At 41.3% G+C, this 239463-nt stretch overlaps 2 protein-coding genes, 2 non-coding genes and 1 pseudogene across 4 annotated transcripts; 3 read left to right on the top strand and 2 right to left on the bottom strand.

Annotated features, from left to right (window-relative positions):
• Positions 1-31242: 31242 nt before the first annotated feature.
• Positions 31243-219854, bottom strand: TRPM6 (transient receptor potential cation channel subfamily M member 6). Its single transcript, XM_036261056.1, has 41 exons — positions 219800-219854; positions 201689-201850; positions 200821-200985; positions 155143-155222; positions 152085-152123; positions 146556-146733; positions 141988-142201; positions 134559-134683; positions 130653-130824; positions 127685-127853; positions 126596-126719; positions 123880-123952; positions 123658-123758; positions 118676-118810; positions 117408-117461; positions 114468-114605; positions 111575-111709; positions 110503-110780; positions 107038-107266; positions 104735-104887; positions 100914-101060; positions 97855-97983; positions 96062-96313; positions 94073-94247; positions 93751-93865; positions 88820-89013; positions 85571-85703; positions 76141-77276; positions 75849-75961; positions 69734-69854; positions 64540-64631; positions 63056-63114; positions 60790-60815; positions 56963-57013; positions 55459-55524; positions 52884-53170; positions 52507-52589; positions 51339-51544; positions 38783-38834; positions 34194-34300; positions 31243-31673 (listed from the first exon to the last, which is right to left on the bottom strand). Exons 3-41 carry the CDS (start codon positions 200827-200829, stop codon positions 31540-31542), a joined length of 6084 nt encoding a protein of 2027 aa, XP_036116949.1. The 5' UTR covers positions 200830-200985; positions 201689-201850; positions 219800-219854; the 3' UTR covers positions 31243-31539.
• LOC118630311 lies at positions 162508-162609 on the top strand. Its single transcript, XR_004959560.1, has one exon. It is a non-coding gene; the product is annotated as a U6 spliceosomal RNA (small nuclear RNA).
• On the top strand, positions 179052-179155 carry LOC118630331. Its single transcript, XR_004959575.1, has one exon. It is a non-coding gene; the product is annotated as a U6 spliceosomal RNA (small nuclear RNA).
• Positions 213557-213706, top strand: LOC118630362 (annotated as a pseudogene).
• CUNH9orf40 (chromosome unknown C9orf40 homolog) lies at positions 218258-224341 on the bottom strand. Its single transcript, XM_036261057.1, has 2 exons — positions 223919-224341; positions 218258-219893 (listed from the first exon to the last, which is right to left on the bottom strand). The coding sequence occupies exons 1-2, from the start codon at positions 224339-224341 to the stop codon at positions 219735-219737; spliced, it is 582 nt and encodes a 193-aa protein (XP_036116950.1). The 3' UTR covers positions 218258-219734.
• Between the last annotated feature and the right edge of the window lie 15122 nt (positions 224342-239463).

Here is a 239463-nt window from a genome sequence, read left to right as displayed (position 1 = left end):
GTTGATCGATGTTCTCTCATGTCGATGTTTCTATCTCTCTCTCTAAAATCAATAAAGAAAATAAATAAACAGTAGGCCCAATGTCATCTGAGATGTCTTAATCACCAGACACTTTGCATGAGGCCAAAGATGGGAGGAGCGAGAGAGAGCAGCAGGTTTGCATGCGCTCGGCCTACCCACCTTCCACCAGTCAGACTCAATCCCACGGCGCCACCTCACAGCAGAGGTGATGGAGATGCAGTCTACTTGTGTGTTCACAGGGAAAAGAAAACCGGATTTGGGAAATACTTAGCAGTCCTGATACAAATGTGAAAGAACAAGAAAGTCTCTAATTTGATTTCCCATCAGCTACTACAACAAACACATATTTATTCCACAAATATGTATGCCCACTACTGTATGCTTGGGAATGCAGTAGCGCATTGTGACGGTATAGAGTCTGCCCTAGGAATCAGTGGCCCGTTCCAAAAAGGTGAGTGAGAATACAAGAAGGCAATGACATAATACAAATAACTATAAAAATAAACTTTATTACAACTGTTACATTAACTACAAAAAAATTACGGGATGCCGCCACGGATGATCATTTATTCTCTGTTTCATTGGCTCAAACTCATTATCACCCATCATAGCCCAATTTTTAAACAATATTAATTGTTCAATTGATGTCTTACTTGTAAAACAAAAATCTGTCTTCTCCTAACTTCTACCCCCAGTTATCACTAGTTCTGGCTCGTTGAGATTAAGCATAAGTGCATGTCCAAACCTATCTTTGTCCTCATCTTAAGTAGAGCTGCATCTTTCACTCTTCACTCCCAGTCTTTTCTTTCTTCCCCACACTAAGAATTCTCAGCTATCCCAAACATTTCTACAGTGTAATCTGCTCATAAAGTCACATGTTGTTCATTTGAAGAATCTCACCAGAACCAGGGACACAGAGCAATGACATGAGACAAATGAGAGAGACCCTGTCTACATCAATGACGTCAGTCACATATGCATTTAGAACATGGCTTTTATAGACTCTTGTGTTTTAAAATGTGGGTTTGACTATTATTCAAGTTTGGTGAAGCCAACAGACCAGGAGACGATTACCATGGAAAAGACAGTTTGTTACTGACAGTCCCTATGGGGAGGGTGCACACTATGTCATGCCACGCAGGACCACATGCAAAAGCACCAGAGCCAGTCAGGAAGCGGGAGCCGGGGGGAAACCTGGGCAAGAGCTTTTATTGTGGTTTCCATGGGAAAGAAGAGGTGAGGCCAGGTAAGCAGACTTAGAGCTGGTCAGTTTGTAAGGACTCTCTAGTTGCCTGGTACCTGGCTCTGGAGTGATTAAACTGAGGAGATAAGGATGCACAGAGTGAGAGCCAAATACACGAGGCAGTTGGGGCATACACTCTGGACTGGTTGGTTTGCATTTGAAAGGGGCACTCCCAGGTGAGTCTTTGCTGCCTCTAGACATTGGCTAGCCCTGGGAGGGCCATTCCTTAGTCTGCTGAGGATCCTCAAGTCCCCAGATGTCAAAGCACCAGAATAAAAAAACATGGCGGAGAGGACGGGGTGAATATCTAGTCCTAAACCTTATGTGTGAAGAACAGAGCCATTTCTATGTATCACGGAAGGCCGTTTTTTGAGCTATTTGTTTGTTTTTTCCCTCCTCTGGGTTCAAACTCACACCCTTGGCTCCTCATAATTCTCTACTTCAAAATTTTTTACCAGGTAGAAAGCTGAGCCCCAGGCTTGTGAAGTCTCTGCTCTAGCAAAGATTACTCTGTTTCACACAGGGCACCAAAGGAGGGGATTTTCATCCTCAAGGTTTGGATCATGAGGAAGTATGCAGTGATTACAAGGACTAGAACACAGAAGCCTCCCAGGGGAGGGCCATCAGTTTATCAGTTCAATCAGCTCTTATTTATTAAGCACCTACTATGCCCAGACATTGTGCCAATTATTAGTATATTCGTTTGCTAGAGCTGCTATAACAAACTGGGTGGCTTGACAGCAGAAATTCAGTGCCTCACATTTCTGGAGCCCGGAATCCAAGATCAAGGCATTGGCAGGGTTGGTTCCTTTCGAGAGCTGTGAAGAAGCATCTGATCCATGCCTCTCCCCTAGCTTTGGGAGGTTTGCTGGCAATCTTCTGCATTCCTTGGCTGATAATAATATCACCCCGATCTCTGCCTTCATCTTCACATGGCGTTCTCCCTGTGTCTGTGTCCACATTTCCCCTTTTTATACGAACACTTGTCATATTGGATTAGGGCCCATGTTAATGACCTCATTTTAACTTGGTTACCACTGTAAAGACGCCATCTCTAGCCCTGGCTGGTTTGGCTCAGCAGTTAGAGTGTCGGCCTGCAGACCTGAGAGTCCCTGGTTCAATTCCCACTAAGGGCACAAACCGCGGTTGCAGTTTGTCCCCACCCCAGTAGGGACTGGGTGGGTGGCAACCAGTCGATGTGTCTCTCTCACATCGTTGTTTCTCTCTCTGTCTTCCCCCTTCTCTCCCTCCCACTCTATCTGAAGATAAATGCCAAAATGTCCTCAGGTGAGGATAAAAAAATAAAATTTAAAAAAGACCCTATCTCTAAATAAGGTCACATTCTGAGGTACCAAGAATTAAGATGTCAACATATATTTTAGGGAGACATAACTCAACTCATAAAAATTATAGAGAAGGTAATGAACAAGCAGACAAGTTTCCTCCTCTTGTATTGTGTACAATCCAGTAATATTTTGTTAACTTCTCACCATTCATAAGATAATAGCACTCCAAATTAATTTCAAGAAAATAAAGGTATTTCTTAAACATCTGTATTTATGAGCTGACTCTCAATCCACAAAACACACAACTTGTTCCTAATGTAATAGAAAAGGGTCAAAGCAACATTAGAAAATGCAGGACAGAGGGAAGAGATTAAATACCTTGTAGAAAACTGAAAGAGGTATTTGAGAGGTAAGTGGGAATTCCGAGATTCAAACAGGTTAGCCAATCCCAAACATCCCTCACCCTTCCAGGCACTTTTCCCAGGGATCTAACATGAACTAAGAGGATGGAGGAGGGAATGAACAATCCCTTTACAGCTCCAAGTGTCAGCGAAAGAGACTTACCAAAGGCAGGGAAGTTCTATCGGAGCTGTGATCCATACTGAGCTACGACTTAGTATCAACTATACTTTATCAACAGCTTTCTCCTCTGTACTTTCCATCCTCACCACACCTTACAAACCTCAAGTTGTGCAGATAGATATCGAACATGCTTGGGTAAAATGCCACTTGGATTGTCCCCTTTGGAAAGGAAAAACATTATTTTTAAGATGGGATGGAGCTGACTCATAGGTAGGGGTAGGTGAATGGAGAAAGCAAAGTCAAGAAAGACTTTCCCAAAATAAGTAGTAACTCTCATGACCCATTGTCAGCAGAAATTGCCCCTCCTCAGACCCTACATCCACGTTACTGGTCCAGGAATTCTTGTTCATTACACAGTGAAATTCCCTGTGCACATGTGAGACAAGATAAAAGCATGACACATGGAAACTGCTACTTTTTTTTTATTGTGCTTAAAGCAGTAGAGTCCTAAGATGTTTCTAGTCTTGAAAGAAAAAGTCATTAAAATGTTAGCTATTAAAATAATCCCTGGGCACACATCTTAATTCTGTATCGTCCAACTAAAATAAAATCTTTATCTTTATTATTTTAGTATTAAAACTAATAATTTCAGGCTAATGGGGGAGTGTCTCCCTTAATGTTTCTATCTCTAAATTCTTCTTTCCAAACACCGTTCCTTCCTGAAACTAGAAACTAAATTCCTAAAAGTAAGTTTATCTGAACTTGTGGAGACTCAATTGCAGATGGTTAAATGGCACCATTCTATGAGAAATATTCATGTATTTCTTTTAGCAGAATTTAAATTTCTTATCCAGACAGGTTCAAGGTTGCAGTCAGATTGCTGTTTCTAATTCACATTCCAGAGAGGAGTACCAGATGCCACTTAGATAGTTCGGTCGAACGTCTAGCTTTCACCTCTCACCCACCTCCCTTCTCCCAAGCAAGAAGAAACGCCTGCCCCGTAGCCCTCGATGGACTGTGCAGTAAACTACACTTTAAAAATAGATTCTTCAAAGGAAGAGCCCAGACATTTGTTCAACACAACCAGTAAACATTTTTTACACTATCTTTTCACATAGATTCTATCAGCCATTTTTTTTTCTACTTGTCCCCAAAGGTCAGGGATAATCATTTCCAAAAGGCAAGGCATTATGGTCAAATGTAAAAGAAAAATCTGAGAGGTAAAGCGGAACAGAGACCGGAGCTCAGGCCTCACATCCCAGAGTCACTGTTTCCTTCATCCATTCCACAGATATGGAGTGCTTCCCGTGTGCTAAGCATCATATCAGGTCCTACGAATAAAAAGATGGTTAACACGGTCCTTTTCCTTGAAGTCTTCATAGTGTGGCAAGGCAGGCAGACCAGCCCGCAAATGCAGTGACACATTTTGGAAGAGGTATTCAGAAGCAGGAGAGGGGTGGGCACAAGGAGGAGGGGGTCCTTTGGGGGAAAAAAGGGGAGAATATCCGTAATACATTCAACAACAAAGATTTTTCTAAAAAAGAGTGATTAGATCTATTTAAGAACAGCTCTAGGAAAGAATGGAGAACACTAGAGAAATGGTGCCATTTGTACTGAGCCTTGAAGGATGACAAGATGTTTATCAGAAGAAAGAGTGTTCCGAGTAATGGAAGAAGCGTCAGGGAGAAGGAGCGGGAGAGAGAGAGTCTAGACTATGGGACAACTGGCAGCTCACATTCCAAACATTACCTACCCCCAGACATGATTTGTTTGGCTTACACTTATTTAGGAAATACCATATAAAATCAGAATCTCCGGATTCTTTTATTAAAAAAATAGATCTGGCAACATTGTGCCCACATTCCCGTATGGGAAAATTGACCGGTATCCAGTCAAGGCTGCCCCTTTGAGACAGACTGTGTTTTCTCTGATTTTACTCTTGACTCATTTCCTACAGGCCTCACTCCTAAGCTCAGACAATTGAGTACATGGGGAGCAGTGATGGAAGACGCATGGAATGTCCACCTCAGAAGCGTATTTTTAGCTCCATGTTTTGATAACCATGCCCTCACAGAAGTGGTCATCCACAAACTGGATTAAATCTTTGATTTTTGGGGGGGTTTTGTTTTCTTACAAATCTTTTTTAAAACTTTGGGACTGATTGCCATCCATCTAGAATAGTGTACTAGGGGAAAATAATACCTGTTATCTATAATCACAACTACCTGCTCAGGGAGACAGTTTCTATTAAACAGAAAACCTTCAGTTCTATTGAGACTCAGTAGTTTTGGATTTACAAATTTTAGAGAAGAATTTCAGTTTCCAAGTCTCTCCAAGAGGAAGGAAGAGCCTCAGGTAAGAAGGAAGGCAACACCAAGAAAGGAGCCAATGAGATCATGAAACTTGGGTACTGATGGGCCAAAGGACCAATGAGAAACTCTTAGACCCAAGGATTTTAAGAACAGAGATAGCAAAGGTATGGTTTTAGGTTGTCTACTGCTCAATGAACAATACAGTGCCACCCCCACCCCACCCCCACAGCGACTCCTGATTTTTAGTAAAGTCAACCTCAAAATGGTTTGTGTGACCTCAAGGATTTAAACACCAGAAACTTACAGAACTCTATAGAAGAGGTATAGACTATCACAGGGCATGGGGTTGTGTCTTAAACTAGATCTCACAGAACAGGAAAGCCCTGGCTAATATTAAGTTTATACTGGGCTCTCATCACTGACAAAATAATATTTAAAACAAAATTATTTATTAAATTATCTCATGACTAATCTTAATATTTGATAATAATTATTTTTCTGTAAAGAGCAGCATGACTCCCAGGAGCTTCAACATCTGAATGCATTTGATAAGCACAAAGCTGGGAAAGACTTCCTAAGACTCTCCAGGTGTCTACTTGGGAAGTGGTTCATGGAACTCAACCTGGGAGAAACCAGAGGATATTTTTTCCAAGGCCCTACTTGTCTCCTGGGTATATAGTACCCGTAGAGGCAAAGACCCTGGCAAGGTCTAAGCCAGCTTACCTGATTGCCCTTTGTTAATGAGCACAACTCTACCTGTATTGGATTTGAATTGTGAAGTCTCACCAGCTGGTGAAACAGCTTTGGTCTATAATTCACCTCCTGGCTCCTGGTCCATGTGTCTGATGGATGCAAATCCCCAAGATTCCCATTTCAAATGGTGTCTATAGCAAAACTTGGGTCTCACAGTAAATCATCAACTCATAATTCTGCCTTTAGCTGGAATGAAATGTGTCCCTTGGACTTCCCAGTCTGGAGACTCTTGCCAAGACAACAAAGGCCTGCCAGGTGGTTGAGGCTCAGCAAGCATCTGCTCAGCTTCGTGTTCAACCAAAATGACCACTGGGATGCATGTATTCCCCATGTATTGTCAGAATCAGCAGCAAAAAAAAAAAAAAAAAAAGACCCCCAACATCCAACATCTGCCTTAAAAGGAAGCTGTATGTTGTAATTCATTTCTAAGTAAATAATTCCCACATATCCATTATATCCCTGGCCACAGGATCTCATGTCTCTTTTGAAAAGGGCATAGATAATTGAAAAAGCAAATATGAGGTGAAGGTAGCCAAATTAGGTGTCAAATCAAATCAACACATACTGATTGAGCACCCATTCTAATAATAGTGACTAATCATTGTAGAGTTCTTTACATCTTACAATGTCTTTCACATATATTCTTAATTTAAACATCATAACAGCCCATTATGGGGAAAACAAGTATTATAAGAGATCACCAATATTTGTAAGTAGTACTTCCAAAATTCAACTACAGAGTACAATTTCCCACCATAAAATGAGTAAAGTATAACTGAGAAACAGAAGGAATTCCTTCAGATCTTAAGACATTTAAAATTAAGGTGATTCATAAAGTTATTAAAATAAATTCTACCATTAAAATAAATGATATGTCCCACTACAGTATTATTGTACTAATATTCCAAGTTTGGGTACAAATAAATGTTATATTAAAATAAATTAAAGAAGCATTTACATTTTTACTAATAGCTGCCAAAAATATTTATAATAAAAACTGTAATTAATATATGAATAGAAGTAAACCATGTATACCAGAAAAAGAGATTTAGATAATCAAATACTAGGGAAACAAAATCATCTTTATATTTTAAATAACACAATTATTTATCTAGAAAAGTCAAAAGCCTACTTTTCAAAAATTCATTCAAATTTTAAAAATAGCCCGACCTGGCCAGTGTGGCTCAGAGGTTGAGCATCAACCCCTGCATCAAGAGGTCGCCAGTTCGATTCCTGGTCAGGGCACATGCCCAAGTTGTGGGCCTAATCCCCAATGGGGAGCATGCTGGAGGCAGCCAATCAATGTTCTCTCTCATTGATGTTTCTATCTCTCTCTCCCTCTCCCTTCCTCTGTCTCTAAATATCAATAAGGAAAAAAAAAATTACTATTTAAATAGCCCAGTCAGTGTGGCTCAGTGGATTGAGTGTCCGTCCCATGGACTGAGAGGTCCCAGTTTGATTCCTGGTCAGGCTACATGCCCCGGTTGCAGACTCAATCCCCAGTAGGGGGCATGCAGGAGGCAGCCAATTAATGTTTCTCTCTCACATTGATGTGTTTACCTTTCTCTCCTTTCCCCTCTGTCTCTAAAAAATCATTAAAAACATATTTAAAAAAATAAGTTTAAAAAATAATTTAATTAGCCCTGGCCGGTTTGGCTCAACAGTTAGAGCGTCGGCCCATGGACCAGAGAGTCCCGGGTTTGCTTCCCTCTAAGGGCACATACCTTGGTTGCAGTTTGTCTCCAGCCCCGGTTGGGACTGTGTGGGTGGCAACCACTTGATGTGTCTCTCTCACATTGATGTTTCTTTCTCTCTCTTCCTCCCTCCTTCTCTCCCTCCCGCTCTATCTGAAGATAAATACAAAAGGTGTCCTCGGGTGAGGATAAAAAATAATAATAATAATAATAATAATAACGTAACTAAATGGCTGCATGGATATAAATATGCAAAAATCTACATTTGAAAATACTATCTCAGTAAGAAATAAAAGGGGGGGGGGTCTCATTTACTACAATAATAGAACAGTACTATAAAGCTCCAGTAAACAAATTTAACAATAAAAGTACAGCACCTATATGAACAAAATTATAAACTCTTACTAAAAAAAAAAAAAAAAAAGAAGACAACACTGCATTTCTGGATGAAAAGGGAGAAGAGAAACAGCAGAAAGGATAACATGTGGAAAATATATAATAAAATGACTCAAAAATAACTTTAGGCATACTAATAATTTATAACAGTTGTGTTAATTCCCCTTTTAAAAAATAGAGGCACAACCTGGCCAATTTGTCTCAGTGGTTAGAGCATCGGCTTGCAGACCAAAGAAGGTTTGATTCTAGTCAAGGGTATTGCGGGTCGGTACCAGCCCTGGTTGGGGTCCTGCAGGAGGCAATCAATCGATGTGTCTCTCTCACATCAATGTTTCTCTCTCTGTCTCTCTCTCTCCCTCCAACTCTATCTGAAAAATAAATGGAAAAATATCCTCAGGTGAGGATTTAAAAAAATAAAATAAAATAAAAAATATAGGCACAAATCAGGTTTTATAAAAATTTAAATATATAATGTTTTAAAAGAGAGCCTTAAAACAAAATGACAGTTAAAAATAAAAAACGTAATAAAAACAACCCTAGATAAATGCTAACAAAAAAAATTTTAAGCATGTAAAAATAATAATCACACAAAATAAAAATCAAGAGAATTATAATATAGTAGTATTTTATGTAGTATTTTTTTTAAGTTACAAATCCACCTTGGAGATTTCATAGTCATCTACTTTTTATGTACCTAACAATGTAGTTTTGAAATGTATAAAACAAAATCTGAGTTCCAAGGAAAAACTGAAATAGCCACAGTGTACAAAAATCCCACAGAGCTCAGATCCTAGAAGATCAAACAGATTCTTTTTTTTTTTTTTTCAAAAAGATTTAGGGAAGATTTTAATAACACAGTTAACAAGTTTGATCTAAGAGATAAATATTTAACTCTGTACCCAATAAACAAAGAATGCACATTATTTCCAAACACATGGAACATTCATAAAAATTGACTCTGTATTGAGTTACAAAGAAATTCTCAATAAAATCCCAAAAGAAGTTACTCACCACAATGGAAAACTTAGAAATAAAGCAACAAAATAAAGATCCCCAAACACTATCAAAAAAAAAAAAAAAAAAATCAAAGAATCTAGAAATTTAAAAATAAACTTCTAAGTAATTCCTGGATTAAAGACACAATCAAAACTTAAATTTAAAATGATTTAGAAATAAAAGTAATGTGAGCACTAAATACCAATACTTATGGGATGCAACCAGGTAGAACTTTCTGGAATATAGACGTTTTAGAATATAAAACTAAACTTTCAACTCAAGAAATTAAAATAAGATAAATGCAAATAAAATGGAAAGAAATAATGTAGACAAAAGCAGAAATTAGTCAAAATTGAGTAGAGTTGATCAATAAACAAAAAGTTGCTTTTTAAAGAAAACTATAAAATGAACGAACTTCTGACAGGTTGGATTTAGGGAGGTGGTGAGGTAGGAAGAGCTATAGATGTCAGCAGTTAGTAGGAGGACTTAACTATACATACATCTGTGCTGTCATTTTATCTATTTTTTTCAGGAATTCTCACCTCTTCCCTGCACTATTGCATTAGTCGTGTAACCAAGCTCTCGGTTTCCTCTCTTGCTCCCTGCAGATTATTCTCCACCCAGCACCAAGAGCCAGTCTTTTACAACTCAAGTCATAGCATGTCTTTCCTCTGCTCAAATACTTCCAGTGGCATCCCATCTCCTTTAGAGTTAGAATCCAAACAATGCAAGGGACTGTATGATCTGCCTTCCTCCCGCCTCTTTTGAGTTTCTTTCCTGCCACTCATCCAGTGCCTACACTGGGCTCACCCCTCTTTAACTAAAATGACTTCCTTCCAGCTTCTTTCCAACTTTGTGCCACCTCAGTGCCTTTGATCCTGCAGTGTTCTGCCTGTAGTGTTCTTCCCCAAATGTCCACACGACTGACTCCTACTCTTCCCCTGGTTCAGGAGAGACCTTTCCTGCCACACTCTCTACAAGAGGAACCACCTCCACGTTCCTGTCTATCCCCCTTACCCTGCTTCGTTCTTCTTCATCGCATTTGTTGTATATTAATTGGTGTGTGGTAAAGAAATAACCTCACCCAAAGAGAGGTCTGGATTTTGCCCTTGGCAACTGGGAGGGGATCTCCCGGCCCTTGGAATGCCCTGTGTGATAGAAGTATCTTTATCTGCAGGCTTTGGTCACTGGACAGTCTAACAATATGATTTATGATGGGGGTTTTGGGCCATGCTGTATCAGTCTGACTTCCACAGGGACTGGAAACTAAAGGTATTAGACCAACCTCCCAGAGGGCTGGAGACTAAAAGTCAGCTGGGCGGGCAGTATGTGATTGAGCCCAGGAAACGCAGGACACCAGAGGCTCAGGTGAGCTGTTGTGATTGGCATAATACATGTACACTGTCATACTCATGGTCAGGGAAGGTGATGCTACAGTAACTCCAAAGGAAGAGGCAATGGAAGCTTCCCATTTAGACCCTCTAAGACTCTACCCTGTGCATCTCTTCCTTTCTCTGGTCCTAATTTGTATCCTTTTCCTGTAATAAACCAGATCCACAAGGATAATAGCCTTTAGTGGGTTCTGTGAGTGCTTCTGGCAAATTATTGACTCTGAGAGTGGTTTTGAGCATATCCCAAACTTACAATTGGTGTCAGAAGTGAAGGCAGTTTTCTGGGAACTCATACCTCAAACATTGCTGGTTGGCTAACTCTGGGTAATAAGGTTATTGTCTTTCCCCCGCCTCCACCCCAATTTGTTTGTCAGATTCACAGGTTTGGTTCACTGCTATATGCTTCGAGCATGGAACTGTATCTTATACAAAGAATCAGCACAATAAATATTTATCGAATTGATTAATTAATCCAAGAAAACAAAACAATTAACCTTCAAGGGACAAAAATTGCATTGAATTTTACAACAATAAATGCTAGAAGACAATAAAATGCTATTTATCAGATTTTAGGGGTAAAATAAAAATCATTATCCAAGAATCCTATACTCTATCAATGTCTTGTTCCTAAGTAAAAATGGAGAAAAAAAATCATATTTAAAGATTGCAAAAGAATAGCAACTATATACCTTTCCTGGATAAAGAAGAAGACATTTTTCAAAGACATATACCAAAACACTGAAAGATGAGTTAAACACGAAAAAAAGAGAAAATTATAATAAGAGTAGTAGTTAACAGTGCTTGCTTGGGTGGTGAACACATGATACAGTGTACAGATGATGTGTTCTAGAATTGTACACCTGAAACCTGTGTAATTTTTTAACCACCATCACCCCAATAAATATAATAAAAGGAAAACAATATATAAGTAAAATAATAGTGCTTACTATATGCTGGGTGCTTATTATAATTCATTTAAGTCTTTTTGTGCAAACCAGTAAAGTAGCTACCATTTCCAGTGAGGAAGATGAGACAGAAAAGGTCACTTTCCTGCTTAGAATCATGTCATACAGCCAATAAGAGGTGCACCAGAACCCAGCATTCTGGCTCCAAATATCATACTCTTAGTCTTTACACTACACTACCTTTAATAAGCCCAGAAACATAATCACAAAAGTTAACTGATTAATCTAAATAATTATTTCACTTCTTATGACAAAATGGAATACTAAAAAAAAAAAAAAAAGGAGTTTGCATTTCAAATGATACAGTTTAGAATCCCAGAAAAAAATTAATCAAGGGAAAAAAGTAGAGACCATATCTTTAAAGCGAAAATACTAAACTCGTCATCTATAAAGAAGAATCAAAACTGTTTTCATCTTGATATTATTAGTTAGATAAATATAGGCTTAAAATGTTCTTTTTAAAAATTTGTAATGTAACCAACCACTCATAAAATATTTAAAAGAATATCCAGCTTTGATTCCAATCTAACTTCCATCTGAAAATGCTAGGTGGCTGGGGGGCAGGACTTCCAAGGCAGCAGACACAGCCCCTGGGCCCAGGACACCTGAACATGGGCACCGGCCTGTCTTGCCTGTCCCCTGCCTTGGCCTCCAGAGGAGCAGAAAAGACCCAGAAAAGTAAGTCACGTGGAGTTCCAGTCCAAGATGGTGACACAGGAGTCTCCTGATGTCCTCCCGTGGACGTCCCAAATGCACAGCTACACACACAACAATTTCCCTGAGAGACATCCAGAAAGCTGCTAAGCAACACCTACCCACAAACTGGGGCTGACTGCCATTTCCCCAGACACCAGGGAGCTGGCAGTACCTCCTCCATCTCGTCCCTCTGGCCCATCCAAATTGCCAGTGTCACCCTGGAAGGTGCCCCAGTTTTTGCAGCTGGGCTGGGCCCTGGGATCTCCTGGTTTTGAGGGCCAGTGGGGTTGGCATTCACAAGTCCCACAGGACTGTGGCAAACAAAGAAGTATTTCTTAGGGTGCAGGCTCGGCCCCCTACAGCTACACACCCAGGCCCACCACAGAGGGAACAGACCAAATCACTCGTTTCCCAGTTTCTCCCAGGAAGGGGCTTCACTGAATATCCTCGCTGCTGCTGTCTGAGGGTCTAGCTCCCAGTCAGCCCACATCTAGGTGTGCTGACTGCCATCGTCCCCTTGAGGACCTGACAATCTGGCACACCCTCGACCACTGGGAAGCACCAAGAACAAAGAAGGTGGCTTGGATGATCACAAAGCTTTGAGCACAGGCCTGGCCGGTTTGGCTCAGGGGTTAGAGTGTCGGCCTGCAGTCCAGAGAGACCCAGGTTCGGTTCCCGCTAAGGGCAGGTACTTCGGTTGTAGTTTATCCCCAGCCCTGGTTGGGTCATGAGGGTGGCAGCTACTCAGTGTGTCCCTTTCACATTGATGTTTCTCTCTCTCCCTCCCACTCCACCTGAACAAAAAATGGAAAAAATGTCCTCGGGTGAGGATAAAAAAAAAAAAAAGCTTTGAGCGAAAGAGCTCAGGCCAGGCTGATTTATAAGGTTCACCTCTGCCTCCATGAGATCATCTGACAAGACTGGGAGAGGTGGTGGCTTTATCTAATGCATAGAAACCTCCGTTATGCCCAGTGAGTGCCTCCACTGATTCAAATTTAATTCAATTGCTCTCAAACCCTTTTCAAACCCTTCCCACAAATGACACTGCCACCGGTACACAGGCATATGCACACACACACTCATACCAACGGCTGAAAACAAGCTCCACAGAACAATACTTGCCCTTACCACGTGTGACTTTCTATTACACTTTATCTTATTTCTTTTATTTTTCTTTCTTTACAATGTAAACTACAGCCTACTAAACTGATTTCATGACTCGGTATTGGACTAAACCTGCAGTTTGAAAACCATTGGTTTAAAGGAGAAATAAGCCATTGTGCATAAGAAACAGTATTTAACATTATGAGGCACCAGGGAAATGCAAATTAAAACTATGAGATACCACTACATACAATATTCAAATCTAAAAATAAAAAGAATGGCCCTAGCCGGTTTGGCTCAGCGGTTAGAGCGTCAGCCTGCGGTCCCGAGAGACCCGGGTTCGGTTCCCGCTAAGGGCACGTACCTCGGTTGCAGTTTGTCCCCGGCCCTGGTTGGTCGTGCGGGTGGCAGCCACTCGATGTGTCCCTTCACGTCGATGTTTCTCTCTCTCTCTCTTCCTCTCTCTCCCTCCCTCTCTATCTGAACAAAAAATGTCCTCGGGTGAGGATAAAAAAAAATAAAAAATAAAAAAATAAAAAATAAATAAAAAGAATGAACTCTTTAAACACACAAGTACATGGATAAATCTCAAAAACATGGTGAGCAAAAGAAGTCAGGCACAAAAAGTTGTCTCCTCTGGGCTTCCATTTATAAAACGTTCAAGAACAAGCAGAAAACATTTCACAAGAATAGAATGAATGTCATGGCAGGGGCTGACTGGAAAGAGGCATGAGAAAAGTTTCTGGGGTGATGGAAATGTTCTCCCTCTATTTTGATCTAGATCAGTGGTGGGAAACATCTAGCCCATGAAATCATTTGGTCTGGCCCTGCCAAGGAAATCCAAGTGGGACTCAAAATTCAATGAATCTAGGAGGTTTTTTCATAGCAACATAAATTTATATTAAGTGAATCATAAAAATAGCGTATATTTTGAGGGACAAGCAAGGAATGTCCATTACGGGATAGACAGGACACAGACGTGTACGTGACGGGGCAGACACGTCTGCCCGCGGCCCATCTGCTTATATTGCAGTGACTCAGAGGACAATCAGTGCCAGGCAGGCTGGGAGTGTACACGTTGCAAAAGTGTTAACACACTGGCGAAACTATGGCGATCCAGTGATGATGGGACAAGATGCGATGAGATGATTCCTCGTGACGTTGATGACCTTGCCTCTGATGACTGACGATGATGTTGTTGACTTCTTTGTCAACACAGATGATAACTCCAGTCCAACCTTTATCTACACGTCCACAATCAACAATCCTCAAGAAAAACTGAATCTCAGATGAACATTGAGGAAAGTACCGTACACAGAAAAGACTTCAAGAGTCGTTGATACAAACATATGTTCCAAATCCAAGATACAGGATTAGAATAGCGATCAAAGCAAAATAATCACATTGCTGATGACATACACAGTGGATTGTTATTAAAACTGAAGTGGTGTGACATCCTACAAATGGCAACTACAAAGAAAAGAAAAGTTGATGCAGAGTGTCAATCTTTCCAAGAGAAATGGATAAATGATTATATTTTTGTCGAAGTCAAAGGCAAACCTGTGTGTCTAGTTTGTGGTGATATGTTAGCAGTAATGAAAAAAAGCTGATCTGGAGTGTCATTACAGCTCAAAACATGCTAAATTCATTGATTTGGAAGGCCAAATGGGTCTGGATAAAATCATTGCTCCTTGGCAGAGTTTGAAATCACAACAAGTCGATTTCACTAGGTTTCCTTGGGACAGAGACAACATTATTCAGACAAGTTACGTAGTGAGCAAACTAATCACAAAGAAGCTGAGGCCTCGTGCAGAGGGAGAGCCTGTGACACAGTGCGTGGCGGCTGCTGTGGAGTCGTCAGCACCGGACAAAATGAAATTATTTCAGAGTGTTAGTTTGTCTCAGAGAACCGTCTCAGACAGATTACTGATTTAGCACACGATATTGAAAAAACACTGAAGGATTCTGCAGGAGAGTTCCAATGTTTCTCTCTGGTTTTTGACAAGACAACGGACATAACAAATACTGCCCAGCTGGCCGTTCCCATTCGTGGGATGACTGCAGAGTGTGACACGCGAGAGGAACTGCCATCCCTGGAAGCCATGTGTGGCACTGCGTGAGGTGAGGACTTGTCTGAGAGACTTGCTTTATCAATGAAAAAACTTGAGCTAACATTTGAAAAGTTAAGTGGCCTTACTACGGATGGAGCTAAAGCCATGGTTGGCTCACAAAAAAGGTTCATTGCATTTGTCAAGAACTCAATCGTCTCAGTCTTGGGAAATGTCAGACCCCTTCCATGGCGTACAGGGCCTTCCCAGTTGGGACCCAGTGTTTTAGGCTAAGCACCTCTACCTCCTCACTATGTACAAAGTACCTCCTGTGTGTCAGACTGTTGCTAGTTACTTAGTGTGAATTATCTTAATCTACATGACATCCCCAGGATGTAGGTATTATTAGCCCTTCTTTACAAACAAAGAAACCAAGAAACTCAGAAAAGAAGAGTACATTTTCTAAGGCCACGCAGCTGGTAACCATCACAACTAGATTCAAATCCAGACCAATTTGGTTTTAACTGTCTGCTCCTTCCAAAACACCTCACTGTTACATTGTTGAAGGATAAGAAGGCATGTGACGATCCTCAAAGGTATAGTTTCATTCAAACTGCATGCAGGAGTCGGACCAATCTGAAGGCCATTGTCACGATCCAGGAGAGCAGCAAAGGTGCTGGAGATGGTGAAGGTGACCATGTTCTGCACACATTCTGTAGGTGGGGTTGAGAGGGCTTGTGAATAAACTGGATACAAAGTGAAACAAACAAGAGGAATCAAGGGTGATTACAAAAATGTTGGCCGTAGCAACCAAGAGGATGGGTGGCATTAGTTGCTATGGAGAATCTGTGGGAGAAACTGTGGGAGAAGTAGATTTTGGGGGACTTCAGGAGCATGGGTATTAAGTTGATTGAGATGTCTGCGAGACTTCAAGTCTAGCAATCAGTGTCCAGCAAGCATTTGAATATAGGAGACTGATATTCCTGGGAGTTTTTTGTTTAAGTGTGTGTGTGTGTGTGTGTGTGTGTGTGTGTGTGTGTGTGTGTTCATTTTCCATACTGTCCTAACAACATTTAGAATTGCTTATAAATGGCCAAATGAATGAATGAAGCCATCAATCAGTTCACATTTACAGAGAAAGTTGCCTGGATAAAGTTTTAATAATAGGGGTCTCTAAGTGGTAAGATAGGTGGGTGACTTTTACCTTCTTTAGGATTCTTCACTGAAATTTTAATTTTTTTATAGTGAACACTGGATTGTTCTTGCAAATACAATAACAGTATTTTAAAAGGATGTGAGAGAAAATTTGTGTTACATATAAAGCCTGACAGTGAATATGTTCTCTGACATAAAAAATACAATAACAAAACCTTAGTGTTTGTCTTCAGTTTCACACAGAGAGCTAAAATGAGCACGTCCTGACATGAGGTTTAAACATTACACGTCACTCACTCTCAGGTTATGTCTGGACTAGATGCCCTTTGTGGGCGATACTTGTTGAGCCTGAGCCTGTCTGCAACCAGGTGCATATGTGTGTTACATAGGTGACTTTATACAAGGGTGTGCGTCTGCAATCTGTATTGGGGCTTGGCAGGTGCCTTCTGTGCCAGTACTATGAGACTCCACTGTGGGGGAGAAATTTGGGACACTGCCTGGTTCCATAGTGTTAAATGAAGATAACATTCAGAGTTGAGTTAATCTGATTGCCTGGGATCTCTTTCCCCCTTGCTGCAAATCAGAGCAGTTTTCAGCTAACAAGGATGGGTGCCCTACTTGAATGGACAGCGGGCACTGCTGCTAGTCAGAGCGGCACTTAGCATGGCATTGCCATCATTACATCCCCAGGTTCAAGGCAATGAAACTCCAGGAGTGGCAAAGTCAAATCAGTTCAATTGTCTGATTGTTCATACTCATAAAGTGGGGAAGCTGGCAGGGGTCCGGCATAAAACTTAGAGTTGTGCAGCGGAGCTCCTTTAAGGTAATTCATTGCCCTCTGCAGAAACTTACATCAGAAGGGCCAGCATGGTCACGGTAAATGCAGCTCCCCACACTGCTTGAGAGCAATATCGCAGATAGCCGGCTGCTATGCCAGATGTCAAAGGTGCACTAAAAGCACTTGTGTTTGATCTGCCCCATTCCCGACAAGTACAATGGCTGGGCCTTTAAGCACTGCCATAAAAAAAGATTGTGATTAATGAAGCAGCACAACTTAATAAACCAAGTTGACTCCCGCTTCCTTCTCCCAGGCATTTTCACTGTCCACAAAGCAGTTCTTTTACTTAGCAGCAGGGACATGTAAAATGTTAATCATCAATCTGTGGGCCATTAAAGAAGTTGCTTTCCCTTTCTCAACTTGAAAACCAAGGGGGAAAGATAATAGGTTTGGTTAACAGAGCCGTTCACATAATGGAAATGTGCGGAGGGAAGCTTTCATAGAGTCAGTGTGGGAGCCCTGAGCACTAATCCATCCTGCTCTCGGGACTACGAGTTCAAATCCTCACTGGGGCTGGGACGCTCGGGATGGAGGCCGAGGTGAGTGTCTTGATCTGGCTGATTCAGTGGGTGGTTACTCTACCTGAGTGGGGCCAAACTAAGGTGAGAAGGCATGGAAGTTTTCTGTGTCCGAGGAGAAGGAAAGTGCTATTGGTATGGCCTGATCTCACCTAGTCGTCTTCTTCCCAGAGAGAAGGACCAAAGCAGCTTTTCCAGGTAGGCAAGAGGCCATAAGGGGAGCCCTGGGCAGTAGAACCCTCCAGTGCCCAGAGACCAACAGGGTCTTTAGCTAATTCTCCAAAACCTAATGAAACATTTTCTCTTCAGGAGTCAGAACAAACGTACATCACTCAGAGATGCACAATTTAAAACTTGACTCATGCTTTAGAAATTGTTTTTGGCAGGGGCGGGAGTCAGAGACACAAGGAACAGGCATGTGGCCCACAAATGTTTGACACGGTCCATCAGTTAATATTGGCAGGCAAAGAAAAACTACTGGAAGACAGCATCGGGTTAGGACATTTCGAAATGTCCATGGTTAGGGAAGTTGATGCTAAAATTAAGAACAGTTCTCACTGCATCTCTTTTCACTCCTTTAGGTAAACTCTTGGTCTAGTCTTGCCCTGGTAAAAACAAACAAACAAATAACCTCAGGCTGCGCCATGGCCAGAGCAAGTCTGTGGAGATGCCTCCCACTCCTCGGACAAGTGTGTGCCTGATGACCCCAATGCAGGGAGAGCCAGTGGTCCGTGGCACTTTAAGAAACTCTATCTGGTCAGCTGAAATGCTATTTCCCTGCTGAACCTTTAACCTTTAGTTTTCATTGCTTCCTCTAAAAATTAAATGGGGGCAAGGCCATTTTCCATCTTTTGAAACCATGCATGCTTACATTTTTCATGTTCTTACTCAGCACACTTCTCCTAAGTCCCCAAGTTCAGAACCTCAGGTCCAATAAAAATTGGTCTATTAGTAACCTGGGTGGTCCATTTGGTCTGTGAGAAACCAACTAGGCTCAAAAATGCAGACTATGGCCAAAGAACTATTTGGCAGTTTATACTGGGGTCATGATTTTCATTGTTTTATGAGATTTCTTAGAGCAAGAACATGAACTTATGAGAGGGCTTTGCTTAGTCAATAAAAATGGGTTTCCTTTCTCTCCCCACAGCTCACTGAAATCCACTAGCTGGTTATCAAGGGACAGATGTTGGTCAAATGAACCTTACATTCATCAAGGTGACCACGTCATTCTCCAACCTTCAGCCTCCAACCTCTCCTCCAAAGAGCAAATACAGCAGCTGGTCTGGGACACTCGAAACATACTCCAGTCAAACCAAACCTTACTCCTGTTCCCTGGCAAGCCCTCTACTAGAAGTACCCTTCCCCATCCTCTACCCCAAAGTCTTCTCATTCCCTATAACTCAGCACTGGCTTGGGCTCCTCCTGGAAGCCTCCTGTGGCCACACACATTAAGTACCCACTAGAGAGCCTCCACATGTACCTTCTGCACATACCACCTTGTATTATGACAGTTGATTTGGGTCTGTGTGTCCCTCAGCGCACACCTGGTAGAGCACCTTGCCTCAGTACACAGTAAAATCTATCATTGTTGGCTGCTCTAGACTTCCTATACAGGCCAGGTGTGGGGAGAGGGCTGATTTCTTTCTTGTATACCAAGGACATTGTTTTTATGTGATAGATCAATAAAATAGCAGTATTTGCCAAAACATACTTAACCTAAGAATAAGAAAACTTCCATTAGTCATCTCAAAAACAATAATGATGCAAATGGTGGTATAAATTTGGAAGGGGTTGATGGTAGGAGCACTTAAAGTCCTTCCCCAAAAACCCTAGAGCCATCTCTACTGGTTGTAATTACTCAACAAACTGCAAGTTCGGTTTGGGCTGGTCCTACATCATATTCTGTTTTTTTTTTTTTTTTTTTTTTTTCCTATATTGATTTTAAAGGAAGAGGAAATGAGAGGAAGAGAGAGATAGAAACATCGATGAGAGAGGACATCGATTGGTCGCCTCCTGCATGCCCCCGCTGGGGATCGGGCCCACAACCTGGGCATGTGCCCTGACTGGGAATTGAACCAGCGACCTCTTGGTGAATGGGTCGATGCTCAGCCACACCAGCTGGACCATATTCTGTTATACTTCTAAGGCCAAGCAGTTTATACTCAGTGGATGATTAATAAATGTCTGAATTAATGAATTAATTAGCCCAGAATTCATTATGTTTAAAATAGTCCCTCACCTCCCCAGCTTGCATGATAAGACTAAAGTCTTTAGAATTACATGAAAGGCTTTTAACAAATGTATCCAAGCAGTCTTCCCTTCCTCACCTCTTGCTCTCTCCTACCTTATCCTCCCAATATGTGCCCTACTCACCAGCCCTCAAACATCTCTCCCAGCCGCTGTTTCCTCCACCAGGCAAATTCCTTCTTATCATCCCCTGTGATGCTTTTTCTTCTCTCTTGAGAAAGGAAGTCCCTCCTTCACTAAACTTCAAAAGTACTTTTGCAAATGCCTCAATTGTAGCTTTGGGGGCCATGAGGTTGTTTTACCTGCCTGTCTTCCTGGGACCCATGAGTACCCACCTTGCTGACCTTGGTACTGTGCCTGGCAAATGCTAAGCAATTAATGAATCTTAGTTCAGTCCATATATGACTGAACCAATAAAGTAACTGTGCCGCCTGGGGAGAGGGGTGTTACAAAAAGATCACATGTTCTATCTAGTCTGCCTTTGCTCTGTCAGCCATGCTTCTAAAGGGGCTTAACACGAGATTATAAATGTTCATACTAGTACTCTAGAAATGTCTTCAATGATAAATTGTGATCAACTGAAATATTTCATTAAAATGTTTTAACTCCCCCAACCACTGCCTTTCAAAAATAATCCAAGATGTCTCTTAAAAATCACTTTCAAGTTTATGCATCCAAGCTTTAAAGTCAGAGTACCCCTGACTGTTTTCTACTTTGTGGAAAAAGTACATAACTCTCTTCATAAAATGTAGTCAATTCCCATCTGTTATGCATATCCAAGTTTTCTCCTTCCGTCTTAGCTCCTGCCATGTTGAAAAGTCTCAGTGATCATGGCCATTCAGTGTAGGAAATGAATTAACATTCTCCACAGGACCCTCATTTGTACAGTATATTAATAGGCTCCTTATGTAAATTTCTACACTTACCTCATTGCTTATATGCCTGCTGGCTAGTTGTATGCAATTCAGAAATGAGGGCAAGAGATGTCTGATTTCACGTGATGCTCAGATGAATGGTGAAAGGGTAAGTGAACAGGAGTCACGCAGCGAGAGGAAACTTTTACCAAACTAACAGTGCTCAACAAAGCCCACTCTCATTCCAGTTAGATATGATTTTCTGTGTCCAGTAGATCTTACCACTATAAATAATTATGGGAAAATAAAAGAGAATATATCTGATGATATTTTTTAAATGTCTGGTGAGAGAAATGGAGAGTTAGGCAAACGTATACCATGACCTAAATAGAATGCTTTATTAAAGATTTCTGTAGACAGAAAAACCCACTCTCCAAACCATACCAAAGGATACTCTTCCACCTTTCAGAGCTACAATCAGATGAGGAACTGGACCAGAATAGATCATCCCTAATTAACAGATTGCAAGTTGTTCATCAAACTCCTTTCTCTCATTCTGAGTCATATTGCTAGACTGCATTTCCCAGCCTGTTTTGCATATAGACATCTCTTGCTATTGACTGAGTTCCAGCTAATGGTATATGAACAAAAAGTTCAGTGTCAGTTCTAGGGCTAGCCCCTAAACCTCCCGTATGTTCTCCTTCCTTCGTGTTCCTTTCCCTTTCTGGAGATAGGGCCATAGATCCCCAAGAGCAACCTCAGTATCCATCTGTTACAAAGGGCAGAACCACCATCAGCCTGGATCACAGAAAGACTATAGAGCAAGGAACCCAATCAGTCACCCCAGATTGTCCTTGACTGCAGAGTGAACAAGACATAAATGTCTATTTTTTTTAAGTCATCACCTTTTGGTGTCTATTTATTGTTGTGTCCAGCCTCCTCTAATATAGGACCCTTTCAATTCTGGCATTCTAAGATCAATGTCATGTCCATTGTTTGAAAGGAGAAGCTAATAGGGGAGGCTATGCATGGGAGGGGCAGGGAGTATAGGGGAAATCTCTATACCTCTCGTTCAATTTTACTATAAACCTCAAATTGCTATACAAATAAAGTAATTTCTTTTAGAAAGGAAAAGAAGCAGATTCAGCTCCACCAATCTTGGATTGGAAACTGTTTTGGCGATGAAACAGAAGTATCTGAAATAATAATTACTCATAATTTCTCAGCATGCCTCTTGTGTTCCATACATTGTTCTAAGTGCTCAATGCACATTATCTCTAATTCTGAGACTAATCCTGCTCAGTAAACATTAGGCAACAGAAAATTGCTCTACCACACTTGGGTGCAAGAAATGGCACATGACCTTATCTTTCGAATTGTAAATAAAAGTCCATTCTCTTTAAAATAATGGAAGTCAATCTCAGTAACATTTTCAATTATAAAACATGTAAGGACAGAGATAGTTCACTGAGCACTTGGAAAACAGGGAAGGGCTTCTAACTTCTAGGCCATCGGGCTCATGGTACCAAGCCTATGTGATCCATTCAAAGGCAGGAGCCTCCGTTTGATCCATGACCAGCACAGACATGTATTGCTTCCTGTGACTCCTCATGCCACAGTCTTAGTCTGTCCTCTTGATGTCCATGAACTAGCCCTTCACAAGCACTGCACCTGGCGAGCAAAATCGCATCATCTCCCCTATCTCTAGGAATGGATCTCTCTTCTCTCTCCCAGGGTAGGCTTCCCTGTCTCATCAACAACAAGTTCCAGCCTCCTTCAGTCTTCTAGAAGTCTTGGTGGGCCTTGCAACTTCTGCAATAAGTCATTAATGCCCCGAGGCAAAAGCATCCACCTCCCTTGTTAGGATGGAGAACAACAAAAACACATTCGTTGCCCTGGCCGGTTTGTCTCAGCGGTTAGAGCGTCGGCCTGCGGTCCTGAGAGACCCGGGTTCGGTTCCCGCTGGGGACGCATGCCTCGGTTGCAGTTTGTCCCCGACCCTGGTTGGGTCGTGTGGGTGGCAACCACTCGATGTGTCCCTTTCACATTGATGTTTCTCTCTCTCTCTCTCGCTTCCTCTCTCTCCCTCCCACTCTGTCTGAACAAAAAATAGAAAAATGTCCTCGGGTGAGGATAAAAAAAAAACACACACACACTCGTCAATGTATTAACAGATTGTCCTTCCATATTCAGATGATACACTGGGTTCAGAGAGACGACACAAGTTTCCCAAGGTCACAAACTATACAGAGCTTCAGTTCCAACCTAAATCCATCTGGCTCCACAGTCCAGCAGATGTTCTCCCATTCTATGTAGGCCTTTCTGGGAAAATTCAAGGCAAGCCACAGGCCTAAGAGGCTTTTTTTTTTTTTTTTTTTGACAATAGGTTATAATCATAAATCATATTAAGTAACATGCAATATTTGAAACACTCACTGAAATCCAAGTCTTACAGCGTCTTTTCATTTGAAATCTTTAATGTTCACCCAAAATTGATATTCAAATAGCTACTTTTTATTTATGCAAACACACATATGCACATATGCACATATAAATAAGGAAAGAGAATTATTAAAATCATTAACTTGTAATAACATTTTGCAAGTAGAATTCTGAAATCACATATCTAACAAATTATCCTCATTGGGAAACATAGACAATTAAATTTTGACCCATCTTAATGATAGCTTATAAAAACTTTCAAGTTAACATTTTAGTCACAAAAACATCTAAGTAATTTTTAGGAAAACAGAGGATTTTTATTACAAGAAGACATTATTTGTCTTAACACACAAATTAAGTCATTATTAAGATAAATGATGGTCACTTAGAAGGCTTGAATTCTAGTTCCTCCTCTGACAATAGTTATACTAACTTTGAATGAAGCACATCTATTTGGGTCTCATTACTTTCAGCTATTGCTTTAGTTCTCACATTTTCTAGTTTTAGATTTCTAGGTGGGGGGAATGTACCTTATTTGTAAAATTAATAGTTTCTTGGTCCACATTTGCAATCAGTATAGGATAAAAAGATATAACAAAAAGAGGAAATTAGAGAAAGAAAATGTTAGAGAAAAGCAAGGCAGGAGGCAGGGAGGCAGGAGGCAGGAGGCAGGGAGGCAGGAGGCAGGGAGGCAGGAAGGCAGGAAGGAAGAAGGAAGGCAGGAAGGAAGGCAGGAAGGAAGGCAGGAAGGAAGGCAGGAAGGAAGAAGGAAGGCAGGAAGGAAGGCAGGAAGGAAGGCAGGAAGGAAGGCAGGAAGGAAGAAGGAAGGCAGGAAGGAAGGAAGGCGGAAGGCAGGAAGGAAGGCAGGAAGGAAGAAGGAAGGCAGGAAGGAAGGCAGGAAGGAAGGCAGGAAGGAAGGCAGGAAGGAAGGCAGGAAGGAAGGCAGGAAGGAAGGCAGGAAGGAAGAAGGAAGGCAGGAAGGAAGGCAGGAAGGAAGGCAGGAAGGAAGGCAGGAAGGAAGGCAGGAAGGAAGAAGGAAGGCAGGAAGGAAGGAAGGCAGGAAGGCAGGAAGGAAGGCAGGAAGGAAGGCAGGAAGGAAGAAGGAAGGCAGGAAGGAAGGCAGGAAGGAAGAAGGAAGGCAGGAAGGAAGGCAGGAAGGAAGGCAGGAAGGAAGAAGGAAGGCAGGAAGGAAGGCAGGAAGGAAGGCAGGAAGGAAGAAGGAAGGCAGGAAGGAAGGCGGAAGGCAGGAAGGAAGGCAGGAAGAAGGAAGGCAGGAAGAAGGAAGGCAGGAAGGAAGGCAGGCAGGCAGGCAGGCAGGCAGGCAGGCAGGGAGGCAGGGAGGCAGGGAGGCAGGAAGGCAGGAAGGCAGGAAGGCAGGAAGGCAGGAAGGCAGGAAGGCAGGAAGGCAGGAAGGCAGGAAGGCAGGAAGGCAGGAAGGAAGGAAGGAAGGAAGGAAGGAAGGAAGGAAGGAAGGAGAAAAAAGAAAGGGACAAACAGGGAGGGAGGATGAGAGAGAAAACTATTTTTTCACTATGGTTCATATTTCTCAAGGCTGATCTAAGAGTCACTTGAAATTCTTTGCACCCTTTGGAATCAGTCTGGAGCATTGCACTTTGGGTACTCCACTCCCACAGGCAGGCTCATCCTCCTGGAGAAGACGGGAAGAAACCGGCTGTCTCAGCCTGACACCATTAAATATTTGATTTATCTCACTCTCTTTGTTCTGATTCCATATACTTCAAGCATCTCTCTGATTACAATCCAACTTTCAAGGCCTCTAGGGACACAGTGTGATGGTCAGGTTGATAAATTTTTGTAGTTTGCATAGATTCTATTTTTCAATATAAATTGATAACAGGAATGTCACCAGATGCTATCAAATCGCTAGTTTTGTGTTGACCAAAAAATACCTAATTACCTAAGAAGGCAACAGAAAGAGAGCAGAAAGGCCACTGGAGGCAGAACACTTCACTGCAGACACAGGGCCAGACGCCCAAGAACCCCAACGTCTCGCACTTACCTTGTGACGACGTCAAGAGGGGGTGGCTCCACCATGGGCTCGCAGTCTACAGATGGCCGTTAACTGTGCAGGAAGGAGTTCCTCGACAGTAACAGGTGCAGACAGGACACAAGGTAACATTCCACAGATGCCAGTTTGGATTTTCTCATCTGGTGGCCTAAGTTAGGTCCTGGCTTTCAAATCATCACAGGGACGCACTCCCATGATTTTAAGTGGGCTGGAGTATTGCCTAGGCTCTACTTCATTGATGTGATCAAGCTTTAAATCCCGGCTCCTCCTTAGGTAGCTGACGCAATCAAGTCACTTCACTTAGGCATTTTCAAATCTTTGTAACAGACATAATTAACCTAGCCCATCAGGTTGATGTTCAGATAAATGAAACTATATATAGCTCACATTTATCCCTAGAACATAGTGAGTGCTCAATATATGTCACCTACAATAATAATAATAATAACAACAACAACAACATAAAAGGTATCCTTATAATCATCACCGCTGCTGGGCAATGATGGGTCATCATATTGCAAACTCCTTATTTGTCTTGGAGACCCTCGAAGACAGACTTGATTTTATCTACTGAGTCTAACATGAGTGTCAGGGTATAGCACATGGTAAGACTCAATAAGTATTTCTTGAATAGGATATACACTGAACAGTTGTACAAAACTAAGGACTACACCACATATAACCTCTGCACCTCTTCCTACCCTGTCCCCTAAGAGGTCCCCAGAAGTCCTTTAGCAGTAGGCACACTCCCATCTCATGAAGCCCAGCCCATGACTGTGTTCACCTGCAACATGTGTGATCTTCCAGACACACCAGTCCCTACTCCTGCAGTCCTGCATCATCAGATGCTCCCCGTCCTCACCCACAGCAGATGACTGTACATTTCTCCTCCTCTTCATTGTGGTCACAGCATCTCTGCTCCCCAAGTCCCCACCTACATAACTTCAGGGGCAAGTAGGGAATCCCAAAACATGTCAACACACTGTGAGAGTTTAGTCGGGCTTCCATAAAGAAACACAGTCTAAGTGACTTAAACAAGATAAATGTATTTCCTCATAGTTCTGGAAGCTGGGAGTCCAAGATCAAGGTGCCGGCATGTCTAACTCCTTCTGAGGCCTTTCCCTTTGGCTTGCAGACGGCCGCCTCTTCCTGTCCTCATGTTATCTTCCCTCCGTATATGTGTATGTGTCTCCCTCACCTCTTCTTTTAAGACCAGTCATATTGGATCACGGTGCACCCTAATGACCTCATCGAACCTTAATCGTCTTGGAAGACCTTATCTCCAAATACAGTCACATTCTAACGTACTGGGAGTTAAGATTTCAACACATCGATTATGAAGGACCAAAATTCAATCCATAACACACACCAAGGGTTTATTTTGGTTACCAAAGCATCCCGAGGTTCTGTGACCTCTTACTTGGTGACCAACAGGACACAGGAGAAAGATTCTTTAGAAGCCAAAGTGCAGCCACATGAGGCCATGCTGATTGCCACCCCAAACCCTCCAGTGAAGGCAACTGTTACGACCACATTTCGACAGTCATTAATGTCTACCATAATACATGCAAAGACTTTGTAACTAATTTAGAAAATAAAATTTCTAAAAGTTCACAATGGAAAAAAGAAATCACTAGGAGAAGAATTCTAAAGGAAGTTGGTTGCTGAAAGATGCTGACACTCTCTAGGCCAAAATTTTATTACTGATTATTTTGTCTGCCCTACATTGACAGAATATAACTCCCCATTAAAATTTTTTTAAAACGTCAAGCTTTACAATCATCAAGATCCTAAACCTGCTCTCTTTTCATGCCACAAAAAGTCACCAATGATAGCACAAGCTTTGGGCTTTACTTCTTCCGGAAGACTCTCTTTGGGCAGAAGATGGCAAAGGAAATTAGCTGGGGGAACCTAAATCCATCAAATAAATAAATAAGAGACACTGTGAAATGGTGAACTTCTATTTTGAAGTATTTAATTAAGCTTCAAAACAGAAAGGGCAAAATGAGCTTATTCCCCTCAGAAAGAGAAATAGCAGAAACTACTTTTGTGTTTATACTGAAACAGGTCCACTGAGCATCCTCTGTAAACATTAAATAATGATCACATAGTATCAAAAATGAAAACCCTTACTATTTATTGAACTGGATCCCATGCTCACAAAAAGCCTCTTAAATGAGATTCTCAGAGGACTTTATAAATGCTCTCTTATTATTGTTCACTTTTGTTTGAAAAAGGTAAGTATTTCATCTCCATTTCAGAGTTAGGGGTTAAGAGAAAGGTTAAATGAATTATATAACATTATACCAACATCCACCAAGGATAGAGATGACATTTGTCATCCCTTGAGGACTAAAAATCTCTCATGAAAAATTAAGTAACTTAACTAGTTATTTTTGGGAGGGGGTTTCAAAAATGTATATTTTATCTGTACATCATCGCCTAAAAAGAAAGGTAAAAATTAATAACTGTGCTAAATAAAAAATCAGTGTGGTTCTTCAGAACCCCTTCTATTCTGTGTACCCACCCATGTGGCTGGAGATTTGAAATGCTGTTTAAGTCTCATTTTCCTTCAGAAGCTAACCTCTGTGGAATAAATGCTGTTAAGGGAAAAAAATCTTTTCCGTCACTTAACTTTAACTTATGATAAATTAGCTTCAACTAGTTTCTTAGAAAATTGCCCAAGAAATGACTACAGAAAATTAAATACCAAAACTTCAAAGAGGCAAACACAGCCTTCAAATTCCGGCCTCGGAGAATAATCCTCCCTTTCTCATGCTTTGGAGAGATGTGAGTAAGGAAATCATACGAGAGCATGGTAATTAACCATCTTTCAAATGACTTTTCTATCAATCTTCTTTTCAAAGGGTAATAAAGTGATGATTATTTCTAGGCAGTTTCTGGGAAGTTATCATCTCATTTCAATTGTCACCAATAAGAAGGACTGTACTGTGGTATTATCACCGTGATGATAAGGGCAAGAACTGGTTGAGAACTCAATAGACAAGGTGTAGGCTGTTAAAAGCTATGTCCTGGAAAATTAGAACAGAGAGAGATCAAAAGACTTGTGTTGGGTCTTAAGGAATTGGCAATCATTCCCTTCTAGATTAAAAGTGCATATCTGATTTATTACCTAGTGAATGAAATGTATTATCATTTGAAGATTTTATTATTTCAACAAATAATGTTGAAAGCTTATTACGTTCCATGCTTTGTGCTAGAGGCTGGCGACTGATGGCCAAAGACAGCGAGCCATCACAGAGGCATCTCTGTCACAGCTGTAAGAGGCTGGGTGGTTCATCTCATCTAAAGCAACAACCACCAAAAAAAAATTTCTTTGTTGTTAATGTTGAATACAATGTTTGAGGGGAAGTGTTAGTCATCAAGAACTTTTTTTTGCAAAGTCACAGGAAAGAATAACAGGGCAAGAAACACCCAAAATTGTATGTGATCTCGTTCCTTAGACTGTCAGAGCCTCACGAGACCAGGGGGCAGAAGCCACTTTGGAAAGGTCGGCCTGGCGAGGGCGCTGAGCACAGGATCCTTCAGGTGGCACTCCGAGAACCCAGATTCAGATCCCATCTGAGAGATAGGCTTTGTGCTCATACAAGGAGGATGCAGTCTGTTTTTCTTCAGTGGTTCTTAAAAGCACTTATTTTATCTTCTTATTTGCCCTAAATCTCTTATCCCTGTCTGAAATTACAGCCCACTGACAGACAAGGTATGAGATACACCTTCAGATTCAACAGTTGCCCAGAAGACAAATTTTTTAGCACTAGCCAGAAATCCAAACTCGGAAGAGAGAGAGACAGAGGCAGGAAGTAGGGGGAGGGGAGTGGGAGGGAGGAAGAGAGAGAGGGAAGGAAGGAGGGAGGAAGGGAAGAAAGAAAGAGAAAAATGGACATCAATATTTGGGGAGCAAAGAAATGTTATGTTTACTGTATCCTCGCCACTCATGTGATACAAAGAAGGCAATAAATATCTATTGAATAAAACTGAATGAATGAATGAATGAATGAATGCCCTACTTTTTCGGTCAGGAATCACCCCAAGTCAAGATTATCGCATCGGTATTTGCATGCAAGCAATCCCACAGTGAGCTTTGCCCAACAGTTCATCTTTTTAAATGTTACTCTGGTGGTTTTTCTTTTAAAAAAAGAAAAGAAAAAAGCATAACACAAACATTTTAAATCAAACTGTATTTGTTTTCAAGTTCCATTCCAGGTAACAAATAGTTAACCAGTGACTTAGTGCCTTACTTTGGCCCTTACATAGGCAAGCTGCCTCTTTCCATAGGTGAACACAGCACTGAACTGAGTACCAATAGACCCCTATTGATTTGCAAAATAGGATAAAGCAATTAAGCCCTGCAAAGAGCATTAAGATTTTACCCTCATTGCCAATCAAGAAATCACCCAATTTCCTGCCTCCCAACAACCCCAAGACCAAAACAAAAGGGGTATAAATTAGCCCTTGTGCAGCTCACACTTACAAGAATCGGGCATGATCCTTGGCGAACTAAATCCTTGACTTTATATCCCCTGTGCCTGGGCAACCTTTCCCCTGAAGGATAACCTAAGAATGCAGGAGTGTTGCTTTCAAAAGCAAGCTGGTAATGCAACGGCTAACGCTAAAGGTGAATTGTTTTAAGCCGAGGGGGTTTGTCGCTGGCAGGTTGGAACACTATAAAAAGGAAAAGGAGGTGCAGAAGGAGATGAGAGAGGATCCCAGCCTTCATCTCTTCCTTGTGTGAAAAGGTCATGCTTGTTCTGAGGTAGGGCAACCCCAACAGTGAGGAAGGGAAATGACTGATCCTCAAAATGTGCTGTAAGGTATAGCTTCCAGGGACCCTTCCCTCGGGCATCCAAAATGATTACATGTTCCCAGGCGGGACTTAAAATATACACAGCACTCGTTAAGCCCCCGAAACTTTGCACTGGAATGAAGCAAACACCTTCAAAGCTGTTTTCAATCAGAAACCCATCTTTCCCCATGGGATCTGGGGAAGATAAATTAACCTGTAATATTATACACACAGCTCTAGAAAAGCAAGTGGCGTTTTAGAGGCTGGCTTAGTCAACTCTCTAAGAGTCCCCCCAGGCTTAAGGGAAGGGAGAACATTTCTTAATAATTTTCAGTTTTGCATATCCTTGTCCCCCTCCCCCTTTTTTTTTTTTTTAGTTTTTTTTGGGGGGGGTATGTGCCCCTAGTGGGAACCGAACCCAGAAACTGAACCAGGGACTCCCTGGTCCGCAGACCAACGCTCCAACTGCTGAGCCAAACCGGCCAGGGCCCTTGTTCCCCCTTTTTAAAAAAAAAAGATCCAAGGGCACTTTTTCTAGATTTCCCTTTCCCCTCTATTCAGAGAAACCTGCAGTGGCCGGGGCATCAGATGATTCACTGACAGTACCTCCAACCCATCTGGATTCACCAGAATACTAACTTCCTCCTGGCTCGTCAGTGCACAAGTGCTTCCATCTGTGCAAATGCACCACATCCCTTGGTGTTCCTTATTGTGATCCAAGCCCCACACTGCCGGAGAGGACATCAGAGAACTTTTTTCTGTGCATCTATATACATAAACACAGTATGTGGGAGAGGTGGTGAACAGCAGTGGGGGTTAGAGCGTGCACACAGTAAGAAAATAAATTAAGCTCATCGCCCTGATCCGTCGGTGCCAGCACTCTGTTCCAGGGGACCTGAGAGGCCAGCCAAGCATGAGGTATGACGGAGCAGTGTTCCCGGCTGACACCTCCCAGTGTCTTCCTCTGCAACTTGAGGATGACGAGCACATACAAAGCAGCCTGCACATGGGTCAACATCTAGGAGAACCCATTCTTCTTACACAGATGAGGTCTTTGGGTAAGAGGAGGCTTGAGGCTCAGGAGGCGGGCCCCAAGGAGGCCCGCAGGGTAGGGCCATCGAACAGAGATCTGATGTCATCAGTGTTATGTCAATCAACCTGTGTCACCACAGAGTTAGTTCCCGGAAGGGAAGGCAAGGGCTGTCCTCTTCTTACTTCTCCCCTTTCACAGCCGAGTGAGGTCTTCTGGAGGATCACCCCCCCTTGCCCTTGCTGGAGGTCCCTCGCCTCCTTCTACTTTGCTTTCAAGTCCAAAGGTGGACTTTATCCTTCCCGGGGAATAGTCATTCCTTTTCAAATCTGCAAGGAAGACAATTAAGATGGTTATGTGGATCCTCAAAGTTGAAGTGCTCACAGAGATCAACCGAAATGTAAGCTTCTCCGGGTACTCAGAGAGGACATGCTTCCTCTGGCCACCCACACAGGAAACTCAAACCCTCGACTATTTCCAGACCACCTGCCCCATGCCTAGTGTGACTCTACCTCCCCAGTGCTGTTTCAGGCTTGTGCTCACGGGGCCAGGAGGAAAGGTTTGGTTGCTTGATTCAATATGAAATGCCCTGTATGGCACAACCTGGCCAGAGTTCAGTGAGCCAAACTGGAAACAGGACATTTCACCGTTGACCCATGGATGGGCAAGGACAAGGTCAGCCCAAGTGGTGACCTCAGGATGTCAGTGGTCAGTCTTCTGCAACAAGCTGTAGTGGGGTCTGGCGCTGCCTATGAAAGTTTCATCTAATTACAGGATCCTGTGCTTCCGACGCCTCCTTCTGCCATGTGAAAAGGAAATTATCAAAAGAAAACACTGACAGGGGTCATCTTTGGGGAGAAATGTATGGAGGAAAATGGGCTTTAAATGTCTGTGTACCGTTTTGTGTTATAGTGATTAAATTTTTTAACTTTAAACATACATTCTGTGTATTTTTAATGTTAAATGGGGACTATCTGAACATAAAAATAACAAAACTTGCAGTTCAATGATAACGAGCAGTTACTGGCAGGTCCAGCTCTGTGAGATGGGAGCCATTACCCCCAGTGTGCGGATGAGGAACCGAGGCCCGAGGTCGCAGCCTAGTCAGAAGCAGAACTGGGATGTGAGCTCAAACTCTCAGGCTCTGGACCCCATGTTCTTATACACTATCCTAAACTGTCTCTTTGAAAATAGGAAGGTAGGTAGATAAAATATTACCGAAAAAATAAAAACAAAAACAAAAAACATCCCTATTCCTGTTCTTCAGACTAAATATTTCTTATTCAGATAACCAAATGACTGAGTAACTGAGGCTGTTTCTTATTTCCACTTAAATGTGCTAATTCAGGTTTTGAAAGGAACCACGGATTAAGTTTAGAGATAGAGGAATTATTGAATTACTCAAAGCCCACCAGCGTAGGTTTAAAAAACATGATCTCCACCTTAATCGTACAGAACAGCTAACTAGGGTCACGGATGGAGGCAGTGAGCTACGCCTCATGCCGTTCTTTCTCCTGGCTGATCAGACATAGTCCCTTTTTCTCCAAGAAGGAGAGGCTGCCTGGTCCAGGGTTCAATGAATCAGACCCGGGGAGAGGCCAGCACCTGAAGACACTGAGCTAACGGGCTGGACTCCAGCCTGCGATCATGGGATGATTCAGATGTGTCAGCACCTGCCTTTACCTGGAGGGCCCTGATGCTCCCCCAGTCCAACTGCAGATTCTCCCCGGGTTCCTTCCGACCGGAGAGGATGCCAGTGGGCAGCTCAGCCCGTGTGCTGTGGACTGACCTCTGTGCCTAGGTCTGCTGTGTGGTTTGTGAGAGCACGTCTTGGGCAGGTGTGACGGCCTCCCCCCATTTGCTGCTCTCCTCTGACCTCCCCACCCTACGTATACCCCCAACCACCCCTCTGTGACAGGCCATTTCTCACAGGGACCAGAAGCATGCTCCGAATCCCAGCCATTTGCTCTGTCTTGCCCATAAGAGCTTCTCAACCTTCTACCTCGAACACTCCCAAGATCAGAAATTGCCCTTTTTCTTGTTGTCAATTTACACCCACTCCATCCCAAGTTACAGCAGACAATGATCTTTTACGGATTTCCAACTCAGGGTGTGACCATTCGTTAGAAGGCAGGAAGGGACACTCTGCTTAAAATATGTGACATTCCATTCTGAGGACAAGTTTGGTATGATCTAAGAACAACAGTGAGCAAGCTGAGAGAGACATACAGTGTCCCTTCTGAGATCAAAGGAGAGGACGACACAGAGCTGAGGCTGCCAAGGTGGGGCGCGCAGACCTCCCGCTCTCTGCTTTTACGCAGGAATATTTTCTGTGGTGACTACGTCGGTGTCGGAAAAAAGTGTGTTATATTATCAAATAATATTTAAAATATATGCATGCATGTTTAAAGCGGCAGTTTTCTGCAGTAAAAAGCACTACTTCCATGGACAGCTGTTTCCCTCCTACCCCACCCTCCCAAGTGTCCAGTGAGTAAACAAGAACAGAATATAAATGCTGTCGGCCCCACACGAGACCCGAGGGTGGGGAGTGGCGCAGAGACCCGCCTCCGTGCGATTTTACCCGACTGAAGTCTACAGAACTTTCCCCCGGACAGACTGCGACCGGCGCTGGGCCCAGTGTTGTTTTATCACATTTTGGCAGAACCTGAAGTAAATCCCTGTCCTTTTAATCCCCTTAGAGACTTGCAAAACGCGCAGCCAGAAAGTCAGGCCTCCACCGTGGGTGCGATAAAAATGTGATTAAGATTTCCTGCTCTGGCCCAGGTCACAATGGATGTTGTTCCAGGAGAGACCGACTTGGAGAAAGAGCAGAACTGCTCGGGGCGTACCCGGGAGCTGGAGCTTCCGGCAGCAGGAGTTGCAGCGGTGTTTCGCGATGAAGTTTCGAATGGCGTCCTCCCCTAAATTGGCTGGTCCGAACTCCATTCCTCTTGATCTGGAGGAAATATCAGAATATCAATTAGATCACAGCTGAGAAAAGGAGCTCGCGAGGATTCTCTGAGACACCGACCTGTCTCCCGTAGTAACCCAGCGCACTTGAAGGAGCCAACAAAGAACAGAGCACTTCGGGGAAGTAACAATGTTAGGTTCGCAAATTTAAAATTCAAATGCACTTAAATCTTTGTACCCAAGTCCAAGACCTACTGTGAAACTCATTTCAGCGCTAATCTGATAGGAGGGTGAATTTCCTCCGCACCAAGCTAAACCAAAACACACTGAGACCCTTTTTCATGCGTATGAGGTGAGAGAGTGACATTCGTGACCAAAGGTCCGACTAGAATACCGGAAAGATAAAGTATAAAGTTAAATAAATTTGCTACTGAAACACATCTTCTAAAAGGAATCATATACATTGTTTCAAGCCCAAGTGCCTTTCTCAGTACGACCAAGTCCTTGAAAACAAATGACAAATCCCTCCAGTACCCCGGCTCTTTCGGCTTCTGCTTTCTACCCTGCAAACTGCTGGGGCTGGGCTTACTGTGGAAAGACAAGGCTGCTCTGATTCTGCGGAAGTCAACTACATATGCTAAATGTAGGTGACAAAAATCACAAACAGAACCAATATATATTTGGCACATTTTGAATACTCTAATTATGATAGATTCTCAGCAGATTCCAGGATCAACGTTCATCCATTATCAGATCACGCACACCCATTATTCTTCAAGCTGACACCACACACCACGGACCGCAGCACACCAGAAACACTTCCAAAGAAACTTTATGAAAGCTAATGTTTTATTTTAATGACATGCGGAGTGGAAAGAGCACATTTAAAAATCTGAACTCAATTACAGCTCTTAAATACCACGTCCTAAGAAAAAAATAAATAAAAGTAAGCTATCACCAAAGGAAACAATAAACTCTGCTTCTAAGGAATGCGGTTTTGTCAAAAGGGACGTGGTGTAAATATGGACTTTTTTTTCCATCCAAGTACTGAAACATTTATCTCAATTTCCACTTCCTTTTGGCAGAATAACAGTAGCTGCTCTGAAGATGTGCCAAGCTCAGAATGAGGGCTGATGTCAGTTTGATCTCAGATTGCCTCTTTGCTCTCAGGCGAGTAGGTGGAGGAAATCTCTTGGGAAGACAAAGTGAACAGACACCCAGGATTAATTTTCCTGGTCACTCAATCACCCTTACAAAGTACGACTCTGGTGGTATTTACCGGCTGCAGAAGCTGCCTCTTATTAACTATTCTTCTCTTTCAGTCCTTCGGGTAAAAAATAAAATAAAATAAAAAATAACACTTCAAATAAGGTGAGACCAAATGTGGCCCAAAAAAAGTAGAATCACTCGATATTTAGTCCCAGAACTCAATGATGCCGATACAGTGAAAAATGATGGGGTTTTTTTGGTCATTAAAATGAGAGAACTCCTTTTCTCGTCTCTCCAGCAGGACCTGTTGGGATATGTCTCACCTGCAACTACTTTCCTCCAGTAAAACATGAAACCCCCAACTCAGAGACGTAACCCTGATTCTCAGATAAAATCATTTCCCTCTATGAACTTTGTGAAAGTAACAAAAGAATTAAATTGCTACAAAGTGCATCTATCAGGGGTTGGCTCCCTGTGCAGGGGGGAATGAAGGAGGGTCGTAGGGACGTTTATTTGCATCTACACTCTACATCCTGCCTACAGCTTTGCCGTCTCAGATAATGAAGTTTTCAAAGTAAATAAATGCAACTGTTTTTCCCAGCACAGGAAAAGCAGGTGGTAGCTTGATTCCACATGTGAGGAAATGCTGATAAGTGTCATGTATACATAGATTTGCCAAAGAATATCTCATCATTACCATCACTTCAGATTTGTCCAATGCCCCAAACCATCAAGGCAGTAAGTGAAAAGATGCCATATACATAAACTACTAATACCTGAAGCAGGCACCACAGAGGCTCGTGACCTAAGGAACCAAGTGAAGTGGGCAGAGAGGATTTGGAGAAGGCCTGATGACTTGGTCTTCACGTGCAAAACGTTGGGGACAGTTAAGAGGCAGCAAGCAGCAGAGACAATATCAGAATTTGTGCCACAAAATAAAATCTTCTCTTTCATGGACCCCCTCCTCCTAGTAGGCAAGTTACCATCTTCACCAAAGTTCCATTTTCTCACTGGTGGACTGGGATTGAAGATGCTTACCTCGTTGTTCAGGGTAAAATAAACATCTGAAAGCAGTTGCTTAAACCAGTGCTTCTCAAACTTTAAGTTACAGCGAATCAGTTTAGGATCTTGTGAAAATTCAGATTCACATTCAGGAGCTCTAGAGGGGGCCTTGAGATTCTGCATTTCTCACAAGCTCCCAGATGATGCTGATACTATGGGTCCATGGCCCACGTTTCGTGCCGCAAAGGTCTATTGACACACAGAAGGCATCTGGAATGTGATCCTCAGTGAACAGTGAATGTGAGCCACGTAATCCACCACCATTGCAAGAAAATAGTACTTCTAAATATCTTCACCATGAAGACAAACTGCACCCAAAACTGGGTGACCCCACGAAGCCAGCCATGCTACAATGATGCCATCTTATCAGCTTCCAGAGTTTCAACCCTCAAGTCATAAAAAATAAAGTCTGCCATAGACAGAGGTTCCCAACCCTGGTTGTCTATTAGAATCACATGAGGAACTTTTGAAGAATACAGACATCAGGGCCCTCTCCTCAGAGATTCTGATTTGATGCCAATGCTGAGCAGCTTATTTTTTAAATTTTCCTGGGTGACCTTAATAGAAATTGAAACCCACTGGCCTATAGAACGCAATTAAATACTCAACTGTCAAGTAGGATGATATAATCTTAGAATTCTAAAAGATGGAAATATTCAGGTCATATTAAATGACATATACAAAAGTCAAAATTTAATAAATGATAGAGTATACATAAACTTGGTTCATGATATATGCAACATTTTTTTCACTGCAAAATTATAAAGAAAGTACTTACAGTACCAGGTTCCTACTACAAACCCTTGGGCACACAGGGCTCCTGGAGAAATCATATTCTTAGCTAAAAACACTTGAGCTCTGCTAAAGTGCAAAATAAAGCCTTTGTCTGTACCCTAAAGTCACAACATGAACCGCATGGTCAAATATCACAGGAGTTGGCTGCACGGGAGCAGCATGGTTCACCTAGGCCTTCTCTCGCCCTCACCTGGTTCACAGAAATAGCTAATACTTTTAGATGGGCCTCTTTGCATAGAAGCTTGCAGATGAGACCATAGTTAGATGCGCCATAGAACAGAGTATTAGAGCAGTAAATATTTACAGTATAAGACCTATGGAAGGAAAGAAAAATTTTCAGATTTTATTGTGTAAGGATTTCACACTTATGTAAATATATCTATTACCACCCAGAGCTAAGTATAGACACTTAGGACAAGTAAGAAATAAAAAGGTTGCATGCTAGCAGTTCTCAAGTGTGGTCTCAGGTCAGCAGCAGCAGCAGCAGCAGCAGCAGCAGCAGAATCGTCTGGGAATGTGTTATATTTTTGGGCCCCACCCCAAACCCACTGAATCAGAAAATGGAGCGGGAAGACGGAATGAGCAACCTGTGTGTTCACAAGCTCTCCTGGTAATTATGATGAAAGCTCGCGCTTGCAAAACGCTGTCACCTGCCATATTGATCAGTCCTTAATCAACACCATCACTTCTTGCTTTCTATCCACCTTTAACAGAAGAATCCAGCCTCAGACCCTCTACTGCTAAGCCTTCCCAAAAGTCTGTTTAGGGGATAAAATGCCATGGAAATCAAGGGACGGGCAGATGACTCATCCGTCCATATAACTTAAGCTTCAGTCTAATTAACGGACAATCGGATGCTCCATATTCCAGCCCCAAAGCTCTGGCCCCGCGCAGATGTGCCGTGGCTGGGGTGCACACTGGGTGCCTTCAGCTCTCATCCCACAGGCCTGTGCTGGGGGACGCTGCCCACGGTAAGATGCAAGGCCTCCATTGTGCGAACAACAAAGGAAACTGCTTCTCCTATGACAGGAATTGTTTTCCTGTCAAAGCCTATAGAGGCTGCACAGACCCATGTTTCTCTTTTGTCTGGGCCACTAGAAAACTGAGTCAGATTGGCAACAAAATTCTGGCTACTGCATTGGTCTTTATATTTCCCATGTATGTGTACTAACTTAAGGCCAGATTTAATCTTGATATTTCCATATTTTCTTTTGGCCCCATTTCCTAATCTATGCTTTCCTTAAAATCTTATTGTATTTTAAATATCGAATTTTATTGTATTATAGTTGCATATATACATAACATAGAGAATAAAGATGGATATAGATATAGATAAAAGCTGCATCGCAACCTTTCTAGGATCTAGGCAAGAAATATAAATATCTAAAACTTATTTTTTTAAAAACCATGTACAGTGTGTTAAATGCAATTTTCTAAAAAATAACAGCATAAATTAACTTACTGTTTGTCTTCAGGTTTTATAACAGATGGATCTGTCAAATTTTCTCCAACACCTCCAAAGAAGAAAGAAAGTTAATTTAGCAAATGGGAATTTCATTTTCTCAGATTTCCAGAAAATAATAAATTTTAATTTATTTCTTCAAACCTCTGTCTACCCTGTAATAAATTACACATCATGTGAATTAACTGTACTATGAAAATTGTCTAGGCATGTTCAGAAATTTTAATTAATGCAGTCTCCCACAACCTCCTCTTATGCTATAATAAACTTCTAGGCCACACATGAACGTTTTAGTGGTGTGTTCACAGTAACTGTTAGTAGCACCAATCATTCATTTACTTCTCGTATGTACTAGACATTCTAATTTTATTTTCTCTAACTCTTAGCAATCATAAAGGAAATTATTAGCATCCTCACATCCTCATTTTGCCAATGAGTAGGTTAATGTTCAAAGAGATTAAGCAATTTGTCAGGTCATACTGTCCTCAAGTGGAGACAGCTGGATTGAAACTGAGGCAAAGCTTCCTCGCACCCATGCACGGTCTCCTGAGATGGAGCCGCCAGCTCTTGGCAAGGTGCAAGGTGCTGTGTGGTTCCGCCGTTACCACCTCTGCTGCATCAAAACACCCACCGAGGAGAGAAAAATGGCGGCGGAGTGAACGGAGCTACACAGATCGTCTCCCAGAACCAAACTGGAATTACAACTATAACACAGACAAATTGACGGGAAAAAGCAACAGAAAAGCAGCTTGGAGGACCATACAACGAGGGACACTGACTCCATACCGGTAGGCTTGCGAAGGCGCGAGACGGGGCTGGGAGCCCAGGGTCGGCAGCTCGGCAACGGCCTCAGCTGGGAGCAGCGCCCTCGGGTTACACTCCCAGGCGGCGCCACAGCGCAGCCGGGACAGAGGCTGAAACAGCCACAGCCACTCACCTTGGGCTCCGGCAGAGGGAGGGCAGACTGGACTGGAACTATATCGGGACACTCGGGATTTGGAGGGCACTCAGAGCTTTTGCTGAGTGCCAGCCACGCAGGACTGTGGCCATATTGCTCCTTCCCAGGGCTCTGAGGAGAGGCAGCAGCCCCTCCCTCGGAGATCCAAGCCCACCCTGTGGTCCATTGAAGTCCTAATTGAGGCTCATTAACAACCAGCATCTGCCCCACCCTCGTGAAATCCCCTTGTGCTGAGCACCTGAGGGAGTTTTTCAATCAACTGACAACCCAAAACTCATCAAGTAACCTCGACTGCTAGCCTCCAGGCAAAAAGCTAGAGGATAACAGTACCTTTCCTGGGTTGGCAGCTTTAACCAACAAAGTAAGACTTGACAGTGGTGTTTAACGTGGGTCATCCCTCGCTCATCTAAACACAGGAGAGGGAGCCACAAACAGCAGAACACCAACACCCAAGGGAAAACTTGACAGGCTCCAAAGCCCACAGTGATAGCCAAAATGGTGAAACACAGAAACAGAAGCCAAATGAAAGAGCAAGAGACCTCCACCGAAGATGAGATCAATGTGGAGCAATTAGGCATGTTAACAGAGCTAGAATTCAGAGCCATGATCTTGAGGAAGCTGAACAGCATGAGTAAGGACATAGAGACACTGAAAATAAGCCAATTGGAAATTAAAAACCATCAAGAAGAGATAAAAAATGACATATCAGAAATGAAAAACACATTGGAAGGTTTAAAAAGCAGAGTAGAGGAAGCTGAGGACCGGATCAGTGAATTAGAAGACAGAGTAGAAAAAATCAACCAATCAGAAAAACAAAAGGAAAAAACTATTAAAAAACGGAAGACAGCTTAAGAGAACTGTGGGACAAATGGAAACGTAATAATATTCACATCATAGGAGTCCCCGAAGAAGAAGAAAATGAGCAAGAGATAGAGAATATATTCAAAAAAATAGTGACAGAACACTTTCCTAATTTGGTGAAGGAAGAAGGCATTCAAGTTCAAGAAGCACAGAGAGTCCCAAGTAAGAAGAACCCAAACAGGCCCACACCAAGACACATAGTAATTAAAATGCCACAAATTAAAGACAAAGAGAGAATACTCAAAGCAGCAAGAGATAAGCAACAGGTTACCTACAAAGGAAACCCCATAAGGCTCTCAGCTGACTTCTCACAAGAAACACTACAGGCCAGAAGGGAATGGCATGAAGTAATCAAAGTCATGAAAAACAAGAATCTGAATCCAAAACTACTCTACCCAGCAAGGCTATCATTCAAAATAGAAGGTCAAAGAAAGAGCTTCCCAGACAAAAAAAGGCTAGGGGAATACATTAGCACCAAACCAGCACTGCAAGAAATGTTAAAAGGACTGCTGTAATTAGCAGTACAAATGGGAAGAAAAATAATACCACACTAAACAAAAATGGCAATAAATAAGTACATATCAATAATCACCTTAAATGTAAATGGACTGAATGCTCCCATAAAAAGACACAGAGTAGCTGATTGGATAAGAAAGCATGACTCATCTATATGTTGTTTACAAGAGACCAACCTCACAACAAAAGACGCACATAGGTTGAAAGTGAAGGGATGGAAAAAAATTTTCCAAGCACATGGAAAGCAAAAAAAAGCTGGGGTAGCAATTCTCATATCTGATAAAATAGATTTCAAAATGAAGACCATAACTAGAGACAAAGACGGCCACTACATAATATTGAAAGGATCTATCCAACAGGAAGATATAACCTTGATAAACATATATGCACCCAATATAGGAGCACCAAAATATATTTAAAATCTTCTGGAGGACTTCCAAGGAGAAATCGACAACAATACAAACATAGCAGGTGACTTCAACACCCCGTTGACAGCACTGGATAGATCCTCTAGGCAAAAAATTAGCAAGGAAACAGAGATTCTAAATGAAGCACTAGACCAAATGGATTTAATAGATATCTACAGAGAATTACACCCCAAAACTACAGAATACACATTCTTCTCAAGTGTACATGGGACATTCTCAAAAACAGACCACATGATAGGACACAAACTAAATCTCTACAAGTTCAACAAGATTGAAATCATATCAAGCATCTTCTCAGATCACAATGGCATGAAACTAGAAATCAATTGCAACAAGAACATGCAAAGACATTTCAACACATGGAGGCTAAATAGCATGTTATTAAACAACGAATGGGTCACCGAGGAGATCAAGGAAGAAATTAAAAACTTCCTGGAAACCAATGAAAATGAAGACACAACAACACAAAATCTATGGGATGCAGCGAAAGCAGTTCTGAGAGGGAAGTTCATAGCACTACAGGCCTACCTCAAAACACAAGAAAAATTTCTAATTGACTGTCTAACCTCACAACTTAAAGAATTAGAAAGCAAACAAAAAGAAAACCCCAGAGCAAGTAGAAGGAAGGAAATAGTAAAGATCAGAGCAGAAATAAATGACATAGAGACCAAAAAAAACAATTCAAAGGATCAATGAAACAAAGACCTGGTTTTTCAAAAAGGTAAACAAGATTGATGGACCCTTAGCTAGACTCACCAACAAAGAGAGAGAACCCAAATACACAAAATCAGAAATGAAAGAGGAGAAGTAACAACCAACACCAAGGAAATACAAAAGATTGTTAACAACTACTATGAACAACTATTTGGCAAGAAATTCGACAATCTAAGCGAAATGGACAAATTTCTAGAAACACACAGTCTCGCAAAACTGGACCGGGAAGAGATAGAAAACTTCAACAGACCAATAACAACTAAGGAAATTGAAGAGGTAATCAAGACTTCCCCAGCAAACAAAAGCCCAGGCCCAGATGGCTTCACGGGGGAGTTTTACCGAACATTCAAAAAAGAACTAACACCCATTCTCCTCAAACTATTTCAAAAAATTCAAGAAAAAGGAGACTTCCAAACACATTCTATGAGGCCAGCGTAATTCTAATTCCAAAACCAGAAAAAGACACTACGAAGAAAGAAAACTACAGGCCAATATCCCTGATGAACATAGACGCCAAAATCCTGAACAAAATATTAGCAAATCGGATCCAGAAATACATCAAAAAAATTATTCACCATGACCAAGTGGGATTCATTCCAGGGATGCAAGGCTGGTACAATATTTGCAAATCAATAAATGTGATACACCACATAAACAAAATGAAGAATAAAAACCACATGATCATATCAATAGATGCTGAAAAAGCATTCGACAAAATCCAGCATCCATTTCTGATAAAAATGCTCAGCAATGTGGGAATAGAGGGATCATATCTCGACATAATAAAGGCCATATATGAAAGACCTACAGAGCCAACATCATACTCAATGGACAGAAACTAAAAATATTTCCATTAAGAACAGGAACAAGACAGGGATGTCCATTTTCGCCACTCTTATTTAACATTGTACTGGAAGTCTTAGCCACAGTAATCAGACATGAAGAAAAAATAAAAGGGATCCAAATTGGAAAGGAGGAATGGAAACTGTCATTATTTGCAGACGACACGATATTATATATAGAAAACCCTAAAGACTCCATCAAAAATCTACTAGACTTAATAAATGAATTTGGCAAAGTAGCAGGATACAAAATTAACGTCAAGAAATCGATGGCATTCTTGTACACCAATGATGAACTCACAGAAAGAGAAACTGAAAAAACAATCCCATTTACCATCGCGCCAAAAAAATTAAGATACCTAGGAATAAACTTAACCAAAGAAGTAAAGGACCTATTTGCAGAAAACTACAGGTCATTGAAAAAAGAAATAGAGGAAGATATAAAAAAGTGGAAGCACATACTCTGTTCATGGATTGGAAGAATTAACATCATTAAAATGTCCATACTACCCAAAGCAATCTATAGATTCAATGCAATCCCCATCAAAATACCAACGACATATTTCATAGAACTAGAACAAATACTTCAAAAGTTCATATGGAACCAAAAAAGACCCCGAATAGCCACAGCAATTTTGAAAAAGAAGGACAAAGTAGGTGGGATCACAATACCAGATATCAGGTTATACCACAAAGCAACTGTAACCAAAACAGCCTGGTACTGGCACAAGAACAGGCATATAGACCAGTGGAACAGAACTGAAAACCCAGAAATGGACCCAAGGCAATACGCTCAATTAATATTTGACAAAGGTGGCAAGAGCATACAGTGGAGTAAAGACAGCCTCTTTAATAAATGGTGTTGGGAAAATTGGACAGCTACATGCAAAAAAAATGAAACTAGACCATCAACTTACACCATACACAAAAATAAACTCAAAATGGATAAAAGATTTAAATGTGACCCATGAATCCATAAAAATTCTGGAAGAAAATGTGGGCAACAAAATTTCGGACATCATACGGAGCAGAATTTTCACTGATACATCACCTAAGGCAACAGAAACAAAGGAAAAAATGAACACATGGGACTACATCAAACTAAAAAGCTGCACAGCAAAAGAAACAATCATCAAAATGGAAAGGCAACCCACTGTATGGGAGAACATCATTGCCAATGATGTATCAGATAAGGGGTTAATTTCCAAAATATATAGAGTGCTCATACAACTCAACAAAAGGAAGACAAAGAACCCAATTAAAAAATGGGCAGAGGAGCTGAATAGACACCTCTCCAAACAGGACATACAAATGGCCAAGAGACATATGAAGAAATGCTCAACATCACTAATCATCAGAGAGATGAAAATTAAAACAACAATGAGGTATCACCTCACACTTGTCAGAATGGCCGCCATTGACAAATCATCAAACAACAACTGTTGGCGAGGGTGTGGAGAAAAGGGGACTCTAGCCCTGGCCAGTTTGGCTCAGCGGTTAGAGCATCGGCCTGCGGTCCGGAGAGACCCGGGTTTGGTTCCCGCTAAGGGCACGTACTTCGGTTTCACTTTGTCCCCGGCCCTGGTTGGTCGTGCGGGTGGCAGCCACTCGATGAGTCCCTTCACGTCGATGTTTCTCTCTCTCTCTCTCCCTCCCACTCTATCTGTACAAAAAATGGAAAAATATCCTCGGGTGAGGATAAAAAAAAAAAAGAAAAAAGAAAAGGGGACTCTAATACACTGCTGGTGGGGATGCAGACTGGTGCAGCCACTATGGTGTTACCTCAAAAAATTAAAAATTGAACTTCCATTTGACCCAGTGATCCCACTTCTAGGAATATACCCTAAGAAGCCTGAAACACCAATCAGTTAGAATATATGTACCCCCATGTTCATAGCAGCACTATTTACAATAGTTAAGATCTGGAAACAGCCCAAGTGTCCATCAGTAGACGAATGGATAAGAAAGCTGTGGTACATATACACAATGGAGTACTATGCAGCTGTAAGAAAGAAAAATCTCTTATCCTTTGACACGACATGGAGGGACCTGGAAAGTATTATCCTAAATGAAATAAGCCAAGCAGAAAAAGACAAATACCCTCACTTATATACGGAATATAATGAACATAACAATCTGAGGAATACGGTAGACCCAGAAACATGGAAGTAGGGCACAGACTGACATCCCTCAGAAGAGGGGGTCGGGGGGTGGGAAGAGATAAACCACAGAACTTATATGCATATATGTATGACCAATGGACATGGACAACTAAGCCGGGGACAGGGCGGGGGTGGGGTGGGAAGGGGGGTGCCAATGGGGTAAAAAAGGTGAAATATCTGTAACAAAAAAATAAATAAATAATTTAAAAAATAAAAACAAAAAAACACCCACCGAATGTTGTTCGTAGCATCTAAAAACAGTGGGATACAAATGCCCTCAAATTCTTGATTTGGGTGCTGATTACACACGTTCAGTAGTTAAAATTCTTCAAGATCTATGCTTAATGCTGTATGCACGTTCCTGAGCATCATATATTGTTCTTCAATAAAAGTTACCTTTTAAGAAATGACACCAGTGCATACAAGGAGAACGTAAGTATAATTTAAAGCTCACGTTTATCAACATAGGGATCTACAGCCAGAGTGAATCTCTGTTATAAAATGAAGTGGGGCGGAGACTGTCCACATGGTCGTGTTCCGCTGGAAGTGATCACAGGTGAGTGCACCATCTGGGCACTGCATAGTGGTGTCTGAGATCTTCCTCTAATCAGCACTGGTTCTCTTGGCTTGGAAGAGACCAACTTTGTGAAAAAAAAATGTTTCTAAATAATATAAAATGTGTGTCGAGCGGTGTGGCTCAGTGGATTGAGCATCGTCCCATGGACTGAGAGGTCCCAGTTTGATTCCGATCAGGGCACATACTTGGGTTGTGGGCTTGATCCCCAGTAGGGGGCGTGCAGGAGGCAGTTGATCAATGTTTCTTTTTCACATCGATGTGTTTTTTTTTTCTTTATTGATTTTAGAGAGAGAGGAAGGGAGAGGGAGAGAGAGATAGAAATATCGATGAGTAAGTACATGCCCTACATGCCCCCCACTGGGGATTTGGCCCACAATCCGGGCATGTGTCCTGACCGGGAATCAAACCAGCGACCTCTTGTTGCATGGGTGGATGTTGAACCACTGAGCCACACCAGCCTGGCTCACATTGATGTTTCTCTCTCTCCCTTCCTCTCTTTCTAAAAAAATCAATAAAAAACATATTTTAAAAATATAAAATTTATAACTATGTAAAAAATATGTTTGCTATGTTCTGTATGTTTTACCATATACTAAATCTTTCACAAGAAAATATAATCCTCATAGTTTATAGACCTTTCCCCTAAAAAAAAAAAAAAAACAAACTGACTTCTTAGGAAGCGAAGCCGCTGAAGTAGGGGCTTTTACCCTTTTTTGTATCATGGCCCTTTTTGGTGGGCTGATGAAATTAGGGGACCCCCTTCTTGGAATAATCTTTTAAAATGCATAATTTAAATATATAGGATTACAAAGAAAACCAATGATATTGAAGTACAGTTCCCAAAATATTTTATAAATTACTATACTGCAATACATGTGCCTCTTTATTAATATGTCAAGTAACAGAATCTAGCACAAGTCACACCTGTCACCCTCCAACAACAAGGATAACAGAACTCTGAGATTCCTGCCAACATGTGCCAAGTTCATATCTGTAATTGCCAGTGCAAACAGTCATGGGTCCCACTAATACCACCGTGGTGTGTGGTCTCCATTATAACGGAAGAAAACGGATTTCAGCTATAGGCGAGGGGAAGAAAAGGTACAATTTGTTTTTCACCAGAGTTCACAGACCTTCTAAATTCTACACAGGAATGTTTCAGAGCCCCTGGCACAGAATCTCTTTGCACACTGATTTTGATTAGGCAAAGAGAAAGTAAGGCTGAAACACAGGCTTAAAGGCAAGTGTGCAAAAATGCGCTCGTCATTTATCCTTTCTAAAGAAAGAGTCGTAGGAAGAGGCCTAGCTCTTTATACTTTTCCTATTGCACGTATAAGAAGGAGCAGCCTAGAGACACCCTGCTTTTTGAACCATGTAGTAAATGAACAGAAAGACAAGTGCCATCAGTGCAGAGACGAAGGGCTACAAACCCTTTCCATGTTAAAGCTCAGACCCAACTTTAAACCTGAAAATTCCAGGGCTGATGAAAGCATTATGCTAGTATCTGAGTAAACTAAATTTAAGCTGGGAATACTCACAGTGCCTAAAGAGGTCATGCCAACTGCAAAAAGAACCTTTATAGGGAAAAACAGTCTATCAAAATCTCACCAGCTTCTGTTTACTTTAAATCTCGTTGCTTGTTCCACAGGCAGAAAGCCAAAGGGTGGGTTCCACTCACAGCCCCATCACTGTCTGGTTGGGTGACCTGGCCACCATCGTTAAGGTCTCTGAATTTGTTTTGTCATCTGACAGTGCGAATAACAACGAGCTTTCTCTTACAGGGTTACTAAGAAGATTATATGAGCTAGGGTATACAAACTGCTTAGCCAAGTTGTCTCACCCAGAAGTTGCTAAAAAATGTCAACTGCTATTTTTATTTTCTATACGCTATAAAGACCTCTTGTGAAGTAAAATTCTATCTTGTCACTACTGTCTTAATCTGATTATCTCATTTCCCTAAAGCACTGCATTTTTTAATGAATTAATTCCCCTGTAAGAATGAGGGTTTGATATCCACAAACCTTGATAGCCCTAAACCCAACCTGACGATTCAAAGCTTAACTATTACATATATTTGGGGGGCCCTCAAACGGCGGCCAGGGCATTGCAAGATGTGATCAGCAGAGAGCAGCCCAGAGTCACTCATGCTCCAGCACCTGCCTCTCCCAACAACACGGGCATTGCTTAAAAGACAAGTTTTAATACCAGTGCCAATCCTATCCACATATTCTTCTAGATATTTGAAAACATAGGAGAAAACAAGACATTTGCATATTTAAAAATCCCGGTGATCTCTCTTTACAAGCTTTAACAGAGTAAATGCCCGTATATAAGGTAATAAGCAGCATGCCCTTATGAGAAACCCAGAAACTTACATTCTGATCCCAGCCACCCTGGGATACATCAGTGAACCTCTATATCTGTCTGGGGGAAGAAGTTACCATCTCTGTAGCAAAAGAATTTCATGATGATGATGTTGATGCTATTAGGGACTTATTCCACAAACTGCTGTGTTGAATTAAAAAAAAACTAATACCTTCAAGAGTCCTTTGAAAAATATGATTATTAATTAATTAATTAATTTTAAAAAATGCTCCAGACCACTGCCATTTGAAATGCAGTTGTTTTTCATTCCCACTGCAGGGACTTAAAAGTTGGATTTCAAGTGTGATGATGATGATGATGATGATGATGATGATGATGATGATTCAGGCCCTCACATGTAGGACTTTTAAGTGGAAAGAGAATGGAAGACTGGAGTATAATTATATGACTGGAAACTGATCAAGACTGCCTTTAGAATTCAGCCTCCTGGCCTGGTGTGGCGGCTCCTGGGTCAATGATTGGCAATCCCTTGGGAGGGGAAGAAGAAGTAAACTGCAGAGTGTTCCTCGTCCCTTCTTTCCCTAAAAGCAACAGGGAGCCACAGCAGGCTGACCCGGGCTTCACTCTTCAGACAAGCTGGGGTCTCTCTGCAGGACCACCAGGACCACACAGCTAAGCACAGACGACTCACAGCTGAAGATTAACTGCCACTTCGAAGAGCCACACAGAGATGAATACTAACCATAACACCACTGACTGAGGGCTTGCTCTGTGTCTGGACCTTGTCTCATTTCAACCCTTAACAGTTCTATGAATTAAGTGCACATTTTTATCCTCAATTACAAATGAAGAAAGTTGGAACTCAAAGTGGTCACCCTCTAGTCACCAGTTAATTCTTGTTAAACTCCTGTCAGGTGCCAAGACTATAACAACTTGGAGCTCCCCCTCCACCTCCGCCAACTGCTGCCATCGGGCCTCTCAGGCCCCCTCCTTCTCCCTCCCAGACAATACCCATCATCCTGTAAAGACTGGAAATGCTAATTCACACAACTAACCCAAAACCACTAAGATATTTTAAGAAAACATTATGTTCTTCCCATTTTTCCTTTCCAACCTGGTTTGGATTAAATATGATCATGTATAAGCCTTTCACCAGGTCTAGAACAAAATAAGTACTTAGTAATTGTTAGCTAGTGGTATTCATAATATAATTGCTCATAATTACTGTGATAGGATTTGTGTTCTTCCATAAATTCAGGCCTAACCAATTATCCAAAACTCCTCAATAAGTATCTCAGTGTCTTCACACTCTATGATGTCCTCTCTTCCATTCTTTGAAGGTCAGTGTTTTGACAGTTTACTTAGAGTGTTCTATTTCTGCAATTCACATAATTGCCCAGTAAAAGAATAAAGTTAATTCCTTTCCCCGCAAGACGACCAACGCGGCATTTGTTCTGTTTAATGTCACTTTGGATTACTAAGAGACATAAAAATCCCCAAACATAAACATCATTAAACAAAAACCTATTCAAGTGGAATACAAAACACACTACAGGGTCATTATTAATTCCTTAAAGTTTTTCTTTGGTTGTTTCTTTTGTTTCTTTTTTGCTTTTTAAACAACTCCACCCAAAACTCAAAGCACAGACACTCAAGTGCAGACGAAAATAATCACCCTGTCCCCGGCGTGAGCTACAAAGGCCAATGCCCTGGGCATCAGCATGCCGGGGTTTACATGGATCATGTACTTGCTGGTTTAAAAGATGAATCATCGTGAGTGTTTTAATTGTGTTTATATTGCTTTCTAAAATATTGTGTTTGAGGGTTAAAAATAAAACCTGTGAACAGCACAGATCTGAAGAGACAGAGGGGCTTACGTGTCATTTAAAAAGTAGAGACACATCCTTCAGCACATGGCACCAATTTTCATCAAAATGGTTCTGCAGTCTTACCAGACATTGTGCCCCAGAACTGCCCATCTCAACTGTCCCCAGTCTGCAAGTCTGGCTTTCAGCACAGAATCCCAGGACTGGACACACGGGAAAGTCAGAGAGAACAAGAAAAAGGCCTGGTCTGTTTAAATGAGCCATAGCACGATCAAGAAAAGAATAGATGGTCAGACCAGCTTAAGTCTGCATCCTGGCTCCCCCATTAAGTCGCTGAGCCACCTTGGGCAAGTTATTTAAACTTTCTGTGCCTAAATTCCCCATAATATCTACCTTGAGGGGCTGCTTCTAGGATTAAATGAGATAACTTCTATGAAAGTTCCTGGGCTAAATCCCTTATTTAAAACCAAAGCCCCAGTCAGTGAGCCCAGGGACTAAACTTTGACCTTAATACATATTTCGTTCTGTCCCTGCAAGGAAAACCTGCTGGAGACACTCTGTTCCGTGCTGCGGGATTAGAAGTCACAGGCGAGGTGTTGATAGAGGGGAGATGCACTGATCAAAGGTTCCATTAAATAAGAGTCACTGCGTCTTCCCAGACTGAGTTTGTACTTTCGTGAACTGTCATATCAAGGCACACAGCAAAGAGAGCAAGCTGAATTATACATTGCTAAAGCAATGAGCTCAGAATCATGAAAAATGCTGAGAAATTAAACTTCCCTGTGTGTATAAATGCATGCCTAAGTGTTAATGTGAACGTAAGTCCAAGGTAAAGCCATGAAAGTGGAAAATTTGTTTAAATCTTTGTTTAAATCACAATTTTAGATGTCTTTAAATTTTAGGCAACTAATCATCTGCCTATATTTTCCCCTTGATCTCCATGGGAAACAGCATAGTAGGTGCTTATGATCATCACTGTACAATGTCTGAGATAAATGGCCCCACCTCCCTTCAAAACTAGATAGAATAACGCCATACATTACCCATCCCGGTTCTTTCAAAATCTCTTGGAACACCTGACTGGTTATTCCCACTTAGGACAGTTTCACAAATAATAAATAAATAAATTCAGAAAACAAAGACCATCTTTCAGTTTTCAAATTTAAAAAAAAAAAAAAAAAAAAAAGGAATGCATGGAATGTCTCCACTGAAAGACCTCAACCATGGCTTTGCATCGAGAAAGCGCTGGGGTCAAATGGAGGTGACCGCGACATGGAGAAAGCAATGGTCAGTGTTTCCTGAACTCTGCCCCAAGCCTGTTGTATTGAGTACTAGGCAACCAATCACCTTGCAAATCTAAAACCAGCAGCTCTCCCCGAGTATACTCATAGGTCCAGTGAGAGAAAGCCAACATCAGCTCCTCCAAGGCGCTGCTGGGGGCAATTTCATCGCCATTGTTGTTGTTGTACTTCCGGAACTCCCCCATCATATACTTCTCAATGGTGAACCACTGGTTGGCAGAGTGGCAGTAGATTAAGAAAACTTCCAGGAACCTACGAGGAGGAAAACGAGGCCACAGTTCCTCACAAGGCAGCACAGGTGGGGTTTACATTACTGGAAGGTCAGCAACAGGGGAGATTACCTAACTCTGGTCAGATGCAGCCTCGATGCGCATGCCCTTGCCTTTCTATGAAATGCAAAGAGTAGGGGGGTTCCCACAGTTACCCACCTCCCTTCCCTTTCAGGGGCCCTCCAGCTCCTTTATGAGTACCAAGCTCAGCTTCTCTTGCTGTGTGCTATCACATTCCTTGTAAATGAAACAACAAAGCTTGACTAGAGTCCTCAGCACTGAGTCATGATCGGTCTTGCTAAATGAGTGCACGTGTATGGAGACATAAGAGTTCATTCTTAAAAGGTTCCTAATTTCCATAAGATATTCAGAGAAGAAACTGCCTAAAATAAAAATGATTTTTCTGCCCTGGCCAGTTTGGTTCAGCGGTTGGAGCGTTGGCCCATGGACCAGAGAGTCCTGGGTTCGGTTCCCGCTAGGGGCATGTACCTCGGTTGCAGTTTGTCCCTGGCCCCCATTGGCGTTATGTAGGTGGCAGCCACTCGATGTATCTCTCTCACATCGATGTTTCTCTCTCTCTTCCTGCCTCCCTCCCTCCCACTCTATCTGTAATAAATGTTAAAAAATAAAAATTTAAAAAAGAAAGATTTTTCTGCCATAATGTTCCTGGACACTAAAAACTGCATCCAGGACCTGCCTGTCCCACATAGACAGGTCCGGTCATGGCCTCTACATGAACTACTTTTTTCATAAGTTAGTGATTTCTGTATCCCTGGGTTGTCTAGTTCTCTTTTTACCAGTCTCCAGAACTATGGAAAGAAGAACCCCCAAGAAAGTATTGGGGACCTTCCCCACGGGTCTTGTATATCTCACGGCTAAGAGGGCTGACAAGAATGATAGAAATTCCTACATAACGTGAAGGGTCAGAATACCAATATTTCTCACCTTGGTGCATAGGGAATGGTTTGGGGTTTCACTTGGTTGAAGGTATAGATTAGTTTTTGAGCAGCTCTTTGTTGTTGAATTTCCTACAAAATAGGGAGCATTGATAAATATATATATATATTGGTTTACTATCACATGCCTACCAATTAATGATTATCGAATTATTAGAGGCCTCCCAAGTGTGATTTTCAGCCTTATTCAGCTCTCACCACTCCCACTCCAAAAAGCAAAAGCTCTACAAAACAAAAATAACAAAATATCACCACCTCCAAAAAAGAGCAAGTCCCCTTTCTGTTGAAGACAATGGCCTTCAGTCGAGGGGTAGCCAGATGTCCCTTCTCTGACTGGCCTGCCTGGGCTCTGGGGCTCTGACTTACCCTGAGGCAGAGGTGAAGCACAGTGCTCTCCTGGAAGATCTTGTGCCATGTCTGCACAACCTCAGGAAGAAAGGACTTCACAATGAAAACCTGCCCCGGTTTGAGCACGTGGTCCTCAGACCAGGTGCTGATGACGCGCATGGCTTTGCGGAGGCCGCCATCGAACTCCTCTCGGGACAGCACCTGGATCATTGCAGTTCTCCCGCGCTTGGACCAAGAAGACATGCTTCTATCAAGAGTCAAAGGGGAACTCTCCTCCAGCCTGTAGACGGTCACTTCTTCCCCGGCTGCAAAGAGAGGTGCAGGTGAGGAGTTCAATGAGATCTCATGTCTGTGACACAAAGAACATCCTCAATACCAATTCAGAATCAGTTCAGTTTCCCAAATGATCAGAGGAGAATGAGAATTTTGCCTACACAGGAACTAGTAGAAAATAAAGATGTAGATCCAGTCGTGTTGTTATGTTATTTATTGTCCAGTAAAGAGAGAGATGGGGAGCCCTGGCCAGGGTGGCTCATGGTTATAGCATTGGTCTGTGCATTGAAGGGTTGTGGGTTCAATTCCCAGTCAAGGAATTGGGTCCATCCCTGGTCCCAGTCAGGGCACATGTGGGAGGCAACCAATCAATGTGTCTCTTTCACATCAATGTTTCTTTCTTTCTCTCTCTCTCTCCCTCCCTCCTTTCCACTCTCTCTAAAAATCAATGGAAAAAAAAAAATAGCCTCAGGTGAAGATTAACCAAAAAAAAAAAAAAAGAGGAAGAGGGGAAGAAGGGACAAAGCATCAGATGATACACAAGAATGAAGTTGTTGCCATGGCTGGTTTGGCTCATCAGTTAGAGCATCAGCCCGTGGACGAAAGAGTCTCAGGTTCAATTCTGGTCAAGGGCACCTCGGTTGTGGTTCAGTCTCTGGCCCTGGTCGTGATCATGCAGGAGGCAACTAGTTGATGTGTCTTACTCACATCGATGTTTCCCACCCCACCCACCACTTTATCTGAAGATAAATGGGAAAATATCCTCAGGCTAGGATTAAAAAAAAAAAATGAAGTTGTTCATAAACAAAAATAAAATGAAAGTAGTAAGGATATTATAAACAAAAACAAAATATTAAAGACAAATACTTCCAAAGAGATAGCTTAACCTGGTGTTTGTCATTATCATTCCCCTTATGAGCATTAGACATTTATTCTGACTTGCCCCTCCCATGACATTTTAATACCAAAGATACACTGTGTATCCGTCTATGTGCTGTACATAAATATATCTGTGCTTTATACATAAAACAAAAGGGATGTTTTTGCTCGCTTGGGGGTGATATGACCCCCACTGAGAACGCCAGTAAAGTTAGACAGAGTTAAGTTCATACCCAAAACACTCTCCGTCCTTCCTTTGTGCTTTTGAGTAAGTTACTTAAAGCCTTACTTTCTTTATCAGTAAAATGGGAGTGAAAATAACACTCACCGATTTGGGTTGTAAAGATTAACTATGTTAACCTGTCCAATATAAACCAGAACCTCAGATACAAACTCAATCCAACTTAAAAAAAAAAAAAGACACAAAATGCTCTTTAACTACTATACAGCTTCACTTTTAGGCTGTACGGGAAACAATTGAACAGGAAACAATTCTTATGCAGTGTGTATGCTTCATAACAGAAGTAACATATTCTATACACAGCTTCTGCCTAGCCTGTTTCATTTTCTCCTTTCACCTCTGCTTCAAATGATTATTTTTTTATGTGAACACTGTAACTACTTTACCAAGAAAGGAATCTCTTTGCTCACTCTTGCACTGAACCGCCTACTAAAAAACATATCTAGTAAATGCTTAGTAACATATTTTCAAGTATTCATTCTTGGTGCCCAGATAAATGCCACCGAATATCTCTCTGGAGTTCTAAATCCCTAGAGGATTTAGGGCAGTGACTGAGTTGCAGAACAAGCCGTGGAGCCAAGGGGAAGGAGAAGGCACCCGCATCAGCAATCAGGAGCCACCCGATCGGTCCCCACGCAGGAGTGTGAGGAGAATCGGGATCTAGGACGGTGTGGGGACCCGTCGCATTGTCGACTGGCCAGGCAGAGAAACTGGTAGCCTTGGCTAACGCGAGCTTATTTTTCTTTTACTCCAGCCTTTTAAAATGAATTTGCTCTCTGAGCTAAGTGCAATTAGTCTACATGAAATAAAGCGAATAAAAATATACAAAGCATTTCTCTTCAGATGCCTGTTAGCTTTTACTGTATTGACATTTATCGCTTTCTTCTGTGTTTATTACACATGGTTGGTCGGTTCTTTTCTTTCCTACTTACTTCCAGCCTGAAATCAGTGAGTGCCAGGTGCAACATTATTGCTTTTTTTCCCAACTGCTGCTCACTGTAGGGCCCATCCCCACAGCATTAGATGTTGACCCTGGATGCCAGCTGGGCGGTTAACAAGAGTCTCTGTTTTAGGAAATTAATCTCCCTAAACTGCAACCATCAGCATAACAAAATTTTCAACTATAGTGATACATAGTGGTTTCCCCTTTGATTTATGCATACATTGGCACCGCCTCAAGAAGGTAGAAATGGCACTCACCAAACAGTTGGATGGGTGTAAATGGTATGGTCTGAGAAAGCCTCATTAAATTGTTCCTTTCAATAGCTGCAAACAAAAACCGATTTACTGTTTTAAGTATGCATCAGTGGGCTGATTCCACAGCAACACACACCCCCCCATCAATATAGTCATAGAATACCAAAGTATTGCATTTAAAAGACCCCTCATTTTTACCTTTATCAAAAATATTCTACAGTACTTAAAATAAAGTACGCCTTAAACAGGATATCCCCATTTTAGGAACAAGATTATATAACATAGTCTGAGGTAGAGCTGTCCCCTCCACCCTCCCGAATACCAAATCACATACGAATTCAGACACATATGAAACTTTCTTTTAAAGCTCATTCTAATCTGTGGTTGTCTTGCCCTGGTTTTTCTTTTCCAGAGCAAACCTAGTGCACAGTGGACTGTGGGGACATCTACTGTTGACTTTGCACAGTTCACCGTCTTTTCCCAGAAACAGCTGAAGACCAGTTTTCATTAGAAGCAAGTGATCTGCATTTTCCTGTTAAGAGTTCTATCCTAACAGATCAGAGTCAATATGAGTTATGTGTTCCTCACCAGAGACGTTCTTAAATTAACAACTAAAGTCAAAATAATGGATTCCAGCTGAGCTAAAAGACCCAGTTGTAATATGAGACTAGAATGTGGAGTCTGGAACCCACTAAAGCACTATTCACCAAATAGGAGAATTCAGGATAAGGGCGTCTACTGCGGGACCCCAAACATAAGACTTTGATATAATAATAATAATGGCAATTATCACACCATCAAACTCTTATGCATGTACTGAGCTGTAGATTGTCTCACCCACTGCAGCAAGCAATGATGCCCAAAAGACCACCCAGTGGCAGGAGTCCCATTGGTTGTTAGCACTGCTTTGCATTCATTGCTTCCCTCTTAATTCTCAACTAGCCCACTGGCAGACTGTTCCTCAGGAAGGGCACGTACAATGATTCCTGCTTTGAAAGAAAGACAGCTGAAGCACTGTGAAGCCATGTTACTTAGGAGAGTCAAGACCCATGTCCCCTTGTTTAATAACATCTTTGTAAAGTGTCTTTGTTGAATTTACTCTGTGGAGTTGGCATTCATTTGTTGGCAACATTCCCTGAGGTCCCAGTGAGGGTGCAAAACCCTCCCTCAAAGAAGTAGTCTCAGGCCTGTCTCTTCTCTAATCCAAAATTTGGAGAACTCTGCCTTTGGGCAGGCTTTGAGCTTGTAAAGAACAAGTCAATCTCAAGGTCATTTTCCCTTCCCAATATAACTTGCCAACACAAACTTAAAAAAAAAAATTCTTTTAAATCTTGTTTTCCCAAGTCAATGGCAAGGTAAGATATCTAAATATTCTTCTCATCAGGGTGAACAACAACCTTTCAAGTCGGGAGCCATATCGATACCACAAATTCAACATTTCTGTTTACAAATGCAAAGTCACAGATGTTCAGCTCGGTTGACATGTCTCTGTGCACAGGCATCCTACCTGAATAATGATGGTGGGGCTCTTGAGGGCTTTTTAAGGAGGCCGAGATTTCTGAAATTATAGAGAAGATTGGCACTTTAATTACTTGGCTGGAGATAAATACATGCTCCTGATTATATTGCCTTCAAAGTTATTATTGAACAGGTTAATCAGAATGGCTTCTCAGTATTCGGAAAAGATTGCCTAATATCCTTTAACCACATTATTGTGCATGGTATCCTGACAGCTTCCAATCATCAATGCAATATCTCCAAACATATTTATATGGGGAATTGAAGAAAGACAGGTAATATTAGCCTCAAAGATCTATTTCCTCTGAACCAATTATACCTCTGGGTTGCAGAAGGCACTCAGCTGCCCATCACATTTCACGACATCCCAGAAGCACAATTCTCTGAGCTCCCAGCCAAGATGCAGTACCCATATAAAGACATTATTAATATCAAGTTATTAGCAGACTACTTCACTGACCTAAAATGACAACAAAATGATGAAAACACATTAAGAGGGATGTACTGGAAACAAAGGAGTGGGTGGAGAATACGACACCAAGGGATCTGTTTGGTTACAGGAGGACTGTGTGCTGGGAACACCTCCTGCAAGTTTAACTGGTTCTCCATTATGTGCTCAAGTCCTAAATTACAACGCTCCAGAGAAATCCTTTGCAACAGTTTTGCCATTTCATAAAATCAAAATTAAAGTGGAGAACTTTAGTCTCATGGTGATAACTGCTTTATACCTGGTAGAGTAAGCAGCAATAATGAGTCCAATTTCATAGGTTTCTCTGACTCCTTGTTGCTGGCTAAGGAAAGGAACAAAAATCCCTTCCTTTGGGGGCACCTGGTAAAAAGTAGGATCAGCAGAAAAGGCTCTTCCTTTCAGAACTCATTTAATAATAATAATAATAATAATAATAAGTATTCAGCTCCCACTACAGGTAATGCTAGGTATGACAGACACAAAATGTGCCTCCCACCCTAGAGAAAAGCAAATGTGAAATAGTGGGAGAGAAAGACATGTGAACTATAATCACAATCCAGTTTGCTAAGTTATATAATAGAGGTGTAGACAGAAGCTTATGGAACCTTCATAGACAAATAATGTGAAATCATTTAAAGAGTATGGTCATCTAAGTCTGATAAAGCTCAGTTTCAATCCTGGCTTTACCACTTTAGGAGCTATGAGATTTTGTTCGTATTGATATAGTACGTATTTATTGAACACTTACTATGTACCAGACACTGGTCTATGCTCAAGAGAAATAGTATCAGTGAACACAGATAGTCTCTGGCTATGTTCTAGTAAAGGGAAGTAAAAAAGTAAACAATTAAATACTTGGTGTAATACACACACACACACACACGTGTGTGTGTGTGTGTGTGTGTGTATAAATGTATTAGGAAGTGTGGGAGATAAGGAGTTTACTATTTCACAAACAGTGGTTAGGCAAGTCCTCTTTGACAAGGTGAAATTTGAGCACAGACCTAAAGGAAGAGAGGGGGCGAGTCATAGGAATAAATGCAAAGCATTCCAAGCAGAGGTTACAACAAGTGCAAATGCCCTAAGGCAGGACCATGCTTGCTGTGTTAAGGAGGAGAATGTGGCCACAGTGGACTGTGCTGAGAGGAAATGAGGTTGGAGGTTGGAGGAGGGGGAGCAGATCAGCAGGCCCTTGTAGACTGGATTTTGCTTTACAGAGTGAGATGAAACACCATTCGAACTCAAGAATGACTCGATTTGACTCGCAGGTTAGAAGGGTTATTCTGGCTGCTCCCTGGAAACAGACAAAGAGCAGTAGTTCAGAGGCTACTCTATAAACCAGGGAGGAGGTGAAGAATGGTATGTGGAGGAGGCAAAGGGATCAGATATTTTGAAAGTCTTACTGATGGTTGAGACATGGAGATGTGAGAAATGGAAGACAAGTATGATCACAAGACTACGGCCTCGGCAACCGGAGGGATGGTGTTGCCATGTCCTCAGATGGAGGAGGAGAGGGGGGGAGCATTTTGTTTGCGATGCCTCCTCGACACCACATGGAGGTGTTAACGGGCGGGCGGTCACGCTCTGCATGGCAGAAATATTGAATGAAAGGGCTCATGAACATGAGCCTGGAAATCTGGACTGGGGCCAGCCTGTCAGGAGAACAAGAAAGACTAAGCAATCCGCAGCCTATCCTGGAGGCAAAGGGAAGCCAGTGAAGGTTCTATATAGGTGATGATTTATTGCTCAGAAAGATAATTCCAGTAGGAATGTGGACAAGTTTAAAGGAAGAGAAAATAACCACAATGTTAACACAATATCAAAGACAAAAGAAAGTATACAGCGCAGTTGGTGTGGCTGAGTTGGTTGAGCATTGTCCCATGCACCAGGTCGCAGATTCAAGTCCCAGTCAGGGCACATGCCCGGGTTGTGGGCTCCATCACCAGTAGAGGGCATGCAGGAGGCAGCCAATGATGTTTGTCTTTCATAGATGTTTCTATCTCCCTTTCCCCTCCTCTCTCTGAAATCAATAAAAACTTATTTTTTTAAAAAGGATAGTATACACTTTTTATTTAGGAAAATAAACATTGGAGGCTTGAAGGCAGGTTTAGAGCAAAACAGACAGCTTCTAAAGGTGAGGTGGGGGTAACAGAAGGCAAAGCTGACAGCGAGAACAGCGGTGTGGGAGGACACTGGAAATGACTCAGATGTCCAGCTTGTGAAGGAAAAGGGGCTCTCAGAGAGCCCAAGAGTCGGTCAGCAAAGAAACAGAAGGACAGCCAGGAAACAGCAGCCTCACAGGAACTTAGGAAATGGATAAAACGGTCAACATCACCTGCCCCCAGTTTGATAAGGACGAAAAAGAGGTCATACGACTTAGCAGTTAGAGCTGGAGTTTATGTAAGGGGTGGGGATAGACACCAGGGGCTGATGAGCAGATGTGAACACCGTTTCAGTTAACTTGGAGGTGAGGGAAAGGAGCGGCAGTTTGAAAGCTAGGTCAAATCAAGAAAAGATTACTTTCTTCTTTTGTATAGAAAATGACTTTAATGTGTTTGTGGGTAGAGAAGAAATTGACTGCAAAGGGGGTGTTGAAAAACCCAGCAAGTAGAGTGAAACAAGACCTTAGGAAAGAAAGGTGCCCAATCGTCATCAAGGGTCAAGAATATGGAAGAGCTCGTAGGGTGGTGACGTTTAAGATTAACTACGGAGAGTGGCTTTGCCAGGGAGTTGTCTCACATGACTTAGCCCTACTTAGCCACTTGGGTCTGAGTCCTTCTGAAAGCATATAGGAAAAGGGATCCATATGTAATCGTATAACTGGCTGTTAATGAGCAATGTGTAAGAAAGTGACAGAAAAGTGGTTGAACGGTCTGAATGAACTTGGAGAGAAAACTGGGAAATCAGTCGAAAACAGGTGATTCAAAAGATTTTAAACCTGCCCAGCAGGCGTGGCTCAATGGGTTCAGCGTTGTCTCATGCACCAAGAAATCACAGGTTCGAGTCCTGGTCAGGGCACATGCCTGGGTTGCGGGCTCGATCCCCAGTAAGGGGCGTGCAGGAGGCAGCCGATAGATGTTTCTCTCTCATCAATGTTTCTATCTCTCTCTCCTTCTCCTTTCCTCTGTCTCTAAAATCAATTTTTAAAAAAGAATTTAGACTAGATAGCAGTCCTGATTTATCTGGAGAAAGACATTCAACTTTCTACTTTTCTACTGAACTTTCTACTTTGCATAGTAGACTAAAGTCATAGAATTTCAAGAACTACAAAAATCTCAACAGAAGAGTAAACATTATCATTAATAAGACAAAAACTAAAAATAAAACGTTTAAATATAAAAACTTACTGCCAACTCCATTTGAACTTCTCAACCTGTTGAAAAATTAAAGTTGTTTAGATAATGCTTTACATTTTTCAGTGATCAAAGAAAGAAAAAGTATGAGAAACAGTAACAATACAGAGTCTATACATATATATGTATGTAGGTGTATCTTTCCTTGAAAGAAAAGTATCAGTTACCTTTGACTCCTATTTTTGTCAATAGAGAAATAATTTACAATTATTTTCATAGAAAAATGAGCACCAGCCCGACTGGTGTGGCTCAGTGGATTGAGCATCATCCCAGGCACCAAGAGGTTGCTGGTTTGATTCCCAGTCGGAGCTCTTGCCTCAGTTGCAGGCTCAATCCCCAGTAGGGGGCGTGCAGGAAGTAGCCGATTGATGTTGACGATTATCTCTCTCATTGATGTTTATATTTCTCTCTCCCTCTCCCTTCCTCTCTCTCATCAATATTTCTGTCTTGCTCTCTCTCCCTTCCTTTCTCTCAAAAAAAAAAAAAAAAAATCAATAAAAAACATTTTAAAAAAGAAAAAAATGAGCACCAGATATGCATATAATTCATCTACTATGTATGACATAAGCTAACTGAAAAGCAGTTGTTGGTTTTTCATTTTAATTAACTATGTAATCACACAACATATATAAAATTTAACTGTGTTAAATTTAAACTGTGTTGTTCTGGATCAAATGAACTAAAGGTTCCTGAACTATGCAAAGCAGATGCCTACAAATGAGTCTGCGAATGTCTCCAGACAAGCCCACAAATCAGTTTCATTAGCCCACGTGGCCCCTAAATGTTCACAGGCTGAAATTAGCTCTCTCTAAATTGCTACTTGCCCTGCTCAAGTGCACAAGTGGCCATGGGCAAATCTGAGTAAATGCATTCAAAGAATATCTCCAGTATTTAAGGTCCTTGGGGAAGAAAGTACAATTACAATTATTGTTTAATTTCATGCTGCAATAACCCACTACTCTGCATGAGCACAGACTACTGAACCTTTGGGAGAAGAAAGTCACATGTGCTTTAAGTCTAGAGGCAGGCTTGCACAGAGAGACCCTGATGGGAGCTCCGGGAAAAAAGGTCATCTCTGACGGAGCTGACTGCAAACTAAAGTCGCATTGCACCTGCTTGGTATCAACGGCCGCTTTATAGAATAGATGGTTTTGAATTCTTCTTGTATGGCTGTATGGATAGTTAATTTGATGATATAACTGGAAAAGTCCAGAAAACACTACAAACAAAATAGAATAATCATTTAGTTTTAAAATTGTATTTCTCTGAATAAAATGACAGGATACTTAGGTCTACAACCATGTGAGTTCTCTATCTCCTCTCTAGATAATGTCTCCCTATCTTTCTTTTTCTCTCTGTCTCCATCCTTTTCAAAGAGTTACTGACTTGACAAACACTTGGGATGTTAATGAAAAAACAGAAATAAAAAATGTCAACCTCATAAACAACAACAAAATTTTTTTCAAACAATTATTTTTAAAACTAAAGAGAAACACATCATCAGGTCTTTAGTCTCAGGCTTTTTCTTTAGGTACAACAGCTTCATGTCTACTCTTGAATACAAATTTCACAACTTCATCCATCAGAAATGCTCTGACACTCATTCCCCATGTGCTTTTTCCACTTGGGAAAGATAAATGGTCAATATGTTGTAGTAGTAGGTGCTACATTATATTCTTAAAGGGCGCTGAGATGAGGTCTTGTTGCCAGAAACAGGAAAATTTGGAGAATAAATGCTTTTCAGTTCTTGCTAACAAAAGAAAAATATTGTCATTGAATAAACACTGTTTTTTTTTTTTTCCTTTTATGACCAAATTAAACTTGTGTTCCCAATCAAGTTAAAAATATGCCCTGGATCCTCGGGTGAGGATCACACACACACACACACAATATGCACAATATGCCGTGACCGGTTTGGCTCAGCAGTTAGAGCATCGGCCTGTGGACCAATGAGTCGCGGCTTCAATTCTCAGTTGCAGTTTGTCCCTGGCCCTGGTCAAGGTCATGCGAGACGCAACAACTCAATGTGTCTCTCTCATATCGATGTTTCTCTCTCTCTCTCTCTCTATCTCTCTCTCTCTCTCTCTCTTTCTGTCTCTCCACTTCTCTCTCCTTTTCTCTCCACTTCTCTCTCCCTCCCTCCCACTCTATCTGAAGATAAATAGAAAAATATCCTCATATAAGGATTAAAAAATTAAATAAATAAACAAATAAAAACAGAAGCCAAAGGTGCTAAAGACAGAGATTTAGAAATACTCACAGGGAGTTCCTATCGAGGCTGGTGCTCCAGGAATTCTGCAAAGAGTTTTTTCTCAGATCCTGAGCAAAAGGGAAAGGTCATTATATGTTCACCCAACATTCTCCCACCCCAAGCTTTCAATAACATGTTTGCAAAGCACACTCCTTGGAAAGTATAATCCTTTTTTATTTTTCCTCCTCTTCCTGTAGCTCATTATTTCTCTTTTACTTAACATACTAAACCTAGGCTAGGATGATGCATAATGTTAGAACAAAATCCAAGTAACTCAATCTGTTGAATGACATTACCTTTATGATGACAGCAAAGAGAAAATGTATTGTTTAAAGGATTTTACAGAAGTGAGAGTGAACATATAACATCAAAAAAAAGTGATGGTCAACACTGACAGGAAATATCAGTCACTACATCATTATGTCCTATCATCAGTAGATTATTGTTTCAGTTAATTATTTAGAATAACCTTACCCTGGAATTATCTCATTCTATCTCCCATTTAGACTCAACTCTTGTTTCTTGAAATTTAGAACACTCCCATCATTACTCTAGGCATTTTCATTGGTGTTATTTTTTGTCATCCACTATCAACAATCTCACAAGAACGGCATTAGCTCCATTTGAGAGATACAGCTATGGAAGCTCAGTGGTTATTGTGGTACACAGCTTTGAAACCTAGGAAGTGGCAGAGCCAGGATTGGACAGGGTAGACAGGTCCCTGCCTCCAATTACCTTCAAACAATATTACATTTTGTTATCAAAACCTTTCACAGGTTGCATTTCTAGAACATCTGAGGCCATTAGTATACATTCATACAGGTAATGTGTACATAGTTCCCAGGTTGGAGATAATGTTCAAACCAAACCAAAATTAGATTTTTGGCTTAGTCTAACTAGATCACATTCCCTACACAGAAAGTAAAGTGGGCACATTTTTGTAGATGGTAAGAAAAACAGAGTGCAAAATAGGAGGGCCTCAGTGTTGGAGAAACACTGAGGTCCTTTACCCTGCAATGCCCAAATCCCCTCCAACACATCTGCAAAGAAGTTTGCTCAGCTTGTTTGACTAACCACACTGAGGAACTTAGCACTTCCAGAAATAAACCATTCCATCCTTGGAAAGCTCTACTTGCTAAATATTCCTCCTCGAATTGGGCTGAAATCTGTCTCCCAGTAGTTTCTATATGTTGATTCTAGCTATACCTCTTAAAAGCGTATTGAAAATAGTTTCCAAAATTCCTGAGTTCTTTCTCTTCCATGCCAACAGTGCACAGGATAAATTATTGGGTGAAGAGACAAACTGCAGAAAGAAGAACAAGGGATGCATAAAGTGTAGAGGTGGGAGAAGAAAACTGAACAAATATGCAAAGCAAAGATTTAAATGTAATATGTAGAAGCCAATTAAAGGACATAAAGGTAAAACAGAGAGTCAAGGAATTATGTTGTGTGCATATATGTTTTTCTACAAAGTAGCAAATGCAAAATTTTACCTCTTGAGACTGCTTTAGATAATCACTGACTTGCACAGCATGCCGCTCGATTTCTTTAGTTTTCATTTGCTGGTATATGTTAGGTTCTAGACCTTGTTTAAAAAAAAAAAAGAAAAAAAATACAGAATACATGAAAATGTGTTACTTTCAAATGAAATGATGTGAACAGAGTGTATTCGTCTAAATTTGAATATAGTTTGTTTTTTTTCCTTTTGGTCAAGTTTTACCAAGATTCCCGTGTCCTTATTTTTCTCAAGTGGTTGAAAGCTATGTATCTTATTTCTATTCTTCAATAGTTACCTTGACATTTATAACATTTACTTCTCTATCAAGTCAAGAATTAAATTATCCATAACCTGTCCTATAAAACAATGCCTTCTGTATATATTTTACGCTAACCTTGCCCTGCACCCTACCATTCATGCTTTATTTAAAATACCTGAAGTTTTAGTTCCAAATTGTTGAGAATCCTTCCATAACAACTGTATCAAGCATCATAGTGGGCCACTTAAAAAAAAGAGAGACAAAACAAAAGGAAGATAGAAAGAAATGCCAGCAAATAGATTTAATTTTTAGACTTTTCTTTAAAAAGATGATGAGAATCATTATTGATATTATTATTTTTTTATACCTGGTACCTACAGAGTCACTGGCATATAGTAGTTGAGAATAAGTATAAGTATAATTCTGAGAATAATACTTATTAAGAGTCCCTGACTAAACATAGGAAATAGCAGTTGTATTTTCTTTGGGTGGGGGGCGAGGAGAAAGAAGGGGAAATTGTATTGTGTAGGCGGTGGACAGTGCCCTCTATAGGAATGCTGATTCCCCACCCCCCCGCCCCGTCTCCTTGACTGTCTAGCCCACTTAATAGGAATGACAGCAATTTACAGTTACAATTACAAAGTATTTCTCAAGTCACTAAAAAACTGGTTAATTGAAGGCAGTCCAGACACACACTTCCTTAGACTATTTCCCAGCAAAAATGTTACTCGTGCTAGCAGTCTCACATCCGTGAGGTTTGAATGAACACTGCTCAACGTTTCCTGGTGATCCACCTGTGGGATCTTCTAACAGCAGTATCCATAGCAACAGTTATATTTTCTTTCTAATGGTTTTGTGCTGAAAAAAAGTACACAAGAAGGACGAAAAAAACCTATCAGAAGAACCACAAAATTTCATATATGATATTTGTTATAATATCATAAAATTATGATAATTCTGGTTGCAATGATAGCAGAGTATCATAATTAAAATAAAATACCTATAGAAAAAGCTAAAGAACGTACGTTTCCTTTTCATTGTTAATTTCCTCAGAACTTTTATTTAAAGAGAACTACCTAACAGGGCATCTCCCCACCCTCAAACTTTTATTTATTTTTAAATTCTTTTCAATTAACTCGTCTTGTACAGGTTTCAAAAAAACAAGATTTTCAACTCATGACATGCTTCAAGGAAGACACTGGGTCTCTTTCCCTCCTCATGCTAGCCAGGCACCCTCTGGCCTATTTCCCTAGGTCTCGTCTGCCCACTGATCATCGGACTTAATGAGATTTTTTCCCAGACCCCTCTGCCACCCTCCTCCTTCTGTTTGAAATTCACTGGGGACATAATTTAATAATTTGAGGGGAAGGAGGGTGGGTGAAATGGGTGAAGGTGGTCAAGAGGTACAGACTTCCCAGGGACAAAACATACAGCATGATGACTATAGTTAACAATACTTTATTATGTATTTAAAAGTTACTACGAGAGTAAATCTTTGAGGTCCTCATTAGAAGAAAAAAAAAATGTAGCTATGTGGAGATGAACGTTAATTAAACTTGTTATTCACCAATACATCGCCTAGTGCAAGAGAAACAAAGGGAAAAAATAATAATTGGGGCTACATCAAACTTAAAAGCTTCTACATGGCAAAGGAAACCAGCATCAAAATGGAAAGGGAACCCCCTCTTTGGGAGAACATATTTGGCAATGATACATCAGATAAGGGGTTAATATCCAAAATATATAAAGTACTCATACATCTCAAAAAAAGACAAACAGTCCAATTAAAAAATGGGAAGAGGACCTAAATAGACACTTCTCCAAACAGGACATGAAAATGGCCAAGAGACATATGAAAAAATGTTCATCGTCACTGATCATCAGAAAGATGTAAATTAAAATGACTATGAGGTATCATCTCACACCTGCCAGAATGGCTGCCATCAATAAATCATCAAACAAGTGCTGGTGAGGATGTAGAAAAAAAGGGGACTCTAGTACACTGTTGGTGGGAATGCAAACTGGTACAACCACTATGGAAAACAATATGGTGTTTCCTCAAAAATTTAAAATGGAACTGCCACCCAGCCAGTGTGGCTCAGTGGCTGAAAGTCAATCCATGCACCAAGAGGTCACCAGATCAATTCCCAGTCAGAGCACATGCCTAAGTTGTGGGATAAATCCCCAGTGGGGGACATGCAGAAGGCAGCTAATGGATGTTTTCTGTCATCGATGTTTCTCTCTCTCCCTTTCCTTTCCTCTCTCTTTAAAATCAATAAAGAAAAATAAATAAATAAAAATGGAATTGCCATTTGACCCAGTAATTCCACTTCTAGGAATATATCCTAAGAAGCTTGAAACACCAATCGGAAAGACTATGTGTACCCCTATGAACACACAATGGAATATTATGCAGCTGTAAAAAGAAAGATCTCTTTTTTTTTTTTTTTTTAATCCTCATCCGAGGACATTTTTCTATTTTTTGTACGGACAGAGTGGAAGGGAGAGAGAGGAAGAGAGAGGGAAACATCGATGTGAAAGGGACACATCGAGTGGCTGCCACCCGCACGACCAACCAGGGCCGGGGACAAACTGCAAACAAGGTACATGCCCTTAGCTGGAACTGAACCCGGGCCTCTCTGGACCGCAGGCGGACGCTCTAACCGCTGAGCCAAACCGGCCAGGGCAGAAAGATCTCTTATCCTTTGAGACAACATGGAGGGATCTGAAGAGTATTATGCTAAGCAAAATAAGCCAGCCAGAGAAAGACAAGTATCACATGATCTCACTTATTTATGGAATGTAATGAACAAAATAAGCTGATGATCAAAACAGATCCAGAGCCCTGGCCAATTTGGCTCAGTAGTTAGAGCATCAGCCTTCAGTCCAAAGAGACCCGGGTTCGGTTCCTGCTAAGGGCACGTACCTCGGTTGCAGTTTGTCCCCAGCCCTGGTTGGTCATGTGGGTGGCAGCCACTCAATATGTCCCTTTCATGTCGATGTTTCTCTCTCTCTCTTTCTCTTCCTCTCTCTCCCTCCCACTCTATCTGAACAAAAAATGAAAAAAAAAAAAAAAAAAAGTCCTCGGGTGAGGATAAAAAAAAAAGATTCAGAGACATGGAAGTAGGGAACAGACTGAGAGAAGGGGGGTGGGTGGGGCAATGGGAGGAGATAAAGCAGAGAACTTCTATGCATGTATGTATAACCAACAGACACAGACAATAGTGTGGGGAAAGCAGGAGGGGGTGGGAGGAGAGGAGGGGGGTCAATGGGAGAAAAAGGGGATATTTTCAACAGTAAAAATAAAAATAAAAAAATAAAAAAACTTGTAATTATTACAATATATACATATATCAAATCACTATGTTGTATACCTAAAACTAATACAATGTTATATATCAATTATAACTCAATTAAAAAGAACATAAATAATTTAAGTAAGAATGATATAATAACCTAAATATCAGATAATTTATTATAATATATAATATATACACAATATACATATGTTAATAAATAAAATGAATACATTTATAATTGGTCCTAGAATCATATCTTTAGGTATGGGATTTGATTTATTCAAAATTTAGGGCTCTAGTAAACTGTGTGATTTAAGCTCTCGAGCCATATCTGTAAATTGAGGTTGTTCTGAATAATTTAATGTCTAATGTCTCCTTCCACATGGAGCCCACTAATTCTCGGTGATTTAACAGACAATTGAGTATTTTTAGAAATATAAATCAGGATTTCTCAACCTTGACATTGACACTTTTGGCACTTTTGGCTGGATAATTCCTTGTTGGGGTGGGTCTGCCCCATTGTAGGATGTTGAGCAGCATCCTACACGTGGTTGAAAATCACCAACTATGTCCTGGCCGGTTTGGCTCAGCGGTTAGAGCGTCGGCCTGCGGTCCTGAGAGACCTGGGTTCGGTTCCCGCTAAGGGCATGTACCTCGGTTGCAGTTTGTCCCCGGCCCTGGTTGGGTCGTGTGGGTGGCAACCACTCGACGTGTCCCTTTCACGTCGATGTTTCTCTCTCTCTCTCTCTCCCTCCCACACTTTATCTGAACAAAAAATAGAAAAAATGTCCTCGGGTGAAGATAAAAAAATAAAAAAAAAAGTATCTTAAAAAAAAAAAAAAAAAGAAAAGAAAATCACCAACCATAAGAGCAAGTTTAGAGAAGCTTTAAAGAAGCATAATACATAGATTTCAATACAACATTTATTTCTACCATCAGTTTGGTATTTCAAATAATTTTAAATCTTCGTAAGTCCTTAATTGCATAGTCCTTTCTGTTTAAAAAATTTAGTACATGCTTTTGTTAGCTAATGCAAGAAGTTCAGAGTTCTAGTCATTGTTCTCAGCTCTGTTCATAGTCTGCCCCCATGTTACCTATCCAGGCATATTTCACATTCTCTTCCTAGATCACAGTCTTCATTCCTAGCTGGCTGGCCCACCTTCCATCCTCTAACACACCATTATTATTAAGCATAAGGGATACTTGCCCATGGAATAAACATTATTTGTAGGCAGTAGTAAAAAAAAAAAGAACTACAACTCAATCCACTGAGTACTGCGTAACTGTCCCTATCAATGTCACATGAACCCTAAGACTATAAAATTAGACAAAACCCCCTAAAATCAGACTAAATGAACACTGAGACAGGTTCAACAGCTCTGAATTAAACAACTATATACATCTTAATTTTTCTTTTCTAGATTCTGACAACTATTTCTATAAACACATGGAAATGTCCCTTCCCTAAAAATTAAAAACAGAAAAGAGCTATTCTCCTAAAAGGGTACTGCCACCCTTTTATTCCCTCATCTCCACTTGAAAGAACATCAGGAACCGCTTGTGGTCTAAAGACCATGGGTTCAGGAGACTCTGCCAGAGGCTGGGGTCCCAGGGTGCACACTGTCACGTACTTAGCTGACTACACTTGGACACTGTCAGCCAGCTCTTGTTGCACTGTTCTTCAGAGACGTTATTTTCTCCTGGCTCTGAATTCGACTGGTCACTCTGAAAGCAGGCATCAATTGTTATGACCTGGAGAGAAAGACACTTGTTAGAACACAGTGACACTAATCTGAAGACACTGAGTCACGTTAATAGAGGGGCTCTGGTGAAGAGCACTGGTTGTTAACATTGGCTGCACATGAGAATAGCCAGGAAGCTCTGAACTCCCATCATCCATGCTGACAGTTCACAAGCATCCGTGTGACTCTGCTAATTGCAGTCATGATTGAGAACCAGGGTGGGAAACAGGGCTTCTCAGACTTAACTGTGCATCAAAATCACTCAGGATTGTACTAAACCACAGATCATTGGGCCCCACCCCCAGGATCTATAATTCAATGGTCTGGGAGGAGGGAAAATGTGGATCTCTAGTAAGTTTCCATGCTAATAGAAGACCACAATTTGAGAACCACTGGAATATAGAAGGAAAAAAAAAAAAAAAAAAACAAGCTTGGATCTGAAAGAACTAGTGTTGAAATTCTAGCTCTGTCATTTAGAAGCTACATGAACTTGGGCAAATATACTAATGTCTAGGAGCCCCATCCCCTTTATCATTAAAATAATAGTCAATAATAATGGCGCCCTGGGTACTTCCCAGGCGCAGAGAAGAACTGGGGTAAATTGATGAACTACAGAGCAATAAGCAAATGCAGGTTATCACTACTTGAACTCAGTTGCAATTCCTAGTTGAAATCTGGCCATTTTTAACTATTTCAAAAAATAAATCTACTTAAATTCATATTTCATGGGATTTCAGCAACTCATGGCATTTTTCCTGAAAAAGTCTTCTCTATCAAACGAAATCTCTCCCCTAAAATGTGATTTCACATCATTTCCTCAGTATTTATCTCTTTATTTCTGCTTCTCATTCTAAAAAGAGCAGAAGTGCTTTAAAAAATACATCAAGTTCATAAGGGTGTCAGGTACACATAGGGAATATAGTCAATAATATTGCAATAACTATATAAGATGCCACATGAAAATGTCACGGGGAACATTTTGTAAGGTATGTAATTGTCTAACCACTATGCTGTACACCTAAAAATAATATTGAATGTAAACTGTAACTGAAAAATAAAATTTTAAAATAAAAGTTATAAATAATACGAAAAACTGCATCAAGATTGTTATATAAGCCCTGGCCGGTTTGGCTCAGCGGTTAGAGCATCGGCCTGCGGTCCTGAGAGACCCAGGTTCAGTTCCCGCTAAGGGCATGTACCTCGGTTGCAGTTTGTCCACGGCCCTGGTTGGTTGTGTGGGTGGCGACCACTCGATGTGTCCCTTTCACTTCGATGTTTTTCTCTCTCTCTTCCTCTCTCTCCCTCCCACTCTACCTGAACAAAAAATGGAAAAATGTCCTCTGGTGAAGATGATAAAAAAAAAAAAAAAAAGATTGTTATATGAAAAATACATATAGAATAGAAAAGTGAAGCAGGGCATTAAGATCATGACAGGTGGCTCTGGCCAGTTTGGCTCAGCGGTTAGAGCATCAGCCTGCGGTCCCGAGAGACCCGGGTTCAGTTCCCGCTAAGGGCATGTACCTCGGTTGCAGTTTGTTCCCGGCCCTGGTTGGTCATGCGGGTGGCAGCCACTCGATGTGTCCCTTTCACGTCGATGTTTCTCTCTCTCTCTCTCTTCCTCTCTCTCCCTCCCACTCTACCTGAACAAAAAAAATGGAAAAATGTCCTCGGGTGAGGATAAAAAAAAAAAAAAAAAAGATCATGACAGGTGAAGTCCCATACAGATCTAAGGTTTCCTAACAATAAATACAAAGATTCACTAAATGGAAATAAAAACATAATATATCAGAATTTGTAGGCTATAGCTAAAACAATGATTATAGGGATTTTTATAGCACTAAATGCCTATATTAGAAAAGAAGAAAGTCTCATATCAATAACCAAAGTTCTTCCCTTAACAAACCACAACAAAAAGAGCAAATTAAATCCAAAGTAAACAGAACAGAGGAAACAATAAAGATAAGAACAGAAATCAATAAAATAGAATCCAGAGGGGAAAAAACAATGAAACTAAGAGTCAGTTCTTTGAAAAGATCAATAAAACAGATAAACTGTAGCCAAACTGATCATGAGACAAGTAAAGAATACACAAATTTAAAATATCAGGAATGAGAAAAATGATATCACTACAGATCCCATAGACAGTAAAGAATAATAAGACAATACTATAAACACTTTATACCAATAAATTCAATAACTTAGGTGAAATGGACAGGTTCCTTGGAACATACAAAGCTCACTCAAGAAGAATCTGATAACCTGAACAGCCCTATATCTATTACAGAAATTGAATTTGTAGTTAAAAACTTTCCCACAAAGATGATTGATTTAATATTCTAAACATTAATTCTAACATTATAAAAAGAATCAATATAATTCATTATATTAACATAATAAAAAGGAAAAGTCATCTGATCATATAAGTAGATGCAGAAAGAGCATTTGACAAATGCCAGCATCTGTTAATGATAAAAATTTCTTAGAAAACTAGAAATAGAAGGGAAGTTCTTCCACCTGATAAAAGGTATCTCCATAAAAAATCTATAGCTAACATCATGCTTACTGGTAAAATACTAAATGCTTTTCCCCTAAGAGCAGTAACAAGAAAAGGATATCGGCTTTCACCACTTCTACTCAGTATTATACTAGAAGTTCCGGTCAGTGTAATTGGGCAAGAAAAAGAAATAAAACACATCTAGATTTGAAAGGAAAAACTAAAACTATCTTCATGTGAAGAAAACATAATCTTTTATATAGAGAATTCTAAAGAAGCAACAACAAAACAAAACCTATTCAAAATAAATAAGTTTAGCAAGGTTGTAGGATAGAAAATCAATATTGTAAATATATTTCTATATGCTACCAACAAATAATCAGAAATTAAAATTTTAAATTAATTGCAGTTATAATAAATTAAAAATATATTAAATACTTAGAGATACATTTTTTAAATCATGTGCAAGACCTGTATACTGAAAACTAGAAAACATTGGTGAGAGAAATTAAAGATCTAAATACATAGAGAGAGATGTCAAGTTTATGGATCAGAAAACACATTGTTAAGATGCCAATTCTCCCCAAATTGATTTACAGCAATTCCATTACTCCAGTGGTCTTCTCTATAAGAACTGACAAGCTGATTCTAAATTTACGTGAAAATGCAAAGAAACGAACATAACCAAAACAACTTTAAAAAGAACAAAAACTTGCCCTGGCCTGTTTGGCTTGGCGGTTGGAGCGTCGGCCTGCAAACCAGAGAGACCAAGGTTCGATTACTGCTAAGGGCATGTACCTCGGTTGCAGTTTGTCCCTGACCCCGGCTGGGGTCATGTGGGTGGCAACCACTCTATGTGTCCCTCTCACATCAATGTTTCTCTCTCTCTCTCTCTCTCTCTCTCTCTCTCTCTCTCTCTCTCCCCTCCTTTCTCCCTCCAGCTCTATCTGAAGATAAATGCAAAAATGTGCTCCAGTGAAGATTAAATAAATAAATAAATAAAAAGAAGGAAAACTTGACAGACCTACCACACATGGTTTCAACACTTATTATAAAGTTATAACATTTGAGATAGTGTGACATTGGTCAAAGATAAACAAAAATAAATAGAACAGAGCAGAGCTCAGAAATAGATTCACACATATTGTGTATCTATATAGTCAATTGATTTTTGGTCAATTTTTTCCAAAAATGTGCGATAATTTTCTGTTATAACTGTAGACCCTGAAAAAGAAGATGCCTATTATAAATCATTCCTGGTGGCTAATTGGGCTAAAATTTTAAAAACAGAGCCTAGCAGCCATTTCTACACAGGGGCCTCTCGTGCAAAGTACACTTCAGGGAGAAGCCTGCACCCAGCACCCTGCCTCCCGCCCTGAATTGCCAGCCTGTGTTCCTGCCATCTGAGCCAGCCCTGTAAGAGTTTCTGAAATTGTATTTCAACCAATAGGACTGAGGCTTTCCCCCTCCAATCATTGCTGCGCAGCTATGTGCCCCCCCCCCCATCAGCCTCTTCACTGACCAATCAGAGCAGCTCCATTCAAAACCGTGCCTTTTGACTAATCAAACTGTGAGAATTCAGAGTCCTCATTGGTGTGAGGACTTAAGGTTCAGAGACCAAGGGCAGGAACTTCTGTCTAAAGAAGTCAGCTCCCTCCTGGTTCACAGAGCACACTTCCCCATTTCACAGAAAAATGAAGACTGCGTTTCCCCTGCCAGAACTGAAATACCAAAGACCCCCGCCTGAGCAAAGCAGAGCAGAACAGCAGAGGAGCAGAGTGGACCGGAGCAGAGTGGACAGGACCAGACCAGAGCAATGGAGCAGAGCAGAGATGTCTCCCCAGAGAGGGTCCTCCCCCGAGGGCCTCCTCACAGATGAGCCATTTCATCCACGCTGCTTCATAACTGAGCATTTGCACTGAATACTTTTTCTTCCTCACAGCATCCCAAACTGGGAATTCCTGTGGGTGTTGAATTGGTGCCAAGAGCCACAGGTTGACATAACTCAGTAAGAAAAAGATCATCTTTTCACCAAAATAAAAAGCTAGAAAAATTATTATCAGTATTCCAGAAAGGAAGGAAAGAAGGAAGGGAGCTCAGAGTTACCTATGACCATGTACAAAAATTAAATCAAAATGGGTGCTAGATCTAAATCTAAGAGCAAAAACTATAAAATGCCTAGGAGAAAATAAAAGAGAAACTCTTAGTGACCATGGGTTTGGAAAATTTTCTTAAATATGATATAAAAAGCACAGACTGTCCTGGCCAGCGTGGCTCATTTGGCTGGGCGCTGACCAGTGCATGGAAGAGTCACTGGTTCAATTCCTGGTCAGGGCACACACCTGGATTGTAGGCTCGATCCCCAGTAGGGGGCGTGCAAGAAGCAGCAAATCATTGCTTCCCTCTCACAACAATGTTTTTCCCTCTCCCTCTCTAAAAATCAGTAAAAATATTTTTAAAAAATAAAAGCACAGACTATAAAAGAAAAAAAATCAGCCCTGGCCAGTTTTGCTCAGCGGTTAGAGCATCGGCCTGCGGTCCAGAGAGACCCGGGTTTGGTTCCCTCTAAGGGCATGTACTTCAGTTGCAGTTTGTCCCCATCCCTGGTTGGGTCGTGCCGGTGGCAGCCACTCGATGTGTCCCTTTCATGTCGATGCTTCTCTCTCTCTCTCTCTCTCTCTCTTCCTCTCTCTCCCTCCCGCTCTATCTGAATAAAAAATGGGGGAAAAAAATCGAACATTGGACTTCGTCAAAATAAAAATGTATATGCTTCAAAGGGCATTTATGAAAAGTAAAAGGCAAGCCACCAACTGAGAGAAAATATTTTCAAAATATAAATCCAACAATGTGCTTATATCTAAAATATAGTAAAAAAAAAAAAATCTTACACCTTAATAACAACACAATTTTTTAAATGGACTAAAGATCTGAAAAGACATGTCTCCAAAATATAAATATGGATGGCAAGTAAGTCCATGAAAAGACACCTAGCAGCTCTAGTCACTACAGGATGCAAATGAAACCCTGTTGGAGACCACTACACACCCACCAGTATGGCTAAAACTGAAAGGACCGAGCACACGGAGGGCTGGTGAGGCTGCGGATCGCGGGAATGTTCATAAACTATTACTCAAACGGGTGGGGATGCAAAATGATACCACTTTAGAAAGCAGTTTGGAAGTTTCTCCTAAAATGAAACAACTGCTTACCATATGACTCTGACATTCCACTCCTAAATATTTACCCGAGAGAAATTAAAACTTACATGCCCACAGGGATTTGCGCACAAATGTTCACAACAGCTTTGTTTGGAACAGCCCAAAACTGAAAATAAGACAAATGTCCTTCAACATGTGAGCTGATACATGAGTTGTGGCACATCCACTCTGATGACTCCTAAATGGGTATCTTCACAGTGTTATTTTGTGTGTGTGTGACACTTTGGAATGGAGAGAAAACAAGCTAAGATTGGCTACTGCCTCAATTGCCAAAAACATACAAATCACTCACTGGCACCTGCAGTTCTTGTGTTTTCTTCTTTTTCCTTGACGATCTCCTGTCCTTGGTTAGCATTTTTGCTTTGCTCCATGCCGAATGCCCTCCCTCTGAAGATCTTGAATGACCTATAAAGGAAATGGTTTACCTGAGGAGGTTTAAGGCAGTGTGGGGAACTGTTCTGTTTTACCACAAGGATGAGGGAATGGGGAGAATGAGAAGCAGTGGAAAAGTCATTGACTTTTTAAAAACTATAGCAATGCAAAGAATTGAATACTGGTATTTTTTTTAAGTGTTGACTTCTTACTTTTAATCTTGCAGATCTTCAAATCCTCCTCCTTGTGGAATCTCAAACTATGACTCCCAAAGGAGGGCCTGTCTCTGCACAGAGGATTAATCCAGAAGGATGTGTTTGGCTGGAGCCTTGGTCCCACCGCTGAGCAACCACTGCCCTGGGCCAATCCTGCAGAGTTATCACCGAGGGATCTGCCCCAGATCTGCCTCTGGCATTGTCCACTCTCACTGGAGTTGCTGTTATGTGTGGAGGCCAAGCAGGTTTGCCATTTTTTCTTGGTGCTTAACACACCAGGTTCATCACCTTCTGAAAATGCCCAGTTCACATATCCACCTCCAGTTTGCATGCTCTCAGCTTGGGAAGGGAGAGAGGTTGCTTTCATGGGTGCAGGTGTGCAAACCAAAGTGGTTAGAACCTGCTCCCCCCTGTCTCGCCTGGCTAGTATTGGAGCAACCGGCTCACGCTGCCCCTCGTGTTCAGCCACTGAGACCTGGGCTGAAATTTCCGGGGTCTGCCAAGTCAGATGAACAGGGACTTCATTCTGGGTGACTTGGTCAGGTGCCAGCACACCTGTACCTGCTTCCACAGATGATCTGGACAGAGGCAAGTCAGTTTCTGCAGAAAAAGGAACTTGCTTGAGATAAGAAGGGACCAGAAGAAATTGGTCATACTTTGAGTGTGCTTGCCTATCAAGGCAAGAAGTAACTATAGTATTTTCGGCTTGTTGCTCTTCTTGGTCATTTCTTGCATTTGAAGTCTCTCTCTGACTGTCTGTAATCTCAACAAGGGGTCCCCTCTGCGCTCTTGGGGGATGCCGGCCTCTGGCCAGGCTCCTCAGCAAAGAAGGAGGCATGCTGTAATACTGGTATTTCTTCTGCCCAGACATCTCCATGCTGCCTAGAACCTCTGCACAGATGACATTGCTCCAGCTGTGGGGAGGTTTTCTGCAAGTAGAAAGCTTTCTGTTGGCCAGGAGAGCCCCATCCTCTTGTAAGGTGTCAACAGCAGAAAGGACGTTTAGGGTATCCACTGTCAGGGCAGAGAGGTCCTGCAGGTGGCCCACCTGGCTGTCCAAAGACAGTAAGGAGTCCTTTATAAAAGATACCTTTTCACTCATTTCCTTCAGTTGGAAGTACATCTCCGTAACCCTAATGGTGAAGGGAGGGAGAAAACCAATAAACACATTAAGCCAATGGGAACTGGCCTTATTCCCTTCCTGTCCTTCTTCCATCCTTAGGTGGCCCCTCAGCCTACGCTGCTTCCCCCATGTCTTCTGCCATCTTCTGTCTCGAATCTATCCTCATTCCAGGCCATCTCACCCACTCCTATAATTCCCACTATCACCCCAATGCGGAAAAACTGTAAATCTACATTAGCAGTTATTGCTAATCTTTCAGAACCTTATTTCCAGCTTCCTGCTAATGATCCCTTTTATCATCTCACCAATCAGCCCATTTGTATTAACGTATATATTCATTCATTTATATGACCAGCATTGGGTTATATCTTATTGGCAAGCACTGTTATTTTGGTAAGGAAAGGAGATCCTGAGGGAGAAACCAGAATGATAGGCACAGTGTCGATAATCAAATATGCAATTAGAAAAAGAAAAAAATTTTATAGATCTTCAAAAAAAATTCCAAGTCTACATTTCAAATAGGTTTCCAAAATTTTAAATCAAACCTACTTTAAGAGACTACATCTGCCTGGCTGGTGTGGCTCAGTGGCTGAGCGTTGACCCATGCACCAAGAGGTCGCTGGTTCGACTCCCCATCAGGGCACATGCCAGGGTTGTGGGCTCAATCCCCAGTCAGGGATGTGCAGGAGGCAGCTAGTAGATGTTTCTGTCTCTCCCTCCCTCTCCCTTCCTCTCTAAAATCAATGAAAACGTATTAAAAAAAAAACAAAAAACCTACATCAGAAAAAAACCTGAGGAAGTTTTTAAAAAATTACTTCAACTGCTTTAACCCAAATTATGATGTTCAGCCAGTGATTGGTTTCAAAGCAACACAAGACGTGTTCCGCTATGCAAGTACAGAAGTAAATTTCCAGTAGAGTCAAATAAAATGCAGCAGTTGATTTCATTTAGAGAGAAAAAAAATGAAATATTGGTTAATATTTATCTGTATATATCTCTGTGTAGATATCTCTATGTGGGGGTGGGTTTTGTTTTGTGTCCCCCAAAAGAAATATGTTGAGTTACTAACCCCCAGTACTCCAGAATGTGACCTTACTTGGAAACGGGGTCTTTACAGAGGTAATCAAGTTAAAATGAGGTCGTGAGGGTGGGCCCTAAGTCAATATGGCCGGTGTCCTTATAAAAGGGCAAGTTTGAATACAGAGGGCAGACGATGTAAAGACACACAGGGAGAAGACTGCCTTATGACTGGAAGGATACATCTACAAAGCCAAGGATTCCCAGCAAACACCAACAGCTAGAAGAGGTAAGGAAGGACTCTCCCCAGAGCCATCAGAAAGAACATGGTCCTGGCAACATGTTGACTTTGGGATTCTAACCTCCAGAACTGAGACAATAAACTTCTGTTCTTGTAAGACCCCTAGTTTTTGGTACTTTGTTATGGCAACCTGAGGAAACCAATACAGTTGGCTAAGCTTAACAATGAATACAATAAATCACAAAATATATCAGATATGGTTATATAAACAAACTCATAGACATAAAAATATAATACAAAATTTTACAACAAAAAAATAAGTTGGAAATTATTCTAATAAATATGATGAGGTGTTTATATCCCTAAATAAATCAAAGGCTTTTACAAATTGTTGCAGGAAAAAATTACAAGGACTTCAAAGAATGTGAAGAGACAATCCACAAAAGATAAAATACAAAAGATAAGGAAACATGGTAAAATATTCAACCGCATTAAGTAAGCAGAAAAGGATGCAACATTGGAGCATTCCATTAGGCAACATATACAAAGAATTTCACTTTCTAAAGTACACAGATGTTCTTTACATTGAGATAGAATATTATGTATAAAGCCATTAAAAACCATATGTAGCCCTGGCTGGTTTGGCTCAGCGGTTAGAGCATTGGTGTGTGGTCCAGAGAGACCCGGGTTCGGTTCCTGCTAAGGGCATGTACCTTGGTTGCAGTTTGTCCCGGCCCTGGTTGGTCGCGCGGGTGGCAGCCACTCAATGTGTCCCTTTCACATCGATGTTTCTCTCTTTCTCTCTCTCTCTCTCTCTCTCTTCCTCTCTCTCCTTCCCACTTTATCTGAACAAAAAATGGGGGAAAAAAATGTCCTCGGATGAGGATTAAAAAAAAAAAACATATGTAGACTTATTGATAATCATTTCCTTTGGCTGCTTCCGACGGTGGGGATATAGATGTCTGTGATGTTCTGCATCAGATACTTTTAAATGTGGTATAAAACAACTCTGCAACTAGAGAAAAAACTAAAAACATGTTTAGAAAGAATTTTTAATTATTTGAAGAAATGTTTTTGATTTATAAGGTGGGGTGGGGTGGGCGGGGACAAAATACAAACGTGTATAGTTTTAACTAAAAATATATAGAAGACCCATTGGGAAAAGACCAACATTTTCACAGTGGAACCTGGCATAGGATGTTGTTCTTTCTCCCCCCATCCCCATTTTATTCTTCTCATTGGAGGGAGTAAACATTCTAATTTCTCAATAATGAAAATCTTTGAGCAACAAGAATAAAGTAAAAATCGGCAAGAGATGGAATCCAACCAACAGTTTCCTGGCTGATATGATCATATGCAGAAATAAAGTGTTCCCTGGGGACTGGACGAAGCAGTGACTATACATGAAGAGCTATAGCAAGTGTTTCCCAGAATAGTACTAGACATCCCCTCTCCGGGTAGCACCTCAAATCCCCCCTCCTTCTTTCTGGGAGCTTTGCACAGAGGGATTAAATAATAAAGAGGGTGTTATTTTCCATTTTATTATAGTCTGTGTGGGTGGCGCCTTCTCTTTCTTGCGCCTGCTATAGAATTCAACTTCTATAACTCCACAGAGGCTTAATAAATACCTCCTGACCTCTGGAACCTGCAAAACTAGACTTGGCAAGGCTGATGAGGGAAAGAGCACAAAATATATGTATATTGTTCTCCAAATATGCTTAATTAGAGCCTCTCTATCCAGTGCACTGTTTCATCTAATTCAAAAACAGTACAGTCTGAACAGCAGTAATAGAGACTCATTAAGTTCCATTAGCAGGAGCCACACCGAATGGACACAATAGATACCAGCCACTATTCTCGGACACAGGTAACACGCTGCAATACAGACCTGTTAGACAAATAACCGGTCACCCTCAACGCTGGTTCTCTTGCTTTTATGGGCACTTATTTTCTAAAGCATTACGTCCTGTGAAACACATTTTAATTATATTCCTCAACCACAAGCGACATTAATTTAATCCATCCTATTAGTCCTCTGACATGCAAAACACATTCTTATCATTTCTGCTTCCCCTGTGCAAGGTGTGAGGGTGGAGAGGAGACCTGGGTGTTTCTTGTGGTATTGTGGGCCTTTGGACAAGATAGTTTAAAATGAGATTATAACAAGTATAATTATAATCATCATGATGATTATAATGTCCACGAAGTGGTTACTGAATGCCTGGCATTTCACAAAGACTCTACATTATGACTGTATTTAATCCACATGCCAACTCGATAAGGTAGGCATCACTATTATCCCTTTCGTGAAAAGAGGGACAGTAACATGGCCAGTCACGTGGTCAGTGACGGCAAGAGCCTCAGACTCAGGCAGACCCCCTATTTAATGGCAGTAACCACTGTGCTCCAGCACCGCTCAGCAATTCATCGAGGATTCGGCCAAGGATGCTGCACTACATCAGCATTCCCCAGGCTGGGAGGGCTGTGCTCACAAATGTTCCTCAATAAGGTTTCACAGCCAAATAATGACCAACGTGCTCAAACTAGAACTCTCTACCGAGTCACAACCCACTTTGTGCTACAGTGTTTGCACTTTCTAAAAAATGTAGCATTTTCCAAAGACAATGTACCTGGACATGCTCAATATGGAGACACTCCTAGCAAACATCTTCCTCCAAGAACAGAGAGGGAAATACTGACTCACACAAAGCAGCCAGCACTCCAAATAGAGAAAGGAAGGCATAAAACAGCCGGACAGTGTTCTCCTCCACGTCCACGGCTCACTTATTTCTCTAAGGCCTCCTCTCTCTCCCTCTTCACATGGCTGTTCAGTTACCTGAGAAGGGTGTTCTCCCCTCTCCCACACCTCATTTGCGAGCTCAACAAAAATAATCAGGCAAAAGTAGGACTGGTGAAATAGCTCTGTCAAGAGGGAACATGGACTGATTATGTTTCGAAGTTAAATTAGAGCTTCTTAATTAATTTCTAGAGCCCTTGAGAGCATCCAGAATGTTTTTCAGAAGCCACATGTCCATCTACCTTCTAATCCTGCCCTATTCAATCCCAGGGGAAAAAAATCAAGAGAAATATGAGTATTTGGTGACTGATAGTGTAGGTTGCTTTATTATTATTATTATCATCATCATCATTATTATTAAGGACTTGCTAATAAATGTCTCATTCTCTCTGTAGTCACCTCACTCCTGATACGACCTCTGATCACTCCATGCACCTCTTTCTCCGTCCACTGCACAGGTGCTGGCGCCTCTCCGGGTGAGTCCCTCGGCCCTTACTCTGCTTGCTTTCTGGACATAACCACTTCACCTGTCACGGTTTTATTTTCTTACAATAAGCAGATCTCGTACAATAAGTCACCATTCCCAAATCTCCTAGTCCAGTTCAAACTCTGCCCCAGGACTTCAGATTCATGCATCCAAAGACTCCCAGACATCTCTGGCTAAATGTGCCACAAGACTCCCAGGCCCAACAAATCTAAACTCGCTGCTTCCCGCCCACCCCACGCCTTTTGTATGTTCTTCATCCGGGCGTGCCACCCACCGCCCAGTTAGCCTGCTGCAGATCTGAGGGCCATCCTGGAGGCCCACCTCTCCTCCGCTCCTCATCCCACCCCTAACTCACCTCGGAAACAGTCCCTTCTAAGTAGGTATTTATTCCTCCCCTCTGCTAGGGTCTGAATGATTGATTGGGTCCCCCCAAATTTCCTGTTGAAATCCTAACCCCAAATGTGATGGCATCAGGAGGCAGGGCCTTTGGGGTGATTAGGTCATAAGTGTGGAGCCCTCATGAATAGGATGAGTGCTTTTATAAAAGGGATCCCACAGAGGTCCGCTTCCACCATAGGAGGGCACAGAAGTCTGCCACCCAGTAGCGGGCCCTCCCTGACCCAGCGGCACCCTGATCTGAGACTTCCAGCCTCCAGACTGAGCAATAACTTTCTGCTGCTTGTGAGCCTCCCGTCCTGTGGCATTTCGTTCTAGCCACCCACACAGACTAAGACACCCTCTTTTCAATCCCAACACCACGAATCCAGCTAGTCCTTGGGACCCAACCATCTGCGCATCCGTCTCCCACGTGGTCTCCCTGGTTCCAATTCCACCTCCTCCAATCCTCCCTGGATCGGAAAGAATCTGCCTAGAAGGTAAATCTGCCCAGATCACTGATCACTGCCAATCTCTCCTGAGTTTCCAGTGTCAAGTAACAAGCTCTCCGTGACCTTGTTCATAATCTTGGGGGCTTGTGGGGTTATCTTGGTCCCACCTTATGTATTCATTCTCTTTTTCTTAAGGTTTGGAAGGAAATTTGTATTTTTTTAAATTAGGCTCCAAATTTGGGGAGGCTGCTTTGACCCACTAACACCTCACTGTCCCTGCACCCTTACTGTCCACCCAGCACTCTGCCCATAGTGCATCTGTATCACCTCACGTAATCCTCACGACGACGCTGAGGGGCAGGTCTGTTTTCGCACCCATTTTACAGATGAGAAAACAAAGGCCCAGAGAGAATCTGCCCAAGTACATGCAGCTGGTAGGCGGCAGAAGCGGGACTGCACCCTGGCTCTGTGAACCCGTCTGGGCAGGCTGCATACACAATGGGGACCCAGGCGGCCCACAGGCCCACAGCTGCAAAGGAGGCCGAATGTGTGGAAGTCAGAAAGGAAAAGGAAATCTCACAGAGCTCTGGCCTCAACATATCATTTAAGTAAAATAGAATGTTGGGGATTCATATCAGCATTTGATAGTTCATTTGTTTCTCAATATTAAATCTCGATCGAAATTCGATCAGCCACCTAGACACGTGTTTACGTAAATACGATACTGTATTAGTAGAAAAGTCCAGAAATATAACGTGCCCACAGTGAGCCACTTAGAAAGTTCTAAATGTGAGTCTGTTTTAAATAAAACCATACAGGATTCGCTACCCAACTATTTGGACATCAGAAAAATACCTACGTAATTAGGTATCACACATCTTATAGTCAGGTCCAGGTATTTTCAAAAATGAAGGAGCACATTTAACTTCTGTCAATTTGCTTCCAGTTACAAGAGCAATTCTGTGTGATTTTTAAAAATGCATGTCAGCACATACCAGCCTCTGCATTTTAACACAGCGCTGTGTACCTAAAATTAGTACATCCACAACAGCTTTGGTCCTACCACAGTCTCTGAACGTGCGCCCTCCCTCCAACACATCGTCTCCTCTCTCCTCGGACCTCTGAATGACCTCCCTCCACCGTCCCGCCAAGTCACACACGCCACAGGTGCTCTTGGCTGGTGGCTCTGCTGTGCGATGGGTGCCCCTAACCCAGCTGCTTCCTCGCACACTGACCACGTTCTCTCCGGGACCCCCGCTCCAGGACCCCCTTCTCCAGGGCTCCACGTTAGCTAATCGCCTCCTCCCTCCTCTGCTCCTGCAGCGTCTCCCTCGTTGGTGGATCATTTCTAAGAGAATCCACATTTCTGTTATTATCGCCCCATGAAACAAAACAAAACAAAAGAACCTTACTGTGTCCCCATGTCCCTCCTTGCTTCCCATCACAGTAAAACTTCCCACCAGAGCCCTCTGGAATCGCTGTTTCCACTTCTTCTCGGCTATCCACTCCACTGCACAGCCCGCTGCCGGCCAGGCGCCCGGAGACCATGACTCCCGATGAACCAGCACGGCACCCTGGACCTCCTCCGGGCCTGCCTGCAGCTCCGGGCACCCCGCTGCCTCAGGCGCGGCCTGGCTGCTCCTTCGGCCAGGTGCACCACGCCACCGGATGTCCCTGCCTGGCCCAGCTCCCGTGGCCTCTCCTCGGCCACCTCCGACACCTGCCTGCACCAGACTACCCAAAACTGTCCAACTCAACCCCCAGCTCTGGCAGACCCCTCACCACCATGGTTTTCATTCCTTTACACTATTTTCTTCATTGCTCTTTTACTGCCGGACATTAAATGACATATTTCCTTTGTGTGTTTCCTTGTTTATTTTTCTCCCCCACCCCCTCACCCTTCCACATGCACACACTGGAATGTAAGTCCTATGCAGGTAGAGACTCTCATCTCTTATTTACCACTTACCTCCAGTAACTAGAAGGCTGCTGAGAACACAGTAGATGTTTAATAAACATGCATTAAGCCCTGGCCAGTTTGGCTCAGCGGTTAGAGCGTCGGCCTGCGGTCCAGAGAGACCCGGGTTCGATTCCCGCTAAGGGCACGTACTTCGGTTGCAGTTTGTCCCCGGCCCTGGTTGGTCGTGCGGGTGGCAGCCACTCGACGTGTCCCTTCACGTCGATGTTTCTCTCTCTCTCTCCTTCCTCTCTCTCCCTCCCACTCTATCTGTACAAAAAATGGAAAAATATCCTCGGGTGAGGATAAAAAAATAATAATAATAAAAAAATAAACATGCATTAATCACATACATATTATATGCTACTAGAGAACATTTTAGAGAACCCAAATGTCTGGGTTTTAAAAGTAGATCTTTGTACCCTTTTTTTTTTTTAATCCTCACCCAAGGACATTTTTGCATTCATCTTCAGATAGAGCAAGAGGGAGAGAGGGGGGAAGAGAGAGAGAGAAGCATTGATGTGAGAGAGACACATCGAGCAGTTGCCACCCACATGACCCCAACCGGGGCTGGGGACAAACTGCAACCGAGGTACATGCCCTTAGCGGAAACCGAACCCGGGTCTCTCTGGACTGCAGGCCCACGCTCTAACCACTGAGCAACCGGCCAGGGCTGTACCTTTTTATTTATTTTTTTTTCTTTATTGATTTTTAGATAGGGAGGATATGAGAGGGAGAGAGAGAAACATCGATGAGAGAGACCATCAACTGGCCACCTCCTGCATGCCCCCTACTGGGGATCGGGCCCACAACCTGGGCATGTGCCCTGACCGGGAATCGAACCAGCGACGTCTTGGTGCCTGGGTCGACGCTCAACCACTGAGCCACACTGGCCGGACTCTTTGTACCTTTTTTAGACGTTCTAGTAGAGTCAGGGTGGGTAGTAGTTTGGGGATGGGAAATATGTACATCTTTTACCTTTCTGACGTCACTCGGATTCGTTCCTCACAGCTACAATTCAGACCCTCCGTCTTCTCATGGAAGTATTTTTCCACACACTGTTCTTCGAAATCGTGAAGTTTTTTCAGCTCCTCCTTACTCAGGTAGAGTTCTGTGGAAATGAGTATGTTACATAAAAAGAATCACGATTCATCTTTAATAGGAACCTGACAGTGTATGAGGGGCTCTTCTCCTACTAGTGCTGACATTTGATAAGTGTAGCTTGTGTGATGGAGCTTGCGGCCTTGTCAGACGGTGTTCTTAGCACTGAGGGGGAGCAGGACACAGGCCCGCTGGGGCGTCCTTCTGGGTCTCCCCTGCTTGTTCTCTCCCGGGCGTGGGAATGTGAAGACAACCTGTATTTTCAGTATTTTAATAGGTTGGAATGTTTTCACACGTCGACAAAAATTCACTCCCACTCAGTTAAACATTCATGTATAAATTTTTGTTTGTTTTGTTTTTGTTTGTTTTTTTAATCCTCACCAGAGGACATTTTTTGTTCAGATAGAGTGGGAGGGAGGGAGAGAGAGGAAGAGGAAGAGAGAGAGAGAGAGAGGCATTGACGTGAAAGGGACACATCGAGTGGCTTCCACCCGCACGACCAACCAGGGCCGGGGACAAACTGCAACCGAGGTACATGCCCTTAGCGGGAACCGAACCCAGGTCTCTCTGGACTGCAGGCTGACGCTCTAACCGCTGAGCCAAACCGGCCAGGGCTCTTGCATAAATTTTGACTCCCCTAAAAATGGACTATCTTTTTCTTCCCTGCCAATTGTGTAATCAATCAAAATGACAATAAACTACAGGTTAAAATCAAGGCTAGAAATGAACCTGGTAGGAGTAAAAAGTTTTACCTTGCTAGACTGAGTTTGTATATACTAACTTCTACTGAAAAAAAAATTATATAGTATGACCAGTCCATCACTAGCCAAGCCTATCCACCTGCCCTGACAGAATCTAATTAAACTCATTAAGACACATCATTTGGTGACACAATTGATGCCATGTCAAACTTCGGCATTCATTCAATCTACCAACCTGGCTCTCATTCTGACCCAACCTGAAAACACTTCTTTTGAGCAAGTTTCCAATACTTGGAAAATATAAAAATTATTCCTTCAATAATTTCACTTAAACTGGAGTGGGAAGAACCATTAGAGTTCTCCAGAATTTATGAGAAGTGAAAGTATTCCATTATTTTTCCATAAAATAAGACAAAGATATTAATTTTAAGTGGAAAAACATGGCTAGAAGAAAACAATATTCAAGTTCATAGTGTTTTCTGATTTTATGGTGTGGAAGACTCTTTCAAATACTAAAAAAATCCAGTATGTCCCCAATTCTCAATATTGGTTTGCATTAAAGAACCTCCTTTAGCCTGGCAGGTGTGGCTCAGTGAATTGAGCACTGACCCATGCACCGAGAGTTCACCGGTTTGAATCCTGGTCAGGGCACATGCCTGGGTTGCAGGCTCGATCCCCAGTGTGGGAAATGCAGGAGGCAGCCAATAGATATTTCTCTCTCACCAATGTTTCCATCTCTCTCCCTCTCTCCCTTCCTCTCTATCTAAAAACTTAATTAAAATATACTTAAATAAGAATCTCTTATGAACAAGAAACTATAATGCCATGATTTGAACTTCCTGTGCATTCCTGACAGCAAACAATCCAGAGCACAATTCCACAGACAGGTGCTGCTGGTGGCATGTACAGCAGTCTTGGAACTGTCCGCCAGGTGGCACTGCTGCCCCACATGCAAACATTTTGCTCCTCCATACAGAGTGGAGAAGTCTCTCAAAATTCAGGAATTTTCCAGCGCTTGTAGTGAACAGAGAATGTACTTCAGTTTTATACCAGAATCATCCTATAACCCCACACCCGGGTGAGCCCAGGAAAGGTTTTTGGTATGGTGCTAGGAAATCTGACCAAATCCTAGTTAGTTCCAGGATCTCTCAAATGGTTCACAAGCTATTCGGTTGCAATGGTTCTGCTCAATGATGGCGATGGAGCTCTGTTAAAAGCCTAAGAGTTACTATATAATTATAAGCCTTTAAATTAACTGCAATTGTTCTTTGGCTTCATTATAAAGACTGAATGAATCTCTTGTGAGAGAAGAAATAGAAAAGAAAAATAAATCTCCTAAGTGACTCAAGAGGAGAAAAATACTTTACACAACCAACTACCAGGAACAAAAGTGTATCGCCCTGTCGGCCCTGCAGTAACACCTGTCCCCCTCAGGGCTCACTAAAGTATAGACACACTCCACAGCCCGTATCTGAAACTCCTGGAAGCAGATGTGCTTTAGGATTTAGATTTTTTTTTCTTCTAGTTTTAGAAAAGTAAAAGAGTGCATATACCATAAAATGAGTAAAACCCCTAGTTAGGGCTAGGCATCAAACACGTGACTGTTTTCGCAGAAAATCAGTGAATACTCACACCACAAAGGGTAGAGAGAATAAGTGGGTTCAAATTAGTCTTATCCGCCACTTCTATGCAAATGAGTATTCCCACAACTTACAAAGAAAAAAGACTTTCCATTTTCAGAGGTACTTTGGATTTGGAATTTGTGATAAAGGATTGCGGATTTCCTCTATATCTAGAAATTATCTAGAGATGGACCTCATATCCATTGTGGGAACGCTTGAGAGGAACCACACAAGATCTGCAAAATCACCGGGAGGAATGTTCTCTTATGACAAGTACCATGATAGTCATATCATGTAGGCAAGATATGGCTAAGCAAAATAAACTAGGGACATCTCAAAATATATAGACTCAAGCTTTGCAGAGAAAGAACCCATTCTTCTGCACCTTGAGTTGCAGTACTTGAAGATGTGAAACATCCCTTCAGAATTATCTGTGCTCAGATTACAGAATGAGAGAATCATGACTGGTTAATATGTTAAGCAAAATGTCTTGCTTATCTATTTTCCATAGACTGTGAATTTCCAGGCCAGCAGAGAAAACACAGGTATTCCAGGAGACATAAAGCCTTTACACATTCAAACAGAGATTCTGTTCCAACCTAGTCCTTTCTTTCAAAGCTTTGGTTAATCGCGGCAAAAGGCACTGTGACCACACAACGACCATGTATCTCCTTAGCCCCAGCTCCTCAGCAGATGCATTACTGTCGTGAATCCCTAGATTTAATGGGCAGTGCTCTGGTGGGTCGTCACCTTGGATCTCCATTCTTTACTCTCTTGCTCCTGCCCCATCAGTAAAAACTTACTTAACCCGACATCACCCTCTTCTTGGTCACTTGGAGCTTGGTGATGGCAAAGACAGCGAAGGAAGAGACCAGCGTGGCTCAGCAGGATGAAAGGTGGGGGCAGCCATGGCTTCTCGTGGTACGTCATGATGTAGCGATAGCGATTGTATTTCCACAGTTTATTGGAAATGGATTTCATATCTACATAGACATTACTGCAAGTTGTAGAAAGAGGAGGACAATGTTTTAATATGCAGTCCTGAAATAGAACAGATTTTTTATTTCTTTTCCAACTTTTAGGACTGATTTACCTGACATTACCAACAGTTTTCTAATCAAAATAATACCCATTGCATTTCTAATTCTTCTTCCACCAAACAAAACATATTAACCACCCTCTACAATAAAACATGCTAGTGAGAATAATAAACAAAGGGTAGAAATGACAATTAAAGAGAAGAAAATGTTAACATCTTAAATGCAACAAACAGAAATTGCCCCCTGCAAAGCTCTGCTTTTCAACTTTGAGCATAAATCTTATGATGACTTGATTTTCCCTTAAATTATATTGACTATGTAATTCCATTAAGTTTATACTTTTTTTCTTTTTCTTTTTTTTTTTTTTTTTTGGTCTGTGTTGCAGCAAACATGTAGTAAAGTTCTTATTTTGTGTTGTTTTGCAATTTTATTGCCATGCTGGCACAGATATGAAATCTGTCTGGAAAGCTTGGAATGGTTTATTGCTTGTGGTAAAATTTGCCTGGTCACTTACAGGCAGCATTTGAAAACTTTTTATTATATAGTTGTTTACATACTTATAAGTCTATCATGTAAAGGCATGTACTAAAACAAATGTTGCATTTGTTTCGTAAGCATGTTCCTATAATCTATTATGAAGTTGAAATTAAATCTAGAGAATGTTTTAACAGTCCTTTAAAATCTGTCAATCATTTTTAATAATTCTTTTTTTATAAAAAGAAAAAGGAATTTCAGGACAGTCAGCAGCTTCTATTTAGAAGCTAGATATATTACTTAGATGAACTTTACAATAAAGTAACTGCTTATTGGAAGGCTACTTTGGATTTTCCCTTTAATTAAATCACCTGTAATATGTAGATAGTGCAATAAATACACTGACATTACAAAACTTTCAATGAAAGTTGTGGTGGGCAGTCCAGGTATTCAGTTATTCTAAAGTAATATATCAATCATCCTTCACTACTTAGCTTTAAGTCTGTAACACGATGAGGCCGTGGAACAGTAGAATGTCCACCTTCACATTCACTTAGGCTGATATAAAATGAATTCTCTGGAGAGAAAGATGGCAGAGAAGTACTTGAGTAGGCTGGCCAAATTTAGCAAATAAAAATACGGGCAACTCTAAACCGGAGTAAAAATAAGGAAAAGAAACGAGAACTATCCTGGAGAAAACCAGTTTAGGATAGAGAAGGGGGAACATTTCAGACTCCATAAAGTAGATGAAGGAAACAAACAACTGAGTTTAAACAGTAGTTCTCCAAGTGTGGTCACTGAACCAGAATCAATGGCATTACCTAGAAATTTCTCAAAAGTGCAAATTCTCAGGCCCTATCCCAGAACTACTGAATTGGATGTTCTGGAGGTGACATTGTAGCAATGGGCATCCCTGTAAGCCCTCCAGGTAATTCTCCTGCCTGATCTGATCAAGGCTGAGAAACACCAGATTACATGCTACTGCAATTCCAGTGTGACTACAGTCTGCCCACCAGCAGAGGGAGACAGTCAGCATATTTCAGGTCCTTGGTAATTAAAGGTATCAAGAATCTGGAAAGGGCCCCTCACCAAGTAGTCAGATCTTAGCTTTCTCAGCTTGTTTGGTCCTCAGTGTGTTCATCTCTAAAATGAGAAAACTGGTCTATGCGAGGATTTCTCAACCTCTCTTGACACCTGACGCGTTTGAGAAACAAAAATCTCATGTCCTTCTCTTAATACTACTTGATTTAATTAAAAAAAATAGCAGTAACAAAAGTTCATAAAATGCTGGAGCTAAAAGTGATAATAGCTGTCATATAATCTTGTAAAGAGCAGAAGGGTATGTCCTCCCCATTTCATGCAAGCCATTTTTTAAGTATTCTGATTTCTTTTGCCTCTCTCCAGCCTTCATCTTCTCTATGTCTGTACTTAGAGTCCATGCATTGATTTCCCTTTTCTTATCTTTTCAATACTTGGGATAAATTCATGAGCAAAAAATAAAAACACCAACTTGTCCTCGAGGAGCATATATTCCAGTGGAGAAGCCAGATAAACAGAAAAATACAATATGTAAATTATAAACTATATCTGTATATATAATAGAACTGGCACTATGAGGTATCACCTCATACCTGCCAGAATGGTCACCATCAACAAATCCTCCAACAACAAGTGTTGGTGAGGGTGTGGAGAAAAGAGGACTCTGGTACACTGCTGGTAGGAACGCAGACTGGCGCAGCCACTATGCAAAACATGGTGTTACCTCAAAAAATTAAAAATTGAATTGCCATTTGACCCAGTGATCCCACTTCTAGGAATATACCCTAAGAAGCCTGAAACACCAATCAGAAAGAATATATGTACCCCTATGTTCATAGCAGCACTATTTACAATCGAAAGATCTGGAAACAGCCCAAGTGTCCATCACAGATAAGTGGATGAACAGCTGTGGTACATGTACACAATGGAACACTATGCAGCTGGAAGAAAGAAAGATCTCTTACCCTTTGAGATGACATGGAGGGACCCGGAGATTAATATGCTGAGCAAAATAAGCCAGTCAGAGAAAGACAAGTACCACATAATGTCACTTATTTATGGAACATCATGAACAAAATAAGCTGTCAACCAGAACAGATCCAGAGTCACAGAAGTAACAGACTAACAAACTTCCGAGGGATAGGGGGTAGGGGGATGGGAGGGGAGGGAGAAAAGTAAACCAAAGAACTCATATGCATATATGCACAACCAATGGACACAGACATTGGGTTGGGAAAAGCTGGAGGGGAGTGGGAGCAGGAAAGAGGAGGTCAGTGGGGGAAAGGGGAACATCTGTAGTATTTTCGACAATAAAAAAAAGAAAGAAAAATATAATGGGTGTAAAGAAAAAAGAATAAGGAGGAGCAGGCATGCCAAGGAGATGGCTGAAGGAAAGGGGGCTGACTTACAAGTATCATCCTTAGTTTCGGCCTAATTAAATATGTTTCTATTGATTTTTGTAGAGTGAGAGGAAGAGACAGAGAGAGAAGTATCGATCAGCTGCCTCCTGCACGCCCCCTACTGGGGATCAAGCCCTCAACGCGGACATGTGCCCTGACTGGGAATTGAACTGGGACCCCTCAGTCCATGGGTCAACGTTCAATCCTCGAAGCCACGCCAGCCGGACAGTTTAGGCCTAATTAAAAGGGGATGTTTGAGCAAAGAGTTGAGAAGGGGATGAAGGAATGAACCACACAGAGGAGTGACGTCATCTGACGTATGTTTGCACAGGGTCATTGTGTTGGTAACTGAATATAGGGCCAGAGGCAGAGAAATACATCAGGAGGCTCTGGGTAGCTGTGGGTGGCGAGAGGTACCTGGATTGGTGATGTACTTGAAGGTGGAGTCTACAGGCATCCTGACGGTTACTACAGGAATCAAGAATGAATCCAAGGTGTGTGGTCTGAACAACTAGAAAGAGGGACTCTGACAAATGTAGTCTTCCTCACAGATTTGGGAAAAACTACAAATAAAATAAGTACATGTTGGGCCCTGGCCGGTTTGGCTCAGCGGTTAGAGCGTCGGCCTGCGGTCCAGAGAGACCCAGGTTCGGTTCCCACTAAGGGCACGTACCTCGGTTGCAGTTTGTCCCCGACCCTGGTTGGGTTGTGTGGGTGGCAACCACTCGATGTGTCTCTTTCATATCGATGTTTCTCTCTCTCTCTCTCCCTCCCACTCTATCTGAACAAAATATCGAAAAAATGTCCTCGAGTGAGGATAAAAAAAAAAAAAATACATGTTGGGAAAGAGGGGAGATCAAGAATTAGAACATTTAAAAGTTTAGAAATCTATCAGATATCTGACTGGTGATGAAGGGGCAGTTGGGTCTGCAGGACTGAAGTTGAAGAAAAAAAAAAATAGGGCTAGAGATATAAATTAAGATTTGTCAGCATGAACAGGAAACTGACCAAGATCACCAAACAAAACGTAAACCAAAGGCAAGCAAAGTCCGGGCCCACGGACATGCCAATGTTAGAAGATTAAGGAGAGGATGATCCAGAAAAGGAGACTTCGAGGAAGTGAGAAGAGACAGAAGGAAAGAGAGAATGAGACACACTGGGAGCCGGTGAAGAAAGGGCACCAAGTACTCCCGAGCCATCTGTCAGCCTCATCAACTGTTCTTCCACGACTGCAGTTACTACTTCATCACGACGCAGGATTTCCTCCCGCTCTGCATTGATTATACTTCCCACTTGCTGTTTTTCTCTTCCGGTACGCTACTGCCTTCCTCGCGGTAGTGTTATACCCACATTTTAAAACCACAGCAATAGCCCTGGCCAGTTTGGCTCAGCGGTTAGAGCGTTGGCCTGCGGTCCGGAGAGACCCGGGTTCGGTTCCCGCTAAGGGCACGTACTTCTGTTGCAGTTTGTCCCCGGCCCTGGTTGGTCGTGTGGGTGGCAGCCACTCGATGTGTCCCTTCACGTCGATGTTTCTCTCTCTCTCTCTTCCTGTCTCTCCCTCCCACTCTATCTGTACAAAAAATAGAAAAATAACCTCGGGTGAGGATTAAAAAATAATAATAAATAAATAAATAAATAAATAAATAAATAAAACCACAGCAATAAAATACAAAACACACAAACACCAAAGGCTACCTGCTCAAAGTGCATGTGAATCTGCCCAGAATACCTGCCCCCATGTTGACGTCAACAAAATCACCATATTACATGGAAATAACCTACTTGAAGAAAGCGATGAGCAGGTTCACCATGATGATGTACTGCACGAAGAGGTAGACGGCCTGCAGAAACGGGGTGAGAAAGGCGCCGGGAGGGCAGGCCGACTGGCTGGAACAAACTACAACACAGGGGATTTAACAGCATGGGATGAGGTGCACCTGCGACCTGCGATTCTAAGTCAATACTGAGCACAGTAACTAGGCAGAATACCATACGTTTCTGGTATTTTTACGATTCAGATGATTATTTGCCAGGGTTTTTATTTTACTCTGAGTATCTACAAAAGTTCAGTGCCGGCTGAGGACGCCCCCCCCCCCCCACGCACCGTCTATTTCGGAAGCGTAGACCTCTCCGTACATCATCCAGTACGGCTCGAACACGATGTCCCGCGCGAGGCTCCACGACGGAGGCTCCTTTGGCGAAAGGATGGCCTTGCGCGCCACTCCGAAGCTCAGCAGGACTATGGCCATTATGATCACAATGTAGAACATGTTTGCCGTCTGCAGGACAGTACAGCACGAGAGTTTTACCACAGATTGGGAATTTAAAGCAAATAAAACACTAGCAACCATCATAATTACACCCAATAACAAGCCTGTCTCGTCATGGACCCAGATGCCCAAGTCCACGCAGAGCGGGGTCTCCGGCTGCACCCTCCTGTACTCCCTGCACAGTGTGTGTTTCGTGCCAGTGTGGTCTATGGGACAGCATGAGTTTGCGAACAGTAGAGCATCTGTGCTTCTTCTTGAAGAAGTCATAAAATGTGAACAGCTTGTGATCAGCTAATACCCAACTTTTCACCAACTGGACCAGGGGTTAGGAAGAGAAAAATAAGAGAGATACTCAAATTAGTCAAATGGTTCTTTCCCACAATCATTTTCAAGAACTGACTGGAGTCTGAGAAATGAACCAGGCGAAGAATCTGCTGAAGACCTCTGAGCTGCTGAGCACCCTGACAAAGGGGAAGATCCCAAAATGAATAAAAAATACAAAAGGCAACTATGAAAATGATGTTTGCTAACTCCAGTGGTTCGTAACTCTCAAACATTTAGTCTTTGTATTCAAAGTACGCCTTGTTTTTATTACACATAACAGAGGGCGGCTTATAGAACACAGACCTTTACATACTTCATTTCATTTACTACATGTACATCAACTCAACCCACGTGTTCACTGTGGCAGAGACCATTATCCCATGCGTATTCTGAGCTTCTCTACATTTCTTAGCCTCCCCTCCATGAGGCCGTGGCCATGGGACCTATTCTGGCCAATGGGCTGTGGAGTGACAGTAACTTGAGTCCCTTCCTGCCCAGAGGACTTAAGAGCCATTAGACTTTCTCCATCTCACTTGTTCCCTGTGATGAGGAGACCTTAGAAGCCACAGGCTGACATTACTATGACTTTATACAAGATGAAAGGATCCTGGATGCCTGAGTCACTGGGTGGAGGACAACCCCCAAGAGCAGTCATCAAACGCTGCATCAGGGGAAAATTAACCTGTGCTAATACCAATGCCACCAAGCCCACAGGAAACACTGCTGGTCTCAGAGAAAAGTGTAAAGAAAATTCTCTTTGGAATCCTGGAGGTTCTTCCCTTTCTGCCCCTCCAGGTTGGTGCTCCCCTTCCTCTTGTGAACTTGCCAGGGAGTATTCTGAGGACAACGCGAAGATGATCCTGAGGTGCTGCACTTCCTAGCAAGGGGTCTCGGGTCCTGTGCAAAGCCAGCTGGGCAAGCCTAACACAGCTGCACGGTGAATGCCAGTGACAGGCAGAGCCAGGTGGCCCCGATTTGAATCCTGGCTCCCTGACTTATAGCCTTGGGAAATTTACTGAACTCTCATTTCCTTGTATGTAAACTGTGGATAATGACAGTACCTATCTCAGAAAGCTATTTTGAAGAGTGAATGGTTTAATCTATACGAAGTACTTAGAACAGTGTGCGGCCCCTAGTAATCGCTATTTAAGAGTTGGCTGGGGGTGAAAAGACAAAATGACAAATCAATATTTTAGCAGAAAATAGGGTTGCTGGTAGCCTCACACAAATCTCGCCTTTGGGAATGACTGTGCTCAGAGACAAATCTGAGTCAATCCCATATCAGCGGACCCTTACCCCAAAAGGGTAAAGTGAGACTCCGAACCAACGGCCCAACATTCTACCCAAGGATGTACAGAGTTTGTGGTTATAGTGATGAACTGATCTGACTCTTGGTGCTTCTGCAAATAATTTCAAAACTTAAACTACTGAATGTGACCCTTAAAAGCAAGCAGGAGTGTTAGGAAGAACACCAGCACACATGAGGAGACTGGACTCACCATTTTCGCAATCATGGTCACATACGGACCTGCATGCTGGTTCACGGCAAAGAAGTCCAGGAGGCGTGAGAACCAGAATATGATGTCGATGCAGTATAGGAGTCTTCCCGCCGTGTGCAGAGGGGGGTCCCCCCACCGCAGGCCAAAGCCAACCACAAACAGGCCAGTCGCCACAGTTTCCATTAAATTCCAGTACTCACTAATCCATACCCTGACCTTTCGAGTAAACTTTTCAGGTTCTGAACTACAGACCTAAAAGAAGAAAGAAAGGGAGAAACTTAATGGAGGAGATACAATCCAAGAGTCTCGCCAATTATCATCTTCTTTCATGTATCAACTGCTTCATGTAAAGAATATTTTTAATCCTGCCAAATAACAGATTACAAGGGGATTTGGGAGACTTAAGTTATCCTTGGGTAATTATTTAAACAATTCTATAAATATATGTTAATATCACTGTTAGTGCTGGCCAGCTATTTGAAACCCCAAAGGAAAAAAAAAAAGGTAGTTTTTTTTAGCCTTCATTAATCCTAAACTAACACAGGGAAACACTAAGACATTTTTTAAATTTAATATTGCGATGGGTCTATATAGCTCCTGGTCTGAAGCCAAGGAATTCTATAATCTGGTCTTCCTACTGCTCTCCAGTGAGTTGTTGACAAATTACTCAGCGTGTGATGTTAGAACTCACTTACATAAGAAATCACCCTGCAACAGACTGAAATATAAAATAGTAAACCTAATGTTCCATACAAATGGTAGAATTCAGATAACATTTTTCTCCTGAATTGTTTTCTATAATCTATCAACTCAACAGTAACTAGCAGACAATGTAGGCATAATTACTAAGAACACATTTGCCTAGTACATGGCGTCGGTCACGTTGCTCTAGGAGAACACCGATGTATGCAAATGCACAGACAAATAGGTGCATATACAGTGACATCTGAAACAGTCTAAGTCGTAACTAAGTATGTGACTGTGGTTATAACTGCACAGAAATACTCTTTTTTTTTTTCCATATTTTGTTCAGATAGAGTGAAAGAGGGGAGAGAAAGAGAGAGAGAGAGAGAGAGAGAGAGAGAAACGGATGTGAAAAGGACACATCGAGTGGCTGCCACCCACACGACCCAACCAGGGCCAGGGACAAACTGCAACCAAGGTACGTGCCCTTAGTGGGAACCAAACCCGGGTCTGTCTGGACTGCAGGCCAACACTCTAACCGCTGAGCCAAACCAGCCAGGACATTCTCTATTTTTTTTTTAAGTGGCTCATGGCGAACCAAAAACAAAAATTTTGTCTTGTTTGTTTCTTGGACTACTTGCCCTAGAAGGATTTTCAGCTTCAATTTTCAAAGGTATTTAGCAGAATCTTTCAAAAGCTATAAATGAATTTTTTGCCTATTGTACAACGTTGTGCCACTCTGAGACAAACTGATAATATGTAAGTAATGCTAGGCTGAGAACAATCAATCTTATTTAAAAAAAAAAACTTTCCAGAAAATCAAAAAGTTGGAGGGTCTAATAAAAATTAGATAGCGTCACTCCAGGATTGATAAACACAATAAGATGTCCTTGAAAACAACTGCTTCCAAAGAGCAGCAACCAAAAGAAAGTATGTGGCAAGGACAAAGGTTTTCGGTCAGATTTTCCCCTAAATACCCTTCCTGCAGCACCCAAATCGAATCAGTGCTGTCTGTCTCACCCTCAGCCCTGACCTGCCCATGGTCATCACCGGCCCCAGAACACCTCCAGCAGAGAGGTGCAGGCGACAGGGGAGAAGGGACAACTCACCTCCCGGACTTTCTCAATGGCGTTGGTGAAGATGTAAATGATGACAAGCCACTCCTGCACGCTGGGCTGAGGCGGCATCTCCACCAGCACAGTGAAAGTGAACAGCATGAGGAATGCCAGATACACCATCTGTGAGGGGACACATTCCCTGGGTGTGAGTCATGGTCATAATGGAGGCGACCGAGCAGACAGGGACCGAGCTGGGGAGAAACACACGGGAACTTCAACGGGATAACGCGAAAACACAACTGGGACCATGCTCTGGCGATTGATGACCTAATATTGAAGAAAACACAGGAATCTGGTTTTCTATTCTAGGATTAAGTGACTGGAGTGAAAGTCACTGTTTTCAAATGCATGGGAAGGAGTCACCATCTTGTCCTGTTAGCTCCTGACCAGAATTTCTGCAACACCACACATTCCAGAAAGGGCGTTTCTGGGCTGATAGCAAGCCAAGGGGAAATAACACGCCTTCCCCTCCATTTAAATGTGGATAACGTGTGTACCAAGTATGACAAATGAGCAGGGTCGGTAGGTGCCGGTTTTTTTTTTTTTCCTTTATTGATTTTAAAGAAAGGAAGGGAGAGGAAGAAAGAGAGAGAAACATCGATGAGAGAGAACATCAATTGGCCGCCTCCTACATGCCCCCCACTGGAGACTGGGCCCACAACCTGGGCATGTTTCCTGACTGGGAATTGAATTGGTGACCTCTTGGTACATGGGTCAACGCTCAACCACTGAGCCACACTGGCTGGATGGTGGGTGCCTATTTTCAAATGTAATCAATTATGGCATTTACTATGACTGGAAGTTTTATTTTATGTTGATTAAAACATTCTGGCTAGTGGGAAAGTATTGTCCAGCTTTAATTACATTACAGGCTGTTGATGTTTTTATCTCAGCACTTGGCCTGTTACATGGTAGACATTCAAGAAGGTGTTTCATTACTAACTGGGTTTATTAAACATAGATTTCCAAAGTCTTCAAAGAATTAAAGTACAGTGAACTCGCACATACATTTGTACTAGTGATAACAGCTTTGTCATCTTTTCTAGCATTTTTGCCTTCTTAAGATGTGTTCCCAGAAGTAAAAGAGCTGAGCACACACATTTAATACTGTGACACGTATTTCTAAGTCGCCCACCAGACTTCCATGATCACCAACAGTGTACAAGACGGAGCAGCCCTTTTAACAGCCTCAGAGACAGCACCCAATGCTAGCTGATCAACACATGTGTTAAGAATCCCAGGTCAGTAGAGAGAAAAATGGATGTGTGTTTGTTCATCTCACAAGAATCGTATTAGTTTTAACTTGGATCCCTATTTGTCGTATCTTTTTCAGCTCCACCTAGGTGTTTTCAGTCTTCTAAGTTTAGTTCTACACAGAGAATGGCTGAAACCACTTCTGACTTACAATAGTGACATTATACACAATAGGTGGTATTTCAGGAAGGCATAGTGGGTATTACTGCCTCTGAGTTCGAGAACTGTTGTAGAAAAGCATATGAGAAAGTTAGATAAATTCCATTAATTCTATACTTCCCTGGGTGTCTGTCTCAAAGTCTGAGTATGTTTGATGACCCCTGAGGGACATCAGTTGATAAATTTATTGTCAGTCATTTTCTACATTCTTGTCATGGTTTCATGGTGGTCAGACACTGCTGATATTAGTGGTATTGCTTCTCTTTTCATATATTTCCAATTTTCAAAAAAAAAATCTGGAAATGTTTACATGTTCGCTTTTTCATCATAACATTTATAACAAAAAGACAGTTTTAATCACGCACACATGCCATAACCTAGCATGATAGCCAAGGCGAAGATGCCTGTGCTCACCATCTGTTACTTTGGGCAGACCTAGCTGGCTTATTTGTTCTATTTGGGAGCAATCTTTGTTGTTGTTCTGTTTATTTAGCTTTACTCCTGTCTCTAAGAGTTTGTAAGCTGTAAATTTCTGAGGAAAGAAATACTTGAATACTCTTTCTCCAGTGACTATGGTTAAAAGTCTCACTGAACTACTATCAGCGTATCTGGGATATTTTAGTACCTATTCACAAAAATGGTGAAATATCATTTGAAAGCAGATTTGACTTTTGAAAAGGAATGAAAGTCATCCAGAGCTATGTACTTATTCAATAAGTACATAAAATTAGTGTGTAGTTGAGCAAGTTGAAATGTAACACATTCAAGTAACACATCCTTTTACAGTCACAATCCAAATGTTTTAAAAATACAAAATCTTAGCCATGAGCAATTTAAGTATAAATAAGCATGAGAAAAATAATGCTGCTAAATAAAAGTAAAAAGCACTCAAGAGTTTAAAGTACAGTTCACGCCTGGCTGGTGTGGCTCAGTGGTTGAGTGTCGACCCATGCACCAAGAGGTTGCTGGTTCGATTCCCGGTCAGGGCACATGCCCAGGTTGTGGGCCAAATCCCCAGTGGGGGGTGATGCAGAATGCAGCCAATCGATGTTCTCTCTCTCTCGCTCCTTCTCCCTTCCTCCCTCTAAAATCAATAAAGAAAAATAAATAAATAAACTACAGTTCATGCTTTCTCTGTATCTGTACTATTCATAACAGATTTAGTATTTATTCATACAATTTGAACTTCCACAATTTTTATTGTGCTCTATATATTTATAAACATATGTCTTGAAGACAAAAAAAAAAAACTTGCATTTTTTGTCTCTATTACACATTTTCCCTACAAACAAAAAATCAACTCAACTTTTTTGCTCAAGATGGGGAAAAGAATCCACCTGTCACTGAACTCTACAACCACTGTTCATTTCATTGTGTCACAGAGTTTCACGTGTTCAGTCCCGGCTTGCTAATGGGAAGTGCTGGAGAAAGAACATGCTGTTACCCCAAAGCAGGAGAGCTCTGCTCTACCCTTCACTCGCCTCCCTCCAGTCCTTTCCTGCATCTTTGGTCATTCCCCCAACCTGTTTTTTTTTTAATGCAATTCTACATTTTATCACAAGTTGGCCAATCAGGCCTAGCATTATCAATGTTATCATTAGCTATTAACCATCATGGATTGTGACGAGAAAACCAACCGTGTAAAACCAGAACTTGACAATTGGAGCACCGTAGAACTCATAGACCTTCCTGGTCAGCGGAAGGATTTGAGGACCACTCCTCAAGACAAAGTGCTGGCTGTCATCTAGCTTCTCCTCGGGGCCCCTCTCCATATCACGGTCTTTCTGTAAAATAAACAAATAAGTCCTTGTCGGGGCTTAATTAAAACATCGACATATGCAAGTATCTAAAAAACATCTTAAACATATATAGTAAATATCTTAGAAATTAATTGGGCACCCACCTACCAAATTATAATCTTATTCTTGAAAGAAAAGAAAACGGCATGTATCACATCTTTGACCAGTAAGGAGCACAGGGTATTCCTGAAATATAACCTGAGTCTCTAATAATCAAATCTACTCACATGAAGGGTAGGACCAAAAATTTTTAAATGGTTCCTGTCCCTGTTCTATTTAATCTCCTTTATCAGCATTTGGAACCTAAGGATATTCATAAAATGCCCATGAAATCAATCACCAACAATATAATTAATTCCATCATAGAGGACAAAATGAACACTCATTGATAATACATCATTTCCAATTCATAGGCAAGTTGGGCACAGCGTTAGGTGGGGGCTTCCGGCTCTGAGAGATTCCCTCGTTTACAGCAGAGGTTCTCCACTGAAGTTCATGGACTCTGGGCTTCTGGAACTCCTAGAACGTCCTGCATCTGCAAGTATTTGTGTTATACATGCATTTTTCTAGGGAAAGCATCATCTCTTTCATCAGTTTCTCAAAGTTATGTGTCAATCCAGATGGATGAACCCTTGTAGGTAGTAAGTAATGAGTATCTGGGTGGAAGAGAAGTGGTTGTGTCAATGTGACTACACAGGTGCCCACACAGGAGAGCCTTTAGAGACAGGGGGCAAACCTGGCTGGTTTGGCTCCGCGGTAGTGTTAGCCCGCAACCGAAGGGTCTCAGGTTTGATTCCCATTCAAAGGCATGTACCTGGGTCATAGGTTCCATCCCCAGCCCTGGGCAATGTCACTGGGAAGGCAACCAATCAATGTATCTCTCTCACGTTAATGTTTCTCTCTCTCTCCCTTCCTCCCTTCCACTCTCTGTAAAATAAATAAATGAAAATAAATAAAATGATTAAAACTCTTAAAAGAAAAAGGAATAGGGGGAAAAAAGTACCTGTAGCCTGGTTGTCTTTGAGAAGGGAAAACTTAGTGATGGTGAAAAAGAAGCCAAAAAGATTTCACCCAACCTTAGAGAGTTCTGTGTGGTTTTAATTTTTAAGCAGAAAATGCATTACTTTTATGATTTTTTAAATTAAATAAAAAGAAAGAAAGATTCTCTGATGCCTCTCAGAAAGTACATTTCTTCAACCCATCCACAAAAGGTGTCTCTCTAGTGTTAGACCTGCATGATGAGCAAGATTTTTCAAGCTAAGAAATAAATCAAGTTTTGCCTGTTTTCCATATAATTGCAAGAAATGTAATTTTTGAGGCTTCAGGCACCTAGATGGGTTGGTTATGTCAGTGCCTGACATGAATGTCTTTCACGTCACTTTAGACAGTAGAAGTGGGGTTGTGACTTTGAGGTGTAGGAACGAACCTAGTTCCTGATGGGTTTGAACCGGCCCACAGTTAAAATGGCTTAGAAGGGATTACAAAGTCATCATTTGCTATGATTTTAATGACATAAGTAGTACTGCAGAAAGACCCCAGAAAGCAATGTAAGTAATCACCTTGTTATTAAATAACTTCCCTTACTATTTTTTCCAGGAGTGTTTCATTAGGTCTTTAATTACTCTTGGCATTTTGGTATGGGTGATGAGTACTTATTGATCCTGACTCTAAGCTAAATTCAAAGTCATTGGCTGCCATGATGAAAAAAAGGGGGGGGGGGAATGGATATAAATTCAGATTTGGGACTTTTCTTAGAATTAGGTAAACACAAAAATATTTTTCTTAGCTTTTATTCTACTCAAATCTCAATCAACCAATCCCCTTTCTTTCCCCTCTCCCCTCTCCCTCCTTTTTCTCTCCCAAACAGGAATCTGAAACCAGCAGGCACACAGCATAAAATTATAACTACAACAATCAGCTCTACTACAGTTCATGCCTACTTTCCACTGTATTCATCACCATTCTTACTTAATGATGCTCTGATAAAATTTCATTATTATTCAACTTTTTAAAATATTTTTTGTGTGATTTAACAATATGTCTAAGACTAAGCTCATCTTTCCTCTTCCCTATTATCCCTTTAAAGATGGTCTTGTTTAAACCATCAACATCTCAATCATATTTGCTCTCTCCCTCCTTGAGCAATGTCCCATGTTCAGGCCCTATTTGCCTCTTCACACCTGGATGGTTACACCAGCCTGTTCCCTCCCTGGTTCCAATGGTCTTCTTGCTACACTGGAGGCAGAATAATTTCCTAAAGGTCAGATCATCCTGCTGCTCTGGTCATCTATGTTCACTGGCTAACCATTCCCTAGAGAATAAAAACCACATTCCTTCACAAGATATACAAGAGTCTCCAAGATCTAGTCTCACACTACTTTCCCCGCCATACCTGCAAATATTCCCTCCTTGTGTCATGTCACCTTGTGTCACCATAACCTGGCCTCTAGCCACACAGCACAACTTACGTTGCTTGACATATGCTTTGCATTTCCTGCCTCTGGGCCCCTGCTTACAGTCTCCTTCCCACTGAAATGCTATTTTCCCTCTCCATATCAAGTCACAGTTCAAACACCACCTCATGAGGAAGTCTCCACTCCCTAATCCTCATCTACTGATCCCCAGTGGAAAGGGTCCTCTTCTTCCCCTAGTTAACCCATTCTGCCATCTTGCTATATTTTGTTCCTAAGAAAGCTCCCGTCATCAAAAGTCATGCTTTCAGGAGATTAGCAACTAGAAAGATTTAATTTATCATGACAAAATTATTTTACCTATGGAACTGCTAGGCTCAGGCAAGAAAGGAAGGGAAGAAGGAGGGAGGGAGGAAAGGAAGAGGAGAGAAATACATACATACCCAAATAGGCATGATAGTCAAAATATTTAACTGATCTGGCCGAGGCATTAACAATCGGAACAGATGCTCAACCAATCACAACAGATGCCAGCCATAATATTATAATTGATTGTTTTCCATTTAACATTAATTTAATATTTTTTAACGTTATAACAAATACCCCATAAGTAAAAAACGACATCAGAAAAGATGCGAGCTAAACATCCTCTTTAAAGTATTAAGTACCAGAGAAGTTGTCTACACCACCTCACAGTAAGTGATAATTGTACAAGCAATGATACAAGTTGAGATATAACAATAGAATACATACCCACAGACAGCTTACTGGAGACTTTCCAATAAAAATGGGTTGCAAGAGAAGTAGCTAAAGTTACCCATGAAAGAGTATCCCCTTGGGAACTCAAGTAAAACTATTCAGTCACTGAATATAACAAATGAAAAAATTTGTGGGACAGACAGTCAAGATCAATGCAAATTCTAAACCTGATCCTATAATTAAAGATTTTTAAGAAGATGAGGCAGTCCTCATTGTAGTTCTAGAGAAATATTTATTCTACTAGTCACAAAACAATTTGAGAAGTTAAGCAGCTGTCAAGATGTAATAAAGTCTATAATTTGGGCTTTGAGGCAGAAATGGGATATTTTGCTTAATTACATGGGAGTTAATTAGATTCGTCATGCATGTCATACTTTCCCATTCTACAACGTGATTGCTAAATAACTTGTTAAACAAATGAACTCTGTGTATGTGTGCACTGTGCCGTCAACACCATAAAAACCCCGTTTACTCTGAGGCTGCACTGACCGCAGAAGCACTTCCTTTGGTGCTGCTGGGACTCTGGTCACCATTGTGCCTCGTAAACTGGAAGTCCTGGGACTGGGGAACGTGGGACATCTCCGCTTTGCTTTTAAATTCCAACGTCAGAATGGCGGGCGGTAAAAGAATACTTATGATGATCTGCAAAAGAAAACAAAGCAAAATACGTGGTAGGTGTTAAAAAAGGCAAGGTATTATTCAAAGAACAAAATTAAGACTTTAGTGTATATAAAAGGTCAGACCCATCACCCATTCAATTGATATCTTGATTCTATGGATATTTCATAACTCAACAAGTCTAATTCTAGAAGTGTCTCCCTCAGAAATACTTATGAATGCAAGCAATAGGTGGATAGGGATGTTTGTTGCAGGGTTATTTGTAAGAGGAAAAAACTGGTGTCGATATAAATGTACACCCATGGAGAGAGAGCTGGTGTGGGACAGCCTAACAGTAAAATTCCGGAGACTGTTAAAAAGACAAAAGTTCTCTGGCCAGTTTTCTCAGTGGTTAGAGCATCGGCCCGTGGACCAAAGAGTCGCGGGTTTGATTATGATCAAGGGCACGTACCTCAGTTGTGGTTTGTCCCCAGCCCTGGCCCTGGCCCTGGTCGGGGTCACGCAGGAGGTAACCACTCAATGTGTCTCTCTCACATCGATGGTTCTGTCTCTTTCCCTCTCTCTCCCTCCTTCCCACTCTATCTGAAGATAAATGAAAAAATATCGTCGGGTGAGGATAAAAAAAAAAAAAAGGCAAAATCAATTCTGAATATGATTAAAAGATATCCAAGTTATAATGAGTGGGAAAAAAGCAAGTTATTGAACAATATAATGTGATCCATTTTTTAATAATATAAAAATATATATGCATATACATATATATATATTTAAAAGTTTTAAAACACTTAGATAATATCCCCTCTTTATCCACGGTTTCACTTTTCATGGTTTCACTTACCCACAGTCAACCATGGTCCAAAAATATTAAATGGAAAATTCCAGAAATAAACAACTTACAAGTTTTAAATTGCACACCATTCTGAGTATCATGATGAAATCTCAAAATATCCCACGCTGTCCCACCGGGGACGTGAAGCATCCTTTTGTCCACATAGAGGAATCCGTGTGGAATAATTTATGATTGCCTTTTCTCTTATTTCTGCAATCTCATTAGTGCAATTATAATATGCAAGCTCTTTTATATATTTTATATCTGACATCTTTTCTTGTTTGTGTTTTCTAAAGTGCATCCACCAAAAATATATTTTTAAGAACAGTCATTCTATTTGGGACATATCATATTTTTAAGAACTGTAGAAAGAATATAATTAAAAGTATAAAATATAGTTCTCTTGATGCTCATGCTTTATCCCCCTTTTTCAGTTTCAAAAGTACATGCACTTCTTAAGTTTAACCATAACCTAAAGCTGTAGGCTTAGGTTTAGTGCCAAAAGTTAAATGTCTTCAGTAGTTAAGTAAATTACTCTTGATAATTCAAGATGGGAGATGAGGCTGAACGGGAATGGAATAGAAGAATCTGAAGATAGACGGTAGTGTGAACAACTATATTTGAGGGCAGCTTTATAAAACACCCAGCCATTTATTCCTGAAACACCCCACTAAATGAACAGAATAACAGAAATTGATCCTTTTATTTAGTTTATTATTATTTAGTATTAAGCTGAGCAAAATTTCACCCCCAAAAAATCTCATTTACTTCTATTATAATTATCAAAGACAATGAAGTTTACTACTAATTAAATCTTGTATATATTTGTATATGTTTTTAATGCCTTCTAGCCACTTCATGAGTATGCCTTTGTGATGGACAGAGCTCGTACGATTATCCCCATTTTTTTAAAGAAACCGTGGTGCCCTGGCCAGTATAGCTCAGTTGGTTGGGCATCACCTGGTGCACCAGGAGGTTGCTGCACTGATCTTGGTCAAGGACACATGCCCGGGTGTGGGTTCAATCCCCGGTAGGAGGCGTGCAGGAGGCAGCCAATCAATGTTGCACTCTCACATCGATGTTTCTCTCTCTCTCTCCTTCCTCTCTCTCTAAAAATCAATAAACTATTCTTAAATAAATAAATAAATGAAAGAAGCCGTGGTAGTAGGAGACAAAGGAGCTGTCAGGTGCCACTGGACAGCTCCCAGCTCATCTGTGCAAATCAAAGATATTTATTAATTGATTTTCTGAAGATACTCTTGTGGAACAAGGAAAAGAAATGAACTCAAGAATACAGACCTTCAGACTAAACTAATATCAAACCCTACAAAGCAAGTAAAGCTACCTTTAACCAAGAGATTTTCCTCATTTTCAGGCTCCCCATCCACATGTCCGTGAGTAGCATCTGGGTACAAGAATGTGAAACAAAGGGCCGCAGTCCTCCTGACACAGCCAGTTTCAAACAGGTGGAATTGCTCCAGTTCCTGAGCTCGTAGGTCAGCAGCTTCATGGCCATCCTCTCGTTCTGCTTGAATGCCTTCTCCAGCACGTCCAGGGCCAGCTGGCCAAACTGCCTGGAATGACACAGTGGGGAGCGATGAAAACAAATGCAGGTGCGAGCCCCGGAAACATTCAGGAAGATTAGATATGAGCCTCTGAAAAGACCAATACAAAAGAGCAAACAGGACTTCCGGTCAAGATGGCGGGTAGGTAAATGCGGTATCGCGTCCTCCCACAACCACATCAAAGTTACAACTAAACTACAGAACAACCATCATTCAAAACTGCCTGAAATCAAGCTGAATGGAAGTCCTACAACAACGGAATTAAAGCAGCAGCCACATCCAGACTGGTAGGAGGGGCGGAGGCGCAAAGGGTGGCGGCAAGACGAGCTGGTCCCACACCCACGTGTGGCGGATAAAAATCAGGAGGACACCTCGGCTGGGAAGGTCCTTCCTGAGGACTGAGGGGTCCCCGTCCCACACCAGGTGCCCCGCTCAGGGTTCCAGTGCCAGGAAGAGAAGTCCCCATAACTTCTGGCTGGAAAAACCAGCGGGAACTGAGGCTCAGGGAAGCTGATGCGGCTGGAGCCCCAGGCAGCTCCTTAAAGGGCCCGCGCACGGACTTATCGGACTCTCTCCCTCTGAGCTTGGAGGGGAGGCAGCTCAAGGGGCACCAGAGACATACAGGGAAGAACTGAGCTGTTTGGCACTGGAGCGAGGGCTGAAGAGGGGGCTTTCTCTGGGACAAACATGCTGTTCAGAGGCCGTTGTTCGTTTGGTGAGCCCTTCCCTGGGGCGGCAGACAGAAGCCATATCTGGGACTCCAGCAACCTGGCTCACACTGGTAGCCCCGCCCTGGTGATTCACTGAGGCCCCGCCCCACCCAACTTTCAGGCCCACCCAAGCTGTTGCCACTTGCTTAACCATAAGATTGGCCTGTCTTGGATCCTGCTTCAGATTTTTCCTAAATTGTTTCAAACGAGCAGCATCTGGTCTCAGCTAGCCCCATACCACTCGTTAAGTAATACACAGAAACAAACACAGGGAGGCAGCCAAAATGAGAAGACAAAGAAACAGGTCCCAAATGAAAGAACAGAACAAAACCCCAAGAAAAGAACTAAGCGAAAGGGAGATAAGCAACCTAACAGATGCTGAATTCAAAATACTGCTTATAAAGATGCTCAATGAACTTAGTGAGAACATCAGTGAACTTAGTGAGGGCCTCAAGAGCATAAAAAAGGACCAGTCAGAAATGACGGATGCACAGTCAGAAATGAAGGAGGCATTAACTGAAATAAAGAATAATTTACACAGATTCAATAGTAGAGTACATAAATCCAAGAAGCAAACCATCGACTTGGAATATAAGGAAGCAAAAAATGCCCAATCAGAACAGCAAAAAGAAAAAAGAATCCAAAAAAATGAGGATAGTGAAAGGAGCCTCTGGGACAACTTCAATCGTGCCAACACTTGCATCTTGGGGGTGCCAGAAGAAGAACAGGAAATCGAAAACCTGTTTGAAACAATAATGGCAGAAAACTTTCCTAACTTGGTGAAGGAAACAGACATACAAGTCCAGGAAGCCCAGAGAGTCTCAAATAAGATGAACTCCAAGAGGCCCACACCAAGACACATCATCATCAAAATGCAAAAGGTTCAAGACAAAGAGAGAATCTTAAAAGCAGCAAGAGAAAAGCAGCTAGTTACCTACAAGGGAGTTCCCATAAGGCTGTCAGCTGATTTCTCAAAAGATACTTTGCAGGCCAGAAGGGAGTAGCAAGAAATATTCAGAGTGATGAAAAGCAAGAACCTACAGCCAAGATTACTCTATCCTGCAAAGCTGTCATTTAGAATCGATGGCCATGTAAAGACTTTCCCAGACAAGAAAAAGTTAAAGGAGTTCATCACCACCAAACCGTTATTATATGAAATGATGAAGGGTCTTTTTGAAGAAAAAGATAAAATATATGAACAAACAAAATGGCAGTGAATATATATCTATCAACAATGGAATCTACAAACAAAATAAACAGGTAGAACAGAAACATTCTCATAGATACAGAGAAAATTTTGTTGGTTGCCAGATGGGAGGGGGGTTGAGGGAATGGGTGAAAAAGGTGAAGGGATTAAGAAGTACAAATTCATTGCTAGACTGACAGACCTCAAAGGGAAAGGGGTTGGGGGGGTGGGAAGAAATAAACCAAAGAACTTATATGCATAACCAATGGGCACAGACAATAGTATGGGAAAAGGCGGGAGGGGGGCGGGTGTGGGGAGGAGGGGGTCAATGGGGGGGAAATGTGGAACATCTGTAATACATTCTACATTCAACAATAAAGATTTAAAAATAAATAAATAAAAACATTAAAAAAAAAGCAAACAGCAATTTAATAATTTCAGCTTGCAGAAGCTATTTTAAAGGAACTGCTGCTCAGGAAATGGATTGTCGTCCCTTTCCTGAAGGAACAGAGTTAGAGGGTTACTTATACCGTGGCACAGAGAATTGGGTCACACCAGGAGTGCCTGAGCTCTGCATGGGGAGAAGCCACGTCACACCGCAAAACAGGAAATGGGGAGCTTGGTTTGGGGCTCCCTGATAAGTTAAAAACTGACTAGTAATTAAGGAAAATTGTGGAACTACTTTTTTAAAAAGATGTTATAAAATACATAGATGACTTGAGTAAGAAACCAGACTTGGAGACATTGTCTGGAATTTTTTGGAAGGTTGTTTTCTCTAAAAAGTACATGCTCCCATTCCCTGCAACTTTTTAAATCAAAATTATACAGGTGTTTCTATTCACTCCAGCTCCCCTCTTTTCCCTCACTACATGACGCTTTCATCATCAAAAACAGTTCTAACTTTTCTATCTCCCAACATCACCGTCTGGTTTGCTAATACATAATAGATGGATTTGTTTTCCTGCCTGAGAGATATTTAAAGTAAACCACAAGTTTTACTTTAACTTAGTACCCAAGAGTTTGAGAGTTAGGAAGGACTTTCAAAATCATTAACTGAAAATGTTGCAGTGAGGAAACTAACGTCCCTAAATCTAGTCAACTGACTTGCCCAGTCAGTAAACAGCCACACCAGGATTAGAACCCTAGTCCCCTGACCTGAAGGTCATCTCTCTTCCCTTCCTTCCACAAAGCTCCTTTAAATACCTAAAGAATCTTCTTGACAGGAGAGTGCATGATATGCACAGGAACAGGTCCACCCATCCTACGAGTTCTAGGGTGAGGGAGATAAAAGCGTTTAACCGTTCTAAGAACTGTCGATGTTTAGTATGTGGGGAAGAGAGAACTCCTACTTTGAGTAATTCTTCATCTCTTCCGAGGCATCATCCACCATGGTGCTCTCCTTAGCTTCGCGGGCCATGGCTCGGTAGAGTATACAGGCAATCACCGCCTTGACGGTGGCCTCCTCTCCGTGCTGCCAAAAGAACATGGCCATCTTCTGCCTTTTCATGAGCACAGCCCAAACCAGCAGGTCATTGTAAGGGTAAATAAAGCCAGTAGACTCAGGGTCCTTGGATGTATTTTGTTCTTTGGACTTCTTCCTTGCTTTTTGAAGGACGACAGACTTTTCCTGTTGGTAAATAAAATAGGAAAGGTTTCCAAGTACTCAGATACATGGTGGTCTACCTAGCAAAACACATCAGGTATCCTAGAGATGTAAATAATGATAATAGAACTATAGATTCCACGTATAGTGAAATCATATGGTATTCTAAAGAACACTACAAACAAACAAAATAGAAACAGACTGATGGTTGCCAGAGGGGAGGGAGTCTGAGTGAAAAAGATGAAGGGATTGGGAAGTACAGATTGGTAATTAAAAAACAGTCACAGAGATGTAAAGTACAGCATAGGGATTAGTCAGTGATATTTCGATAAATATGGATGGTGCAGGTGGGTACTGGAAATATCAGGTGGGGAAATACACTGTAAAGTGGTTGTCTAACCACTATGCTGTACACCTGAAACTAATACAAAGTAATAGTGAATGTAAACTGTACATGAAATAAATAAATAAGCTGCAGGGAAAGGGAACGAGGGTTTGGTGTTAGGTTAACAATTATATTTTTCATACCATCTCATAGACTGCCCTCCTGAGTCACCATCTGGACCAGGTGACAGTAGGAACAAGACAGACAGGCTGACGTGCCAATCCCAGGTATTACTTAGTGCCCAGTGCTCTGTCCCGGGCCCTGGTTCATTGTCACAGGACAGCTGTGTTATGCTTTTGATTTGCACCATTTGTTTATGGTACTTGTAAATAGTCCCTCTATTTGTGCCTCCCATTCTCCGATTTTAAATAAAGAAATGGTCTCAGCATGCAAGAACAATTATTTTTTCAAATCTAAAAATAAGCCACGGTACCTTGACTTTGTAAGGCTGGGCAGTCCTAATGAACTGGGAGTGCAGTGTGTTTTCTGCAGATTCTTTTCCACTTCCTGAGGAGCATCGTTGGGAAGGAGGGGGCTGAGAAAGGCTTTGAGCAAGGCTGGTCACTCTCTGGCAGATATTATTTTATTTTTAAAATAAAGCAAAAAGGGAAAAAGAAAATTTTAGTGGCAACAATAATTTATTTGTAGACAGTAATGAAAACCAAATCCAATATTGTGTCCTACCAAATATCCCATGGTATTCTCTCATCCATGATGAGTAATTAATCGTTAATCAGATTAATTACTCACTGACCCAAAAAGAGCCTCTCGTGATCTCCTTCTTATGAAGGGCACTGTTATTTCCTAACATCTTAGAAATGACTTTTTGTTCCCTAGTATGTATTTATATTCCTTCTCTATGTGGAAATTTCATTAAAACCAATGGGTGTTCTATACCTGAAACAACCTCAGAATAGGCAATCAAGATACATGGTTCTGATAAGGAAAAGTTCCCATTCACAAACAGCTGCAAGGTTAAGGTTAAGTTGGAAAGTTATGGAATTTCTCCACATGTTATATAACATCACCACTGGAATTCCAGTGGCTAGGCACAACAACACAATCCATTGCTTATCAGCACGACCTCATCAATGAGAAAGAAAAACAGAAAGAAGCATTCCTAAAGGGACGAACATAAAAATGTATAATACAAACCCAAAAAATGGATTTGAACTAGTTTATTTATTTTTAGTTTATGTTTTATGGATATAAATTAGACATAAAAGTGATGGGAGTCAAGACTTTTTAAAGATAATACTCAAAATATTATTATTGTGATAGAGAATTAATAGTATCATTAGTAATAATCATGACTATCATTTATTATTCACGGTTACTTTATAGTCTCTAAGAAAAACCCAGATATATGGGTTTTTTACATACTATTTTCTTTAGTCCTTCTTATAAATTTCTAAAAGGAGTACGGTTATTCCCCTTTTAGAGATGAGGAAACTGGTACACGAAGAGGTTAAGTTTCTTGCTCAAGATTGCACAACTACTAATGAGCAAAACAAAGATTCAATTCCAGATCTCTTGGACTCCAAACCATGTATTTGTAACTCGGTGATCTAATTTACTAGGCATTACAATAAACTCTGTACTTCTTCACTAGAAAATAATCAAAAGAATGAGTAATTTCCTACCCATTTCTAGAAAGGGCACTAGGGCACATGCCCAGCCTGCCCTGTGTCTTCCACTGGACTGCACCGGCCACAGTCGGTCCTTGCACTTGCCTCTGGTAACCACACAGCAAGGTGTATTTTGTTTAAATGAAGGAGCTGATACCTCAAGTGAATCCTTATGCCTTTGAAATTTCAATAAAGAACATTTTCTCGGTGCAATTTAGGTTTCTTTTTGTTTTGTTATTTCATTTCCTAAAACCAAGTTGGGCTTTCACATCGCCTCATTCTTTATGAATAAAGGTCAAAGCAGCTTGATACTCTGGACTCTTCATGTGATCTTACCCCAAAACCACCTTTCACAACCTCCCAGCACATGTCCACGACAAAGCCTCCTGTCCCTGCAAAAACACAGCCTGATGTCCACAGTGTCCTGCCTTTCACTGTCTCCAATCTTCTCCCAACCAAAATGCCCCTTTTCTAACACTTCCCTTGTCCTCTAACAAGAATCGGTCTCTTCAGTTCACTGGTCTGTAAAGGCACTTTTAAGAAACAAGCAATGTTTTCTCTGCTAATTGACTAACCAGTCTGATTGTAAATTACATTCCTAGACTTTTAAAACTATGATGAAAAATAACATATCTAAAATATGTGTTTTAAGTGCATTCTGCATGCATCTTTCAATATGATCCCCACACCTGTTCCAAGTTTGTCATCTCCAGACTATGGACCACTATGAGTTTATAGATCAAATTCTAGTAAGCTTTAGACTTCTGTATTTTCAAAAGAAAAAGAAAAAAAAGAACTGCCATTTGACCTAGTGATCCCATTTCTAGGAATATACCCTAAGCCTGAAACACCAATCAGAAAGAATATATGTACCCCTGTGTTCATAGCAGCACTATTTACAATAGCTAAGATCTGGAAACAACCCAAGTGTCCATCAGTAGATGAGTGGATAAAAAAGCTGTGGTACATGTACACAATGGAATACCATGCAGCTGTAAAAAAGAAAGATCTCTTATCCTTTGAGATGACATGGAAGGACCTGAAGAGTATTATGCTAAGTGAGACAAGCCAAGCAGACAAAGACAAATATCACATGATCTCACTTATTTGTAGAATATAATGAACTAAATAAACCAATGAACAAAATCGACCCACAGACATAGAGGTGTGGGGTACAGACTGACAAACCTCGGAACAGGGGGTGTTGGGGGTGAAGAGATAAACAACAGAACTTATATGCATGTATGCATAACCAATAGACATAGACAACAAAGCTGGGGATGGGGCAAAGGGGATGGGGAGGAGGGTGTCAATGGGGGAAAAAGGAGAAACAGCTGTAACAAAAACAAATTAATAAAAGTAATTTAAAAAAAAAAAAAGAACTGGTCATCTCTCCCCTAACCTTTCTCATCACATTACTTCTATGTCAATAGAGCCCATGTTATATTCTGTTCTGTATTATGACTAGTTATTCATAAACCTGTCTCCTCTTTGAGTTTCTAAACTCCTAGTCTTTATGTCCATCCCAGGCCAGCGTGCTAGCAGAGTACCACACATACAGCAAACAGTCAAAAAAACGTCGATACATAGAATGTCCATTTTAGAAGCTATTCACCTCTGAATTTCCCAAGCCACTTTTTAAAAAGTATTAGAATTAGTCATCCTAAATTTTACTAGGGTGTTTTTCAATTGGGCTACCTTGTGTTTTCTGTAGAGATTGTAGAAGGTTCTAAATTTTTTTCTAGTGTAGCTGCTGCGATATGCTCCACCAATGAGGTACTCGATTACCAATCCAATGTCAATTAGTGTTATTCTGTAGCCTGAAAGAAGGGTATGCTGAAACAAAAACATGTAATCAGTGATAACTCTCAGTTCTTTTTTCTACTTTTCCATGACATCCGAACACCACCAAATCAACTGCAAAGAGATCGTCTCAGACTTTTCAATCATCTTTACAAACCGATCAATTAATATGACCAGCTATTGATACAAACTGCTTGTTCACATGGGGAAGGATATTTAGCTTTAATATGCTTTTAGTGTTATGAACTCTGAATGTCTGTTTATATCTGCTGATTCACTCTTTTTCTCTCTCACTCATACATATACTTTAGAATAAAATACATTTAAATGTAGTATTAAAAATTGTTTTTAACTTGAAATCACATAATGACTACAGCAGAAGCAATATTACTGAAAGATATACGGAATGCACATGATCAAAAATCAACACTGAGTTGAATCTTTAGCCTCTCTCTTTATGAAAATGGCTGTAGCCCTTTGCATTGTGTTGACAGCATCATACACAAAGCAAGAATACAGAAGGAAGTAAAACAAATAGAAATAAGAAACATGGACCGGTAGAACCAAATGAGATATCAAAACTTGAGGCTGTGCCAAGACAAATGTTATGGCTGGTAGGAGAGCTGAGCAGCAAATTTCCAACTACGTGGGTCTTAGACTAAATGAAAAGTATTCCAGCCCCTAAAAACCCACCGTACTACCTCTTGAAAATTATGTCACCAATGAAATGCAATTCACAGGGCATTTATTTAAATTTTTTTTTCTTTTTTCTTTATTGATTTTATTTTTTTTTTTTTTTTTTTTTATAATCCACACCTGAGGACATTTTTCCAATTTTTGTACAGATAGAGTGGGAGGGAGAGAGAGAGGGAAACATCGATATGAAAGGGACACATCGAGTGGCTGCCACCCACACGACCAACCATTAGAGAGAGATAGAAAGGGAGAAGGAGAGAGAGATAAAAACATCAATGAGAGAGAACATTGACTGGTTGCCTCCTGCATGTCCCCCATTGGGGAACGGGTCCACAACCTGGGCATGTGCCCTGACTGGGAATTGAACTGGTGACCTCTTGGTGCATGGGTCGATGCTCAACCACTAAGCCACACCAACCGGATCACAGGACATTTTTAAAGGTACACAGGGTGCTGAACAAGATCTCTGTGAATAACATTCATGAAGCTTTGAACAAGAAATAAGGTAATATATGCGTATATATGTAAATACATGAATGACCTTATTTCTTTTTCACATTCATAATTTACTTTTTTTCAAGAAACATTAAAAAAAAGATGCTCTTATTTGCTGCTAGTTAAGAGCTATTTAACCTGCTCCATCCCTTTTTCCTCACTTTACTGTGATAGAATCAGAGTTAAAGGAAATAATCCAAGGAAAGTCATGCTGATCTATCACAAATCGATGCCAACTAAATTTATATCTGCACGGACACTTGTTTACTGCTGATTTGCCAACTAAATGTCTCCTTCCACAGTCCTTTCACTCTGGCTCTCCCACCACGTCGGTATAACCAGAAAGCCTGTACTCTCTCCACCAGGATATTAGCCTTCAGAAAAACGAGATAAGAACTTTTCAAGCGTGCCGTGGATGGGTGCTAATTATGGTGACAAGTAAAAGGCACTCCCAGTGTTCTGCATGTGTGAATATAAGTTCTTGGTGATTAGCCCTGACGGGTTTGGCTCAGCGGTTAGAGCGTCGGCCTGCCGTCCAGAGATATCCAGGCTTGGTTCCCGCTAGGGGCACGTACCTCAGTTGCAGTTTGTCCCCGGCCCTGGTTGGGTCGTGTGGGAAGCAGCCACTCGATGTGTCCCTTTCACATCAATGTTTCTCTCTCTCTCTCTCCCTCCCGCTCTATCTAAACAAAAAATGAAAAAAATGTCCTCGCGTGAGGATAAAAAAAAAAGTTCTTGGTGATTAAAGAGAAGGAATTAAGGCATAAATATCTGTTAAAGTTGAAAAGTGTTGGTAAGTAATGTGACAGATTATTTTAAATCTGACCACTCAAAGTTCAATAAAAACACAGTGAGCAAAGTATGAGGAAGGGTACAGCACAGTGGGGTTCATCCTAGTTCTCTAGAATAATGTTGAGACTCAGGAAAGAAGGGAGAGTCCCCAAACTATCACCAAGGTATCACTAATAGTCAAAACAATAATAACAGAAACAAAGGAAATCACGTGTCCTTCTATAGAGACAACAGAACCAGGGAGTGTCTTCATTTTCAACAGATACTATCATCATCATTGACAATACTACTGTACCACATTGAGCTGAACTTCTGACGAGAAGTTTTATGTCTCCGATTCATATTTTATCAGAGAATATTATTAGCTAATAACACTTGGTGGATCAAATCTTTAAAAACACAAAGTAAGCCCTGGCTAGTCTGGCTCTGTGGTTAGAACATCAGCTCTCAGACCAAAAAGTCACGGGTTCAATTCCGGTCAAGGGCACGTACCTCGGTTGCAGTTCAATCCCTGACCCTGGTTGGGGTTGTGCAGGAGGCAACCAGTCAATGTGTCTCTCTCACACAGATGTTTGTTTTTCTCTCTCTCTCTCCCTACCTCCCTCCTACTCTATTTGAAAATCAATGGAAAATATCCTCAGGTGAGGATCTAAAAAACTACACATGCAAAGTAAATTAAAGGAAAAATGCAAGAGTGTGGTTTCGTGATGAAATTGTTTAGTCACTGGGAAAGAGGGTAGGTAATTCACTAAACGATCCAAATCGACATTTTACAAAGCAAAATCTGGTGAAACCTCCATCACAAAGCTAAGGCAACGCCCAAAAAAATGCACACCTTGGTAATTAGGTTACCTGTTTCACATCTCGGACCAGATGATGCAGGAACATATTAGTAGGTCCTTGTTTCTGTAATAAAGAACAAAAGCAAGAATTTTAATTACCTTTTTATTACCATGCGCCGGGGGAGAAACTTTATTTCAGAGTGTATAAATAATCCAGAATACTAAAAAATTTCTTCAACATCTTTAGTAATGAAGCTTCAGACACTTTAATTCTAAGGAAGATGTTTCCCAAGAGAAGATGGAATTAGACTGAAATACTTTTCAAAGCAAAATGGATACAGGTAGGGAGTAAGGACTTAGCTTTATTTGATGAGAGAGAAATAAATTTAAACTAATGTATAACTACCTTTTAACATATATAAACCACACAATCACAAATATCACACAATTACATTCCATCAACAAATATTTATTAAACACTTACTACATTCAATCAAGCTTCTGAAGGAGTCGATGAAGAATGTAAGTACTTTCTTTACAGGGTTTTTGCAATCTAATAGAAAAAATGAGTACTTGTACACAAAAAAAAAACCCAATTATACAAAGATGTGTATGCTCAAGAGTTGAAAATAATTTGTACCATAGGGACAGGTCAAAAAGACAGGAGTTCAGTAGGGCTTTGAAGAAGACTAAGATTCAAAGAACAGGAAATGAGGTTTCAAGAAGAGTACATGACTCGAGCAATTGATGTTTTTACAATGAGCAAGCCAGTCCAGTTTCAATAAGGGGTTGCATAGGAAAGTGGCAGGAACAGAAACTTTTTTTTTTAATTTTCTTTTCTTTATTGATTTTAGAGAGAGAGAGAATATCTATTGCCCACCTTCTATATGCCCCCTACTGGGGATTTGACCCACAACCTGGGCATGTGCCCCAACCGGGAATTGAACCTGAGACCTCTTGGTGCATGGGCCGCACTCAACCACTGAGCCACACCGGCCAGGCAAAGGAACAGAATTTTAACAGTGGCCTTAGGTTGATATGCTTTCAATAACTCAATAAAACTAATTTGTTCTTATTCAAATCTGTGGCATTAATTATGGTCTTACTACAATGTTTTCTTAAGTGAGTTCATGTCTCTGTTGTGTATAGTTAATGATGAGAAATACAGAAATGACCCTAAGATCAAATGGCATTAGTAAGAATATTTCTTCTTTGGTTGACAAGTCTGTCTGTCTATAAGCTATATTTGTACTAAAACATCAAACAGACATGAACATTCAAGCTAAAGCTTAAAGGAAAGTTTAAAGGCGGTGACGGATGAAATGTCTGGATACTCACTGTGTTATAGAGCTCTTCCAGCCGAGGGATGGTAAGAAAGCGGTGGAGGTTCACTCCGTATTCTATTAAGAGCTTCACAAAATCCACTCTATCCATCACTAAAGCATCCAACATTGCTTGTTCCAGTGAGCCAGGCTGCAGAGGGTCAAAATAAATGAAAGATATAAAGACATTAAGAGAGTAGAAATAACTAAAATATGACGTGCATTTGAACTCAAAACTATGCAGACATAGTAAATATGAAATCTTACTTCAGCACCTGAGTGAAGAACTAACAGAAAGTGAACGTGAAGACAAAAAGGACATCCTGAACAAATTGCTCTTGGGTGGGAAGTTTGACTATTATAACGATTCCAATGCTTCCCAAATAAATGTATAGATTTAATGCAAATTCTGATAAAAATCCATTTTGTTTTGTTTTTATAACTTGGCACGTTTCTATCTAAACTATACCTGGCTTTGGTGTATAAATGGCAAATTAAACATATTCATCTACTTTTTTTGTTGTTGTTAATTCTCACCTGAGGATGTTTTTTCCATTGATTTTTTTAGAGAGAGTGGGCGGGAGGGGGCCGAGGAAGGGAGGGAGAGGAGAGAGAGAGAAACATTGATGTGAGAGATACACATTGATTGGTTGCCTCCACATGACCCTGATAGGGGCTAGGGATCAAACCTGGAACTGAAGTACGTGCCCTTGACCAAGAATCAAACCCACGACCCTTGGGTGCGCAGGCCAACGCTCTAACCACTGAAACAAACTGGTCAGGGCAACATTCATCTACTTTTACTCCTACCTAAAACTCCATTAAAACTACAGTAATGGGATTTCTTAAAGAAATTAATCTACAGGAACAAGGAGATCAAGAGTACACCATTTTGAAAGTTGGAAAGCAGAGAGTCAAGTGGTAATGGACTCAGCAGTCTCCCAAAAGCCAAAAGGTGAAGTCTCCAGAAACTGAAATTGGAAAAAGTCAACAACCAAACACAGAATTCTGGCAGCACCAGGATAAAATAAATGCACATAGGCTTAATTTCTAATGTTTGAGATCTTCCCCGTTGTTTTCCTCCCTCCTGACTTCCATTACACTAGCAACAAGGTTTTCACCAACAAGGCGAAGGATTGAAGGGTTCTCTTCTGGTATTGTGACTAATGTAAGAGAAAAGACATGAATATGCTGACTGCTCATGTCCGCCAACAAATGGCAGTCAGATCATCCCACTGTGCAGCTCACACCTACAGCCTCAGAATTCCTCATGAGCTGTCTATCCTCCACACTTCAGCAAAAAGTCCAGGACAAACAGACTACAAAAAGTCCACTAAGAGGAATCAGGCAATGCAGGAAGAAGAAAACTTTAAAAGGAGCATCATTAATATCTTCAGAAATAAAAGAAGATATTTGCATTCAGGATGCCATTAAAAAAAAAAAAAAAAAAGACAAAAAACAAATTTGCTCTTAGACATTAATAGTATGCTACCAGAAAAAAAAGCTACCTGCGAGGCATGAAAATTAGAGTTGAAGAAGTCTACCAAAGAAAATGCATATTAGTTCAGAGAAATAAGATAAAATTAGAGGAGCCATGGTCCAATGTTTAATTAATAGGAATTTCAGAAAGAGAACAGAGAAAACAGGAGAGGACATTCCCCAGAATAGAAACACATGATTGCCAAATTAAAAGCATGTGTTCTGCATAATGGCTATAAAGATTTAAAACAACACATATATTTGTGAAATGTCAGAACACTGGAAAAACTGAAGACTTTTCTAAACTTCCAGAGGAGGGAAAAAATGGTCACAACGGATCAGAAAACAAAGATTTTTACTTCTCAACAGCAATGCTGGGTGTTAGAAAGTCAATATTCAAAATTTTCTAGAAGAATTATTTCCAATCTTGAATTAAAATATATTCAAACAGCTGCATAGTATTCCATTGTGTAAGACTATGCAGCTATAAGAAAGAAAAATCTCTTACCCACTGAGAGGACATGGAGGGACCTGGAGAGTGTTATGCTGAGCAAAATAAGTCAGTCAGAGAAAGACAAATACCACACGATCTCACTTATTTAGGGAACATCATGAAAAAAATAAGCTATCAACCAAAACAGATCTGGTCATGGAAGTAGGCAACAGACTAACAAACCTCAGAAGGATAGGGGTGAGAGGGATGGGAAGAGATAAACCAAATAACTTATATGCATATATGCACAACCAATGGACACAGACATTAGGTTGGGGAAGGCAGGAGGGGGGTGGGAGCAGGGAGGAGGAGTCAATAGGGAAAAGGAGGTACATCTGTAATACTTTTAGCAATAAAAAAATTAAATTAAATAATAAAAAATATATATTCAAACATATAAGTCCTCAAAATCTCCTATACTCCCTTTCTCAGGAAGTTACTGAAGGATGCACACCTACAAAATAAAGTAGTAAACCAAGAAAGGGGAAGACAGGAAATACACAAAATGGGTATTCTAACACCAGAGGGAATCCCCAGACAACAAGGATGACAGTCCAGCACCAGGAGCAGCAGGCAACCAGTCCCAGTTGAAGCAGTGAGGACCACAGACAGAAGCTCTGAGTGGTCTCTGAAATGGATAAATCAGAAAACAGCAATATGACCTATTGTAGTAGGCAGTTAAACAGGCATGAGAGCAAGGACAGTGGGCCAGGTGTGGAAGGTCACCAGGGTGGAAAGCTCAGAGTGCTGAGCAACAAACAATTGTAGGGTGGGACCTCGCCCCCAGGGTAACCTTTCCTCCCCAAGTATATCACTAGTCATGTGATTTAGACCCCCTCACCTTTCATATCACTGGTCATATGTTTGGACCTTCCCCTGACCTTTCCTCCCTGGCATGTCACTAGTCATGTGGTAGACCCCCTTAGAAGAGAAACAAAGGGGCCAGAGAAGTCTCATATGACCCTCATAGAAGCTTGCATAACCATTCCTTAAAGCATTAAGATCTCAGGACAGCCCTGGTCTGTGGCTCAGCTGGTTGGAGCATCATTCTACACACCAAGAGGTTTTGAGTCAGGGCACATACCTAGGTTATTGGTTCAATACCCGGCCAGGGCATGTATGGGAGGCAACCAATCAATGTTTCTCTCACCTCCTTCCTCTCTCTCCAAAAAAAATGAAAAATAAAAACATATCCTCGGGTGAAGATTTTTTTTTAAAGACCTCAGGACAATGAGGTTCTCACCTGCGTCAAATAATCTTAGGAACAAAGCCTCAGGTCCATTGACCACAGAGATAGAGGTTTGGTCAAGCTAGAAATAACATCTAGGCCTCAGTTGTGTTTAAGCTCCAGGCCCAGAAAAGCAGCAAGGCCAGTCGGGGTGACACCACAGCTGACATCAGGACCAGTGGGTGACTAATGACCCCCTGCCCTGGCACTAACCAATCAGTGGAGACCACGACCTTGAAAGGACACACCTGGGAAGCTGATGAATATTCTGTTGAGATCCTCCCCTGGGACCTCCCCTAAAATCCCTGCCCTTAGACAGAGGACCCAGCACAGCTCTCGTGAGCTCACCTGCATCTTTTCCCACCTCATTCTTTCCCCAGCACACCCGCCTTCCCCCCTGCTCCTTCCCCCAGGTGCATATATCTCAGATTTCTGTCCCCTAAGTTGCAAGGGCCCTTTTTTTGCCTCTATAGTTTGTTTCCTGATCCCATTTCTTCTACCACTCACTTCCACCTCTGTGACTTTCTAAATAAACTTTCTCTTATAGTTTGAGTCTTGGCTCTGAATTCTTTCTTAGCCAGATGTCAAGTACGGAGGTTGCTGAACAGAGGTCTTGTCTGACCCCATAGGTCTAACACCTGGTGCCGTTTCACCACCAACATTATTATTTAGAAATATGGAGGTTTAAAATATCAGAACAGTAAAAAATGTCAAAAGTACTTGGTTTGTGGGATTAGCCAGGCAAAGAACTACCATGTTTTTTAGTAGACTTTTAGTACCATTTAATGTTTTAAACAATGTGCATGTATTTGTTTGACCAAAAAATAATCTACCTGTGGTATGGTAACAATTGTAATTTTTAAAAAAGGAATGCTGCCCTGGCCAGTTTGGCTCAGCAGTTGGAGTGTCGGCCTGCAGTCTGGCGAGACCCGGGTTTGGTTCCTGCTAAGGGCATGTACCTCAGTTGCAGTTTGTCCCCGGCCCTGGTTGGTCGTGCAGGTGGCAGCCACTCGATGTGTCCCTTTCACGTCGATGTTTTTCTCTCTCTCTCTCCCTCTCTCTCTCTCCCTCCCACTCTATCTGAACAAAAAAATGGAAAAATGTCTTTGGGTGAGGATAAAAAAAAAAAAAAAGTAATGTTAATAGTAATTATGATTATCACTATAGCTAATTTTTCTTCTACTTTTCTGTTTTCATTAATTTGTACTATGAAAACTTATTACAATTTAATGCAAAAAATAAAATAAAATAAACTTGAAGTTTTAAATAACAATATGAAAATCAAATTTGCCCATTTAAAAAATAAAAAAATCTGCCCTGGCCCATTTGGCTCAGTGGTTAGAGTATCGGCCTGAGGACTGAAGGGTCTTGGGTTAAATTCCCAGTCACAGGAGCATACCTGGGTTGCAGGTTCAATTCCCAGCCCTGGTTGGGGTCGTGCAGGAGGCAAACAATCAATGTGTCTCTCTCACATCGATGTTTCTCTCTCTCTCTCTCTTCCACTCTATCAAAAACTCAATGGTAAAATATCTTTGAGTGAAGATTAACAAAAAATAAAAAATCCTTCTAATCTGTCTTTCCCCCAGTTTCCTTTAGGCTGCAGAGCCAGAGGAAAAAATGTTTTCAGGGAGGCAAAGTAGGTGAGAGAAACGTTTCTGTGACCCCTGGGCGCCTAGCTACAGAGAAGCTACAGACACACCTCCCAAACCATTTACTCTCTACTCCAATTTCCTCTTCTGCCCTCCCTAATAAACCAGCACAAAAATATTTTTTCCAAGTAACTTCATTTTCATTATACCTTCCAATGTTGTCCATATATTAGGATATGTTTCTTGGCAATGTCCGTTCTGTCCCAAGCCATTGCCAGATTTAATTGTTCAGATGCTGATAAATTTGTGCCTAGAGTAAAAGAAAGGAGTAATCATATATTCTATTTAAAATGTCAGTATATGAAGCACAACGTGCCATTGAATGTGAACACAGAAAGTGAGGAACAGATGTTACCCTCTCAGATGCTCACCTTTTAGCAGCGCTGTTAGAATTGCTAGATCAAGGTCTTGCAACTCCTCAGAATCAGCCTCAAATATGATAATCTATAATAGTTTAAAAACAGAAAAACATACATTTTTGGAAACTAGCAAAGGAATGCTTTCAAGAGTACCTGCAAAATTCATTGTTCATCTAATGAACAGAGAAAAACCATCTTCATTAATGTCAATAAACACTGAGTTTAAAAAAAGATTTCTTTTTATTTATAGAAGAGAAATTTTACATAGGGTAATGGAGAATTATGGGCATGCAAAGAAAATCATATATAAAAATTTTCATGTATCCAAAAAGAAAAAAATTCTATGTATCCTAGAGGAAACATATAAAAGATCATTGCTACATTAATTTACTGAGCACATACTATAAGAAAAGAAAGTTCAGCCCTGGCCGGTTTGGCTCAGCAGTTGGAGTGTTGGCCTGTGGACCAGAGAGTCCCAGGTTCAGTTCCCATTAGGGGCACATACCAAAAAAAAAGAAAGTTCAGTTCCTCGTATAAAGGAAATCATTCCTCATTTTAAAAGAATACAAATGAGATCCTTCTGTTCACCTAGCCATAGAAACAAAGACTTTTGCTTTTTAATGAGAAATGAATCCTTAAGGATTTGTCATAAAGTGAGGTGATTACAATGTACCCAATGAGCAACTACAACGGACAGCACAGGCTGTCACCACAATGTCAGTGTCCCGTGCACCTGGCATGCAATGTTTTTTGTTGTTGTTTTTTCTTAATTGGTTTTAGAGAGAGAGGAAGGGAGGAGAGAGAGAGAGAGAAACATCGGTGAGAAAGAACATCTATTGGCTGCCTCCTACAGGCCCCCACCCTGGGGATTTGGCCCACAACCTGGGTATGTGCCCTGACCAGGAATCAAACCGGTGACCTCTTGGTTCATGGGTCGATGCTCATTTTTTAAGACAAATAAGGATATTATTATTATAAAAAGTCTCCTGCTATCAATGAATGTATCTCAGTCTTTCCAATATAAAATATAATAGACCGTCCCAGCGGGTGTGGCTTAGTGTATTGAGCATTGTCCCATGGACTGAGAGGTCCTAGTTCAATTCCAGATCAGGGCACATGCCCAGGTTGTGGGCTCAATCCCCAGAAGGGGGCATGCAGAGGCAGCCGATCAATGTTTCTCTCTCACATCGATGATCCTATCTCTCTTTCCCTTCCTCTCTAAAAGAATCAATAAAAACACATTTTGAAAAATTATAAAATGTTGACCACGTATAAGATTTCAGCACTGAGCTCAAGTTTCAGTTCTACTGTTTCATAATTTGATGACTCCGGGTAAGTAACTTAATTTCTACAGGCTTCAGATCCATCTTCTCTGAAACTGAAATAAACAATCACTGCCACATTGAACACACTCAAGGGGCTATTTCAGGCCCAAAAAAAAAAATGTATCTGGCCTGGCTGATATGCCTCAGTGGCTGAGTGTCGACCCATGCATCAAGAGGTTGCCAGTTCAGTTATCGGTCAGGACACATGCCCAGGTTGTGGGCCCAATCCCCAGTGAGGGGCATGCAGGAGGTGGCCAATCAATGTTCTCTCTCACTGATGTTTCTCTCTCTCCCTTTCCCTTCCTTTCTCTCTAAAAATCAATATAGAAAAAAATGTTTAAAAAAAAATTATATATATATATCTGAAACCACACTGCTAATTATAGATTATAGACATGGTTGTTATTTTTGTTCTTATTAAGTCAACTAAAACCACAAGGCTTTTTCACACATGTTTAACCACACATTGTCTAGCCTGAACTTGTTCAATTGGTTTTTTGAGGCCAGGTGCTTAAAGATGACCAAAATCTTACATAATTTGGCCCAAACTTCAAATTCTGCAAAAATCACTACAAATCATAACATATCCGCCTATTTACTGTAATTGTCAGCTTCATATCATCTGAGTCACTGATAAAAATATTCATCAAAGTATCCTAAAATGCTAAAATCTTTTCCTGAATCTACATTATGTTCACAGCCCATAGCGTGTGAATTCCGTTTTCTACCCCAGAGTATGTTGTCACATTTCCCATGGCCAATGTGTCCCTAATGCTCTCCTGCGATTCACTCGGGATGCTGTGAGGCAGTCATCAAGCCCAGCCGACTTGAGTTCACTTTAACCATCGAAAAGATGTATGGGTAATATTCACAAGAGTTATGTATAATTTTCACTAAATTAACCCCCTTTACGTACTACTGCTATGCAATCTAAACGCTTTTTCCCGGGTACAGTTGGGAATTTGAAACAGGGTCAGGGGTTAAGAAGCCAAGTTATACCCTGGCCGGTTTGGCTCAGCGGTTAGAGCGTTGGCCTGTAGTCCAGAGAGACCCGGGTTCGGTTCCCGCTAAGGGCTTGTACCTCGGTTGCAGTTTGTCCCCGGCCCTGGTTGAGTCGTGCGAGTGGCAGCTACTCGATGTGTCCCTTTCATGTTGATGTTTCTCTCTCTCTCTCTTCCTCTCTCTCCCTCCAGCTCTATCTGAACAAAAAATGAAAAAATGTCCTCAAGTGAGGATAAAAAAAAAAAAAAAGAAGCCAAGTTACTCAACTAAGGGTCCAGTTCTGTACAGTCGTATACAAAGTTAAAAATGAAAAATTCCATACTTTAAAAAACTGTGAAAATAAACAGTACAATTTTAAAAATTAGCATTAAGTGGTCGAGTCATCACCTCATCATACTCACAGAATCCCTGTACACCATGCACTCCATCAGAATTTGGAAAAGGTGCTTGGACTGTTTGAGACTGAAGTTGAAAGTGTTCTGAATCATGCAGATGATCTCCTCCTTCACCTGAGGACGAAGGGTCCTGGGAGAGAGATGAGTGGCCATGACTTGACACAATGCAGAGAAGGAAAAAAGTCACAACATCGGTACAAACACACCAATCGTCCGCCCTACTGACAGAGTGGTTTCCACGGGCCGTTCTGCCATGGAAGAAAATGAGCAGGAAGCAAAGAGAGACAGCGGCACCAGTAGTCTGAATTTGAAAGCGAGAACAGACTGATCCGCCACAATCCTGGAAAGAATATACTTGGGGCAAGGTTCTCGAGCTGATAGATTTCCAGGAGGCTATCCATCTCCAGAAATTATGGGCATCATGTTCTCAAAAGGTTCTGAGCCTTGGTCTGTGTGGCCCAGTGGTTGGGCGTGATCCTGTGCACTGAAAAGTTGCCAGTTCAATGCAGGGTCAGGGCACATGCCCAGGTTTCGGCCTTGATCCCACATAGGGGCGCAAAGGCGGCCGCCAGTCGACATCGACGTTTCTCTCTCTCTCCCTATTCCTCCCTCTCTCTCTAAAAAGCAATAAAGAAAAAAAAAGAAAAAGGGGGAAAGAATTAAAACCTCAAATAAGCACAAAATACACTATATAAATGCCAGGATGTCGATTTCCCTAATTCCTGCTATTTTTACTGATGGCAAATGAATTTGAAGGTGACCTGGTCACACTGGTTTCCTCACTCACTGCAGAATTTTTTCAGCTTTCCTGGCCATTTGCAGGAGACTCTCCTCCCTCGATCTCCCTACAAACGTTTTTCCCGAAGCTCACACAGGGCTCCGGCGTCCCTTCGAGGCAGCTCATTCTTCAGCTAAGGAAACAGCCACTGGCCCCACTGGAGGGCATCTCGATTAATACAAAAACCACGGAAAAATGAACTGCAGTCCCCACCTCTTCCCTCCAAGGATATCTGGTCCACATAAAAGCAGAGCTTAAAAAAAAGTAAAATGAAAGAATAGTCATCATACTTTCAAAAGTGAGAGTCAACCGCTTACCTTTCGTCTGCTAAGTGTTTGTGGGTGAAGGCCAGGAGGTCGGCAGCCCTGCCGGTCCCCTCGCACACCACCACTGGGTGCTTGTCTTTCACAGTCTCCCACACCCAGAGGATGACATTGGGACCTCCTTCGGCCACCAGCCCCACCACGGGCACGCCTTGTCTTGAGCCTATTTGAGGCGACAAACAGCACCGAACTGTTACAGAGCAGCCCTCTCTTGGCCAGTGAGCCATTTCGATGTCCAGACACACTGCCTATCACCACTTACACACATCACTTGCTATAGCCCGTGTCTCTTTATGGCTCAGGCTTGCGGAGTTCAAGACAAGCCAGAGCCTGGACGTTAAATAGAAGTAGCATAAATATGGTGACAATATCTTCAAGCTTTCTCCAGTTAAAAAAAAAAGTTGCAAAAGGCTTTCAGTGATTTTTTTTTTAATAAGTAGTCTTCAAGAAATTTTAACTTTTCAGAGTGGAAAATGTCAACCTTTCTGAAAAGAAAAACAGAAGGGCCCAGCCGGTGTGACTCAGTTGTTGAGCGTCCACCCACGCACCAAGAAGTCGCTGGTTGGTTCCCAGTCAAGGCACATGCCCAGGTTGTGGCCAAATCCTCAGTGGGGAGCATGCAGGAGGCAGCCATTCGATGTTCTCTCTCATCAATGTTTCTATCTCTCTCTCCGTCTCACTTCTTCTCTCTTTAAAAAAAAAATCAATAAAGGGAAAAAAATTTAAATAAATGTAAAAAAAAAAAAAAAAGATTAGAAAACAGAAGGATGTAATGGATCACAGTGTATCCATCACTGATCTCCACAAATGATCAAACTTCTGTCAATTCTATCAGCTTTCAGTGGTGGTTATTTCTATAAATAAGATGAAAAGGGCAGCCCTCAAAGACGTTTACATTTCAATTTATTGCATTTTTCACTGTTTGAATTTCTTATCGTGACTATATATTACTTTATTAAAGTAAGAACGACAAAATAAAGACAACTTTGGAGTCATTCTTTTTGAGAAGATATTAAGTGAACAAAAGTTACAGAATGATATGCAAAGTGTGATCCTATTTATATTTTCAGAACCATATACATGAAGGATATATATCAACCTACTAATAGTAGAGAAGGAAGGGGAAGATTTGGGAAAATGTTGAAAAGGAACTTTGTTTATTCTACAAATTTCTTATTTGATTTAACTTTTACACCACACATGTATTATTATATTTAAATCAATATTTTATTTTAATTTTCAAAGGAAGAAAAATTGGCAGGCTACACCACACTCACTTCTGAGCCCCACATTTTCCAGGGCCCGCCTCTGGCCATGCTCCTTCCCTAGCGCAGAGCAGTCTACAAGGCCAAGTTTAGGGAAGCCTGTACCCCCTCCCCTACTTAGCAGGGTGGAGCAGACCCCAAAATTTCTGTTACCAGGGACTGCCTGGGCCTCTTCCCCAGATATGTTCTCCCGAAGGACATACTTGCCAAAGCAAAAGGCAGCGGAGTAGGCGAGAGGTGGACAGTCTGGGCACAGAGGCTGGTGTGTCCAGGGGACCACATGGGTGTGAGGCCCCTGGCATGGCAGAATTGAGCCAAGGGCAAAAAGAGAAGCAGAGAGAGGGTAACAGGCCAGGGTCAAGGTGCTGGCTCTGCCTCACCCCCACATTCTGGCTCAGCACCCCCAACGAATCTAAGATTCTGAAACTCAAAGCTGGCCTCCCAGCTCTACGGGCAGAGGTGCAAGGACAGCACACTACACAGTCTGTTAGTTTGGGCTGAGGCTTTTCAATATGTGTACATATAACATGTGGACTTCCGTGTGTCCCCGAGGCCTGTGCACAAATGTTAGGGGTGGGCCTGCGAGCAGGCATCCCTGCCCTTCCTTCTGTCTATTTAACTGCTTTGACCTTCTACTTCCTGTCCTTTCCCACATTCCTCCACCCCACTACTTTCTCCCTATCGCTAAACCGTGAGCCTGAGACACTGTAGGGGTTCAGAAAAAGTCACCCCAAGCTGTGCGTCTGTGACAGAAGAATTATCTTGAACTAGGCAACCAAGACCCTGAGGGCTCAAGAGAAACTTCTGCCCCTCCCCCACAGCCATGTAGAAGAATTTAAGTTAGGGGCCTTGCCTATCATAAGAGAGAGCACCCGAAATAACTTTTTATTACCTATCGATAGGGCAGGACAAACTACTAATTACTAAAAGGATCTTAATGATGCTACTAATGAAATGTGTTAGAAAAGAAAAAGTTTCCTGAGAAATCTGACCCCCTGCCTCTAGTCCTGGCCCCCAGAGGTAAACAGGAATACAATATGACACCTCAAAATCGAAAGCTCCTGGAACAGCAATCCCAGGAAAGCACCTTTTTGGGGAGAGGTGGACACTTTGTGTCCAAGGCAGCAGAAGGTGGGCTGCTGCCCTGCAGCGATTCCCATCTCTCCATTCAAGGATGCTCACCGAATCTGGCCTGCCACTCACCTCTCCCTCCTCCGCTACTACCAAATTGGCCATCTCAAAGCACACTGTGAGCAGAACACAGCACGAACACCTTCTGTGGTTCCCATTTCTAAAAGCCCTGTATGATTTCAACCTCTTCCCTGCCTGGGGCCACCCCACCCACATATGAAATGTCATCTCCCTGGACCTTCAAAGCTCATAGTCCCAGTTTTCTCAGGCCAGTCTCTTTACTGCTCTCCAGCCATCCCCATTCCCTCCTCCTCCCTCCAGCCACCCAACCCTGAGGGCTCCAGGAGGCTCTGCTAATGTCCCCACTCTGCCACAAAACCTCCCCTGTCTACACTGTTCCCCATAAACTTTTCCTCTCTCCCAACTTAACCCAGAGCTCTGTACCACTGCACACCCTGTTTTCTACTGGTTGTGGATTCACACCGTACAGCGGGGCTGCCTTGGGCTTCTCCACTCTGTACAGATGACAACAGAGCAGTTATTGGCTGAACCCCTGTGGTACTCACTGCTGTGTATTTTCTGCAGCGAGAGGTACTTTTCCAGGTTCCTCCTGAGCTTCATCTCATTTCCATACTTGCCCACAGTCCCGTCGTCGGACAGGATGAAGTGGGAATGCATGCTGTTGAGTGTAGTGAGCTTGCTGAGGGGGTTTCCCAGAGTCTGGTACAGGCACACCACCTGCAAGGACAAGGGAGGGTCAGAGCTCAGGATCCTTCCCTCGGTTCAGCTGCTCCGAAGGCCTATCTCTCTGCACTGCAGAGTTCTTGAGGTTACAAAGCATGACTTGCTTCCAAGACCGGTGCTTCTCAAGCTATCTGTACTGCTGTGAGACTCAGCGATGCAAGTTCAACAACACACGCACACACCATGCTCAGCAAGATAGGTCCACTGCCCACGTGCGTGGATGCCACAGCACTGACACATTGCTAAAAATGGTGCTAAGTGTTTGTTTTAATCTCAGCACTTACCTTGCTTCAGAGAATTAAAAAACAGTTCCAGAATCCCCATCTTTACACAGACATCATTGTCCAGAAAATATGCCTTTAGCAGATCTGTTCCAGACTAATATATATTTTTGAAAATATTTTTTTCTTTTTATTGATTTTAGAGAGAGAGAGGATGGGAGAAGGAGAGAGAAAAAGAGAGACATCAATGAGAGACAACATTGATTGACTGCCTCCTGCATGTCCCCCACTGGGGTTCAGGCCCACAACCTGGGCATATGTCCTGACCGGGAATCGAACCAGTAACCTCTTGGTGCATGGGTCGACGCTCAACCACTGAGCCACACTGGCTGGCCAGACTAATATTTTGACACTAGTATTCCAAAGGAGAAAAGGAATGACAGCCAACCAAATGGCAATTCATTCTATACAAAACAGCCACATCTTTATTGACATTGATTGACTCTTATTTGTTTTTCGAGATGAGAGGCCAGGATTTGGAGTCAGAGAGCTCAGGTTTAAGTCCAGACTCTTCCTACTAACTCTGGGGAATCCCCGCCTCCTTCTCAGACTGATTTTCCTCATGCATAAATGAAGACGGTAATAATTTCTGTATCAGAGGGTTGCTGAGGCTTAAAAGAAATAATAGATGTGAAAAGCACTATGAGCTTTACAAACATTATTCCTAAAAAGTGACCTTTATCATTCCTAAGGATGACACAGGCCAGAAACCAAAAAGAAAAGGATTGACAGACTTAATACATATTTTTTATTTACAGAATAATGATAATTAATGATATAAAATAACAACTGGGGGAAATGCAGCGTACATGACAAACAGAAATGTAAATAAGCTGAATTACAATATAAAAGGCCTGTCAAAATAGAATAACCATGCTGGAAAATGCCAAAAACCACATGGAACAATGTTAAACCTCACTAGTAATCAAAGATATGTAAATAAAAATAATTAGATATTAGTTTATATCAAGATGGCAATTTGTTTTAAAGGCCCGAATACTCAGAGCTAGCAGTGGAACAGAAAAATGGGCAGCCTCATACCCTGTCGGTAGGAACATAAGTTGTTTCTACCTTTCCGGAAGTCGGTGAGTCGTGTTTTTAAAGGTAGATACCAACTAGCTCAAGCATTCTGGTTTGAGAATTACTTTGAAGGAAATAAAGCCAGCTAAGTTCAAAAATTTATATAACTTACTATAATATTAATATCATTTTAAAATAGTGAAAAACAGGAAATCGCTTAAATGAACAATATTAGAGGACTAGATAAATAAATTATAGTACTTTAATACAGTGGAATATTATGAGGCATGAAAAATCAAAATGCACTCTTAGCCCCCAGAATTGGGTCTGTTAATACTATTTCCCACTAAAAGCAACCATCCATTTCTCTAGGGCCAAAAAATATATACAATGAGCCTGGAACATTTTTCATACCAAATGCAAGGTAGCTTTGGAAAATGAACAGAATTATGTTACAAGGACTCAAGAGTCAACTCAAAAAGGCTCCAATGGGCAAAAGGAGATCATTTGAGCGTGATTAAGAATAATAACTATAATGGATGGAAACTTACTATACATGTTTAAATTCATGAATCAAAAAACAAAATCTCATGGTTCACCTTGGATGGTAGATAACCAGCTCATTGTTTTGTGCACTGGCAAATAAAGAGAGGGCGTCGAGCATCTATTCTACCCTCCCCTGTACAACTGCACCGCAAGGTAAACCAAGCGGCTGATAAAAAAATGTTTTTCTCCATAAAGTGTTTAACTTCATAAATGAAGAAAGAACAGTGTAATAAATACAAGTATTTTCAACCCTATTGAAATAATGAATGTAGGCAATCACATCATAAAAAGAGATAATCCTATGTTACCAGGGAAGGATACCTCTCCTCCTGTGGCGGGAACTTGCACAAACAGAACCTGAATCTGATCATGCCTTTGGATCAAACTACCAATTTACAGGAAAGACAGGAGGCAGAGAAACAGCCTAGACTCTACTACAAGAGGTTATATTTGCAAAGTCCAAACTATGGGAAACTCTTCAGAACAAATGACCCAGTTTCTTCAACAAATAAACAGCCAAAAAAAAAAAAAAAAAAGGAGATGGAGGGAAAATCTATAGATTAAAAATTGCTTAAAGTGACTCAACGACATATCAACAGACTGTCACGCTGTAGGAAACTTTTTTACATAATAAAATCAAGCAACTCAAAAAGTAGGAAACAATCGGAAACGTGAACACAAACTGAATATTTAATGATACTCAGGAACTATTGTTAATTTTCTTAGGTATAGTAATGGCAATGTGGCTATGGTTTTTAATTGCCCATATGTTTCAGGAATACCTATTAAAATATTTACTAATGGAATTTGCTTCAAAATAATGGAGGAAGAAGGTATGCAGTGCACAAGGAAAGAGATGAAATAAAATTGGCTATGAGTTCATAAGTGAAGCTGGGAGATGGGAATTTAGGAGTTCATTATTCTAATCTATTTACTCTTTAATATGTTTAAATTCCCCAAGATGAAAGTTAAAATAAACCATAAGCATGTCTTTATTTATTGACATAGAAAAACAACTATGTCAGATAGTTAAGCTAAAAAACAGATTCACAGTCGTGGGTTTCTGTTATTCCTTATTTAACATGCAACCTTTTTTTTCACTATACATATACACATATACAAAGAAAAAATTCTGGAATAATGCACACCAAAATATTGACCGTAACTATCTTCCTTCTTCATACCTTTTGTAATAACAGCGATTTTTACTGAAAATATCCACTAGTCATAAACAATTAGACAAGTCTATTCTCTTTAGAAAAAACAAACAGTTGGAATCAAAGAATCAATACACAGGAATGAATGAAGCAGAGAATAGTATGAGATGAGAGAAGAGAAAGGCCAAATCATGAATGTCCCTTATTTCGCTTCTTGCACGCCATTGCCAGAAGCGTGGCTATTGTTCTGAACGAGACAGGGTCCACTGAAGGGTTTTTCACAGAGGAGTAGCAAGATCTGGTTTATATTTTAGAAGAATCATTCTGGCTACAGTGTGTAGAATAGACTGTAATAAGAAACAAGGATGAGAGCAGGGAAGGCTGTCACAACCATCCAGGTGACAGAAAAGGGTGCCTTGGACCTGCTCAGTAATACTGGAGGTAATGAAAAGAGGTCAGATTCTGGGTATATTGTTAAACGAAAGCTGGGATAATTGACTGATGGATCGGGTCTGAGGCATGAGACAGATCATTCCAGGAGGAGTCCAAGGTTTATTCCTTGAACAACTGCAAGGATGGGCTTGTCATTGTCGAAGATCGGTTGAGGGATACAATAGGAAGTCAGGAGTTGCTTCTGGATATATTACATTCCAGATTTCCATCAGATATCTAGGCAATCAGATACATTTCATTTCCTTTTGCTGTGAAAGGATTATCTACTTACATCTTTTCCAATAAGATCTCTCTGGTTCTCAATGACACCCCAAGGAGGGATTCCAACCGTCCAGATTTTTCTCAAGCACTGAGAGAGATGGGCTTTCAGGGCATCCCCAACATGTTTGGACACTCCTATGAAGAACCAGTTTAGAAGTCAAGTTTTAATTCAAAAAAAAAAAAGTCATGCAAAAACACCATGATTTCCAGGAACAGACAAATAGACAAGTATATGCAAAAGGCCCTCGTTAGGAAAGGTGGTTGACACAGGGAAATTAGTTTCAGTCTCTTGGCTTCCTCTACTCCCTCTTGACACCTCTTATTCCTGTCTTTCCCTGAACAATTCTCCTCTCCCTGTGAGTAGCTTCCACTTACCAGCTCAGTTTTGCCCCCACACCTGCCTGACCAGAATGTCCTGTAAGCCTAGCCCTGAAAACATAAATATTCTAAGGATTTTTTTTTCTCTAACCTTCTCTACTGTCTCAGCAAAACATCCTTCAGATGTGTCCCTTGCTTTATTGGGGCAAATTATTTTAATAGCCTTATATACACAAATATTCCAGAACCAATACATTAGTGTTTGCCTTCTGGGATTAATAATTGTAGCAATAATTGCCCTGGCCGGTTTGGCTCGGTGGTTAGAGCGTCAGCCTGCAGACCAGAGAATCCCGGGTTCGGTTCCCACTAAGGGCACGTACCTCGGCTGCAGTTTGTCCCCGACCCTGGTGGGGTCGTGTAGGTGGCAACCACTTGATGTGTCTCTCTCACATCAATGTTTCTCTCTCCCTCCCACTCTATCTGAAGATAAATGCAAAAATGTTCTCGAGTGAGCATAAAAAAAAAAAAAAAAATAGTAGCAATAATTATAACAGCCAACTCTTCCTATGCACCAGGTGTGCTTTTGACTGTTTTACATGTATTTACACTTTAAGTAGAAACTTTCTTAGTCCATTAGTCAATTTTACAGGTAAAATTAAGGCACAAAGAAGTTAATAAACTTGCTCAAGGTTATAAAGTTGGTAATTGGTAGAGCTTGGAATGCAATCCAGGATATCTGCATTTTCTTTTTCTTTTTTTATAAAACATATTTATCGCTTTTTTGATAACCACACAGGCTGGAATCTATAAATATTCAGATTCATAAAAATATAGTATAAAAATAATGACTTATGGGTGTTTTAAAACAAATCCTTTTACAAAAATACTTTTGCCCATTTTTTAAAAAAATATTTACTGTTAACATGAATACACATGAATCAAATATTAACTAGATTTTTATGCATTTAAAAAATATAATCAGCCCTGGCCAGTTTGGCTCAGTGGTTGAGCATTGGCCTGTGGACCAGAGAGTCCTTGGTTCGGTTCCCGCTAGGGGCACATACCACAAAAAATAAATAAATAAAATAAAAAATATAATCATTGTAAAAATCTGATGATTAAAATTTTTTTGGAACAATTTGAGTTTTTTCTGTTTCCTGCCATTGTTGAATTTATTTTTTTTATTAATTTATTTTTGTTACAGATGTTTCTCCTTTTCCCTTCCATTGACACTCTCCTCCCCATCCCCCCTCACCCGGTCCCCAGCTTTGTTGTCTATGTCCATTGGTTATGCATACATGCATATAAGTTCTGTGGTTTATCCCTTTGAGGATTGTCAGTCTGTACCCTACTTCTATGACTATGGGTCTATTTTGTTCATCAGTTTGTTTAGTTCATTATATTCCACAAATAAGTGAGATCATATGATATTTGTCTTTCTCTGCTTGGTTTGTTTCACTTAAGATAATACTTTCCAGGTCCCTCCATGTCATCTCAAAGAATAAGAGATCTTTCTTTCTTATAGCTGCATAGTACTCCATTGTGTATATGTACCACAGCTTTTTTATCCACTCGTCTATGGATGGACACTTGGGCTGTTTCCAGATCTCAGCTACTGTAAATAGTGCTGCTATGAACATGGGGGTACATATATTCTTTCTGATTGGTGTTTCAGGCTTCTTAGGGTATATTCCTAGAAGTGGGATCACTGGGTCAAATGGCAGTTCAATTTTTAATTTTTTAATGTAACACCATAGTGATTTCCATAGTGGAAATCACTCTACATAGTACCACTCTACATTCCAAACAGCAGTGTACTAGGTTCCCCTTTTCTCTACAACCTCACCAGCACTTGTTTGATGATTTGTTGCTGGTGGCCATTCTGACAGGTGTGAAGTGATACCTCATTGTTGTTTTAATTTGCCTCTCTCAGATGATTAGTGACGTTGAGCATTTTTTCATATGTCTCTTGACCATTTTTATGTCCAGTTTGGAGAGGTGTCTCTTTAGGTCCTCTGCCCATTTTGTAATTGGGTTCTTTGTCTTCTTTTTGTTAAGTTGCATGAGTACTCTATATATTTTGGAAATTAACTCTTTATCTGATGTATCATTGACAATTATGCTCTCCCATATAGTGGGTTCCCTTTCCATTTTGATGGTTGTTTCCTTTGTTGTGATGAAGATTTTTAGCTTAATGTAGTCCCATGTGTTCATTTATTTCTTTATTTCTCTTGCCTTAGGTATTGTATCAGTGAAAATTCTGCTGCGTATGATATCTGAAATTTTGTTGCCTGCATTTTCTTCTAGGATTTTTATGGAAACACGAGTCTTAAAAGGCTTCACTTTTTAGACCAGTTTTAGGTTCAAAATAAAACTGAATGTACAGGGAATTTCTATAAACTCTCTGCCCCCATGCACCCTACTATCAACAACCTCCACTAGAGCAGAACGTTTATTATAACTAATGAACCTACACTGACATCATTATCACCCAAAGACCACAGTTGACATTAGAGTTCAGTCTTGGTGTTGTACACTCTATGGGTTTAGAAAAATGTATAAATAATATGTATCCATCATCATAGTATCATACAGAGCATTTCCATTGCCCTAAACATCCTCTTCTCTATGCCTATTCACTCCAGCCCTCTCCCCTCTCCAATCTAACCCCTGCAACCACTGATCTTTTGACTGTCTTCATAGTTTTGCCTTTTCCAGAACGTCATATAGCTGGAATCATGCAGTATATAGCCTCTTGAGAATGGCTTAATCTGACTTTTAATCACACCACTACATTGCTCCATTTATTATCCTATGTATCATACTGACTCTGTATATGACATTAAAACAGAAAAATAATAATAACTCTGCACATTGCATGTACCTAAATCATTTCCTTCTCTCTGCATTTTCCCCTCCAACCCATCTTTTGCACTTCTCCCAGAGTCATACTTTATTTTATTTTTTAAATTTTTTTCTTTATCAATTTTAGAGAGAGAGGAAGGGAGAGAGAGAGAGAAATAGAAACATTGTTGTGAGAGAACATCGATTGGCCGCCTCCTGCATGCCCCCTACTGGGGCTAGGGCCCACAACCTGGGCATGTGCCCTGACCAGAAATTGAACTGGTGACCTCTTGGTGCATGGGTCAACGCTCAACCACTGAGCCACACCAGCTAGGTGCATTTTTTAGAATCAGAGGTCTAGACCACAGGCACACATCAATATTAAGTGTGGAGCCAGCCACCACAATAGATACTCGGACTCCATAGGTTTGGCATGGGTTACCAGCATTGTGGTGGTGGTGGTGATTTTTCAGCAGCCCACATGTGATCTTAGTACATATTGTTTGTTCGGACTCCTGCCAGAACCAAATCTGACCGTGTCATTCCCTATTCATTCTCCTATTCAAGATCCTTTGAAAGCAGCCTACTATATAGAGAATAAAACCTCAGTCCATCAGCATGGCACCCAATCTGGTTCGTCTCCCTTGCTGTCCCTGCCTCTGCCATATGGCACATTCAGCCAGTGACCTGATCACCTCTTTCTACACATGCCTTAATTTCCAACTGTATGCCTGGCCCAAAGCTGCCACCTTTGTCTCAAATGCCTCTTCCTACTCTTCCTTCAAGGCCAACACCAACTGCTATACCCTTCTCCAAGGCTTCCCAGGTACCCTCAGTTGGAACTAGAATTTATCTCTTCTTCTTTTTACTCCCAAACACTTTCTTTGTATCTCGACAATGACCCACTCAGCATCCGTCTTTAGTTAGTTGCTTACTGCCTATTTGCTTATTGTCACAACCTACCCCATCAATAAACCCAGAGTCCATATCTTCTTCAACGTTCACCTACAGCATCTGCCCGACTGCTTTATAAGTAGTTGACTATTAAGCCTTGTGGAATTCAATTTAAGTAAATGCCAAAAATTCATGCCAAGTAATGTTCAACTACAGTTGAGAAGCATCTCAAGAACAGACAGAAGTTCATAAGCAAAGCTTCTTAAATTTAAATGTGTGTAAGAATCATCTGGGGATGTTGTCAAAATGCAGATCCTAATCCTGCTGGTCTAGGGAGGAATCAGAGATCTGCATCCCCAAAAAGCTCCCAGGGGATGCTACTACTGCTGGTCCAAGGACGACTCCTTGAGTAGTCAATCCCTAAGGAGTTGTGGTAGAAACAGATCAGACCCTAACTGTCGTGTTTCATTTTTAGAGAGAGAGACATCAATTTGTTTTTCTACTTATTTTGGTTGCTTCTTGTATGTGCCCTGATCGGGGATCGAACCTGCAACATTGGCGTATCAGGACAACACTATAACCAACTGAATACCTGGCCAAAGTGAACTTAATTATTGTTTAAGGTAGCTCCAAGTATGTCTCATTTCTCATTTCTTTTGTTCATACGAACTACTTCAATAGTCTTCACAGTATTATATTTGTGTTCCTTAATTGGCCCTAACCTAAAATGTTTTTTTTTAAAAAGGCAATAAATAAAATAAAGCATGTAATGCATTGATGAAGTTAGTTAGCCTTGCCCAAGTCTACCTTTTTCTGAACTCTGCAAAACTTCCCAACTCACCCCCTTTTGTACTGGAAATAAAATAAGTACTGTACAATAGACTAAGGATTCCGCCACCTTCACTTTCTTCCAAGAATCTAAAACAATAATTACCTCAATAAAATGTGCACGAGAAACAACCAGGTTACCCATTAATGACAAGCCAAATCCCTTGGTTTTATTCTGCTTTGTTTTTCTATCATTTGCTTCCTTCAATCCTTTCAGTCAGAAGAAACGAGTTGTTAAATCAGCATGTGTTGCTCAATGCCTAGCCTCTAGCTCACATCCAGGAAGAGGGGCTGACACACAGACTCATCCTAGCCTGTAAGGAAAAGCACAGAATGCTACACGTGCTACAGGCAGTAAATGCTATAGAAATTAAGAGACAAAAGTGAGTTGAGATAGAGAATGCTTCATGGGTATGTTGGCATCTAATGTAGCTCTAAAAGAATGGGCTGGCCCTGGCCGGTTTGGCTCAGCCAAAACCGTCGGCCTGAGGTCCAGAGAGACCCGGGTTCAGTTCCCGCTAAGGGCACGTACCTTGGTTGCAGTTTGTCCCTGGCCCTGGTTGGGTCGTGCGGGTGGCAACCACTCAATGTGTCCCTTTCACATCGATGTTTCTCTCTCTCGCTCTCCCTCTCCCTCTCCCTCTCCCTCTCCCTCTCCCTCTCCCTCTCCCTCTCCCTCTCCCTCTCCCTCTCCCTCTCCCTCTCCCCCTCCTACTCTATCTGAACAAAATATGGAAAAAAGTCCTCAGGTGAGGATAAAAAAAAAGAATGGGCTGAATTTAATAGCTAGGACCAATCAAAATTAAAAGAGAGAGAAATAAAAGAAAGATAAAAAGCCATATTGTGATTTATAATAAGAAATATATATTTGCTTTTCATCCTATTCCTGACACAGAGCTCCTTAAACCCTTGGAATGTCCTAAGTGATGAAAGTAACAAAGTTAAGTTAATGAGGTGACTTTTGGACTGCACCAAAGAATGGGGGCTGGTTGCCAGGGGGACCAACCAAGCATTTAGAGAGTTGGAACTTTCAGCTCCACCCCCTGACCTCCAGGCATCCCTGGAGACAGCTGGAGATTCAGTTCAATCAACAATGGCCAGTGATTTGACCAATCATGCCTATATGATGAAGCCTTCATAAAAACCAAGCGGCCAGGGTTCAGAGAGCTTCCAGGGCGGTGAACATGTGGAGAAGAGGGAAGGGCATGGAAGATCTGTGCCCCTTCCACATACCTTGCCCTATGCATCACTTCCACTTAGCTATTCCTGAGTTATATATATATATTTTTAATCAACTGGTAATCAATTGAGTAAACTGGTTTCCTAAATTCTGTGAGCCAATCTAGCAAATTAATCGAACCAAAGGAAGTTGTCATGGGAACCTCTGATTTATAGCCAGGTGGTCAGAACAGGTAACAACCTCAACTTATGATTGACATTTAAAGTAGGGACAGTCTTGTGGGACTGAGACCTTCACCCGTGGAAGCTGATGCTATTTTCAGGTAGAGAACTGAGCTGAATTACAGGACACCCAGCTTTGTGTCAAAGAATGTATTGAGAAAGAACCCACACATCAAAATTGGTGTCAGAGTCATAACAGATGATTCGTAACAGAGGAGGGTTTGTCAACCCTGGCTTCACATTAGACACACTCATGAAGCTCCACCTTAAAAAACTCTAGTTAATCAGGGGTACAGTCTGTGCATCTGTATTTTTTAAAGCCCCCAAGTGACTCTCTAATGTGCAGACAGTTCATAAATACTGATGTAAAGGAGTAGGGTTAGAGGTTCTGAGACTACTACATAAAGTTCTTGAATGTCAGATTTTAAGAAATATGGCCCTGGCCGGTTTGGCTCAGTGGTTAGAGCGTCGGCCTGCGGTCCAGAGAGACCCAGGTTCAGTTCCCGCTAAGGGCATGTACTTCGGTTGCAGTTTGTCCCCGGCCCTGGTTGGGTCATGAGGGTGGCAGCCACTCGATGTGTTCCTTTTGCGTAGATATTTCTCTCTCTCTCTTCTTCCCACTTTGTGTGAATAAAAAATGGAAAAATGTCCTCGGGTGAGAATAAAAAAAAATAGGAAGAAGTATGAAAGAGTCAGTGATAGAGACAGTGAGTGAAAAGACAATTATGTAGTTAATTCTCTCCACATGTCCATACTCAATACAGTTGTTGCACGCCTCACTGATCTCCAATGCCTGGGAACCTGACCCTGGTGAGTTGAGCTCATGTCCACGCCCACACACCACACACTTGCATGGCTCCCATGTCCTTTTTAACCTCACCACAGTCCAAAGCTCATGAAAGGCGATTTTCTTTTTAACTGAAACTTTTACCCAAAGTTATATAAAAGTAGCATATTTTAACAATGGTAGAAAACAAATTCCAGGAACGGTCTAGGGTTCTTCTGGGTTTCTTTGCCAGTCACTACGCTTTCCGTCTTTCTCCCTCATGCCCCCACATCCTGGCAGCACGGCAGATGGACACGAGCGGCCGTACTGCATGGTCCGCCGTTACAAAGAGGGAACTTAAAGAGGTGTGTAACAGGGAGTGCTTTACCAGTATTAATGCCTTCCGTTATTATCCACGCCCCCGTTGTCTCTGCAGCTTTGACCAAACCCTGGCTGAAGATCTCTTTAAGTTTGGAGGGCATCTTGAAGTTCTGGATGCCCCCGTGGACAGAGATCACCAGCTTCGGCAATTCCATCTTCCACTCTTTCAACATCAAATGTAACAGGTGATCCATCTTTGTATCATAAGAAGTTCGAATATACTGGAAGATAAGCACATACACATGAGCATAAGGTAGTGAGGAACACATGCCAGGTAACAATGACCATGCAGAAAGGCAATTAAAAATCACAGAAACTTGGAAGGTAGGGTCTGAGATCGCTTCAAAAGTTCATCTTGACATAAAGGAAATATTTACTTTCAAAGGGTCCCACACCCCCTTTAGGTTCCTTCCAGGAATTACAAGTTGCAGTAGGAAGGCTTCCTCTGGCTTTCAAGGTTGACCCACCAATGTTCTCTCAGACGGTCTCAGATGAGGCAGAAATACTTCAAAGTGGCAAAAACCACTACTCTAGCAAATCCATTTAAAAAAAGTTTTTAGAAATAAATAAAATGGCATTTTTCATAAACACCACGCATTTAATTTACTTGACCATTTCACAGACTTGTGTAATTTAAATTAAGATCCAGGAGCATGTACATTTAATTTCTTGTGAATTTTACATTCTAACCATTTCCTTTATATATAATTATCCCTGTGAAATTTTTTTTTTCCAAAATAAATGCTTTTCACAAAAGAGTCATATCTTTGATTAGTTAAAGTAACGCGAAGAAAAGAGTAGGGAAATCCAAACCAGCAGGTAGCCCTAGAATCATTTTGCATTTTCCATTTTGCTTAAGGTTATAGTGTATAACTGATTTCCTTCTTCCGGCAGAGGCAGCCACATACAGACCATTAAAAGCATATTAAGATGAGTTAGTCTTCCTTAAGCGTAAGCCAACCAACAACAAGAATAAGTCAGATTTACAGGAAGAAAGGAGGGCAATAAAAACAACATGAATTATAAAATTATACCAAAAATAATCACAGGTAGATATACAAATAAGAATGATCACAAATTATCACATTATCCTCCAGAATGTGATAGCAATTTAAAACAATTTTCCAGCCCTGGCCGGTTTGGCTCAGCAGTTAGAGCGCCGGCCTGCGGTCCAGAGAGACCCGGGTTCGATTCCCGCTAAGGGCACGTACCTCGGTTACAGTTTGTTCCCCGGCCCTGGTCGGTCGTGCAGGTGGCAGCCACTCGATGTGTCCCTTTCACATCGATGTTTCTCTCTCTCTCTGTTCCTCTCTCTCCCTCCCACTCTACCTGAACAAAAAATGGAAAAATGTCCTCGGGTGAGGATAAAAAAAAAAAAAAAAAATTTCCAGCCCTGGCCAGTGTTGCTCAATGGTTAGAGCATCAGCCCACATACCAGAGGGTCGTGGATTCAATTCCTGGTCAAGGGAATGTATCTGGGATACAGATTCGATCTCTGGCTTGGTTGGGTGCATGTGGGAGGCAACCAGTCAATTTCTCTTTCTCTCTCTCTTTCTCTCTCTCTCTCCCTCCTCTCCTCCCTTCCACTGTCTCTGAGAAATCAATGGTATCCTCAGGTGAGCATTAACAAAATAAGTAAATAAAACAATTTTCATTTATCTTTGAAATTCATAAAACATAATAGGTTTATGTCATAACTGAAGTGTTAGAACTTCAGAACACCATGATGGTGCAGCCATCCCAGAACGTGAGCCATGGAAAGAAGCTGAAGAGAACTAGAATTCAATTACAAGTGAGGAGGCTGAGTTGCCTCAGCTTTACTACATATTCAAATAGTAGGGAAAAAAACAATTTGGCCTTTGTGAAACAGCTTATATCTCTCCAAATAGTTAATACGGGTAGAGGGGGCACCTCTGGTTTAGTTCATCTTTTCTCTACCCCAACTTTCTCCCAGGTTCCCCTCTCTTTCAACTGTAAGACTTTTCAGTCCTAGCCCAGCCGGTGTGGCTCAGTGGTTGAGCATCAACCCATGTATCAAGAGGTCATCGGTTCGATTCCCGGTCAGGGCACATGCCCAGGTTGTGGGCCGGATCCCCAGTGGGGGTCATGCAGGAGGCAGCTAATCGATATTCACTCTCATCAATGTTTCTATCTCTCTCTCCCTCTCCCTTCCTTTCTCTAAAATCAATACATTAAAATAAATAAATAAATAAATAAATAAATAAATAAATAAATAAATAAATAAAAGACCTTTCAGTCCTAGAAGATATTTTTCCTTGAGAGTTCAGGATAAACAACCCTGATTAACTCAGTTATCAGCCCTAGAGTCTTTCTCCCCAAGGCCAACCAAAGACTGTGCTAAAGGTTAACAACTCTTCCCCCTCCTCCTCCTTTATAACTAACTCCCACAGGTTAGGTAGACTCAGACTGGCAAAGATTCATCTCAAATCCCAAGTGGAATGTGGCGGTAGGGATAAACATGGGGGAGGGGGGTGCACGGAGGGAGATGAAGACCAGCTCTTCCAAGCTTCCCTGCTGCTCACGGGAAACCCAAAGGGCAACTCTTTTAAACATAAAAGACAGACACTCCTCTTCTGGACAGCAAATAAAACTCATTCAGCTACAGAAAGATGTAATGGGAGCCCAATGCTCACTGTAAAAATGTATTTGGGATCAGGTCTGTCTAACCATATTTTCAGTTCTGCTAAATGTACCATCTTCTTCCCTGACCTTTGCACAAAGTGTTCCTTTGGCCTAGAGCGGTGGTCTTGCCTCTCAGCCTCACCCGACACGGAACATCTCCCTCACCTTTCTGATCGCAGCTTAGCAGTCCCTACTTTCCGATGGCTTCCTTGACACACACAGCTCCAGAAAAATTGGAGTTAACCTTTCTATTCCCTCCAACAACCCTATATTCCCTTTCCAGAGCATCCCACCCTCTGTGGCAATAGTTTCCTTCACTAGGTTGTAACTATGGGGGTGCATAACAAGGCACCCCAACATGTGCCTCGTGGTAGGCAGATTCCTCTGCGCTCAGGGCAATTTTAGCTTCAGGCTCAAGAGAAACTTTGGTTCCCCCATTTAACTACTATAAGGCAGGACAAACTTCTATGTACTAAATGTCTGTTCTTCTGATCGCCCTGCAACAACCCTCTGAAGCGCCCAGGTGCCTTACTTCATCCCTAGCTCTGGATGTTTTTATACCTCCGTCCCCTTTCTACCTCTGAGCCTCTCCTGCAGGTGGGGTCTCTGACTCTCTCATGTATGTGGGGTTCCCTTACATATGTATGTATTGAATTTGGTTATCTTCTCTTGCTGATCTTTCTCATGTCTATTTGATTATTAGACCAGCCAGAGAACCCTGAGGGTAGAGGAAAGTTCGTTCCTGCCCCACAAAACCAATGTTAGTACACGGAACATATGCTGTTCGGAGCATAGCAAAGTATGAGCCCTCAATAAATATTTGTCGAATAGATGAAAAAAGGAGTACATGAAGGTGATTATGAATATAAGAAGCAAAAGGAAGAAGACTAAACTTAAGGAAAAAATAACATACAGAGTAATTACATATTTACTAAGAGTCAGCTTCCAAAAGTACTGGAGAGGAGAATGAAGGCAGTTTTCTTGCCAACTAAAGAAAACATCAATGCACAAAGTTAAATGCAAGACGATTAATAACTGGAAATGCAGGTTACTACAGCACTATATTATGAAACTTTATTATGATTGCACTATTAGAACTGTGGTTTCGAATCCATCCAACTGATGGTCACACTCCAGAAGACAGCTGATTCTGAGCTTTCCTGAAGTGGGCGCCTCCTGCATTTTCCCCTGAGAAAGCTGCCTCTAATAAAGTAGCAGGTGGTTAACCAGCTCTAGAGAAAGCATTTGTGAGATAGCTGACCTGTCAATACTATACAAATCACATGCAAAATTACCCTATTAGCGACAAGAGGAAAATTGGCCCGAAGAGCCCAGTATTGGAATTCAGGGGGTGCAGAGAGAAATTCACCCATTTTCTTGCTGAGAAGCTTTCACAAGGTCTTGGCAGGCATGAATAGCCACCTGTTAGTAGCCATTGCTAGGACCATGCTTCAGCTGAAGCCTGCCGTGTGGGAGTAACTTTCTGGATTCCATAAGAGCAGCCCTTTGGCAACTGTCTCAAGGGCAATAAGCCATCATCTTCCACAGGGGGCATAAGCTTGCTGAAAGAGTTCCATCAGATAAAGAGCTGGCCCTGGCCAGTTTGGCTTAGCAGCTGGAACATCGGCCTGTGGATCACAGAGTCCCGGGTTCAGTTCCCGCTAGGAGAACATACCAAAAAAAAAAATTTTTTTTTTTAATAAAAATAAAGAGCTGGCCACCCCACACCTAGGAGAGAAAGCATGCCCCCTCAGACATAAAGGAAAAAGAAGGGTCAGGTCATTTTTGTCAAGAGGTTAATAACATGGATCTACTTTTGCAATAAGACCTGGTCATCTGCTCATCTACACTTAGTGATATAATTAGGAGATACAATTTGGAGGTTATATCCTCTGTTAAAAACCAGCAATATAATGTGGGTTATTAACAAACCTTGGCATGGTGGATGTGCTCCCCATCTTGGAAATTAATAGTGCCAAAGGTATCTGTAGGGCTTCTGGTTGTGTGCTTTTCAACAGACCACTGTTCATTTTCATCACCACTGGCCGCCGAGGTGGTCTGGGTATAATCTATCCCATGATGGTCTCCAATCAATCGCCCACAGTAACACCTTAAATTTGGGATAAAAAACAATTTAAAAATAGAAAACATATAATTCCCGAAGAGAAAACAGATGTAATGTTTCTACATTTCTCTAGCGCAATGTAGAGATGACATATAGTAACAGCTTTTACGTCACAGTAAGATTTGTATTAGATTTTTCACACTGGACTGGCCACTAAGTTTAGAAACACCCTCTGTGGTTCTATCCCTTGGCTGCACGTCACAATCATTTGGGGAATGTTTTGAAAAATACAAAAATCTCTTGCACACCCATGTTCATAGCAGCATTGTTCACAGTAGCCAAGAGGTGGAAGCAACCCAAAGTCCATCAACAGATGAATGGCCAAACAAAATGTGGTCTATACATACAATGAACTATTCAGCCTTAGAGGGAAAGAAAATCCTGTGGTATGACACCACACGGATGAACCTTGAGGAAGTTATGCTAAAAGAAATAAGCCAGCCACAAGAAGACAAATACCGTATGATGCCATGGATAAGAGTGAGGCACCTGGAGCAGGCAAATCCACAGAGAAAGTAAAACAGTGGGTTGCCGTAGGTTGGGGTGTGGGGCCAATAGTAAGTTATTGTTTAATAGGCAGAGTTTCAATTTTGCAAGATAAACTTCTGGAGATTAATTACTTAACATACTTAATTATACAATTAAAATGGTACCCAAAAAATCAAATTTTATACTTTATGTGTGCTTTCTTTTATGTCAATTATACCTCAACAAATTTGTGGGGTTGTTTTTAAGTTAAAAATCTCTGCCTGGACAGAGTGACTCGGGTGGTTGGTGCCAGTTCAATTCCTGGTCAGGGCACATAGCTGGGTTGTGGGTTCGATCCCCAGTTGGGGCATGTATGGAAAGCAACTGATCAATATTTCTCTCTCACATTGCTGTTTCTCTCTCTCCCTTTTTCTCCCATCCTCTCTCTAAGCATGTGCACAGGTGAGGATTTAAAAATAATAATAAAATAATGAAAAATAAAAAACTAAAAATCTCTAATATACAATACTTGAGGGGGGAAAAAAGTCTTCATATAAAACAATATGCACATCAAAAGGAAGAAATGTTAATGCAAAAAATAGATGAACTTCAGAGAAATATGTAAACATAGAACTATGATGAGAAAAGAACCATGAAAGATACTTGGTTATAAACATAAATTAAATAAATAAAAATATGTAATATAATTTTAAAAGGAGGAAAAGTTAATAAATCTTCTTGCAAATAATTAGCAGTTTGGGAAACTATTTCATATTCATAGCCATAATGTCTACTACACAACAAAAGAAACTAAGCAAAATAAAAGGTTACATCCTTTTTAAAACTAAAACTACATAAAAATAACAAAATATAACATTCATTATATTTGTGAAAGACTGATAGACTTCTCATCTTGGATGAATTAGGAACAATCAGAATAAATTAAATTTTGAATATGTAGAACTTCAATACTTTCTTCAATAAAAAAATTATATATCTGCAGACTAAAAAACATTATTTGTATCAAATATGTCAGATCAGATATCTATTACATACAGAGAGATTATTATTCAACTTTATAAATGATTCAGGCTTTTGTGTGTGTAAAAAGCAACAAATAATGCACAAATTATAGGGTCCAACTATGCGAGGAAGCAGGATAAAGAGAAAACAAGAAGTCGGAACGTGGAAGACAATATTGGGGTTCCAATGGAGGGTCTGTTGATGCTAAGGGAGGAAAAAAAATCCCAAGTATAAGAGTACAGATAATCAGGATCTACTAGTGAGAACTGTGTCATCTGGTCATCTTTTGGAGGGAGGGTCTCCATATAAACTCAATGATGCATCTCACTGTGGCTTTTCTAAAAACATCAATGGAGGTAATCACACCTGGAGAGATAAACCATTACTCTTTCATAGGACTGTTCTTCCCTTTAAACCCACTTTCTTCCAAGTATTTTTCTAGTCTAATCCATTTTATTTGAGTCTATATCATTTAATTCTAGTTTTTAAGTAGTTTATATTAAATTTTAGCAAGGCAGAAGCTACAAAACTGTTATTCTTTTGAGCATTTGAGATCTTAGTCCCTGGCATATGTCATCAGTTTGGCTCAAAAAATTTCTTTAAAAAAAATTTCTTAATTGTGTCAAGGTGGCCACAAAGAAGAAACCAATTATCCCCAAAATTTTTTTTTTTTTATCCTCACTCGAGGACACCTTTTTGTTCAGATAGAGAGGAGGGAGAAAGAGGAAGAGAGAGAGAGAGAGAAACATCGACGTGAAGGGACACATCGAGTGGCCGCCACCCGCACGACCAACCAGGGCCAGGGACAAACTGCAACCGAGGCACGTGCCCTTAGCGGGAACTGAACCCGGGTCTCTCAGGACTGCAGGCCGACGCTCTAACCGCTGAGCCAAACCGGCCAGGGCCCAAAAAATTTTTTAAGAGATGATTTCATACTCATCCATTTAGTTATAACTGAAGTATCAAATTATACATCACTAACGAGTACTAAAAACTCACCTTAAGAATTAACTTAAGATGCCAAGTTTACTAATTCCTTCCCACACTGTTTTAATAAATTCTATAAAATATCCATCAAGCCCTGGCCGGTTTGGCTCAGCGGTTAGAGTGTCGGCATGCGGTCCTGAGAGACCTGGGTTCGGTTCCTGCTAAGGGCGTGTACCTCGGTTGCAGTTTGTCCCCGGCCCTGGTCGGTTGTGCGGGTGGCAGCCACTCGATGTGTCCCTTTCACATCGATGTTTCTCTCTCTCTCTCCCTCTCTCCCCCCCCCACTCTACCTGAACAAAAATAAATAAATAAATAAAATAAAATAAAATATCCATCAAAACCCTGAAAGGATTTTTCAAGGAACTTGACAAAGTGATTCAAAAATTCATATGGTATAAAAGTTTCCAAAAGAGTAAAAAAAAATTTCAAAAGAAAGAATAAAGCGAAGAGTACTTGCCCTATTGAGTATCAAGATATATTACAAAGCTATAATAATAAAACAGAGTGGCATTTACCAGGAACAGGAGAAGTATATCTATGGCATTGAAAAGAAAACTCAGAAACAGAGCCATAAACCTATGGGAACTTGGTATATGACAGAGATGACATCAGAAATGAATGGAGCTAGGACAGACTGCTCATTAACTGATATTGGGTCATTTGGCCCACCATATGGAAAAAAATCAAACTAGGTCCTAGCTAGATGGAAAAATTATAAATTGCAACTGCTTTAATTTCTGAACAGTATGAAAATAGATGTTTTTACAGTATTGTTCACATTCGTTTCTCAGAAGATTGTAAAGTTGGAACAGTATTGACAAGGAGAGGTCCTGGAAAATAAAGTAGGAAGTAGGAGGAATGAATGAAGCCTTTTTACTTCACTACATGCTTATATTTGCTTAGAATTTTAACAATATTTTAAATAATAACTAAAAAGATTTTTTTTTTTTTTTTTTTTTTTTAGGAAAAGGAGAAAGAGGTTAGCCCAATGGAAACTCTACCCTGAATTATGGACTTAATTAGTCCCCCAAAATTCATATGTTGAAGCCCTAACTAATCCACAATGTGACTATATTTGGATATGGGCCCTATAAGCCAGTAATAAAGTTTAAATAAGGTCGTAAGAGTGAAGCCCTGGTCATACAGGACTGGTTCTTTACAAGAGAAAGAGGCACAGACCTCTCCACCAGCAAATGCACAGTGCAAAGGCCCTGTGAGTGCTTAGGGAGATAGTGACTGTCTGAACAGCAGGAAGAGAGGCCTCATCAGAAACCAACCTTGCCCTGGCTGGTTTGGCTCAGCAGTTAGAGCATCGGCCCTAGGACCAGAGAGTCCCAGGTTCGGTTCCCACTAAGGGCACATACCTCAGTTGCAGTTTGTCCCCGGCCCTGGTTGTGGTCATATGAGTGGCGACCACTCAGTGTGTCTCTCTCACATCGATGTTTCTCTCTCTCTCTTCCTCCCTCTCGCCCTCCCACTCTACCTGAAGATAAATGCAAAAATGTCCTCAGGTGAGGATTAAAAAAAAAAGAAAAGAAACCAACCTTGATGGCACCTTCCTCTTGGACTTCTAGCCTCCTGAACTGTGAGAAAATAAATGTCTGTTGTTTAAGTGACTCCGTTTGTGCCCTTCTGTCATGGCAGCCTGAGTAGATATATACACCCAAAAGCCCTATCCTTCCTCTCATATCTGTGGACAGTCGTTTCATTTTTACCATGATTTGCTAAATTTTGGATTCTGAATTTTTTTTACCCAAATAAATTTAACATTGGCTCAATCCACAATGTGAACTTCAGAATATGATCACAGTTTAGAAAATTTCATTTTCTCCAACTTGCAAATGAGAAGTAAAACCAGTTACTAACATGTAGTTTAAAATGCAAATCACAAATAAAAAAAGAAAAGAAATAAAATAACATGCAAATCACTGTTAAAATGTGTACTGCACTAGAGAATCAGTTTTGCCCAGAATCTTGTGTGATATTGTGATTTGTAATAAATAAAGACTTGGTCTTTGTCCCCCTTTCTGGCACAGAGCTACTAAAACCCTTGGCATTTCCTAAGAGATGAAGGTAATAACGGTGCTGGGAGGGCGGGATCCGCAGAGCACACACACGTGCTGGAGTGGCACACTTGGAGAGGACATTGAAGCTCTGTGGCCCTTCCCCCATACCTTGCCCTGTGCATCTTTTCCATCTGACTGTTCATCTGTATTCTTTATAATACCCTTTATACTAAACTGATAAAGTTAAGTAAATGTTTCTGAGTTAAGCTGCTCTAGCAAATGAACTGAACTATGTAGGGAGTCATAGGAATCTCCAATCCATATAGCCCATCGGTCGGAAGCACCGACAACTTGGACTTTCAACGGGTATCTGAAGTGGGGAATGGGGGCGGGGAGTAGTCTTGAGCTCTTCGCCTGTGGTATCTGACACTTGGTGTGTTGGAAAAAACACACATCAGAATTAGTGTCAGAACTGGAGCCTGGTGTGCATGTATATCACTTACAAGTCACAGATCAAATACGGTGTTGTATGTGCACAAAGCATCTTCATTATCCAAATAAAATGCAAGAAAATAAAGTGAAAATGTAATGCCTTACAAGTATTTCATGGGTAGAAGCTCTTGTCAAGAGCCTTTGGCCATTTACATGTCTGGGTAATTCAAGTAATTGATAACATTCAAATAATCACTCTCCTTAAAAAAAATCTCACATTTCTTTTTTAAAACTTATCTTGGGAAGAAAATAAAATGCACCAATAAAGCACTGAATCCATTCAAGATGTGAGAAAACTATTTCAATGAGTTTGAAGCAGAGTGCCTAAAAATTTAAAGAAATCTTATTGATCTGTCTTACCTGATTAAATTCTGGCAGACCTGGCATCCTGCAGTACATCTAAATTAAAGAAATAAAATATGCTAGTTTACTGACATATTTGAAGGCACATGTAATGCTTATACAGTAAATATCTGTTATCTTCCATGGTCAGGAAATCAGAGTTTGCTGAATACTGATACATCATTCCCCAAATATTCCCATGTATCACTTGCCAAATATAATTACACTGCAGTAACTATGATCTAATTAACAGAACAATAAATTTGGAACCTGAATATCTGGATTTAAATCTCATTAATAAATCTTCTAAACCCCAGTTTTCACATCTGGAAATATCTGCCCTACAAGGCCATTAAAAGAATTATCTAAGATAATATATGAAAAGTGTTTTATAGTTCATGTACACTAAAGTATGTATAGTAATGATAGCTATTATTGTTATTAGTCTATGAAGATAACACAGAATTATTGAGAATCAAGTATAAAAATATGCAAACAATTTTAAAAACATAACACACTATCAAATTAAGAAACAGTCAATATTATTTTTAACCTTTCTTTTTTATGATTCAAAAGAACCTTCTGGATTTAAGGGTTAGCGTTGTAGTCATCAGTGATTGCATTTTAGGTATGAAATTTTAACGAGAAGAGAACTCTAGTTAAAATAATGGGGGGAAAAGGTAGTGTTCACAGAATCAGAGTCATTCCAAATTATTCAGGCCTCTCGCTTCCTGCCCACCCCTTTGGGAATGTCTTTTTCTCAGAAGTTTCACTTCAACAAGTTCATATGAGAAGGAAATTTAAAACAGTGAACTACCACCCTTTTCCTATGTACCATAAGGAAGAAAACCGCAAGAAAGCTACAATTTTGAGAATCTTACTGGGCTGTAAGAAAAAGGTTAGCATAAGAGAAATAGCCATAATCACCCATTAACTTTTATACAATCACACAAAAATAGAGGCTGCTTTTTCCCCCATAAAATTCCATATATCTTGGACCATCCATGGAATTATCATTGAGACTCTTCTTGAGTCTATGGGTTAATGACCTACAGTTCATCACTGTTCATGAGGTTTAAGGTGATTATGAAGATGACTTTTCCATGGACAGAGCAGTGGGAGCCATCTGAGCTCACTCTGCCTTCCATGGCCGCCACCATCACACTGCAACATGTCATGGAGATTTAATAAGCAATTACAAGCAGGTAAAATGAGAATTTCTAATCACAGGGCTTACAACCACAGGTAATTCAATGAGGGTGTAAATATTTAACAAAGGCAAGAAACACGATTTCAGTCATCCCTAAAGAACTAGAATTTTACTAACCTCACCAGCTACTTTTCATATATAACCGTGACTGCTACACTTCAAATGAACATAAGGCCAAATGCTCAAAGGAATCTAAAAGCAGAGTGGTCTCCCTCATTAAAATACAGTTGATCCTTGAACAACATGGCTTTGAAGTGTGTAGGTCCACTATACATGGATTTTTTCCCCATAAATATACAGTCAGCCTTCCATATCCCTGATTTCACATCCACAGATTCAACGATGTTTTTGATCCAAGGCTGGGAACCCACGAATGTGGAAGGCCAACCACATGCATTGTTCTGTGCCATTTTATATAAGGAACTTAAGCATCCACGGATTTTGGTATCCAAAGGGGTCCTGGAACCTATCTCCCTCAGACAGTGAGGGTAGTTAACATTTAAGGGGGTCAAAAGTTGTACAGTTCATCCTGGCCAGTGTGGCTCACGTGGTTGGGTATCATCCCATGCACCAAAAGGTTGCTGGTTCAATTCCTGGTCAGGGCACATGCCCATATTGTGGGCTCATTTCTCTCTCCCTCTCCCTCTCCCTTCTTCTCTCTCTAAAAATCAATTAAAAAAAAAAAATCTTAAAAGTTGTACATTTTGACAGCACAGGTGGTCAGCGCAAATAGCCCCCATGTAGTTCAAGGGCCAACTGTACACTCTTCTATTTGCCTTTCAAATTTCTTTCCCAAGGGCAGTGCCACCCAGTCTTGTTTCATGGACCCAATCACACTGGGGGATTTTTTGTAATCCATTTGCCATCTTTCACTAGCTGCTAATTTGAATTTTGTTCTAGAAGTATATTCTCCAAAGGGTTATCAAGAACTCAGAGTAGCCCTGGCCGGTTTGGCTCAGCGGTTAGAGCGTTGGCCTGCGGTCCTGAGAGACCCGGGTTCAGTTCCCGCTAAGGGCATGTACCTCGGTTGCAGTTTGTCTCCGGTCCTGGTTGGTTGTGCGGGTGGCAGCCACTCGATGTGTTCCTTTCACGTCGATGTTTCTCTCTCTCTTCCTCTCTCTCCCTCCCACTCTATCTGAACAAAAAAATGGGAAAATGTCCTCGGGTGAGGAAAAAAAAAAAAAGAACTCAGAGCAGTCAAACTCTAGTCATCTTATTCTCCTGCTCATGATCTGCTCAAGCAAAAAGCCTATGGGAGGAAAACGGAGCTGAAAGTAATCATTTGTATAACCTGAGCACAGTGCCCTGAAATACCCCAGTTACTATTTTCCAGACACTTTAGTTGAGGATGAGGAGCATTCACGCTAATCTGCATATTCAATATTCAGAAGTTGTGAATGTTTTATCCAAAACCAGTGGACTGGATGTAGCACTAGATAGTTCCAGTAATCTGTCCTCCCTCTAAGAGGAACAGGAGCATAAAAATAAAACAGAGCAACCTCTACCACAATATTAACAGTGCTTCCATCTGGGTGATGGCACTATGATGAACTTGCTTTTCTGTATATTTCATTAAGTCATTAAACATGATTCTCAGAAGCCTACCGCCTGGCAGGCACTGTCAATAGGCCCTGGGGTTGGAATGAGGTACAAAATTGACAAGTTCCCTGTTCTTACCAGAAATCTGGTAAGAATTTCTACAGTAATCATATACTATTTTTATAAAGACAAAGAAACATCAATTAAGAATAAATACTAACTTGGTAGATATTATCAAATCCTTTAAACAAATCATATCTCTAAGTTTCCACAACCAGTCCTCCAAGTAGTGTTGCTTTAAAAAGAAAAATGGGATTAAAATTGTACCTGTGAGGGTCTTTGGAGCTGGGTATGATTTTGTTACATTCTCTCTTGTCGAACACACCTTCAATCCAGGATTTCTGGGACTGAATAGAAAGTGTTGTTATTTTTACATTCTAATTAAGTCAGAAATATAACCACAGCAGTTCAGATAGGCAAGATATATTTAGATAACGTAGTCACTAGTTAAAATGGCAAGACCAACCCCAAAGAGGCCAAGCATTTACTGGCTTCTATTACAGTCAACACAGACACAAATAAGGCAACTGTGAACACAAAAACAGTCACCAAGTTTACTGGTCCGTAATCACATCTTAAGTAAAAGATCCCTAAATGCACAAAACTCTAGCAAGGAAGTAAAAATATAACTGATATGCTCCCTTAATTCTGCTATAAATCATTTTAAAATCTTACACCACGATCCTGTAGAGGAAATATCAAGCTCTCAAACTTCAAAATTCTCACTCATCATGTCTGACTCTGGCTAAGATTTCACGGGAAGCTGGTAAGAGTATCAGAGGATTAATGCAACCTCAGCAAGATTCTGTAAAAAAAAGTCCAACCTAAAATGGAACCAGAGGATATCATGGAGAATGCACCCTCAGAAGAACAGAACTTAAAAACTAAGAGACTGATTTCCTGTAAATGCCTGATTTACAGAAGACTGAGACTCATTTCCTGACCAGTGAACATCCGCCAAGAATCATTTCCTATACTCAAGCCAATGAATGTACTACTTGGACTGTGGGTGAACTTCCCCCTCTTTGCCCACAAATGCAGCCTGCCCCAAACCCTCAGTAAACTCACCTGTATCTTGCTATTTATAGTATGTGTTCCACAAATTGCAATCACTCTGCTACTTCTAAGTAAACTCCATTTCTGGTCATTTGAGCTTGCCTCAATTTACCTCTTTGTTTAGGTTGATCATTTGTTACACAGTCTGTAAGCATGGCTTACCTTTGGCTGTGTTGCTTCATATCACATAGCCTATAACTGCCCCTAAGTTCAAGTGGGACATTAGTACTCACTTGTCCTCCTAATAAAATCTCACCCGTTCTACAAAACTCAAGTCATAGCCAAGCTCTTTCATTAGCTGTATGATAAGTCTAGAAGCAGAAAACCCTGGATCTACAATAGAACCCAACCAACTGATGAGCTTGGCCTTCTAATAGGAAAATATTTTAGCTCTGTATGGCATAAAAACATGTAAGTGTGGATATAATTTTATCCAGTCAATGAAAAATAACATTTTAATGAGTGTATTTGAGCCAAAACTGACAACAATTGCCAGGAAGCAAGATCTCCAATGCTCCCAAGAGTCGGAGTTGTGCTGTCGCCTTTACGCATTGGGAAGGAAGGAAGGAAGGAAGGAAGGAAGGAAGGAAGGAAGGAAGGAAGGAAGGAAGGAAGGAAGGAAGGAAGGAAGGAAGGAAGGAAGATTACTTGAAAGTGGAAGAAAGCAAAGGAAGGATTGGGTTACAGGATAGTTAACAAGATTATGTGCTCAGCTGTAGGTACCTAAAAACCAGCAAATGCAGAGAGGCTTTCTCTGAACTCCCCTTGTCTACCTAAAGACAGGTCCTCCAAAAGGAACTCAATGGTCATCATTTTTCTCCCTGGGAGTTTCAGTAACCAGGGAGGATTGATTCTTGTCACAAGGGAGGGTGCTGGAAGTGACAGCCAGACAAACTTTGCCACATAGTATCATATCTCCCATCTATTCTTTTAAGGGCCCACTCACCTTTTTAAAAAAAAACATTACTCTCTCCTAAATTACCTTCATCCCATCCCTTCTCCTTATTCAAACAAGTAAATATGTTACCAAATCTTGTGCTTTGGGAGGGTATTTAGTTCTGTTTTCCTATCATGCTGCTGTGCACATAATATTAATAATACATTTTTATAGCTTTTCTCCTGTTAGTCTTCTGGTTGTGTTGGTATGTTTCATAGACCCAGTTGCCAAACCTAGGAGAATAGAGAAAAAGCTTTGCTCCCTCCAATTACACATGAGGTCACGTATGGAATCCTTTTACATACTTCAATATTAATCTCATGGCTCTTGTTCAATATGCACCAACCCTAAACATAACTGTCCACTACTAAACAGAACTGTGTATTGTTAACCTAAAAATAAAAGGCCTTTCAAAGTAGTGTTCCCAAATAGCTCTTCTTATTGCTCTCAAATAAATGCTTGTTGCCTCTCTCTTCATTTTATTTTTTAATGACTTTTTATTGAAATTTAGAGAGAAAGGAAAGGAGAGGGAAAGAGAAACATTGAGATGAGAGTGAACCATTGATCAGCTGCCTCCTGCAGGCTCCTTACTGGGGATTGAATCAGAAACCCAGGCCCTTGTCCTGCCCTGGAATTGAACCAGCAACCTTTTGGTGCGCCAGACTTGCCCAACCGAGCCACACCAGGCCAAGGCTTGTTGCTTCTCCCTTTAAAAGGCCTTTTATTTTTAGGTTAACTATCTTGTGTAGGCCTCACCTTCATGGTCCAGCATCACCTAGAACCAGCTATGGTACCTACAGAGCCTCTTTTGTGCCGACCGCTTCTATGATTTGCTGTCTCCTTGACTGTAAAGCTCTCTGGAGTCAGACCTCTCTCCTTTTTGGTTGAGATCAAATGCTGTTACCTGAGATTAGGAGTGGTTTTTCCCTCAAGGGTGGCTTTTGGTTTTACCTTCCCTGAAGAGGACAATTGCCTCAGGTATCAGCATGCAACAATGGGATGCCATTTCCCACGGGTAAGTAGACATTTAATCGCACTCCTTTAATTCCTTTTCTTTTCTCTGTCTATTGTTTATCATAATAAAGAGATTTCATAAATCGTTATGCAATATATGTGAACTATCAGGTTTTTACTCCTGTGCCCTTTTATCATTAAAATTAACACACACACACACAGATTTCATAAGGAAAGGCACCCATTCTTTAACTGATCAATGGAAGTTTCTTACAGACAAAATAACTTCTAAAGTAATCCTAAAAGAAACTGTGGTCTTCTGGGCAAGTACTCTAAAATTTCCTCTGTTTGTTCTGCCTGAAACCTGACAAGATGTTTCAAGAATTTAATAACTTGCCCTGGCCGGTTTGGCTCAGCGGTTGGAGCGTTAGCCTGAGGTCCAGAGAGACCCGGGTTCAGTTCCCACTAAGGGCACATACCATGGTTGCAGTTTGTCCCCAGCCCTGGTTGGGTTGTGTGGGTGGCAGCCCCTCACGTCGATGTTTCTCCCTCTCTCCCTCCTACTCTATCCTCAGGTGAGGATTAAAAAAAAATAATAATTTAATAACTCTATGTCCAAAAATCTGGCAAAATTAGAAGCCTAAGAGGATTTTCTAAAATCTTCTCATAAACTTTAGAAGACCCTTTATTTTTAGGTTAGCAGTATAGAGTCCAGGTCTTGTTAAGCAACACAGGGAGAGGAAGGGACACAGATAGTGATTGGTTCCTGTGCATTTTAAACATATCTACAAGAGAAACTACCCAGGTCAAGTCCACAGTCATTTTAAATCATTCTGTCCTCTTATCCCCTTTGTAAAGTCAACAATTTTTTTATGTACTAAAAGACATTTGTAAGGTATCTCGCCGAAGAAGAAAGAGAAAAGGAGCTGCAAAAGCAGGTGAGAACATTTCATTGAAGTGTTCTAGGTGAGGTTCACTGGTCCACGTAGTGGGAGCCAGAGAAGTCGTGCTGCCTGGAGAAGATTTATAGGGATGTTAGGGACCCGGGTAGGGTGATTAGGTGTGGCATCAGATGACTGGCTAGCTGCTGGGGAGATTCGGGTGTGACGTATGTTGATTGGCTGGGAAGCATGGTGAGACGTGACCAGGAGTGTGACCTCAGCTGCATCCGGGTAAGGCCAAGCCTCCTGAGTTAGGTTTCGATTTCTTCTCTGGCCGTCCATTTCCCGGTCATGCGACTCCCTGGAGCCCACCGACATTACAACATTCACACCCTGGCTGATGTGGTTCAGTTGGTTAGAGTGCCGGTCATCCTGTGCACCAAAAGCTCATGGCTTTGATTCCCAGTCAAGGCACATACCCAGACTGCAGGTTCAATTCCCATTCAGGATGCATATGGCAGGCAACCAATCAATGTTTCTCTCTCTCCCTCTCCCTTCCTCCTTCTCTAAAATCTATTTTTTAAAAAGAAGACATTTGACCTGGCTCATTTGGCTCATTGGTTAGAGCATCGACCTGCGGTCCAGAGAGACCCAGGTTTGGTTCCTGCTAAGGGCACGTACCTCGGTTGCAGTTTGTCCCCGGCCCTGGTTTGGTCGTGCGGGTGGCAACCATTCAATGTGTCCCTTTCACGTCGATGTTTCTCTCTCTCTCTCTCTTCCTCCCACTCTATCTGAACAAAAAATGGAAAAATGTCCTCAGATGAGGATAAAAATATAATAATAAATAAATAAACAAACAAACAAACATACAAAGACATTTACTGAATTGGTAAAACACCAAAACATACAAACTTGAAAAATCCAGTTACAAAATTTAGACTAAACTAAACAAACTAAACTAAAAATCTATTTATTATAACAAGAAATGACACAATCTTCTAGAATAAGCAAGCCCTGTCCCTTATTCAAAAACATCAACAATTTCACTTATTCATTCCCTAAGCATTTACTAAGTACCAAATTTTTTTCAAAACACATAGAAATGTGCCACAGTTGAGTTAGTATGTCCTCAAATAGCTCTTCATTCTGAATTCATTCAACAAATATTTGGGGATAGGCCCCCATGCTGCATACTGGGAATTCTACAGCAAATAAGACAAGCTCTGAAGAAATAGAGAATAAAAAAAAAGAGAGCAGATAATAAATTAGTATCGTTAAACTTCATGTGTACCAGTAACAGCTCCAAAAAGGGTCCCGAATTTAAGGGCTGCAGATGTAAAGGGATTCTATGGAAAGTAACCTCACCTTGATCTTACTTTGGAGGGTAATCACGCCCAGGCATGTAACTTTTTTGTAAACGGTTTATCTTTGCCTCAAGCAAGCCCTGTCAATTGTTCTTGTCCCTCTAGGTTAATACACATTTGAAATGCCAGAGTAATCCTCTCTTTACAAGCCCTCCAGAAAGCAACCACAATCAAAAAAGCATGCAATCTTGTTAACTATCCTGTAACACAATCCTTCCTTTGCTTTCTCCCACCTTCGTGTCATCTTTAGTTCCCTCCTGAATTCCAAATGCATAAAGGAAACTGCAACACCGTCCTTCTTGGGAGCTTTTGAGATCTTGCTTCCTGGCAATTATCATCAGTTTGGGCTCAAATAAACTCTTACAAAAGTTCTTTACAGGTTTGGAGGTTTTTATAGAGGCCAGATATACAAATTAAGCAAGCTGTACTCAACCACTCCCTTCTTTTATAAAGCTAAATGGACGACTCTAGTAGGACTATCTGGGCAAATTACTTAATTTCCTCATGCCTGTTTGCTCCTCTATTAAAAATGGAGATAATAATAACATTTCAGGCCTGGCCGGTTTGGCTCAGCAGTTAGAGCATCGGCCTGCGGTCCGGAGAGACCCGGGTTTGGTTCCCGCTAAGGGCACGTACTTCGGTTGCAGTTTGTCCCGGCCCTGGTTGGTCGTGCGGTGGCAGCCACTCAATGTGTCCCTTCACGTCCATGTTTCTCTCTCTCTGTCTCTTCCTCTCTCTCCCTCCCACTCTATCTGTACAAAAAATGGAAAAATGTCCTCGGGTGAGGATAAAAAATAAATAAATAAAAAATAATAACATCTCATGGGGCTGTTGAAAGTACTAGATAAATTAAAGGCTTAGAATTCTCCCTGAGACTTATTAAGACTCAATAAGGTTTAACTTACATTGGTAATATGAAAGGTGGAATTAGCTTTTGGTTGGTGGTCTGGGAATGTAACCTGGATGTTTTTTATTTTCATAGAAAAATCCTTCTTGACTTCCAAACTTTCCACCTACGGCCTCTCATACTTGACATGGCTTTTACCGGTCTACTTTCCCCCACTGTCCAGCTTCCACAGGCCCAGCCATTTCTGTTGCCCCAGGGCTCAACCCAATGACTGCTGAATGAGCAACAAAATGAACACACTTAACAGAGAACTTCAGGAATCCACTTATACAATTTTCCATCCAAAGGTATAAACAGGAAATGGGTGTGATTAACTAGAACTTGGAAACTTTCCTCCTACAACTCCCTATCTTATCTCAACAGCCCAATCTATGGGGCACAAATAGCCAACGTGCTGCCTTCTGCCCGTGGAGCAGCAGACTTCAAGGTGGTGGTAGCTGACAGTGGCAATGATGCCATTTCTGCGGCTATAGGAGCAGTCTTTATTGACTGCTTTTTTTTTTTTTTTTTTTTAGTATACGGAGAGGTTTTGTTGGGGAGGAAAAGGCAGAGGACAAAGACAGGAAATAGTGTTGGTTTCAGGCTTAGTGTTGGTCACAATTTGCCTCCCTCTAAAACATAATCAGCCCGGCCTGTGTGGTTCAGTGGTTGAGTGTCAACCCATGCACCAAGAGGTCACTGGTCCCGGTCAGGGCACTTTCTCAGGTTGTGCGCCAAAACCCCAGTGGGGGGTGTGCAGGAGGTGGCCAATCGATGTTCTCCCTCATGGATGTTTCTATCTCTCCCGCTCTCTAAAAATAAATAAAGAAAAGAAAAACTTTAAAAAATAAAACATAATCAAATTTTACATCCAATCCCAGACCTGAGGCCAGGGTGGGAATCACAAAGACATGCCCAAAAAGACTAACCCTCCAGCAGTACCTACAGGAACAAATCCCCTCTCTCACTGAAAATATTCCTGGACCGAGCTTTTGGGGCTGTTCAGATAACAGAGGTTCTCTCAGAGGAATTTCTGAGGCAAGTTTACTTATGTCCTCCACAGTGCATACAACGGAGGTTACTTTTCTCAGTGAAGCACAGCAGAAAGAACAGTAAAACAGACTTTACTTCTTTCCCTGGCCAGTTTGGCTCAGCAGTTGAGCCTTGGCCTGTGGACCAGAGAGTCCCAGGTTCGGTTCCTGCTAGGGGCACATACTTCAAAAAAAAAAGACTTTACTTCTTAAAATTTGGTGGTGACAATTCAAAATCTCTGCTAAAACAATGAGAGGACTCGAGGAGGAAAAGCAAGAAGAAAGAGAAAAAACGTTTTTAAGTTTGGGCAATTTCATTGCCATTCCCTGTTCAGAAGTATATGACCCCCAAGAACAAAATAGTTCTCTGTCTTTTGGGGTTTAGGACCGCTTCATATTCATAAAAATTACCAAGGCCTGCCAAAAAGCTTTCATTTATATGTTTATCAATATTTACATATTATAAATAATAACTAGGACTTTATAAAAAATATTGTCTCACTAGCTTCTTTAAAAATATGTTGTGCTCGCTTCAGCAGCACAGGTACTAAAATTGGAACGATAGAGATGTGCAAGGCCCCTGCGCAAGGAGGACATGCAAAGTTATGAAGCGTTCCATATATTTTTAAAATAATAAGTAAAAATAATAATGTTAATGTAAGTTATATATTTTTATGAAAAATTAAGATTTATGAGATGAGCACTGTCATGCATTTTTGCAAATCTCTTTAATGTCTGCCTTAAGATAACTGGATTCTCATACCTGCTTCTGCATTCAATCTCTTGCAATAAGTCAGAGATTTTCAACCGAAGTATTGCAAGAATTCTTAAGATACGCAATACCTGACTATTTAGTCAGGGGCACTGACCTCTTTTCCCTTAGACTGTTAAATAAAAAATGACAACAGCCAACACAATAGCTGTCTGGTGTGAATGAATCAAAATTATACTTTTCATGAGATTGGCAAAAAATATATTTTTTGCCGTGCCGCAGAATTTTAGCAACTAGTTTATGTGTGTTACGAGATGAGAAAGGTTGAAATTGCTGCAGTAAGTGGCTTTGGTTGAAGTATATTTAAAATATCAGTCTCAGACAGACACGTAATTTAAAAAAAATCAGTATTGTGGGTTCATCATGTAACCACAGGAAAACTCCATTTTAAACTCATAAGACAACAAGGAAAAAGGGCAAATAATATCTTAATACCATTATGAAAATAATTTTGATTTTGAGGACCCTTTGAAAGGATCTCAAGGACCTCAGGAATCACACAGCCCACAAGTGACTACACGCAGGCACCAGGGTGAGTATGAGAGACATGACCTACTGTTTCCTGGCTGGTCTCAGGTTCCACGTGCATCTTAGTCTGAGCATCATATCTCAATGAGTGCACTGTAGTATTACAACATCCCCTGTTTAACCTGGTATTCACTGAGGAAAGTCCCAACATAGAGAAAAAGTAATTAGACATCAAATCTTCGTGTACTATAGTTTATGAGCAATGTAAGGAACTTATAAAGGATCATTTTGACTGTGTACCATTTTTAACTTGAAGCTGATCTTAGTGTCTACCACATTCTCTCTCCCATAGATGTCACCAAAGGATGACAAGTATGAGATCAAGTCTTCAGGATTCATAGCAGAATATACTTTATCAGTTTATCCACTCTTCCTTTAAAATACCAATACCTCTAAGAATAGTTTTATGCATTCGTTTAAAAATACTTTGGCAAATCATATTGTTCTAATAAAAATAAATAAATAAATAAAACTGTGTCCCAAATACCAACACCAAAGGGTAAGAACCTATGATTACAAATAGCTATCAAGCCCTGGCCAGTGTGGCTCAGTTGGTTGGAGCATCATTCCATACACAGGAAGGCTGAGGGTTCAATTCCCAGTCAGGGCACATACCTAGGTTGCAGGTTTGATCCCCGGTTGAGGAATGTATGGAAGGCAACCAATCTATGTTCTCTCTCACATTACTGTCTCTCTCTCTCTGTCTCTCTCTGTCTCTCTCTCTCTCTCTCTCTCTCTCTCCCCCTGTCTCTCTCCCACCTTTTCTCCCTCCCTTCCCCTCTCTCTAAAAAGTCAATAAGCATATCCTCAGATGAGAATTTTAAAAAATAGCTATCAAATATGGCACAAGAACGGTCTTAGTACTCTATAAAAGGAGAAATCACTTCTGCCTCCTGATATTGGGGAAGTCTACAAAAGAACCTGAAATTTAGGAAAGTACTTGAAAGATGGCAAAGGGTTTGAGAGGTGGTGATGGAATTGATGGTGGTTAGAAATGCAGAGATTTCAGACTGGAGGAGAATGCAAGGACATCCATATTAAGGTACGGTGAAGCCATGAGGTCACTGGGAAGCAGAGATAGGGAAGATAAAAGAGCCAAGAACCTTTGGAAACATCTAAGCTAGCATGCAGAAGAAAGACTTCAGGGAACAAGGAACACAGTTATAATCAGGATTGGGACATGATACCACCTGAAGTAGAGAAGGGAGAAAGTTCTTCTCTTTAATAAAAAAGTTTGCATTACTATAAAAGTAGGACATGTCAAAGAAAAATTGAGAAGATGTGTTTAATATTGCAAAGAAAGTAAGAAGGATGTTGATTTTTGTCCATGATGAGCAAACAGATAGAAAAAAAATTCAGGGAACAGGTTGCAAACAGAGGAGGCAGCTAGTGTAAGATACTCTCAGGAGAAACAACATTAAAAACAAGAACCACACTGCCCTGGCTGGTTTGGCTCAGCAGTTAGAGCGTTGGCCCGGGGACCGAAGAGTCATGGGTTCAATTCCAGGCAAGGGCATGTACCTCAGTTGCGGTTCAATCCCCAGCCCTGGTCAGGGCCATGCAGGAGGCAACAGGTCAATGTGTCTCCCTCATATCAATGTTTCTTTCTCTCTCTCCCTCCCACTCTGTCTGAAGATGGATGGAAAAATATCCTCTGGTCAGATTTAAAAACAACAACAAAACAAGAATCACAAATCAACAATACAAAGCAAAAGCCAACATCAGTGTAGCCTTTCATATGTGCCAAAGGCTGTGCTAAATGCTCGTGTGCTTGAGCTAGAGTAATATTCACAACTGTGACAGATACAATTAGTATCACCTCTTTTCAGGGAGCAGTTTCTACCTAACACCAGCACCAGAACTCTTTCCCACAACGTTTAATAGGAAAGTTGAAAGAAAGTTTATTTTATGTTGAGAAAGCCTGGACACTGGTTGTAGAGAAAAGAGAAGTCAATAAAAATAGAAAGAGAAGACACAAAATAAAAATGAAAACGACTTTAGGGACTATGGGGGTGAGGGGCAAGGAAAGAAACAGTAGGGACAGCGAAAGAGGAAGGCTCAGTCTCAAAGAAAATGCGCCCCCTTCTGATCGAGGCAAGAAGTGGATGGCAATGTTGCCCAAGACCCTATTATCTGTGTTCTACAGAAAATCAGAGCCCAATTAGCTCTGAAGGCTGAGACTCTCAGCATTCTCCTTTGCCCCTGGAACCCAGAGAGAGACAGGAAGGTAGGGGAACCCATGTGCAGGCACAGTGCCCCTTCTATTGTCAGCACTGGCCAGGGCAACAACAGCCAGTCCGGTGTATGACCTAAAGATCACAGACCATATGAGATGCTCTCTCAATATAGGGTCCACCAAACTTAAGATAGATGGAGAACACCCCTAATATCCCACTGGACACCCTCTGGAGACAACTGCCGCACATATTCCAGGGATGTCCTTCATATGGTTAACCTAAAAAGGTATGCCTCCAAATATCAGAATTTGCAGACACATACACTAAGCAAATCGGGAATTGGGGTAAAGGATTAGAGTAAATGTATTTGGGAATCTCTGGGCGATTGGAAGTCAGGACAAGGTACAATGAAAAGAAAGGAAGGTAAATTTGCTCTCTTCTCTAGCTTGTAAAAAAAGCCCTATCATCAAACTGGAGAAATCTTGTTCTCCCTGGTGACTGACCCCTGGGGGTTGTTAGAGCAATTTCATGAACATTCCTTTAGCTGTACTTAGAAATAGGCATTCCACTTGCATTTTAAAAAAAATAATTAATTATAATCACTTCAGGTAAACCTTTTATAACTGTGTGCCTAATTGCCACAGACCAAAAAACAAACAGAACAGATTTGCTATGTTATAAATGCTGCACTTAGTTCTTGTATTCAAAGACTTCACTCTTTTACTCATGGGAATGTACGCCAGGCCCCAGCAACATTTTTATAGGTAATTTTGCAAATGGTTTAAAACCACAACGTACAACAGATGACACAGGGAGAATTTAATCTCCCTCCCACTCTTGTACTCTGGCCATCCAGTTTCCTTCACCCAAAGGAACCTGTTACAGTTTGTTGTGCATTCTTCCAAATACAGTAAGTTACACAGAGATATATTATACACACAGTTCTGTACCCTGCCTTTTCTTCACTTACTAATTACTTGGATATCCTTATGTTTTTGCACAATACAATTATTTATTCTTTGGGCGGCTGACAGTATTCTTTTGTATGGAAGTCCCATCATTTATTTAACCAAAACACATGCAGCAGTTTTCGTGTATACTTATATCAGCAGGATAAAAACCTACAAGTGGTCCTGGCCGGTTTGGCTCAGTGGTTGGAGCGTTGGCCTGTGGACCAGAGGATCCCGGGTTTGGTTCCCACTAGGGGCATATACCCCCCAAAAACAAACAAACAAACAAACAAAAAACCTACAAGTGAAATTTCTAAGTTAACTCAGATACTGTCGCTCTGCCCTCCATAGAGGTTGTACCAATTCATAAGCAAAAGGTATGAGGTATTAACAACTTTTATACATTGGAGAATACACTGAAAATAATGCATCATTGCTTTAAAGAACTACAGTATTTTTTATTAATATTCAAATTCCTTCCAAAAAGATCCAAGTGACCCAACTTTTCCTATATAATAAAAAATAAAAGACAAAACAGCTTTATTGCCTGAAGAACAATCATCTCCTTAAGCAACTAAAATGGCTTTAATGTTCCAATATATCTCTCTCACATCAATCTCTCTCTCTCTCTCTCTCTCTCTCTCTCTTTCCTCTCTCTCCCCCTCTCTCCCTTCCACTCTATCTAAAAAAAAAAAAAAAAAAAAAAAAAAAAAAAATCAATGGAAAAATATCTTTGGGTGAGGATTAACAAAAAAACAAACAAAAAACATCAACAACAATAAAATAGCTTGAATGTTCAGAAGTGAAAATGCATCTCCAGCAGAACTTTGAAAAGACGTATGTGAATATTGAACAGCAACAAAGACAACTGAAGACCAGAGGACATCAACAAAATGAGTGCTGGTTTTCTGATTATTTTCTTCAAAGGTTGCAAATTCTTTGAAAAGTGGTAGGTTATAGCAGAGAAAACAAAAAGAGGAATTAGAGGTCGGAAGTTTGTGTTTTTATTGCCCACTGACTATGGACAGTCCATTCATCTGTATGTAACTCAGCTGACTGGGTATATAAAACCTACCGCACCAGGTTTATATAGAAAGAAAAGTCTTACTTCAAATCAAACTGTAAATCTGTATTTACTTCCCCCACCTAAACATGCCCCCTCCTTTATTCCCTAAGGGGTCCCCAGTATATCCAGGTGTCCAAGTTAGAAACAAGAGCACCATTCTTAATTCTTCCCTATCCTTACTTCCCATCCAACCAATCAAGACCTATCAATTCTATCTCTTAAATAATTCTTGCATCTGGCCATCTCTCTACATCTATATTACCACTACCTTAAAGTCACCATGAATTCTTGCCTAGATTGCCTCCCATGTGGTCTTTCCGCCTCCAAATGTCTTTTTTGAACAATTCTCTAAAATAAAACCTATAATATTCTCTAAATTTTCTCTTCATTTAATTTTTTTCATCACCATTTATCCCCTATATACCCTCTTCTACCTCCACCCACTCCCCCCCGCAATCACCACACTGTTGTGCCTGTGCATGAGTTCTTTCTCTTTTTCTTTTTTGCTCAATCCCTCCACACACCCCCAATAACCCCCACCAGAGCTGTCTTCCTGCTCTCTATCTCCCTATCTATGAGTCTAGTTTGCTTATTAGTTCAGTTTTTTTCATTAAATTCCACATATGAGTGAAATCATGGTACTTGTCTTTCTCCGATTGGCTTATTTCACTTAGTATAATGTTCTCCAGGTCCACCCAGAAGCCTATAATCTTCTTAAAGTAAAAAAGTAAGCAACTCATTCTCACCTAAAACCTTTCATTCAGTGGTCCCCCAACTGCCTTCAGGATAAAGTTCAAAAGTTCTTCATAAGATTTATAGCCGAGCACCATAACTGAAGTCTGTTCTCTCCACCCCCTCCCCCACCCCCACCCCCACCCCTGCCCATCTCTATCTCAATCTCTACATTCTAAATCTCCTAAACAACATTAAATTCCCCAAATACACCTCGTGGCATTCCCCACATGCTTTTCTTTCCCTAAGATACTATCCACTCCACTCCTTTTTCCACCAATTTAGACACCATGTCTTCTAGAAAACCTTTCTAGAAACTCTTTCTGGATCTCAGAATCAGGAGCTCCTTCTGTGAGCCTTCTGTGTTTACACAATGCACTGTGCTGTCATGACCTATTTAGACCCAGACGTTCTAAGCCCCATGGGTGGAATTGCCTTGTTCATTGTAGAATCCATAGCACCTAGCTGAGTTCTAGTCATATAGGAGCATTTTACCATAGTTTTCTAGAATACATTCTAAAGAACAATGGTAGTACATGGGAGGAAAAGAAAATGTTTTCTGACCATCTAAGTACATACAAGTCTTGTGACTCTATAGAGGATAAATTTTCTATTGTCCCCAAAAGTTTATCTGACCAAGGATCACCTCTGACAGTGCCACACACTTGTTTCCACAGGATGCAATTTTGGAAGATTCTTTCTCAAGACATTTCCACCAGGTATCTACTAAGAATATTTCATTCCCTAAATCATAAATTTTAATGGAAGACTTTTATCTTCACCTTTAAGATTTTTAACTTAATATTTTAAAAAATGTTTTTTTTTCTTTATTGATTGTAGAGAGAGAGGAAGGGAGAGGAAGAGAGAGAGAAACACTGATGAGAGAGAACATCAATTGGCTGTCTCCTGCATGTCCCCCACTGGGGTTCTGGCCTACAACCTGGGCATGTGCCCTGACCAGGAATCAAACTAGGGACCTCTTGGTGCATGGGTGGATGCTCAACCACTGAACCACACTGGCCGGGCTTTAACTTAATATTTTTAAAACACCTTTGAAATATCTAATTTCACTTAAAGGACTACTTTAAGATAAAGATTTAGGGTAGGGCACAAATCAATTTTGTTTTTTGTTTTTTGGGGTTTTGTTTTTTGTTTTTCAGAAAAATATAAGTTCACATCCAGATAACTAATTTCCTTAAAATGCAAGGAGGAAAAAGATGTTTTAATAAAATGAGGGCAATCCAGGAAGTTGGGAATCAAAAGTCTGTCGGCGGGAGACCTAGAATCCTCTGAGTAACTAACAAAGGTTGGCAGATGCAAAATATCATCTGCTAGGAGAAAGTGTCCCAACTTCTGCTTCTGGCTGTTACACTTGATTTTCTAAGGCCAATGTTGTTTACAGACTAACTGTACTTTTAATTCAATTCAGGTAGGAAAGGAGAACATGGCCACCACAAAACACCCTTCTCTAAGTCACTGAGGAGCCAAGCTACAGAACAGCTTTCCATTTTCACTGGATTAAGGTTAAGATGTTTCTTCTGTATTTAAGTACAACTGTAAGATGAGAAGAAATCTATTCTATCCATGAGGAAGAGGCCTTGAAATGGCTCAGAAGGCAATCACAAAAGAGGGTGTAAACAAAAGAAAAGCGGCTTTTCTTTGTTAAACAAGTGTGCTCAGAACATGGAGTGATTGTATTAGAATCAGAGACAGGAACAGTCTACCTTAGCCACCTCCAGCTGCAAACTGACAAAGACTCTCCTTGACCAAACTTGAGTCAGGCTCTTTCTGACTTGAATCCTCTTTCTGACTAGGCCGCAATTTTGGCCTCTGTCTTTGGCCCACCTAGTCCAACCAGTTGTAATAAGAATCCTACTGAGTCTGTTTAGAAAAAAATTCCCCACCCTTGGTATATGACCACACTGGCTGTCTTCAGCAAGAATCCTGTTGGGTTGGTCTAACAAGAATCCCCCTAGCTGCATTGTTTCCTCTTAGTCATTTTCCATTCGCTGACTGCCCCATCCAACCTGTTCTTTGGCTAGAAATCTCCAGTTGTTGCTGCATTGGAGTTGGCCCAGTCTTTCTTCCCCCACTGCAGTAGTCCCTCTCGAATAAAGTCTCCTGTGTCATGTATCAAGTGTCATGACAAATTTTTCTTGAACAAAATCCAGGCCACACATATACACACACACACACACACACACGAATCATCTGTAGGTCAGAGAACCAAACTGATAAAACAATGGAATCCCAGTAATGCTGAGAAACCTTCTGGTGGCCCAGACCTTATAGAGTTTTCCCTTCAGTTAAACTTGAAGAATAAACTCTGATGTCAAGAAGACCCCACAGAGAAGAACCTCAAAGGGTTCCCTCAGGGTAAATGGCTCCAAGTCCTTCATCTATCCACCTTGCTCACTGCACTCAATATTTGCTGAGCCCAAATACCAGCCAACAGGATGCAATTTTAAAAATTTTTTTATCTTTATTGTTGAATGTATTAGATGTTCCTCATTTTCCCCCCATCGACCCCCCCCCCTCCTACCTTTCCCCCACACTGTTGTCTGTGTCCATTGGCTAGGCATATATGCATAAAGGTTCTTTGGTTTATTTCTTCCCATCTCCCAACCCCCCTTCCCTTTCGGGTTTGTCAGCCTAGCAACCAATTTGTACTTCTTAATCCCTTCACCTTTTTCACCCATTCTCCCAACTCCCCACCCCCACTCCACCCCCATCTGGCAACCAACAAAATGTTCTCTATATCTATGAGACTGTTTCTGTTCTGCCTGTTTATTTTGTTTGTAGATTCAATTATCGATAGCTATGTATTAATTGCCACTTTGTTTGTTGATATTTTTTGTCTTTTTCTTCAAGAGGACCCTTCAACATTTCAAATAATGGTTTGGTGGTGATGAACTCCCTTAGCTTTTCCTTGTCTGGGAAACTCTTTTATGGTTATCGATTCTGAATGACAGCTTTGCAGGATAGAGTAATCTTGGTCTTAGGTTCTTGCTTGTCATCATTCTGGATATTTCTTGCTACTCCCTTCTGGCCTGCAAAGTTTCTTTTGAGAAATTGGTTGACAGTTTTATAGAAGCTCCCTTGTAGGCAGATAACTGCTTTTCTCTTGCTGCTTTTAAGATTCTCTCTTTGTCTTGAACCTTTTGCATTTTGATGATGATGTGTCTTGGTGTGAGCTTCTTGGGGTTCATCTTGTTTGGGACTCTCTGTGCTTCCTGGACTTGTATGTCTGTTTCCTTCACCAAGTTAGGGAAGTTTTCTTCCATGTTGTTTCAAATAGGTTTTTGATTTCTTGTTCTCCCTCTTCTCCTTCTGGCACCCCAAAGATGCAAATGTTCACATGCATGAAATTGTCCCAGAGGCTCCTTACACTATCCTCATTTTTTTGGATTTTTTTTTCTTTTTGCTGTTCTGATTGGGTGTTTTTTGCTCCTTATATCCCAAATTGATGGTTTGCTTCTTGGCTTTACCTACTCTATTATTGAATCTGTGTAAATTATTCTTTATTTCAGTTAATGCCTCCTTCATTTATGACTGTGCATCCTTCATTTATGACTGGTCCTTTTTTATGCTCTTGAAGCCCTCACTAAGTTCACTGAGGTTCTCACTAAGTTCATTGAGCATCCTTATAAGCAGTATTTTGAACTCAGTATCTGTTAGGTTGCTTATCTCCATTTCGCTTAGTTCTTTTCTTGGGGTTTTGTTCTGTTCTTTCATTTGGGACCTGTTTCTTTGTCTCCTCATTATGGCTGCCTCCCTGTGTTTGTTTCTGTGTATTATTTAACGAGAGGTATGGGGCTAGCTGAGACCAGATGTTGCTTGTTTGAAAGAATTTAGGAAAAACCTGAAGCAGGATCCAAGACAGGCCAATCCTATGGTTAAGCAAGTGGCAACAGCTTGGGTGGGCCTGAAAGTTGGGTAGGGCGGGGCCTCAGGGAATCACCAGGGCCGAGAAAACAGTGTGAGCCAGGTTGCTGGAGTCCCAGATATGGCAGCTGTCTGCTGCCCCCGGGAAGGGCTCACCAAAGAAACAAAGGCCTCTGACGTGAGCACGTCTGTCCCGGAGAAAGCCCCCTCTCCAGCCCTCGCTCCAGTGCCAAACAGCTCAGTTCTTCCCTGTATGTCTCTGGTGCCCCTCGAGCTGCCTCCCCTCCAAGCTTAGAGGGAGAGAGTCTGATAAGCCCATGCGCGGGCCCTTTAGGGAGCTGCCTGGGGCTCCAGCCGCGTCAGCTTCCCTGAGCCTCAGTTCCCGCTGGTTTTTCCAGCCAGAAGTTATGGGGATTCTCTTCCTGGCACTGGAACCCTGAGCGGGGCTCCTGATGTGGGACCGGGACCCCTCAGTCCTCAGGAAGGACCTTCCCAGCCGAAGTGTCGTCCTGATTTTTATCCGCCACACGTGGGTGTGGACCAGCCCATGCGCCTCCGCCCCTCCTACCAGTCTGGATGTGGCTGCTGCTTTAATTCCGTAGTTGTAGGACTTCCATTCGGCTTGATTTCAGGCGCTTTTGAATGATGGTTGTTCTGTAGTTTAGTTGTAACTTTGATGTGGTTGTGGGAGGACGTGGTTACCTACCCGCTATCTTGACCCGAAGTCCCAGGATGCAATTTCTATCTGAAACGTGTCCGCTGTAAGAGCTGCTTCTCAAGAATGTGCTTCCCCAGAGAAACTCAAGAGGCAAAGCTGCCCTCTCAGTGCAATACGTTAGTCTCATAACCTTAAGGTCTTGAGTTCGAGCCTCAAAGTGGGCATATTTCTGGCCACAGTCCTTCCGGATTAATGTCACGTAGGTCAAAAGGAACAACATGCACCATAAATCACAACGCAAAGAAAAACTGGCAAATGTTCACAAATAACCATTTAAAAAAAAGAAACTCAAAAAACCAAAACAGGAGCTTGAGTGGCTTGTCTCTTTATTCTGTTCAAGAACAAAGACCCAATCTGGAAAGTCTTATGCAAAAACTCCAGCTAATTTTAGAAAGAGCTGAAATTTTAAGACTCTGGACCTTCTTCTTTGTTTTGTTTGTTTGTTTGTTTTTTGGTACCTGCCCCTAGAGGGAATCAAACCCAGGACTCTCTGGTCCGTAGGCCAATGCTCCAACTGCTGAGCCAAACTGGCCAGGGCCCTTCTTCTTTGTTTTTATGGAATAAAATCTGCTTGTTGACCCTCTGGACAGAGAGCAAAACTCCCAGCTTAGAAAGCTGAGTTTCTCTAGTCTAGATAAGACTGGAGACCGGGGGCTTGTTTTGTTTTCTGAATCATATTAAAGCAGACACTAACAATGGTGACAGAGGTTAGAGTGTATTAGCTGATCCAGACCAAGGATCTGTATAATCCTCTAGGGCCTCAATTCTGCAGGGAGGAAATTCTCTTTTCTCATACTATAAGATTTAATTTACAAAAACCTCTTGGCTCTTTAAAGTATCAGTAGAGGGTACCTATTTTCTCCGGAAAGAAAGAAGATGTTTTTACATTCAAAGACCAAGCTGCTCCACTGTAAGATAACAATCAGGTCCACTCTGTAAGACAATAGTAACAGCAGGTATCTTAGTCAGTCTGGGCTGCTCTAACAGAATACCAGACTCGGTGGTTTATACAACATTTATTTCTCACAGCTCTGGAGACTGGAAGTTCAGGATCAGAGTGCCTACATGCTCAGGTTTGTGAGAGCCCTCGTCTTGATTTATAAGGCCACCTTCTCCGTGTATCTTCGAGTGACAGAGAGATCACCTCTCTTGTGTCTCTCTTTATAAGGGCACTAATCCTATTCATGAGGGCTCTACCCTCAAGACCTAATTACCTGCCATAGGCTCCACCTCCAAATACCATCACATCATCACATGGCAGATTAGGGCTTCAACATATGGAACTGGGAGACACAAACATTCAGTCCATGGCAGCAGGTTCACAACGTATTCAGCAGTCTCTATGCACCCACCTGTGCAATACAAAGCAGTCTGTTTACATTAACTCTGCCCAGGTGGGAAGTAGGGGCAGTGTCCTCATTGGCAAAATCTCCATTTTACCAATAAGGACACTGAGTCAGAGAGGTTGAGTCATTTGCTCAAGAACATAATAGCTCATAAATGTGACACTGGGATTCACACAGGGGCAGTCTGACTCAAGTTCATGCCCTTAACAACTTGATTGCACCATCACTTACTTGCAGAAATTTCACCTATACCAATCCCTAAAGCTGTATAGTGTTTAAGAGTTTATGAAATCACTTTCCCGAACATCTGATCCCCACACAGATCCTGTGAGGTCCCAGTAGGTAATAATGAGTAAGATCAAGCATAGAAATGTCCAGAAAAATCCCCACTATAGGTACCCTTAGACCCATAGAAAGATATCAAGAGGGTGCTGAACCCTTAGATACTGTATAACAACTTTTATGTGGCTGTGAATATGTGTCTTTCTCAGGACAAAATCTCAAGAGCTGGATCAATAATCATTGCTGCACAAAGGATCTGAATACTGTGCACACTTATGCAAAGAATATATACAAATGGCCAGTGAACACATGAAAAGGCTCTCAACAGCATTAGCCATTAATGAAATTCAAATCCAAACCACAATGAAATACTTCTTCACACCTACTAGGATGGCTATAATCAAAAAGTCAGACAATACAAAGTGTTGACAAAGATGGGAAGAAATTGGAATTCTCCTAGGTTGCTGGTAAGAATACAGAGCGGTGCAGCTGCTTTGGAAAACAGTTTGGCAGGTCCTCAAATGGTTAAACATATGATCTGGTCTTCTTCTAGAAATCTGCCCCACGAGAAGTGAAACTATATGTCCACACAAAAGCTTATACACCAACGTTCACCATTATTCATCATAGCCAAAAAGCAGAGACAACCTAAATATCCATCAATTGTTGAATGGAGAAATGAAATGTGTTGTATTCATACAATGGATAATTAAATAGAAAGAAATAAAGTAGGCATGCATGCTACAACATAGAAGAACCTTGAAAACATATGTCAAGTAAAAGAAACTAGTCACAAAGAAATACATATTGTTTGAGTTCACTTATATAAAATGCCCAGAGTAGGAAAATCCACAGAGGCAGAAAGTGGATCAGTGCTTGCCTAGGGCTGGTGGGGTGGAGACTGGGGCAGACAGCTAAGGGGTATGGGTTTCTTTTTGAGACAATGAACATGTTTTTAAATTGACTGTGGTGATGAATGTACAACTCTGTGAATTTACTAAAAGCCACTAAATGGTGCACATTAAATGGGTGAATTCTATGCTACGTGAATTATATCTCAATAAATCCCAGTAAAAATTCTAAAAGGGAGAGTGGCACAGGCAGAAAGAGAGGAAAATCAACCCTTAGTGGAAAACAAAATACACATTCATTTCTGTTCACAGGCAGAAAGCAGGCCCTAACTACATTTTTTGGTTAGCTCATAAAATACACTGAAACATCTTTTGAAGCAAGTAGTAAAATGTAAAGACCAAGAGGTTTCATATTCAGGAAAGAATCTGTATTTTCTTTACCAAGGAAAAGAAAAAATAATATGGCAATATTAGGCTTTTATTCCAACTTGGGAACTGTCGACTGGGGCTGGGTAGACAGCCATTTATCCACACGGTTTGCAGGTTTGCACTAACCAGCTCACCCCAGTCCCTCCAGGCAGCCTCTCCACTCGCATTTCAGTTTCTCAGCCCCTGAGCTATTGCTTACATCAGATTTTCAAAGGACTCTGATTCCACACATCCACAGCTCTCAGAAAGAGGTGGCCAGCTTTATAGATAAGGAAACTGAGGTAACCTACCTGAGGCCAGGAGGGCTTGTATTCTGCTTTCTCTCAGTACTCTTCCACCTCCTGCTACCATTTGGAGAGAGTTTATAATTACTATATTCTGCTCCCTTTTCAGTTGCGACTGAGGAAGTCAGTGAGAAAGGTAAGCACATGCTGGCATTCCCAAATGGCACATGATTCTCAGACGATGATCTTCTATGCACAAGCAAAGTTTTGCCTAAACCTAAGTCCTTTTGGTTTGGATGAGCAATTTAAGTGGGACCTCCTGGCTCAGATCCCAACACACCCTGGTGCTAGGAAAATAAAGAGAATATTAAACTTGTCCCCAAGGCAGGAGGGAAAAACCCTGGACAGTGTGTTTTCTCCAAGGACCTGCTACAGAGAGCACAAGGTTCTGACAGACAGGGATGTTGCCTCCCCTGGGCGAGGTGGTTTGCTCATGTCAAAAATGATCTTTTATAAGATGTTCCAAGTCCACAATCAGTAAGCTGAGGAGAGAACTTCGGTTGCCCACAGTCATTCACCCCACTGGGCTTTGAATCTGCCTGAAAGAAAATTCTGTAGAATGGACACATATAGTTTAGGAAGAGGTGGGGGAGGGGGAGAAAAAGAACCAAATCCACCAATTTCTCCAGTCAAAACTCAGCACAATCACAATCCTGGAAATGTGACCCTTATCTGGTCCTGGACCATTTCAGGATCCAGAGCAGCACACCGCAAACGCCAGAAAGAAAAATGCAGCAGAACCTGTGCCTGGGAAAGCACCTGCTCGTGCTGCCGAGTAAACATCTTCAATCATTCCAATCAAAACAAGCAGGGATGCTTCGGAAGAGGCACGTGCTTCCAAACCCTGAGATCCAATGCAGACTCTGAGGAAAACACAATGACCGCTTCTCACTGCTCCAACTGCATGCCACTCAGAAACAGTCACTCCAGAATAGCCTTGGAGTTTATATGTAAACCACTGAGCAACTTCTTCCCCAGAGACATGGAAATACCAACACTCACGCAGAGAGAGGGAAAACAGCATTGGCCTGCCCCCAACAAGGGGACCCACTAAATGCTCTGGTGCCAAGTCCATCAGAAGAAAGTTTCCAAGGCAGTCCACTGCTACCCCACCACACAACCCAGAAAAGTCATGAATTCCAGGCAAAAGCTGAACCCAACTGAACGGAGTAGGTTCGGTCACCATATTCAGAGTATAAGACAAATTACATTAAGGATTTTGTGTGAGAATCTCTCCTTTCTCCCCTTAATTGTGGTAAAATACACATAATGCAGAATTCACCATCTTAACCATTTTTTTAAGAGTACAGTTTGGTATTGTTAAATATATTTACATATCTTCAACAAAGTTCTAGATAACTATTTTTTAGAGAAATTTGTTAATTTGCAAATCTGAAATTTTATGCCCATTAAACAACTTCCAAATTCACTCACCACCCAGCTTCTGCCTTTCTATTAATTTGATCACTTTTGATACCTCATATAAGTGGAATCATACAATAATATCTTTTTGTGACAGGCTATTTCACTTAGCATATCCTCTCACAGTTCATCCATGTTGTAGCATGTGTCAGAATTTCCTTATTTTTTAAGGCTGAGTAATGTCCCAATATATGCCTATGTACATATATACATATACTCCACATTTTCTTTATCCATTCAGGATATCTACTTCTATATCTCAAGGGTATGTTTCTGTTGCTCTGGTAGCATCCAACTTACAAAGTTCAATCTGTAATGGTTGTGATTTTCTCCCAAGAGAGAGACAGACAAAACAGAGAGAGACTGGATTGTATAATGTCTGTACTCCACAAGAGGAAAAACAAGCTAACTAAAGCTGCAGCTGAGACCAACTGCATCATCAAGAAGCATCTCACCATTCCTCTCTACCTCAAAAATAAAGGTTTTGTTCACTGTATATCCTCAGGTTCTGCAACAGCGTTTAGCACATAGTTGACACTCAGTAAATACTTGTTGGCTGAATGAATCTAGAAGAATAATTGGTCATGAAGAGAAAAGCACAATGGTAGCAAAAAATGCTATGTGCATGATCTCCATTGACCCAGTTCATCTGAACATATCATTCAAGAAAGCATCAGTATATATTGAAATGGGAAGATCTCCAGGGAACTATTTTTAAAGGAGTCACATTGTGTATCAACATATTCAATATGAGTCTTTTTATGTAAAAACAAATGCACAAGCCAAACAACAAATACATATGTGTATAATAATATACCTAAATAAGATGTTCCAAATCCAATAGCTTGATCACCTCTGGATTGGAGGGGGATGAGGATGAGGGGTAGAAAGGGAACTTCCTGTTTGAATAAGAGAAGCAAAGGGAATCCCCAACACGATGGTGAAAGAAAGCCCAACAGCAGCTGTGCGTTAAACATCAAGAGCAACCAGTCTGGATGGCCAAAGCAGGTCAGCGAGCTGTATTCAAGAAATTGATCCAATAGCTGTTGCACTGGCACATTTTGAGAGAAGATTTAGATAACTAGCAAATAACTTGCAGTTAAATTCGTGAAAACTCCACAGAAAACTCTGCAAGCACACCCAGAAAGAACACTCTGGAGGAAAATAAAAGTTAAGAGAGAGGAAGTAATACATATACTACACTCCTTACCTCTTCATGGTGTACAGGAAGGCATAATAGTATTTAGGCATAACTAAATACTGACCTAACTAAAAATGATCAGATAACTATATTCTGAGGATACTTGGAAGGAAGAGGAAAGAGGCATGTGAGAGCTAGGGACAGAAATGCAAAGGAAAGCTAAACCCTCATATTCCATGCTGGAAAGACAATATCTGATGAGTAACTGAAAAATCAAGGAGCACTATCAACATTATTTTAAAGACATGAGTAAGTAACAAGTAGCTAAAAGAGATGAACTGATTGCTCTTTCTGAAAAGCAGGAAATGATGGAGGGTTCTGCTGTTTTCAGTGATAAACCTGGTGAAACTATTTGACTCTGAACTATATGTATATACAACTTCAAAAAAACTAAAAAGTAAAAAAGAAACAACATCACAACTGGGTACTCACTTCAGTGGCACACATCCTGAAATTGGACCCACACAGAGAACAGCAGGGCACAGGCATAAGGATAACACAAAATTTCATGAAGCACTCCATATATTTTTTTTTTTTATCCTCACCCGAGGACATTTTTCCATTTTTTTGCACAGATAGAGTGGGAGGGAGAGAGAGAAAGAGAGAGAGAGAGAGAAACATCGACGTGAAAGGGACACATCGAGTGGCTGCCACCTGCACGACCAACCAGGGCCGGGGACAAACTGCAACCGAGGTACATGCCCTTAGCGGGAACCGAACCCGGGTCTCTCCGGACCGCAGGCCGATGCTCTAACCGCTGAGCCAAACCGGCCAGGGCGGTATTTTTAATGAGAAAAAAATAAAAAGCTCAACTGAGACCCTCATCAAAATATTTTATCTAACGATGAGATTTTTTAAATAGAAAATAGTTGCCATGTAGACTTCTGATGTGACTCAAGAAAACTGAGTTATAGGTAGGATGACCACTTTCACTTCCAACTCTGCATGATTCTACTAGAAGTATGGTAAAAGTCACTCTGAAATGTTTGGGTTCTTCAGCTTATGCTAAAAACCTACAATTAAAAACCAAGCCCTGGCCGATTTGGCTCAGTGGTTAGAGCATCGGCCCGCAGACCGGAGAGTCCCGGGTTCGGTTCCCGCTAAGGGCACGTATCTCGGTTGCAGCTTGTCCCCGGCCCTGGTTGGGGTTGTGTGGGTGGCAACCAGCCGATGTGTCTCTCACATCAATGTTTCTCTCTCTCTCCCTCCTCCTCTCTCTCCCGCTCTATCTGAAAAAATAAAATAAAATAACCAGTCTGCCTGGCTGGTGTGGCTCAGAGGTTGCTAGTTCTATTCCCGGTCAGGGCACATGCCCAGGTTGTGGGCCCAATCCTCAGTGGGGGGCATGTGGGAGGCATCCAATCGATGTTCTGTCTCATCAATGTTTCTATCTCTTTCTCCCTCTCCCTTCTTCTCTGTCTAAAGTTAATAAAGAAAAATAAAATAAATAAACCCAATGAGAAAGAAAAAGAGGCAAGACATATTTCAGGTTCACTATTTACCAAATGCTTGAGAGTTTGGACATAGATGTCCAAACAAACAAACAAAAAAATTAGCTGTGATAGAGAATTGCAAATAGGCAGGATAAGACCAAATTTTGTGGTATATCACCAATATGCTATCTAGGTCTTTCCCCTCTCCTCTGGGGTACAAGCAACCCTTGCCTGTCAAGTTTAGTACTACCTGAAGATACCAGTCCCCAATATTAGCCCCAAAAAGAAGGTTCATGCCAAGCTCCACATCAAATGTTGTAAAATGCAGGGGAAGGGAGGTACACTAAGAAACAGCCAGACAGATACTTACAACTAAACCCAGACTCCAGTAAAGGCAGAATATCTAATGCTTTATCAATAGTGGGAAAATCCAAGGCAGATGAAAAATGAAACAACAAATTTGTGTACAGGGGAAATAACTGAAGAACTCGGTTTCCACTGTGGCAGTTAAGGGAGATCCACCTTCTCCCTAGAATGATCAAAATCCGATGTATGGCCCTGGCCGGTTTGGCTCAGCGGTTAGAACGTCGGCCTGCGGTCCAGAGAGACCCGGGTTCGGTTCCCGCTAAGGGCACATACCTCGGTTGCAGTTTGTCCCCGGCCCTGGTTGGTCGTGCAGGTGGCAACCACTCGATGTGTCCCTTTCACGTCGATGTTTCTCTCTCTCTCTCTCTTCCTCTCTCTCCCTCCCACTCTATCTGTGCAAAAAATGAAAAAATGTCCTCGGGTGAGGATAAAAAAAAAAAAAAAAATCCGATGTATGGATGGAATATCCATGCTCTTAGTGTTTGAAAGCACTGGCCTGGGTTCAAATCTCAACTGTTTTTCTCCCACAGCTTCATTTTCCTCCCCTCCTGAGGTCTAGACCTCATGGGATTATTGCCAGGATGAAATTAAAACAACCACAAACTCTTGCAACCTGCTAAATATGTTAGGCATTATTCTAAGTGCACTGCATATATAGCATTTCATTTAATCCTCAAATTATAACTATCATCCCATTTTCCAGATGAGGAAGCCAAACCACAAAGGTTAAGTAACTTGACCAAGATCATAGCTAGTGGTGAAACTGGGAAACTAATTCAGGTGATCTGGCCCCTAAGAAAGTTCTCTTAACAATCAGACTATGCCAAAAGGAGTTCGTGTCTGCTAACCACCTTGTACCATGCCTAAAATACAATGTGCTCAATAAATAGTTCTTACACACACTGTGTGCCAGTCCAGACATAATAGGTTAAGTGACAGCCAGGCTGAGGTTTGGCTGCGTTATCAGAGCCAAAGCATGACCAGGTCTCCACTCCTCTCCCCAATTCCCCAAGCTCACATCTCTCCTAAGGGTCCCCAGCGGCCGGGGTCGCCCTCCTTTTCCAATCCCCCAGAACTAACTGTTGCGCTCGGAGCCAGCTGCGGAAAGATCCCCGAGCGGAACTTCAGGCTGTGGGTTCCCCGTGGCGCCCAAGGCCAGGGAGCGGCGGGGGCGGGGTGGGGGTGGGGTGGGGGGTTACCTGGACCTGCATTCTCATGGCTCTCGGACGCCGGCCGGGGCGCGCTGTGGCCGCAGGGTTTACTGCCTCCGGCCGCCCCGCACTGCACCTTCCCTGCTCCCTGCTCCCCGCTCCCCGCTCCGGGATCGCGCCACGTTCGTCTTCCTCTGCCGCGGGCCGGAGCGGAACCAGAGCGCTGCCTCCTCTCCCGGGTCTTGGCCCAGCCACCTAAACTGAACCCCCGGCCCTTTTAGGTTTCCGCTCCGACCCACGTCCGCGCCGGCCCCACTCCAGCTCCTGGGACGGGGGCTGCGGGACCTGCTCCTTAGTACGTGCCCTGCGTTATGGGAAATCCCAAGTATGATCATCAGCTTCGGGTGCAGACTAGAGGGCTTTTAAGGGTATTTCGTAAATCTTAGCTGTTCTAGATCCTAGTTCAGACTAGTGCGACTGACCCCACCCACAGCCCCCCAGGGCCCTGGGCTCAGCTCTGGTAAACCGCCTAAGGCCCTTTGCGTGGCCGCAGCCCGCGCTCCGGGGTACCTGTAAGCGCTCCACAGTAGGTCGGGCTTTCATCTTTGACTTTCAGGCACCGCTACCGAAGCCTTATCTGAGTTTCTGACTTGTGGAGTCAGATCTGGGCTCCACCTCCACGCGCTGCCTTTTACAGCTCCCTACCTTTGTCACAATACCTTTTGATCTCAGTGACCTCCTGTGCAGAGAGGAGGTGGTTCCGACCTTACCTAAACCAGAAGAATATCGTGTGTCCGATGGATGTTGACGCTCATCCCAGATAATTTTATGGGATTTATTGTTGAGTCAGTGGGTGAGGGAGATGTAACCTAACAGCACAACTTTTACCGCCCAGGAATTAACTTTGTGTCAAGTGAGCCCTCTGGGCCTGAGTTCACTTATCTATTCACTGGGAATGATGGCGAATACACCCACCTTCCTTAGAGGTTATACTGAACGAAGGACATCTATAACTACCATGCGAATAATGCTTTCCTGATTTCTGTTATTGTCCATGGGTTCCTCTGGCTAGGTAGTCTTTTTTTTTTTTTTTTATCCTCACCGGAGGACATTTTCCCATTTTTTTGTTCAGATAGCGTGGGAGGGAGAGAGAGGAACAGAGAGAGAGAGAGAAACATCGATGAGAAAGGGACACATCCAGTGGCTGCCACCCGCACGACCGACCAGGGCCGGGAATAAACTGCAACCGAGATACGCGCCCTTAGCGGGAACCGAACCCGGGTCTCTCAGGACCGCAGGTCGACGCTCTAACCGCTGAGCCAAACCAGCCAGGGCTAGGTAGTCTTGATTAAAGGCTGCGGTCACTGACTGTGGGTGGCTCCCAGTATGTTGGCAGAAGTGATACTCCTTTTTACAAGTGTTGTAATTAACAGTGCTAGCCATTCATCCTTGATAATTGACTTCAAACCAGGGTCACCTACCCATTCAGTCTATTCTAAATTACCAGCCCAGTGAGCTCACATTTATTTGCAGACACAGTTAACAGCCCCTCACCCTTACCCCATCCCGGTTTCTCAATGTGGTTTTAATTAACATTTCTTTATTAGAAAACTTGAACGTCTCATATGTATTAACATTTTGATGGTTTTTTTTTTTCTATTAACACATTTAATCTCCTTTCCTCTCTTGATTTATCTCCTTCTAAATGTTAATAATCTGTAAGCAGTTAAGCACCTTTGGTTGGTGTTGACCTCCATACATCGTCCCTATTATGTTAGGTCTGTCACAGCACTGGAGACTGGGAGCTCTCAGAAATCTGCAGACCCACCAAGAAGACCTAACATTTGGAAAAAGTGTCTTGGTTTGCTGTGACTACCATCTCTTACTTTAATCTCTCTGGTTAATTTATGTGTTAGGTTGGTCATATATTCTTTCCAAATCAAGCTTCAAGGGACAGAGTCTAAAATAATAGCACAATCCAGAGGTTAGGGCATGTGACGTGTTAGTTTACAAGCTGCTTTCAAAAGCACCTGACACATTTGCTGGAAGTGCTGATTCCCAGGCCCCACCCATCCCACTCAGACCATCTGGATTGGAATTTCGAGGGTGGGGCCCAGAACTCCATATTTTTCACAATCTCGTCAATTAATTTAAAAGCTTGTCTATAAAAGTCTCTGGCCATAAATATACCTATGCCCAGAGACTAGTTATGAAATTGAAATTTTATGTTCATTAGTAGTCTGGTATGATTTGATTCAGGCCAACAAATATTTCCTGAACACAGACTGTTTGTCAAGTATCCTGCTGGGCACTGGCAAAACAAAGATGAATAAGACATTGTCCAGTCTGTAAGGAGTTCGAGTTTGTAGGAGGAGAAACAATAAAAAATGAAACAGTACCTGGAACAACTTTGGTAACATGTGTCAACATAAACAATGCTTTATTTTTTCATTGGTTGACTTCCCTATCCCTTTCTTCCTCTTTCCATTCTTTTCTCCTGTTTTCTTTGTCAGAAATCCTTTTACCCTGAATATTGTAAAAGTTTTATTCCTGATCTAACATGCTCCAACTTTTTCTTTTCTTTTTTTGGTACATGCCCTTAGCAGGAACCGAACTCAGGACTCTGGTCCTCAGGTCGACGCTCCAACCGCTGAGCCAAACTGGCCAGAGCTTTGCTCCAACTTTTAAGGTCAACCTAATGATTTCAAAATGAAGAGGAACCATTGATTTTTCAGCAGAGAAAAATAGGTATAACAATTTTTTTTTTTTAATTTTTAATGAGTCCCAGTAATTGGGGTTACTAAAGAGTAGTTTCCAATATATGCAATCTTCTCCTGAAGAAAATTGTTTCAAGGTTAGGCAGTGGTAATCTGAAGTCAGGTTGTTTTGGGTTTTTTTGCTTGTTTGTTTGTTTTTGTTTTTAATCCTTACCCGAGGACACTTTTACATTAATCTTTTTTTTTATCCTCGCCCGAGAAGAGGAAACCATGCGTTACATACTGTGGCAGGGAGGGAAACCACGTGGCCACAGCTGCGGGCTGGCCCCTCTTATGGGCAGTTCGGCTGGTCACCAATGTCCAGCTTCAAGGTGGTTCCTGAAGGCACCCTGGCAAACCCCCTTTTCAGTTTGTGCATTTCTTCCTGCACCATAGTGAACTTCATTCAACTGCCACTCAGTCTAGATTATCAGTATGTGCTTGTAGATGTACGTCTATTTTCTGGATGGGTTGAAGCCTTCCTCTGCCACGAAGAAGCTGTTAGAAAATGTGTTTCCCACTTGGGGTACACCTTCCAAGAGCTCCCTTGGGGCTATTTACATAGCCTGACCTGTCACTCTTTTCCCTCCTAACCTCTGTGAAATGGGCTCGTTATATTTGATGACATAATGTTAACCTATGCATGTTTGCCTCTGCTACAGAAAACCTTGCAGGCTTTGCTGAACCACCTACAGCAAAGAGGATGGACAGAGAATCTGCAGAAAATTCAAGGTCCGGGCACTGCAGTACAGTTTGGGGGAACTGTATGGTTGGGTAAGACCCATGTAGTCCCTGAAGCTGCCACAGACAAAGTTCAAGCCTACCCCATACCAAAAAATGTAAAAGAGGTACAGGCTTTTGTGGGAATTCTGGGGTATTGATGAACTTTTTATACCTCATTTGGCACAATGCCTTTGCCCACTATATCACCTAGTTAAGAAGAGATATATATGGGACTGGGGAGCCAAACAACAGGCTGCTTTTAAGAAGACAAACATATTGGTCCAACAGATTAAAGCTCTTGGAATATCCCAGGTGGAGTTGCCATTTGAATTAGATGTTTCACTAACCCCAGAAGGTATGGACTGGGCATGATGGGTACAAACAGCAAAGGCGTGACTGCCCCTTATATTTTGGTCCCAGCTATGGAAAGGGGCAGAGATCCGGTATGCCCCCATAGAACATCCATTATTGGCAGTGTATCAGTGCTCCTGCAGGTGAAACCTCTTACTAAAGACCAACCAGCTACAGTAAGAACGTCCCTTCCCATCAAAGGGTGGATTGACATGTTTACTGACTAGCCTCTGCTATGACTCAGCCTCCTACGCTGACTGAATGGCATGCTTCCTTACAACAGAGGGGTGCTCTGCCAAACCGTCCTCTGTCTCCAGAGATGCAGCAATTTCTGGGCCCTACTGAATACGTAATCTCCAAATGCTCCTGCTCCTATCCCTGTGTTGGCCCCTGCAACCTGCAAAGAAGGAACAGGGGAAATTCTGGCTGGAGCCTAGTCCGCTGATGGCTTGAGTTGGGGTATTTTACCTACCTGGATGGCAATTGCTATTCAACCACCCACTGATACAGTCTCCATAAAAACAGGAACAAATCACAATAGCCCATGGGACACGTTAAGAGGGGTCTAGTTGCTAATCAGGCATGAGTCTTGGCTGCTGAGCCTGCGTACTGACAACTGGGCTGTTCTAAAAGGACTGCCTCTGTGGCTTGGACAATGGGAGGCAGAAGAATGGATAATCACGAACCAACCTTTATAGGGACAAGAAATGTGGGAAGATATTTAGGCTCGCTTGCAAGAGCCCAGGGTAGATACTGACTTCCATGTCCCTGCCCATATGGCATCTGAACCTCCAGGTAATCAGAAACAGATGCCTTCGCAAAAACATATGTGTATATGCTTTAGCAACTGACCCATCAGGGGATACTGAAGATTGGGCAGATGGGAGAAGTAGATGCCAAAGTACTTGGGTAGGATGGTGCCTAGCAAGGAGGAGGTGCTGGAGCTTAATCTAAGGGCAGCAGCTCTGGAGCCAGCAAAAGTCCTGGTCACCAAAGCCCCTAACCAGTAAGAGACTAGTAAATGCATGACATAGACCCCCTTCCCTCAAGTGAGGGTCCAAATATGCTCTGGTGTATGTCAACACGGCCTCCGGTTTAACTCAAACCTTCCCATGTTAGTAAGCTAATCAGGCCACTACCATAAAGGGACTAGAAAAGCTAAGTACTATGTATGGGTATCACTGTCAAATAGTGACCAGAGGTCACATTTCAAAGGACTTGAAGTATAAGAGTGGGCAAAGGAACACGATATTGAATGGAGGTTCCAACTCCCTTATAACCCACAAGCAGCTGGGCTGGTAGAACAGAAAAATTATGCAACATGAAATTGCTAACTGGAAAACCTGCCTTGGCCAGGCGGACAACAGTGCTTTCCCAAGTGTTAGTCCATTTAAATGACCGACCTGTGGGGCCTATTGGCCCATGTGCCAGATTAGAAATTGAGGTTGAGACCCCCCAATATGGTAAAGGTGTGGAAAACAAAGGACATAGCACTAGTCCTGACACTTGCCATGGCCCAGTGAACTATCATAATGAGGGCACCAAGCCCTATCGTCCTGGAAGGGGGACCATTTACTAGAATCTGCAGTGGGATATTCCAGCAGGGTGGGTTGATTACTTCACACCCTGGATGGGGAGGAACTGCTCAGTTTCCAATGGGACCCAGTCATCCTAATGCAGTCAGAACCCATGGAGGCAAGCTACATGTGGACCAGTACACATACAATTGAAAGGGTAAAAGGTAGGGTCCTTCCCTGCCATATTCCTCCCTCTATTGTTTGCCTTTAGCCAGAAAGCACCACCTCCCCTGGCCAACATGTATGGCTCACACAGCCTGGCCAGATTCCCAAGGTCATGGCTAATTTATACCCAAAGATCCGGTAATGAGTGTCATACTCATAGAAGGAGAAGATCTCCCAATTCCAGTCTCTACTAAATATGTGTGTGGCCCTGGCCAGTTTGGCTCAGAGGTTAGAGCATCAGCCCACGGTCCAGAGAGAACCGGGTTTGGTTCCTGCTAAGGGCATGCACCTCGGTTGCAGTTTGTCCCCGGCCCCCGTTCGGGTTGTGCAGGAAGCAGCCACTCAATGTGTCCCTTTCATGTCAACGTTTCTCTCTCTCTCCCTCCCATTCTATCTGAACAAAAATGGAAAAATGTCCTCAGGTAAGTATAAAAAAGAAATATGTGTCTGTCCAACCTTAGACTTCTGCTGTTCCTGTGGTATCCAGTTACAGGGGGACACCTGTGCCATCATGCAAACTGAACATGTGTGTTTATACCAGATGAATCTGCATATATAAAAACTCAAGTAAATATCCTACATGAGCCAACCTCAAGCCTAGGCGATCTATTAACACAACACACTGGTTTGGGTCCTAGGGGCATGGTGGAAAAAGTTGTTACTAATACTTGGAGAGCTTATTTAAATCCCTAACCCCACCCTGTGTCTATATTGTGGCTGTGGACTGTGTCTCCAATGTGGTCAAAAGAGCCAGTCACAAGAAGTGGAAGGTGGAGGATGGAGGAGAGACTATTCCATGATATGACCACTGCTGGACCCACAAGCTAGAACTGGGCCAGAACAGAGATTGCTTCCTGTAAATCATTGGAGTCCTTATAAAAAGGGACAAGTTTGCCCTGGCTGGTTTGGTTCAGCAGTTAGAGTGTCAGCCCGCAGACTGGAGAGTCCCCGGTTCGGTTCCCGCTAAGGGCACGTACCTTGGTTGCAGTTTATCCACGGCCCCGGTTGGGGTCGTGTGGGTGGCAAGCACTCGATGTGTCTCTCTCATGTCAATGTTTCTCTCTCTCTCTCTTCCTCCCTCTCTCTTTCCTGCTCTATCTAAATATGAATGCAAGGGTGTCCTTGGGTGAGGATAAATAAATAAATGAATGAATGAATAAATAAGGACAAATTTGGACACAGAGACACACAGAGAGGGTTGATGACGTGAGGACACAAGGAGAAGACACCCTTCCGCAGGCCAGTGAGAGAGACCTGGAATGGATTCTTCCCTCAGTCTTCAGAAGGAACCAACCCTGCTGACACTTTGATTTTGGACTTCTAACTTCCAGAACTGAAACACAAGAAAACGTCCATTGTTTAAGCCATCCATTTATAGCAGTCCTAACAAAATGATATTACTTCCCAACCATTTAGATTCATGGAAATTCTCCTAAATCCCATCTTTTAACGAGGGGCACCAGCGCTCCCTGTTGGCCTAAGAGAGACTCAGATTATGTCTCTTTTTTTTTTTTATCCTCACCTGAGGATATTTTTCCATTTTTTGTACAGATAGAGTGGGAGGGAGAGAGAGTAAGGGAGAGAGAGAGAGAAATATCGACGTGAAGGGACACATCGAGTGGCTGCCACCCGCACGACCAACCAGGGCCGGGGATAAACTGCAACCGAAGTATGTGCCCTTAGCGGGAACCGAACCCTGGGTCTCTCCGGACCGCAGGCCGACGCTCTAACCGCTGAGCCAAACTGGCCGGGGCTCAGATTATGCCTCTTGAACAAGCATAAATATTAATAGCACCCTCTTTTACTCTCAGAAGGGTTCATGTGTAATCACTGTACCTCTACACCACCCACAATCCTTCCTACAACCCACTTCTATTCAGCAAAGAGTTTCTTTGAAATCACTTTGGTACCTCTCAATATTAACATACCTCCCTCGGTGCAGAGACAAAGGATATTCATTTCATAGATTCTTTTTTTATCCTCACTCAAGGATATTGATTTTAGAGAGAGGAAGGGACAGAGAGAGAGACAGGTGAGAGAGTGACATGGACCCACAGTCACCTGGGCCAGGGATCAAACTTACAACCTTTTGGTATACACGATGACACTCCAACCAACTGAGCCACCCGCCCAGGGCAATTTTTTATTTGTTTTGATTAGATTGTAGGCCCCGTAAAAATAAGAACTGCTTCTTTCTTGTTTTTATATCACCTAGCATTTACATGGTCTGGCATGCAAAAACTGTTTATTCAATGCAATTCAATTGAAGTAGGAGTTTTATGATCTTTATTCTTTAGTAAAATATCATACTTATCCAAATTACCCTCTCTTGCTTTAAAAGCTATCAAGAAATAGATGCAGCCCTAGCTAGTGTAGTTCAGTTGGTTGAAGCACCGTCCCACACACAAAAAGGTGGTGGATTTGATTCCCAGTCAGGGCATATACCCAGGCTGTGGGTCAACAGATCAATGTTTCTCTCTTTCCCTTTCCCTCTCTGAAATAAGATTAAAAAAAAAAAAATTTAAATCCTCATCTGAGGATATTTTTCCATTTATCTTCAAATAGAGTGGGAGGAAGGGAGGGAGAGAAAGAAACATTGACGTGAGAGAGACACATCAACTGGTTGCCTCCCGCATGACCCCAACCAGGGCTGGGAACCAAACCCCAACCTGGTCAAGGTCCGTACCTTTGACCAGAATCGAACCCACGACTCTTTGGTCCATGGGAGGACGCTCCAACCACTGAGCCAAACTGGCCAGGCTAAAATAAAATTTTATTTTAATTTAAGAAAAAGCAATGGATGCAATTTTCTAAGTATCTATATTTTATGGGGCTCAGGAAGTCTCTTTAAAAAAAAAAAAAGCAGCAAGTTGAAGCATCATTTTACTTTTTTTATGGTACTAATATGCTTAGGCCAGCACGATGGTATCTGCAGGGGAAAACCAGACAATTGCTCATGTATTGGTATCATATTTCCATAAAATACTTTACAAAGATGTAATTGCATAGTGGAAATCAAAAAGCACAAAAGGAGATGATGATTACTGCAAATAATGCAACTCATCATTGTGGTAAGCGGGATTAGAAGACAAACACTTTCATGTGGCCCGTAAATGACATCTAAAGGGCATGGCAGAACGATGCATAGCATTTACAGGCTTAAAGTCCCGTCTGGGACAGCACAGAGGACCCAGGAAGCACAATCACTGCTGTTTGAGGCTCTGTGCAAACATGGACAAGGGGCCAAAACCAGTATCAGGACCACCTACTTTTGAAAACAAAAGTACTTCAGGAAGATATTATTCAGAGATATCTGGACACTTGCCCTTCTTTCTCCCCCTGCTGAGGACAATTACTGATAGCAGGTCTAGCTCAAGAACTAGGAGGCACAGATATTTGTTAACATTGTCTTCACAGAAGCGTATGGTTTTCAGTATAATTCTCTCAGAATGTTGACGTAAACCCAGGGTTGAAAGGACTCGTGTCCCAGCAGGAATTAGACTCCTTTCTGGACCCTATCTGAAGGCATCAATGGTGGCTTCATCTTTTATTGGGGGAACCAAGGAAAGGGCACTATCTCTTCCTTCTCTAGCTAGAGTCCCCTTCTCTCTGCGATCCTGAATCGTGTATGTGCCTGTGGTGGTCAGAGGGCAATTACTGATGCTGCTGGACCTAGAAGTCACCTCACCTCTACTTTGAGCACACTGGTCCATATTCTCCCTCCTCTCCCTCCAACCACACCAGGAACTGCTTCAAACATGTGCACATACCTCTTTCATTCCAGAAGCAGTCTAATTTTTCTGATTATAAAAGCAATAGATCATAGTTGGAGAAAATTTAGAGAATTCAGAAAGGTACAGGGAGAGAGGGGAAAAAGGAGGGACAGGAAGCAGAGAGAGAGAGAGAAAGAGAATGAGGAATCGCAGGGGGAGAGAGAGAATATAAAGAATGAGTCACTGGTAATTCTGCCTTTCAGAGAACACCTCTGTATTATTCTGGTGTATTTCCTTCTAGACGCTCCTGTCTCTCTGCCTAGCTCCCATCAGCTCCCTGTCTTCCATTTCCTGTTATCTCTTACTGAACTGATAGCTAAGTGGGTGGACACTTGAATTAGAAAAGATTTTACTTTGTGTAATTAAAAGTATCAAAAGGGGACATATCCACTGTATGCCGCGGCGGTCTGAAGTAATAAATAGAACAGTACTTATTAGGACTATCCCTCTGAGATAGCAGAGTCCTCCTCCCTGACTCCCACCACTACCACCATGCACAGCAGTGATGGGCATTGCCCTGTGCAGAGATTAGTTACCTTTCGAGTGACATAGGCCTGGAGATACACCAGGGAACCCTTACCTATGTACCTCTGTTTCCATGGGAAAATCTGTTCTGGGTTCCAAACTACTTAATTACAAACTAGCTTACAAAACAAATAGATGATTTCTCAGAGTGAGAGTGGCGATGTTTGGATGACCGCTCTCAGACAAGAGGAGTAGGTGCCTGGGTGACTCTGTGCAGAGGCGGCGGTGACAAGCCAGCCCTCGGCGAGGAGAGCAGTGGTGTTGGCTCACACAGGGTTACGTGGAAGGGCTCGGAGTTGGAAGAGCAAGGAAGAAGACAATTTGAAGTAACTGTTCTCCGAGGCTTCGTTTATCTCTAGTTTGTCCTCATTCCTCTTCTCTGTCTATTGAACTCATTTCTGAAAACTCAGCTCCACGTGTGCCTGTAAAGCTGGTGAAATCTGAAAAAAAATCTGGAGAGTGTCTCAAAGTCAGTAAACTGGTTTTGCTACTGTGTTGTAGTTATATGAAATGTTACCATTGGGGGTAGCTGAGGAAGGGTACATGGGACCTCTTTTTTTTTTTTACTCCTCACCTGAGAATATTTTTTCCATTTATCTTTAGATAGGGAGGAGGAGGGAAAGAGAGAAACATCGATGTGAGAGAGACACATCGACTGGTCGCCTCCTGCATGACCCCGACCAAGGCCAGGGACAAACTGCAACCGAGGTACCTGCCTTTGGCCGAAATTGAACCCATGACTCTTTGGTCTGTGGGCCAACGCTCTAACCACTGAGCCAAACCAGCCAGGGTGACATGGGACCTCTTTTTACTATTGTTGCTATTTCTTGTGAATCTAAAATTATTTCCAAAGTAAAAGAAAAACAGCTCCAGAACTTTTTGCAGCACAGTCTTGCCTGACAACAGTTCCTAAAATCTTTCAATTGCTTTGGCTTATTGTCCCTGCAATAATTTCCATGCTGTTTCTAATTATCTATGCCATGCCACTTAGCATGCATGTGTATTTACATATGTATTACATATATTTTATATGTTTCCTTCCACCGTGACTTAAACACACAGACTAAATAATACTGTCTTGTTCATTAGCTGTTTCTCATGTGTGTATATATCTCTCTGTCTTTGTACCTCCTGTCTTGGTACCTCATGGCACTGCACCATTAACTCATGGTAGGAACTCAATCAACACTACTTACGTGACTGAAAAGGTGAGAGACATGAAAGAAAATGAGATAGTTAAAATGCTTGATCAAGTTTTTTTGGTTTTTTTTAATGTTTTTATTGATTACAGAGAGAGGAAGGGAGAGGGGGAGATAGAAACATTGATGAAAGAGAAACATCGATCAGCTGCCTCCTACATGCCCCCCACTGGGGATCGAGCCCACAGCCCAGGCATGTGCCCTGACTGGGAATCAAACCAGCGACCTCCTGGTGCATGGGATGACACTCGAACAACTGAACCACACCGGCCAGGCAAGTTTGTTGTTTTTTAACAGACTATAATTTGGTGTCCAGAAAACATTTACTGCCCCACGATTAGAGTTTAAAGGCTACAGAAGACAGTACATCTATCTCCTTTAATCCTAGTTATTATCATGAACAGGTGGTTATTGACCGAGAAGCACAAAGGTTAGTCACAGGTGTGTTGTTTTAACACTTGTCATAAAATATCTCTTTGAGTTTATTGAGGGAAGTGCTGAAGAAGCACTTTGCTAGCCCTGGAATACACCCTTCCCCCAGGTAATCTTATCTGAATCAAGGGGTGAGCAGGTTTGTTTAAGCTGAAAACTTGGGTAAAAAAACAGAACAGGTAAATTTTAAACTTTATGAAAAATGTGTACCTTCAAATCAATATGAACAGTATCCCCATATTGAGAAATTAGAAACACATCTACTGATTTAATGAAGTATAGTCTTAAGAAAGTTACCTGTTTACTTAAACTGCTATGTACAGGTTAAATTATATTGGTTGTAACCTAGAAAGAAGGATTGACTATAATTTTATCCAATTTGTCCCTATGTGATATAGAACAATCTATGAAAAACATTTTGTGAAGTGAAGATCAGAATATGTGTATGATATTCTAATTTTACCATTTATGCTTTTAAAATGAGAGGGAATTTTATATTTATTTATTTATATATATTATATATTTATATATGCATACATACATATATGTATACACACATGCATATATATACATATATAATATGCACACATGTATATGTGTGTAATTTAATATGCATGAAATCTCCCCGGATAGATACACAAGAAACAGGTGACCATGGCTACCTGTGCTGAAGAAAATCCAAGGGATGGCAGTTGGGTTAGGAAGAAGACTGTATACATTTTTCCACTGCTTAAATATTTTACCACATTCGTATATTACCTGTATAAATGTTTTTTTATTTTATTATAAAATAAAACACAAATAAAGAAAAACTGCATAAAGCAAATTAATGTCTTAGTGAATTGTTATAAGGTAAATGCTCTCGTAACTACCAACCAAATCAAGAAAGAAAATTTTGCCAGCCACCCAAAAGCCTCTCACAGTCCTGTTTCCTCCTCCAAAGTAACCACTAATCTTGACATTTATACTAATCATTTCCTTCAACTAACCTGGCTTTGATAACTTGCTTGCATTTCTTTATAATTTTATCACTGTAGTATGCATTCCTAGCTACTGAAGTCTTGTCTATTTAAAAAAAAAAATTGGTCTTTATGTCTCTTGTAATGTACAGGTTCCCCCTCCTTTCTTTCCTCACACTTTTTCTATTCTTTTTTTTTTTTTTTTATCCTCACCCGAGGACATTTTTGCATTTATCTTCTGATAGAGTGCGAGAGACAGAGAGAGAAACATCAATGTGAGAGAGAGACATCGACTGGTCGCCACCCACACGATCCCAACAGGGGCCGGGGACAAACTGCAACTGAGGTATGTGCTCTTACTGGGCACCAAACCCGGGACTCTCTGGTCCGAGGGCCAACGCTCTAACCACTGATCCAAACCGGCCAGGGCTCCTCACACTTTTTGTATTGAATAACTCAGGCCAATGGCCTATAGAGGATTCCCCCAGTCTGAATTTTGCTGATCGCACACTCACAGTACAGTCAACATGTCCCTCCTGTCACTTTTCCTGCAAATTGACAGCTGAATCCAGAGTCTTGATCAGACTCAGGTTCAGCCCATTTGGCAAGATCTTGGTGGTGAAGTGTTCTTTCATCAGATGACACATAATGTCTCTTTTTTGTTCTTCATTGTTAACATTTCATGTTCAATGCCTAGATTTGTTAATTTATTGGAAATTGCAATATGGTAATATTCTAGTCCTATCATTTTACTTTATTAACTGAAATAATTTAATAAGATGAATCTTTCACTCATCTACTCTTTGGTTGCCCAATGCTGTAGGTCATATAGAAAAAGCTTAATTCTTTCCTTTTATTTCCCCAGTTTCCAAGATAACATATGGTTCTCTTCATCCGCAAAAGGAGACCAACCGCTTTGATGATTAAAAAAATTTTTTTTTATTGTGAACTCAATGAATTAAAGCATATCTGATGGGTTTCAGACTGTGGGAACCATAGTCTAAGATGGCGCCCAATGATCCCTGCCTTCCCTTCCACATCATTCAAGGGTTAGGTCTGTGTAATGAATAAACTACGGCAGAAGTGATGGTATGTGACTTCTGAGATTAGGTTATACACGTCTGCACTTTTGCCTGGCCAGTGTGGCTCAGTGGATTGAGCATCGTTCCATGGACTGACAGGTCCCAGTTCAATTCCCAGTCAGGGCACATGCCCAGTTGCAGGCTCAATCCCCAGTAGGGGGTGTGCAGGAGGCAGCTGATCAGTGTTTCTCTCTCACATCGATGTTTCTATCTCTCTCCCTTCCTCTCTCTCTCAAAAAAAATCAATAAAAAATCGTATTTTAAAAAGTCTGCAGCTTCTGTCTTTGATGCTCACTCACTGGACTGTTCTCATAATCTCTCCACACTCATTCTGTGAGAAGCCATGTTGTAAAGCAACCCTAAGGAGAGGCCCACATGGTGCGGAACTGAAGGCTTCTGCCAATGGCTATGTGAGTTTCCAAGGGGATCTTTCGCATCCAGATTCAAAAGAATATATCCCTAGCAAATTGCCTAACTGCAGTCTCATCAGAGACCCTGAGACAGAACCACCAGTTAAACTGCTCTTGGATTCTGGACTCTCAGAAACTGTGATATAATAAATGTGTCTGGCTTTAAGCAACACTTTGGGAGAAATTTTTACACAGCAATAGATAACTAATTTGCAATCCATTGTAATTCTTATTGCTACTAAAACTCAATGTGTCCCATATTTGGTCAGTGGGGGCTTCTTCAAATTGTCTCCTGTGTTATTTGAAATAATCCTAGTAGTCTTTAACAGTTTGTTATCTAATATGGAAAGATAACCCAGGGTTTTCTTAGATAATTTTCTGCTCTAAAACTAGAATTAGCTATTTTATTTTATTGAAAATGGTCTTGAGAAAGACCACCGTCTGGGTGCCATGGATGTTTGGTTGGTCATTATTTCTAGAGCTTTTTACTAGAGGGACAAAATATCTTCTGAGTTCATACCTGAATTTCCAATTCAAATTCAGGATTAAATATTTTTATTTCATTCTTTTATATTAAATTTTATTCTTTCAACTACATGAAGAATACTGGTTCTCAAGGACAGAGGCAGTAAAATTAACTATCCATTAATTAGTAATTTGCTTTATCCCACAGAAACACACAACGGTCACAGAAAACAGTTCCAATACTACCAATCATCATGATTTCTGGAAACCATTTGTAAAACTTTTGCGCGTGCTACCACAATTCTCTTCCCTTTTAAAGTAGTACCAATTCTACATTCTCAGATCATGTAGCCATTACATACTATATACTTTCGCTTTTTGATGCTCATGTAGTGTTAGTTCTATAAGTAATCATACAGTGGGAACTGAGGTAAAGAAGTAAGGGCAATAAGATTGAATCAGCAAAGAATTCATTATAGAGGACTTCTTACCAAGAAGTCTAATTTTATCCTTTAGGCAGCAGTGTGCTTCCAGAGGATTTTGAGTCATGAATTAAACCGATTTTTCTATGTTATGTAGCACATCACTCTCCCGCCAAATACTGCTCACAATCACAGTTCTTTCTCCAGTCCCACAGTGGTAGACCTTGCCCAAGGCGGGCCCACTGAGCCCCTACTATAGCCCCTCCCTCTTTGCTGGCATCCCCACTTGCAGCCCATGTCTGCCATCTATACTTGTGGCGTTGTGAAAGAGTATATAATTTGGAACCCTAAATCCTGTTTTACTCTGGTTGACCATTTGGCCAGTTCTATTAGCTTTTTTGAATCTCTGTTTCCTTACTGTAAACGGAGTGGGGTTTTATAAAGTCCTGACATAAAGATCAAGTGAGATATATATATTGAGAACTGAACATGATACCTAGCACACAGCAGACAGCTCACAAATATTCCCCCATCCCTTTGCCCAGTTCTATTATTTTCCTCCTTTAAATTAAATTATCAGATATTTATTGAGGATTTATTATATTCAAGGCACAGTTTCAGGTACTCCCTGATATCTCTCTTGACCACTGGTTCTCAAACAATATACCTGGGAGCCTCAAAGTTCTGATGCTTGCATTCCAACATTAGATATTCTGATACAGATTCATATATATATATATTATAAAGAGTGGCCTGAGCATCAGAATTATCCCCAGATAATTTAAGTATGGAGTACATTTGAGCATCATTGCTCTAGACTAGGACTCTGGCTCTAATCAATTCAGAAGCTCTTTCTTCCACCTATCCATCTGGCTCCTCTTTAACTGTGAGAACTGACATGTACGTCCTTATAGAACTAGAATTGATTGAGTTCTTCTACTTACTCATATTTGGATATATCTATGGTAAAGAGAGTGGCAACAGAATGAAATAATCTTCTTCCTTTGCATTTGACGTGTGTTGTTTAACTATCTGGCATCCATTTCCCTGGCAACAGGCTTGATTTTTATTTGGGAATCCACTTCTCCCCCAGCCTCAGCCCACTTGGCCGGCTTGGGGCTTCCCCTGGTCCTAGAAGCTCAAGAAACTAGTACATGAACTCTCCTGGCTGCTGTCAGTGTCGGTCCACGCTGAATGTCATGATGCAGTTTCCTAGGATTGCTGAAAGACACATTTTTTTCTGCTGGATTGGAATCTAAAAGAATATGGTTCCTGGAGGTTCTAGCAGCTATTTCACAACCTCAAAGAAAAAGGTAGAGCCCTGTACCATGTGGTTCAGTGGTTAGAACATCCACCCACGCACCAAAGGGTCATGGGTTTGATTCCTGGTAAAGGGTACATATCTGGGTTACAGGTTCGATCCCGGCTCTGGTCAGGGTGCATGCAGGAGGTAATCAATTAATGTGTCTCTCTCACATCAATGTTTCTCCCTCTCTAAAAATCAGTAGAAAAATATCCTCAGTTGAGGGTTAACAACAACAAAAAGGTAGAAAAAGGTTAAAAAAAAAAAAACTCAGAGAGAAAGTCTGTCTGAAAATATAGTAAGAGAACAATACACAGACCAGGAAAGACAATTTTGAACCACAGTGTCTAGCGATTTCTCAAGCCAGGTGTACCATTAAATTGCTGTGTGAACCAATACATTCCCTTTGCTTCTGCCTCTGCCAATTTTAGTCATGTGCTCTGTCACTGGCAATCAAAAGAATCCCAAGCTGATACAGTCTCCTCTCCTCTCCCTCAGAACCAAATCCAATCAATAACCCATACACGCAGAGAATACGTGCCAGTAATGCCTCAATAATTCATTCAACAGACAGACGTGTACTGAGTGTCTATTGTATACGATGCCTGCCCTAGGAAGAGACATTATAGTGGTATACTATCATTAAGAACTGCACAAATTTTGTGGAAAAATACCCAGCAACAAAACCATCCCCCTAATGTGTATAAGAACCTGTGCTAGATGTTGAGGACAGAAGGATCATAAGCCAGGGTCTATATTCACCAAGGTCTGCCATCAAATTGGAATGATGGCATGCACACAGAGATAAGCAGCAATCTGGGGTATTAGATGCATGGATTCCTGAGGATGGATATCAAACTCAAAGTAAGATGCCTAGGCAGAAAATCTTAATAAGCACAGGCAGCATAACATTTTCATTTTCCTTTGAACCAAAATTAGCTAGGAAAGGGAGGGAAAGTGCTGTAGAAAGTGGGAGAGAAGAAGAGGTAACAGGAGGGGAAGAGAGATTAGAGGCTTTGAAAATTGTTCTAAATGTTTTTTTAATTAAAAAAATAAGATATCTTGAGGATTTTATCTGCTTACAAATTAATCATGCTAATTTTTTAAAAAGTAAAATAATAGTCCGGCTGGTGTGGCTCAGTGGTTGAGCATTGACCCAGGCAGCAGGAGGTCTCCAGTTCAATTCCCGATCAGGGCATATGCCCAGGTTGTGGGCCCGATTCCCAGTGAGGGGCATGTAGAAGGCGGCCAATAGATGTTCTCTCTCATCGATGTTTCTATCTCTCTCTCCCTCACACTCTTCTCTCTCTGAAATCAATAAAGGAAAACAAAAAATTTATAAAAAAATAAATTAGAATTACAGAAATCTCTTCATTCATTCATTCATTCATTCATTCAACACTATTTATTGCATGCCTGTCAGGTGTCAGATACTGTTTTATACATTGCAGTTTTAGCAGTAAATAAAACGTTGCCCCTACCAGTTACATTCATTGTAGTGTCTACAAAGTGAAAAGTAAACTTTCTCATTCAACCTCCCAAAAATGGCCATTCTAAATGTTTTGGTAAATATTACAGACATTGTAAATGTGGATACTGGTATTTTTTTGTTTTTACAAAAAAATAAGTATATGCCATACTTACTATGGTGAAAATAGTAAGTAAATGTTGAGATTACCCTTTTTTGCAAATTGCTTTATTTATTTATTTCTTTTTATTTCTTTTTTCCTTTATTGATTTGAGAGAGAGAGAAAATGAGAGGGAGTGAGAGACAGAAACATCAATGAGAGAGAACATCAATTGGCCACCTCCTGCATGCCCCCCACTGGGGACTGGGCCCACAACCTGGGCATGTGTCTTGACCGGGAATCGAACTGGCGACCTCTTGGTGCCTGGGTCAACAATCAACCAGTAAGCCACACCGGCAGGACCACAAATTGCTTTTTTTAAAACTTAGCACTATAACTTGAACTGGTTTCATGTTAACAAATATAGATTCATCTCATCTTTTTAATGAGACATGTCATATTCCATTGTATTTAACTGTTATCTTATTCATTAACATTTGCTTTTTTCCAGGTTTTCACAATGATGAGCAATGTCATTGTGAAAAATGTGTCATTTCTATAATTTCCCAAGCGCTCAAAAGAAAGTGTTAAAGTTCTCCAAAATGGAATGGTTTGATACACAGTGTAAAAGATGTGAATTAAATTCCCTTCAGGTAAAAACCTTATCGTCTACTTCCTTTTTGATTAATCATTGACTTACTGAGCACTTAAGATTTTACACAAGTGATTTTACACAAGATTTTACACAGTCTAAAATCCATTAATATAAAAGTGCAGACTGAGAAACAGATAAATAATCAATAGCTATTTTCACAAAGTCTTCTATGTGCCCAAGTCTGTTCTAGGCTCAAAGAAGAGAAATCTGTATTTTTCTTGAAATAACAGGCCACCACATTTGAAGTGGGCAAGAACAGAGTCAGTACTCTTTGATGAAAATCCTTCTATTATACCCAAATATCATTTGCCTTTTCAGAAAAGCTATTATTTAAAATATTAATAGCAATTTTATTTCTAAATATTTTATAACGACTTCAAACAGATTTCAAGAAACAAAACAATCATCTTGTTGAATAGAAACACACAACCATAAAACAATATTTCTATTAGAACCAGAATTATTTGACATTTAAAGACTCTCTCTAGATGTTCCATCATCTCCTACCTCGACTATTTTCAATAATCAAAATTATTTGTCTTTTCATTCACATAAAATTGTCTCCAGTCTATTTAGTGAACAGTTCAACCTTCCATCAATGCAAAAAGATTTCGATAACAATTCAATTAACTAAACAAGCTGTTTAATTAATAAACAAATTTTTTTAGGAGGAAACCGTAGCAATTTTGTTTGGCATGCATGCTTAATTGTGTGTTTTAATAGGTTGGTTTTGGCGTATGATCACTTAAAAAGAATCATCAAGCACATCTAAATAGTTAACTGTAATTGCAAGATTATGCCTTTTGCATTTTATGGTGTATAACATCTAGCATAAGAGAAAATAAACTCAAGAACAACAAAAAGTTTCATTCACTTACCCTCTTCATAACCACAGCCAGGGTAAACTTCACTCAGCCTTAGGCCATTGACTTTATTCTGAAGTTTCCATCTCCCACACAATCAGATAAACCCCAGCTTGTGTGAGTAACTAATGGAAACAGTGCCGTAAAAAGAATTGCCAAGCAAATTTCCATGTGCTTAACCTAAAAGGGAGAAATTACAACATGAGCTGAGTGAAAAGTTTCTAGCTGTTTTTAAACCAGAGGGGGTGATTTCACTTTTAGCAGGACCTTGTGACTAAGATTGCCTGGTCGGGAAATGATTAACACTCCTGTGTTCATCATCTGCTTGAACTCTCCAGCTGCAGGAAGCGGGGGGAACCTTATCAAGCTTGGGCATGTGTATCGTGATACCCTCTCCTGAGCAGGGGCTTAGTATGCTGAATTCAACGCCAGTGTGAGGTTAAATAAAAATGTATTCAGAACTTCCGCCAACTTCATCAGAGGTTATTTTTATGGAACTATGGTAATAAAAGATTTTATTTTTACTTTTCATTTCTGGGCCCCACTTAAAATATGGGTGGTCACTGAGACCCTTTTTCTGAAAATTCCAAAGTTTTATAAATACTATTATCAGGGGCTTTGGTTTCCCTCAGCCTTGTTCACGGCACACCCACGCTTGACTCTAAAAACTCCAGTGTCTCCTTGAACTGCCAGGTCTCACTCTTGGAAACCAGGGGCATGGAAAAACAGGGAAGAACTAATTCATCGTGCGCAGAACTTGGAGGCACTAGAAAGTCACCAAAGGACTATTATTTTTTCTCTAAACGATTGTTATGAATAACAACGACTACATAATCATTTCTTCAGAAATACTTCTAGAAGGAGTGAAAGAAAAAAATCTCACCCAGATATGAGAATGAAACAGCATCTCATGATCTTAGACCAACTTCTGTGCACCGTCTTGTTAACAGGAGGCTGCGGCGATGCTGCGAACCCTTGGCTTCTCCTAGGTGGAATGCCACTCCACCAACAGGGCTCAGCAGAGTGTGCATTTCCTGTCAAACGGCTGAGGGAAATGAAAACTGGGTCTCAAATACAGCACCGAAGAGCTTAAGAGCTACTTGTCGGCTGTGTTTATTATGCTATGAACTTTGCTTTCCTCATAGCCCTTATATTGCTGATTTGGAAGTAGATTGATGACTCAGAGTTCTTAATCATTCTTCTAAAGTATTCACTAGAACTGTCAAATTCGTTGTAGGAGCTCACTTACAATTCCCCCTCCCCCACACCACCGCCAAAGAAAGGGGATTTGAACTGTTTCAATGCTGTAAAATGATTCAAAATAAATTCAACTAGTTTCTCGCTCTGTAGCCCTACATCGCTTTTGTCTCTGAACTTCAACAAGCACTCTGAGATTCAAATATTCTTTGCTAGTCTAGCAATGGTTAGCACTTTAGAGTCTTAACTACAACACCCTCACTTCCTTTTGTTGGGCTACAACCAACTAGAGAGTTGGAGAAGAATGCCATACCTACACCAGTTTTAAGTCACCTCCAGCATCTATCATTATAACAGTGCCTGGCACATAGTAGGCACTGAAGAATCATTTGCCATAATTATTCAGTTGTCCAAAAGGATGGTGTCCACAAGCATGTAAAAAAAGCAAAAAAAAAGCCCTGGCCGGTTTGGCTCAGTGGTTAAAGCGTCGGCCTGCGGTCCTGAGAGACCCAGGTTTGGTTCCCACTAAGGGCGCGTACCTCAGTTGCAGTTTGTCCCCGGCTCTGGTCAGTCGTGCAGGTGGCAGCCGCTCGATGTGTTCCTTTCACATCGATGTTTCTCTCTCTCTCTCTCTGTTCCTCTCTCTCCCTCTCACTCTACCTGAACAAAAAATGGAAAAATGTCCTCGGGTGAGGATAAAAAAAATAAAATAAAATAAATAAGCAACCCCAAAATCTTCCAGAACTGAGGTTCTTAACTTAGATTTAAAAGGAACCCCAGAACTGAGGTTCTTAACTTAGATTTGAAAGGAACCAGGGGTTCTCTGAACACCCTAAACTGTATGTAAAATTTACAATTGTGGGCTTTCTGGGGGAAATGTCATTACAGTTCATCAGATTCTTAACTGAATAAATCAAGGACATATACAGAAAAAGGCATGATCTACCACTCCAAAGAAGTATTAAAAATATGTAGTCTCACCCGGCCGGTGTGGTTCAGTGGATTGAGCATTGTCCCATGGACTGAGCATTGTCCCATGGACTGAGAGGTCCTGGTTCAATTCCCAGTCAGGGCATATGCCCAGGTTTCAGACTCAATCCCCAGTAGAGGGTGTGCAGGAGGCAGTCAATCAATGTTTCTCTCGCACATGGATGTTTCTATCCCCCTTCTTATCTCTTAAAAAAAAATCAATAAAACATATTTCTAAAAAATATGTAGTCTCTGGGTGGGCTTGTGAAACAGACTTTAGAAATGGATTGAAACTTTCAAGGAAGAATTTTATTATCTCCACAATATGGCAAAGCCCAATTTTAACTACTTCGAGTAACCTACAATGTCATTAATTCTGTGTTTTAAATTATATAAATATTATGAAGTTACTATCAATATAGCATAATAAACACACATGAACAGACCCTCAAGGTGCATGTTCAGCTGAATCAGAGTCGGTTAATGATATCCATATGCATGGTGTTGTTCTAGCATTGGGGTTCTTGAGTTTCCCAAGTTAGAAATCAAGAGGAAACCCCAGTGAAATTTCCAGATAGATTTTATTAAGCTAATGCCTGTGCAGCAGGGAGACAGCACAGTGGAAAGGAAGGTCCTCTGGACTGGCTGGGGCTGGCTCTGCTTGGCTGCTTTGTAAACTGAGAACAAAGTAGATTTGCATGAAAAGCGGGATTGTGAAAAAGGTGGGCTTGTGGAGGGTGGGGGTGGAGCTATTTCCTCTTTCTGTGGGGTCGCTTACCAACGATCTTTGGCCTATGATGCCAAGGCCAAGGTGGCAGACTGCTCATTACCTCCACCCCAGGAAGGTCTTATAGGGGTCAAACTACTGGTATATGGGTCACTAGTTTGTTTTTTTTAAATATATTTTTATTGATTTTTTTTTTCTTTAGAAAGAGAGAGGAGGGGAGAAAGAGAGAGAGAAACAACAATATGAGAGAGAAACACTGATTGGCTGCCTCCTGCATGCCCCCTACTGGGCATGTGCCCTGACCAGGAAGCGAACTGGGACCTCTCAGTCCATGGGATGATGCTCAATCCACTGAGCCACACTGGCCAGGCTGAGTCATTAGTTTCAATATCCACAGTTAAAAGGGAGATAAAATTAGATACCTCTGCATTTTTGAGTGGGGAGTGGAGGGGTGGTGACATTTTTGCCCAAGTTCCTTATGACTACCTGGTCTTAACTTGGCTTCCTGGCTACCAGGTATTTTCTTTCTTTTTCTTTTTTTAACTCATCTTTATTGTTGAATGCATTACAGATGTCCCTCCTTTTTTCCCCTCTTGCCTTCCCACTCTCACCCCCCTTCTGTCTTCCCCACACTATTGTCTGTGTCTATTAGTTATGCATATATGCATATAAGTTCTTTGGTTTCTCTCTTCCCACACCACCTACCCTCTTCCCTTTGAGGTTCATCAGCCTAACAACCAATCTGCACTTATTAATCCATTTATCTTTTTTTTTTTTTCCATTTTTTGTACAGATAGAGTGGGAGGGAGAGAGAGGAAGGGAGAGAGAGAGAGAGAAACATCGACGTGAAGGGACACATCGAGTGGCTGCTACCCGCACGACCAACCAGGGCCGGGGACAAACTGCAACCGAAGTACATGCCCCTAGTGGGAACCAAACCCGGGTCTCTCCGGACCGCAGGCCGACGCTCTAACCGCTGAGCCAAACTGGCCAGGGCTAATCTATTTATCTTTTTCACCCAACCCTCTCTCCCATCTGGCAACCAACAGAAGTTCTCTGTATCTATGAGTCTGTTTCTATTCTGCTCGCTCATTTTGTTTGTAGATTCAATTATTGATAGATATGTATTTATTGCCATTTTATTGTTCATATTTTTTTATCTTCTTCAAGAAGACCCATCAACATTTCATATAACACTGGTTTGGTGGTGATGAACTCCTTTATCTTTTTCTTGTCTGGGAAATTCTTGATATGGCCATTGTTTGTAAATGAAAGCTTTGCCAGAATAGAGTAATCTTCGTTGTAGGTTCTTGCTTTTCACCACTTTAAATATTTCTTGCCACTCCCTTCTGGCCTGCAAAGTTTCTTTTGAGAAATTGGTTGACAGCTTTATGGGAGCTCCCTTGTAGGTAACTAACTGCTTTTCTCTTGCTGCTTTTAAGATTATCTCTTTGGCCCTGGCTGGTTTGGCTCAGCGGTTAGAGCATCGGCCTATGGTCCAGAGAGACCCAAGTTTGGTTCCCACTAGGGGCATGTACATCGGTTGCAGTTTGTCCCCGGCCCTGGTTGGGTCATGTGGGTGGCAGCCACTCGATGTGTCCCTTCCACATCGATGTTTCTCTCTCTCTCTCTTTCTCTCTCTCCCTCCCGCTCTGTCTGAATAAAGAATGGAAAAATGTCCTCGGGTGAGGATAAAAAATAAAAATAAAAAATAAAATAAAATAAAATAAAAATTCTTTGTCTTTAACCTTTTGCATTTTGATAATGATGTGTCTTGGTGTGGATCCCTTTGGGTTCATCTTGTTTGGAACTCTCGGTGTTTCCTGCACTTGTATGTGTGTTTCCTTCAAGTTAGGAAAGTTTTCTGTCATTATTTTTTCAAATAGGTTTTCAATTTCTTGTCCTCTCTCTTCTCCTTCTGGCACTCCTATGATGCGAATGTTGGTATGCTTAAAGTTGTTCCATAGGCTCCTTATACTATCCTCATATTTTTGGACTTTTTTTTTCTTTCTGCTGTTCTGATTGGGTGTTTTTTGCTTCCTTATATTCCAAATTGATGGTTTGCTGCTTGGCTTCACCTACTCTATTATTGATTACCTGTAAATTATTCTTTATTTCAGTTAGTGCATATTCATTTCTGACAGGTCCTTTTTTATGCTCTTGAAGTCCTCACTAAGTTCTTTGACGTCCTCACAAAGCTCCTTGAAATTCTTACTAAGTTCCTTCAGCATCCTTATTAGCAGTGTTTTAAACTCTGCATTTGTTAGATTGCTTATCTCCACTTCATTTAGTTCTTTTACTGTCGTTTTGTTCTATTCTTTCATTTGGGACATGTTTCTTTGTCTCCTCATTTTGGCTGCCTCCCTGTGTTTGTTTCTATGTATTAGTCAGAGTTTCTATGCCTTCTAGGCTTCCTAGGGTGGCCTTTTATAGGTGTCCTGTAGGGTCCAGTGGCACAGCCTCCCTGGCCCCCAGCTAGGCCCTCGAGGTGTACCCCTTGTTTGGACTTTACACCCTTCTGTTGTGATTGAATTTTGATTGCTGTTGGCACTTCAATGGGAGGGTTTTACTCAGGCTGATCAGCTGCAAAGACTGGCTGTGCCCATTAACCACTGGCCTCTGACTACGTTGGAGGATCATCTGTGCAGGGGCCCACCACCCCGACCAAGACTTACTTCATCAGGCTCTGGTACCCACTGAGTCCATTCACTGAGTGTGCCACTTGTGTAGGTGGTTGGGTGGTGGTGTTTCGACGTGGTCTGAAGCTGTCCACTGGGTGTGCTGGCTCTGGGGCAAGGTCAGCCACTGCCTGTGTTCTACCCGGGGCCACCAGGCATAAGCTACAAAGTGATTTGCAGATGGCTGCTTCTTGTGCTGGGCTTGGAGGTGCCCAGGCCAAGCCAAGTTGTGAACCAAGGCTGGCAGCTTCTAGTGCCAGGACTGGGGCCACTTAACGAGAGGTATGGGGCCTGCTGAGGTCAGATGTTTCTTGTTTGAGAGAATTTCAGAAAATCTGAAGCAAGAACCAAAAACAAGCCAATCCTATGATAAAGCCACTGGAAACAGCCTCGGTGGGCCCAAAAGTTGGGTGGGGTAGGGCCTCAGGGAGTCACCAGGATGGGGCAAACAGTGTGAGCCAGGTTGCTGGAGTCCCAGATATGGTGGCCGTCTGCCTGTCCCGGGAAAGGGCTCACCAAAGGAACAGCAGCCTCCACCACCATGACTCTCTGAGAGAAAGCCCCCTCTCCAGCTCTCACCCCAATGCCAAACAACTCAGTTCTTCCCTGTATGTCTCTGGTGCCCCTCAAGCTGCCTCCCCTCTGTGCTAGAGCTCAGAGGGAGCAAGTCCAAGTAAGTCCACGCAGGAGCCCTTTAAAGAGGAACTGCCTGGGACTCCAGAAGCCTCAGCCTCCCTCAGCCTCAGTTCCCACTGGTTTTTATAGCCAGAGGTTATGGGGATTCTCTTCCTGGCATTGGAACCCTGAGCTGGGTGCCTGTGTGAGATAGGGACCCCTCATTCCTCAGGAAAGGCCTTCCCAGCCGAGGTGTCTCTCCTGATTTTTATCTGCAACAAGTGGGTGTGGGACCAGCCTGTCCGAGCCTCCGCCCCTCCTACCAATCTCCCTGTGGCTTCTTCTTTAATTTCATAGTTGTAGGACTTCCATTCAGTTCGATTTCAGGCGGTTCTGAATGACGTTTGTTCATTAATTTTGTTGTAATTTTTATGTGGTTGTTACCCATAATAGGTATTTTCTATTGCCTGGGCCCAAGTCCCTATACTTTTTCTGTGTTACAAGCTAATTAGACTTAAATGACAAGAAAATTCAAGTGCCTAAAACTAGCATTACTTTTATAAAGCCAAATCAAAAAGTTTAACTAGGTTTTCTATATAATGCTAATAATACAATATTTCATCTTTGAAAGTTGCTCAAGCATTTCACCACACACACACACACACACACACACACAAAAATACTTATGCTAACTATATGAGGTGATGAATATGTTAACTTGATCTTGGTACTCATTCTATAAATGTATATGTATATAAAATAATTATGTTGTACATTTCAAATATATACAATTACATTTGTCAAGTATTCCTCAGTAAAGTAAAAAAAAAAACCACAGCTCTTGAAATAAAGAACCATAATTGTCCTTCAAGAGTAAAATGGATAAATTGTAACAAATTCGTACAGTGGAATTCTATGAAGCCATGAAAATGAACAGCTACATGTAATAATATGGATAAATCTCAGTAAACTAATGTTGAGTAAAATAAGTCAAAGGAAAAGAAAATTTTGTGTGTGCGTGTGTGTGTGTGAGAACAGGGAAAAACTAATCTAGGGTGATAGAAGTCAGAATATTAGTTATTTGGTGGTGTGAGAGGAATGATTGGGAAGATGCATAAGTAGGCACGTGAGGTGCTGATTATGTTTTAAATGTTGGTCTAGGTGATACTTACATGTGTGTATTCACTGTGTAAAAATTCACTGAGTTATATATAATCATGTATGTACTTCCTTTTTGTACGTTATATTTCAATAACATTGTTTCCTTTTAAAAAAAGAAAATGGGCCCCCAGCTGGTGTGGCTCAGTGGTTGAGCGTTGACCCACGCACCAAGAGGTCGCTGGTTTGATTCCCGGTCAGGGCACATGCTCACATTGTGGGCCCAGTCCCCAGTGTGGGGCATGCAGGAGGCAGCCAATTGATGTTCTCTCTCATCGATGTTTCTATCTCTCTCCCTCTTCCTTCCTCTCTCTCCAAAATCAATAATGAAAAAAAAATTTTTTTAATAAAAAAAGAAAATGATCATTACACTAGAAAACACTAAACACAATGAGGGTGAAAAAGTTAACTGAGATTTTATATAATAAAAGTCTAGACCACCAGTCTTCTATTTACTTGATGATCAGAATGCAATTAGTCAGGGCTTCCCTTCCAGAGAGGAGGTTAGAGGATTCTTCTCTGGGAACTCTGATTAGTTGAAAGAAAAAAACTAAAAGTACTGATTATTAAGAGTTCCCCCAAAACAAGGCCTAGTTAGACCACTCTATAATGAAGGACCTGGTTGACAAGCCTCACACAGAGCATCTAATTAGATTTTGCATGTAAATCTTAAATATGAGCAAATGGCCAAGGGCCACTGAATATTAAAAACAAAACAACAGCCCTGGCCAGTTTTGCTCAGCAGTTAGAGCATCGGCCCGTGGACCAGAGGGTCCCAGGTTCGATTCCTGCTAAGGGCACCTACCTCGGTTGCAGTTTGTCTCCAGCCCCAGTTGGGGTCATGTGGGTGGCAACCAGTTGCTGTGTCTCTCTCACATCGATGTTTCTCTCTCTCTCTCTTCCTCCTTCTCTCCCTCCCGCTCTATCTGAAGATAAATGCAAAAATGTCCTCAGGTAAATATAAAAACAAAACAAAACAAAACAACAACAAAAACATTTAGTAGAAGTAAACAAGATGAAGTAAGGAGAAAAAAATGTCAAGAAAATAATTTCTATCCTTAAAGAATTAGGAACATATTGCATCCACGAATAAGAATAAGATTGTTCTTTTTAAAATATGTTTTTACTGATTTTAGAGAGAGAGGAAGGGAGAGGGAGAGAGAGCAACATTGATCAGCTGCATCCAGCACACCCCCATACCCCCAATACCAGGGATGGAGCCCACCCACAACCTGGGCATATGCCCTGACCAGGAACCAAGCCAGTGACCCTTTGGTACAGGAGATAAGGCTCAACCAACTGAGCCACCCCGGCCAGGGCATGGATTGTTGCTATTTATTATTTTTAATCCTCACCTGAGAATGTTTGTTTTTTTCATTGATGAGATAGAGACAGCAATGTGAGAGAGAAATATCCATCAGTTGCCTCCCATATGTGCCTGGACCAGGGATTGAACCTATGACTTGGGTATGTGCCCCTGAATCAAACCCCTGACCCTTCGGTGCAAGGGACGACACTCCAATCACTGAGCCACACAGGCCAGGGCAAGAATAGGATTGCTATTTTAAAGGGACTATTCTGAGAACAAACAAAAGCTCTTAAAAATTAGAAGTGTGCGCCCTGGGTGGTGTGGCTCATTTGTTGGGCATCATCCCATGCACCAAAAGATTGCTGGTTTGATTCCTATTCAGGGCACATACCCAGGTTGTGGGCTGCATCCCTGGTGAGGGGTGTGCAGAGGCACCCACTTGATGTTCTGCTCTCACATCAATGGTTCTCTCTCTCTCCTGCCTCTCTTCCTTCCTCTCTCTCTAAATATCCATTAGACATCTTTTAAAAAATTAAAATGTGGTAGCAGAAATAACAAACTCAATAGGATGGTTGGAAGATAAAGATGAAAAAAAAACTTCCAGAAAGTAGAATAAACAACACTGTATGCCCTGGTTGGTTTGGTTCAGTGGTTGGAGCGTCAGCCCATGGACCAAAGAGTCACAGGTTCGATTGTGGTTAAGGGCATGTACCTCGGTTGCAATTCGATTCCTGGCCCTGGTTGGGGTCATGCGGGAGGCAGCCAGTCGATGTGGCACTCACATAGATGTTTCTCTCTCTCTCTCCTACTCTATCTGGAAATCAGTGGAGGAATATCCTCCAATAAGTTTTTAAAAAGAAAGAGACATGCCCAAGAGTGTTCTAAAACCAATGTATAATAAATTTTTAAAATGCATACTAATTGTGGTTGTGTCTGGTAACAGGATTTAGATTTTTCAATATCTTTCTATGCTTTCATGAATTTCCAAAATGGGCACATATTATTTATATAATCAGAAAAAAATGCATTATTTAAAAAAATTGATAGATTTGGATATGTACAGATACTCATGTACTAGGTTAACACCTTTGCTTGCAAGACTTCACAGCTGCTTGTTTAACAATGGAACACAGTAATCAAATGATACATGTAAAGCGTAGGGTTGGAATGCTATCACACATTATTGAATACACCCATACTTTTGTACCTGCAGTTTTACAAGCTCAGTTAAAAACCCTACCATATCAATAAAAATATAGTCTTCAAATCTTAATAAGCATTACAGAATTATGTGATAATACCTTTTGTGATTTTGATAATTACCACCTTTCATCTAAAGGGTGAGCCAAAATATTTTAAAGAGTGTATTTAAAATATTGATCTATTTAGCCCCGCCAGTGTGGTTCAGTGGTTGAGCATTGACCCATGCACCAAGAAGTTGCCGGTTTGATTCCCAGTCAGGGCACATGCCCAGGTTGTGGGCGAAATCCCCAGTGGGGGGCATGTGGGAGGCAGCCAATTGATGTTCTCTCTCATCGATGTTTCTATCTCTCCCTCTCCCTTCCTCTCTCTAAAAAAAAAAAAAAAAAAAAAAAAAGCCTTAGCAATACTCAAATAAAATATTCACGAGTAACAATGATTATAATATCACTCTACCTTAGACTAAAAATCAAAACCAAAATGAAACAAACAAAAATCAGAATTAGCTTATTATAAGGACAGAAAATAACATTTATATCTATTCAATTTATTCTAGTAGATCAGAGAGGACTATTTATTTTTATCTTTTTATATATGCTTTTAATAGTTGTTAGGTTTTTCTGTCAATATTTTCTAGAGGAGTTTTATGTGTATGTTCATGAGGGGTAATTATCTATGGATTTCTTCTCCTATAATATACTTATCTGGTTTTGGGATCAAGGTAACAACTGGCCTTATAAAATAAATTGGATGCCCTGGCCAGTTTGGCTCAGCAGTTGGAGCATCAGCCTGCGGACCAGAGAGTCCCAGGTTCCGTACTTGCTAGGGGCACGTACCAAAAAAAAAAAAATAATAATAATATAAATAAATAAATTGGAAAGTATTCCTTCCTCTTTTATTTTTCTGAAAGAGAACATATAACGTCTTCCTTACATGTCTGATACAATTCTCCAGTGAAACTAGATAATTAAAGTTTTATTGTTGGAAGGTTTGTAATTAGGAAATCAGTTTCTGTAAGATATATAGGAATATTCAGGTTATATATTTCTCCTTGAAAAAGCTTTGGTAGTTTATGCCTTTGAAGAAATTTGTCCACTTCATTTAAGTTGTCAAACTTATAGGAAAAAAGTTGTTTATAATACCTGGTACTCCAATCACACAAATATATTATGCATTTTGATACTGTACCAAGGGTTGTAAAGGCTCTGTTCATTTTTTAAATAGTTTTTCTTATTTTTAAGAAAGGGGGATCTCTATTGATTCTTTTCCCTGTTATCTCTATTCTGCTACTTAGCACATTTACTAAATCTTTTATTTCAGTTATTGTATTTTTCTCTTCTAAAATTTCCATTTATTTCATTTCTTATAGTTTATATTTCTTTTCTGAGAAAAACTATGTGTTCATTCAGTTCATTTTCCTTATGGAGCATAGTTTTAATAGCTGCTTTAAAACCTTTGATAATTCTAACAGTTGAATAATCTTGGACCCAGCATCTTGTTGATTGTCTTTCCCTTGAAAAATGGTCATATTTTTCTAATTCTTTGCATGTCAAGTATTGTACTGTGTCCTGAATATTATGCTGTGAAACTCTAGGTCTTGTTAAAATTCTCTAGAGGGTGTTCATTTTTTTAAAGCAGGTACTCAACCCAGTTTGGTTCAGGCTGTTAAGTTCTGTCTCTCCTTCTATGGACATGGTTCTAAGGTCAGTTTCGTTTCCAAAGACTTGGCTTTTCTGCTTTGGGCCTGTCCCGCACATGCATCTCTCAGACATTAGTGCGGGACATGGGTGGAAGTTTATATTGTGGGTTCTCAAAGCCTTTGCTATATGACAAAATTTCAACCTAAGTAACTTTGGAAAACAATATTTTAACTGAATATCCAAAGGCTACAGACAAAAAGAATTGTATACAGATATGTCACTGTAATTAGCAGGACTTTTTTTTTTTTTTTACAGAAGTGTGGATTAGCAGTTTCCAAACTATGTTATGAATATTTGAGGATTGAGCAAATAAACATACTGTGGATGTGAAGTCCAGTGTTCTCACTGTTGGATAAAGGAGTTATAAATAAGAGGGGAAGGTAGAATGAACCCTGTGGTATTGGACTAGAATTGCAAGTATCAGTTTGAATTCGTGTGTTAGAAATACAGACACAAGCAGACAACAGATATAGATATACATATAGTTGTATACACAAACATGTGTGATCGTTCTGTCAGCTGAGAGGACCTAGAAGTAATGATACCCAAGCCCATGAGCAGATCTTGCCTGCAGTCTTCATTTCTAAATACCACTCTTCAATAAAGAAATCAGGGCTTTTGGAGAAATGATTCCAGGACTAGGGCGGAGAAATGACCAGAGAGACACCTGTGCCCCTGTGCCAGAACATCTTGTGTGAGAAGGTAGGAAGTGATACAAAATAAAGTGTTTGTGTGTGTGTGTGTATGTGTGGTGTCTGTATTTTTTTTCAAAGGCTGTGTAACAAAGTACCACAAATTTAGCAGGTTAGGGGAAAAAAAAGACATCAACTTATTAACTCAGTTCTGTAGGTCAGAAGTTCAACTTGACGTGCAGGGTTCTCTGTTCAGAGTCGCAAAGCTGAAATCAAGGTGGCAGCCAGGTTGTGTTCCTTCTGAAGGCACTGGGGAAGAATTCACTTCCATGTTCATTCAGGTTATTGACCGAGTTCAGATCTCAAGGTTGTAGGACTAAGGTCCTTGCTTCTTTGCTAGCTGGCCACGGGGACTCAACCTCCGGATGATGCTCTGAGGTTCTTGTCACACGGTTCTCTCCATCTTCAAAGCCCAAAGAATTACTCTCATATTGAATTCTTCCCACACTGCACTTCTCTGACTTCCTGTCTCTGACCTCTTCACCCATATTTAAAGGGTTCATATGATACTTACCTGGCAGGGGAGATGCCATGATCATGAAGACGGTTTTCCCAGGGCGAGGTTTATCCATTGCATTCTGGATGTGCTGACCCCTGCAATTTCCCCAAATGTGGGAAACTCGACTGCATAATTTGTGGTAGTGGGGGACGGCTTAAAATAATAATAATAATAGAATAAAGGGTTCATATGATTAGGTAAGGCCCACCTGAATCATCTCCATATCTTAAGGTTAACTGGTTTAGAACTTTAATTACATCTGCAAAATTCTTCACAGTAGTGCCTATATTAGTGTTTGATAGAGTAACTGGAAGTTACACCAGGGACTGGGAATCTTGGTGCCCATCTTAGAATTCTGCCTACCACAGGGTAAAATCAAAAGAATACAAGATACAGCAATCAATAAATACAAATTGCTAGAATATTATTATTTAGATCTGGACTCCAGATAAATCAAGAGCTGAAATTCTTTCAAAGTAATCTTCTCGATCAACTTCAGGTATTTTCAAAGATCACTAACAGTTCATGTATGTATGAATGTATGTATGTATGTATGTATGTATGATGTATCATCTATCAGAAAGTGAAAACAAGCATTTCAAGAGAGAAATGTATTTAGTGCCCACTATGGGGTCCCTACAGCCTTCACGTCATTTTATTCCACTCTGCTCCTCTGAGGTGAATATTTTTTTTTTTTTTTATCCTCACTCGAGGACATTTTTTTGATATTTTTGTTCAGATAGAGTGGGAGGGAGAGAGAGAGAGAAACATCGATGTGAAAGGGACACATAGAGTGGCTGCCACCCACATGACCCAACCAGGGCCGGGGACAAACTGCAACCAAGGTACGTGCCCTTAGAGGGAACTGAACCCTGGTCTATCTGGACCGCAGGCCGATGCTCTAACCGCTGAGCCAAACCGGCCAGGGCCTCTGAGGTGAATATTAATGTCCCCATTTTCTGAAGAGGATGGCAAGGCTCAAATTGTTTAGTAAATAACAATGTTGCATAACTACTACTGATTTCCATCAATTAGCCTTGTAAATAGTGCACTGCCAATGTTAACCAGTATTGACACAGTAAGTAATAAAATACGTTTAAAAGAGGGGAGAGCACAAGAGCCAACTTGAAGGGCTTCCCAATGGCTAAATCTGGAATAATTTCTGCAACCAAATAATAGTAACAGATTATAACTCATATATATCCATGAGTCTGTACAGATATAAATAATTGAATAAAGAAATGGGGGTCACCTTGGCCCGTTTGGCTCAGCGGTTGAGCATCGGCCTGCGGACCAGAAAGTCCCGGGTTCGGTTTCCGCTAGGGGCACATACCACAAAAAAAAAAGAAAGAAATGGGGTGAAAGGAAAGTTCTGATTTCTAATTAATACATGTAAAAAATAAAATAAAAATAGAAAATTACCATTTCACATATACAAGAGCAGTTAAATATTTCAAGCAAGAATCATCAGTAGATCCTAAAATTTGTGGGCAGAATATAAGAAATGGGTATTTGCATGGTCTCAAAATATCTTTCCACAAAATAATTGTTTACAAAGGAGGAAACAGTAACTGTACAATAGAAAAACCTGGCAGACAATCCCTAATAACAAGACAAATTGACATCAGTGCCTCTGCCTGTTGGTATAACGTAAGGAGAAGGCTACATCATCACTTCTATGGAGTTCTTACCAAAAATGTCTAATTATTAGAAACATCAGGCAAATAGAAATTGAGGGCCATCCTATAAAATAACTTCTCAAAAAGTACCAAGGTCATGAAAGGCAAAGAAATTCTGAGGAATTGTTTGATTAAAAGAGACTAAGGAAATACTAAAACTAAACATAACAAGTAACCACAGATCGAATACTGGGCCAGAAAAACAATGTTAGACAATGGTGAAATCTGAATATAGTCTATAGCTTTTGTAGGTTTTTGTTTTATTTATTTATTTTTATCCTCGCCTTAGGACACTTTTGCATTTATCTTCAGACACAGCTGGAGGGAGAGAGGGGGGAAGAGGGAGAGAGAAACATCGAAGTAAGAGAGACATGGTTGCCACCCACACGACCCCAACCAGGGCCGGGGACAAACTGCAACCAAGATATGTGCCCTTAGCAGGAACTGAACACAGGACTCTCTGGTCTGCAGGCCGACGCTCCAACCACTGAGCCAAACTGGTCAGGGCTTTTGTAGGTTTTTGATATAGACCCTTTAAGAGATGTCTGAAGTCACTCTTTCCATGCCAAACATAATAGTATTATATTAATGTTAATTTCATTTTTATAATCACTTTGTGGTAAAATGTTATATTAGAAATCTGGGTAAAGGGTATACAACTTAAAGAAAAGCCCTACTTTTTTTTTTTTTTTTTTTTTTTTTATCCTCACCCGAGGATATTTTTCCATTTTTTGTACAGATAGAGTGGGAGGGAGAGAGAGGAAGAGAGAGAGAGAGAAACATCGATGTGAAGGGACACATCGAGTGGCTGCCACCCGCACGACCAACCAGGGCTGGGGACAAACTGCAACCGAGGTACATGCCCTTAGCGGAAACTGAACTCGGGTCACTCCGGACCGCAGGCCGACGCTCTAACCGCTGAGCCAAACTGGCCAGGGCAAAGAAAAGCCCTACTTTAAATGTCCATAACTACAATGCAGTTTTGCAAAGTTACCTGAGGTTAACTTATAAGCAACTTTTAAAATTTTATTTTAGAGGACGTTTATTAAAGTTGGGGTCAGTGAAACAAGGAAGGGCCTAGGGTAACAGGAGAAAGACTAGGCGGGGACAGGAGCCTAGGCAGGGCTGCTTGGCTCACTAAGTCAGAGAAAAGGGGGCCTTGGGGACAGGTGCAGGGTGTTTGACTGGAACTGCCACTGCCCATTGCTGCCCTGGTGGCAATACACAATTTTTTTAAAGAATGGAATCATTTCAAATCTTTCTCCCTCTCTCTCTATGTATATATACAGTGCAACCTTGGTTCTAGAATTTAATTTGTTCCGGAAGGCTGTTTGAGAGGATATTTGTTAAAAAATTATATACTTTTTTCCCCATTAGAAATAATGTAAATTGAATTCATTCATTCCAGAACCCCAAATTATTCCGTTTTAACCTTTCTTATATATGGTACATGTCTAATATACTATTTAATCTACAAACATTCTTGAATTTATCAAACCACCCTCTGCTAGCCTTGAGCGAATTGTTCCAGGGGTGCTTTCAGGTCAGCATGGGGCACCTTAGTTTTTCACGTCATTGCCTCAAAATGCTGTCACTGGCTAACTGCTTTTTATTCAAATCGAAAACCTCTTCAGTGGCCTGTGATCAGTTTCTTTCACACACTTAGCAATATTAGCACTTTTGATGGCCTCTATGTTTCAAAATTGTGCTAATGATCCCATTTTGTCTGCAACAAAAGCAAAAACCAAAAATATTCACAGCACAATTTCCTGAAATGTTAACAACTGGAGGTTTAGTAATAAATTGACTTGCATTTTCTCCTGTTTGAGGCCTGAGACACTTTTTGTCATGCTGATGTATCAGTATGAAAGGGCTGTCAAGTTGAGAACTGAAATTCTGTTTAACCACCAAGATCCCCCCCCTTCCCCGCCCCCATATACAACTTGGTTGAGAACCAAATTGTTCAAGATAGTAGCAGGTCAAGAACAGAGGTTTGACTGTGTGTGTGTGTGTGTGTGTATATATATATATATATATGTATATATATATATATGTACAAACACACCCTACCTGCATATATTTATCTGTATTTCATATAGTAAACATATATGTATAAATCTTTACATATCTTTACCTTGCTGAATATTTACCTTTTGTTGTTCTTAATCCTTACCAGAGGATATTTTTTCCACTAATTTTTAGAGAATGGAAGGGAGGGAGGGAGGGAGGGAGGGAGGGAGGGAGGGAGGGAGGGAGAGGGAGAAAGACATAGATGTGAGACACACTGTCCGGGTGGGGAATCAAACCCAGGTGCAACCCTTTTGAGGGATGGATCAATCCTCTAACCACTGAGCACCCAGGGTTACCTTTTGGTTTTAATGTTGACATAATGCTTGAAGTTCGTCTGAGCTACTCTTTGTATCTCCCACTGAGACTCTGCAGTATGATGTCCTGAGATTTGTAGTCAAAGTAACCTCCTATTGTTCATTTGGTTGACTTAAGTCTTTACATCATTATATAATAAATTTAACATATTTGTGTTTGATCTCTGCAACAGACCTTTGGAGTACATATTTTTGAGAAAATGTCATAGCTTTTTGTACATGTTCCTAGAAAATTGCTGGTATTACACCAACAGATAAGAATGCCCATTCATTCATTGACATTTATTGACCATCTGCTATGCGACAGGTGCTGTTCTGGGCACTAAAGGAAAGAACAAATATGACTTTCCTACCCCCAGGTCAAACAGAAGGGGTTAGAAAGTTTACCATTTTATTTGTTGCCACAGTACTTTCACTGCGTCCCCCCACTTGTTTGCTATCCTTGCTATTTCTTCAATTTCAGTTGTTATCCTGAAACATCTAGTATCAATTTTAAGTGGAATTATGAGCAACTATAAGAAAGCATGTTTATTCTAATTATTTTTTTGTACCTACAATAAGGGCATTATGAGAATTAAACAAGATGATGCAGGTAAAGTACTCAGTACACCATTTAATAATAAACATAGTCTCTCTGAGGTAGATACTATTTATTTTTTCTTATTTTACAGCCAAGGAATCTGGGGCTGAGAGATGAAAAATAACCTGCTTAATGTTACACAGGTACAAAGTGGTAGTACAAGACTTTGAACCATGTCTGACTCCAAAGCCTTAACTCTTAACCACAATACTATACAGTTTGCCTTCCCTTCTATAATATTCTTATTAATGTCAACCCATATTTAAATCCTACAGTACACACAAAACATTGTTCTTTCTCCCTCTCACTGGCATTTATCATCCTTCCTGAATATCATTAACAACAAAAAGTATACAAGGACAACTTAATTACAAAGCCAACAATTCTAGAATACAAAAGTTAATTAATCAGTGATACTCATACAACTCAAACACAAACTGCTTACTTTAACAATGAAATAGTAACTATAGAATAATTTAGTTGTAACAAAGCGATCAACAGGGCAAAATAAAAACAAAACTAATTAAGAGGCATTGCTTCAGCTCAAATTAGTTATCTCCTTTAAACAGGAAAAACTACCATCAGTCTAGTGGTCCTCAAATCTGTCTGCGTGTTAGAGGAATGGAGGGAGGGAGGATTGGTGCTTTAAAAACATAGCTGTATCTAAGGCCCACATCAAAACAATTAAATGAGAATCTCTCAAGAGTGGGATCCAGGCAAAGACTTGTGAAGTATTGCCAGTGTTGAGAACTACAAGTTTATTGTAATAAGCAATAAAAACCATGCCCTCAAGGCAATTCAAAACCAAGAAATTAAAAAAAAGTTCTCTTGGGAAAGAGGGGAGGGGAACATCTACTCATTTCTCATTGTTCTTTACCCATTTTTGACAGACCAGAGTAGTTTAACAAATATCAAATAGAAGTTATGCAAACATGCTATCCACATTGAAATTCTCACTACTTTACATTTAGAAAGCTCTTTTTAAATACCAGCTTTCAGAAAAATCCCCCACATTTTAAGTTTGCATAGATGTTTAAGTCAGCTATTTGTTCAACTATGAACAGTCAATAAAGTATATTAAAGAGCATTTTATTAAGTTATTATAAAACATTTATTTCATGTACCACAAATTAACATTTTGTTGCAGAGGACCGAGTGTTTCCTACCTGTTTCTAAAACTGTCGGAATTCCTTTTTATAAGATTGTTATCTTCAAATTTAGAATCTAAACATACATTTTTCTTTAAGAATGCATACATAAAATACTTCCCCTATCACTGCACTATATCACTGACAAATCCTATTGGGAGTTTCAGTAGCGACACAGGCATTTATCTTCCTCTGGACCGCAGGCCGAAGCTCTAACTGCTGAGCCAAACCGGCCAGGGCAGGCATTTATCTTTAAAACAACTTTTCCTCATTTCTCAGGTTTGGGAATGAAATCGCATAAAGTACGGAAAATAACATTTTTCCTTAAGAATACACAAATTCATTTAGCAATGTCTTCTGAAATTCAGAAAAACCCGTTTCTGCAGCTCCTCTGTCAGGACTCCATGTCAATCTCAACCACTTCATTCTTGCCCTGAAGCCTTGCTTCTGTAAGGTTACCTTCCGTCACAGCTTCAATGTCTGCCAGATCAATAGGTGGTAAAGGGTTCCTCCAGTACTGGAAGGTGTTATACTGCCAAAATTCTTCACTGAGCTTTAGGAAAAAAAAAAAAGAAATGAAAGTACATCAATGGTTTAGAAAAAGTTATTTATTTATTTTTTTTCCAGGAAACAGTTTTCTTTTGTTTGTATTAAAAGGAAACTCAAGTAAGATTATTCAATCTTTTACTTTGTATCTTCGACAAATATAAAACTTTAATTCTATCTAATCAAAGTACTTCATGGACTCAGTCAAATCTGTACATTTTTATATTCATAGATTTATGAAAGTATTTCTTATTAGTAGTGTAAATGTAAAAGAATTTCTTTCAACAGTATCCCTTCTGACAATTTTCTTCCATTTTCAACCAAATAAAGTCTGAAAACAGTTTTATATTTTTTTACCTTTTAGTGAGGAAAATATTGAAAAAATACACACATACCTTAAAACTTATTTTTGTTTTTTTCCCTGACATTTGGTATTTTACATAGGCTAAAATATTTTGACAATCTTTTAAAAAGTATTAGGATATAAACAAGCTAAATAGCAAGAAAAACTTGAACTGATCATTTTTATCAAGATACCAGGTGGTATAAGGCATAGTTTTTAAATATAGCAAAATTGATAAATTCAAGTAAGTACTGGCTCCTTAAAACTTTAACAGCTTACTCTGAATGACTATAAAATTGTTTCAAGTAACTATGAAGTAAAGCTGATGTTCCAATAAAGTACAAAATTGGAACAGAAGTTCAAAAGCATTCCAAAAATACTCTGTGCAAAGGAAGCAGCACTGGAATTATATGCAGGCTCCCAAGATGACTATTATTCATCCTAGATGGATATCTATACATCTTTATCTATTCTACTATGTTGTGTTCTTCATATATATATATATATATATATATAGTATATCTGTATTTATTTATTTATTTATTTATTTATTTATTTATTTATTTAATTTTTTTTGGTACATGCCCCTAGTGGGAACCAAACCCAGAACTCTATGGTCCGCAGACTGATGTTCCAACCGCTGAGCCAAACTGGCCAGGGCTATGTTATGTTCTTGTTAGGTTCATACTTCTTCAGGTAGCATTATCCAGCAGAAATATAATGGAAGCCACATATGTAATTTCAATTTTTTCTAATAACTACCAGTAAAAAAGTAAAAGAACAGGTGAGTGGAAGGGAGGGGAGTGAGAGAACCATTGATATGAGACACACCGGTTGCCTCCAGCATGCCCCCCGACTGGGGCTAGGGATCAAACTTGCAACCTGGGTATGTACTCTCGACCAGGAATCGAACTCAAGACCCTTTGGTGCTCGGGGCCCACACACTAACCACTGAACCACATCAGCCAGGACTGAAATGAATCTTTTTTAAAAAAATAATGCCCTGGCCGGTTTGGCTCAGCGGTTAGAGCGTCGGCCTGTGGTCCGGAGAGACCCGGGTTCAGTTCCCGCTAAGGGCACGTACCTTGGTTGCAGTTTGTCCCCGGCCCTGGTTGGTTGTGCGGGTGGCGACCACTCGATGTGTCCCTTTCACATCGATGTTTCTCTCTCTCTCTTCCTCCCACTCTACCTGAACAAAAAATGGAAAAATGTCCTCAGGTGAGGATGATAAAAAAAAAAAAAAAAGAGTTGCCCTGGCCGGTTTGGTTCAGCGGTTGGAGTGTCGGCCTGCAGACCAGAGAGTCCTGGGTTCGGTTCCCGCTAGGGGCATGTACCCCCCCCCCCCAAAAAGAGTTAATGCTTTATTGCTCTTAATGGTAAGTCCAAATATACTTTAGAAATAGAGTTAATTTGCCCTGGCCGGTTTGGCTCAGCGGTTAGAGCGTCTGCCTGCGGTCCGGAGAGACCCGGGTTCGGTTCCCGCTAAGGGCACGTACCTTGGTTGCAGTTTGTCCCTGGCCCTGGTTGGGTCGTGCGGGTGGCAACCACTCGATGTGTCGCTTTCATGTCGATGTTTCTCTTTCTCTCTCTCTCCCTCTCACTCTATCTGAACAAAATATCGAAAAATGTCCTCAGGTGAGGATAAAAAAAAAGAAAAAAAAAGAAAAAGAGATAGAGTTAATTTAATGAAAAATAGGAATGTATACACTAAAACAGACATTGCATTTATTAAATCAAGAGAAACACTTCACTGAATACAAGCACTATGTGCTCCTGCTTTCCCCTGGGCACCCTGGAAGCATTACTGTAGTCTTGCCCTACACTCCTGATCCTCCTTTAGTCCCTATGCTGACAGGACTGGGCTGAGGGACCACAGGCAAGTGGTAAGGCGGGAAGGACTCCAAACCCCTCTTCTCCTCGTTAACTTCTGAAAGGCACTCATTTGGCAGGTTCCATTTTGGTGTCTAAAAACATACATTTGCATATATTTAGTATAAAGTGACAAGTTTGGGGAGATAAGTGGAATGGAGAGGCAATGTTTCAGTTAAGATGGTTCAACTAGTGCCAAGGTGATTGGCAAAACTATGGATGTTTTGGGCTGGTGGCACCTCTGCACTGTGCAGGCAGGTGGCCCGGCTTCGAGAACATAGTGAGTTTCCAAAGACAGGATGCCAACAGGATTCTTTGTCACAAATTGCACATGGTGTTTGCAAGCCCTGGGAAGGAGGGGTCAAGGATATGTATGAGACCAGGCTTCTGGGATCACCTGGGATCAGACAGGTGACTCGGGCGTGAGCTCACCCTCAGCCCCTTCACCGCATATAGTGCCCTGAGTCTCTTCTTTCAAGGCTCCTGGCGGGGAGGCCCAGGCTGCCCATTCAGAGGTCAGGTGAAATTAATCTTACTATTTTATTTTAATAATACATCCAAACTATTATCATTTCAACATGTAGTCAACACTTTAAAAATTAATGAGATCATTTACATTCTTTTTGTCGTATAGTTTTTCAAAACCTGGAAGGTAGTTTACACTTCTAGCACTATTCAGATTAGCTACCTTTCACTGCTCAATAGCTGCACATGGCTGGTTACTTTACCAAAAAGCACAGGTTTGTAAGAAAATCTCATTAAGCTATTCCTTCAGTGCCTTAGACACTAAGGCTTAGAGAATTAAGTCTCTAGAATTTCTTAACACTGGGATAAAAATGTAATTCAAAAGATGCCAAGAAAAATTTCATTTCAATAAGCAAATAAGAGTTGAAAACATCATCTATTTCTTTGCCCACGGGGAAAAAATCTATTGTTCACATTATCGACTTATAAACATGGGCCAAAAAATAAAAACATCCTTTAATGATGTCAGTGTCCCCTAGTAGCTAAGAGCACAAACTGCCACCAGACAGACCTGGGTCTGTACGACCTCTGACTGTATCGCACACTGCACATCTCCTTCCAAGTGCTCCGCAGCCTCACGCGGCCAGTGGCTACCATCCTGAACAACGCCGACCTAGACAAACCGGATCTGGTGTGCGGAGATGGGGAAGGCTCATTTCCCCGGGAATGGGCCCTCTCCAGAGACCCTCACACACCTCAGGGCCGACTTTCATTTCCAACAACAATCCTTTTTCATAGGATCAGATTCAACACAGCGAGTTAAAATACCTTTCCCAAGATACAGAAGCCCTTCCTCTCTACAAAAAAATTGGACCATGCCTAAAGGACGTCCAATCGACAGCTACCCCATCGGTCACCTCTTTGGAAACAATTCATTGTTAAACCAAAGAAGGCGTGCTACACCTTTATCCGACGTTTGACGTTGACCTGCAGCTGTAGCGTCGGGCCAACGTCTCCGCCAAGTTCCACGGGCCGTCGGTAGTCCCGCCCCGAGTCGCTCTCAGCAGCAGGGACAGGTCCGCCTCACCGACGGCCCGTTTCCCTGCTTTATCTAAGCGCTTTCAGCTTGTCGGACTCTCCCAAGACGTTGCCAAGGGTGGACTCTGGGGCCCTGGCTGTTGCCTGGAGGTGCGCTTCCATTCCTGCAGCAGGGAACCCGGTTTTTTGCCTTTTGGGGCGTCTGGATGAACAGGAATCTAGGGGAGGACGATCTGTCCCTTCCCAGGGTGCGAAGTACCTGGGAAAACGGGGACTCCACCCACCTTTGGTGCGCCCAGCCCGCTTCCAGCCCCTACCTGGCGCGGTGCGGTCCCCCAGTCTCCCCGCCGGCACTCTGCGCGCCCCGCCCCGTTGTCGCCACCGCCCCTCGGGGGCCGGGCGCCCCGGAGCTCCTCCCCCAGCCCCTGGGGCTGCAGGGTCGGCGGCTGCAGCAGCGGGGGCTCGCCGGTCTCCCAGCCGCGGGCCTCGCGCTCTGCGAGGCCCGGAGCGTTGGTGTCCCCGCCGTCGTGGCGCTTGCTCGGCGAAGCCGAAGGCTCAGTCATAGCCCCCGCGTCGATTTTGCGCTTTCGGGGCAGCTCCGGGACGCCAAGGGACTGCCCGGGATGCGAGGCCGCCGCCGGCGGGATCCAGAGCGGCGGCCCCTCAGTAAAGTCGCAGAGCAGGAGCCGCTTCCAAGGCACGTGGAACGTCAGCGGCTCGGCCGCACGCCGCTTGGCCATGGGCCCGGGAGGCTCGGGCGGAAGCCGCCCAGCGCGAGAGGCCGCGCGCCGATAGCTGCGGAGGGCGGGGGCAGAGCGCGCGAGGGAGGGTGAGGACTCAGTTGGGGAGAAGCGGCGGCAGGAAGATGGGAAGAGAGACGGGGGGGCGGGGCGGCCGGGTTCCCCACAGCCGGCGGGCGCTGTCCTCGCCGCCACGGAGGTGCGGCCGGACGTTGGGGAGTAACCGCCAAGCGGCGGAGATTCGAACCTGCGCACGAACGTGCTCGCGCACACGCGCCGGTCAGGCGGAGCCGCTGGTTGGTGGAGGCTCGAGGAGAGCGCTCCCGATCGCCCCCGCGGCCGGAAGTGCCCGCCGCAGGGGAAGGCGGGAAGGCAGCGGCGGGTTTATTAAAGGCCCAGTCGGCTTGGCCAAGGAGGGCGTGACTTCGCTTTCTTGGCGTTGGAGAAGGGATGTGCGAGTCCCGCGCTCCGTGAAGCGGTTCAGGCTTAAGACCTTTAAAATCTATGTGTTAATATTCCCTTCCTTGAGTCAGTAGCTAGGGGGACGTATCCAGAGGGTTAAACGGAAGATTATGCCGAGTTTTAAGGAACTAGTGTTAAGAGGCTCTAGCCCTACGTGAAGTGATTACAGGAGTTAGGCTGCTGAACCGGGGTTGGGGCTGAGGAGCAGCAAACAAATAGCAAAATAAAACAGCCCAACGAATTGTGTGCTTTGACTGGCTGTTGTGGAAAGTGACGTAGGCACCACAGTCCTTGAAGATCTTTGATTAAAAATTCACTGATGAAGTTGCAGACATGTGAAGCTCATCCAACAGCTCATCCAAGAGCCAAACCTAGTTCTTTCTTTTTCATCCGAAACAAAATCGTTTAGCTCTTAAATGACACTGGAAAGCACAGAGCACCCTGCTTACGCTGTGCAGTGATCAGAAGTGAGTTTCCAAGACCTTCTACTCCGCAAAATTGTGCGTGATGCAAAGTGAGGAGGGGACAACAGCAGTGTGTGTACTATATGGCGTGTACTTTAATCATTTGGTAAAGACCGTAAGAAAGTGAACAAAAATGTGAGGAATAAACTTATACATGAATATTTTCAAGGGAGAAAAGGTTGTGATCTAGAGAAAAAGTGCAAAAAAGATAATTTACTCTAACTGGTAGGAACTCTATGTTGATTACTCCAGGCCCTTACACCTCAAGGCTGCTATGATAGGGCAACTACTTATTAATAAGCGCAGAAACATAAGTTAGGGTGGTGAACAATAGCTTTGTTGTTTGATCTTTTCATTTCCTCATCTGTGTCAGAAGATTTTGCCCTTTTCAAGCCAGTGACACAGATCAGACATTAAAGAGTTTAATTTTATTTGATAGGTTTTGAGGGTATCCTGCCCCACAATGATGAAAGTGCAGTTTAACAAATAGAAGTTCGTTCCTTTGTGGTCCTCTGCACACTCTTTCTTTCTAGGTTGTGAAATTTATCATCTGTACAAAAAGTTGTATAAAACATAAAATGTAGTTAAAAGAATGATAGTAACATACCCAGCACTCAGTTTCAAAGTGGAATATTATGAGGACCAGAACCTGACAGGGTCCCTGGTGCCTCCCACTGGCTCTTCTCTCCTTTTCCCCAATTCCAAGTAATTCCTATTTTCAATTTTGAATTAATCATTCCTTTGATTTTCTTTTTAATTTATCCATCTGTTTATGTATTCCTAAATAACACTTTTAGTTTTGCTGGGATTTTTAAACAGCTTTATTGAGGCCTAACTGACATAAAACATATTGTAGATATTTAAAGTGTTTGACTTGCTGAATTTATATATCTGAAACCATAATCATAACCAGAGTTAAGATAATGTATGTATTCATTACCCCAAAAGTTTCCTCTTGCTCTTTTGTAATGCCTCCCTCTTTCCCCAGCAATGTAACTTGCTTTACTTTCTGTTGTTATAGATAAATTTGCATTTTCTAGATTTTTATATAAATGGAATCATACAGTATATATACTCTTTTTATATGTCTTCTCTCACAATTATTTTGAAATTTATTCTTGTTATTACACGATTATTTCTTTTCTTTACCTAGTAGTATTAGATTCTAGGGATACATGACAGTTTGTTTATCCATTTACCTGTTGATGGACATATAGTTTACTTCCATTTTGGGGCTATTACAGATAAAGCTCCAGAAAACATTTGCATGTAAGGCTTTGTATGGACATAAGCTTTCTATCCTCTTGGATAAATATCTAGGAGTGGAATGGCTGGATCATATGATAGGTGTATGTTTAACTTTTAACAAACTTCCAAACTGGTTTCCAAAGTGTTTGTAACATTTTGCATTCCCACCAGCAGTGTATGAGACTTCCAATTCCTACACATTCTTCCCAACTTGGTCTTTTAATTTTAGTCTCTTTAAATAGTTATCTCATTGTAATTTTAATTTGCATTTCCTTAATGACTAATGATATTGAGCATCTTTAAATGTTTATTTGCCAACTGTATATCTTCTTTGGTAAAATGTTAAAATCTTTTGCCCATTTTAAAAATTGGATCGTTTGCTTTTTTATTTTCCTTATTTTATGGTTTGTTTGTTTTTGCATGTATTGGTATTTCATTTGTTCTTATTGAATACAATATTCCATCATATGAATGTTCTCTATTGTCGATAGACATTGAGTTTTTTCAGATTATTGCAGTACAAATAGTATGCTATTTATGATTTTTAAGTCACATGTACAAGAAAGTCTGTTTTATATAGAATGGAATTACTGCATTGCAGAATATGTTTATCTTCACCTGGACTTGGTAATGCCATTTTCTTAAGTGCTTTTTATCAGTTTACATTCCTTCTAGAAGTGGATGGGAGATGTCTTTTTGCCATATTTTCACCAGTAAAGTGGAGATGGTCTGACATGAGCAGTGTGAAGCGGTATCTCATTGTAGCCTCTGTTTCTATTTCCCCAATGAAGTTGGACGTTGTTTTATATGTTTATGGACATTTCTGGAGCAGTAATCCTGGCTCTTTACTCTTCATGGTATCTTTTGTTGAACAAATTCTAAACTTAAATATGTTCTAAATTATTAATCTTTTCTTCAATTGTTTATAGTTTATGCTTTTCCTCCTTGTTTAAGGCATAGACCTTTTTTTTTTTTTTATCCTCACCCGAGGACATTTTTCCATTTTTTGTACAGATAGAGTGGGAGGGAGAGAGAGGAAGAGAGAGAGAGAGAGAGAAACATCGACGCGAAAGGGACACATCGAGTGGTTGCACCCGCACGACCAACCAGGGCCGGGGACAAACTGCAACCGAGGTACATGCCCTTAGCGGGAACCGAACCCAGGTCTCTCCGGACCACAGGCCGATGCTCTAACTGCTGAGCCAAACTGGCCAGGGCAAGGTATAGACCTTTTCACCACCACCACCTCTGCCTCAAGACCATCCAGCCTGATTTCAGCCTCTGCTTGGCCCAACTTGGATCTCTAGCCTTTTGTGAAAAGACTTAAATCTTTTTTTTTTTTTTGCCCTTTCAAAAATTGGATTGGTTATTTTTCGTACTGGTCTATAAGAGTTCTTTTTATCTGGAAAAAAATTTCTTACGGGCAATAGTAGTTGTAAATATTAATTTTTTTTTTCTATCCTCACCCGAGGACATTTTTCCATTTTTGTTCAGATAGAGTGGAAGGGAGAAAGAGGAAGAGAGAGAAAGAGAAACATGGATGTGAAAGGAACACATCGAGTGGCTGCCACCCGCATGACCGAACCAGAGTCGGGGACAAACTGCAACCGAGGTACATGCCCTTAGCGGGAACCGAACCTGGGTCTCTCTGGACCGCAGGCTGACACTGTAACTGCTGAGCCAAACTGGCCAGGGCAAATTTTCTTTTCTTTATTGATTTTTAGAGAGAGAGGAAGGGAGAGGGAGAGACAGAAACATTGATGAGAAAGGACATCGATTGGCCGCCTCCTGCATGCTCCCCACTAGGGATTTGGCCCACAACCTGGGCATTAAGTCCTGACTGGGAATGGAACTGGCAACCTTTTGGTGCATGGGTTGACTCTCAACCACTGAGCCACACTGGCCGGGCTGTTGTAAATATTATAAACACTTTCTCTTAGTTTGTATTTTCACTCTCGATGGTATCATAAATTTTTTTATTTTTTTATTTTTTATTTTTTTTAGAGAGGGAGGAAGGGAGAGAGAGAGAGAAACATCAATGTGAGAGAGACACATTGATTGGCTGCCTCCTGCATGCTGCCAGTGGGGGATCAAGCTCACAACCCAGGCATGTGTCCTGACTGGGAATCGAAATGGGACCTCTCAGTCCATGGGACGATGCTCAATCCACTGAGCCGCACCGGACGGCCTGGTATCAATTTTAATGTAGTCAGTGTCATCAATTTTGTTTGTTTGTTTGTTTTTGTTTTCTGCTTGGCACACATTACATCTTGTTTAAGAACTCCTTTCCTGTCCCAACATCTAGATGTTTTATACTTTTTGGCTTAATAGTCTTAAAAATATATTTTTTTTACTTTTCTTATGTTTACATTCAATAATATTTTGTATTAGTTTCAGGTGCACACCATATTGCTTAGACAATCATATACTTTACAAAATCTTCCCCTGATATTTCAAGTCATGGTTTTATATGTTTGCTTCCACATTTAAATCTTTCATCCATGTGGACTTGATTTGTGTGTATATGTGGTGTGGACAGACTCAAGTTCCATTTTTTCCTCTGTAACTAGTGTCCTCAACACCATGGTTGAATAATTGTTCATTTCTCACTGCTGTGAGGTACCTCCTTTATCATAAGTCAAGTTTTCATAAATAAAAGCAATTCTTTGGCAGCCTTTTATTCAGTTTGATTGGTCTCTTTTCTATCTTGGGCCATTGTAACAGTTTTAATTACTGTAGCCTTGTAATAATTCTGTGATATCTAGAGCAAGCCCTCACATTTTTCTTGTTCTTGAGGAGTGTCTCTTTTGTTAACATTTTTAAGTTGAATTTATTGGGTGACATTGGTTTCTATACCATACAGGTTCCAAGTGTACAACTCTGTAACATCATCTGCGTTCTGCATTCTGCACTCACCACCCTAAGTCAAGTCTCTTTCCTCCACCATTTATTCCTGCTTTGTCCTCTTCCACCCACCCCCACCACCCTTTTCCTCTGGCATTCACCATACACTTGGCTTTTTTCCCCCTTAATCTCTTCACCTTTTCCCCCAATCCCCCAACCCCCGTCCCCTTTGACAGCTGTCAGCCTGTTCTATGTATCTGAGTCTGTTTCTATTTTGTTGTTTGTTTTGTTCATTAGATTCCACTGTAAGTGAAATCATATGGAATCTGCCTTTCTCTGATTGACTTACTTCACTTAGCATAGTACTCAGCCATGCTGTCACAAAGGTAAGATTTCCTTCTTTTCTATGGCCCCCTAGTAATCCATTGTGTAAATGTACCACAGCTTTTTTATCCACTCATCTCCTGACAGGCACTTGGGTTGCTTCCAAATCTTGGCTGTTGTAAATAACACTGCAATGAACATAGGGGTATATATATTCTTTCCAATTAGTGTTTCGGGTTTCTTTGGACATATTCCCAGAAGTGGGATTGCTGGGTCATGAGATAGTTCCATTTTTAATTTTTTGGGGAAACCCCATACTGTTTTCCACAATGGCTGCACCAGTCTGCGCTCCCACCAATAGTGTGCAAGGGTTCCATTTTCTCCATGTCCTCGCCAGCATTTGTTGTTTGTTACTTTATTGAAGATAGCCATCTGTCAAGCACAAGGTGGTATCTCATTGTAGTTTTAATGTGCATTTCTTTGATGATTAGTGATGTTGAGCATTTTTTCATATGTCTATTGGCCATCTGTATGTCCTCTTTGGAGAATTGTCTGTTCAGGTCCTTTGCCCATTTTTTTTTTTTTAATCCTCACTTGAGGACATTTTTCGACATATTTTGTTTAGATAGAGTGGGAGGGGGGGAGAGAGAGAGAGAGAGACATCGATGTGAAAGGGACACATCAAGTGGTTGCCACCCACACGACCCAACCAGGGCCGGGGACAAACTGCAACTGAGGTACGTGCCCTTAGCGGGAACTGAACCCAGGTCTCTCCGGACCGCCGGCCAGTGATCCAACCACTGAGCCAAACCAGCTAGGGCCCCTTGCCCATTTTAATCAGATTATTGGTTTTCTTGGTGCAGAGTTGTTTAAGTTCTTTATAAATTTTGGCAATTAACCCCTTATCAGATGTATCATTGTCAAATATGTTCTCCCGTTCACTGTTGTCTTTTCATTTTGTTAATGGTTTCCTTTGCTGAGGAAGATACACCTGGCCAGTACCCCAGCCTCACTGTTTACTGTCTGTGATGGTAAAGTGCCCCACTCCTCACCACTCCCCCAAAGGACAGAAATCAACTTTTTCAAAAGATTTTAGTACAATTTCAACATACAGATTGCCTATTATTAAAATGTTTAACCCTGGCTAGTTTGGCTCAGCATTAGGGCATCGGACCACAGACCAAAGTGTTGTGGGTTCCGTTCCAGCCAAGGGCACGTACCTCAGTTGTGGTTCAGTCCTTGGCTATGGTCAGGATCGTGTGGGAGGCAGCCAGTTGATGTGTCTCATTGATCTCTCTTCCTCTCCCTCCCTCCCTCCCTCCCACTTTATCTAAAGATAAATGGAAAAATGTCCTTGGGTGAGGATTTAAAAAAAAATGTTTAGCCGGGGACGGGGCAGGGGTGATGGGGAGGAGGGTGTCAATGGGGTAAAAAAGGAGAAACATCTGTAACAAAAATAAAATAAAAAAAATATATTAAGCAGAGATCTTAACTTGACCAAGTTTTTAAAAAAAATGTTTAGTAGGTTGTGTTGGTGAAGACATAAACAGATCTTCTTCTTGTTTAAAAATGTAACCTTTTAAGACAGCCTTCTGGCACCATCTGTGAAATTTTAATTTTTTTTTTTATCCTTACCCGAGGACATTTTTGCATTTATCCTCAGAGAGGGAGGAAGAGAGAGAGAGAAACTTCAATGTGAGAGAGATACATCGAGTGGTTGCCACCCACACGACCCCAACTGGTACTGGGGACAAACTGCAACCAAGGTACGTGCCCTTAGTGGGAACTGAACCTGGGATTCTCTGGTCCGTGGGCTGATGCTCCAACCACTGAGCCAAACAGGCCACGGCTAATTTTTTTTTTTTCTTTATTCATATCAGAGAGTTAGAAAGAGGAAGGGAGAGGGAGATATAGGAACATCAATGAGAGAGAACATTGATTGGCCGTCTCCTGCATGCCCCCACTGAGGATTTGGCCCACAACCTGGGCATGTGCCCAGGATCTGAACCAGCGACCTCTTGGTGCATGGGTCAATGCTCAACCACTGAGTCCTGCCAGCCGGACCATCTGTGAAATTTTAAAAATGCACCTGCACATTCAGCAATTCTACTTCTAGGAATGTGTACGCCAGACATAGTACTGACAGTGACACCAAGATGTATGTACAGGATGAGTCATTGTAATATAATGCTGAAAACCACCTAAGTATTCCTCATCAGTCAAGTCTGTGTGTGTGTGTGTGTGTGTGTGTGTGTGTGTATGTAATGAAATGCTCTGCAGCTGTTACTAAATGAACTAAATTGAAGTGTATCCATAGAGAACAATCAGCAAAACCAGTCAGAAAGCAAGGTGCACAATAATATATAGGCCACAAATATATTAAAAAGGAGAAGATGTACATATATATATATTGCATACATGCATATGTGTGTTTTTTTTATTGCACAGATGTTCCTGGGGGGATACTGTTATCAGTAGACAGCAGGTTGAGATACTGAGGAATATGGGTGGAGAGCATACGAGACACGACTTCGGACTGTATCAGATTATTTTGGTGTCACTGCTGTCTTGTGTGGGTGACAGGTTTCTTCACTACAGGCCAACGCTTAGAATTTCTGGCTTGTGTTATCTTCTGTCAGGAGACTATTTTCCATGGGTCTCTTGCATTCCGATATAATCTTGCAAGCAGAGGCACTGACCTCCTTTATTCTAGATAATCGTTTCAAGGATTGTGTGCAGTAAACAGGCTTGGAAGATAGACATGGTCTCCCTCTGGAACAAAGGGCAGGTTTGTTTACTGTCCAGTATACCTTCTTCTAGGGCACAGTCAGGCACACTTACTGTTTATCATAAAAGATTATGGTTTCATAAAGTCAAGGATCTGCTCTAGCACAATCCAGTGCATATGTAGGCATCACCGGCACTCTGTGAGAGTTGGGCCTCAGGGAACTGGTTCAAAATTAACACCCTGGCTACTGTTCTCGTGATGAGTAAGAGACTGTCCTTTAACTTTCCTGTAGGAGTTTTGTGTCTTCTGGTACTATTCCTGAAACTGGCAGACTAACGCCTCAAATTAAATGCCATACAGACATGGGACCTGGCCTCACCAGCAGCTTGAGCCAGATGGCACAATCTTGAAGCATCGGGAGTTCTCTCTCTTGGAGCAAACTGTGACAAGTAGATACATTTTCGCTTTCTTCTGATAGATTATTTTAGACAGTGTTTCTTTCCAGATTGTCCAGAGATGTCTCCCTATAGCCAAGTGATCATATCTCTTTGTGAACATAGTAAGCTGCCTTGGTAGCAACTGTATTTTCTTCCCTGTTCTGTGCTTAGTTATACTTTAAAGATCATTATTTTCTTCTTAAGCCTATCAGAACTGATGTTGCAAAACAGTTCAGTAATAAACTAAATTCTAAAGAGGGTCAAGCCTCTCCAAGGAGAGATGGGACACATGACTTTTTCACATTTGGTAGAGCACAAAAAAGTTGCTGCTTTATAAGCTGCAAGGAAATCTGAAAAAAATTTTACATTCTTGGTAATTGTGGGATAGCTTATCAGTTTGGAATAGCTGGGAGTCCCAGACACAAGGGATGTTTGCACTCATAAGCTTTTTTCATTGTCTTCCTCTGGGTTTAGGAGAAAGGTTTGAGGCAGGACAAGAGAGCGAGCCCCCTTGGAAGACGTAGATATATAGTACAGCTGCTGGTCCAGGGACAGGCATAAAAACCTACCTGTTTCCCTGGATCATTCTCTGCTTTAAGCAAAGCCATAATCTGTTGATGGAGCATCAGCAAACATTCTCCTGGGGACAGGCATTGCCTGTCGGGGAAGAGTAGGTGCAAACCCACCCTACCTTGCAGCTGAGGTAGGAAGCCCTGTCACCCCCAAGACAAGGACAATATCCTTGGAGGAAAACTAGGAGCAAAAATCTGCATCTTGGGGAAAAAAGCAGAAGATAATTTGGTGCCTATATCACTACTACTGGAGGAGCAGGAAAGTCCTGCTTAAGACTGACCACAGCCCTGACCAGTTTGGCTCAGCAGTTAGAGCATCGGCCTGCAGTCTGGAGAGACCAGGGTTCAGTCCCTGCTAAAGGCATGTACCTCGGTTGCAGCTTGTCCCCGGCCCTGGTTGGGTCGTGTGGGTGGTGACCACTCGATATGTCCCTTTCACATCAGTGTTTCTCTCTCTCTCTCTCCCTCCCACTCTGTCTGAACAAAATATTGAAAAGTGTCCTCGGGTGAGGATAAAAAAAAAAGAAAAAAAAAGAGTGACCACAATTACATGGGGAGGAGGATGGTAATACTGACAAAAGGCGCACTTATGAGGTTGAGGTGCACAAAGGCTGAACTAAGACAGCTCCCATTGCACTATCATGAACCTAGCACAAACTAACAAGAAACAGTAGTTTTTCCCCGGGGCGGGGGGGGGGGGGGGAGAGGCAAGAGCATGAAGCAAGAATTCTTCTGTGGCCAAGGTATGCAGAGACATGAATGCTGGAGATGGAGATGAAGCAGGAACATCAGGGGGTGGGGGTGAGGGGGACAGGGGAAAACCCTACTGGCATCCTGTTCTCCACTCAAAGCACAAGGTAACCACAGCCCACTGCTGGTGAAATATAAAGACTGATGCTCTGCAGGTAACAACAAAATGCAAAGCTGACTCAAGTTTTGCAAGATTGATTCAACCTCCCATACTGATCTAAGAGGCATATGTTCATACCCAGGCGTAAATATTACCTCAGGTTTTTTTTTTGTTTTTTTTTTAAGTTTGTTTTTTTTTCTACATAGTAAATGGAATTCAGTGAGTCAGGGAAAAGAGCAAGAGAAAAAGAAAACCTGTCAAGAGATAAATTGATGAATAGAACTAGACTCAGAGGTGACACAGATATTGGGGTTTTGTCAGGGACTAAAATTCCTATAATAAAGGATATAATAGAAAAAGTGAACAATATGCATTAACATAGGGAATTTCAGCAGAGATTAAAACTATAAAAGATAAATGGAAATGCTAGAAATGAAGAGTGTGTCAGACATGAAAATGTTTTCAACAGGTTCGTTAGAATGGACACAGATGAGGAAAGTTTCAAGGAACTTGAAAATAGATTTAAAAAGGAACTATTCAGCCCGGCCAGTGTGGCTCTGGCCGAGAGTTGACCCATGCACCAAGAGGTCACCAGTTTGATTCCTGGTCAGGGCACATGCCCGAGCTGTGGGCTCAATCCCCAGTGGGGGGCATGCAGGAGGCGGCCAGTCGATGTTCTCTCTCATCGATGTTTCTATCTCTCCCTCTCTGTCTCTAAAAATCTATAAAGAAAAAGGAACTATTTAATCTGAAGCACAAGAAGGGAAAAGAAAGAGTAAAGCCAAAACCAAACAACTAGAAAGCACCAGAACAGAGCATCTGGGAGTAGTGGGACTATAATCTAGCGTAGTGGGACCAATCTAGTGTACATGCAATAAAAGTCCAAGAAGGAGAAGCAAGCAGAACAGGACAGAAGAAATATTTGAAGAGGTAATAGCAAAGAACTTGTTAGAAATAGTAACAAAATATCAAGCCATAGATCCAACAAACAGGATAAACTACAAAAACAAAGTACACACACCTTAGATACATCCTGGTCAAATTACTGAAAATTGATAAAATCTTGAAAGCAGCCAGAGAAAAGAGAAACATATTAAGAAGGACAAAAAAAAAAAAATGACAAGAGAGTACTTGTCAAAAGACCAACCACAAATACATGAGGAGTGAAATTTTTAAAGAAATAAAAGTCAACCCAGAATTCTATACTTTGTGAATAAATCCTTCAAAATAAAGGTAAAACGAATACTTTTCAGATAAACAAAAGCTGAGAAAATTCATTACTGGAAGACCTGTAACACAAGAAATATTGAAGTTCTTCAGGTGCAAATATGAATCCAGGTGGAAACTTGGATGCACACAAGAAATGAAGAGTGTTGTGTAACAGATTACCCCAAAAACATAGTGGCTTAAAACAACATTTTGTCAGCATCTGTGGATCTGGAATTCATCAGCATAGGTAGGTGGTTCAGAGTTGCTCATGTGGTTGCAGTCTAGATGTTAGCTGGGGCTTTAGTCATCTGAAGGCTTGCCTGGGGCTGGAAGACCCACTTCTAAGCTCATCAGTTCATATGACTATTTGCAGGAGGCCTCAGTTCTTTACTATGTGGGATTCTTCATAGGGCTACCTGAATGTTCTCATCTGGCTTCTAGTGCAAGTGATCTGAGAGAAAAATAGAAGCTGTATTGTCTTTGTGACCCTGCCCTTGAAAGCACACATTTCTACCAGTCTGTTCGTTAGAAGGGAGTCACTACCACCTGCACTTCAAGACGGAGAGGAATTAGACTGTCTCAGAGGGAGGAGAATAAAAAAATTTGTGGAAATATTTTTCAAAGCATCCTACACCAGAAATTATATATTACATATGTATAATAGATTTGATATATGCCTGTTCGTTAGAAGGGAGTCACTACCACCTGCACTTCAAGAGGGAGAGGAATTAGACTGTCTCAGAGGGAGGAGAATCAAAAAATTTGTGGAAATATTTTTCAAAGCATCCTACACCAGAAATTATATATTACATATGTATAATAGATTTGATATATGCCTACACTTCTTCCCATGAATGTCACATTCAAGGACTATTGCATGGAATGTCCCCTCCTGGGTGGTCCAGCAGAGATAATATAAAAACCCAAAAGCAAAAAGGGAAACCACAGCTTTAAAGACTCAATGTCTGTGGAAAGAGAGAGGCCATGGATAGATACTACAATAGCCCAATTGCCTGATACTGTTACCAAATACACCTTTCTACCAAAGAAGGCAACAACTAATCTGCCTTTGTTGAAACTGAATGCATGAGTCGTGGGGGCCTTGTGACTCCAGTGTGGCATCCCCATTTGGGGGTGGGTCAACTTGGACTTGATGACTAATAAGGTGGAAGGAGCCAACAAGCCTTGCAAGTCAAACAGAAATAGCATATTCAAGAGAGTAGCAGGCCTGTCCCTAGCAGCTTTTTGGTGCTATGAAAAAGTACTATTCCTTTGGTACTTTATGCCCCACTCTGCTACCCAAACCAAAGCTGCTGGCTCAGTGGGGCTCTTGACTCAGACACCCCCAAACTCCTGGGCCTAGATCACTGATTGGCAAAGTTGAAACGTAATGGGGTCTAATGAATGGGCTGCTGTCACTGTTCAGCCTTGGTATAAGCTATGTAAAACCAAAAGCAGATGTGGGTACTCCTCTCAGTGGGTAGAACTCAAAGTGGCCCTCATGGTTATTTCTCCCCTTCATGAACCTCATTACATTTTTACTAACTTCTGCCTTATTGCCAATGGCTTGTGTGGCCACCATGTGAAAAACGACAGACTGGCATGTTAAGAATGCTTCTCTTTGGCCATTAATCTTACATAAATCACACAACTTCTGTGATGTTTAAAGAAATGAATATTAGATACCATGGTTGCTCAGTGGTTAGAGCATCAACCTGCAGACTCTGGACAGTCCCAAGTTTGCTTCTCGCTAAGGGCATGTACCTTGATTGCACTTTGTCCCCAGCCCGGTTGGGGTTGTGTGGGTGGCAACCACTCGATGTCTCTGTCACATTGATGTTTCTCTCTCTCCCTGTCTCCCTCCAACTCTATCTGAAGATAAATGCAAAAATGTCCTCAGGTGAGGATTAAAAAATAAAAAATTAGATACCACTTTTTCCTATCATATTGAAAAAATTAAAAGAAAATAAAAGATTAGCAATGTCCAGAATTGGCCAGGGAATGGATACAAAATTACTCTCGAGCACTGTTGACATGTAAATTGGCAATCTTTTTGAAGGGCAACTTGACTGGAAGTGAACATGCACACTGACTGAATGATCCCACTTCTAAATAGCTGAAGAGAAATAATCAAACATGTTAGAAGCACGTAATAGTATATTTGTAAAGTGAAAGTAACCCTCGCATTTTACTTGTGTCCTCCCTCTCATTAACTACTATTATATTTCTTTATAATTCCTGCTGAACTTTTGGAATCTGTAACTATACATGTCAATTTTGACTCCCCTACCCCACAGGATTCCTGAAACTTTTTAAAAAGGGTCACTATAAAATTATTAAAACTAATGTCCTGTTACCATTCAATTTTTCCTGTTACTATACAGTAGTCAGCACAGACTGAAATCACATTGAATTGTGTACCATGTGCTTTCAAATGTTCACATATAATGTTATACATATAATTCATAGGACCTCACTAAGAATGCTTTGAAATAGGTGGTATCAATCCTCTCTTACAAATGATGACACAAACTCAGAGCACCTTCTCCAAGATCACAAACAGTAGTTCAGAAAAATGAGCCCCAAGTATCTATGGGCTGAATCCAGTGCTCGTCCTACTAATGGCTGGTCCTGGAACTTGCTGCTTCTGGTTTCCTTTATAGTTCTTTCTCTATTATTTAACACAACCAAAGATCAGGATTAATTAGGATAAGGCCTGGCGTACTCAAAGACCAAGTAACTCATATTATTGACTTTCTAGAAGCATACAGAAGCTAATCCAAGGGTTCAAAAGTACATGTGCTCAATTAATTAAAATTCCCATGTTTATGATTATCACTAATTTAGATGGAAACAACCAAGCAAATATTGTTTCATAGCAATTGGCAGACTTTAATATTCAAGAAAAATCAAGTCCATCATACACATTAAAAATACAGGAAATTTCATGCAGACATGAAGCTTCCAATTCAGCCTTTGTGGCAACTTTTAGAATGAGAATTACATATAAATACAGTACATTTTACAATTCCAGAACTTCATAATTTTATACTGTGATTTATACAGCTTCTCTTTATATTTTACATATCCCACCTTGCTTACTTGATGAAAATACCCTAACCTGCACCACTTCAGATTATGTAAAAACAAAAACAAAAAACCCCACCAAGCAGAATGACCTATGTCCTCCAGCTTTAAGAAAATGAAAGAAAACATCTGTGTATAGAGCTAATTTAACAAAAAAGTAAAAAACTTTTAAGGCTTACACACTTTAGTAGGACTACTTATAAGAAATACAAAATTATATCCTCCAGTGACACTTCTGTTATTGATTAATACCACAATTTTCAAGTATAGAATATATTAACTGCGATAGCTATAAGAGGAAAAAAAAAGCAATGCAAATTTGTGTAGAACATTTAAAGTATTCATAATATGAGGGAGAGATAAAAAAAACTGATTTCAGAATTAACTAAAATGTAAGCTATAATTTATAAATATAAGTAACATTATTAAAGAATAAAACCTGACAGCAGAAGTGTTAAGTAGTAAAGCCAGCCCATCAGTGTCAACCTGTTTTTCCCTCTCTGAGAAAAAGATCATGTTTTGATACATGTAAAAAAGTGAATACTAGTCAGTGAACAAAAAGCTTTTCTAAATTACTCAAAAAAAGAGCATGCATTCCTTTCAGTAGATTTTTTTTAAATACCTAAGTTCCTTTTAAGTCTCTTAAAAATAATTATTTTGGGGAGCAATTTATTTCAAGTTTATTCATGTGGTAGAAAATGAGAATTCCCACTAAAAGAACATCTACCAAGTATTGAGGGACACAAAAAAGATAAATCATAAAAAAAACAAAAACAAACTCAACAGGTTATAGGCTTCCATAAATAGACAAGTCAAATGAGCTTCATGTGTTCCTTTGCTACATGAAGGGCACAAGAGTTCCCTTACTATATGCAGAAAAGCTCCTATTAGTAAGAT

Source organism: Molossus molossus, unplaced genomic scaffold (assembly GCF_014108415.1).
Source record: "Molossus molossus isolate mMolMol1 unplaced genomic scaffold, mMolMol1.p scaffold_m16_p_14, whole genome shotgun sequence".
Lineage (NCBI taxonomy): Eukaryota > Metazoa > Chordata > Mammalia > Chiroptera > Molossidae > Molossus > Molossus molossus.
This window is presented reverse-complemented; position numbering and strand designations above follow the sequence as displayed.

What these genes read in the sequence shown, in the direction of transcription:
- CUNH9orf40 (XM_036261057.1), bottom strand. Translation starts at nt 224,341, where the DNA reads ATGGCCAAGCGGCGTGCGGCCGAGCCGCTGACGTTCCACGTGCCTTGG. An exon ending in GGGGGACCGCACCGCGCCAG is followed by an intron (nt 219,894 to 223,918) that starts GTAGGGGCTGGA and finishes TTTTTCCTAAAG; the next exon opens with CTCAGTGAAGAATTTTGGCA.
- TRPM6 (XM_036261056.1), bottom strand. An exon ending in GAGATCTTATTGGAAAAGAT is followed by an intron (nt 130,825 to 134,558) that starts GTAAGTAGATAA and finishes TTGTCCTTGCAG; the next exon opens with GTGGTGTGCCTGTACCAGAC. An exon ending in TGGAAGAGCTCTATAACACA is followed by an intron (nt 117,462 to 118,675) that starts GTGAGTATCCAG and finishes TCTTTATTACAG; the next exon opens with AAACAAGGACCTACTAATAT.